At 39.1% G+C, this 288,358-nt stretch overlaps 8 protein-coding genes across 10 annotated transcripts in view; 4 read left to right on the top strand and 4 right to left on the bottom strand.

The window, feature by feature from the left end:
* Window positions 1–36,986: 36,986 nt before the first annotated feature.
* LOC140273676 (homeobox protein Dlx4a-like) lies at window positions 36,987–49,888 on the top strand. The gene is made up of 3 exons (XM_072369317.1): window positions 36,987–37,820; window positions 40,864–41,060; window positions 49,524–49,888. Exons 1-3 carry the CDS (start codon window positions 37,499–37,501, stop codon window positions 49,764–49,766), a joined length of 762 nt encoding a protein of 253 aa, XP_072225418.1. The 5' UTR covers window positions 36,987–37,498; the 3' UTR covers window positions 49,767–49,888.
* Window positions 49,889–69,743: 19,855 nt separating this feature from the next.
* On the bottom strand, window positions 69,744–76,434 carry LOC140273703 (homeobox protein Dlx3b-like). Its single transcript, XM_072369349.1, has 3 exons — window positions 75,827–76,434; window positions 73,786–73,970; window positions 69,744–70,596 (listed from the first exon to the last, which is right to left on the bottom strand). Exons 1-3 carry the CDS (start codon window positions 76,176–76,178, stop codon window positions 70,159–70,161), a joined length of 975 nt encoding a protein of 324 aa, XP_072225450.1. The 5' UTR covers window positions 76,179–76,434; the 3' UTR covers window positions 69,744–70,158.
* Window positions 76,435–78,424: 1,990 nt separating this feature from the next.
* On the bottom strand, window positions 78,425–88,918 carry LOC140273056 (26S proteasome non-ATPase regulatory subunit 11A). The gene is made up of 13 exons (XM_072368581.1): window positions 88,771–88,918; window positions 87,954–88,055; window positions 87,456–87,652; window positions 86,112–86,169; window positions 85,763–85,957; window positions 85,534–85,678; window positions 85,341–85,401; window positions 81,971–82,033; window positions 81,709–81,834; window positions 81,577–81,612; window positions 81,422–81,473; window positions 81,139–81,282; window positions 78,425–79,612 (listed from the first exon to the last, which is right to left on the bottom strand). The coding sequence occupies exons 1-12, from the start codon at window positions 88,859–88,861 to the stop codon at window positions 81,140–81,142; spliced, it is 1,269 nt and encodes a 422-aa protein (XP_072224682.1). The 5' UTR covers window positions 88,862–88,918; the 3' UTR covers window positions 78,425–79,612; window position 81,139.
* Window positions 88,919–89,781: 863 nt separating this feature from the next.
* On the bottom strand, window positions 89,782–92,173 carry rpain (RPA interacting protein). The gene is made up of 7 exons (XM_072368464.1): window positions 91,990–92,173; window positions 91,681–91,872; window positions 91,464–91,536; window positions 91,208–91,319; window positions 90,985–91,048; window positions 90,087–90,233; window positions 89,782–89,917 (listed from the first exon to the last, which is right to left on the bottom strand). The coding sequence occupies exons 1-7, from the start codon at window positions 92,059–92,061 to the stop codon at window positions 89,888–89,890; spliced, it is 690 nt and encodes a 229-aa protein (XP_072224565.1). The 5' UTR covers window positions 92,062–92,173; the 3' UTR covers window positions 89,782–89,887.
* A 4,484-nt stretch (window positions 92,174–96,657) lies between these two features.
* On the top strand, window positions 96,658–102,751 carry LOC140273867 (cyclin-dependent kinase 5 activator 1-like). Its single transcript, XM_072369543.1, has 3 exons — window positions 96,658–97,272; window positions 98,434–99,061; window positions 99,172–102,751. Exons 2-3 carry the CDS (start codon window positions 98,546–98,548, stop codon window positions 99,661–99,663), a joined length of 1,008 nt encoding a protein of 335 aa, XP_072225644.1. The 5' UTR covers window positions 96,658–97,272; window positions 98,434–98,545; the 3' UTR covers window positions 99,664–102,751.
* Window positions 102,752–108,692: 5,941 nt separating this feature from the next.
* Window positions 108,693–154,520, top strand: nsfa (N-ethylmaleimide-sensitive factor a). Of its 3 annotated transcripts, XM_072368262.1 has the most exons (22): window positions 108,696–108,803; window positions 126,198–126,215; window positions 136,900–136,985; window positions 137,860–137,959; window positions 138,039–138,078; window positions 139,124–139,290; window positions 139,399–139,509; window positions 141,544–141,619; window positions 142,025–142,180; window positions 142,721–142,920; window positions 143,004–143,169; window positions 143,702–143,776; window positions 145,122–145,309; window positions 147,773–147,868; window positions 147,969–148,125; window positions 148,258–148,391; window positions 148,553–148,699; window positions 150,755–150,889; window positions 151,187–151,300; window positions 152,378–152,433; window positions 152,709–152,770; window positions 154,096–154,520. In XM_072368262.1, the coding sequence occupies exons 1-21, from the start codon at window positions 108,792–108,794 to the stop codon at window positions 152,737–152,739; spliced, it is 2,265 nt and encodes a 754-aa protein (XP_072224363.1). In that variant the 5' UTR covers window positions 108,696–108,791; the 3' UTR covers window positions 152,740–152,770; window positions 154,096–154,520. The 3 variants fall into 3 exon arrangements, with proteins under 3 accessions (XP_072224365.1, XP_072224363.1, XP_072224364.1); XM_072368264.1 differs by lacking the exon at window positions 126,198–126,215 and having other exon boundaries at window positions 108,693–108,803; XM_072368263.1 differs by lacking the exon at window positions 152,709–152,770 and having other exon boundaries at window positions 108,698–108,803.
* A 4,602-nt stretch (window positions 154,521–159,122) lies between these two features.
* Window positions 159,123–268,175, top strand: LOC140272814 (thyroid hormone receptor alpha). The gene is made up of 10 exons (XM_072368284.1): window positions 159,123–159,421; window positions 193,549–194,703; window positions 227,338–227,551; window positions 249,721–249,782; window positions 252,298–252,419; window positions 254,669–254,816; window positions 256,343–256,548; window positions 257,510–257,656; window positions 258,888–259,146; window positions 262,141–268,175. Exons 3-10 carry the CDS (start codon window positions 227,496–227,498, stop codon window positions 262,389–262,391), a joined length of 1,251 nt encoding a protein of 416 aa, XP_072224385.1. The 5' UTR covers window positions 159,123–159,421; window positions 193,549–194,703; window positions 227,338–227,495; the 3' UTR covers window positions 262,392–268,175.
* A 13,169-nt stretch (window positions 268,176–281,344) lies between these two features.
* Window positions 281,345–288,358, bottom strand: part of LOC140272818 (dual specificity protein phosphatase 3-like) — an 11,718-nt gene continuing 4,704 nt past the window's right edge. Inside the window, exons 2-3 of the mRNA XM_072368290.1 lie at window positions 286,263–286,495; window positions 281,345–283,596 (exon numbers count right to left, since the gene is read on the bottom strand). Of these exons, the coding sequence (XP_072224391.1) occupies window positions 283,388–283,596; window positions 286,263–286,495 (442 nt within the window). The 3' untranslated portion in view covers window positions 281,345–283,387. The remainder of the gene's footprint in view (window positions 283,597–286,262; window positions 286,496–288,358) is intronic.

The following is a 288,358-nucleotide window of genomic DNA, read 5'->3' as shown; positions in this document are numbered from 1 at the left end:
TTGACTTCCTGCCTATGTGTCTACCGAGAGAGCATACTTGTGTTACCTGCTCTTCAGCGCAGTTGTTGCCAAGCCACAAAAACGACACTCCAATCCATTCATGGAGATCTCTGCAGATTTCTACCACACCTCTTTCTCCTCCTGATAAAATCTGAAGAAAGTTGAAGGTTGATCTGCTGTTCACTGAACCTTGATCAGATATGGTCTCCATGGAAAGGTGACTGTCAAGAAGCCATTCTTAAAGAAGGGAGAAAAGGCTGAGGTATGCCAAATGACAGAAGAACTGGACTGAAAATGTGTGGCAGCAGATCTTATGGAAGAATGAATTATCCCCAGAGGCCAGACTTCAACATTACTGAAGCAGTGTGGAATCATCTTGACAGAGAACGGAACAAAAGGCAGTCAACATCCAAAGAAGAGCTTTGGAATGTCCTTCAAGAAGCCTGGAGAACTATTCCTAAAGACTGCTTAAAGAAATGACAGAAAGCTTGTCTAAGATGGTTCAGGCTGTGTTGAAGAATAAAGTTGCTCAGACCAAATATTGACTTTTGAAATTCGTTAGAACTGTGCAAACTCTGCTTTTGGCTTGTTAATACTGTAATTAACTGTAATAACATGCATGTTTTCACAAAATTGCTGCACCTATTTCATGTTGGCTATAGAAATAGAAACAAAGGGTGACTCCAGACATTAGCACAGTACTGAAGAGTGTCCTTAGCCAATATTGGTCTCTTCATCTTGTTTTTGGAAATGAAGGAATGTTTTTTGTATGAGGCCATGCAAGTCTGTTGAATTCAGTTCAATTCAATTCAGTTTTATTTATATAGCGCCAAATTACAACAATTGTCATCTCAAGGCACTAAAATAATATAGTCTAATTCAAACCAACTGGAATTCATTTCATTGTAATCATAATCCAATGAAATCCAATTAATTAATTTCAAAATAATCCAATTAATTTATATAGAGCCAATTAGAAAAAAAATTTCCGAGCTAAGGAAACCAACAGATTGCACCGAGGGGGGGGGGGGGGGGGGGGGGGGGGACACACACACCATAACACCATTCAAAGGATAGCTGTTGGAACAGGGAAATACAAGTTAATAACCACAATAATGTCACATGTACATAATATCATTTGAGAAATTAAATAGGGGAAAAAGAGAACAAAATGAGGAAAGGTGTGACAGATGAGGTCCCCCAGCAGTCTAAGCCTATAGCAGCTTAACTATGGGATCTTTCAGGATTACCTGAGCCATCCCTAACTATAAGCTTTATCAAAAAGGAAAGTTTTAAGCCTAATCTTAAAAGTAGAAAGGGTGTCTGCTTCCCGGACATTTACTGGCAGCTTATTCCACAAGAGAGGGGCCTGATAACTGAAGGCTCTGCCTCCCATTCTACTTTTAGAAACTCTGGGAACAACAAGTAAACCTGCAGTTTGGGAGCGAAGTGCTCTGTTAGGAAAATACCTTACAATGAGATCTTTAAGATATGATGGACCTCGGTGATTAAGAGCTAATATGTGAGGAGAAGAATCTTAAATTATATTCTGAATTTAACAAGGAGCCAATGAAGAGAAACTAAAACTGGAGAAACATGATCTCTCCTGTTAGTTCTCATCAGAACTCTGGCTGCAGCATTTTGGATCAGCTGGAGGCTTTTCAGAGAATATGTGGGACAGCCCAATAATAAAGAATTACAGTAGTCCAGTCTTGAAGTAACAAATGCATGGACTAGTTTCTGTGCATCACCCTGAGACAGGATGTTCCTGATTTTAGCAATATTACGAAGGTGAAAGAAGGCAGTCCTAGAAACCAGTTTTATATATGCGTCAAATGATAAATTCTGGTAAAAAAAATAACCAAGGTTCCTCACTGTAGAACTAGAAGCCAAAGAAATACCATCTAGAGTAACTATATAACTAGACAATTTCTCCCTGAAGCGCTCAGGTCCAAAGAGAACAACTTCAGTTTTGTCAGAATTTAAAAGCAGACCGTTCTGAGTCATCCAGGTCTTTATGTCTTTAAGACATGCTTGTAGTCTGACCAACCTATTGGTTTCATAGATAATTACAGATGAGTATCATCAGCATAACAATGAAAATTTATGCCATGCTGTCTAATAATTTTACCTAATGGAAGCATGTATAAAATAAAAAGAATCGGTCCAAGCACAGGACCCTGAGGAACTCTATGACTCACCCCGATGTGTGAGGTAGATTCTTTATTTACAAGAACAAACTGGAATCTATCTGCTAAATATGACTTAACCCAGCCTAATGCAGTTCCTTTAATCCCAATAACATGTTCAAGTCTCTGTAACAGAATTATGTGATCGATCGTATCAACTTTCACCAGTTCTGTTTCTGTGCTATGATGCACTCTGAATCCTGATTGAAACTCTTTAAACAGATTATTTCTATGTAAATGATCACAAAGTTGAGCTGCAACTATTTTTTCAAGAACTTTAGACAAAAAAGGGAGATTGGATATATGTCAATAATTAGCCAACACTTCTGAATCAAGAGTAGGTTTTTAAGTAAAGGTTTAATTACAGCAACCTTAAAAGGTACATATCCTGTCAACAAAGACAGATTGATCAAATCCAATATGGAAGTGTCAATTAAAGGGAAAACCTCCTTGAACAGTCATGTTGGGATTGGGTCTAAAATGCAAGTTGATGGTTTAGAAGAGACTATTGCTGTTGTTAGCTCAGAGAGATCAACTGGGCAGAAGCCGTCTAAATACAAATCAGGTTTTAAAGATACTTCTAAAGCTGCTCTACTTGATGATACATCAGTGATAATAGTGGGAAGAATTCCATTAATCTTATCTCTGATAGAAACCATTTTATTGATAAAGAATCTCATGAAATCATCGCTGCTGAGAGTTAAAGGAATACATGGCTCAACAGAGCTCTTTGTCAGCCTGGCAACAGTGCTGAAAAGAAACCTGGGATTATTTTGATTCTCTTCTATCAATGATGAATAATAAGCAGTTCTTGCTTGACAAAGGGCTTTCTTATACTATAATATATATAACTATCTTTCCAGACTAATTGAGACTCTTCTAAATTAGAGGAACGCCACTGTCTCTCCAGCTTTCTTGCAGTCTGCTTTAACGCACACAGCTGTGGATTATACCAAGGAGCCAACCTCTTCTGACTGATTACTTTCCTTTTCAGAGGGAAAACATTGTCCAGTGTTGTACGCATTGAAACTATAGTGCTGTCAACAAGAGAGTCAAGTTCTACTGGAGTAAAATTTAGGTAGCCGTCCTCTGTCATATCTGCACATGGCAGTGAAGAAAAGGATGATGAAATAAATCTAGTTATAGCATTCTCTGATAGACACCTTTTATATGTAAAATTCTTCTTACCTGAAGCAACTTCCTGACTACTGATGCAGAAACTACAGCTGTACGTGAGTCATCAACTTAAGTTGTTAGTTGAGAAACAGTTCAGAATCTGTCACTCAAAGTAGACGCAGTGAAACGTCACCTCTGCAGGGCCTTGGCATCCTAATGCTGGGAATGTCAGAAAGTGCCCCGGCGAGGCACTTTTTCTGTTTCTTCTTAAAGAAGAATGTCTGAAAATCTGGCATGGAATTAAATTTTTTCTAATGATTGTTTGGGAAAATATTCTATGACAGTGTTGACTTTATCCCTTAAGTCACATTGTGTGTTTAACAAATAGAACCAAAAAACAAGAACTATTTGACTTCAACAGAAAGTTGAGAGCCAGTAATTAGTGTTGTGTTTAGAATTCACAGATATGGTGTCTGCAACGATGAGCCTTTATCAAAAGAAAGGCTGTTCTAGCATTCCTTGACAGTACTTTATATAAATGAAAATTACTTATACAAAAGCTTTGCTAGTACATTTTCAGGCATGTTTTGACATTTGAAGGTTAACAGACATTTTTCTTGTAAATATGTGCCAGATTTTATTGTTTCCTGAACCATTAATGAAATGCATAAAATCTATCACAGCAAAATAGGAGATTTAAAAAATCCAACTGCAATATGTCTCTCGGGGAAGAAATTAAATTTGGAGCAATATGTGCTGTTTAAATATTTTTCACTGAAAATATACTTTAATATTATGTGAGTTCTGTTCCTTCACCTCACACGAAACATACTGCCTAAACCACAATTGCCTTACTCTGAAACAGGCATGTTTTGAATGGGCACTCTACTAGTTGTAGTTATTGCTCATTTAAGCAAAAGTTTTTTTTGTTTGTTCTTTCTTTGTTTTGTTTTTTAGTTGCAAGAAGCCTTTTAATCTTTATACAAAGAAGAAAAAAGCAGCAAGTACAAGTGCCAGTTCATTGCTGAGTCCTTTTAATGAGCTAAATCTATGAGCCTTTTACACCAGCTAGCATAGTTACAGACTGTCCTCCTCCCTCCTCTTCCTCCTTGTCATTATCAAAAGGCATATCTGAACCACCTGCAACAAAACTCAGACATCTACTTGACTGATCTCACAGACAATCTATAAACTTCTTTTATTACATCTTGGGTCATCATTAAGGGGTCACATCTCTGGCCCAGTTCCCTGCAGCATTCCGACAACCGGATAAAGAAGCCCAAAGTTTGGGGACATAAGTCCGACACTAAATTACACATATCTATGAACACATAGGCAAACAAAGTGTGGAACCTAAAGGAAGCTATGGTGACAAATCATTTCCCCTGTTCAGCAATTACCAGTCATTCACTCTGCACTGAGGCTCATTACATCCGGGTCTGGAATGACATTTGGAAATGGTTGAAGGGAGCCTGTTCAATGCTGCACTTTGTTGTTGTTATTATTGTCTGAGCTGAGAGCAGCCCATTAGCACATACTGTGGTCCTGCCTCTGCCTCTCACCACCTGCTTTTGTTTAAAAAAAAAAGCAGATCATACAGCTGTCCGCTATCAGATGTTTTCTACTAACTGATTGTCTTTCTTCAATGGAAATATTTGTTGTACCTGTGGAGAATTGAACAGCTTTGGGAAATGAACCCTTATATTTCAGTGTCCTTCAAAGCCACTTACAATAAATAACTTTGACAGAACTGTATTAAATAAACACATTTTTCCCAGTGAGTATAATCTATGGATTAAACAATTATGCCCTGACAATTGATCTTTCACTCTTTCCCCAAATGTTTTGGCGTATATCAAAAGGCTCTGCCTTATGAGGCTGTTTTGAAAGACCAACTTATTTTACTTTTTTTTTTCTCATTATGAAGTCCAAATACATTTTTTAAAATCAGCAATTAAAATAGAGCATTAGCTTCCTCCTTTATCCAGTTCAAGACTTGATTTGAATTGAATCCAAATTTAGTATTTAGTATTCAAAGTCCTGCAAAGTTAAATGCTCACAGGATAAAACAATTCTTTAAAAAAAAGGATAAATGGATGATGTTTACATATTACAAAGGACTCAGTTTGTTCTAAATCATATGTAAAAAATAAACTTGTACGTGTCTGATTAAATGTTCCTGCAATAGATAAAAGATAAAATTCCTTCCTATGTTTTAATTTTTATTATATATACATAGAGTTTAAGTGACACTTTTCTGTAAAAAAAAATAAATAAAATAAAAATAAAAGGAAAAAAGCTTTATTTTTTCATTAAAAAAAATGAAAAAGGAACTGGCTTTGGTTCTTGTCTGTTAGTTTATCTGTTTATTTGTGATTTATTTGATAGGGACAATTTACAAAGATAAGCTGAAAGCAACCATAGTGCTTATGACGAATGTTAATTTGCGGCACTTAGAGAATACGTAAAGTAAAATTTAAAACGTGAACCAAATTCAGTTCAAACTAATTCATTAAAATTTAAACACATTAGATTTAAAATTTAAACAGGAGTACAGATTTGTTGCTGAATGAACCAGGATTTAGTGTCTCTTTTGAAACTTATAAAGTTTGTTGTAGATTTCAAATGTTTGGAAAGCAAGTTCCAAAGTTTTTGCTCCTTTCGCGATCAGTGACGTCTGAGCAAAGGATGTTTTATGCTGGGATTTTACAATCCCCAGAGAAAGCTGCTCTGGTAAATCTGCGGTGGCTTTGCAATTCTATTTAAAATCAAGAGAACTGTACAACTACAAATATTTTCAGAGAAAGAATTTTTTTTTACTGCAGATTCAAAGTAACACTGAAAAGTCTGTCTTCATGTAACATTATGCACATTAGGCACGTTTGGACTCAATGACAGCTTTTTTTCCAATCCATATGGGCTTGTCTTTTGTGATACAACACACAACATACCATAACTCCATATCTATCCTGTGTGAGGAGCTAGAGTATATTTCCTACTTGTTTGTCATAATTAGTTAAATATATTATAGACTACAATAAAATTGTGTTACAGAAAATGTTTTTATGGGTTTCAAAAGCAAAACAAATATGGATTAAATGTGTTTAAAGACAAAACAAAATATTCACTTTGGCATCACTCTGTCCTCCTCGCTGATGACAATAATACTATTATAACATTCTGGCGTATAAACTTTGCTGCTGTTAAATGTACAAATAACCCTTAACTGTTTCAGGTGTGAATTTTACTAATATAGCCAAACCATTTGTGGGATGGATACTTGTACTGATGAAACATTTGAGGGGGTCTTCTTTCCTATCAAAGTCAAGCAACTAACTGGGGTCATTAAAAATAAAACAATTATTTACTTTCAAACAGCATCTTTTCAAGTTTTTCTCTCTGTCACTGCAGTGCTCAGATGTTAACAGCCATGCAGACATCCAGCTGTGATATACTGTGGTTCAGACACTCTGGCAGTGGATTCTAATGACTTCCTCTGCAGCTGAATGACTGACTCTGACTGACTCTGTTGGTACTAATAGAATTGGACAGACAATTTCAAGTTAGCTCTATTAAACTGATGAAAACTAAGCCTTAAGATCTAGAAATGAAAGTTCAGAACGGGATATGGAATATTTCTTTGCAAATGTTTTACTTATTGTTGCTCTTGTAGAGGAAGCAAGGCAAACTTTATAGAGTAGATTGAAGTCCAAATATATGGAAACTTAATTTTTTAAAAATCTTATAGTTTGCCTTTTAATATTTAAGTAAAATAATCTTTTAAAACATTTTCATTTCAAAGAAATAGAAAATAAATGTTGCTAGATTTGATTTGTAGCTATCTTCTGAGTTAATTATTATTTTAATGTTTTCCTCCCCCTACATGACTCAGAAACACAAGCTTAGATAACTCAGCATGTCACTGAATAAAATCCAATGTCTCTGGTATAAAACACTGAGTATAAAGGTCTTCAAAGAGATGCTTGTGGACCTTTGGAAGAATCAAACTGCATTTACCTCCATTGTGCCAGAGTGGCAGTAGAATCACACAGATATAAGTGCGGAGAAGTAACCAGCTGTAGAAGTGACAGATAAACTCAGTTTAACCTCAGGAGGGAGGCAGAGGCTTCCAGGTTTCACAGCCTTTTTAATGGAAGGTAAAGTGTCAGAATTTCCCCTTAACTAGTTCCAACACTGTTGAGTACACAGCAACACAAACACACACAGGCTAGCCTTTTTAAAACATCAGAGACGGTGAAAAGCTGAGAAAATAGGTATTTGTGAAGACTACAAGGACAAGAGAGAAACTGGATCAACAAAAACTTGTGCCTGTATATAGAAATTCACATATCTGAAAATGTGTGTGTAAGTTGAAGTGGATTTTATTTGAAATTTTGACATGACAAGGACACGAGCATCACCGCATCGTTGAGCATGTTTGTAATTATTATCATTTTAATTTTGTTCTCTTTTTTTTCTTTCTTGTTTGTCTGTTTGTTTTGTTCGTAAGAATGGAACAAAACCAAATAGGACAGGAACAACAGCCAAACTTCGGAAACAGGAGACAGGATAATAGCTGCACTCTGTTCCAGTGTTATGAACAATCCCCTGCTCCCTGCTTAGGAAATGTTAGCTATGTAAGAAAACTTCTCCTAATAAATTTTCCCCTTTTTGGAACAACACACGACAGCCGGAAGGGCTGTAGCCATTCTACTAGAAACCAAATCACTTGAGATACTTTTCCAGCTGATGTTTATATTTGTTTAAAGTTGCACAGACATGCTAGCCAAACAAATGTTAATTTTGCTTGCTAATATCCTAGCTTTAATGTTAGCAGTACATTTCTTTGTTTTTCTTAAAATAATTTTTGTGGGCTCTAGAAGCCTTTATTTCAAAGTAGCTTGACAGAAAAGGAGTCAGTGCATAAAAAAACTATTTAGATGCTCTCTCTTTTCTTTTACATTTTGTATGGCACTAGAGAGTTTCTCGAGAACTTTTCAACAAAGTTCACAGTTCCCTTAGAATGTACCCTTTGTGCTCTCTACAGTTTGAAACTTACATAACATACTCTGTGCAGTTAACTTCACTGGGAGCTACTTGGCTAATGCAAGTATAAAAGGGTGGAAACCACAAGGAAAGTAAGTAACATAAGACAGGGCTATTTAGCAAAAAGGCAACAGAGGCTGAAAAAAGGGAATGGTTATTTTTCCAGTGAAAGCATAAGCTTAAGTTGCAGATGCAGAACAATAGTCTTAAAGCAGTCAGACACATAAAATGCTTATTCTTTTGTTCAAGTTGTAAAAAGAACAACTGGGCTTGTTATTTTAGTTTTCAGCAGTTAAAAAATTGAAAAAGAGCTGGATTTTGGCTTTAAGAAAAGAGAAGTTGGTTAATCTTAATAGTGAGAAAGAGCCAGCACTTTTGTTTTTAGTCAATACTTTTTAAAGAATAAAGTCTGCACCTATCCAGAGTGTGGATAGTAATATCTGAAACCACAAGCTGTCCTTTCCAGTTTTCAGATGAGTAACTGGGGAGATCGGGCAAATCACACTCAAATGGACAGTACCTCTGTGCTGTTGAGGGAGAATTGCTACAACTGCTTAACTCCACTGAATGGGTGTAGCTTGTTACTGAGAAGTTAAATAATTATGGCAGCCATGGCTATTTTTGGAAATTCGACAACTATAATAATAACAACACTGTAGTGAAGCTGTTAACTACACAGTGAACAGAATGGTTCCTAATGTAGCCTCTAGTATGTAGTAGCAGTACTAAAAGTAAAGCTTAACATGAGGCTGAAATTACTATGTGTGCAGCTACATGAAAATGTAACAGGCTCATATTAGATCAATAAGCAGATGTGCGATTTTATCTCTTACATTTTTATTTTATACAACAAGTTCAGCGCATTCTCTAATCAGGAGCACTTGATCTGGCTCTAGAGAAAATACGGTCAAGACTTAAACAACCCTGTCTACAAACATTCACTGGATGGTTTGTGTGTGTCTGATAAAGTATAAACATGTATTGTTTGTTTGTTTGTCAACTTGACATTTACTGCCTTGAGGCTTTAGTATAACTTACCACAAACCTCCACTGCTTCTGGAGTGATGCCTTGGCAGATGTTGTACATTTTGCAGAACACTATAATCTGATTTGTGCATCTCATGCATTGTATATTGATTTCTTGGTTAACTGATGTAAAACTGTAAAACTGTTTTAACAGAACTGTGGAGAAGAAAAGATTAAAACAGAACTGTTTTAATCTTTTCCTCCTTTTTCTTCTCTTTTTGTCAGGGTGTGGAACCTGTGTCAGACCTGCTATTTGCATGTGCAAATAAGACAGGTGGAACATCTTCACTTCCGTGTGAACTAAAATAAATTGTCTAATTCAGTAATGCAACAAGGTGGTTGCACGAACTTCTTCCAGCAGCACAGGAACATGTATACGTTGTTATCTGGGGTGCTTTACTGATAGTTTCTTTTGTGATTTCAAGAAAGTGGTGGTAAGACTTTCTTTTCCACAAAATTAACTAGGTACTTTTTCAGTATTAAAGCTGATATTATATACAAGTCAAATATTATTTTTGATTAAGCAGTTAAAGCAGTAAATGGGTAGCAAAATGTCACTATCTCGATCCTTGGGGATGGTCACACACATTTGAAAGACCTGTGATTGATTAAAGTTTGCACATTTTTTGCCCAATATTCCCAAACGATTACTGCCATTTTATGAATAAAAAATTTGAGAAACAAGAACTAAGAATGATCTGTAAACAACTTTTTAAAACATGTAATGCCAATATTAGCATAGTCGTTTAATGTTTGCCTCAAAGCGCTGTTGTGCCTAAGTATAGCCGGGCAGATCTGCTGGTGTGACTTAAGAAGATCAAACTTATCGTACTGATATATTAGCAAGAGTTTATAGTATTTAAAAAAAAACACACTCACTCACTCAGTGTGTGCCCCCCCCCCCCCCCCCCCCCCCCCCATTTACACACACACACACACACACAAAGAGAGAGAGAGATCCCTTTGGCTATAAAGTCAGCAGACCAAAACTACACCATAGACTGGAGATCAAATCTCGTTGTGTGTGGGTGTGTGTGTGTGCGTGTGTGTGTGTGCATTTCATCTGGGTGGTCAGCCAATATGTTAATGTCCACAGATGTAAACAACAACTAGTTAATGAGGCACAGTAGTCATGAAGCTGATGTTTATTTGCACAGTGATTCATCAAAACGGAAATGTCAGCTACAGAATCACATATTTTTTTTTGCTTTCTTTGTTTTTGTTTCACTGTATCACATCAAATTCACTAGCTGCCACAGAAACTTGACTTATGTTTTTAAACTTCAAAGTTATGAATATAATAGAATCCTATATGTACCCTTGTATACAACCCATAATGGCAACCTGTAGTATTCTTCCTGTAAAAGTATGGTTCCTACAAGCAGCATGATAAGATTCATATGAGCATTTCCACTCAGAGCAGATGTTATTCTTAAGTGTTTCCTTTAAGAAAGAAGTCACAAAATTGTCTTAAGGAGTCAGGGGAGGGGAATAGATGGTGTAGTAACATGCAGAAGTTTCAATAGCTCATGAGTTCAGGAAACAAGTTCAAGACTAAAATAGACCAACACAACTTTCACTTCTGAGTTACAGTCCAGTCAATAGGCGTGCAATAATATCTGTTGGTTAGGGTAAGAAAAAGATCATCATCAGGGCAAAAATACATTATTTTTATAACATAAGCAATGCCATTTTGCTAATTGCCTTGGTTACATGTAAAAACAGTATGTTGCAAGAAAACCTTGTCATTTCCTGGTTTGATTTAGCCATTAAGTGTGCTTGGTTACGGTTAGAAAACTGTGATGGTTAGGACTAAAATGTAGTCTTTTTACAAGGTGACTGTGACCACCACCTTCGTGCACACCTTGTCTTCATTGCATTCACTACCACTAGAGGTCCCATATTCTACAAACTTAACCATGAACTGTCCCTGCTTGCATGAACAGATGCCCCACACTGACATAATTTGGCGGAGGCGAGTAAGTGACATAATGTATAACAGCTGCCTGGTATATTTCCCAGTCATGCAACTATTGTGGCTGTATGGGTCAAGGGTTTATCAAGGCGAATATGGTGTTACAAGGCCATGTGGCCATTAACCCGAAAAGAAGGGTGTCTATGTATAAATATGATGGGGTAAATATCTAGCGAATATCCTTGAAGCTCTGATTGTTGTAGGCCTGTCTAGGTTGTAGGCCTGTACTCTGACATAGTCTTTCCCAAAGGGAATGGAGAAGTGTGACCGTGTTATGTTAGACCAGCTCTTGTCCCCCATTCTTAAAAAGGTAAACCTCCACCTCAATCTAAAATTTTTAAGGCACTGCCTTACAACAAGGCATTGCTTACAACAATCAGAGCCTCAAGGAACATCGTGTGAACCTCATCCACCCAATATAAAAATGTTGACTCACACACTCGCACATAGTAGCCAGACTGATTTGTAACTGTCAGCCTCCAAAAGTTCAACACTGAATAGCTTGATAAATGATGACAATTAGAGCTTTCTCATTAAAGTTGTTTTTAGTACAGTCCATCCACGTAGGATATTCATCATCTCTGTAGGATTGTGTGCGTGCATGTGCCTGTGTTTGTTTGTGTTTGGGCATGTGTGTTTTGACAGTGTGAAAAAAAGAGGGGAAGAAGAAGAAGGCAAAAAAGATATCTGGAAACAAAAAGAAAGAAACTCTATTGCTTTTGGCTTGATGTCGGTTACTTGTGGAGAAGAGTGGGAGAGAGGAAGTAAAGACTGAGAGAACTGTATAATTTCAACAGATACACGCTTCAGTAGATCTACCAACACACCTACCACATGCGCCTTTTAATGTTGTCTGTTATGGTTGGAGGTTCAGCCAAAGTTTTTGTTTTTAAATATTCTTTTAATTTAGCAATGTTTTATTTATACAGCATCAAATCACAATAAATGTTATCTCAAAACTCTTCAAATATACAGTCCAATTGAAACCAATTATAACCTGATGCATTGTAATATATGCAATATGATAAAGTCTCTGCCAGTTAGAAAGGAAACTTTATGAATTGTGTGTGTTGTGATTATTATCACTACTGATGATGATGAATAAGAATATTGTAATGATGATGATAGTGATTAATTACAACAGTGGTGATTACAGTGAAGATACATGAAACAGAGACCCACAAACACACAAAAAAGATTAATAAAACAGAAATTGAATATACAACAGATACTAACAATTCTCACTCAGGCCACAAGCAGATTGATATTTTGCCAACTTTTGCAATCCCAAATATTGCTGTGTGCAGGCTATGAAGCTGTATATTAAAATCTGTTTTTTTCACATTCTACTAACCACAGGACATGCACACACACTACTCAGATGTGGTCATTTGTTGCTATTGGAGGACATTTACACTGGAAATAATCAAACTATCAATGTAGCAAGTGCAAGGACACTTGTTGGAAAGTACTTAAATTCAAGACTTAATGAACAGAGACACGTTAGAACATTTCACCATAAACTTTATAGACCCCCCACAATAACAAGGAGTTTATTAATCTGCATAACTCCAGTAAGATGGAAGTATAGGCATATGTAGGCATATCTAAGCTGTTCAAAACCCCTTCACATGACTAATTGACATTCAAAACTTACAATAGCATATCTATCCTGAGACTACATTTACCCTATACCCATGATTTAAAACAATGTCACTACCTAGTCCATAATTGTTGGAGTAGACCTTAGGCATTAAAGTACTCTGTGTTAAACTGTTTTCAAGAGGTTCCAGAGACTGTCTCTCTTTGAAAAAGATCAAATTACTTTTGTATTCTGACTAAAGCTGAACTTTTAAAACACAAGTAAACATGTTAGTCTGACTGAAATTGCATTAGATCAAATTTTCCAAAGTCGTACTAACACAAAGATAATGTGGTTAGAAGTGTGAAAGCTCCTGCACGTATATGTTCTGTTTGACCTACATAAGAAAAAGCCAGCAACAACAGAGAAGAAGCACAAACGATAGCACGTACCTTTTTTGTTTAAAGAAAAAGGGAGAAGGACGTGCTAAATGTATAGAGCTGTAAAGCATTAAAGAGTTTAAAGCTGTGTTGTTGAGTTGTTCACCTTTTAAGGGCTCAAGTTAGTTTAAAGGCTAGCTATATTGGTTTGTTGCTAGCATAGTCTTGTCCACTTACAAATCAGATCTTAGTATTTAGGGTACACTGAAAAAAGTGAAACAAAGCTGTTGTTCACAGACAAAGAATTATTAATTAATATTTTAATAGGAGGAGACTTCAATTGTATTTTGAGGCAGAATGTTGATAGTCTTTCAGCAGGAGTAAGCCCCATGTCCAAGAAATCAATAACTGTTCATGCAATGATGGATGAACTAGGCCTGGTGGATGTCTGGCACCACCTACATCCTAGAGAAAAGGACTATACTTTCATGTCACACGTACATGGCAGTCACTCGAGACTAGACATGTTTTTGATATCATAAACAGATATGAATAGAACTAGTGAATGTAACATAGAACCAATAACGATATAAGACCATGCTCCCGTGACTGTAAATATACGGATAGGACCGAATAGATAGTTTAAATACTGGAGACTCAATGTATCATTATCAAACAATGAAGCAATTAAGCAATCTGTGAAAAGTTAATAGAATATTTAAAATCTAATGATAACGACACAGTCTCACTCTCTATTCTCTGGGAGGCAGCTAAAGTGGTGATGAGGGGCAACATAATTGCTATTTCATCAAGATTAAAAAAACAAAGACTAGCTCAGCAGGTTGAATTAGAGAGGGAAATTAAAAAGCTAGAGGCACATTATCAACAATAAAAAACACCAAGTTCTGGTATCATTAAAAGAGAAGAGACAGAAATTGGATGACCTATTGACTTATAAAGCAGAAGGAGCACTGTGATTTATTAACAGGGAATACTACGAATTTGGTAACAGAGCAAGCCACCTATTGGCCTTCCAGCTACGTAAAGCTCAAGCTAACAGAACAGTGCATAAAATAAAATGCTCAAATAATAACCAGATGTTAACCCAACCAAAAGATATCAAGGAGGCATTTGCTACCTATTACCAAAAGCTGTATACAGCTGAGGATCAACCTCATAAAAAAGAAAAGATTGAATCCTTCCTTAATTCAATTAATTTAACCAGATTAACAGGAGAGGAGGCAGATTCAATGACACGTCCAATTACAGTAGAAGGAATTAAGGAAAATATTCTCAGACTTAAAAATAACAAATCTCTAGGGGTCGATGGTTTTCCTGGAGAGAATTATAAAACCCTAATAAATGAGTTAACTCCAGTTTTGTGTAGAGTCTGTAATTACGCTTTAGAAGAAGGACACCCCCCTGGGTCATGGTCAGATGCAGTGATAAGTGTTATTCATAAAGACAGTAAAAACGTTGGAGGAACTGTGGTATGGTCAGCGGCCATACTATGTTCATCCTACCGCTGGATGGATGGTAGGGGACTTAAAGAGTGGATGGGTCTCTATTGAACAGAACTCTATGCCAGGGGTATCGTTGTCTAGTCTTCCAATTCTTGGTCAGCAATCTCAGAAAAAAATTAAAATCAATAATTTATGGATTGTACACACATTGAAGGTCTGGAATTTGGTTAAAAAAGAACTTAAGGGAGCTGTAACCCTGTCACGGGCTACGCCTATAGCAGGGAATATAGAGTTTTTACCATCTGTGTATGATAGGGCTTATAAAAGATTGGCAGAGTCTGGTCTGATAACTACAAATCAACTCCTGGATGGACAGGCATTTAAATCTTTTTCACAACTTAGAGACAAATTTGACTTACCTTCAAGTGATCTATATAGATACTTACAAATCAGACATTATGTTATAAAACATTCAGATTGGGAAAATATATGAAAGGAACCTACAAATATAGAAAGCTATTTCATACTTCTGTTTGAACACCGTTCTTTAACAAAAAAAAACTAATATCCCATATGTATAAAAAATTTATGATGGATATGTCAGACAATACAATACACATAAAGCAACAATGGGAACTGGAGCTGAATACAATAATAGATGATGACTCTTGGGAAAACGTATGTTCCAGATGCCACAAGGGGGTTGGAAGCCAACTATACAAAGAATTTGACTGGAAAGTCAAAATTAGGTTCTTCAGGACACCACTGACAACTTTTATTTCCAAGATCAATCCCAGCAACAAACGTTGGAGGAACTGTGGTATGGTTGGCGGCCATACTCATATATTCTGGGACTGTTCGAAATTGCAAGCATACTGGAAAAATGTCAAAAAAGAACTGAAAAAAGTTTGGCAGTGGACCTTCCTATGGACTCTTTGTTATTTTTATTAGATGTGTTTCCTGATCACCTGTTCACCACAGAACAATGTTATATATTACATATTCTGTTGATGATTGCAAGAAAAATTATTGCTATCAACTGGATGAAGACTGACCAAGAATGATCACAGTGGTTACAGAAAGTAAAACATGTTTTTACGAGAAGGTGAACCCTAGTTACTGACTATCTTGCTTAGGACACTTATACACTTATACTGTATTAATTTATTATTATTGTTATTGCTTTATTTATTTGTAAAAAAAAATTCTAATCTAAAATATCCCCTTCTTTTGGAGTACAGAACCAGATAAGATATGTGCTATACACTCTACAGTGTTATCTGTGTGACAGATGAGACCCATTCTCAAGATGTTTTTTTTCTGTTTGTTTGTATTCCTTTGTGATTTTAATTGCCTGTTAATATGCATTTAAGGCAATAAAGTTAGAAAATTGCTCAATTAAACTAAACGTTCTTATTTATGTTTATGGTTTAATTAATTTTTTTTTACTTTACTATTCTTGTATAGTAAGGATGAAAAGAGAAGCTAGCGGGCAAGCTACTTCAGAGGAACAAATCATTACTTACTTCGTCAGGTCACAGCGCACAGTATACATAGGTTATGTTACACAGGTTACATGGAGTGACACTGCCATCCCTGGCATAATATATATTGCAGAAACACACGTATATATCACAACTGTAATGCAAACTGATAGCGAGGCACCAAACTGATTTTTATTATTATAATCAAAGCATTTTTACTAGACTGAGTAATTTGCACATGCGCATTCTTTAAAAGTTCTGGCACAACCTACTTCCACCTCATTCCTCCATTGCAGAAGATGTGGTGAAAAATATCAGGCCCTATGGCATTGTGGTAAAGTTCAGGCAAGTCATTCCTCTTTTTAAAGATGACTGGGCGTAAATTTTATAAATAAGTAAATAAGTTTGTGTAAGTTTGTGCTTTTGTGGGCAATGAATCGTTCTGCTCGAATTTGCACTGGGGGGAGGGGATTCACCGTTGGCGAGGCCGAGCGGAGGTTTTATGGGTCTGGAGAGGAAGCTGGGACCCAACTTAAGGCACACGGTACATCTGCCGAGGTCACAGTGAATTCTTTGAAAACCAAGTCTCAAAGGCACTCCAACCCAGCAAAGAATGTCAAGAAACCTAGACGAGCTGAGGCAAATCATTTTCTATTTTTGCCAAGTGGTGAGCTTATAGGAAGCCTGGAACAAGAGAGGGTTCTCCTTTTGACTGAACTACAGAAAAAAACAACCATCAAACAAAAAAAGAAAAGATGGCAAAGAAGTTTGTAGACAATAAATAATGCATGAGCAGCTGAGCATTGAAGACATGTTGACAAGATGGACAGCACTTTTTCAGATGGAAGAGGTATGTTTTTAGATGTAAGGCACCTTAGACCTATTTTTGAGAGGAGAGGGACTCAATATATTTATTAATGCCATATATTTATTAATAATTACACATTCATGAAACATGATTTTTGAACCTTCAAAACTTAGGTCTTTACAGAAGAGAATTTATTTAATACACTTTCAAAGTTCTTTCTGCATGCTATCTTTTTGTTTCTCCAGATTAATGCTGAGTTCATGCAAATGACAACAGTTCCCTTGGAGACAAAGTTCTTTGCGCAGTTGGACAAGCACACGTTGAAACTGCTGGAGGTCATCAGGAGCAAGGGAGGACGTGTGAAAGAGCAGACCAAGGCAACTTTGCAGGGTTAAGATGAGGTATCTATGTATGAGGTGGTTCTCAGTGGGATCCATAGTTGAATAGTTGGAGAGTATGTGCTTTTAATGATACATATTCTTCCTCAGACTGTGGACATCACAATGAGAAGAAAGAGCATCTTCAAATCTTTGATGATCTACCTGTGTGAACCTGTTCATCACCTCATTAAAGAATGCCAGGTAAGGGCATTTCTCTCACTAACACAGACAATACCTATATACCAACTTTTGTTTTGAGATGCACTGTATATATATTTCGGGTAATAAACAGTCCTCTATAATATATATAAACAGGCTCATTAAGCGATTATTAACCATTAAAATGCTCTCTGACATGTCTGTCGATGCTCAGACGGAAGTTAGATCTTCACATTTTCTATACAAAGTGCAGACAAACACCAGGCTGAGGAGAGATGAACAGCAGCGCTCCCCCCAAATCGGCTGCAGTCAGCTGGAGAGCACAGTTCCTCAGTTTTTTTTTTCCCTCCCACTGTTGTTACAGGTTGTGGGAGCCAAAGTGTGTTTTATATGCTTCTACGTGCTTTTGTTTGTTTAGGTGTGAAAGTTCATATGAATGTCAATTTCACTGGATAAAAAGTTGACTATAAATAGGCAGAAGGTTATTTAATTCATTTGACTAAGTACATGTTTATTTTAATAGAATTTTGTAACCTTTTGTTAGGAGCCATTTTATGTTACTGTTGCTTTAAGAAAACAGGTCTTTAGCACACAGGCTTTTGGAGGCAGTTGAGGCTTAAAGGGGAACTCATTATTTTTAAACCTAGACCTTATTTCTGGCATGAAATACGTTTATCCACTCACCGAGAACAGTTTGGTGAAAGTCGATGTCCTCAAGATATTCCTCAAGATCCATATAATGGAGTGAACAGGGCATAGATGATGCAGCTTCTAAATAAGGCATTATCTGTCTTTATTTCACCAATACTTTAAGACAAATGAAGGAATGAGCGTGTACTTTTGCAAAATTAGCTTATAGCTTCCATGTTGTTGTCCTCCAGGGAAATAGGTGGGCTCAGGGGGCTTTCTACATAGGCGTCTACTTGGATGACATCATTGACGCGCACTCGTTTACTCCGTGCTCTGAGACGGTCGGCTAACTTCATACAGAGTTTGCATGAGTTAAGTTAACCTAGTTTAAAGCTTCAGCTCCTACACAGGTGAAACAGACATCTGTGTACGTAATCAGTATCAGCCGATCTTCATATTTCCTCTGGCACATCTTGTCCTGTTCAGTCACTTGTATGCAGTTTGTTTACGGCAGCAGCTTTACACTCTTCTTCTTCACTCTTTACAACAGCTTTCTACTTCTTATATGTGGCAATGTGATAGCGTCACTACAGGCCTGGCATGTGTACTACAGCAGAAAGACAGATGTACTGCAGGGCTATTCTACTCGGTCCAAGATGCCCTGTGGTGCTCTCAGCAAAGAAATTCCTGCAAGAGCTCTGCAGACTGAAGATAGGCTGGGATGTCCCAATACCTGATGAGCTAGTTCAGGAGTGGTCTGCCTGGAAGGCTGCATTACAACAGTTAGTGAATGTCAGCATGCCTAGGAGTTTCAAGCCCGCAGGCTTTCGTGAAGCGGTGTTTAATCAACTACATCATTTCGCTGATGCCAGTGAAGAAGGTTATGGGACAGTTAGCTATGTGCTACAGAAGAACAGCAGCAACAAAGCACATTGTGCATTTGTCATCGGGAAAGCTTGAGTGGCGCCACTCAAGACCATGACTATCCCTCACATGGAGCTCACTGCGGCCACTATGGTTGCCCGCATGGACCAGGTGTTGAGATCGGAGCTGCAGCTGCAACTCCAAGAGTCTGTATTCTGGACAGATAGCGCAACTGTACAGAAGTATATCAGAAACAGAACAAGCAGATTTTGCACTTTAGTTGCTAATTGCGTACAGACCATCTTGAAGATCTCTACATCTCATCAGTGGAGGTATGTCAACACCTCACAGAACCCTGTAGATTATGTGTCGAGGGGTCTGAAGGCAAAGAAATTCATCCAGAGCCATACTTGGTTACAGGGGCCAGAATTTATCACCAAGGACACTGAAGATTGGCCCGAGAACCCAGAACACCCTGTAGATCTAACCATGGAGGACCCAGAGGTAAAGAACACCGTGGTCTGTGCTACGGCAGCACAGATCAAGGGGCAGGGATCAAGGGGGTACAGTATTGGAGTTAATGCAGTACTTCTCTTCATGAAGTCGTCTTAAGAAAGCAGTCGCTTGGATGTTAAAGGTTAAAAGCGCTCTGCTGAGTTTCAGTTGAAAGAGGAAGGAGTTTGTAAACTAATAGTGAGGAACCTTAAGGAAGCAGAGCAAGAGATCATCTGCTATTGCCAAGGAAAGACTTTCACCAATGAAATCATGGCACTCCAAAAGGGTAAAAAAGTGAAGAGAAGCAGTAGTCTTTTCAAGTTTAATCCAGTTCTCCAAGAAGCCATTGTCAGAGTAGGCGGAAGACTCAGCAGAGCTGCTATGCCTGAGGAGTCAAAGCAGCCAGCGATTTTGCACTAAGATTTGTACATTGCAATGCTGATCCTCAGAAATATCTATGAGAACCTGGGTCACAGCGGTTGCAATCACGTGCTCTCCAAGCTGTGATTTAAGTATTGGATCCCTGGTGCAAACTCAGCAATAAGGAGAATCTTATCAAAGTGTCACTCTCATGGAGCTACAGGGCAACAAGAGATGGCCAGCTTACCTCGAGACAGAGTCCTGCCAGATGAGCCTCTGTTCACCAACACTGGAGTGGACTACTTCGGCCCGTTTGAGGTAAAATGCGTAAGAAGTTCAGTGAAAAGATAAGGTGTGATTTTTACATGCCTGGCAATCCGTGCAATATACTTGGAGTTAGCATCTTCTCTGGATACAGATTCCTTCATAGCTGTTCTACAGCACTTTACCGCTAGACCGCTAGTGTTTCATAGCTTTGTTATGTTCCTCCATTTTTGGAGAGTTTTTATTTGTAAATTTCATAGTCATCTCTGATTAGTGGAGCTTTTGCGTTTGTTGAAATTACTGTTTCATTGTTCCTCCCCTAGCGGAGCGGTTTGGTTTTGTGTTTTCGTTTTGTGAAAGATCTTGTGCGCCACCGTTAAAGGTACATTTTAGCGTCCTTTGTTTAAATCCTCCTCATTAGGAGAGCGTGAGAGTTTATTTTGTAATCATTCATAGCCCTTTGTTTTCCTCCCAGCGTGGAGAGTTTTTCTGTTTGTTAACTTTCATAGCTGCCCTCATCGTCAGACATATCTACTGAGGGGAGTACTTAGGATTTTCACAGCCTGATCTTTTAACCTGCCCTGCCTTACCTTGCTTTGTTTATTTAATAAACATCTTTGCATCTGAACCGACCCTTCACTTGTGTCCTGTGTCCCGAGGCTGTGACAGAGGCCAGGTGAAGATCCTCCGTTCCGACAACGGAACAAACTTAATTGGAGCAGAACGTGAGCTAAAGAGAGCCATCCAGGAGTGGAATAACTCCAAACTAGAAAACACTCTTCACCAGAATGGCATTCAGTGGATATTCAATCCGCCCACTGGCTCCCACCATGGAGGGGTCTGGGAGAGGATGATCAAATCAGTAAGGAATATCCTCAATGTCACCCTGAGACTACAGAAACTTGCTGAGGAGAGCCTTCATACCCTGTTATGTGAGGCAGAGGCCATCATCAACAGTCGGCCTATAACTAAGGCATCTAGTAACAATCAAGAGGAGCTTACGCCGAATCATCTCTTGCTCCTCAAGACCAAGCCATCTCTTCCCCCAGGCCTTTTTGACAACCAAGATCTCTACTCACAAAGCAGATGGAAACAGATCCAGTACATGTCTTAAGTGCCTTGAGACGACAATTGTTGTAATTTGCCACTATATAAAAAAAACTGAATTGAATTTAATTGAATGGCAGACATATTCTGGAAGCGGTGGACAAGAGAATATCTACCACTGGTTGAAGAGCGTCACAAATGGCCCCACCCATTTTGAAACTTTGCCATAGGAGACATTGTGTTGGTTTTTGAGGAATCTGCACCACGCAACTCCTGGGTACTGGGGAAAGTGATGCAAACAGTCCTTGACAAAGTTTGGATTGATACGTCAGGTCTGCATAAAGACTAAGACCAGCACACTGGATAGGCCCATCACAAAACTTTGTCTTCTCCACAAAGCTAAAAGAGGCAAATCTAACTCCAGCAACAGAAAAAAAGACTTCTTAACTGAGAAAGTCTTTAATTTCGAAAGTGATACGAAAGGAGAGAAAATGGTTCCAAGCAATTGTGAGGTTTTGTGATGCAAAGTATTACTTTTTTGAACACATAGTTTTGAGAAGCAAAACACTTTATTTCAATCAGGGCAGGCTATTAAGAATTAAATAAGACAGTTTGTGAGGCAGATAGACATTTATTGTGTACAAATTAATTTTGGTGCTTAGACCCCAGGGAGTAGATCAACTTAGAAAACAAAGGAAGTGAAGCTTCTTTCTAAGAAAATGTCCCCCAGACACTGATGGTGGTAGGGATGATGCCTCCTGACATGGAAACCTTTGGTTGAAGATGGAGATGATCTATATCTTGATTGAGGGGGTAAAGGGGTGGAGATGGGTCAAGAAAGTTCGAGTGCTGGATTAGGGTCATCACAACATCAAAACATATGACATCTTAAGACTGAAGGAAGAGGGTGAAGGTGGAGAACTTTGATTGGATGTAAGTGGAGCCAGAGGAGTCAGATTTTGTCCTAAATTACCCATTTAATTAATCAAAATATAGTCTATAGACAGTTCCAGCAAATATGATTGAAGAATCTAAATCCACTATTATACACTGGAGATAATTATTCAAACTACTCAACTATTACACTTAAACATGCATTTTTAATATTTCAACTGTCTTGAGTACTTAAATTCATCACCATTCATCTCTTAGCTTACAAGTTATATTTTTCAGCTGTTGCTTCAGCCTTAACAGTATTGCTTCAGCAGTTTCTTCAGTGGCTTCAACAGTGCTGTTCAGCATTGACATGCATTATCTTCAGGAAATGCTCTTTCTAATTGTCCTTATTTGTTGTTTTGTGTGTGTGCAGAATATGCAGGAAAATGAAGCAGCCTTGGCAATCGTCAGTGGAAACGAGGACATTAAAATCATCATTGACGGAATAGAGGTCCTCAGAGAGGTGCCCACAATAGCAACAGCTGTTGCTATGTTCTTCGAGCCCACTTACGCTCTCCACATAAAATATCAGCAGTACATCCTTGAGTTTGTACAAAAAGTCCTGATGGAGCTTGGTGGAAAAAAGGTGTCCTCTAAAATTCAAAGGCTGAGTATCCAGCTTTACAGCAAAGAGTAGGCACAGTTGAGTTCCACTTTCTGGCCTGATTTAATTAGGAAATATACATTTCTACAACAAAGATTTTGTACTCTTTTATCTGGGGTTGTTATTTGAAACTTACACTTAACTGCATTTCTGCTGCAGTATTGTCAAAAGAATCTGTCTAAGTTTTCACAGGCACAAGTGGGCAATGTGCTGAAAACCTAGAGAGCACTGATTTGTTTATTGCAGATTTTTCAGACCAAGAGAGGGTCAGGAGCTACCTCACACGTTTGCAGGTTATGGAACTGGACATTCATACACATCGCTTTTTATTTTTATATTAAGGAATTTTAAGGAATAATTAAGGAATGTGCCCAAATGCTGTTTGTTCTCTTGAAAATGCATGTCTTGATTACCGTTTGTATTTGAGAGAAAAATTACTGTTATGGTTGAGAAGCACTGTTCTTTGTTAATACAATATGGGAAAAAAATGTAGTGATTGAAAAAAACATTTTTTTTACCTGATTGCTGGTTGCTGTTGTATTTGAGAGAAAAAAACCTGTTATCATTGAGAAGGACTGTTCTTAGGACTGTTCTTAAGAAAAATGTAGTGATTGAGAAAATTCAGTTCACCTGAAAATTACATTTCCTGGTTTCTGTTTGTAATACAAAAAATGTTGACTGTTAAGGTGGGTCTATGTTGAAAAAAATATTCATTCAACAATGAATGTGTTAAAAAGGAATGGCTTCTGAGTGTAAATCAAAAGGTATTAAAAAATTTGTTTTTAATTCAGGTCTATAAACATTAGATCATGATGACTTTAAATTTTTATTTGAGACAACTTGAAAAAAATAGTTTCCTCCCATATTCAAAAGTTGTTTTAATTAATTTAAGATATTCAGGTTTAACAATGTAGATTATTTACATTAAGTAATAAAACCAATGTATTTATTCTAATTTAGGAAAATCTGAAATAATTGCTTTGATTCAATCTTCAGAAATGGGTTTACATGAAGTTAAATTTTTCAGGTCAAATCAAATGAATCATTTGTATTATAAAACACTAGAATATTAGGTGTGATCGATTACCTCAATTTTTTTAATTTGAGCCAATATTTAATTTTTTTCAGCGTACAAGGCTAACTGTGGCTTTTTGATGCCATAAACTGTATGATCTTCTCTTCTGCAAAAGACTGAATCTGCTCACTTTGTCAGTTTACACATGCTTTTTCTTCAACAATTTCTTTTCCCAGTCTAAGACTAGTTAAAACTGGTTCATAAATACTCAGGGGTCAACTGGAGGTTATGGGCAAGATCTGAGAGCACAGCTGCTGAAACTGCTATCGCCTGCTCTTTCATCTTATTTCTTCTTTTCCTGTTTTGTGTGGACGGTTAAGTTCATGAACTGGTCAAACAGTCTCAAAATGTGTTTATGTGCAAATAGGACTTTTCATTTTAGTTCTTCAGTAACTGTTATAGACTAAAAGCAGGCTATATTTCTTCAAAGTGGGGTTTGGTTCCACATACTATATCAATTCTAATTAAACTGAGACTCAAAGTGTTTTAATTTTCTACTTGAAATGGATTTTCGACACTGCAAACTGCTCCTACTTTTTTTGGCACCTATACACCAAGAGCTCATCTCTGTGGGGAATCAAATAGCATACTAATTTAACTGGCTATCTAAACAGGTATCAGCTATGCAAAGTAAACCCTGAGTAATAACATCTAATCCCCCAGAGGGACCTCACTTTAAAAGATGGCATTATGATGATGTCTACGGAAGCTGCAGCAAATAGATTTCATGAATGTTTTTTTTCTGTAGTAATTCTGTTAAGTTTAAATGCAACAGTATAGCTTAAATGTTCTTTGTATATTTGTATACTTTAGTATTTGCATTTGCATGATACAAAGTATAGGTAGTGAGGACTGCTTATGAGTTTACAAGCTGTAAAGTGTGTGATGTGTAATTAGGTAAAGTTAAGGACTACAAAGTACCAGAACCTTAACACTGAAACACTCAAGTAAGATACCACAAAATTAAGGAAAATAAATCTATTATAAGCTGTCCTTTCATGACGGTTTCATAAAGCACCGGCTACGGCAAAATTATAGGCCGATGGTTTGGGTTTGGAAAAGATCATGGTTGGATTAATTGTAATTAAAAGTAATGTTGTCAATATATATATTGAACTTGATGAATAAAGTATAAACCTTAACAGATATTCAAAATAAAAAGACTCACCCTGATTTCTTTACTTCTTATGTGAATATAAAAATGTAGTATGGTTCTCAAAGTTAAACACTAAAAAGTATGTAACAAATTGGTCAAACTGTCAAATATTAATTAATCTGAATTCATATTCTTGTTTTAAATTAATATTTGTGTTTTTGGTATTTGCATTATATATAAGGGGCTGCACATGGATGTGGTGGTTAGCATCGTCACCTCACAGCAAGAGGGCTGCTGGTTCAAATCCTGACTGGGTTCTTTCTGTGTAGAATCAGGATTATCTTTATTGGGCCAAGTTTGTGCTCTCAAACAAGGAATTTGACTCCAGCTGCCAAAACAACGTTTAAAATAGTGAATATATACGCAAGGAAAAACATAAATAAGAGAAGAAGATAAAAAATATAAGTAAAAACAAGTTACAGAAAATTACAAACATTTATGATGTTCTTTTAATAGTGCAAATGTGTATTGTTATGGAATTTACATGTTCTACTTGTTGCGTGAGTTCTCTCCGACTTCCTCCCACCAACCAAAAACATGCATGTTAGGTTAATTGGTGACTGTAAATTGACCCTTAGAGTGAGTATGGATGGTTGTTTCTCTTGTTTGTCTCTGTGTGGTCCTATGATGGAATGGCCACCCATCTAGGGTGTACCCTGCGTCTTTCCCAGTGATATATACATAACATAACATGAACATCCATCCATTTTCCATACCTGCAGGGGGGCTGGAGCCTATCCCCGCGGTCATCGGGCAAGAGGTAGGGTACACCCTGGACAGGTCACCAGTCCATCACCACATAGAGACAAACAACCACACATTTTGGTGAATTTTAAAGTCACCAATTGACCATGTTAGGTCAATTGGACAGTGGGAGGAAGCTGGAGTACCCGGAGAGAACCCACGCATACACGGGAAGAACATGCAAACTCCCCACAGAAAGGCCCCAGGCAGGGATTGAAATCTTGCTGTGAGGTGACAGTGCTAACCACCACCATATATATATATATATATATATATGTACATATGTATTTTGACATTGTGTTACCTTATGATAGCATTCTGAGACTGCTGCTCTGCACTAATTTAGCCTTGATCTTATAATTGAAGGGTTATCTGACAAAGTCTCTTTTCTCTGTTACTAACTGATCACAAAAAGGTGTTCCTGCAGTGGGGGGAGAGACTTCCCTCTTTTGGGGCCATAGTAGGTGATGTCTGTCCAAAAACACCTAATGAGCTTTTTTCTTTTCTTTCCTTTTTTTTTTTTTTACAGGCGGGGTCTGAACAGCAGCCATATCTGGTGCCGAAATTGCCAAGTTGGTAACACAATACCCAGTAGATTACAGCCAATGCATCCTGACAAAAAAATTAGGTCAAAGTTATATTCGGAGATGCAACTTCTACTGGGATGTCTGAGAGAGCTTATGCTAATGTTACTGTAACACCTGTTCTTTACCTGCTGCAACCAACCAAAGCGTGTGCTGTGAAAATGATCTATCGGTCACTCGTTCCACCTCTTACTCTGCAGCAAAACACAAAATATAGAGTTCTACCTTTAAACAACTGAACAAAAGGGCTGTGTGCTTTCACAGTACACGTGATTTAAACACAATATGAACCCTCCCAAAACATTTTTTATATGTAAAAGGTAAGCTAAGCACCTTTTACATGCATGTGTCCCTTTAAGAGGATAAATGGTTCATTTTAAGGATGAACTTGGCTGAGTAAGACGTGCATGCAGGATCACAGTGGTGGCTTCTTGAAACTTTGACTCAATCTTAAAACTGTCCTGCAAACATGTAACGTATGCAAAGTACAAACACATAAACCCTTAACAGTTTCTCCATGTCTCTGTCTCACCCTCTTCCCTCCTTTCCTTCAGTGTCTCATGCACATACACACCTAGAGAGACACACGTGGGAGGGTTGACGCCAAGCTGTCTGCAGTGCAATGAGGAGTATTGTTATTAACTGCAGTGTGAATAGAGGCAGGAATACATCCCCTGCTCTCAGGCTGCTGCAAAGCTGCAGGGCTTGCCTTTGTTCTGCACTCCATAAAGGCACGCCATAATTACAGTCTTAGCAGAGAAGGCACACAGGCAGTGTCTACCTCACCCCTTGCCTCACCTCACCTTGAAGGGTAAAAGAGGCGCACACAGTTAAACTGCATTTTCATCTGTGTTCTCTAAACACGTCAACCTGTGTTGTGTGTGACTGCCACCAAGTCAGGTTCCCATGAAGCTGTTGACCGAAAGCTGCTGGTTTGTTCCTGTCTTCATACTAACTTAAATAGCTTATCAGCATAAATTAAAACTGGTTAAATCCAAAACACAGGACAGGTAATATTTGACCCAATATGGACTGGGGGGGGGGGGATGCAAGTTTGAGCTCATTACACTCGTTGTTGCACACCAGCCATAACCCGGTGTCCAGTTCATAGTTCATCCTTTCTAGGACCCGTGTGGCTGTGACTCTCCACAAGCCCCAGCATTTAAAATCCTGTTCTGACCAAGTCATCTGGATATAAAACTCTGGCTGTTATAAAAGTCATCCAGGTCTTTACATCTCATTTCTTAAGCATCCAACACTTTTTTACTGCACTTGTTTTTTACTTTTTCAGAAAAGTTGGGAATTTTTTCTAAAATGGAACAAAATCTTAAAGAATATTATTCCAGTGTATAAAGCGCACGTTATGCTTGTTATATCGCTAATTGAACGAACGATTTGTGGCACCATAACTGATTAAACTGGCACTTGAAACGTGCTGGACTCACTACATTCTAACAGTAAATGATGCTGCTAAGATGCCAAATCAAGTGGTGTTGTTAACAAAGGTTGTACAGGAAGTAAAATATGCGTATGCAAAAGTAATGGTTTTACTTCAAAGCTGTTTTTGATGGTTGTGTAATTTTAAACTGTAATTGTACCTTCTTTGATTTTGATTGGTCGTACAGATGTCAGTAGAGACGGACCTGTTATGACACTCCGCAACTCTACCTGTTTTTCAAACATGGAGCTACCGTGACTTGATTTTGGTGTGCAAGAGTGACAAAGAAGGATAGTTTAATTCAGTATATTTCTTGGTGTTTATGAATTTTGCTCTAAAAAGGACCGAAGGATGCTGTCTTTCTCTGACCTCTCTGCTCTATTTTAGCTTTGGGCTCATTTTCCAAAAGATCTGGACACCATAGCATACATCAAACATTAAACTCAGATCTTAGGAAAATAGTGCTTTTAGAGATAATAATGCATTAACTACAGTGTGTGTATTCATATTAAAAAAGGAACTGGCTGACGTTCCACGGTGTTTTATGACGCTGAGCAGTAGGATATACTGTACTGGAGTTTGGATATCCAGACTTTACTCATTCGCGGGCTGTCTTCTTTTAAAAGCAGTGTTTTTCTGCTTTCATTCTCTTTTACTTTTTTCCTGAAGGTGTAAACTGACCTGCAAGTGTTCATACAAGTTGCCATATAAGCTCCATCACTTGGTGTTGGACAGTAACTCATCTTCCTCACATGACACTAGATGACAAATTGCAACCCTTTGGGCTGGCAAATATGACGAGTCACTTAAACAAAGCTATTAGCCCATATAACCATAGAACCCCAAATCATATACTTTGCTATAAACCCAGAGAGAATGAATCTAAGATATTGCATGTTTTTTCTCTGAACTTTCTCAACAATTTTAGCATTGCAGAACTGAACACATTCCAAAAACAGTTGTTAAAGTAAAGCTCTTACATCCTTCCTTCCATTCCTTCTTGCAACATTTAAAAGATGTTCAGACAGACATTGAGGAAACTGGGAACAGGTCAGGACTGCATGCAGGCCAGTCCAGTGCCTGTACCCTCCTCTTGTCATGGTGTTAGGGTTACCCTGACCCCTAACCCAGTCATGCCTATGTAATGTGTGTAGAATGTGGTTTTGTATTGTCTTGCTGAACAGAGCATCGACGTCCCTGGAGAAGATGTCGTCTTAAAGGCAATATATGTTGCTCTAAAAACTTTTCATAAGAGCACTGATACGACCGCAAACCATCACAGAATATTGTTTTTGTTACTTATTGCTAATAACTGTCCAGATGGTATTTTTCATCTTTGGTCCAAAAAAGGACTGAAAAAGATCTGTTATCCCAAAAAAAGATGTGGAAGAGATTTCTCTGACCACAGTACACTTTTACACTGCGTCATAGTCTGTCCTAGATACCTCAGAGCCCAGAGAACGCAATGCAGCCTCTGGACAAAGTTAACATAAGGTTTATTTACAGTACTGTACATTTTTTGTTGTTGTACATGATTGCTGGTTGCTGTTGTATTTGAGAGAAAAAAATACTGTTATCATTGAGAAGGACTGTTCTTAAGGTAGGACTGTGGTAACACATTTCGCGAAAAATGTAGTGATTGAGAAAATTCAGTTCACCTGAAAATGACATTTCTTGGTTGCTGTTTGTAATACAAAAATTACACATTTGTGAATGTAACTCCATAATGTATTGCATGACAAAAGATTCTCACAGTAATTACCTGCCTGTGTGGTAATGTCATCTATTGATTAATGATGTTTGTTAATGCAGTGCTGTCTGAGGACTCAGATATCAGGGGTTGTCCAGCTTAGGTGTGCTTCTTTACCCTTCACTCGCTGAAATTCTTCCAGACTTTTTGAATCCTTTTGGATATCACGCACTGTGGAGGGTGAAATATGCAAATCCCTTCCAACATTTCTTTGAGGAGTTTTTTTTTTTTACATGTTTTAAAATATTACAATGATTTTCTCATGTATTTGATGACAAACTGGATTCTCTGCCCATCTTTGCTTCTCAAAAAACTCAGCCTTTGTACCAAATCAAACTTTTGTACCTAAATTGTACACCTTCAGGCATTTATTGGAATGTGTTGAAGGGCTCAAATGCAAAAATGGAGGCTTTTGTTTTGTCTGAACTTTTTATTTATTCATATCGATTCATACTTCAAAACATATGATATACAAAGCGTTTCGTCAAAATAAATCATAAACCATTTTTGCATTTTACCTGATAAAATAGATACTGCTCAGTCTTGCAATTGTTAAACTTAAAATAATTTTCAATATGAATATTTTTTTTACACATGCTAACACTGAAAGCAGCTTGGACACCTAAAAGAAAAGCTATCGTTCTTGCAAAATTGAGTTTTAAGAGACAGATTATTTACTCCCACACTGCATGTCTCTTCACCTGCCGGATAAAAAAAGGGTAAATAAAAAATTATACAAAAAGAAAATTTGACGACTTAGCAAGACTGTGCCACTAAATAACAGTATTGACACAGTTAAGGAGGGTGTGCCAGGCACACACAGAGGTGAAGGGAGGGAAGGGAGGAATGTTGGCTGCAGATGAAAGCCGTAGGCTTGGATGTGTAATAATTCTTTACACATCAGCCTGTTGGTATAATAAGCCAGATCCAAGAAGCAGAAGAGGAGAAAAGAGAAAGAAACATGCCAAAACATCTCACAGTCCATCATGTGCGTGTCTGCTCCCATATGTACTATGTCTGCAGTACGTTACAATTGTGGATTTTTTTTAAATTGGCATAATGCAAGCTACAATATCAGAGTTTCACAATATCATTCTGAGAGATGTTCAGAATTGATTCTTGATATTTCTTAAAGAATTTATGAATACTTCAAACAATTGTTCAACTTCATTCTTATGTCAGCCCAGTCTCACAGAAAATAATCGTAAAACAGACAACTTTCTTGTCAATTAACTTGAATTCAATAGGTATTTTCTTCCAACCAGGACAACTGTCAAAATCATCTATTTCAGTAGAATGTCTCGTTAGTGTGTCCAACGCGTTTTGTGTTTCGCAGAGAGGGTGGGACTTGGAAACCAGTTATCCGGGAAAATAATTTTTTTATGAAAACTATGACCTTAACCTATAACCTTAACTATGTGATTTTTAATGACTAATGACCCAAAATCATTACATTAAGATTTGAGATTAATTCAGATTTTGTGACTACATTGCTTACTTACAAAAGAAAAAAAACACAGATGATCATAGCAAACCCATTTAAATCCATCATTATGTATCCATGTAAGATGACTGTGCCATCAGTTCGCTCAGTATTGGATGAAGGAGAAGGCATTTGAATTGATTGGCTGCAGTTAATCAAATAGTGTAATGTATCCCTACCTCATGGCCAGTTATTTGTTCCCATGTGGGTTTGTATCACCACTTTCTTGTGCCCCCGCCTATCAGTCAGTCATACAGAATGTAACGAGGCAAAGTGAGGATGAAAAAAAAAAATAGGATAAAACAACTTCACTTAATATGGTGCCAATAGGTTGAGGAATAAATAAAAGGTGTTTGAGGCTAATTCATCAAAGCGCCTCAGAATGACATGGGTTAGAAAGACAGCAGACATAAGGCAGACAAAAGGCATCAGACAGAGAAGAACAACCCCATGTGAGAATGAGCGTTCCATGCCAAAGATATTAAGGTTAAATGAGATGACTGTGCTTGTGCGCCTTGCTTGGTTTTTGGAGATATAATTCAAGCTAAGGAATTATGAGACATGAAAAAGATGGCTTGTTTTTTGTTTTGAAGTAAGTTTTTAGTCTTAAAAACAGAGGAGTTTCAATCCCAGACCCAAACTTGGAGCTGGTTCCACAGAGGTGGAGCTTGAAAACTAAAGGTCCTGCCTCCCATTTTGGGCTTGGAACAACGAAGAGCTCTTGTGGGTTGTTAGGGAATGAGGACATCTTTACAATAATTCTAGAGGACAAGGTAATACCATCCAAAGTAAGCGTATATTGAAAACTGTGAGCATATGAGGTTTTTTGGTCAAAAAACAATTTCTTCAGTTTTGGCTTAATTCAAAAGTACAGAATTGGAGGTTATCCAATCCTTACAACCTTCAGTAACTTCAGTAATTGATTAATGTCCTGAGCTTTCACTGATATATAGAGCCAGATGTCATCAGCATAGTAGTTGAAATATATGTCTACTTCCTGACAATATAGCCCTAAGGAAACATGTATGGAGAGGACAGATCTCTTGGTCCTGATCCAGATCTCTGTGAAACGCCATAACAAACTCTGGTAAGTGCAGAGGACAGATCATTTACATATACAAACTGAAATCTACCTGTCTAAAGCCGTACCTTTGATCACATTCAGTGCGATTACATGCAGGCAATCGGATCAGATTAATGGCTAAATTACAATAAAATTGAATTATTCAGCTCATGTAACAAGCTTAATCTGACAAGAAATCAAATTGGATTGGCTTACTTGCGATCTAATTAAGACCCCGGGATAACTCGATCCGATTGCCCACTTAACGTGCCTGGAGATGAAAGTGGATAGGATCAAGCGTTCTGCGCATGCTCGAGATTTTTTCCCGCGATCGTCTCCCGGCAGTCGAAGGAGACGATATTACTGTTTTTTGTCGCAGCCGTCAGAAAGACACAAACAACCCGATGGAGAATGCACCGATGTGCATCACGTTTGTGCCATAACCATACTCATCACAAACGTAGAGGGACGTAACTTCATTGTGCTCTTCGTTCGCCATCTTTCTCGAATGCCTTAGTTTTGTTGGTGGTGAAGACGTCAACCGGAAGTGGCTCTATTAGCCATAGTTGAAATGGGTACAGCGCCACTTATCTACTGTGGTATTACATGCTTTGTGCCAGTGATTCGATTCATTCACCGCCATGTAAGAAAGAATAATTACCCTTGCTCAGATAAGGAGCATAACCCAACTATAGCTACAATCGAGTTAATCTCATCATTTAAACCCACTGATTGTCTTTGTATTCAGATTTTTTGTGCACAGATTCAACACAGATGCAAGATCATTGTGTTCTTTATCTTCCCACTGAAACTCTCCATTCAAAAAATATTTAATTACCGCTAACTTAAAGACCTGTAGTACATAGTCGGTTATTAAATATAGATTTATCTGATCAAGTGTTGATCAAGTGTAACATACTTAAACAATCTGGGTGTGATAGAATCCAACAGACATGTTGATGGTTTTGAAGCCCTAATTACTGACATTAATTCTGGCAGATCAATGAGTAACAATGTAAATAAGAGTCAGAATCAGGCTTTTCTAATAATTTTTCACACAATATAATTGTACAAATTGTGCATTGAAAAAGATTTAATCATATCTCTGATAAACACCAACTTTTTAACAAAAGTTAATGAAATCATAGTTACTCAGGGTTGAGAGAATACATGATTCAACAACCGTCTGGCTATTGATTGGCCAGATTACTAATTTGGAACCTAGGGTTATTGCCATTTTTCCTCTATTAGGAAAAATTAGTATGCAGTTTCAGGTCTACGCAAGGCTTTTTTATAAGTTGTAAACCTATCCTTCCAGGCAAAATAACATTCTTTGGATTTAATGGAATGCCATTTCCTCTCCAGTTCACTCACTAATTGTTTTAAGGTATAGAATTGTGCATCTACCAGAGTGAATATCCACTCTGAGTTTAAATTTTCTCCATAAATTAAGTAACAGTATCAAGAGTCAACTGTCGGGAGGCTACTGCTCTGTCAACCAGACTGATCAATTGTGAGGGTGTGAGATTTTGGGAGCAACCCTCAACAGTATTCATCAATAGCGATTGAGAAAATAAAGACAGTAACAGATTCTTAAATCTAATCACAGCACAACTGGACAGGCACCTACGATGAGGGTTTTTTGCACCAGATTAATTACTTGATTATGAATTCAAACTTTATCAAAAATTGATCAGATAATTGACTTTCTATTTCAATTCTGTCTGTTAGGACAGCATTAATGACTGATGATGGTTGGAGAGGATGATCCTGTGGCTGTCCATGTTGTTGGCAGAGATTAGAGGGCCTTAAATTTTTTAAATTTTGGTTTAGCTTTTTTTGTGCAGATAGAAAATGTTTTTCATGAACTGTCAAATAATAGTGTTTTTGTTGTCCTCTATATGGTGGAATAAGTAATATGATTTTATTACATATGTGTAACAGATTTGTGAGATTAAATTTGATTAAATCATCTCTTAAAATCAAAATCACATAGATGCATGATCTGTACGGATGCTATGCCTTGACTTTCATTTACCTGGTAATTTATTAGTTCTACCCAAGGGCACTGGTCAGGTGATTACTTGAAAAGCGCTAAACAGGTGCATTAATTTTGAAAATGTCCTTTAATGGCTCTTTTTGTGGTGTATACTGCACTTGCAAAATGCAGGAACAAATTCATGGAGCAATTTTTGACCCATTCCACCCTGTGTTGCAGTGCCAATTCACTGTTGTGTGTGTAAATTATTGTATATATCTGACACCAAAGAAATTACATCCTGGGTCCTCTTAAAACAGGTTTATGATTTATTACCTGATTTATGAGAAACATTGACCAATTTTACATTTAAGTGTTCAAAATTACGACAATCATTTGATAAAAATAAAAAAACCCTGAAACATGCTAAGGGCAGCGTTAGTGTTTAGAGTGGGTTGTCCAATAACCAGATGATTGGTGGTTCGATTCCCACTCTCACCACTCAAAAAAGATTGGTGAAACTGACAGCTGGAGGGGTGTACCCTCATGCTCCCTGGGCGCTGTGAATGGCTGCCCACCACTTCAGTGTATGTGCATGTACATGTGTGTCAACAAGTGCCAACCTGGATGGGTTAGAAGCAGAGGACAAATTTTGTGTGTACGCATGACAATAAATCTGATCTTAATCTAAATGTGAAGTTTAGTAAAAATAAAAAAAAAGGTTTACATCATTTTTTAATTTCACTGAATACAAATGGGAATCCTTTTTCCTCAACAAATACAAATAAAATACCAGGTGCTTTGCGTATCTTTACTGGCAAATTTAGCATTGCCAGAATGACTGACTCCCCTTGATTTTAAGCGCATAATTTAAAAAATGCAAAAAAATAAATAAATTCAACAAGAAAATAAAAAGGATCTGCATCTGACCTTAGATTGGATGAACAAAATATTTTGATAAATGTTTGAAGTTACTGAACAAAAAGCAACAACTTTCGCAGTGTAATAATACGATTTCAAAATATATTCTGGAAACGTTTATTTGCCCTTTACTGAAGTTTGAGAACAATCAGAGCCTTTGAATCCTTTCCCACAGTATAAAGAGCCTCCACCATGTTTTACTATAGGTAGGATAGATGGTTTGTCTTTTGCTAACATAGCAATGTTTTATTTCCCATAGAGCTCACGTGTTTCAACTGTCTTTTCAAGATTATATCACAGACTGACTCATCTATAAAACTTTTTGCAAACATTATTCTACCATTACAGTGCCTTTCTTTCTAAAGTGGTGTCACCTTTGGCCTTTGCCTAAATGGAGCCATGCTTGACTCAGTATGATACAAGCTGGAATCACCCTTTAAGATTTGGTTGTTGAGATGGGGTAGTTAAGATTCTCCTAATGCAAAGTATCGTGAAAAGGGGATTTCAAAATATCTTTAGCCCTTGGAGTTGTGCATTGATAGCATGTTTGATACTCTTACAGTTCTCTTGTCTAAACTACTGTAAAATATATATATATATCAGCTCAAATTTGTGGTAACAATGAAGATACATTTTATATGTGTATTTTCACCATGAAAAAACCGACTGGTGAATTTGCCTTCATTTTTTAAGATATTCTGAAATCTGTTCCATAGCTTACATTTTTCACCTCTTACAACTAACCAGAAGTAAAAGATGTAGAGCGTCAAGTAGACATCTGACATAAAAACATAATAGTGAAATATCTTAAGTAATTGGACCTTTTTTTTTTTACTGGCTACCAGTATGCCACCAGTTTACCTCACCATGATGGAAGCTTGTGGGCTTTTCAAAATGTGTGATTGCTGTGTACATTATTGTGAGTACATTTAATTAAAACAAAGACATCTGAAAAACGCTGTAAACTCAAAACTCAAACTCAGCTTTATTCACAACACTTTCTCCAGCACAGGTGCAACCCACAATACTCTCTATTAGCATCTGATTTTAGGATTAAAACATACAACATAAAACATACATATCAGGACTGTACATGCACGTAGAGCTTGATACGCAGGTCTTTGTTTGTTTGTTTTTGTCATAAGGTGAATTTGAGAGCAGGCCCACAGTCCGGGATTTCCACCGCAGGACAACAACAGTGTCCGAGCTGTTGCGCTGCCAAAACCACGAGCTTTGAGTTATTTTCTAGAGGAGCAATGTTTGCTGCAGTTGCCCCCCTCAGGAAGGACCACATGTGGTGGGTTCAGCGCGCACGCCTGTGCGAGGGAGTGCTTTCATTACAACTCTAATTTTTACATGACAGTTTTAAGAAAGAATGGATGATCTTACTCCTTTCTTCCTTTCTTTCTTTCTTCCTTTCTTCCTTTCTTTCTACGATAAAACAGAAATTTTCGTTTAAGGATTTTTTTAAATAAAATTCTAAAAAACTCACTTTGGATAATGAGGTCTATGAGAGTTTGTTGGTCTGATCATTACTGCTCTGCTTCTGCCAGGCACTGAGATTTTGATTTGGGGCCAACCTGCCTCTCTAATGTGTTTATCACACAGGACTCCAACATTTTAAGATGAATCAAATATTTACAGCCTTCTTTCCCTCCTTTTACAGTTTTATAAATCTAAGTTTACAAAATATATGCTGTTATGAAATAAGGCACAATTTTGGCATAAATAACCCTTCATCTAGATTTTTTTTATCGTCTCTACTTATAGTTTGGTCATTTTGCCGGTAAATCTCTTTAATAAGACCAATCAAATTGGTAAGAGAGAAGCACCTTTGCTCTGTTAGTTATTTAGTCCGTCACCTCATTCCTCTTCACTGAAAACTTCTCCTGCAGAACCTTAGTCGGTGTCGGTTGCGATTTGCGCGATTCGGTGACGCGTTGCAGCCAATGAGCTGTGTGCAAAGTCTAGGCCGACGCACTGTGCGCTCTGAGGAGGCGGAACACACACATCAGTCCACTCCGCTGCTTGGTGTCTGTTCACAACTCAGGGAGGTAAACGAGCGCTGGTGAAGTTAGACTGACAGAGGACAGAAAATATACCAACGGATATTTCTACCATATTGACATATTTCTCTGTTATGAGTTCTTGTTTTTGTTCACTGCAGGTTATGATTTCGGTGTTTCCCTGACACGACTTTTGTCTCTCTCTGTTGGACTCGATGGTTTTAAGCAGTGAGCATTTCGTTTGTGGACCCTTCAACTGGGATGGAGTGGAGGGCAAACCCACCTGAACCCGCCACTGCAGTCTGCCCACCTTCTCTCTGAGCGGGAACACAGAGCCGTTTGTCTCCTCTCTGAAAGACTGGTGCAGATTTATGGAGAGTGAAACGCTTCTCTGAGAGTCTGCCTACTTTTATACATTGATGCTGGGTTGCCTTATGATGACCCCCGCTTGGAGGTAATAGCCGACCACAGCACTGCCCCTCGCCCCCAGTGATGACTATGAGCTCTATGTCGGACACTTTAGTCCCAACTGATCCGTCCAAATCGGCGTTTTTGGAGTTCGGCGGCCACGGCTACCCCGGACATCAGCAGACTCCCCTGGGCTTATCCCACAACCATTACTCGGTCCACGGCCTGCACGCTGTCGGGCCCTCGCAGCATGACGGGCCCTTCTCGACCGGAGCATCCTACGGTCGCCCGCTGGGTTACCCGTCGTACCACAGTCCGGTGAGCGCGCACCACCACGGGACATACCTGCCCTACCAGCACGGGGGTCACGGCGGCGCGCTTGGTCACACAAGACTGGAGGATTCTGGTAGGTTTATGCACTTGAGTTGGAAATGATGAATTTGAATTTTACCTTTGTTTCTGAATCTAACCTTAACATAATATTACAATTAACTATTTACAATAGGACAACAGCGCATAATTTGCGTTTACGTTTTCATTTGAAATATGTAAAACGATCTGAGGAAATAGAATTAAATACACACGTAGCCTATAAATACTTTTTTGAAATCATAATTTGGTACAGGCCCACCCTTTTGGGATAAACACGGCTTCTCCAGACATATTAATGCTACAAGGGGCATTTAATGCCACAATATACAATTGATGTGATAATAAATAATTGTGAGCGGAAAATAGACCATAAAAAGTCGGTCTGAAAAACATCAAAAGAAGCCAGTTGAATAAATGGATCCACACGCACGTCGGCCGCAGCGTCGTGTTTGGTGCACATTGGGGTTGGACTGGGGGATGAGATTAAGGCCCGCAGACACCTTGGGACTCTTCATCAGAGGCGGGCACCCTGTGGTGTCCCGCTGCGGCCCGCTGACCTGCTCTCCCTGCTAAACCCAAACCCTCCTCCTCATCACCTTTTATCACTCAGCGCAAACAGGCCTGCTGCGTCACCGACGTGAAGATGAGAGATTTTGAGCCTTCTTTAAAAGTAAAACATCTATACAATCCCCACCTGCAAGAGAAATCATTTTACATCATATTCTTATTTGTGAGCAATAGTGATAATTTCTTTCGAGTCCAACCGTTAAAAAAGCACGTATTTTAAAGCTACCAAAAACAGCCAAAAGCAAATGCGATTTTTTTTTCAGGACAATATTTAATTTGTTCAAAGAGCAAAAATCCAGATTACATGGTCAAGTATAAAAATACAAGTTAGCTCATTTAAATGCAAAGATTTGAAGATTTGTTGATTTCCTCAGCGAGGTTATTTTTTATTATAAATGTATAAATATGAATACGGTTATTATTGGTGGATTAGATTTGATTGAACTGGTTTGCATTGAATTAAATTATAATTGGATTGAATTGGACTTGCTTACTTTCTCCTTACAGCATCCTGAGGTGACTTTTGTTGTGAATTGGCGCAGTGGGTATATAAACAAACTCAAATTAAGTGAAATTCATTCATATAAGCTGAAGTGTCTGTCTGTCAAGTTCTATCCACTATATGTAACTATAAATATTAACAATCCCTCTATATTCAAAAATGGATATACATCTTATTGTGCTATTTCACAGACAGGGTTAGGGTCAAAGCCATCCATGCATTAATTTCTCTTTTTTAATCTGTTTCAGAACTTAGTCAGTTACATAAGATAAAAATCAGTCAAGAAATCCAAAGAAACACACACACACATAAATGTATATATTCATATATAGCTCCAGCAACATAGTTAATGTGAGAAAGAAAGTGGGATAAATGATGGCATAGTTTGGTAAATTTACATATATCAGAATTTGATTAAGAATTTTTTATACATTATGTATCATTATGTAAATGACTGAAAATACAAGTGAACTTGCAGTCTAGAAATTTTTCATAAATATGATACTAACGGATACCTCAAATCAGAACTTCCAGCTCTCTTAGTTTGATTTTGCATGACGTGTAAATGCTTCCATAATGTAAGTGTATTGATAGGTAAACAGATAGATTTATGGCCATCACAGACAGTATATTCATAAACATAATTCTAAAGAGTTGGCACAGAAAGTCCTCCACTTTAAAGCAGAATTATTCACATAAATGACTTAATAAAATTACCCCTTGATGTCATAACAACAGCTTTATGGGAATCTGTTTTTTTCCCCCCTTTATTAAATGTTCTGTTTGTAGTCAACTTCACATTTGATCAGACGTTCAGTGTTGTGTGTGGGTTAGTCAGGTCTGTGCAGTGCCAAACACAAGTTCCAGACAAAACAAAGTGTAAAAATCCAGTTGTGTATTTGTCAAATCTTTTCCAAGGACTTCCCCTGTCCTCTGCCCCTTTGCAGGGTCGGTGGGTTTCAGAGTCGGTGCTGCCACTTCAGGTTGCAGGAGTTGCATCTCAGTTACAAAATTTGAGCGTCTTGTGAGGCCTCGGCTTGTCCACAGCTGTTCTCTTCTGCCACTGCAGGCTGTAAGCTCATGTCATAACAAAGATCAGCGTGGGCGAACTTATACAGAGTATAGCTTTCTTGAGAGAGAAAAAAAATAAAAAAGCCATCTCGGCTGAGCTGTGTGTATGACTGAATACCTGTAAACCACACCGATTTTGAAAGGATTAGCTGGATTTATTTTGCACACACTGTTATATACAGACTTCTTTTAAACTAATAAGTATATGTTATAATTTCAATAGCAGCCTGGTCTTAAATCAACATATGTTTTTATACACACAAAACCACAAGGTTAAAAATTGACGACAAATAAGCTGAGTTAACTTTATAAGGTAACAGTTGCTTCTTTGAACCCAGTGTTGATGGCATTTTGGGTTGGATGGAAATATTTTTCTACAAAGGGGCACTCAGTAAAGTCTTTTAAAGGGGGTAAAGACAATTTAAGCAATCTATTTGATTTTTAGCTTGTGAAATTTACTGTACATATTTTTTATATATTACAAATTGAAAATCCTTATTTTTCATATTTCAGTATTAGAAAATTTATCTTACAAGATTATCCTCTTGTTTTGTTAGAATATTATATGGTTATTTTATTATCAGTATCAGTAAAGAGTATGTATATGAATTGTGTTGGAAGTAAACGTCAGATGGTGAAGATACTAAAAGGCTTATACGCAAATAAACAAAAAACGAAAAGTGAAACTTTCACTTTCCTTAAATAAATGTATGGTTTTGTATTTAAATAGAGACTTGGATAGTTGGCAAATTCCAACTTTGCTCCATCAATTTCTTTTTTAAATTGTATCCATACTAAGCCCTATAATCTATTAATGTGTTTTATTTTCTTTATTTTTGTGGCATGAAACCACTCATCAAAAGATTCAGCTCTGTTTGAACACTGAGTCTAGACATTTATTTCAGGAAAATTGTTCTCTCGCTTCTCTTCACTTTAGAGCATGAAAAGCCCACAGCAGTGATAGAGAATGGGGAGGTGAGGCTGAACGGGAAAGGGAAGAAAATAAGGAAGCCTCGAACCATCTACTCCAGTTTGCAGCTCCAGGCACTCAACCAGCGCTTCCAGCAAACGCAGTACCTCGCCCTCCCCGAGAGGGCCGATCTGGCAGCCAAACTGGGCCTCACACAGACCCAGGTACGATAGAAGATAAGTCACATATGGAAAAAGATGCATAATAAATCAAAGTGGGCTATTTGTATTATTACACACTGAGAAAAAAAAAAACACTCTCCCAACAGTAACCCATCTGTAACATAAAATGTTTTGAAGGGAAGCATGGAATAAGAATTAAAATGAATTTCCACATGCATACACAAAAATCTGAAAAATTGAATACATTATATCAAGGTATTAAAAAAATCATGAAAAAATTACTTTTGAAGTTGCTTTCATTGAGATTATGAGCACTATACAACACCTAAACTAAACCTAAAATAAATAAAACTTGATTTAATCCAAATCAATCACACCTCTGATTGTTTTCTTTGTTCAAAGTCAAGACAAATTAAAGGCCCTGTTCATTCAGGCAACTGTCGATTCTTGCTTATGGGTGTCACCACAAGTTATTCCGGGTGTAATTAGAAACTGATACTTGTAGACATAAATCTAAATGTCTTTGGAATATGAGTCACAGATCATGTCTTGAAATCAATGCAAAAGACATGAAGCCGATGATACAAGAGCAAAGTAAATCAAACAGGGTGGCACTGAGTGCATGTTTCGTCTTTAGTTGTGGTTAAAATAGGATTTTCTACTGGTCATTTTTCCTAGTCATTACTTTGATTTGGCTGTTTTCTTTCTCTGCAAAGTGCACACACATGCTGTCACAGACTAACATAGGCTTATTGGTGGCTATTTTGTAATGTGACGTTGGTGAATCATTGGATCGTGTTTTCTCAACCTCCAGACCATCATGTCGTTTTTTTCATGAAGTTGCATTGTAATGTAACTGTAATCCATGTATTTTACATAAGCTATGTCCAGCTAATTGACAATAGTAGTTCAACTCTAATTCGATTGATTGAAGCAGGTACATGTTTGTAGCCAAATTGAAATGGGTGATATTCCACTTACTATTACTAGTACTTATTGTAAATTCAATTTTCCAAGAATGATAGATTTCATTTAATGTATTTCCAATTAGGTACAATTTAACAATTCAAAGGTTGCTTAATCTTATAAACTCAAACTACACAGGCTCACAAGAGGAGGTGATAGCTAGGCTACTGATAATCTAGTTAATCTTTGCCAGTTAGTTTAGTTGGTGCTTTTCTGTCATTTCAGGATTTGGCTACTATTTAGTAATACTGAAAAACAAGCTAAACTTAGTAAAGCTTAGCAAGACACAGGTCAAAACAGCAGATTAAAAGGATATTTCCGTTTTGCCTGCAATAGACAGTGAGCCAAACTAAAATTTACTTAGGAGTAAGCCATGATAGGAACAAATGTTACACCATCTAAAACAACTTAAACCTCAAACATTTCATAGCACTATGAGCTATATTGTGGATTTTCACGTCACATCAGACACGGTTATTTGTGTCATTTATTAAATATACTCGTTGTTGGGCTTTTGGTCCTCTCGAAAACAAATAAAAAGTTAGACATTTTATTCAGAATTAAAAGATATTACATCCAGCGCGATCCTTGCCTAAACAAGATAGCAACATCCAAATGATAAACTCAAAGCTTCAAATTGGTAGTCCACAAATCAGTGGTTGATGTCACAGTCTGTGGATTCAGTTTTAACCAAATACAGGTGCATCTAATAACAAATTCATTTCACTCGCACCAGCAAGAACTGAAATTGTAACCGAAAAAAAAATAACATGCTGGTTTTTGTTACACTTACATATTCCTAATGTGTACAAATGGCTTACTTTGTCTGAATGCACAGCCGCAATTATCTATAATCCTGGCTGTGATCATAGTTGTTGCACTTCATGAAGCAACAGCAGAAAATGAGTGTGCTGGGCATAAAGTAACATTTCAAATCCAAACAAAAAGGGGTTTGTGGCACATGTAAACCTTTACTCTGTGTAAAATTACTGCATATACATTACACCTGTCAGAGAGGTGAAAAATGAACTTTTAAGTTCTGAGCAGGTGCCCTCTCCAAGAACATTATAGTGGACAATATAAATGAATAACTTATTTGAAATATGATGCTTTCATGTGTGTATGTGTACTCTGTATACATGAGTAGCTGATCTCATCAACTGAACGGTCCTAATCCCCCATGAATTAAACACTGCAGCTATGTTTACACTAGGAATAAGAGATAATCTGTTCATTTTTGCCTTTGCTTTTTGTGGCAGTAAAGTGGTTGTAATTGTGGCCTACTGCAGTTCATCCTCATATAAATGCTCACTGAAGAAGCACAATACATGCTTATTCAAGAAGCACAATGTTTTTTAGAGTTACATTGGATCAGAGAAAGTGGGCTTTAACAAACTAGTCTTCACGTGTCTTGGACTTGAGCCACTCTATTTTCAAAAGATACATGATAATTATAGTTTGATTATTGAAGACACAGTTTTATGGTTTTGGGATAAAGACTGAATGTAGTCAGCACCAGTTCTAAATTCCCTATTTCTGAGACATAGCAGAAAGTAACTTTTTATATAAATCACATATAATTATAGTCATTAACAATCCCGTAATGCACGTCATACGTTACAGGTGCCAAGATTACTGTAGAGAGACTTCATGGCAAACATAATGAGATGGGATGATCGTTGATATTTGCCAGCTTTCTCAGTTTAATGCTTTTCTCTTAAGTTTAAAGTTCTAATGTATGATATTTTCAAATTCTTTACAACATCCAACAAGTACTTGCTATGGGAAGGTATAGTGGGGAATTCATGCCCTGATCAGAGTGTAAAGCCTCTCTTTGGCATCTTCTATTTCCTACTATTCTATTTTGAAGCTGCTCACTGCAGCTTTTTAGGGTTGTGTTTAAACCCTTTAATGTCCTTAGTAGATGAGCAGAGTTTGTGAGCTTTTGGATAAAACTAAACTAGCTAGCTAACTGCTTTCTCATCCGCTCTGCATTAGTGTTATGGACAGTTTTGCAAACACGCCTGTTGTAATTTTTTGCCACCACTTGCAAGTTGTCTAGAAAACATGTAGGAATCTGAATGTTGGTTACGCCTACCTATTTTGGCACTGTTGTTGGTCCTTTAGCTTTAGAATAATTAAGATTGTCCTGCGCAGTTATTGTCTGTGCACAGTTCACAGGTGCTTCTTTGTTCTTTATTGTTGTAATAAGCTTCATCCTTTTTGTAATGAAATAGCTTGTGGATCTCTCTTCAGATTCAATCAAATGTATGAACCAGTCAACATTCAACCAACACCTTGCGTCAAGGACAACATCCTATTAGTATTACTCTACAGTTAAGAGAGTGGAATTTATCCTATCACCAAAAACTCAGCAAGAGAGAAATGGTGCTTCTCAAACCTCTGGTATGCCACATCACCAAATCTTAAAATCTTACCAAAAGACTGCTCCGATGTGATGAACAGGATTTTTTTAAGGTGCCTTTGTTCGATGTAAAAGCAACCACCCTACTTTGCTCTTATTGAAGATGTTCCCAAGTAAAGAATGATTGATTGACACAATATGCTTTCAAATTTAGTTTGTTTGCATACACTATATTCGCTGTCACCTTAAAGGACCATGATGTGTTCCATCAAAGACCAGAAAAGTATTAAGTACTAGTCTAAATGGTAATTTGGCTGCCAGCTTACAGCTATCAGCTATCAGACAGTCATGTCAGTGTTTTTGCTGATGTGTGTGTAGGGTGTTTTTGATAGCGTGACCCACTTATCAGAGCTATTTTGTTATGTATTTTCAAAATGAAAGGAAGTAGACTTTCTTAACCAAAGAATTCATATCCTACCATGGGAGCATCCTCGCCTTCCAGATTCACCTGAAGTCACCTTGAGCAAAACTTTTTAGTAGCTGTAAGTGGAGTTTATCAACAATCATTTTTAAGGAATTTAAAAAAAACATAGTATAATTGCTCAATTTCCGCAGTCATCATACAGTTGTTTCCTTTTCTAATGATTCTCTTTGAGGAAAAATTTGCTTTTGTGTCATGTGATGCTGCAATGAGACGTGCAGATTATACATTTAACTGTCAATTAAACATTGACAACAAGTATTAGGAAATGTCCTACACAAAGTTTCAGAAAAGTTTAGGCATTCATTTCATGTTGACTCCAGAGTAATTAGTGTTAGAGTTTGGATTACAGATCACTGTCTCAAATATAGAGAACTGTGGGGAAAAAGTACATTAAATTTGAAATATAAAACAATGTTTCGTATTGTATTTTCAGGCTTGTTTTTTCTCTTCTGGGGGTGACACTGTTGATTTATGGAGACAGAACAGCTTGTAGTGAAGCACACAGTCAGCTGTAATCAGCACAGTCTGCAAATGTGCATACTGTATGTGCTTTATGTATTAGCCTGTGCACATTCCTCGCATACATCTGTGCACACAAACACACACACTTATCCATCCACTCAAACATATGCAGTCCAAATGGACATTTTCATACACATGTAAAGAAACACACACACTTGACGATAGTGATCATGCACCACATCTCCATCCCGCCTTCATGCCATTAGGCTGTCAGCCAACCACTGACCACTTTCCATTGAAATCGCAAATGTTCCCAGACGCAGCTGAGAAATGGCACGTAGCACAGTTCAGATGTTTTTCCTCAAAAATCTCTCCATCTTTGTCCTTTTCTCACACACACACACCCATGCACACACCCCCGCATACACACTGCCTATGGGACTTGCAATTAGATTTTTTTTTTTTTTAAACCAGGATTGAAAAATATGTGGAGAGTTTATTTTAATATTTTAATATTTAATACTAATGTTCAAACACACACACACACTCAGTGGCACCTGGAATGCTTCTTAGCCGCAGTCCTCCCTTAATGTCAGTGTCAATAGCTGTGCTCTCATGGAAGCTGTCAGCTCCATGTTGCTGCTGGAATATGAAACCAATAATTACAGTAGAAATCCTCTTACCGAGGCTGCATTAACTTAACGTGCTGTTGATTGATTCCTGGCCTCATAAACATGTTCCACATGCTCACTTGAGGTTTTTGTCTGTAGTGATATACCAGTGCACGTATTAAGCAAACTGTAAGAATTGAAGTGTATTGGCAGATAATTTCACTTCTGTATCATTTTGATTATTAAAAAGTGTGACAAACAGTACAACTAAAATAAGGACTTTAGGTTTAAGAAATTTTCAATACTGTTAGAACTGCCTATGTTAAATACAGAAATTAAATAATTTGCGGGATAGCGTTTAAAGAGCAATTACAAGTTTATTACTGAATAACAGCACAATGGGCTGTAATTATAATGGTATTCCGCATTTATGGAGTGATAGTTAGATTTTACGTATTTGCCGCTATCCATTGTAACTTCAAACAGGCTGTGATTGACTTCAACAAATATATTTGAAGAATAGAGGTCCAATTAAATTTCAAATTTCACTCTCCGTGACCTCCTTTTTGAGACTCAAAAGCTGGGTGTGAAAGCTGGGAGCTTTTTTGGTTATTGCATAAAGAGATAATTTTTTCCAGATATTCTAAGTCAATTAGATCAGTCTCAAATGAGATTTTTTTAAAAACAGAATTTAATATCTTCCATAAAAGCCCTTCAGCCATCTTCAAAATACTTATAAACTCTCACTATGGAGGAGAAAACAATTTTAGTGCCAAGACTATTTTTTCTCTTTCATCTTTTTCTTTTTCACTGTCTGCCAGAGCATTTTTCTTTTACAGCACAGTTAAAACCTATTTCACACAAAAGTATCCCTGACTGACTGTGTTGTTATTTGTGATTCATTCGTTCCCATTGAGAGGCTGCCCAAGAGGCACATTCATGTAATTTGATGCTCAATTTGCAGACATGCTGGAAACAGTGATGAAAACAGTGATGCTAATTATATCCACAACAGCATGACTGAATCATATCAAATACAAAACAATGAATATTTAAAAATACTCCAACAGTATTGTGTCTCATATCTATACTTGATATCCTTAAGTTCATGCTGCCATATATTTTCATATCAATCATAATACTAATAATAATAAATTATTTGGACTTTAAAATTTCACAAAGCTGAGCATTTGTGTTCTTTAAAGTTGCACATCTGAATGTGTGCATTTGCAAATTTTGCTCTCTAAACCTTTATACGAGGCTGCAGGAATTAAAGTGTTGTACAATACCATATCATACCATTTATATAGGTTCTAGCAGGTAAATTGTCTTTTGATAGCTGCTCCAAAATGTATATGTGAATTTTACAGTCATTTGAAAATACTTGAAGATGTCTTTATTGTATTGTCACATATCACTAGAGTAAGGAGGAAGATATAATTGAGATGTTGCAAAAAACATTTGGTTGTTCATACATTTTGACAAAATTTCATGAACTTTTAATACAACAAAATCTCAAAAACATTTGAGCAATGAGCCAGCAGAGAAAGGTCATTCTTGTGATGTATAACAGATGTTGTAAAATACCATCAATACTCAGCCAGCTTTAAGTGGCAATGTAAAAACTGGTTATACTTTGGTTGTAGTTGTTATTGTACAGAACCATCATCATAAATGGAACGTCACAATCTATGTTTTAGGGACTTAACATGTTCAGCCGAATTGAAGAAAAAGACATATTCGAGTTATTTTTTTTCCATTGACTATCAATTGTTATATATTTTTGTTCTAAATTTGAAAATAAATATTTCTTTTGATGAACAGCAGTCATGTAGTGTGTAGTTAAGTAGGCATTTATTCATAAAAAAAATAAGTCATTATATTGGAATTCATGTAAATCAGTTTTAGACAGCCATTTAAAAAATTTACATCTTGTTACACACTGAAAATCAGTTTCACAAGTCGTGAAATATCCTGATATCAATGTAACAATAAATAATATGGAGTCTTTTTTTCCACTGTATGTTGTCATGTAAGCTGTGTAAAGAAGTTGAGGGCTAGATAGCCTAATCGAGATAACATTCATACAAACTTGCAGACTTTAAACACTGTAAATTATGATGCTTTAGCAAAGTAACAGTAATGCTGTATTAATTGCAGGCTGTGTGTGTGTAAAGTAATGTCATTCCCATACAGCAGACACAGTGAAGCCAAATTCTGAATACTTCTGGCAATTATGTCACATTTACACAGCAGCTGCTATGTGAGCAAGAATTGTATATATGGCTGAGTTTAGGCAGCCACACTCATCCTGAGTCAATACCATCATTTAAGGCCAAATTAATCATAATGAAACTTCAGATTTAGGAAAGACATTCTTTGCTAGGCTGTGATGTTACAACAGGTTTAGTGGCTTCTAATACTGCTGTAGGGTTGTATTGTGGCTTGGCCAACTTTACTTCTATTTGTATAACTTAATTTTAGCTTTTAAAATCATAATATATTACACCCACTGACTTGTTGTGGTTCATTATTGTGTTATTCTGGTGTTCTAATAATTTCTAAGTTAATTCTATTCATATTTCATTATTTTGCACAAAGTTGTTTTGAAGGTTTTTAATGTTTGAAAAATGCTGAATTTATCAAACAGTAGAATAGACAACTGTTCACTTGTTGGAAACATGAGTGGAGCAGCTAAGTCTTATACTAACAGCAAACAGAGGGTTTAAATAGTTGACAGTCAATCTGTCACTTGTGCCTCTCTTAGCTATAAAACACAACCGTTGACGGAAGGTATCATTAATCCTTCACCTATCTACATAGCCTGCTTGATGGTTCTTGATAATGGCGTATTAACATTAGCTAAGCTTTTAATTAGGAGGACTAATAGACTAATATGGCTACATATTCAAGTCTACATATTTGAGGTTTGTCCTAGTTGTTTGGTTGTTGACTCTTGTCAAATATTTCAGTGGTTTGAATTGATATTTTAATCTGCTCCCCTCAAGAATAAGTAGTGTTAGCTCACTTTACTACTAGAGCCTTATGAACCAGTGACACTGTTCAGTGGGACAAACTGAAGAATTGAGAATATTAGCAAACTTGAATCAAAACTTAAGTTAGCTACCTTTACTTGCAATGGGCTAAGAAGAGATAACATTGGCTGCCAGTAGTGCAAAAGACAAAGCAGTACATAGTGTACAGAAAATGGTATTTATGTAAGATTTCTAAAGGATTTTCTAGTTTTGTTCTATTGGTCAGTAGTTTTGAGAAATCTAAGTAATTATTAACCCAACTGGGCTACATGTTGAATTACCTGAATTACCATCAAATTACTTTTATATTAATTCTGATATCGTCTTAATTGTGGGGAAGTTCCTTTATTTTCTTTTTTAAATCATTGGCTTAATTAACAAAAAGTGCAACTTGGAGGATTTTAATGGTTAAGGATAAAATATACATATGAATCAATACAGTGGGTCGACAAAATATCGAGCATACTTCTTCACACTGTATGTTATATTTCGGCAGCTTAGTGGCCTGTGTTTGACATCTGCCCATCCAGTTACTGGGTCCCAAGTTTGGGTATTAACTCCTTCCCTTTCTCCATCTTCCAGGTGAAAATATGGTTCCAAAACAAACGATCCAAATACAAGAAGATCATGAAGAATGGGCCCTGTGGACCTGAGGGAGACCACCTTGCTCCACCACCGCCATCTTCCTCATCTCCATGCTCCCTATGGGACATCAATATGGCTGCCAAAGGTGCACCAGTGCACTCAGGGGGATACATGAACAATTTTGGACACTGGTACCCTGGACATCAGCAGGACTCCATGCCAAGGACTCAGATGATGTGACACACAGGAGGATGCAATACTTCCAGGAAATGTTGTGGATTTATACCAGCAGTGAACAGATATTGCAATACCATACTTTAAAGAGAAAAAAAAAAGAAAGAAACTGTGCCACATTGGCTGAACACTGCAGCCCTGACCACAGCTTACTTACAATTCAAGGAGAACTGTAATTTCAAAATTGTAGCTTTTTATTAGCATTGACCTTAGACTCTTAATTTGTGTAAGGATGAATATTATTTTAGATAAATAATTAAAAATTACAAGACCAAAATTAATTGGTATTTCTGCCTCCAGGGAGTCACATCTATCAAGTCATATTGGATCAAGCTAAAAAAAAAGCTCTAAGCAAATGCCAGCCCTGCATCTCTGATTCTGGACATTTTGGATATTATTTTCTGACTTTTTATTGGTATTACAGTGAGACAAAAAACAAAACAACAAAAAAAAATGTGTTCACTTTCTAATGATTTAATTTTTTTGTATAATATAAATGACCCTACTTGTTTGCTAATGTTAAAGACGTTCAAATGAAAGAACTGAAATAAAGTTCTTCTGGTGCTGACTGCTGTGTCTGTCGTCTGTATAGGATATAAACTTAAAATACCTACAGCACTGCTGTCCTCTAAGGATGGATTTTAAGTCAATTTTACTTTCAAATTCATTACAACAATTAAAAAATTAAAGAATAAAAAAAAAAAAAAAACACTATCACCTGTTCATCACAGCACACTTTATCTGGAAAAAAATATATATTTTTTTTATATTTTATGTGATTTTGTTTATGTCCATCTGTGGACAATATTTCTTTTCTTACTTTTAACAATTATATCCAACTCAAATTTCAGTTAACTAAAACATTTTCCTTTTCAGTTCTTTGTGTATCCCAGTGGCCTGAAGCCATTTTCTTTTAAAGTCGTAAATCAGAAGAAGCAAGTTATGTCTTACGCCCCAATAAACATCTGGAAACGCAAAAACAGTCGTCAAACATTGTCAATGTCAATTTTTTATTTTTTTAAATGACCATGTCAATTATAAGTAATTTAGGACACAGCTTGTTAAATAAAGCTTTGTGTAATTATGTATAATTATCAGTCAGGGGAATATCCTTCTGTCTCAGGTCCTAAAGGAAAAGGCAGGGAAGTAATGGGTTACTTCAAACTAGATTGAGTTCTAATCCTTTTATAGCTAATTGATCTGTTGAAATTAAATCATAGGTTTGCATCAATGTAACTATCATTTTTTGAAAATCATTCGAAATTCTGTTTAAAAAAAAAAAAAAATTCAAATAATTATTACATATTTTCCAATATTGTGTTTGCATTTTAATGGCAAGATGGTTGTACAGGCCACATAAAAATTCTGGCTAAATGAGTCTCAGGTGTGGCTACCATGTAAACAATAATTAAAAAGCCATAACATGCTTTTCTTTGGTGCAATGTGAAGTATTTATGTGATATATATATATATATATATATATAGAGAGAGAGTACTTTATATATATAGAGTACTTTCTTTTCAACAGAAAAGAATTTGGATCGGTTTGCAGTTTTTCAAGGTAACTCACATTCCTCCTTTATTCTCAGTTTGAACTAAACATCTTGAATTTTGAATGTTCTTTCCATCGAACTATCCCAGTTATCATCGGCCCAATGTAGATGGTCTTTTGCACACTTCAGTGTCTTCATCTTGTTTTCAGGGAATAAGAGTTTTCTTTGCTCTACAAACTCTGCAGGCTCTACCTGGAGCCGTCTTCCAACAGTTGATACAGACTTTGCAGTTGCATGTGCGTTATCAAGTTGGCCTGTCAGTTGAGAAACATTTGAGCATCAATCAGAACATAAAAAACAAAAAAAAAAACAAACAAAAAAACCACTTCTCTCCTGTAATGGACATCACTGTGTGCATCCCAATGCAGGACAGGTCAGAGCATGTTCCAGTGAGGTGATCCAAAATGCGGGCATTCTGAGATTATCTCAAAACTTGGTTCTCTTGTTAGTAAAGCTCCGCCTGTCTCTTAATTAATTTGAAAGAAGATTTGAAATGAGATGTGGAAATCATCATTTTGAAATGGTTAGTGATTATCTTAAACATTATCAAAATGGCAGAACATTAGTACAATATTGTCTGTTGACCCCAAACCTTTTTAACCTGTTAAATCAGCTTCTAACTTAAACAAAAATGACTGCAAAAGACACTTGAGAACCAACAATTAAGGTTTCTGTTTTGAAAGATTGAACCTTGCATTGTTTTGCAATGTTAGGAATGACTATTTTAACCTTCCTTTTCATGACTGTATCAAAAAAAAAGAAAAAAAAAAAGCTGTGCTGTAAACTTGGAAATTTTCAGGCATACTTACACTTTTTAACTGGAACAACAGTTTCACTTTCGCAAAAGCAATGAATTTGCATTTGTATTCTTAAATGGCTATCAACTCTATCAGCTGTTAAATTCTGAAGATGATTATCTTTGTACATTCATTATAGTATTAGGCAATACTGCATTACTCTTGAACAATAATAAAAATGCATGCTTACTCCTAAGGCTGTCATTATCATAAGATTAATTTGATAATTAATTGTCAAAGAATTGTGAATTATATTTCAATCGTCTTTTTCTGTTTTGGCAATACTATGTTCTTAGCCTGGCTATAATTTAACAAATGCACATCCTTTAAAGAAGAGTCATATATATATATTTACAATACACTGGACCATATCAGTAAGATATACAAGCTCTTTTTCCCAAAAGGTTGCAAAGCTTTTTTTAAAATGCAACAAAAACTTGAATTTATCATTTGTTAATTTAAACCTTTATTTCACAGAGAGCGGTAGAAAGAAAATGATTTGCAGTGTCTCTCTGCTCAACAGTCTGTCATTGCACTCTTCATGATGCCACACCATTACAAGTCTTGCAGAATGAGGTCTGTTATTGCCCAACTGAACTAACCAAACTGAACTAACCACTGAATTCATGGAGAAAAACATTGATGTGACAATACAAAATACTGTACATGTCTACATCAAAATTGACTTGAGGTCTCAAAGGTCTCAACGATCCAACGGTGTTTTCTGTACCTGGCCTTTATGACAGATTTCCTAAGACTTTTAATCTCTTCACACCATTCTGCAATACAAATGTTGTGATAACAAACTTTGTTGTAGGTGGTCATTGAAATTTTCTTTCTAACTGATTAATGGTTCTCTGACTGAATTTTGTACAAAGTGGAGAGCCATGACCCAATGTGACTTTGAAAGATTAAGTCTTTCATGAATGCTCCTTTCATATCAAATCCACTCACCTTCACCGGTCATGAATTAATCTGCTGATTATAGAATCCTCCAGGACACTGTCACGTCTGTATTCTTTAAACTTCTGTTTTCCTTTGCCTCTCTCCAAACTTTTGAGTATATTTCTAGTATCAAATTTGAAACATAATTTTTAATACAATGGAGCTGGCGAAAACACTGAAAATAATTTATTTTGTTTTTCTGCCAGTTAAAAAGGGGTTTTGACTAATTTAACAAATTACAAATTCTATTTTTTTTTGCATTTTAGAGAACTTTTAAAATTTTGAACAGGGTTTATACATTTTGTGATGACAGACAATAGCTTGAAGCTTTAGTTTTGATGTTCATCAAATTGAGTGTTATATTAGATCTGTGAATTCCTTTTTTTCTTCTTTGTTCTTTTTATTTTGGAGAGAGTCATTGAGTGCATGTGTTTGATATGTATCTGACAAATTTTCAAAGGGGTGAAGGAAGGGGATTTCAACATTCGAAAAGTTATATTAACAGGTTTCATGCTATGCCATTGAGTTTACTAGGTTGAATAGAGAAACAAAATAGGCAAGAAAAGAAAAGGAACTTATAATATCCCAAAACATTTCAGTGGGTTCAAGGTAAACACAAGAAATGGGCCAGACTCAGTGAATAATTCCCTATAATCCCTATATAGACGTGTGAGCAGTACTGACCAACATGTAATTGGGGTCATCAGGTGTGAACCTCATCTCATCTGTGTTTTGTCGAGTTGGGCCCACGAAACCTCCAGGAGGCTAGACAGTGATCACTGGCATCCCAGAGTCACTCCCCTTATGTCAGCCATCACTGTTCCTCACACCACAAGAACCATCTTTTTTTTCCACAACCACAAGCCTCTCACCAACTGCACACCAGTCATAGTGGGGTGGGGATACAAACCATGGTTTGGGTAGGGGGTAGAAATAGAAGAGGTAAAGATAAGAAGGAATGGGATTCAAACACTGGTTCAGGTAGGGGCTAAGGAAAGTAAAGAGGGTGCCAGAGGTGGAGGCAGGAAAAGACACACTAGCAAATTCAGGAGATAAACTCACCTGAACAGTCTTACAATCATTAAAAATGCCTGCAAAAACAAGGCTATACAGACCAACTCACCTAAAATGGCCGCCTGTTTTCAAAAGGCTCATATGGGTCACACCCTCCACTTAAATACATCCTGAATTTCTTCCTTGCTTCTTCCAAGAGTCTGTTTACCCTAGGTGCTCCCCCTGCTGGGCCCCCAGCTACAATTACTTTTTCTGATCCAAATCCACTGACTGGACCTTACTGCCTCATCTGACATTTCCTTCACTATTTTCCTCACACTCTGTCCACTTACATCAGCTCCCTCAAGAATGAGACAACAGACTTTGTAACAAATCCTCTACATTCTACTTCCACTGGACAGATCCTAACTTTCCATCCTCACTGCTCTGCATCTGCCCCCAACTCCACATACCTAAACTTTTTCCTTTCATATGCTTCTGCTACGAATTTCTCCCAAGGAACAGTCAGCTCTCATTCTACTCCGAGACCACAAGACTATATCGTGTCTTAGATTTGTAGAGGCTATTTCCTGGGGAACAACAAGCTTTCCTCCTAAATCTACCTGCATCTCCCAATCACAAGCATCCTCTAAGCTGCCTTGCCTCCTTATTGTCTTAACTTTCTCCCTCTCTTAAACAAACTGAATTGCCACTCTTTTCACCTTAGACCCTCCTAAATTTACCTGCCTTCGTTTATCTTCAATACCTACAGCTAAGCTTCTTAATACTTGGTTATGTCACCATGTATACCGGCCTTGTGACAGGTTAACCTTACAACCTGACAAAATGTGCCTTAGATTTGCAGTACCTGACACTATGTATGTATATGTATGTATGTGTGTGTGTGTTTTGTCGAACCCTTCATGCATTAACCAGAATACTTCAACACTGTGTGTCTGCTAGGAGAGGTGAATACAGCACCACATACTATACTTAGTGAGACCATCACAGACACTAATAAGCTGCAGTGATCCTAGAGATGCTTGGCTACTAGATAAACAACACAAGAAAGTGTGTTGGACGATCCCCTGTAGGGGGTGATTACATCCAACTACTGGCCAAAATCTGTGCATTGTGTGGATTGACAACAAGAGAGCCTATGACTCTGAGACCCTTCATCAAGAATTTAGAGGGACTGTGGAGGACAACCTTAGAAGCCAATGGCACAAGTTAACATGAAGTGCGGTATCTACCAAGGAGATTCTCTGTCCCCTCTGCTGTTCTACATAATCCTGAACCCCCTGCTCCAGATCTGGAGCAGTACACCAGACTAAATTAAATCACTGGGCTTTGCATCAAACCCCGGACATACGCTTGGGGGATGACCACTGACAGCGGGAGAAAGAGCCAGGTGAGGAGGATATCAGCTCCATGGAGCAACAGGTGGTTATCTTCCTCCAGTCTAAAGGTGTCGAGGTTCATACCACGACATTGACTTGCCATCCACTACGCCGACGGAATGACAATGACAAACCAGGCGTAATAATGAGATTTGTTTGCATAAAACACAAAACTGTATTGATCAAACAAGGAAAGAAGCTTAACGGATCAAATGTCTTCATAAATGGACACCTTATAAAACAAAACTATCCTCAAATTTAAGTAAAACTAAATTTGTTATTTGGAAATTGTTACACATGATGAAAACAAGGTTTCAAGAAGCATTTCTATTCTTAGTAAAGCTAAATGCATTCTGGATCATAAATCCCTTCACATTCTCTATTGGTCACTGGTTTCTCTACATATAAATTACTGTGTAGAAGTTTGGGGTAACACATACAGATGTTCACTAGCATCACTATCCATACTGTAAAAGAGGACAATAAGAATTATTTATAGCTGGTTACTTTGACCATACAACTCCATAAGTTTATAACTCCATAATTGTTGACTGATTGTGGAGAAGCGGTAGGACGAAATAAGCTTGAACTTCTTCCTACTTGAGCATGTTATATGTTATGAATATTGTTATATCAATATTGTATTGCTTCAACATGTTCAAATTAATCACATCAAATCAAATCAATACATCAGGAAAATGTCCCCCAGTGACAAACTGCTAAGTGAATATCACAGGGGAGGGGAGGAAGCAGTGGAGAAACCATTATGGCAGGAAAAGCCTTTACCACTGACAAATTGAATAAGTAGCTGATGTCAAGAAGTCCCATCAGTGGCAAGACAAGGTCTGAAAGACAGTACAGAGGCGCTAATCATGGGAGCTCAAGAACAGGCCCTGAAAACAAGAGCAATAGAGGCCGGGGTCTATCACACCACACAGTACCCCAGGTGAAGGCTGTGCATAGAGGCCTGTGAGTCAGTCCAGCACATAGTAGTGAGGTGTAATATGCAGACCGGTACAGCACACATGGAACTCCATTACCAAGTAGCGGGAATAGTGATGGCTAACAAACTGGACATTGTGGTGGTCGACAAACTGCAGAAGAAAGCAGAAGTGATAGATGTAGCAATTCCATGTGACAGCAAAATTAAGAAGAAGGAACACAAGAAACTTGTAAAATACTAAGGGCTGAAGGAAGAAGTTGAATCAATGTTGGAATTGAAGGCAGCAGTGGTACCAGTAGTAATCGGCGCACTCAGGGCCGTTATATATATGCCTTCAGTGTCTAGATCTAGTCATTACCCACACTCACTTTACTCATCAGTTTCCCTCTGTATTTAAGCTCCTAGGTTTTGTTCAGTCTTTGTCAGATCCTTGCCGTTACCATTGTGTCATCGTCCATTTTTTCTTGTTTTGTCGTTGCTCAGATTTAGTTTCTAAATGTTACGGCTTTTTGTTTGTTCTTTAAATGAATACTTGCAATGGCAATGGTCCATTGCCTCCAGACAGCTGCTTTCCACATTTGGGTCCTTCAAACCATTCACTTTGGACATTGTGACAAATATAAAGAGAAATTCAAAGATATTGTGTAACATAATATTGGATTATAGTGTGTCAGAAAGTTTATCAGTGAAGTTGACCCTCATTTCAAACTAAAGCACCAGTGATCAGGACATGACTCAATCTTGACTTAGCTGTTGGGTGACCACAGTCAACAGTCAAAACGCATTTAATAAACACTGACGTACTCTATGGAGTTATTTTTGGATTCAGTAATCCCGCAAAGATTCTTGTCTGTGGACACAAATCAATAGATTCAATTCATGTGACTCATATTTTGCTGTGAGACTGGGATTCCTTTGCATACTGGTTGCCTATTGTTTCACAAACTTGTGTATTTTGAACACTCTGAATTCATCATTAGGCTACCTCGTTTTTCTTCATTTTTTTCCTCAGTACGTTACCCACAGCTTATTTGCCTTCACTAGACTTAACTAGCTGTATGTCAAAACTGCTGGGTAGCACTCTTCCTGGTGAAAAACTGCTTTTAGTCAGCTATGTAACATATTCAAGTACTGCTTAATTCATACTGAAGGATCAAAAATCCCTCTGTATGTCATATTGCTATTGCTAGCTATGGTTCGCCTACCTGATGTTTGTGGGCCACTCTCTGTGTAGCCGAGGGATGAGACTGAAGACGTTCTCTGCGTCTGCTCAGTGCAAGCCGGGGTTATGCAGGGAAGGTCTCAAAAATAAGTGATCCACATTAGCCAGCTGGCATTTTAGCACTGCAAAAACCTCAAGACAAACTAGAATTGTACTTGTATGTGCATTTTTTGGATAATTTCTTCTTTTTAAAAAAGATACCCCCTCAGCTTCTTATCCTGCCTTATGTCCTTCAAAATAGCCATTTCCTTGTATGACTTTTGAACTATCAAATCACATGATGTACACAATGATGTACACAATGACACAATGGCAATATGGCAGCGAGACAGAGTGAAAACAATGGTTATCAACTAAAAAAGCCCCTTAGAATATCTATGCAATTGTTTTGATCTAAAATTTCCTCAAAATATATTGTCACTAAGCTCACCAAAATTAGGCTGTGTTAGTGCTGCCTTTAAGTATTAAATCAGAAGAGAGAAGTCTTTTATATCAAGACATGAAGTTGCTACATTGTCAGAACGAGAACTGGCAGTAAACCATTTAATGCACTGTTGGGCTCACCCTGGAGACTGTTTTCCTCTTCCTCTTTATTCTTTCAGAGACAGTTAACTGCAGTCCTTTCAAAGGGAAACACATTTAGAGGAATATACGCAAAGTCGGAAGCATTAATTGAAAAACTTACTTATGTTATTACTTTAAAAGTGGAAGAAACACAGATCATAAGTTAGATTTTACATATATTACTCCTCTTCTTTTCTTTCCCTCTGAGGATCAAACAGCTCTTACAGGGAAAAACACACATACACACAGGAATTTTCGGAAGGCACCTAACTTTAATCTGTTATTGGGAGCAGCATCCTGTTGCCCGTGGCAGAGTTCACACCATAGAGTTTTATAGAATACTTCAGACACATGATATTGTCCTAATGAACTGGTAGAAGCCTGTCGGGGGCTCATGGCACATGGCAACACAACCATGTCTGCTGAAGAGAGGGCTAAATAGAAAGAGCAGTAAAAGAGAGAGAAAAGGCAAAGGGCCACACTTGAACACTGTAGTTACTTTCAAGGCAGAGGCAATCTTCTAAGTCTTTTAAACTAGTTAAATCATGCCAGCTTTCTGTCTTTACAGGTTACTGTTAAACCTTATATATATATATATCTATATATGAATTTAGCAACAAATAACTGGCTGCTCATGACATGTTACAACAAGGCAACTGAATTTGCTGACTTTGCCTCCCATTGTTTCACCAGCAAACTGCCTGCCAGCTGCTGTCACTCAAACACAGACACCGTAGCACAAGACCATTTGGTGGTTATGCTCAGGTCAAGAAGCAGTTGCCTGCCAATAGAAAGTTTGAACCCCACACTGCCTCCGTTCATTGGGTGTGAAAGTGTGTGATGGAGAAAACAGTTATCTCAGTTTAGTTTGTTCAATTTAACTAAACAGAAATTTAGTTATCAAAAATAATACTTTATCAAAAAAGGACATTCTTTTGCAGGGTAGATAATCATTAACAGTTATTAGTTTTCAGTAATTAAATCAGAAAATCTGTGAAATGTGGAGATTGTGCAACCTGCACAAACAAAATAATTCATGGTGAGGGTAATCACAAAAAACAACCAGCTAACTCTTTCAAATATACAAAGACCTCGGTGCCGTCTACAATATACACAGACTTGCAACAAAGATACTGTGTAACATAAAATTACATGACAAATTATTTGCTGATCTGACTGGCAACTTTTTCTTCTAGATTTCTGCATCTAAATTTTGTAAGTTCATTAAGGTCATTGGTATCTTTTTAAAGATGCATTTTCACAAAATATTTGTGAAAATAGTAGTAAAGTAAAGTACACTTTAAACCTCAAAGGCTTCCTCACTCAAATAATGTGCTCCTAATTTGATTGACACTTGTCTGTAGTATAATAATAGCACATAACATATTAACTTTGCAGTGTTAATAGGAATATAACATCACATTTTGAAAGCATATTAAAGTACTTTAAATGTAACACAAAGATTTTATGCAGCTAAACTCTGTGAGTGAAAGATTTTTCCAAACAGTACTGGCTACAGGGAGCACACTGTTATCTATGCTAGCTACACAAGTTCTATGTCATATAGAAACAAGCAGTCATTTACAATGGATACTTTTTACTGTTTTCTTGAATGTCCTGAAATCATATTAAACATACTGTGCTGTGCAGTGTAATTCTTTCCTGTCTGAACATGTCCTGTCCTCCTTTTTTTGTACCATGACATCATCATTCATCAGTTTTTCACTGCATTAGAGAATTGAATGTGTGGAATTAAAGCATGAGAAAAGTGTGAATTACTTCAGTTTCGTGATCAGTGAGTGAGTTGGCAGCCCTGGTCTAAGTACACAGGTCATCAATCAAGGCCCTCTAATCCAGCCGGGCAGAAACCAAGGTAAATGATAAATGTGTTTCTAATTCACCTATTTACTCACTCATACAACACTTTTTACCCGTCTATCTATCTATCTCTTTTACACAGTGCCTAGCTGTTACAAGGACACTCTTATGGGCAGAGATCTCTGGTGTTGATCTTGGAATCAGTTGAAGCAATTTTCCCAGTTTTAGGGAGTGCTCTGATTACCACAGGCAACACTGATTCCATCTGCAATTTGTCAACTACTACGTCCAATTGACTAGCTGTGCCCAGGTTAATAGTCTAGATCTGGAACCCACAGGATCTTTGCTATGTCATTCTCCACTACCTTTTGAGGAACCTCCCACTTTTATTTTGTACATACTCTGTACAAATGTTCCTGTAAATTATTCCAGCCACTTGGTTATGTTCTTTCTTGGAGGTCATACCAGTCTGCATATTATACTCTGCTACTGTGCGCTGAACTATCTCAGAAGTCTCTTTCCACAGCCTGTATAAAGGGTCCTGTTTGGTATGGTACAACCCGACCTCTATTTGTATTGTGCTCAGCACCTGTTCTTGTGCTGCAGTGGTTAGTGCCTCTATGCTCTTTCAGACCAGCCTTTTCTAGACACTTGATGGGACGTCTTGATATAAACCACTTCTTCAATGTCTGTGTTATCTTCCATCCAGGGACTTTTACTGTCATAATGATTTGTCTTCTTCCTCCTCTCCCTTATCAGGTTCTGTTCCATTCCGATATCTTTAGTGTATATGCTGGTGAAGTGGATTGGTTGGTCCATGGCATGCAGACTACAGGTAGTCAGGTGTGCAAAGGCTTCGTCGGCCCCAGGGCCAAATGGAGTTCCCTACCAGGTTTATAAAAGTGCACCTCATATCCTAATGTTATTGTGGAGGCAATTAAGAATAGTTTGGGTGAAACAGTTTATTCCTAGAGCATGGCGAAGGGCAGGAGGCGTTCTTATTCCAAAGAAGAAAGAGTCCTTGGACCCGAGTCAGTTCCAGATGACCTCTCTCCTAAATGTAGAGGGGAAAATTTTCATTAGTGTAGTTGCACAGAGATTAATTAGTTATTTAGAAAAGAATAGCTTAATGGATACTACTGTGCAAAAGGCAGGAATACCAGGTTTCGCAGGGTGTTCAGAGCCCTCTAGCATGATTTGGACTCAGATTCAGACAGCCAATATTGAGAAAAAAGACTTGCATGTTATATTTCTGGATCTAGCAAATGCATTTGGTTCAGTGCCACAAAGCCTTATTTGGAAAGCGTTTGATTATTTTAGAGTGCCTGTAGTAGTTGTTAACTTAGTAAGAGCATATTTACAGGATATTAGGCTATGTTCACACTGCAGGTATCAATGCACAATTCCAATTTACTGCTCAAATCCAATTTTTTGTTTGGCTGTTCACATTACTTCTTTAAATGTGGCCTGTCAACGGATTGCTGTGTGAACAGCTCACGTTCCTAAAGTGACCCGAATGTGCAGTTGATCATTGATGACATCACAAAGAACAAGATAGGGGATACAAGCAGCTGAAATGTTTCCTTTGGTGGGTGGCTGGGCTCAGCATTAGCAATGGGGTGAGGAGCCAGGCCTTGCAGGAGGGATTATATAGATTATATCCCTGGCCTGGGAACACTTTGGGATCCCCCGGGAGGAGCTGTAGGGCATTGCGGGGGAGAGGCAACCTGAACCTGTTGCCTCTGTGACCCAACTTTGGATAAGCAGATGACAAGGGATGGATGGATGGATGGATGGATGGATGGATGGATGGATGGATGGATGGATGGGTGGATAAACCAGTGTTTAATTCACAATAGAACATGCAAACTACATTAAATTTTTAAAGTGACACATTTCACTATTTCAGGAAAAATATCAGCTCATCTTGAATTTGATGGAAACAACGCATAATATTGGAATGGGGAAAAGAAAAGGCTGGAAAAGTAGGTGGTACTAAAAAGAAACTAACAACTAACCAGATTATTTGGCAGTAGGTGAGTAACATGACTAGTTGTAAAAAGAGCACCTTAGAGAGGCAGAGTGTCATTAGCTAAAACGGGCAGGGGCTCAGCAATCTTCCAAAAACTGCATATACAAATTTTGGGGCCATTTTAGAGTAACACCTCTCAAAAATTATTCCAAAATTGTGGAGACTTGAACATTCCATCATCTACAGTACATAATATCTTCAAAAGATTTTGAGAATCTGGAGACATCTGTGTGCAAGGAATCAGACTGAAAATCAATACAATATGCCTGTCATCTTCAAGTCACGAGGTGGCACTACATGATTCTATTACAGAAATGATTACATGGGTTCTGGAATTCTTCTAGAACAAACATTGGACCAACTTAGATGAAGCTTCCCAATGCATAGATGTAATCGGTCTACAGAACACTATTGGAGTGTGGATAGTTAAAGTTCTTCTGTAAAGTCTGTCCTTAGAATAAGCGTCCATTTTTAGGAGACATATCTGTACAGTAAAAAGTAAAAAAAACATCCTTTTTATATGTCTGGTTATATATATATATATGGTTAGAAATATTTGGTTTGAAAACAGGAAAATTTCATTTTCCATGAAATTATGACCAAAACTGCTCTGTTTCATGAACACTTAAAAAATAAATCAAATGATGAAGTTCATAGGCACCAACAGTCTCTAAGTGGATGCTAAAATCAGTTGAATGCTTAACCTGATACCAAAGATATAGCAAAAAAAAAACACTGCATACTTGATTTGATTGATTTGTTAAGATATTACTTTGTAAAAAGTGATAAATGGAATGAGTTATCAGTCTGCAGGAATTAGACAGGCAACAAAATGCACATCACGAAACGTAATAATCAATTCCACATAAATTACTGTGTAACAACGCTTACATTCATATAATTTATTGGTGGAAAGTGAACAATCCAAAACAAATATGACACCACCATGGCAGTATATATTCCAAGACAACAAAACACTGTCTATTCTCACCTCAGTGCAGTATTTTAAAATATGCACATTGTTTGTGCAATGGTCACCTCCACTTTCTTGTTAATGTGTCTTTAAGACGATGCTGAAAGAGGAACTCCTAAACACACAAAGAAAACATACAATTCCAAACAAATAGGTTTTTCCACTGACATGACATTTGCACAGCAGAATATTATTGGATACTCAAACAGGAAATCAACAGGATTAATAATGATTCACAATCACAAACTATAAAAACTCAGTATTTAAAACTTCGGCGGTTTTCATTTTGAGCCAATCTCACTGAAGAACATTCAAAGAGAACTACTCATAGTTTGTCATGTGTCATAATAGCACAAATGCCCTATAGGTGCGGACCTTACTAATGGACCACATATCAGTCTGGGTGAACAGGTTGAACCTGGAGGCAAGGAAAGTCATGTCAGCTCCCAATATTTCATGACACTCCTAAAAATTTTCCCTCTGCAGCAAAGCTGAAAGAGTTTTTCCCTCAGCTTTGATGAATGGCTCATCACCTTGTCGAGCTGTGTTCAGCCTTCCTGTAGAATCCAGAGACTTTTGCATGATGATTTCTTATTTTCTCCATGTGAAGGAAACCCAAAAGAAAGAAAAACAGTATCACAGCTCAACACTACACGCTATATTTGTCTTTTGTTACATGATTACATGCTGCTGATTGTCTCTGGAAATAGTTATCTGACAGATAGAAACTCACAATATTTTTTTTTTCCTGAGGAGCACTGGTCACAGGTTGGTACAAGTTTGTTTGTTCTCTCTGCCGATCCCCCTGTGCTGTTCGGATGCATTCCTCTTTGACACCTGGAAGCTGAGGGCTCTGCACAGGAAACTAAGAGCATCAACAAACATAGAAGGTGTCTTAAGGGATCTATGGGCCCACACTTGTAGGCTCAGGGGAATGTTACATAATAATGTGGATGTGAATGCGCGTTTTTTTTTTCCTTATTATTTTTTCCTCACTACACGTGTTAATTCAAAAGTCACATATTCAGTGACACTAAATATCAGTTTTGTTGGCTGATTATGTAACTTTTAGATGCTAGGATGAATAGTTTTTAGTGACTTCAAGTCAAGTAAACCTCATGTCATGTTACATATATCTGCTGTGTTATGTAAAAGAGATTTTTAATCTAAATACAATTCTCTGGTCAGCTCATTTATCAATAAAAAGAGCCTGTGTCATCTCAGTGTAGGATGGTTTTTGTGACTGCAAAAGTTCTAAAAATGTTATCATCTAACTAATATAAATGTCCTATTATAATGCTGTAAAGTAATCATAGAGTTTTCCGAACCATTACCTTGCTGATGAGTTTTTGCCATCATATAGAGTGCTACAGTGGAAAAATAAGGGTATTTCTGAAGCACAACACAACTCAACGAATTGTCTCAAAAGCTTTAACCTTTTAAATGCTTTAAGTTTCTTTGCTTTTTTTTCCCATTTCCTCGGCACAGTAATAAGAATGGATGTTTTTTTTCTAGAAAAAAAATGTTGCTGTGTCTTCATGTAAAATATATGAAAGAGTTATGGCATAACATGAAATCATTTTCTGCACTACATACTTGAATTTGGGCTCAGATGGCTCAGGCAGGTTTACTTCCCCAGATTTTTAATGAGATACATTATATTCACAAAAAATACTACCAAAATGTAGAGCAGGACATTTTGACAATGGTATTTTGGCCTAATGATTAAAAAACGTTCCAATTAGTTAGCTGGGCCATCATCAAGACAGTCAGTACATTTACATAAAACTAGATGGAAAAATATTTTGTCTGACCAAAACCAGACTTTTGAAACACATGTAAACATAGCCTGATGAAATCGTACAAAACTGAATTTCCTAAAACTGGAATAACACACCCAGATAATGCAGTTGGGAGTCAAACTGCTTTTTCATGTAAAGGCTCTATTAGACAGACTGATGCTCGGGGCAAAGTTCCTGTCAAGTATACGGAAGAGGAAGAATGAAGTTACTAACAACAAAGAATAACTACAAAGGATGCCATGTAAAGTAAGTACACTAAGTACAGAGTGTATAAATACAGCTGAATTCCCCATAAAGCTGCTGTTGTTCAAGTTTTCTGTTTCTTGTGACAACCCAACTTTATAGTCCATTAGCAATATGTCTGAACTTGCAGTCGCTTTATGTATTTCCAGATTGTTAGTTTGCTCTGATAAAATCCTGATTTTATAAATGCAGCGTCATCTGGCAAAATCTCCATTCGAGCAACTTGAAAACAACATTTACGATCTGATTTCAGCTATACTTGCATGTACGATGATCTGACGAGCAGCAGAATGTCTTGAACTCACAGCCTTGCAGTATCCAACATACTTAGGTCTACGATTCAACTCCCCTCATGCATGCTTTGAGTGGTCAATAAAACAAGAAATGTATGATGCAGTCCATTTACAACATGGCTCAGTTTTTGTTCCTATTGTCTGACTATAGCATCAGGCAAAGTTAACAACCGAATAAAGAATTGCGATTCAATAATAAAAAAAAAATTGCTCAAGCTTCTAAAAATGTGCTTGTCATTGTATTTCTATTTGTCTTTTTTTTTTTTTTTTTTTTGGCTGTAGACCGATGAGAAACTTTTATCCATTTTAATCTTCTGTCTTAATCCCTTTGCTCCAAATCTTTGTGCTATGTTTAGGCTAAGCAATATTTTAATGGTAAAGAAAATGCAGCTGACATATGATTAAAAAAAATGATTGACTCTCTTGCAAAGGTGTATAGGATAGACAATACCATAACTATTTTCCAATTTTATGATGAATTTGAAGCTAATTTTTATCAGTAAATTTTCAATCAGTAAACAGAGAATATCAAAGCAAATAAGCAATGACCATAAGACACTTACAAAGTCTGTTATTGTTTCCTTCTATGAAGTTCTCAGTAGGATGTTAGCAGGACAATATTGACGTCCATAAAAATGTGTTATTTGGTCTTGGTGCAATGGCCTTAATGAGACATTTATCAGGATTTAGGGAGCATCCCTTTTTAATTTCCTGGCTAATGTAATCTTTCTTATACCCATAATATCAGGACTTTTCTATGACTTTCATTTGGCACATATGTTGTGTGTCTTCATACATAAAATCAATCATTCAAACTATGTTTTTTACGTGTAAATACTGACATATTTTAAACATTAGGTAGAAAAAAGATAAAGACACATATGTCTGAATGTCTGCTTGTATATTTCAATTAATGACGTTTGAATATAGTCAGTGGGTTTACATGATGAGATTAACTCGATTGTAGCTATAGTTATTATTAGTATATTATGCTCCTTATCTGAGCAAGGGTAATTATCCTTTGTTATATGGCGGTGAATGAATCGAGTCGCTGGCACAAAGCATGCAATACCGCAGTACGATAGGTGGCGCTGTACCCATTTCAACTATCGCTAATAGAGCCACTTCCGGTTGACGTCTTCACCACCAACAACAGCAAAACTGAGGCATTTGAGAAAGATGGACGAACGAAGAGCAAGATGAAGCTACGTCCCTCTACATTTGTGATGAGCATGGTTATGGCACAAACGCGATGCACAATGGAAAGAAACACACACATCGTGTTGTGTGTTTCTTTCTGACGGTGGCGACAACAACAGTAACATCGTCTCCTTCGACTTCCGGTTGACGATCGCGGGAAAAAATCTTGAGCAAGCGCAAAAAGCTCGATCTGATCCACTGTTGTCTCCAGGCACGTTCAGTGGGCAATTGGATCGAGTTATCCCGGGGTCTTAATTCGATCGTAAGTAACCCGATCTGATTCGATTTCTTGTCAGATTAAGCTGTCTACATGAGCTGAATAACTCAATCTTATTGTAATTTTTCCATTAATCCGATCTGCTGGCCCGCATATAACCGCACTGAATGAGTTCAGTTGAGACAAACATAGTTACATTCAGACCATTATGATTGTCTCACATTTTTGTAATTTAAAGGACGTTCTGAGTGGATTTTTAGCATAGACCTAGCATCAGGGAAGACTTTTTTTTCTTTCTTGTATGCAGGGATGCATCACCTTGTTTTAAAAGCTTGAAGTCTTCTCTTTTTAGTATTTGTTTTTTATTATTTATTTCTTTTTCTTTTTTTACATTTTACACAGTACTTTTATATTATTCTTGTCAGCGAGTCCAGACCATATTCGAAAACAGCTGGTTGCTGTTAACAAGAGGCATTAACAAGAGGCAAAAATTAAATTTTTTGATTGTGAAAACGAGCGAGTTTTACTTCATTAACCTTTTCAAATGTTCAACTTCAAAATGCACATGATAAATGTAAATGGCAACATGTAAAGTGTAGCCTGAAAGTGAGCTACAACTAACTTAGTATCGCAAAGACTCTAAACTGGGATAAAAGTGAGCCTGACAATATATAGAAGTACTACTGTGTTTCAGAAAAGTTGAAAAAGGGCTGTGTGTAATAACTGTATTCCATCAACTTTTGCCATCAACAAATGTGTTTGGGAGCAACAAACACCTTGTTTTTTTGTATGTATTAAACTAGAAAAGTAGGTTAAATGTTGACTGGCTAGCCTTATACATACTAGTAGGCTAATGGTGCAAACTTATCTGACTGATGTGGACGCTTTACACTTCGTACTAGGTTGGGCCAATTAGCTGCCTGATGTAGCTTCATATTTAGTTCACAATTTTACACAAGAAAATATTTCAGACTTACACTGATTACATATCTACATTCTTCTCCTATGAAACACCCTTGTTTTGGCTGTTTGCTAGTCTCATATACATTTCTCCTCCTCTTCGAACTGTATACCACATGAAAGCAGTGCACACCCGTCTCTCCCAGTGTCAGCGGTATGTTATTAGCATCCCCAGACTCCAGAGTGTCTGCTGCACGGTCACCTCCCACAACCTTCTTTACACGCACTCTGCATGTGAGTGTATAATATATAGCTGGGTGCAACCTGTATCTGTCGTGACTCACCCTGACAGACACAGAAGATAAAGCACTGTCAGCACAACACTTCTGAGTGTGTAAATGTTTCATTCACATGTTAATGTTGGTAGAAATTAATACATTAGTAGCTCAGTGAGATACACAAAATACATTTTATTTTTGTTCTTATTTTCAGACAAAAAAAAGCTTCAGTGACACTAAGTGTTGTGGTTCTTCATATCTACGTTTGCCATAAATAAAAGAAAAAAAACCTGAGTAAAACACGTTATTAGAATTTTAGTTTTTTTCAAATATTTTTTAAATATTCTAGCACCAACTTACTAATTTTGCTCACTTTAAGAGCAGCCATGGCCTCATAGAATCAATGAGAAGGAACAAAAGATCCACTCCAGTAATTACACACATGAAGATCGTTTGACAACAAATGTGGAAGACTACAGAGCATGTGAAAACAGTTGAACGTCTTCCGTGATTCTCATAAGGCTTTGATTAATCAGGTTGAAAACCTCTGAGAGCTGTCTTGAAGAGTCGAGGAATGTTGTTTAAAAGATGTGAAGAAAGGCAAGGTCAGGCTCGTCTCATGAAAGACAGTACTAAGGTGCATTGTGGGAGTTGTAGGCTCACGACCTAGCTCATGAGGGGCAAAGACACTAGAATTTTCATCTCTTCTCTGTAAATGGCCTTAATATGAAAAAAAGGAGGAATTAAACAGATCAGAAGATGAGTAAATAAGTCTCTAGAGTTCTGTGTAGATGTTTGACCTATATCTTCCATGTTTCTGCTATTTTTTTCACACATTTCACACACCTGCTGAATTTTCAACCGATGCTCTTAACTGATTTTTTTTTTTTCACAACTTGACAAAATATTATACTTTATATGCCTGCACTGAAAGTAAGTTGTCTAACAACACAAACTGCTTTGCATGTATCATTGAGACATTGAGACCAGTCAAACTGGTGCTAATGCGAACGTCACAGAGATGTTTTACGAGTGCTTGTCATCGCTCTCAGTTGCACGTCTTTGGATCAAGTTTTGTGCAAATAAAAACATTTAAACTGCTCTAAATGTGACGTCGACTATTAATGCAACAACACAGGAAACGGGCAGCTAACTATCTATGCTGTATCTGAACAAAGTGGCTGTATATATCTAGATTCAAAAGCTATGACGGGAATTTTGTTTTTTCATATTTGCAATTAAGAATGGGAATGATGAATAAGGGGATAGCCAAATGCATTCTTTCCACCCTTATTTACTTATGTTATTATCATTTCTGAATAATTTTGAAAATGACTACATATTGTATCATAATTACCACGAAATCTGTTCTTATGAGATAGTACTTTGTAATCACAAATTATGTGGTCTGTGGAAGAGGTTTTTAGAATGCAATGTGCTTCCATACAGCACTGGCATAAATAGCTTCTTCCTCAAATTCCTCTTAATTAAAAGCTTTCACTTACATTGTCCACAATGCAACCTGATAGTATGGCCTCAGTTTCGGGTGTATCATGGCCATTCAACCCTTCAGTAGCAAGACAGAAACAGAGATGATGAGAGTATCAAGAGGATTGATACACCATAAGAATTTGTACAAAAAAGAATCTGCTACTAGCTGTAGCTACTTAGCGTAACACAGTACAAAGACTGGGTATAGGGAGCTAGCATGCATCCATTAAAAAAAAATTATTCCATTGTTATGTCCCAGAGGAAAATGAGTTTGATTTGAGTGAATCTTGACTTTTTTTTTTATAAATTCTAGTAGACTATCAGTAGTTGTTTTAGTCGTAAAGTTAAAAAGTTAAAGAACATTTCCAGACGATTTTGAGGAAAGGACTGAAAAACTGAAAGTTTTTGGCATAAATATGCATATTTTTCAAATAGAAAAAATACACAAAATATTATCTGTAATCAGTCATTTTAAATCAGTCTCAGCACCGAAAAGTGCACTTCAGTCTCCGTAATATTACTTAGATGCCCTGGAGAGAGACTAAGTGAGGAAGTCCCTTGTTGTTAGTCCACAGCCGTATTTATTACAGTCATGACTTGTGTCTGATGGCCACTGTGAGGTGTTTCAGGTAACAGTTAAGCTGACTGAGCACTACCCTCCAAAAAATTTTCAAAATCTTCCCAGTGTTTCAGCACAGGTTCTGATCAAAATGTTGAGAGTCCATCTTCCTGGATCAGTAGACGGCTCCCATACTCTGTGAGGCTGATGGTCCTGTTGGTGGTACGTGGTTCGGCTGACCTGAATGTGGCAAACCTAAATGGGCACCTTGCTGTTGGTACCAGTTCTGGTGTGTCAACTCCTCCATGTAAGTGGATGATGAATCGACTGTGACTGGGGGCTGATACAGGCCTTGTCCCCTGCTGGCAGGTTCCAGCATTGCGTTATTCTTGATGTTGCTGCTGTTTGTGTTGTTGCTGCTGTTGTTGCTGCTGTTGTTGTTGTGGTTGTTACTGTTGCTGTTTTCCCACACAGCTGGGGATGGGGGAGAGTTGCAGGCCATGGAATCGCTGGCATCTGGACTGTGTTCAAGAGGTATTTCCCCGAGTGGAAACTCTCCATTCTTGAAGAGTTTCTTAAACTTGGAGCGACGGTTCTGGAACCAAATTTTTACCTGGAAGGAAGAAAAATATTGAAGAAAATGTAAAAAGAAATAATAATAATCAGAGTTGTCTTAAACTGTATTTTTTTCTCTTTAGCAGCTCAGGTGCAATATATCAAAAACATCACTGACATATTGTAATTGTATGAGAGGAATATTCTGGAAATTTGAGAAATATGCTTCTTTCGCATAGAGTTGGAGTTTAACATTAATACTGCCTTCTTCTTTGGAAGAAAATGATTTAGCCAGCCAGAGATTGGTTAACTTAGGTTAGCATAAAGAAAGCACCTTCGTGGCTCTATCAACTGGTAAAACCACTATGAAGATCAGAATTCACCACTTTTAGCACCCGTTTTGGTCTGTACATTGGTTAGCTAAATGAACTGTACAGCTACAACGAATGTGAGTATTTAAGTAAAAAATCTCTCTCTGGATTTGTTGTTTTGGGCAAACCATTTAAGAAACCACATGGTCTTTTGATTAATTTGTACGTGAACATTTTTTATTCAGCTTGCTTAAAAAGAGCCCTTTAAACATTTTCTCTTATTTTGGCTATTTTTTTTTTTTGGCTTTCTTCTTGTCAACTATGATTCTGTCAAAGAAGGAAGTCGTTCACGATTAGCCAGTGATCATAGTGGAGCACTTAGCCCCTGAGGGGGTCTATTGCACAAAACACCTACATTTTTCATCTTTTGTGAGATACTTAAGAGTGCACAAAATCTCTTATGGGTGTTCTTATTGACAGAAGAGCATTAACGCATTTGATGCTTTTTTAAAGTACTGTCATAAAAAGGAGAAAACCAAATAGGTTGAAGGAGAAAAAGATAGCATTTCTTAAGAAACAAAAATGAAAAAAAATTAATAAAAAAAACGTGTTATAACTGCAACTGAACAGGAACTTAACACGATGTTCAGCTTGACTTGTAGACGTGAAGTCGCTTACCAAGAACTGAGTGGAAAGATCCTGTAGCATGAAGCCATCTGCAATTTTTAACTATAAAGTGTAGAAGACACAGCAACAGGAAGTAGAAAGATGTAACTCAAAATGACTGGACAAATCTTGAATTATCTGCCAATCAAATATTTAATGCAAAATTAGCCTCTATTCTACTACAATCCAAATGCCAAAAAAAGTTGGGATGTTGAGTAAAATGTAAAAAAAAAAACAAAAAAAAAACAATGCAATGATTTCCAAATCTCATAAGCAATATTGTATTTGCAATAAAATGTAGAAAATCAGACAATGTAAATATATCACAAAATATCATTAAATGTGGAACAGGGCAACAAAAGACAAGAAAAGAAAGTAGTAATAAAAGCAGCTAGAGGAACACATTGCAATGAATTAGGTTAACTGGCAACAGAAAATGAGTACCTTAGAGAGGCAGAGTATCTCAGATTGCAAAGGGGTTGAGGTTCGGCAATTTGCAAAAACTGTGTCTACATATTGTGGAGAAATTTCAGTGTAATATTTTTCAATCATTCGTAGTATATAATAGCATCAAAAGATTCTGCCAATATCGAGACATCTCTGTGCGCAAAGGACACAGTCAGTGGGACACCAATGACCTTTAGGCCCTCAGGCACCACTACATTAGAAAAGGCATTATTTTTTAAATCCCTATATGGAAAACGTCAAGAAATCACTCTCTGTAAACACAGTTCACAGCGCAACCAGCAAATACAAGTTAAAGTTCAATCATGCAAAGATGGGCATATGGGAACATGACCAAGAAAGTCCACCATCTTTTGTGCCAGAGCTCATTCAAAATGGACTAAAACAACATGAAAAAACGTTCTTTGGTCAAACTAATCGATATTTAAAATTTTATTTGGAAATTGTTATGCTTCATACTTAAATGAGTGAGGAACTATCCAGCTTGTTATCAGCATTCAGTGCAACGTTCACATCTGGAATGGTGCCATCAATGCGGAAAGATACAGGTTCTAGAGCTTCGAGAGAACATATGCCCCATCCAGATGACATCTTTTTTAGGAAAAGCCTTGCATACATAATCAATCACAATCACAATGTTAAAGCACATCCTGCATCTGTTACAACAGCATGGCTTCGTATGAGAAGAGTGCAGGTGCTGAACTGACCTGCCTGCAGTCCAGACCTTTCACCAACCGTGAAGTATAAGACCAAGAAATGTTGATCTTTTAAAGAAATCTTTGCTGGAGCAAAGGACATGAGGTTGTTCTATGCAACTGATTTTATTTTTTTAAAACCTAGACTTAAAGGAAAATGTTAAATAAAGGTTGTTATTCTTTCTGCGTTTTTTTTTTTGTTGCAACCAACCAATATTTAACATGGGAGTTGGTCTCCACCAAGACAAATCTAAAATAGAGAGATATACATTCACTGGATAAGAAGAGACAGGGATCCAACTTTGCTGTCAGTCATACAGTCAGAGTTGTGTTTTTAGCATGTTCTCCTTCTGACTTAAGTATTGACGTGCAGTCCTAGATGAATGGAACTATAGTTGATTATTTGTTTTCTTAAAGCCTATGAATGTTACTCAAGCATAAAAGTGAGAAATGATTTACAGCAGCCGTGATAAAACAGTGTGGAGCTCATGTTTGGTCTTTATCGCTCCAGCAAAAATGATTCATCAGATAGTAAATCATTAGAGCACAAAGATTATGACAGCAAAAAAACAGACTGACACAAGAGTTAACACTGCCTACATTCACGCTCTATCATTCAGGCTAATTTATCTGCATTCTACTACACCTCATGCTGTTGTAGTCATATTCTTTTTTAAATTTTTTTGCCTAAGATAAAATAATATAATCTACCTTTAGCTTTAATACATTTATTAGTTATTATTTACTGCATTTCTCTCAGCAGTTATCTTACTTACAGACACTTTATCTACAGTTCACACTTCACCTTTTCAGCTCCTACCCTTCAGTCATTTTAAGCGTGTCATTAGTCCTTTCACTTCAGCTCACACTAAAACCACATGCATTGAATAACTACTTCTAACACCCCAACTTCAAATTTAAATTTAGTGTTTACATACAAACTGACAACTCCACTGTCTACAGGACTTGAAACTTGACTTGAACCACCCCCGGATTCAGACCCTGTCAATGCACTGGGAACAGGTTCAAATGTTTTGCCACATTTACATTTTCTGAACAAGTGTTGACCCTCTCTAGTTAAAAGAGAGCAACAGGAGATGGTGGTCTCACCTGCGTCTGTGTGAGGCCCAGCTGTGCAGCCAGCTCAGCCCGTTCTGGCAGAGCCAGGTACTGGGCTGACTGGAATCTCCGCTGCAGAACTGCCAGCTGGTAGCTCGAGTAGATTGTTCGAGGCTTACGCACTTTTTTCGGCTTCCCGTTGACCATCCGCACTTCCAGGTCTAGCTCCTCTTTGACTGTGAAAAAATAGAAAGATCATGCAATGTCCCTGCACAAAATGTATTAGACTTGTGTGTGACGCACACCTTTTTTTCTTTCTTCAAACAGTGACATGGAGGTTTGGGAGGTCTCTACAGAAGCAGATTGTGCAGAGATGTTGTCACACAAAAATAGCCTCGGCTTCTACAACCCCAAAATTTCAAAGAAATTCCGCTAGCGCTCTGAACTTATAATTTGCTCTCAGAGTCTCCCACAGCTGCAGAGGGAGGCAGAGATTTATAGGTGCTTTTCTTGAAGCCCGGAGGCCCGCTTGTGTACATCGCTCCCCAGTTGTGCGACTATTCTTGCATTCAGTGTTGTCTGTGTCTTTGAATATACAACCAATTACTCAAGTGGATTTGATCAATTCTCATCCCCTAAAATGAAAAAAAAAAAAAAGTTGGTAAAACATCTTTTAAACCAACTTAAAAACTGCTGCACACGCTACCGTTTGAACAGTGCTGATTAAAGCTAATCTGAAAACTGGTTTATTTAGTCAGCTTTTGAAAATAAAATAAAAAATTTTATAATAATGCCGAAGAATATTTTTCAGGTATTTTTTTGCCATCTGAATAGGGAGCATGTCAAAACTTGTCAATTGAGACATAGCATTTAAGTGTTTGGCTCACATTTAGATGTATATATGTTGAATGCCATTAATTTAACAAATGTATTTGTTCCGTGAATTTTGAATATATTATATATTGTATAAATAAATAGATAAAGTCTGGTCCATTTAATTGATCATATATTGCCAAAAGTTACTAGTTTGCATTAAATCTTTGTGGGGAAAAAAGAAAAGAACAGCTCACTCAATGGCATCTTCGTTTATTTGTTTGGATATGGTTGCAGGCCTTGCATGATAAGGAACCGACAACGCTGGATGATTCAAAGGCCAAGGCTGGCTGACATGTCGTGACACCTGATGTGTGTGGCTGAGGGCCAAAGTCCCCTAGAGCCATTTCCAGGAGTCAACTCCCAACTGGAATGCCAAAAACAGAGCACCAGTCTGTCAAGTTTCTTTTCTTTTCTGTAGTTTGCATAGACATCTTCCGAGCTTGAGGAAGCATCAGAGGAAAAAAAAAGAAAAGCTTTTTAATGTGTTGTCATGTCTAGTCTGCTCTGCTGTGCCTCCACATGATGGGTGTTGAGTTTAAGTTCCTTTTGTGGCATTTTCGTACATTTAAAGTTTTGTTCCTGTGTTTTCACTCACGTCCTTCAGATCAATGTCTATTTTGTTGTCAAAATATAATCAACACAAGTTAAAAGTTCTGCTTTTACAGCAGAGCCCATTTTCTGTTTTAAGTTTAGGAAAATTCAGAAATCAAATCATGAACCACGTATTAAAGTATTAAGATAGATATTTTTTCACTTTTACAGCAGAGAACATTTAAAACATGTTTTTACTCACTGTCTAACAAAGACAGTTTACCACTTTACTTTTGAGGGAATGAGTGCCCTCCAGTTCTATGTAACTGTGTTTGAAAAGAGTTTTAAAAGAAGATACATTTTTAAATGATGGTATCTTAGAAGTTCAAGATCTCTGAAGATCATTTAAATACTACTAGTAGTATGGATTGTAGCGTGAAAGGAGTGTTGGATGAAAAAAAAAATTGGAGAATGAAAAATAACCTCATATTAAAATATTCATATTGCGTAAAACTCACGCACAGTTATTGGATTATATGGCTGGATATGAGCGTTCCATAAATCAACTTTAGGTGGTTAAACCGGCTTTGGACAAAGACAACAGAAGATATATTTCTTTTAGTCATCACTTAAGTGAATTAGAGTTGACTGAACCAATATCTGGTGGACGTTGGGTTTTACTTACTACCGTCTTGCAGCGTTGACTGAACCTCCCTGCTGAACCCTCCGTGCTCTCTGAATGCTGCAGGGGAGTACGGGTATTCAGCCTTGCCAACAGAGTAGGCAGCACCAGGAGCCACCCCGTTCAGGTTGTAGTGGTGGTACGCGTATGGGTTCATGTGTTGGGTTGAGTACGGCTGCTGCGCCGAGTAAAAGTCCTGCGAGCTGTGGAGCGCGCTCTGGCCGCTGTAGAAGCCCATGTCAGTGGAGGAGGACTCTGGCAGGGTCGGGGAGTCCTTATCAGCCGAGATAGAGCCCCCAGGCATGGGGAGGGACGGCTTCTTCTCCTCGAATGTAGGTGATGGTTGCCTGTTCATTTTCAGACCTCTTTAGTAGTTGCTGCTGTTTGCTCTAACTCGTACTGCCCTCTCACACAGTATGCAGCTAGCGCTTCCAGACTCCCTTGACGAAGCAGCCAGGCTGTCCACCGTGGCGGGCGGCGCCCAACCCAACTAGAGCTCCTAATTACAGGGCGCGCCGAGCTGAGCCAAGCCAGGCAGGACAGAGAGGAGTGGATGTCTCCTTCTCATTGGCTCGCCTGCTCGCTCCCTGCCTCTGCCCTGAAGCCAAGACAGTGCTGACTGTCGCCTGTCTGGCTCCCTGCTTCTCCCCGCAGAAACCTCCACTAAGCCTCCTCTTGGGCTGGAACCAGAGCACATAAACAGTGGGCAAAACTAAGTTAGAAAGTCCTCTTGCAACTACCTTCAAATAAATTAAAGACCCAAAATGTAAAACGTTTTGAAAAGCAGATAAAGGTTTACCAACCAAACCGCCCATGCATAATGATGTTGTGATAAGGAGTGTTTGCGCATTAGCTTTTAGGTGCTGTCTCCTATTCAAATGCAAATGCAAATACGGGACCAGGTGCTGTTGTAGACCAATGTTTGGGGTTATTTACAGTTAATCAAGGCTTTTTAAAAGGGCTTTCCTTATTTACATGTGTCTACGTGGCCCCCCGTGCTTTTCTATATCAGGGGGAAGTCAAACAGCCCAGAGAGGTGTTTATCACATTCCTGGGGGACAATATAGAAACATTGCTAATGGCAGAGTAAACTGAAAAACAGTAATATATGAAACATTATTACAGTTTCTGCACAGAGGTAAAAGAGAGGCTTTTCTTTTTATAAATAACAGAATGTGGCACTTTCCACAGGCCTTTTCCACCAAACGGATACCAGTGTAAGAAACTCTGGGCAGCTCAGTGCCTGAGCCTCACCAGCAGGTGTCACTGCTGAGAGAAGAACGTTTCAGGGAATTTAAAAGCATGAAAAGCAAAACTCGAAAAAGTATGTTGGCATTCACCCGTAATTACAAAATATTGGCTGGCAGATTCAAAGTAAAGCTTACGTAAACTTTCTTTGAGTGAGGTGATTCACAATCTCATCTATATTTAATGATCTACTGAATAAATGGATTACACAAGTCTAAAGTACTTTTAGTTTCTCTCTCTTGACCGTGGTCCAATATTTCTATTGTTCTCCAGACTTTTTGAATGTCATTCAAAGTTTTTCTTTGGACAGTGGCTGCTCTTTTTTTCTTTTTGTTTTTTAAGCCACTTTAACAATGATCTATGAAGTGACCTGTCGTGTGTCTACACGTAACTCGGCAAAAAATCTGTTCCAGACTGTATCTTTGACCACTTTTATCCACATCATTTGTTCCAAGTTCCTTAGTTGCATCATTGAAAAGCACCAAAGAGAACACATTTGACAGACAGAAAATCTCATTTTTGCAGCAACAAGGTGTTTCCCAAAGAGTCATTAGCTGAAAACTTGGCATATCTCAGCATGGTGTGCAGTGTGTCCTTAAAACATTTGAGGAAACTGGACAAGTGAAGGACAAAAGAAGTGTCAACAGCTGAACAGTATCTGAAAACAAATAAGGAAAAAAATCCAGCATAGACCTGACACAGGACCTGAGAGATGCAGCTGACCCATCTACTGTTGGCCCAAGCCTCATCAGAAATGGTCTCCATGGAAGGGTGGCTGTCAAGAAGCCGTTCTTAAGGAAGGGAAATGGGGAGAAAAGGCTGAGCTATGCCAAATGACACAAGAAGTGGACTGAAAATCAGTGGCAACAGGTCTTATGGAGGGATGAATCCTCCCCAGAGCCCGGACCTCAACATTATTGAAGCAGTGTGGGATCATCTGACAGAGATCAGAACAAAAGGCAGCAAACATCCAAAGAAGAGTTTTGGGATGTCCTTCAAGAAGGCTGTAGAACTATTCCTGAATACCTGAATACAATAACTTGTTTAAGAGGGTTAACTTTTAAGCTCACATACTGCAATTCCAACGGCTTGCACCTATTTCCTGTTTTCCGTACAATACATAAGGAAGTGAGGAGAGGCTCAAGACTTTTGCACAGGATCACTGCTCTTATGTATGATTAGTGGCAAGTGAACAGAGGGAAAAATGACACCATAGGCTTGCTGCTGACTTCATAATTAATACCTTGAAATATGAGGCACACAATACAAGCAGTGAGAATGACTGTGGCTTAATGGAAGAAAAAAAAAAAAAACTTGCGCTTTCAGCATTCTTGAAAATAAAAATCACACAACTTTCAGTTTGTTTGTTTTTTTTATTAGCATTTCTCTTCTCTATGTCATATATGGTAAATTGTCCAGTCCTTGCAAAATTAAGTTCCAAGAAATTTACAGCTTGATTTTCTTCAGCAAAACCTGCCCTTTTTTTTTCTTTCCTTTTTTATACACAACCGACTCATATCTCACAACACAGTCTCAAAAGCACTTTGTGTGACCGTCGGAGCTCTCAGTGGCGAAGTTTACTCTGTTCTTACACGTTATAAAAAAAGGGGACAGTGTGAGTAGATCAGGCCTTGGATGAACAGAGGCGCTTGGCAATGTTATATACAAACAGGTAGTGGGAGTGCAGAGGGGGAGGAACTCCCGTGGTCCCAATTGGACAAAAGAGCAGTTCCCTGTATGGTCCACGATCCCAGGATGCCTTGTGAGTGAGTGAGTGACAACAGTCAGGGGGGTGGGGGGTGGGCAAACTCAGGACGTGGGTGTGAGGAGGGATCGTTCTGATGCCCTTTAGTTTCAATTTTTTTTTTCTTTCTTTTTTTTTTGGGTGACCTAGGGTGTATTTCTTTTTACAACTGCAGGAAAAAAAAATGAAAACATTCAGTTTCAGGGCCAGTTGGCAAAGTGAACAGAGCAGGTAGGTAGCAACCAACCAGCCTCCCCCCTGCTCTGACAACAGACTCAACAACATTTTTTTATGATACATGTATGTATAAGTACTGTATATGTATTCTTTATTGTTATATTACAACATTCCCTGATGGCCAGTGCAGAGAGAAACTGGGGGAGAGGGGGAGAAAAAAAAAAAAAGAGGAAAAAGGCATGTCCAATTTTACATACAGTAGAAACCAGAAGGAGGAAGAAAAGAAGGGTGCAGTGCCAGGATTGGTCCACAGGATAGGGGGGGGCACTGTGTGGCTGACAAACCCCAGTCAGAGAAGAAGGAAGAGACAGTGACAGGAAGGAGGGAGGAGAGCAGAGGGCTGATGGAGGAGTGAGAGGAGCAGAGTCCACCCTGTCAGATTCTTGTTCTGTTGGGTCAGCTTCGTTTGAACGGCTGGTTTATTTGCTTGCTGGGTTGTTGAAGTGTTTGTAATCTCCTCATCGTCCTTCCCTCGTCCCTCCCGGATTAAGGTGAGCGATTGACAGAGATCCGACTGGCCCACGTCACTCCGGTCAGGAGGACAGATGGTCCCATTCTCTCTGAGGACAAAAAGGGATTTTACTGAAAGATACAAAGCTTTTGCACAACCATAATCTGGGATTTCTCTGCTCCTGCTGCACAGATCAGCTGAGAGGCCACCAGGAGCAGTTCACAGTGAAATGTTTCCCCAACTCAACGTGAACCAGACACGTTTCCACTGACTGGCCTGAAGTCAATAAGGCTGCGTAGTGTCGTCAGAGGGTAGCGATGTAGGCTAAGGTATTAGCCTTAAGGAGATATTAACCTTAAGGAGGGGAAAAAAACTGCAGTAGACATCCACATGAGGAAAATTCAGATGGCTTATCCACAGGAATGACTAATCTGTGGGAACATCTGAAATATTATCAGGAAAGTGACTTTATTGTCATTTCCATCTTTGCGGGGTAAAAATGGGAAAAAAAAAAACACCTGAAGGAAGGGTGTAAATTTGTTTACGCATTAGAGGAAGCATTTTCCATCTGTTTTACTGTGTTTTAAATGTTCAAAAACACACAAACTCTTTATCTTCTTTCATTTCAGCTCAATAGAAAAAAAAGAAAAACTCCACAAAAGTGTGAATCCAAACTGTCAGGCCCCTTCGTAAGGCCAATTAACATGTCTGACTAACAACAGACACAACGGTGAACTTCTGCAGTCACTTCAGAACTGACTCACAGTGGAGGGACGTTAATGATCGGACACGTTACTAAACAAACACCAAGAATAACCAACGGCAGATCCGAAAAAAAAAAAAAAAACAGTTTCAAAGTGTCTGAGCTGGTTATGCATCAGTATTTTATCCACCGAGGTTACAACTCTTAACTCCAGACGGACTCGCGGAGTTTTGTGTAGTCGTGCGGCAGATTTGCGAGGACATGTGGAGAAGTTTGTCCTTGGGTGAAGTAAAAAAATATGTTTTCTTGAGTTGACAACAGCCATGCTGTTATTATAGTGCAATTAAACCTCAATGAGTCTAGCAATGACTCTCGAGTAATTTAAAAAATATGGAACGGCGATATTTTCATATTTTAGTCTAACACGGAAACATGAAATGTTATGGTGATTAGACATGTGAGAAAACTAGAACTCTGGAAGAATCAATATGTTACACTTCGCTGTCCAATCTAATATGAAAAGTAATTATAAACAGTTACTCTGAATAAAACAGGAGCTCCATAAAAGGAAACGTGACAAATGTCTGACTGACTGAATCCCATCACTTCTACATAAAAGAGCTTCAGGAAGATGTGAATTACGGCAGGTCTGTGGCTCTTGGATTAGTTTCTGTCTTTGCCGATGTAGATATAGAGAACACCATTAGCCGTATCCTCTAAATGTTCTGTTAATCCAATTATCAAAAATTCACTTCCTAATGTGGTCAATATTTGCATAAATTTGGATAGGTTCTTCTGGAAGCGCCACAATAACACCGGATTAACCATCTATTAATAGCTACTTGTTTTGGAGGTCAAAATAAAGTTGTTTTGTAAGAAATGCAGCAAGTGTTTTTCCAAAGTGAAAAAGGAAAAAAGAAAATGGCCGATACCTTATGTGAGCTTCTTTGCTTTGTTGTAAAGCGAGTCGACCACCTTGCTCATGTTCTGAATGGTCTCCAGTGCTGCCTCGTACGTCTTGTCCACCACCGGCTCGTCAAAGACAATCAGCACTCCTTCACCTTGGTCCAAAATACCTGTTGGGCACAAAGGAGGACATCAAGAGGGTGGAAAAACCAATAACAGAGCAATCTGTAAAAAGCTGCTAAAAACACCAACAAACATTAGCATTTAGAGCAAAACATCTGCCTTGTTGTGTAGTGTTTTTAGACATACCGTGAAACTTCTTATCCAGAATCATCTGGGATAATTTCCTCTCCACGTCTCGCTGCAAGACACACATAATCGGACTGAAGCAGGGAAAAACCAAAAGACCTATATAAAACAGGCAAGCAGTGTGCAAACAGAGCGCAGCAGGACTAAAAGCTCACCTTAGGGAGTTTAATGAGGGAGGAGATGTGCGCAATCTGTTCGAGACAACACACACAAGCAGAGTGATAAGCACATCAGTAACTGATACATAAATCTGAACGATTCAATCGAAAATATGTGGAGATGATCACCTGAACCCTGGAGAAAGGCTCGATGACCCTGATGAGGTTCTGCTCCAGCAGGTTGTCATACAGTTTTGTCAGGTGGGTGCTGATGATGGGGTCATCCCTCAACTCAGCTTTGTACTCTGTTAGAGCCTTAAGAGAGTTGAGGAGTGTTAATAATAAATCAGACTAAAAACTAAAATGCCATTAAAGATAGCTTAAAAAAAAAGTATTTAAATGACAGCAGTTTTAAGTTTGTCCACAGTATAAAAAACAAAAAGGAACTAACCTTTTCAAAATCTGCGAGGGACCGATTCTTGCTGGCTTGTGCAACACATTTCAGGGAGTCTGTCTGTCAGGAAAAAGAAAAAGACATTAACGAATGAATGTTTATGAGAGGCTACAGTGAAAGGCTGAACTAAGCAGAAAGCAGACTAATGACCCCGGAAAAGATCTTGTATCGATGATGGAAGAGTCGGACTCATATGGGAACTCAAAGATTCTCAACAGGGTTTTTGTGCACTCTGGTGGCCAATCCAAGTGAGGAAACAACGTCTCATCATCCCAGAAATACCCTTTCACACGTGCCAACATCTCAGACCGTAGAGGGGCACAAAATGAGGATTCTAGAGCAGGTACGAGTCCTGAGCAGACCACACAACCCTTTTCCAATGCTCAATGGTCTAATCTTTTGCCTCCGAGAAAACTGAGGGCCTTTTTTCCCACTAACGCAGCAGATAAAGTTTCATAAGGCTCTGTAGTCATTTAGTTCCAACATGTTGAGTTGTCTTCACATTGTGCACGTGACAGTGATCACAATTATTCAAGATTGAACACATTTCAACCTCAAAGATGATGCCAAGTTTCTGTAGTGCTTTCTGTGCTTCATACAGAGCAATAATTTGACACTTCTGTAACAGTAACATGTTTCCCACAACTATCAATCACAGTACTTTTCCAATAGGGTGGTCGTTGCTTAGTTGAATCAAGGCAACAGTGTATATGATCATAGTGAAATTCCGGCTGCTAAATCAAATTATGCAGTTTTACAGAATAAGTTCAAATTAACCCTGTTAAATTTCAGCTTTTATCTTGCTCAGCATTTCTCCATATTGAAGACTTAAGTAACTTAACTTTGACGGATTTATAACTAAAACTCAGTGAAAAGTGCACTGAGCTGCTACATACAGGATATTGCTCTGAAAAACGTCTTTACAAAGAACAAATGCCTTGAGTCATTCCTAATCTTTAAACAGATTTTTTTTCAAATATGGGTATCCATCTCCATTTATCTACAAAAACCCATTTAAACTTTTCGAAACAAAGGGTGTATATTGTGCATCTGTAACTAATTCAGGTAGAAGAATTTGCTTAAATGGAACTCCAACATGTATGACCTGCAGGCTTGGTAGATTAAAGTTGGACTCAGTTACACAAATAAAACGACAGAATCTCGTGGTCTTTGTTTTTATAGCATTACATAAATATTTGTAGTCCATTATTGTTTATGTCGCACTATCGATAGGTAGTGACATCAGATCAGTCTTTCCCTGCAGGAAACATTTGTATCAGGAAGTGGAGTTTTTTCTCCACTGTTGCCTCTGTGCACGCTCAGGATTACACCAAAACTTCACTGTTGGTGTCCTTAGCTGGGTGACTTTTTGTAACATCATCTCTGTATGAATTGGACCAATTTAGAATTTCTTTTCACTTGGCTTGAATTGGACTGTGTGTCTTTGAAGTGCCTTGAGATAACATTTGTTGTGATGTGGCGCAATACAAATAAAGCTGGAATTAATTAAAGAGCTCCGGTTTCTGCACATTACGGTGGGAAAAGACTGAAGACGTTACTGGAAATATACACGAGCTGACGAAGATGAGAGGTGGGAAGGTGAGAGTGGCTATGGGTCTGTGGTGCAGCAGCAGCCCCTCAACGCTAAAGAAAGAGCGCCACCTTCTGGTATCTGCTGTTCAAAGTGGACATGTTGAAGAGATCCGACCAGGACCGTGACTTTGACTGAGGACCATTTCACTCCGGTTACTCCAACCAGTCAGTGTCACGGCACTGATGAATTCAAGTTCAAACTGTTAATAAGAGAGTTCTCTGAATTTAAACTTTGATTACCCTGGCTCAGGACAGCGTTAAACTCAACAAACAATGAACCACCGCCACAGAGTTCTGTGAAACCCTAACCGCGCGTCAGCGTTTACCAGAGTAGTGGTGTGGCTCTTCTCAGCTAAAACCAAAGCAGTTGGTATAAACGTTGTGGCGTATTAATGAAAGCAGCTGTGTGTGTTTAACTGATTTAACTGTAGAAAGCTCTCATTCCTAAATGGTACACCAAAACCCAGTGGGATGTAACAACAGACGTATAACACAGTGAGATGCAACACCAATTAGATCGCTCTTATCAATGCTAACTGACAAATCGGGAAGATGTGGCAAGTTTTTAGGGAGCCGTCTTTGCTCTGTCCGTCATCTAGGAAAGCTGTGAGGACTTCCTTTACTTCCCACTTTGACTTTTGACTGGAAACGAAGCCCTAAAGCAGCACCATGTGGGGACATCATTACAGAAATAGAATGTATCATTCACATAAAGTAAAGGTAAAGTGAAGTGATTAAACTTAGAAAGTTTGGCAAAGAAATGTTTATGTGTAGAGTAAACACAACATATTAAGGTCCATAAGTCTTTTTGGTCTGGGTGAGAAGAAGATAAATAACTAAGCTTGGATGAATATGATACCTGAAAGGTCAAAGCAGTGCAGGCATAATCTCAAAAGCTGCGGACATTTGCCTTCTCACGCCACCCCTCCAGAGCGTCAACAACATTTCAGGACTGCATTGCATGTGTGAAAACAGCTCGACTCATTCACTAAAAGAATAATGACTTTCACTTGGAGTTTATAAGCTGGACAGGCTTCTGTGGCCAAGCTACAACATCTCTGCTCATCTCAAAAGTAGGGGTGCAACGGATCAAAAAGCTCACGGTTTGGATAATTTCTCGAATCAGAGTCACAGATCAGATCATTTCTCCGATCAGCAAAAAAAAAAAAAGAAAAAAAAAAGAAAAAAAAGAAAGAAACATTGCCTTTTTGTTTATTGACACTTTGAAATTATTAAATAAAAAAAATATAAAATAAACTTAAAGTGCACAAGGCATAATATCTTCTTTTTAACATAATTAATGAAAAACTTAAAGTGCAGCATAAAAAGGCATAGCTTAGATTATGCACAAGGGGCTGCATAAATGCTGCAGTGATATGCGGTTGTTGAGCAGCCTTCGTTTTCACAGTACTTTATGTCGCTTCAAATGTTGCCATGCTTGATGCGTTTCCACTGTCATATGACTTTCTTGTACCACAGTGCCTACACCGTCCCCGTTTTATCCACTAACCTCTTTCCTTCATCATTATATTTGACAGGGAAGCCAAAATACTCCCATACAGAGGATTTAAATGATGCGGGGTGTTCACCATGACCACACTGTGTGTGAACTAAACATGCGCACAACTTTTTTTCCCTTCATAAATCAATCCGCGGATCACGTGTGTGTCTAACTGAAGATATTGATCCGAACAGATCACGAATCAATGATGATCCGTTGCACCACTGCTCAAAAGTTTAAATTAAAGAAACACTTTGGAATGAAGACTGATACCTGTCTGCCAGCGTACCGCAGAGCTAGCTTGCCGCTGATGAGCGCCTGAACATCCTCTGGCCTGAAAAAGAAACAATATGAAGCCTGTAAATAAAGACAGATCCCAACTCTGGGCTCTTGTTAAGTGACACTGATTTAATTTCTAAAACTTTATATGAAAGTTAAAAAGATTAAAAGTCATGCTATTACTTACGCATTGAGCATTATTTTGCAGAGCAGCATGTATTTTAGAGCTGTGATGGCTCGTGGGCTGTCAATAGAGTCGTAGCCCTCAAAGGCCTCATAGAAGTAGGAGTACGCAGTCTTCCAGTCCTTCTCCTCTGCCGCGTGGATGATCCCTGGAAGCCCATCCAAACACACTCACGTGAATATAAACTTCACGTAATTGTATAGATTAACAACTAATTTGTTCTAAATGGTACCTGACTGCATGTCTAAAGCTGCTTGTAGTTTCGGGGGACAGTAGATGGCGTTGGCGGTCGTCCTGGCAGAGGTGAGGGCAGCGCGGGCCTTGGGCAGGTTACTGAGCGCGTGATACGTCTTACTCTCCAGCAGCTGGACCTCCACGAGCAGGGCCTTGTCATCCATCTTCTTTAGCTCCTGCAGCAACTGGGAGCCTGGATTAAGGAGGGAAAGCGTAGTAAGATTCGACACACTGCTCGATGTATGGAAAGGTTTTGCCAAAAACACCTTCCTGACCAGGAAAAGTTTAAAATAAGGAGCTCAAGCTGAAACTCTCCTATCAAAGTTTTAGGGAAAGCCATCACTTACCCAGTTGTAGTGCCTCCTGGTAGCATTTTGTGTCGAAATACAGAGAGATGAGTCGAGCCTGAAGGGAGAGGAGATGTTATATTCACTTGAATTTGTGCAAGATTGAATGTGTTACTTCTTTCTCAATCCTCATGCTTTTGCCTGCTTCACCTGCAGCCTATCATCCTGGGGTAGAAAAGCAGCACTACGAGGCCTGTGGAACACTTTTACTGCCTACTTACACCCAAAGTGTGTAACATTAACATATTTTAAGTGAATGGAGTTGACGAGCATGTCCTTGTGTTTCTACGTCAGTGTGAGAAGCAGCAGAGGGGACACAGCCCACAGCTCCGGAACGAGTGGTTTCTCCGATTGTGGTAAGAAGGCAGTGAAAACAGAGCAATTCGATTTTAATCCCTTGTCACAGCAGTTATGCTGTTAGATACAAAAGAAAACACCCCAAACCACACTGAAATACGCAGCCTGGACAAAATTGGAGTTAACACAGCTGAATTGCACTTCCTTGTTGGCAGGCTGATCTGAAGCAAAGTTCATGGTAACAAAGTTGAGAGCAATAAAATCTTCATCTATGACTCCCCCCCAAAAGGTTATTCTCTAGGGATTAAAAAAAACAAAACAAAAAAAAAAAAAACACTGAAAACCCTGTTAATATGTGCAACACTGACAGGCTGAGTTGTTACAGCTGAGGCACTTCCTGGTTTACCTGTACCCTCTGCACGGCTGTGCCGGCACACCGGTGAGCACCGTCGGGGTGGAAGAAATTAATCCATTTTCAAGCTCCAAAAAAAAAAAAAGAAAAAAAAAAAGCCCTGAGCTATTGATGTTCTGAGTGACGATGATCAAAATTAACTTAAGGACACTGAGCATGTTCTCATTTTTGACTGCAACCCAAATCTACTCAAGATGCACACATTTTGAGCAGTTTTTACCATGCTGACTATTAAAGATTAGCTTAATTTTATTAAAGTGCGTAATGTTTCGGCTCACGTTGGGATTATAAAAAAGTAAAAATATGTGACTAAGTTCTGAAATACAGTCGAGCAGCTCCCCTGAGTATTAACACTGGGTGGGAAACGCTGCAAAAAGCCTGACACCTGCCTGACGACCTCCTTCCTGATCTCGAGGTGGTCTTTCTGTTCAGTTCGTTGGGGATGGCAAATAGCTGAAACAATTAAAAAAAAACTTATCCAGTTTTTTTTTTAGGTCGATACAGTAAAGTTTATGTAGATACAGTACAGTAAAGTACACACTTTACAGTGTGTAGTAGCAAGTTTATCATCAGCACTCAGTGAGCCTAAACTGACCAGCACAGAATACAAGAAGAGAACAAGCACCAAGTCTCACCTCTAGTGCCTGTCTGAGGAAGGTCCTCTTCTCAGCTTTGGCCCATTCAATGCATTCCAAGCAGAGGTCGACCTCCTGACCGGTGGCAGCCTCCATGTCCAGGAACAAGTCCAGCAGGGAGCGGACCAGCCGGGCTGCCTTGGCCTTGGAGATGGAGTTAAGGAAGGGTCGAACATACTTCAGCAAGCCCCCAAGCTCTGAGAAGAAAGTCGGCGGGAAATTAAGTTCAAGGTTGAACCACGCGGGCATTCACAGTTGACTGTATGGATACAAACGTAATTCTTTGCTCTAAAATCAGTGGTGAGAAGAGATTTGAGCCATTCTGAGTTTCTTATTATTTTCAGATTAATATGACTACAATTAAGGTTTTGCAACACTTTGCTTAGTCAGAAATAAAATGACGTGTTTTACTGAAGTTAAACAAGTCGTCGGCTTTACTTCCTTAATATGCCTAAAATCAAACAGTGTATTAAAATACGAACATGACGCTCTGGTTACCTGCAGCTTGTCCCGTCTTCGCCAGCAGCCCACCCAGCTCCAGAATGCTCTGCTCTTTAACACGAACCGCCTCCTCATCGCTGTCCTGGATGTCCCGCTTCACTACAACACACGTCAATGTTACGATGATGTCATCTTAACCGTTTTAACATGGACCCCCAAGACATACAAAGACAAAAAATATTCTGGTGTACAGTCTTGTTTTCGTCTTCTGAGACTAATGTTCAATGAAATTACGTCGCGCTTTGACTGGGGAGGATGGCAGGCAGCCAAGTGGCTAACAAAGCTGCGAAATATCAGAAGAGTCAAACTGGTCAACACAAAGAAATGGCTGCTACACAGCTGCCCTTTAGTAGAGATATTTAAGAATAATTTGCTACATTGCCACAAGCTAAAAGCTATGACAATTGAAGTGATATTGGAGGGCCAACTCTGTTTACAGTAATTTCCTTGTCGGCCTGACATTTGACAAGACGAATAGTAGCAGCTAACAGCATTGGCCACTAGCTAATATTAACTAGCCAGCAGTCACAGAAGTTCCTATTAAATGAATGAAACCAGGCAGCTAATGTTAGCTTATCTGGTAAGCTAGCCGGTATGTTGCTAACCGGCTAGCCCACTGCTGCTGACTCACTGTGCAAGAAGGGAGAAAAGGAAGACGGCCAGCACTGGGCTAGCTAACAGAGTTTAGCTTGGCTGCTAGCTAACAACACTGGCTAACTCATCAGCTTCATGACTGATGGAGAAAAGTGTAGACGTCGTGTCTGAGCGTAAAACGATTATCTTTCCAGAGCTGTGCTGTGTCGACTATATTTACCTATTGAATGTAAGATATCGATAGAGGCATTCCGGTCAGTTCCAAGAAGAGACTGTGCTCTCTGAAACTCAGCCACAGCCGCGGCTGCCATCTTTCCGCTGCCTGCCTCTGCTCTCTCTGCCAGATTGTTTTCCGGGTGGGTCGTTCACATGGTCGGAACGATGCCTCCCCCTACTAGTAGGGTCGAGTAACTACTTTCTTACAAGTTCTACATTAAGTACTAGTGTGCTGCTTGTTGAACACAATTCGGTTGCATTTGTTTGTCGCCGAGGACCACAGCTGATACGAAGTCCCGCTTATCCAATGCACCAGCAGCCTTTGTTAAAGGAACTTTTATCAAAACACATCTCATGGAAATGCTGCAAGGTCACCCGGATACTTCCTAAGATCCTGAGTTCTATGCTATCTTTACTATGTGTATGTATATATATATATATGTTCATTTACAGAAAGTAAAATAGTATCAAATTAAGCCAAATCTAATATCAATATCAATTAGGACCACAGTTCCAACAAAAGACAAACTTGCTTGGACACTCTTGAGAGCTTATTATTTTGGGAAGGATTGCCTTCCTCAATCCCAAAGTAAAGTTGTTCAAGTAAAAAAAAAAAAAAACGGAAAAGTCCACACCAAAGCACATAAGCAAAAACTGCATTGTGCGAGATGTTTTTCAAGAAATTTAATTCAGCCACTTCCCTACTTTCCTTCCCTGCAATACATATTTATGTATTCTGGTTTTGCAAGGGCACTTTTAAGACTTTGATATAGATAGCCTCTGAACCCTACTGTGGCCGTGAGAGCCAGATCTGCATTTCACACTCCATAAACATAACCCTGAAAACCACAGCCTGCTGCAATTTATTTATTTTATGGAAGCACAGCAGCCAAGTTTCATGTGAGTAACTACTTAACAAACAGATTTAATTGTAGCTTTAGTTTGACCATCCACAGATGACACTGGCAAGGGAAGGCCAGCATATGGAGAAGGAGAGGACAGCAGTCGGGCATCAGATACAAAGGGAAAACAGGCTTTATTTCAGAAAACATACACAGAACACAAAAAACTCAAAAGTTTAATTTCACAAGTGAAGTCACAAATGATGACAGTGACGGACTTTACAGGACAACAGACAGGTAGTCGCATTTCTGAAAGCAGAGGAGAGAAAAAAAAAAAAAGTGAAACTCTGCTCTCATTGTTAACAAATGAGTCATTTGCTTTAAGTTACTTCTCTTGGTAATCAACAGAAATGTAAATGGATCTGAACACCCTACACAACAGTGATGCCTGGATGGCTCAACAGCAACTGCTGCATACCTTACAGCTTATCATCAGGTTAGGAGAGCTTTCTCCTTCTGTATTGGGAGCTACGGAGAAAACAGCTTTGTGCAGACAATCCTCCATGTGTTCCGACACTCTGGTCTCCAGAAGATGCTGCAGGACATCTGGAGTGATGTTCCGCTTCTAAAGACAAGACAAAGCCATGATCAAAGACATCAACATCTTCTCTCTTGCTTGATTAACAGGCTTTCAGCAGAGTCACGTGAGCCGTGTGCATCGTTTTCAGGAAAAGATGGCAACTACAATTCCTTCATGAATTGTTCTACACATGTTATGTTATGTTTGTTATGTTTATGTATTTAGCAGACGCTTTTATCCAAAGCGACTTACAAATGAAGATATAACAAGCTATATAAAAAGCTAACAATAAACTACATAGAAGGAACTGTCTAGTCAGTATGTATCCTGGCTTTCTTGTCTGTCAAACTGTATTCTCTCTGGTATTTTTCATAAATGCAACCAAAGAAATGGGAACTTCTCCACTGTCTTTGTGAATTCGTTAGGTGAAATTTTTTTATACTGGAATTATTTATATCTCGGTGTTAAGTGGTTTCTGAAAATTCTAATGACCTACTACGACCGGAGTGAGAATTAGTGAAAAAGGAGCCAACGTCCAGAGGAAAAAAAACTTTAAAAAGACTTTTCAGAAAGCCTGGAGAACCATTGCTCAAGACCACTGTAAAAAAGAAAAAGAAAACAAAGTTTGGCTGCTTGGAAGCAAAAGATAATAAGGGCTGGCTGAACTGTGGCTGAACTGAACAGCTTAAAAGATTAAACTGGGCAAGTTAATAACTAAATTAAAACTAATAATAAAAGAATGAAAGCTTTACTATTAACTCCACACTTTTAAATGAATAAAGCTTAAGAAACAAACCTTAGTGTTGATGTAAAGTCCACAAGGACAGGAGATAAAATAGATGTTGATGCTCAAGTTGTTCCTGCAAGATTGACAAGTATGAGCAGGTTGACTCATTTCTACTTAGGAAACAGAATATCAACACAACAGCTGCCACTAGTTTGAAAACCGAGGCAGTTAATGGGAAATCGTTATCGGTATCGTGTATTTAAGTGGTAGAAGTAGATCATTTTGGACTCACGTGTGACATATGGGGCAAATAATATGCATCTCCTCCAATCCCTCCACAATAGATGATATGTACTGCTGCTCCAACTGCAGGTTCGTCTCATACTCTTCTATTATGGACATTTCTGTGGCACCAAGAAAATCATGCATAGATTTATTGAAGACTTAATTCAACAGGCTTACACAGCTCACATTTTCCATGCCTGCAGACAATACCACTGGTTCATTCATTTAAGTGTGTGGTTCATAAGGATATGGACATGGATTACCTTGGGTCATGAGCTCCTGCTGGATTTCTTCAAGCACTGCCAGCTCATCATACTCCTTCATAACACTGAACATCTGTTTAGAAGGACATGAATCAGATCGAACTGCAAAGTAAAAAACAACTCATCTCCGAGACAGATATGCGCAGGTAATAAATCGAGAAGAATCAAAAGAAAGAAAAGAGCTTGTTTTTGTCAGGAACGTCTGACAGACCCCGACCTCTGCCATGCCCTGCGACCCCCAAAGCGAGGGCAGTCTCTGGTCCTCTGACTGCAGGACTGTCCACTCCTCCTCCATCACCTCCTGGACGATGATGGAGGTCCCGGAGCTGCTACGCTGCTGGCTCTCTCCGGTCTGCCGGTACCTCTCCAGCAGCCTGGATCGGCTGTTTTTCAGTCTGTCTACACAACGCTTTAAAAGACAACAGGGAAAACCCAACAAAATGTAATTAAAGCTCCCAAGAACCACCCGTAGCTTATCAATATGCTAACTAGCTAGCTGTCTGTCGTGTTATGTTTTAGTACTCGCCTTTCGGTAAGTTTCTTTCCATGGCGGAGTGGTTCCCTTATAAAGCGAGCGGTGTCTGTGCAAAGCGTCCATTAAAAGTGTTACTCGTGTTTGTACGTTTACATATATGCAAAAAGTTCAAACACGCCAACTACATATGGGGAAAAGTTCTGAAGGAAAACATTTCACAGGTTTTAACCCCATCGCCCCGGAAGTTGAATAGTTAGGAGCGAAATGCACGATGCGCTATGTAGTTCTTTACCGCCAGAACCGCAAATATTAAAATTAAAACAGATATTTTGATTAAAAATACGCTTTTTACATTTCATTACACAACCTTTATCATTTTACGTTATTATATTATAGAATAGTTGTAAACTATCACCTCAACCCCCCCGCCAAAAAATCCTGCGTATCTGAATTTAGTATTTCCTTAATTTCATTTAAAGTATATTTAATATGCAAACAACAACAATAAGAGACACAAAAAAGGGAGGGGGGAGTGTTTTTCGTTAAAAATTATGACGTGGGAATGAATTGAACTCCAATTGGCTTGAATTGAACTATATTATTTAAGTGCCTTGAGATGACATTTGTTGTAATTTGGCACTGTATAAATAAAATCTGAATTATCCATCAGCCCTGGCTTCAACAGGGAAATCTGGCATGTAGGAGCATAAATAGATGTTTCTGATCGACCCAGTGCAGCTTTACTTTGCCTTGAAACCATGCAAGAGACGAGTTACGCAAGATAGTCAATTTTAAGGTGACAGGTAGCTGGAATGAAACTGGAGCACAAAATGGCTGATAAAGAAGGCCCAACATGTGACACTGCATTACAGGACTTAATAGAGGTCACTTGTCGGAAAGTGCACAATTACACTCCATTGAAATAGAAGCGTGATTTCTAAAAACTCAAGCTTTACCACTGCAGGCACAATACAGGAAGGCCAAAGCCCCCTCATTAGTGGGCTTCTGTAGATGGTGATAAATGGGGGCTGGTTACCCCAGATGAAGGGTTTATTGATTGATTCTAGCAATTTCAGAAAAGAAGGAGGCGAGGAAAATGGGCAAATTTAAAAAGATGTAAAGGGCACTTTAATTGGAATTAGTTTGGACAAAGTATTGGTAGGTACATTAAAGCAGCCATGTTTAGTACTTTGTTGCATATCCCTTACACACAATGACTCCCTGAAGTAACATCAGTAGTTGCTGAGTATATTGTCTGTTGATGCTCTGCCAAGCCTCTATTGCTGCCACCTTCAACTTCTGCTTGTTCTGGGGGGGTTGTCCCTCCAAGTTACTTATTCAGTATATAGAAGGCATCCTCAGCTGGATTTAAATCAGGTGACTGGTTTGGTCATTTAAGAATTTTCCATTTTTTAGCTTTTACAAACTCTGGTGTTGCCGTAGCAATGTGTTTGGGATCATTATCTTGTTGCAGGATAAAGCGCCGTCTAATGAATTTGGAGGCATTTACTGGAACTTGAGCAGATGAGATGGTTCTATACACAATTCATTGTGCAGCTGCCATCAGCAATTGCATCATCAATGACGATGAGTGTGTCAGTATCTGTGGCAGCCATATATGCCCAAGCCATAAACCCACCCAACACCATGTTTAACAGATGAGCTGCTATGTTATAGATCTTAGCAGTTCCTTTTTGTCTCCACACTTTCTTCCTTCCATCACTCTGATACAGGTTCATTTTGGTCTTGTCTGTCAGGATGAGAACACCTTTTTTTTCAGAACGCTGCAGGCTCCATTAAGTACTTTTTGGCAAACTGTAATCTGGCCATCCTGTCTTTATGGCTAACTAGTGGCATATTGAAGTGTAGCCTCTGTATTTCTGCTCATGAAGTTTTCTGTGGACAGTAGCCTCTGAAAAGACAAACCTGCCTCCTGAGGACTGTTTCTGATCTGTTAGACAAACATTAGAGGACTTTTCTTTACCATAGTGAGGATTCTGCTGTCATCAGCACTGGAGGTCTTCCATGGCCTATAAGTTCCTTTGTGATTACAGAGCTCACCAGTGCATCCTTTCTTCCTAAACCTTGAAAGGTTTGACAGATGTCACTAATGATTTTATTCTTGTTTATCAGTCTCATAATAGCTTCCTTGACTTTCATTGGCACAGCTTCTCTCCTCATGTTGAACAATGACAACTACAGACTCCAAATTGTAGAAGCAGGTCTAGGTATCTTATCGCTGCACCAATGAAGCAATGAAATGTAACCATGTAATCACAAACACCTGGGAAGCCAACTGTCCCAAACATTATGAAGCCCAAAATGAGTGGGACTATGTATAAAAGTGTTTCTAAATTTTGTAATTAAAATCTATGAAAATAATCTAAAAGTCTGGAATGTGCACTTTAATCACGTCTGAATAATTTGATTTATAATTTTTCACTTTTGAGCAGAGGTGAAACTCAAAGAAAAATGTGACTTTGTTCCAAACATAATGGAGGGCACTGTATGTATTCTTACATACATTTCAAAATAGGTATCTTGACTTTCCAGTTCAGCTTTGATTAAAGTGCACATTTGCCATGGCATCATTTCTCCAAGCTTATGCAAAGTCTCAACATTTACTTCCATCCATGATTCTATTTTTCACCAAGATCTTGTGTTGATGACAGGGGAGTCAGACTGTAAAGTCTTCTCCAGCACAATCCCAAAGATTCTCAATGGGCTTCAGGTCTGGTGTCTGTGGTGGCCAATCTATGTGTGAAAAGGATGTCTCATGCTCCCTCAACCACCCTTTCACAATCATAGCCCAATCAATCCTGGCATTGTCATGTTGACATATGCAGTACGGACAAAATTCCATTGATATATTATACTGTGAGATGTTGCAGTTGTCTTTACAATAACTTTCATCTGATGACAACACCAGCTGATGTTCTACAACAGCTTGGAATATCTGTGTTGGTCTGCAAGTGGACTCAGAGACAGGGTATGTAATGTCTTGTGAGAAACTGTGTAGCACTGAAAATGTGTCACCACAGAGTAATCAAATAGGAAATAGCGAGACAATGTGAGATGATCACTAAAATCACACTGACAAATCTGTTGTAGCTATGTCAGTATTTCATTGACTTTACTAGCTTTTAGAGTCACCACTGGAGTCAGACATGATGGTTTATTTAAGAAAGACTGTCAGTTGTCACACTAGACAAAATTCACTTAATTTATTCTTCCCTGAGTACTTATGTGTCAACAGTCCACTCAACACTAGTACACATAAAACGTGTGCCAAAGTCAATTGATACAGCTAACTTTGCAATGGATCTTGAGGCAAACATTTTCAAACATCAACCAAAATCAAACTGAAAGGGGATACACATGCACTATGTTTATATTGCTAATCTCTTATTTTGTTAGTTAATTTCTGTCTAAAAAAACACTTCTTAAATAAAGTTTAGTTTCAATACAAATTGAAATGACTCATTTGTCTTTGACTCATTTTAAGACGGCAAGTCAATATGACGCTGAACAGAAGAGATATCTTGTGTTCATTTGTGTTTGTTAATGGGCCCATGTCTATCTGGGAATTCTTGCTATTTTGAAAAGCAGGTTGTAAACCATAGCTTTTGGACTTAAAAGGAATGGTGCACACCTACAAACAAATCATAACTTCAGCTCACCATCTCTTTCTTCCCTCAGTTTTTGTTGCTGACAAGATGGCCTGTTATAGATATTTTGAGATGTCATGTCAGGAAAAGCACAGGTGTTCGAAAGTATTGCTGTATTCCACTAAGGGGGATCCCACAATTGCCCATGTTAGCTGATTATTATGGTTAACTGGGACATTTGAGGGAACTGAGCCATCTTTTAGGTTGTTATTTGTCTATATCAATGTCAATTTTATTCATAAAGCATTTCAAGACCAATAAAAGTGCTGTACCTAAACCACACCTTGAAACTGGGATAAAATTATATTACAAACCTTAGGGCATGACAGTTTGAATAAGATGGTACTCATCAGGCAATGGTGGTTTAATCTAAGCCAGTAAGGTATTTTTCAAAGCAAACACAAGTGTATCAGTGATTGCTATTCGACAGAAGAGGTGCTGATGTTGTGTGAACTGGTTCTTTGTCAGGAGTTGTGAGGACTTCTGCTTTTCCCACTCTGACAAGTCAATGCCTGTTGTGAGAAAGGTCTGAATATTTCCTGTTTAGTGTGACTGGTTTTAGAGGAAGATTATTTATTTTCTCAATTTTTGTATAGCATAAGTAATAGTATCCACATTTTAAAATGTCGTAATTTCTACTCTTGCTGAAATCTGAGGTAAAAGCTTTGGAGTATCCTCAGCATTTTAAAAGAATTTGGGGTAAGCTATGTTAACATGCCATAACGATATGTATCTCCAGGTGTATTTAGCACCCACTGTACTGGTGGAGATCGGCCTGCTCGAGCTGATTCACAAAAATCCACTTCGTTAATCATCAGCAGGCAGCCTCCCACATCGGAGCTGCGGCTCTGACACGGCTGCTTCAGCACCTCGGACAGCGAACCTCGCGATAGGCTGGAAGCCGCGGTCAGCCAATGGCTTCAGCGACGCGGCTGCTACAGGAACCACCGACAGCATAATCGGCAGCAGCATCCCGTCAGCAGCCAATCAGAAGGCGTCGATTCTCCCCCACATCCAACCCGAATAACTGCAGATGCCCGCATCCAAGCAACGGGTCTCTCTCTCTCTCTCTCTGGCAGGTTTGCATAGCTGAGGGAATAAGCGACCATCTATTTTTGGAAACCATAGTGGTCGCTTGTTTCTCTTTCTTTTCTCAGCTTTTGTGTTTATTTAGGTTTTTAGACCAATACCTGTTGTGTTATTTATGTCTGGAGGAGCATTGTCCGCGCTGTGCGCATCGTAGCGGGACATCAACAGCTACGACCGTCTAGATTTTCGCTTCTCAATGGAAGACATTTTTCCACTCGCTCCGAGCGAAGGACTGAAGCATATATTCACATTTATTTTTTATCTGTATTCTCATCGAAGAGTGAAGGACTCTAAATGAAGGTTTGAAAAAGGCAGAAGCCAAATTGGGAGAAAAACCTGTCGCCCTGTGACGCTCTTGGGGGGAGGGGGGGTTACATAGGTTATTATACTGGACTGAACCGTTTTCACACCCTGAGTCCGGACAGCGGACAGCTCGTAGTGACGCTGTGAACACCGAAATCGGACGGCATCTTTATATTTTGAACACCTTTTTTCCAGCAGCAAGGGGGGGTGGGTGGGGGTGGGGGTATCAGGGTGTGATATATGGATTTCACAAGAAGAGTGGATTAACTAGAAGGTAGGAAAACAAGGAGGATTGCTGTATGTGGCAACATAATTCTTGTTGCAACTGGTAATATATGAAACAGCTCAACGTTAAAGACCTGAAGAATGAAGCCAACAAGCTGAAGCATCATCTCTCAGAGCGCCCCTGTAATGTCATGTTGCTCAAAAGCAGTCACACAAATTCACTAAAAACGGGGCATTGTAGTTTTGGATGTTGAGGTCGTGTATGTGTCAAAGCGCAGCTTTTCTGCTGGTGTTTGTGAAGCTGACTTGTGTTGGGAAGGAGGGGGTGGATTCAAGGCTTCCATTTTGGAGTTAAGATGGATGCTTGCGCACATTTCTTTTTCCTGCCTCTATGGTCTTATCTTGGTTCTTATATAACCCTGATGAACACTGGTAGGGCCGTGCAAGAGCCAAGCGAACGAAAATGCCTCCGTTTGCAACATTATGTGGCGGTACCACGTATATACTTTACCTCTGTGATGGAATGCCATCATACTGTTCATAATTGTCAAAGATAACACAGAACAAAATAATTCCACACTTATGGCTTTATATCCCTTCGATAAGTATGTATAAGTAATGCAACAGTTAGATTTTTTTTTCAGAATTCAATTCTGCCCTTCAAAAAAAAATTATACTGACAATTTATGAAGTTTTCAACCAAATTAGAAAAAATTACATACACAGGAACCTCAGTAAAAAAAAAAAGGAAAAAAAAAGGGGGGGGGGGGGGGGGGGGGGATAAGTGTCACGTTGTTATGCCAACATGACAAATGACTCTTCACACCAGACTCAGCTTCTCAAGAAGATAATAAAATGCTCTTAAAAGCTGCTTAGTGGACCTTGGATTATCTTTCTCTTCACTGACACCTTCCAAATACCAGTAAAGACTTAAGTGTGAGGTTAGATTCTAGCCTTTTGAGACAAGAAAACCCCCCCACAACAAATCTTCCATTTATTCCATGAATTGATGCAGTTTTACTTGATAATAACAATGGTAAAAATTCCATCTGCTGAGGAAAACTTTGAAAGTTTTGAAACGAGGCAGTTAGCAGACTATTTAATTCCATGTCATCTTTAGTTAATTAACTTTAATTCTTGTTGCTGATTGGCTAAATGATTCCATGTTACTCATGTAGAATATTAATATTCACTACTTTTCTCTACTCAGGTTCAATTTACTCCAGATTTTGGCCCACTCCGAGCTCCTGGTTTTAACCAGTAAACAAAGAGCTTTACTTTCACAACTTCCTTCTCCAATCTGCTGACCCGCACAAAGCATCATGGGTACCGTACTATCGCTGTCTCCCAGCTACCGCAAGGCTGCACTGTTCGAGGATGGGCCGGCTACTGTGGGCCACTACACAGCCGTTAGAAACAGCAAGAATGCCAAGGATGCAGCGGCAGCAGCAGCCAAGTCCCTCAAACGCCCCTCCATCATAAGTGCTTTGCCATGGAAACGCATAGTAGCGGTATCGGCAAAAAGGAAGGGATCCAAGAAACTACAATCAGAAGGCGGGGATGGTGGCAAGGGGAGCTCACCAGATGGCCATGGAGCCACAACAACCAACTCAGCCTCTAATAGCTTGAAGCTGAAGAAGTCTCAATCCTGTGCAAACCTCTCGTCTTTTTCATCCAGCCAGGACCCCTCAGCTACCACTACCACTACCTCCTCCCATATGCCCATCTCCAAGACCCTGGCAAACGTAGCTACTGTTGTTGCCAAAAAGAATTCCCTTACAGGACCTGGAATCCACCCTCCCACTGCTGTTGGCACCCCAAAACGTGTCATAGTCCAGGTATCCTTTACTATGTCATTCTTGTAATCATGAAATATCATTCCAGGTAAGTTCATCAGATCCTTCACTCACATATCATACTTCTATTTCATCTTCTTTTCTGAACCCAGGCATCCACCAGTGAACTGATGCGTAGCCTGGGTGAATTCCTTTGCCGTCGGTGTTATAGACTGAAGCGTCTGTCTGCCACTGACCCGGTGCTGTGGCTACGCAGCGTGGACCGCTCACTCCTCCTGCAGGGCTGGCAGGATCAGGGCTTCATTACTCCAGCCAATGTGGTCTTCCTCTACATGCTGTGCCGGGATGTGGTCTCGGCTGAGGTGGCCTCGGAGCGTGAGCTGCAGGCCTCACTGCTCACCTGCCTCTACTTGTCCTACTCTTACATGGGTAATGAGATCTCCTATCCACTGAAGCCCTTCCTGGTCGAAGCTGAGAAGGAGGCCTTCTGGGACCGCTGCCTGGAGATCATCAACCGCATGAGTGGCAAGATGCTTCAGATCAACACCGACCCACACTTCTTTACCCAGGTGTTTGCTGACCTGAAGAACGAAAGCAAGAAAGAGGAGGAGAAGACCAAACTCCTCATAGGCCTTGACCGATAAAAGGGAGCTGGGAGGGGGTAAGGAAGGATGGAAGGGTAGAAAGTTAATAGGCTGCAGTCAGGAAGACAAATGTAAAGTGGTGTAGCGCTACCCTGGAGCAGTACTGTTGTCTAGCGTCTCTACTGATTTATGAATAACCAAATTTCCTGTTTGTGGCCCAGAGGGAAGAACATCTGATATTTAAAACAACATTTAAACCATTTTAAGTGGGTAATGAGGCACTTTCAGTAAATTATCTGCCGTGTTATGCCTGGAGGTAACAGTTGGCCTATGGGGCAGTTTTACCGTAACAAAGCAGATAAAAGGTTTACTGCTACCCTCACCATCTGCCACATAAGCTGACATGATTTGCTCTGATAAGAATCTCAAGACTGAAAAGCTACAATGAAACAGCTGAGTTTCATTGTGACATTAACAGGCTGTGAGTTTGAGATATCTATCATGTTAATCTTCTGCCCCAGGCACAGAGACATCTATTGATCTGACCTGTACATTGTTTTAATGAGATAAGGAATAAAACCTGAAATTCTCCACACTAGGCCTGAGACACATATATATATTTACAGTACCAGTCAAAAGTTTGGCTAAACTTACAAATTCATTTGAAATTAATGAGACTGATAATCTACATATACGTGCATTTCCATGTGTTCACTTTACATGTTCTTGCACATGACCACCAACTTTTCAACTCCTCTTTATGTTTTTATTACAGTCCTCCTGCTCAACCTTAGTGGACTCAAATAAAGTTGCTCTATGAGAGCCTCTGTTGAAATGTGCAGAACATTTACTAATTCAATAACATGGATGAGCTGAAGTCACCTTGTCTGCAGTCTTTTCAAACTGTAAAATTCACGCTCCCGTCCAGTTAATTGTACTGTAGTGGATCTATCCATCCACATACTATGTCACCTACTGTACATATGACGCAACATTTTGGTTTGCCCTGTCAAATTCTTGAGGATTTTGAAGATGGGTTATCTATTCTGAAATGTATGTGAAATGTCAGTCCGTCTGGTACGATTAATAATCATTAAGCGAGCCCTCTCTTAAGATGTTTACATTTATGAAAAATGGGAAAATGCAATACTGACGTCTCCAGGGCACGTTTTACATGGGGATGGTTTTTATTTTAATTATCCTGCACTTTTAGCCATACTCCACATTGGTGCTGACCACTGGAGAAAGAAAGAAAGAAAGAAAGAAAGAAAGAAAGAAAGAAAGAAAGAAAGAAAGAAAGAAAGAAAGAAAGAAAGAAAGAAAGAAAGAAAGAAAGAAAGAAAGAAAGAAAGAAAGAAAGACTTACAAATGACCTGTGGTCATGAAAGACATTTTTAAAGACTAGATCATGTGATCTGTCTCAGCCAATCTCTACAAACATCAAAGTCTGATGAAAATGTGATTCTATGGGAGGGCAGGGGCAAATGCTATGTCTAGATGGGACTTCTGAAGCAAAGCTTTGATGTTGCTTTTGCCACTTGGTTTCAGAGACCTCGGCTGCTGTTTGAAGTCTCCACACCCACCTGCACTTCTTCCATTCAGTGCTCTCAACAGCAACCCGGACAAACTAAAACAACATCAAATCTCTCTCTCTCCCAGCCCAGTCTGGTCTGAAACCAGTTCTGTTCGGTCTGGTGCTGTCCAGTCCAGTCCAACTATCCAATATTTAGAACTCTTGGTCAGGTGACCTGATGGCTTATGTATTCACCAAGTTGTTTGACATGCATGTGTGCTTCTATAGGTTTCCTAGCATGCTGCTTTGTGTTGGACTCAGCGCACCCCATGTTACAAAAAAAATAACTGAGTGCTCACCACACTGAACTGCTAAAATTTAGACTGAGTGATGTGACATCAAGGCAACAGTACAAGGAATCTCTAATGAGGGAAAGGGTAGCAAAGACACAGCAGGCTTGCCTGTGAATACATTTATAACGGAAACTGTCAGCATCAGTCCTACGTCCAGATTTTCTCTGTTCTTGGTAACAAGATACTCATGAGCCTAAAATAGCCTACCAAGAATAAATACTCTTCCCAGCTGTAAGCCAGCGATTGGTTATGTTAATAAAAACGCCTGAATTCACAGAGGAGTTCAGTTCAATTTGTGAGGAAATTAGAGGGGTTTGCTCAATCCCTTATTTAGTAAAAAGATAACAGGAATATTACATGTTCCCTCCAGAGAGATCCTTTACTTTTATAATGTCAGATCACAGAGTCTATCCATAGCCCATAAACTGTCTTCATTTCTCAAAAAAGTTTGCCCTCTAAGACAGAGATCCTGTGCCATATCATTTAAAGACTTGTTATTTCATACAAAACAAAACAAGAAAAAGACAAAAAGAATCACAACCCACCACAGAGTCTTTTAATACTGAACAAGAGAGACTATAAAGGCATCATTAATAAGCTATTTCATAGTGATGCTACATTGTATACCAGAGATGTAGAGCAGAAAAGAGGGACTTTCTATGATTAAAACTTTGAAAGATTGTATATGTAATTTTGCCAAATGTATGCCAACATTGGAGTTATCCAAAAATCAAGCATTCAACAATCTCTAGCGACTTTATAATTTTTGAAAAATAATACTTTGCTGGAATCATGATTGTCATAGATTTTAAAAAAGAGGAATGGAATGTTAAAAATGTACAAATTATAGTGAAAGGCTCAAGACTCAAAACTGGGCCTCTTCATTATGCAGGCAACTGTGGTTGCATTGTACCCTGATATGATATCTGACTGGGCTGCAGCAGCTAACACGGTATGAAGAAAAAACATGTAGCCTTGATCCAGAGTCAGACCTAAAACCACAATTATGCATATGAAACAAGCAAACAAGCTTGTCTACATGTCCATCCTCCTTATTGATGGGTTGATGAGACAGTAGCATTTCTCACAGTGGCATTTCTAAGATGACTGTTGCCATACATATATATACACACATTATTTGTTGTACTCCATTATCCAAAATCCAGTAATAGGTTGGTTTACGTAGCTGCAGATTCACAGATAAAGGACAAGACCAAAGGACAAGTCTTTTTCTAGATTTCAACATCACCTAGGTCTAGTATAGGGCTGAAAAATGTTGAACTATTACTATTACTATTACTATTACTATTTTTCTTTCTTTCTTTCTTTCTTTCTTTCTTTCTTTCTTTCTTTCTTTCTTTCTTTCTTTCTTTCTTTCTTTCTTTCTTTCTTTCTTCTTGCTTCTGGATGACTCATTTCAAAAATGTAAAAGGGCTCTTACTATGCATTTCATGGCTAAATAGGTTATATTAGGCTAAAAGACTGAGGCAAAAGTTAAGTCCTTGGCTAAAAGCCAATGTCCTCAGTACCTGGTAAAAATAAACAGTATCATTCTTGCAATGTAACAGTGATAAGTACAAATGTCAATTTGCAGAGATTATTCTTTCTTTTTTAATGTTAAAAGACTAAAGACAGAGGCTTATGTTTTGTGAGGTAATGCTAGCAGGGTTTAATGAAGTGGTAACTTACTAAAAGCGGAAAAGAGCTAATGTTGGCTTAAAATTTTGATAGCTGCTAATTTCAGCAGTAAAACAGTGGAAATACAATAAAGTGAATGTATAAGGCCCTTTTAAGTAAATAATTAGCTGCTTAGTCCGGAGCAAAACTACATGCTAGCACTGATAGTAACATAGTTAGCTGCACAAGCTAATAAGCTACTTTCTTGCTTCTGGGGTTTTTGGAAAGGTATAATTTTTTAAATAACATGGACAGCTCTCAACATGTATCACTGTATCTTCTCTTAACTTTTCTAGCCCTGTCAGCTGTGAAGGGACAATTATCTAAAAGACTTAAAGAGAGGAAACAAGACTTGTCCACTAATTGAACCTTTCCCTCAAGTCGGTGAGGGAAGTATGGGTTGACAATGCCCCCTCCTATTCATGCTCTCATCATGGATCAACTCATTATAATGTGCCATATTTTCTCTTGCAACATGTACAAGACAAAAACCATGTGATGATGTCGGTACAGTTTTTCTTCCTTTTCATTTGTGACTCACATTGTACAAACTAGAACCTTTGTTGAAGAAGATTCAAAGCTACTAGTGTTACTAGAGTGCTGATGCTGCAGTCTGTCATTATGTGGATGTATGAATATGTATGTGAGAAATAAGAATAATTTGATCAACTGTTACAGGTACTTTATATAAAAATCTTTACATGCCTTGTGTTTCTTGTTTGTATTCAGATCAGGGGATATTTAAAAAAGTGTACATGTCATGACCCATTCGTCTGACCTCAGGATGGCAGTAGCAAGTCATTGAAGGAGGTGTTTTGAAATTTTGAAAGGCCTTATCCAGTGGGAAACTCTGTAAAAGGCAATTACTGCTTGTTGGATCTCTTGCACATATGGTAAGTTGTAGTGGTCCTTAAGAGCAAAATCGAGTGGATACAACTGAAGCCTGAGAGATGTAATTTTAATACCAAATGCCTCAAAGAACTGATTACTTTCTTGTAACCGATCAGCCATGACATTATTGCCACTGATGGATGAAGTGAAAAAAAAAATGATGTCATTATATCATAATTATTATGTCATTACAGTCACATGTTGCAATGGGTAGGATACGGTACACAACAAACAAACAGTCTGTCCTTGGAGTTGTATTCGTACAAAATAAAAGGATTAAAGATAAGTCCGTGGTTTTAATGTTACATAATGTTATGGCTTATCTGTGTATATACAAATTATATTTAATTACACATAGTTACTAATTCAAAATGAATGGATCGATTTGTCCAAACCATTGACTGGTACTGTAGGTGTGTTTACTCAATTTCATAGTTTATTTGTGAACACATCTATTACACCAAATCTATCTTTAAACTGAATTGGCCTTACTGAGTTCTACGAAAGGGGGCAGCATCTTATTATTTTATCAGGCAGCAAATCTGCCAAGATAAAAGGGAAGAAGGGACACAAAAAATGGTTCTGGTAGGCTCTAAAAGATAAACAAAGGGAAAGTAAGTAATTAGATAAGACTTTATTTATATAGCACAATTCATACAAGAATTGCAGTTCAAAGAATATACCTCAGCATGTTGAAGCCCAAATATGGTTTAGGACAGTGCTATGGCACCCTTTGAAACACAAATAAAATGATAAAATAAGATAAAAATAAATAAATAGTGCAAAATAAGAACTTGTGCATAAAATAAGTAAAAGTATAAAAAAGATAAAACAAATAAAAAGAAGATAATAAACCTATCTCTCATTTATCTGTGGCACTATCTGAACAGGTAAGATAACATTTATAAAAATGCTTTTGTGAAAAGGTAGGTTTTAAGATGGCTTTTGACAGTGTCTGCTTGCTTCCCTAATATATATATTATAATATATAATATCAATTTTTTTTCCACTGTCTGCATATATATCAATGGTTGATGCCAAAGAAACAATTTTCTTACATATGCAATTTAATCTTGCTTTTTTTCTTGTGAATAGGTGCAATTCATGTATGGGAGTATCCTTCACCAGCCCACTTTGACCATCTATTCTAAACAGCTATATTGATTTAAAAAAACCTTGATTTAGTTAGAGAGGACGAGAATCACTGACAGTGGAACACAAAAGAACAGCACAAATAAAGACAATACACAGAAAACAGACAATGACAGGTGTCAGGTGTTTGTGTAAGGTGTACTGTAGTGCATATAGATGAATGTGTGGAAGTTTGTGTTGTAGTCTGTAACCTCTTTATCCACCAAAAGATAAAGCTTTCCAGCAGTCAGATATAGAGCAGAGATGCTTGATGCTGATGGTTGACCAGTATCAACCACTGACCACAGCCAGTGACAGGCTGGATCACAGCTGGTGCTGGTGTGTTGGACCAGTGCCATGCACCTCTACCAGTGCTCTAGATTGCCCCTCAGTCCCAGCAGGAACTGTGCAGCCCAGCTGGACCCTGCCAGCAATAGAGCCAGGCAGGGCATGCCCCAGGACTCTGGACTTAGTTAGCTCATATAGAGCAATCTTCTCAGAAAATTTCACTGTAGCTTCATCATCTAGTTGTCTTATTTGAAGAATTATTTTGTGGTTTCTGTTAAGATGATTTCGACATCAAAAAGTATACATTGAAGGTCAGAGAGGGGTAGGTCAGTTATTGAGATATTATTGATGTTTTGTCTAGCTGTAATTACAAGATCTAGTTTATTGCCGGTGTGTTGGATCTGTTATGTGCTGAGTTAGATCAAAACTGTCGAGGAGATTTAAAAGCTCAATAGTTCTTGGGTCTGCTTTTTTATTTACATGGTTATTTAGGTTTCCATTTAGAACTACATTATCATATCTAGTGACACATAGAGATAATAGTTAAGAGAATTCTTGTATGAATATTGGCAAGTGCTTGGGTGGCCGATATATAATAACAAGCAGAATTTATTTAGTTTTGAGCTCTATAGCAAGATATTCAATTGATGTAAAGTAATTTAGCTCCATGATCTTAAACAGTTTAGATGAGAAAGTAGCTCCTCCACCTCTTTATGATTTCCTAGAAACTTGGTGGAAGCTGTAATCAGGTGGACACGCTTCTATCAGTGTTGCTGTTGTCGTGTTATCGTTATTGTAGCTAAGTTGTTTTTTTTCACCAGATCGTTAACTAGAGATCTGACATTCAGAAGGACCAGTTTCCTCTATGGGGTATTAACAGATAAAACAGGAGGAGATGCATTTGTAACATAGATTGTTTTCAGACATCTAGGACGAGTTTCAGGTTTACAAACACGCATTTTATCATGCCATTTGCTATTTATGATGATTGGTGTTACGACCCATGGTCTGCTGTTCTAGGTTTTTTGTTTCAGCGGCTGTGTGGTTACCCATCCAGGACTGGTTCATCTCCCTTCATTTCCTATTAATCAGAGACTGTGCAGTTGCCTGTCCAGGATTGGACCATTCCACTTCTGGTCCTCTACAGCTGCACCAATCCTGGAGCCTGCCAAGGACATTTAAACCTGATTGTTAAAGCTTAGCTCTTGCCCACATAAACGTTTCATATTTTGTTACTTGGGATTATGTATTCTAACGTAAATGCCAGGCCACCACGGCTGAGTCATTAATTATCATTAATACAGCAGCTGAACCAAATTATAATAGTTCTTAAAAATGTTGTGTAAATTTAGATGATTATATAAAAACAAAAATTAAACAGATTTACTCTGAAGAAGAGGCAGATGACAGGTACCAGATCAAGTGGAACTCAGCTTCAGGTTGCAGAGAGAGAAACTCAAGAGTGTTTGAATTTGTTGAAGCTATGGAAGATGACTTCTTGTTTGCTTCAAAGAGATTCTGATAATCTGTCAGACACCTCAGGAGGGGAAAGCAGATCTTTGTTAATACTGTTTAAAGCAGGCATGAAATGCTGCTGATCCCAATTGGGGATGTAGTCCAGTAGTGAAAGGAATACTTTGAGTGTCCATTCAAATTGAATGATATTCCCTCAAAAATACATAGAAAAGTCAGGGAGTTAAGGTAGGACTCACCTATTACTGGTTTAGAGTTTGCCGACAAAGTTAAACAGCTCCTTGGTGGCTGGGGCACTGGAGGTGGGTGAGATTTGGGTTCATTAAGGTCCAGGATATTGTCAGGCTGTCTTAGTTGACATGCCTGTGCAACATCATGTGGAAATTGGGGACAGTGCCTGTGGATTGACAGATTGGGTTAATGAATACGTCCCAATTAAAAAGGAATCACTGAAACTTCTCCGGGAAAGCTGATGAAGAGAAGAGGTGAAAGTCAAACTGCAGGAGGAACAAGATGATCATCATCACAAGGGTACACAAGGTTACTAATAAGTATGCAACCAAGATGCTCAGGTCTTCCAGTTCAGTTAGCTTAGGTTGGTATCTTTTCTTTTTGCAGATGATGTGGTTCCACTGGTGTCATTGAGCAGGGCTCTCCATGAGGTAGTAGGGAGGTTTCCAACTAAGTGTGAAAAGTCAGGGAAAAGAAAAGGGTCAGTTGCCCACCCTCTTGCTATGACCTACAGGAAGATGGAGTTACATCATGCAACTTTGCCCACATCCGAAAATGTTATGCTATTTCAGAAACCAAGTCCATTAACCTATAACCATAAGCGTAACCAGCTGAAATAAATGCGGGCAAAGCTGTATTGATGATGATACAACCTACGATCACAGCCAGGCATACTTGCTCTGGTTTGGAAGTGAGCAAGTGAAAGAGTTTAAGTATCTCAACGTAAAGGGGAGCAGAAGATTGACAAGTGGATGAGGGTAGCATCTGCAGTGATGTCAACACTGTAGTTTGTTGTTTGTAGGTGAAGGTGTTGATTATTCAGGATCATGAGCTGTGAGGAGTCATCAAGGTTGCTGGACAGATTTTATTGGATGGATGGATGGATGGATGGATGGATGGATGGATGGATGGATGGATGGATGGATGGATGGATGGATGGATGGATGGATGGATGGATGGATCCATTAAACCAAATGAGCAAGCAGGTTGCATCAGGTAACACTTAGAGGTTAATCATCTGTTTATAAATTTAGCTAATTGATTTCAAGCATTATTTCCATTTTCTAACCTTAATTTTTTCTATTGTTGCTGCTGTCTCGCCATGTATTTTGCATGATGTTCAGGTTACTGCAGGTAATGGTACAGGACTTCATGACCGGTGAATACAGGGTAGCCAGCAGGGCGCTGTCCATGGTGCTGATAGACACCTCAGCTCAGACAGGCCTAAAACAGAATAAATGATGACGCTTTATTGAATTACATTATCACATAGTATATACACATTGAAATTGGAGCAGCCCAGTAAAATAAGTCTGTCGTGTTCGCGTGCGTCTCTTGCATCCATCATAATTTTTCTGTTCCAACGATATCAACAGAATAAGCTGTAAATAAACGGGACATTGCCAACTTCCCTTAGATTGTTACGTTAGTGTTGTAGCAGTGATCCTTGCGTTCGCACAAGAGCTAATGCTGACACCCACCAGGTCTGCACGCTTCCGCTTGAATCAGCCAATCAGAGCGGGGTGCGCTGCAGTTTATAAACTGATCTGCTGTTGAGCCGCTCACCCCACCGTCCCCGCCGTATGAATCATTGAAGCGAGCTGCATCTCTGATCTACAGCAACCGTGAAGATGGCTACCCGGGTAAGAGATCTATGCTTTATTTTATCCCTGTAGGAAGTACATCACCCCTGTGTTTCTTTCTAGCAAAAAAAAAAGCCATAAAACAACAACATGAGCATGGCGCAAAATGTCGGGCGAGTCTAATCTCCCTTTAAACTGTGAGCAGTCTCGGTCCGTTCAGCGCCTGAATGTCATCGTGACTGCTGATCAGGGTGCTTATTTCACATGATGTTATTTCCCAGCCGCCTATACCTTGGCTCGTGTTTTCATGAAAGCATTTTGACCAGGTCTGCATGGGCCAACTCAGCCTGCTAACTGCTGCATTCACTGGTAGTATCGCCTGTAATCCAAGACTCTGCTTGCCCTTGAGACACCGTGACACCCTAACAAGCAGCCTTTGAATAAATTTTCGAGATAACTGGTGTGGGGGTGTTTGTGTGGAAAGCACAGAGTGGCCAGAACACGTAGAAAAGAGCACGGCAGCATGCGTTTGATGATACCACTGAAAAAACACCATGATATGTGTTTCTACTTCAGCCTCCCATCTGCAGTCCTCTGGTGAGCGCTATGTGGAGCGGCACAGCAGCGCAAGGCTGATTGGTGGATTGTGTGCATATTTCACCAGTTTGAGTGGCTTGAGTGTACAGCCTGACCACACACAAGGGAGATGATGTTAGGGAACTGGTGTCAGCTTGTCTCACTGGCCTATCATTTTAATTTCTAGCCGTTTTGTAGCCCAGATTAAGAAAGAGGTGGTTCCATCTAACAATAGAGGCTTCAGTCTGAAAGCCTGACAATAAAATGCAGGGCATTTCTAGAAGCCAGGATTATGTAATTACCCCTAATTCTCCTAGATCACCTCCTTTGTTAAACACAGCTTTACATTCCCGTGACAGAATAAAGAAGAATATTTGTTTTTGTTTGCAGCATCTTAAAAGTGGCAGTCTCTTATTTGAAACTCAAATTGTCAAAAGTGGATTAAGTATATGTTAAAGCAGCAAGATGCATTATGCTGCTGTATGTATGTCCACAATAAATGCACCAAATTCATCAACAGCATCACCTCAATTTTTTATTTAAGTCATCTTAACCTTCCCCAATGTTTACCATGTCAAAAAACAAACTAATGATAAATATCCATTAACTCTCACATGGTCTAACTTTTAGAGGGCTTACAGTACAGTTTAAGGTGGACACATCTGCTATTTCGAAATTAATGGTTTGGTTTATCTGAACTTTTGACTGTTGTAAGTCAAGCCAAAAATTTGGAATGACTCCATTTAATGCCATATACCATCACATATATGAACATGATTGTGTATAAAATGAGCATGTAATGTATGATGTCGTTGCTCATCAAGAAGGGTAAAGAGCTGCAGTGTAGTTGTTGATCAGTTCCAGCTCAGAGATGTCTGATGGCAGACAAAGCAGAAGGGAAGTATAGAACAGATGCACAGGGCTGGCCTTTTATATACATGTGACAGGAGCAGGAGTGTTTGTGGCTTTTGTTTGCTCCTGAGATTAGGGTTAAACGTGATTCCCAATTTAAGTGGCTTTTCAGAATAATACATATATAGTATTTCATAAAAAAGATAAGACATCCTGTTAATCATCCCAGGACCCTTAAGCTTTAGCTTGTGGCCCTGAAGAGATAATGGCCCACAGGTTGGAGAAAAGCAGCCATTTTGTTGTGGGAATAATGCAATGCTGTTTTAAATCCACAGCTGGACATCTTGTGTTACACACGTTCATCATACTTTTTAAATCAATATTATGTCAGACTCTTGACGTCATAATATGGGTTCAGGTAGAATGTACTGGGTATGATGTAGGTTGCTAATAGCTTTAGTATTTTTCATCAAGATTGTCTCATTATCTCCATGTTATACTGAGCGAAAGCATGTGCATTTAAGGGTGTAGCTCTGTGCTGGCAAACATAGTATATTTCAGTCGGAGGCTCTTCTGTGAAGAGTTGGTCACATAGTGAAAGCGAAATATGGAAAACAGGACATGCATAAGCCTTTAGCTTAGTGCTGTTTTCTAAAGAGACGTGTGGTGCTGGCTGATAGAGAAATATTGGCTGCTACATTAGATTTACAGAGGAACTCCCTTCATTATCCATTTTACCAAATACCTCTGTTTAAACCAAACAGAAAATATGTATGATATACGTATAAAGCTGAATGGAACTGATCTGCCTGTACATTTGCTTCCTTTTTTACTGCAGAGCCCAAATGGGCGATGACAGCAGCATTTTGTTTCAGTGCTGGGTCTTAACAATCTGACAGCTGGCTGATTCATGGGATGAGGGTAGAACACAAGATAGCTTGGTCAGTACTGCTTCTAAATGGTCGCACATTTAAATTTAAAAGGTTTTTCACAATAAAGAATTAGCCTGTTAATTTTTTTTAAGAAAATTGTCTTATTGTCTTTCTCATTGATCCAGAAACTTGAGAAACTTAATTGAGATAGTTATATTGGACTATATGACTGAAATGAGACAAAAAAATTATCACAAAGAGACTTAAATCCATAATATAAACACTAAATGACTACAGAGAAAGTGAAAACTCAACAGCAGCCACAACCACCACAAATGGACACAAAATAGAAAAAAAGGAGACAAAATGAAAACCCCAAATACACTCAAAACCTCCATAAAACATTACGGTAAGGTAAGAGAAACTGTTCAAGCTATTCAGTAGGATAATCTAAGACTATCTAAAAAAGGTTGCAGGCCAGTGGGAAAGGCAGTCATTGTCTTTTCATGACCCACAGTTAATGCATTTTGGTCATGGTTGCTAAACCATTCTAGCACAAAACCTTTGCAATTTTCTTGAAAAACTTTGGCAAATTAGGATTTCAAGATTTCATATTTCTTTGTCAAACAACAATGTATGTCCTTAATTTCACACAAGGGGAGGTCAAAACTGAGTTATCATTGTTTCCTACAGGTTGGGTAGCTAATATTAGCTCCATGAGTTGTTTAAATGTTCCTAGCTGACTCGTTTTTACACGTTTTTACGAGTCAGCTATGCAGTTTGTAATTTTTGGCTGAGAGAAATGGTTTCCATTTTCTCTGTCACAAAAATAGTTTCTCATATCTCAAACTGATTTGATAGCTAAGCTAATGCTAGCTGCACCAATGAACTGAAAGTCTCCCGCAGTCAACTGCTGACAATTTGTTATTCTCCCCAGGCATATTTTTAAATGTGGATTATGTAAACGATGTGGTAAATCTGCTCTTGATCCAAGATATCAAACTGAAGGTCTGAAACTAAGCTGAATGACCTCTGTCAAAAAGTTAGCATCTTTACCACTTATGATCCATGTTCTGTGAAAGACACATGAAGAAGACTACATATTTATGCTTTTTCAAACAATATCTCAGAATCTTGCTGCTACAATATACAAGGCTTTTAAGATCAGCCCCCATAGTTCAAACATTTTGCTGTAACATATTCATCCTCCCAAATACATTATACTTGCTTTTGTCCTTCAAAGTAAGGATTTTATGTGTGAAATAGTTGTGAACTAAATTTATATATTCAGAAAGCTTGAATGAAAATTGTGGGACAGGGACAAAAAGCATTTTCCTGTTAATGACTTACTCTGTTCCCCTTCACCACCCTTGTTTATGTGTCATGGATTATTAAGTAGCCTATTTCCAGATTTAATCAAGGTCAGATTAAAATGAGCTCATCTTATGAATGTAAATTTATGTGGATCTAAAAATGTCGAAAAATAGTGAAAAGTAGAAGTAAATCTTGTTTTTCATATTTTCTCGAGCAAGTGTACAGCTTTGTGTGTGTGTGTGTGTTTGTTCATCTTTCTATCTGTCTGTGTGTGTGTGTTCTCCTCCTGGTCATCCAAAATTAGTCAAACGTACCCACTGGCGTGTTGTTTGACTTTCACCACTGCTGTCAAACACACATACGCACTCACGTAGCTTTCAGCCACACTTGGCCAGATACTGTTGCTGGGCACACTGAGGCTTGTCACAGGAAGTCAGGAGAAAGCAAACGGTTACACAAAGAGACACCATCAGGAGGTCAACTTTAGTCTTTTAAAAAAAGAGAATCTCATTTTAGGCATAACCAGGAAATTATGATGATAATACAGTTTTTAATGTATTGAATACGGTGATTAGAGAAGCGACACACAGTAATGTTGAGCTTCTGATTGCCTAAGTCTGTCCTGCATATGTCACAAATAAAATCAAAGCAGATGTTAAGATTGGATATTACCTTTGGAGCCAATAGGGAAAATATCAATACTTATCTGACTGGAAGGTAACATAAAGTAGGATAAGATCTGAACCCCGAGAGACACCACAACTCAGGTGAATCCCTAAAGTTTCAGGTTTTTCAAAGTGATAAAAAAAAAGTACCTTTAGAGAGGTATGAAAGTAATACAATAATCCAACCCATCACTCTAAACAATGTAACTGATGTAAGAGAATGCTGTGATCAACAATTTTAAACATGGTTTATTGAAAATAACTAAATTGTACAATCACCTCTATCTTCCCTCAGCATTAGGTCATCAATGTTAAAGCTTCTCTTTTTGTCACAAACTTTATAGAAATAGAGGCAGTATAGTCAAGATTAGTCATCTGACTAGTAATCAGAATGACAAGTTTTTGATTTTTACAATTTCTTACATAGAGAAAATACTTTATTTTGTCTTTTATGCTAAAGCAGTTAATATGTAATTTTCTTTATCAAAATTTATTTTCCCTTTTCACACTACAACACAAATCCTCTAAATCTCATGCTGCTCTTTAACCCATTAAGATCTGAAGCACCTTCTAGGCGTGCATGTATAGATATGTTGAATCTGATCAGCAGTTAATCGGATCCAGACGTCATATGAACAGGATACTTTATAAAGTAGAAGACGCCTCTAGCTTCCCTGTAGAGATGGAATATTAAAAGAAAAAACTTTAGTGGTTTGCCTGTGAGATGTTGATCTCTGGCTGGGGATCAACTAGTGGGTGAGTGTGGAGAGACGCACTGTATGTACAGCTGTATGCTTGTGAATATACACCTGATCAAATGTTTGCTTTCATCAAAAGTATATAAAAAAGCGGCTATAACTTCATTTCAATGAGTTTATCCACTCCACCCCACAATATAAATGTGATGTTTTTGTGGCCTTTAACAAACTTGTTCAATTAAGTCATCTGGCACGAGCCACTGAAAGGCAGGACATATCTTTGCCTTTGTAGGAAAATAAAAATGGACTTGCAGTACAGTACTGAATTTGATGTACATAATTAAAGAGGATTTAGATGTGGGTATGCTATATTTTGCATAAAAAAATAATGGATATGCTCCATGTAACCAGGTATACCCTGCACCACACAACTAGTAAACTGACCACTAATCCTTAATCATCAGAAGAAAAAAGACACTATACCACTGCAGAAACGGAGGAGGTAGTGCCAAGAGGAGGCACTGGTGGCTGATCTGAGGCTTGATTAGGCTGGCTAGGCCTTTTCCACATTTCAGCACCAAAAATGTTAACAGAGCTGAGTTTAGTAGATGCCTGCAGACCTCAGCAGGAGTCATCGAGACACTTCCAGAGTGAGACAGTTTACACACATGGAACATAATAAAGGGTATGAAAATCACAACACATAGAGAGGATCTGTCAGTATCAAACGGATACCTGTACGTTTCTTTATCACAGACAGATGAGACATCTCACATGGAGTAACAATTTATTTGTCATGGGTAACTTATTTGCTTTCTCGTAGATTCTGTCTGGTGACGGCCAGTCAGGACACTTAATTTTACTTGTATTGCAGTATTTCCACTGCAGAGAGTCAGTTCAAGGTTTAAGGGGAATAAGGGTCGGCGTGTCAGTAAGACATTTGAACTCTGCTTGCGTTGGGGTGGACTTTCAACCTTTGGCCACCTTTTGCCAGCTATGCTGTCTCACCAGCTATCTGATCTCAGTAATAGCCGTGGATTAGAAAGCTTCAAGGTTCCAAAAGTTCCAGAATAAAACTATTGAACACATAATTTCCATAATTCATCGTACTATTTCATTTACGACATAGGACTAAGGTTTGTTGTGGTGTAGGAACATCTTATTGCTTTTATACTTTTAAGGTATTTCTCTTTTCTATGAAATCAACAACCTGCTTGAGCATTTTCAACCCTTCTTCAGTGACACACGGCTTGTTAACACTGTGTCATGTAAAAAGCTTCACCTGCATGAGACTGTACAAATACAGGGGCTGCTATTCCCCATGTTATGAAAATGGAATGATACCTAAGTGAAAATGCAGCCTGTAACATTTAGTTTACAGGGTTTTCCAGTCAGCATTTCAAGCACTAAACTCAATCTAACTCTTGAAAGATGACTGTACTGAAATTCTTTTGATTGCTGCCAGCTTTTCTTCAGTCCCCCAACAGTGAGTAGGAGCGTTCAAGGACCGCCTGACTGATGTATTTGTGTCAAAAAATCAATAACTACAGACGAAGTGCTTTTGGCATTACACTTTGAGAAAGAAAAAGAAGCAGATGCCTTCATATGTGATGGAAAATGCAAGTGGGCTGCAGAAGTCGGCGGCTCGATTAAAATGCGTCTCTTCCTCTCCATGGTCTCATTTTCCACCTTAATGAAGTGAGCAGAATATTTCCCTTGTAATTTCCCTCTAGTTCATCCATCTATTGTTCCGAAGCCATTTCTCAAGAGCCTATTATACTGTCATTTGTTTCTTTGCTCACCTTCTTCTGCTTTAGCACCCACACACAATTTCAGGGGCTCTGTCAGGTTCTACATTTCCCTTTTACTAAATTTGACGTCAAAAAGTTGCACCTTACAATCTGCAAACTCTTTTCCAAAAAGTGGAAGCACAAACGTATCCCTTTTTTCATTAGTAAGTGTCTCATTTTGCAATTTCTTTAACTTTTGCACCTTTTCACTTTCACCATACCTCCAATACGTTCTCATAAATGTATAGGTCACAATCATACTGCACTGAAGAATATAAACACTGTTATCAGTTCTCTAAAATAATGAAAGATTTCTCCTGTTTATCAGACAAATCAAAATACAGTACTAGAAATGTAACTAAACTCCAAATATATTCATCCATCCATTTTCACCTAATCCGAGACGCAGAGTACACCCTGGACAGGCCATTTTGAAAAATGAAAAATAATTTATTATTACATTTTTTTTAATCTAGATTTCATTTAGTATTCCCTTCATGGCTATGGACCATCAATTCAGTCTCACTCCAGAATGTGCATCAGTTATGCTGGTCCACAAACTTTACATACCTCCATTTTCCTTTTTGCAGATTGATGCATACTAACTCTGCATAACATGAAAGACCTCCAGTTCAAACTTTAATATGTCTTTTTGGGGTTGGATGGCACAATAATGAGACCCACCCCTTCAAAGATTAACACATCTATGACATGAGTTGGAGACAAAAAATAGTTTAATTTGGTTAATGACTCAACGGCACTTGACAGAAACAGTTGTGTAACATCCTGCTTGGACAGAAATGATGACCATTTGCTTCAGATTAGAAAAGACCTATGGTTAGGACTAAAAGACAACGTGACTGTAACACTCATGGACGCCATTTTGCCTGCCATCTTGGTTACATGTAAATACAACAAGTTAAAACAAAACTTTGTTTCATCCTGGCGTGGTTTTTCCAACAAAAACAAAATCAAGTGGTTCACGTTAGAAATAAAAAACAAATATTAGTTTAGGTTAGAAAATGATCATGGTTAGGAGTTAAATATATCCTTATATGACTTGGCTTTTACCTGAATGGACTCCATTTTTTTTACAGTTCACATGCAGTTCCTCTCATAACCTCTAGAGGCTATGAGAGTATATGGGCCATTTGGGCTGCAGGAACAAATGCCTCATAGGCTCATAAGGAGGCTGAAGGGGGCTAGAGATAGTGCTAGATTGTCTTGGAAGAGAACCATTTCTCAAAGATTTTCTAGACTGAGCATCAAAATCTGCCATCAGTATTACGGGAATACAAAACAGATGGTTTGGCTTAAACATTCATGAAAAATGAAAATTAATAAAGAAATGGTTACATAAGTAAATGGTTCAATTAAATAAGGTTACAGCTTTGTACCAGCTAAACTAAATGCTGCCATGTACCAAACAGCAGACAAAGGCAAACTTCACCAAATCACAGTTTCTTTTGTGGACATGGAGACAAACATACCTGCTATATGTTTTTTTAATTTGTTTAGCCAAACCAACACTGCTCCTCTTAGAATATGAGAACTCTGTCTGTGAGTGGTCAAATGAGTGGGCTCTGATTAAATTGGGACAAAATCGTTATCAGTCAGAGAAGTGGAACTGTAGAAATTATCACTGTGTTTCTCTGACTTAAAGGCAATTTTTCTTGAAAAAATTTTAAAAAAAGGTAGTCCCTTAAAATGTCAAGTGTATTTGGAAGAAAACATGATGCCACATTAGATTTTCTTTTATGTTGGGAGGAAATAATTATATAAATATTTGGTCAGCTATAAGTATTTTGACATTAAACTTATCCATAAAGGGGAAGATGTCACCAAGTTATTATACCATGTGGTACAGTATCTCCTTGAAGTAATGCAACAGCATAACTCAACTTTTTAATTTGATTGAATCAGTTGATTAACGCAGGACAAGATTCAGATTCATCTCTTCAGAAGAATTCCAATATAACAATATGAACATTTACAGAACAAAATCTATCACCTCAGCATTCATCCCAAACACCTCCTGCTGACACCAGAGCGGTTCAGAAATGTACATTTCATTTTATTCTTTTTCCTGTAACTGATTCATTAATTATATTAATGGATTTAACACTAACTGATCTGCTACATGGGATTTTGTCTATCTGTTATACATGCTTACCTAATGTTTATGTGTATCCTATACTCACGTGTTTGTGATGTCAGCAGCTGTGTGTAGGAGTGCGTGCAGGTCTGTGTGTGAGTTAGAGAGGGTAAGGCTAATCCCTAGCTGTCTCGATGCAGGGCCTTCCACTCTGAGCCCTGAGCTGTAGCTATATTTAGAGAGCTCCACTCTGCTGTGGGGCAGCCAGCACAACAACACACTTTCTTTTCCTCACACACATTAATGCATAGGATCACATTTAGAGCAAACTGGGAAAAAAACACCAAAAAAATTGCATCCTCATCGTGCACACAGGTTGAGCCAACACTGCTAACTGATGCACTGCAGTAACTGCTGGGATAGACAGTGCTATCAGCTCCACCACTGCGCCATCTGTGATTTGTTTTCTATTGTCAGTGAGATGACTTTGTGGTGCTATAAAAAGTGGTTGAGGATTTGTGTCTGATTTTCCACAAAAAACAAAACATGAAGTGGTGAAACCGAGCAAGCCCTTATGTATGAGAACCATTACCCTTTTTGGATTTTTTATTATTTATTTTAAACCATGTGTTTTTTAACACTAGAGTGTGTGTGTGTGTGTGCGTGTGTCATGCCTTTGGGAATGTCAAAGACTTTTGTTTACCTCACTGTCAGTGCACTTGGCATTTTGTTGACTTGCAAGATTTAGGTCAGATCACGCAGCCGCCATCTTTTCATTAGACGACAGAGAGCTGTTAAGGTGCTGAAGGACACCGTCTGATACGTGTCCGCCTCTACTCGACCTGCTGCTTCTCATTTCACATGCAGGCTATGGTTACATGCACAGCAATATTTCTATATTAAGCAGATTAAGCCATTGTTTTTCTTGTTTGTTTTTGAAGAAGACAGTACAGTATGTCAGACTACAGGACTGTGTGTCTGACACTGTGGTCAGCAGCACAGGGGCCCCACAGGGAACTGTTCTCGCCCCTTTTCTGTTCACCCTGTACACCTCTGACTTTCAGTTCCACTCTGAGTGCAGCCACCTGCAGAAGTTTTCGGACAACTCTGCAATTGTTGGCTGTGTCAGTGAGGGAAAGGAGGAGGAGTACAGGGGTGTTGTGGATTCCTTCGTCGGGTGGTGTAAGAGTAACCATCTGCATCTTAATACCACCACGACAAAGGAGCTGGTGGTGGATTTCCTTCCGCAGGAGGAAATCTGCTCCCACATCCATTTCCATCAATGGTGAGACTGTGAAAGTGGTCCAGGATTACAAGTACCTTGGAGTACACCTGGACAACAAACTGAACTGGGCTAAGAACACGGAGGCTGTGTACAAGAAGGGTCAGAGCCGGCTATATTTCCAGAGGAGGCTCCGGTCTTTCAATGTATGTAACATCATGCTGAGGATGTTCTACCAGTTGATGGTAGCCAGTGCCATCTTCTTTGGTTTGGTGTGCTGGGGCAGCAGGCTGAGGGCAGCTGATGCCAACAAGATCAACAAGATCATCAGGAAGGCTGGCTCCGTCCTGGTGGTCCAGCTGGACTCTTTGTTGGTGGTGTCTGAGAGGAGGATGCTGTGTAAATTGCATAGTATCATGGTGCTCTCCACCAGGTGGTAAGCTCCCACAGAAGCATCTTCAGCAACAGATTCATTCCACCCATGTGTAAGACAGAACGCAAGAGGTAGTCCTTTCTGCCTGTGGCCATCAGACTGTTAAATTAATCTACCTCAGGTCGAGAGAGGGTCAGTGGAAACATTGCATCCTGATACCAAATCTCACTTTACCCATTGCCACTTACAATGGATACAAGGACACTTTGTCCAGATCACTTTGTTTGTATATATTTAGACTGCTAATTTACACATTGCACATGTTGTATTCAATTACTTATGTTATTCTATGTTAGATTTATTTTATTTTTATTTTGTTTTATTTAGTACTTTCCCTCTTGTACCATAAATGTTGCACAGCAATTTTCCTTGGGATAAAAAAAGTTTCTTGAATCTTGAATCTTGAACACTGTTTTGTCTGTTTCTGTCATGAGTTTTGGCAAAACTGGCAGGAGGGGAGTTCAGTGCAGTGAGGGAAGGCTTCATAAAAGAGAAGATACACTTCTGGATGAAGGGGAAATTAGAGTTGGTAAATGATCTGTGTTTTGAAGGATATTGATATGATGTAGACTCTTGAGGGGCGCATACATTGTATTTGTGTCGGATGTGTTGGATGTAAAATGGGCATGAGTCATTAATCGACTGGAGCTACAGAGTAATTTCTGTAACATTTAAACATTTATATATTCATTTACATTGAATATATGTAAAAAATCCTACATGTAACTAAAGTAATACCATAAATAGAGTATTATTTTATTTAGATTAGGGTCAATTGCCCAAAAAGTGCTGTGCATGTACTTATACCCACTGACAACTTTGCAAAACTTACTATTAATATTTTACGGTGAGATTGTAATTGGTTAATTATCCAGCTAATTTGCACTGCTTACTTCATAGCAGATTTTCTTTACTATTCCAGTCAGTTTATTCATAGCTCTGTTTCTTTGAAAACTATATTTGATGACAATTTTTAATCAAAATTTTGAATGAACTGTGTCAACGTGTTTCTGAATAACATTGACTCTGTTATAACAAATGAAGGAAGCACCCTTACAGCTCTTAAGAAAATACAAAGTGCCCTGAAACCTGGTTGATTTAATGTCATCTTCGACTGCCAAGAAATCACTTAATATGATTTATTTCAAACGGAAAGGTAGTTGGCTAGCTTAGGGAGCCTATTACTTTAATCATACGCTCAGAGAGAACCGATGACAAATATTGGATATGTCTGTGTTGGCTTCAAGTATCAAGGAGGTTCTAATGTAGCTTTGAATTTGATTTGAGGAATTTTGTTGTCTCTTTTAAAACCTGAATTCCAAAAAGTTGAGACTGTGTAAATGTCAAATGTTGAAAGTGAGACATTTAATTATTTAACAAAAAAATATTAGCGCATCTTGAATTTGATGGCAGCAACCCAATCTCAAAAAAGTTAGGGTGGATCCATATTTACCACTGTGTGGTATCTCCCCCTTCTTTTAACAAAAGTCTGTAAACATCTGAGAACTGCAGGATTCTAGTTGCTCAACATTCTTGGGTCTTCTTTGTTTTTTTTTTCCATCACATGATGCTCCAAATGTTTTCAGTTGGTGAAAGGTCTGGACTCTTCCATTACAAAGCCATGTTCTTGTAGCAAATGCAGTATGAGGCTTTGAATTGTCTTGCTGAAAACAAATATTATTTGTTGAGATAATTTTTTTTGGATGCATATATTTCCACTGATCACTAAGCTTAGTAGGATAACATTGAATGGGGCAACACTAATTGATAACATTTTTGTAAATGACTTGCAAAACTCGGTCAGAAGTGGGCTACTTATTAATGATGTAACTGACCACTTACCAGTTTTTGCAGTGTATGATAATAAAACAAAGGGAAAGGAGGAAGTTCCCATACCATCAGTGATACAGGCCTTTAAACTAAGTGCTGTTAAGAAGCCTGATATTCCCTCTACTCAGTCCAGAGGACTTGGTGTCTATGATTTCCAGCCCATTATGAATAAGCTCTGGCCCAGAGCAGAGTTTTGAATAATGTTCACATTTTGCTTGTTCTTTTCTTGATAGAGCTCGATAGAGCTAGATCTTGCATTTGTGAATGGCATAGAGTGTCTTCACAGACAATGACTTCTGGAGGTAATCCTGAACCCATGCAGTGATTTCCTTGACAGAATCATTGCCGTTTTTAAAGCAGAGCTGCCTGAGGGCCAAAAGATCATGCATATCATGGCCCCCCATTCCAATTTTTATTATACGTGTTTCTTTTTTCTTTTTTTTCCCCCTTGTCCTGTTCAGCATTATGGCAGCAGAATTGTAGTCTGAATACCTTTGATGCCAAACAGATTTGCTTTGCCAAGGGAAGTTTTATAAATGTAAAGCTCCCCTTGATGCCCATTTATTTATTTTTGTTTACAATATATAACATAGCTGAACCGGACCGGGAAAGAAGAAGAGGAAAGAAGAGGAAACAGAACAAAAATAGAAACAAAAACCAGACAACCGGCTGCTACACCTGTAAAAAAACTATTATACGTGTTTCTGCCATCAAATTCACAATGAGCTAATATGTTTCATGAATTTGTGAAATGCCTCAGGTTGAGCATTTGATATGCTCATAATGTTTTTTTATGAATTAAGTATTAGCTTATGAGATTTGTGAATCATTACATTTAGATTTAGTTTATATCCTACGCAACATTCCAACTGTTTTTGAAGTTTGGGTTATAATAGTCAATCCACAGAGCATGAATCTGATTCTCTGAGCTTGTTTTAAACTCTTTCTTTTTCTGGAATAATTGTACAGTCCAGATTAAAAGGGGATAGCAGATGTGATGCTCTGCATTGTCACTATCCTAAACCATTGTATCTGCCGCAGCATTACCAATCAATTACTAGTGCAGACATTTGACTCTGTCCATAGTCTGAGGCACCATAGGATGAAAAATTTAATGGGATGCTATGAATGTAGGAATATTTAGAATCAGAGGGGGGAGATGCAGGGAGGCACAGTTTTGAAATTCTGCCACTCCCTGCTTCTGCAGTTTTACACCCATCATACGAGACAGAGTAAGAAAATGACATAAAGTGGTTGATGTAAATAATATTAATTGAAAACTAAATGGAGGATAAAAGGTGTGCAGAAATTAACATTAAAAAGGTTGTGGTGTGGTGGAAAAGATGATGGGTCACCACAGAATTTGTGCAGGGGATAATAGCATTTGTTGAAATGAACAGAAAGTTATTAGATGAGGACATCCTAGAGAACCCAAACTAATTTCACAGAGAGGTTTTTGCTATTAACAGGAGGTAGAGAGAGCCATAGGGATTTTAGCTGAAAAAGCAGACTGAAAATAAACAGATGACAGAAATGACGTATTGTGAGCGGGGAAATGGGAAAGAAATTACAGGAAAACCTTTTCATGCGTGACACTACTTTCACCTTCTGAACAACGAAGTAGATGAAAAAAGCAACTTCAAAAGAAATAAAAGAAACACTAGAGGGGCGGGGCCTATCCCAGTCATCATTTGGCGAGAGGCAGGGTAGACCCCGGACAGGCTGCCAGTCCATTACAGGGCAGGTCTTATCCAAAAATCTTAAAATGTTAAGCCTCTTCTACACCAGTGTCCTGGGCAACTATTGCTGACCTGGGCAACAGCTCAGGTCAGCAATATTTAGTTGTTACATTCATTGCAGGACAGCAGTGGTGAATTTTATAATTTATGACTAGATCTGATTCCCTTTTATACTTTTGCTTGAATTTATGAAAAAAAAACAGCTCCATAAGATCCAGTGGCCAGTTACACAGAGCACCTTAAGTTAAGACTAATTCTCTTGTAGTTCATGGGATTCCTGAATGTAACGCTCCATTACCCATAAGTCTAGTTGTAAGGTTTTCTTGAAGAATATTTAAAGTTATAAGAAACTTAAATTAAATTAACATTTGCACAAAAGAACCAGCAAAAAATTACTATAAGGCAATGAATATCCCCGGAGGAGAGTGTTATTACCAGAATCATACACTTATTGAGTGATTAACAAATAATTTTTACTTGCATACGATGGGATTTGTCTGACCGTTCTCAGCACTCCAAAGCACTTGGTATATAGCTCAACTGCAAGAGCTTTCCACTCACACTGGGTGAAAATCTGTGTTTCAGGGCTGGTGAAAGCCCCGTTAACATTAGCAAATTAACTGTTCACCACATACAGGTGGACACTTGTCCGGCAGTATCTAGGATTAAAACGCTGCAATCATTGTTACGGTCTTCTGATCTAAAGAGTGTCAACCATTTCTATCACAGTGGTGTTTCACATCTGACAGAAGAGTGAAAAGAATTGGAAGTTTTAAATCCCACATAGAGCAGAACCACCTGCCCGCCTTCATTCAGAGCACAGCTCACTTCAAAATGTGAACTGGGATTTCACCAGCCAACAGCTTTCTTAGCTTGGTCAGAATCAGTTTAATTCCGCGACCAATCCTTAACAGTGCCAACAGTTCTTCTCTTGTGTACACTGCTCTACTGGTAGCAGTGCACATTGTCAAAAAAAATAAATAAACAAAATGGAAATGAAAAGCAGATCACTAAAAATCACTAAAAATGTTTAGATTAAAATGAAAATAACATATAATTATACAAACGACGAACAAAATTCAGAGCTATACAGACTTGCTGCTGATAAGGCGGCGCATAGCAACCGTTAATAAATGCTTTAGAAATTTTTCCTCATCAAAAACACTATTTAGGAGATTCTATGCAATTAAAGCTGCAGATGGTAAGTTGGAGAAGAGAGCAGACTTCGCTTGAAAATTCGCTGCTGCCATGTCAAAGGCCAAAGATACTCAGCTGACGTGACTTGAAGAGGCAAAGTGGCGTGCGTGACATGGATGACGGATGACACTACACATACAAGGATAAACACCAAACCGTGACTGCCTGGTCACTTTATAAAAGTATTTTCTACTGTTTTGTAACTAAATGAAAACCAGTCACATTAGCCTTGGCATCAGAAAAAAGCTAACTTTGCCTAGCCGCTACATCACGGAGCTAATTGTACTCACCGCAGAGGTTTACTGTAACAATTTCCCCCCAAAAAATCAAACCAAATATAAATCAAGCAGGGGTCAAGCAAAAAACGTTGACAACTTGGAATCGGTTTTAAACTCTTTCAGGTCATGTAGCTCCCTCCACCTCTGAAAAGCTACTCCAACAATTACTCTTGTTTTATTTCTGGTTCGGTCAATTTCTTTCTTTTTCGCTTTTTTGTCTTCCCCGGTTATCTTCTTTTTTGTTATCTTAGCCGTATATGCTGTTTTTGGCAGTTCTGACAGTGCGGCAGCATGAGCGCAGGAAGGGCGTGTGTGTGAGGAGTGATTGACAGATGTCACACACTCCATCAGATGCTGCTCTGGCTCTGATTGGTTGTTTTGTCTCTGTTGCGGTAATTTCTTGAAAATCGCAGTAGGGACAGCAGGTGGGACCAATGGAGCTGCTTTTTTTTTAACAGATTACAAGTCTTATATCTTACTGCCTGGGCAAAAGGACAGTTTTAGGAAATATCACAAGAAGTTCCTTTTATTCAAGTTACCAACAGCAACTTTAAGGCAGCTACACACAGCGCGATTTTAGCCATCGAGAGACATCTGATGATCTCGACTATAACTTCCTATTTAATGTGTGATAATGACATCTACTGTTTTGCAGTAGGATACGACTGTAAAGAGCAACTACGTTGCTGGTTTTTAAGGTTTGTGCTCCTTCGTAGGTTTTTTTTTAGATTTGAATTGAACTATGGATTTAGATTACTGGTAATTTATCTTGGAACAGTTGCTGCTTGTTAATCAGATGAATTTGGTCAACATGTGGCTGTCGGTGTTTGTGCTCTCTATGCATGGACCACATTTTGGATGAGATGATACACTTCAAGCCAACATTATCAAGCGTCCACAATACACAAAGCTGATGTGAAATGAAAAATTATTGTTCCATCTTGTTCTGCTACTGCAACAATGCGTTCCTTGAAATGATCCATCTGGTTTTGAAGGAAGAAGCATTCCTCTGCTAGTCAATGGGAGTGTAGAGAATGATCAGAAGCAGCTCAGACCCCTATTGTGGTAAATAAGGCTCTGCTAAGTCATGGTGCAGAATGCATATGAGACAACCAATTTTAAAGTGCCCACTTGTTAAAAAGATTGTCCATTGTTTTCTTCGGCATTATTACACTACCTGTGAAGTCTTGTCTGTTGTTTTGTTTGAGCATGCTTGCTAATGCTAACTGATCCAGCCCTAACAGTCATAGTAGGCACCATAAAAACAGAATTAGCACTGCTGTAAACCACCACCCTGGACATTTAGTTAGGTTTCATTATTAAAACCTTTGAAACATACAGCCCGTGACTGCTTTATTGATATATGGAACTTAATCTAAGGGCATATTCCATCAAACGCTCTCATTCCTTGTATTGTCACCCTTCCCTTCATTCTCATCTTCATTCATCATTCACATATAAGAGAACAAAACCAGCTTATTTTTTCTCTTCTATCCATATCTGTCACCACAAGCTGACACAGTGTCCAATGTGGTGAATAGATGCTGGCTTGTGATTACATTGCATGGTTGGGATGAAACCACCAGACTTGGGGCGTAAATTAGAAATGGAACCTGAGTACATTTGGCAATAACAAATAATAATTCCAAGAATAAATCAAAATGTAGAATTAAGTTAAAGCAAACCCCAACTCTGGCCCGCATGCAGAGACACCCCTGCAGGTGATCTCTTTCAGTGTGTGTGAGTGGATGTATGGCTTGAGTAAATCCACACTTAGATTCACCTGTCTGCAACCATCACAGCCTCACAGCAGCTTGCTGCTTTGAATCCCCTTCCGTCTCAAACACTGTCTTCTGTCCTTCCTCTCTGCTTGCCTACGCTGGTCCTCACAAGGTCGTAATATTTTTCAAGGTATGTATGGCTACATAATCTCAAAGCGAGCTGCCACCCTCTCCGTCAGAAGGGATATATTTGTTATTGCTGCTCAAACTGTCTGTTGCTCTCTGACTGCAGAGATGTGTTGTGTCGTGGATGTGCGTCACTGCAGGCTGGATAGCATCCTAGAATATGTATACAATGCAAAGCCATACAGTGTCTGACAGCATTGCAACCCAGTGACTGAACTGCAATGTCAAGCTGGTGTTACATGCTAACTGAATGGAAACCCGAGCTCATTAGCATCCATTAATCAACCCCCCTTGTTGTACTGCAAGTCCCTAAAGGCCAGAACAAAATGGAAAGGTTCCACTTGGAGCTTGAAGTTTTGATTCAGGTGGCAAATTGTCTGCATTAGAAAAGATTTATCCCAGTTAAGTTGATTGGTATATGATGTTTATTTATAAGATGTCATTGGGGATTTTAAACATGTTAAGGGAATTTGATTAAAGGGGAACTCCGGTATTCTTAAACCTAGACCTTATTTATGGCATGAAATATGTTTATCTACTCACCGAGAACAGTTTGGCGAAAGTCGGCGTATTTCTGAAGGTTTTTAAAAAACTCGCGATCGGCGTATATCCATACGCCGATCGCTATATCCCCTATAGCCGCAAGTAGCCACATAACAGCACCTATGAGCTAACAGAGCTTTAGTACACGTTCGTTCATTCATTCTTCTTAAAGTATTGGTGAAATAAATACAGATAATGCCTTATTTAGGGGCTGCATCGTCCCTACCCCATTAACTCTGTTATGAGGATATAAGCTGATCACGTGTTTTCTAAATAGCTTTCAAAGGACGCCGACTTTCGCCAAACTGTTCTCGGTGAGTATATAAATGTATTTTATGCCAGAAATAAGGTCTAGGTTTAAAAAAACCAGAGTTCTCCTTTAAATCTCATAACAAAAAGTCACAAAGACTCGATTAAGTGATTTGTTTGATTTCTGATTTGTACTGAACACAAAAATAACTCCATAGGGAAATACAGTGTCACCATTTTTCTTGATACAGTCACGAAACAACTGTTCCATCACACACGTCAAGGTCAGAGTGGTTTGTTGAGCCACACTTATGAATATCAATCCAAACAACCAAACTCAAATCCCATCCTGTTCACGGATGTTTTAATAGCTTTCAAATGCAATCAGCTGCCTCCTTGAACTCTCAGTCACTGTTTCTTTGCTCTTTAAAGTAACTGGTTAAGGTTCAGCATTAAAAATTGACATGGTTAAGATTAGGAAATCATCATAACTTGCTTAAAACTACAATTTTACCAATGTATCAAAATATTCTTTACCTGGATACTGAGTCCCAACCCCTCACAAATCACACATAAAATTTGCTCACATGCGCTAGCCTCTGGCTCTTGAGTGCAGTGTGAAAGTGTTTCATCAACATTCAGCCTGTGTCAAATGACAATGTCTTCACCAAAAAATGTTAACAGATGGTAACATTCCATATGGAGGCATTGAAAGTATCAGCGACAAAAAATGCACTAAACTAGCCTGAAGATCTCAGAGTCACGATTATCAGAAAGCAGCTAGCAGAATTATGTCAATTGTAAAAAGATATTTAAAAGTCAAAGTGTGGAGCACAAAAAATAAAATCTAAAATTTAAAATTTTATTTTAATGTTTTTTCCCCTATGATAATTTCACATTTTCTCTTAAAATTTGAGGTGGATCAGATTAGATAAGTTGTAGAGTTTTAGATATATTGTACAAGGTAGTATTGTGATTGGCTGAGATTGTGATTATGTTGAAGTTAGATGAAAAAAGGCAGTGATGCCTTCTTTTGTCTGAAGAAGGTTAAAAGGTTCAAAGTTGATTCATTAGAATTTTTAATAAATCAGTTTTTACTCTTACTTTTCATCTCTTTGTATGTTTCCATGGTTGTAAAATGTTTAGATGGTACTGTTTCCCTGGGCTGTTGCTTTCTGTTGTACAAGGATTCTGCAAAACATATTGACAAGGACTAGTCTTGAACCAACATTCTTTTGTACAAAGGTTCATAGATTAACACCTCGTACTTTCTCCTTTTTCCTCTTTTGATAATTTTTGGCCAGCTTAACACTAACAAAACAAGGACATTGTCAGACCTGAATCCGTTTATTCACTCTCAATTAAAATTTCTGATTTACTTATGTAAAGCCGTGTGATAACTAAGACCTCAAAATACTGCAAAAACCTAAAATGAATCCGCTTGAAAACATACTCAGAGTCAACCTGGCCATTTAACAGGACCACTGTCGTTGTACCAGAATACATGCACAGGAGGGTGAATTGCATTGTGGAGCGTGCATGTCCAACACTGCAACACTGTGGACTGGCTGAAGAGGCATCCAGAAATTCTGCAGCCACTATCTTTCTTAATGGGAGATCATTGTACAAGTTACATTTAACTGAAATTACTGCACAGATGTTGTCTTTAAGTTACTTGAGTTGTTGTTGCAGTTTTAAAATCAGGATTTTATTAGAGCAGAGCAACAGTCTGGAAATGCTTCAGGTGAGCCTGAGCAAACACGTAGTTCTAATTTGCTGATTTTTTCTAATCTAAATTTCTTACACACACAAAAAAAGAGAAATATGCAAATGAGTGTAGCTTTATTTGTAATTCACCTGTATTATTACACACTTAGGCTTAAAGGTTTTTTAAAAAGATCGACATTCAGTGCAGGTGTGGAGGCCCATTTAAGTTTCAAGTCTAGTTTAGTGTATACATACAGTGAGTCAATCCCCGACTACACTATCTGGCTGTGTTAGTCGGATTTTTGAGAAACTTGATTTTTAATTATTTTGGTTGAACTAATACGTCTTGCAATGCCAGCATATAACTAACATGAACTAAACAAAATGTGTTTCCTTAGCCTGATAAATGCAACAACGAAATGTAACAACAAAAAATAAATAAAAAGTAAGTACAAGCTAAATTGATAGTAAAAACAGCATTAAACTTGAATGCATTTCAACATGAGGAAAAGAACACTGATAGGGTTGCAAAGGGGGTAACATATAAGTAACTTAATGGAAATAATCTCATAATTTTTGTTCCACCCTTTAGTCTTTTAGTTTGTACTTTTGTACTGGTAAAAATATCTAAGTACCAGAATCATTACTGCTCCCAATCCAAATGCATTGATTACAGCTTATACACCATATATAAGTGGTATCTTAGGGCACTTTCACACCAGAGCTGTTTGTTCCGCTTTAAAAGGACTAGAATTTGTTTCCTGAAAACGTGGGTCTTGGTTTGCTTGCAAGTTAACCCTGGTCTAGCTTGCTTACAGGGGGAAATGCAAACAGACTATACAGGCAGATAACATGGTGGATAGCTCACTGCCTTGCCTGCTGCTCATACTGAGCAGCTTTTTGTGAAAAAGCAATTAGGTTTGAACACCAAAGTAAAAGCAAAAAACCCAAGAAATTTGGTGTTGCTCCATTGTTTGTTTTTGTTGTAAACAAGCTGACTGAAGGGGATGGATTTCCATTTTTGGTCCTGGCCAGTCGATGAGCTGGGTTTTCTTCTTCCTCATGCTTTTTTCCTTCTTGGTCAGAGCAGCTGTTGTAACTGTGTGACAATGCCCAGGCAGTTTAGTCCGTTTTAAAATGCAGTGTGAAAGTGAACCAAACCAAATGAGGACATAAAATTTTTCAATAGTCCCCCAGACTATCCTGATGTGAAAGGCCTTTATTTAGGTTATGTTGGTTAGTGTATGTACTTGACGAGAAAACATGTAAAGCACCCACATATGGAAGCTCTACAGTACTTCTTGAAACCATTAACATGAACAGAGCAACAACACACTTTGTTCCTTTTTACCCCGTCACAGACTTTTGCTGCTTGTTGATGATACACTCTGTAGACACAGCTGTGAGGAAGTGTGCTCGCTATCTTTAGGTGGTAATGGCTAATTGCTAAGCATGTGGCATCTACAAGATCAATCTGAGTGATTCTGGTAATAAGCAAGACTTTAATGTTCTTCTGTGGAATAATTATCTATATTATACCACTGTATATACAGTATGTGTATATATATATATATATACATAGCAACAGCCTACGCCTCTCCGTTAGGATGACTAGAAAATATTTTTCTGTTTTGACATGTTACTTTTACAGTAAGTAAGGACATGCAGTAAAGGTCAGGCCATTTAGGAATTAAACCAACTTATACGTGCATTTTAACAGTGGAGCAGTGAGTTCACTGTGGACAATGGACTATATTGGACTATATTTCACTTGACACTTTGTGATCAAACCTTAAGTTGTATTGGGAAGCTCCAGAAAAAAGAAGGCTGGACAATATTTCAAAGATTAGATGTACCTGGAAATATACAAAGACATTGCACACAAAACCCAACACATCACAAGGCTTGATTTTCACGACACTGCTTTATCCGTTGTCTTTTGTGACTTATTCTTTCTTTTAACAAGCAATTAAAGACTGGCTCTCAAATACTGTACTTTTTAAACAAACAGAAAAGAATGCCAACTGGTTCATGTCACGCAGGCTTTGGTCTCAAATAAATCATGTTATGAAGTTGATTTATTCTTTTCTAGGCGATGCAGACACTTTCTAGGTTAGCCAAGATGGGATGCAGATGGCATAAAAAATTTGAGAAGCCTGATCTGACTTTGTGTTTCATCACTTTTGCTCATTACTGACTTTATTGCTCATATTGATTTTATGTGCCACTTTGCCTCCCCAGCTGAAACTAATATTTCCCATCTGCCTTACATACAAAATTTTCTTCATTATGTGTCCAGTTTCATTCAGCTCCACGAGTCATTCTTTTTTTATTTGATACATTTAAGCATTCCTTTCAATCAAAGTTGGATTTTCATCACTGGATGACAGCCTTTCTTGTATTCATTATAGAATTAATCATATCTTCAAATTTTCCAAAAACTCTAGCTTACTTAAAATAGAGATTAGACTGGAGACAAAGTGGCACAGTCAGTAAACAAAAGAAGTGATTGCTGCACAAACTTAAGGCTTAATGTTTTCCAGGCAAAATTTGCAATCCTCTCTGAGCTACATCAGAGCCACATCACAAACAGACCCTACCCCACTGTACAACTGGCTGCTAGACTTCCTCACCAACAGACCACAACAGGTGCGTGTTGGGAAAAAAACACCTCAAACTTCATTTCCCTGCGTCCTGAGCCCACTGCTGTGTACCCTAATAACCCAAGACTGTCATGCCTGTTCCAGTACCAACCACATCCTAAAGTATACGGAAGACACGACAGTGGTGTGCCTCATCAGGTATAACAACAAGGATGCGTACAGGGGTGAGGTGAAATGCCTGGTGGAGTAGTACAGCTCCAACAACCTGATCCTCAATGTCAGCAAAACGAAGGAGATGATTGTTGACTTCAGGAGGAACAGACGCCACCACACACTACTCCACATCAACAACTGCACCATGGAGAAAGTCAGCAGCACAAAGTTCCTGGGGGTGCAGATCACAGAGGACCTCACCTGGTCACAGAACACAGCAGCTCTGGCGAAGAAAGGACACCAACGCCTTCACTTCCTGCGTCGGCTGAGAGGAGCACACCTCCCATTCTCACCAAGTTCTACAGAGAAACTATAGAGAGCGTGCTGACCAGCTGCATCTCCATTTGGGCTGCTGGCTGCAAAGTCTCAGACTGGAAGGCTCTTCAGAGAGTGGTGAGAATAGCTGAGAAAATTATTGGGACATCTCTGCCCCCGGTCCAGAACATAGCACAAAAACGCTGTGTGACCAGGGCACTGAGGATATCCACGGCTCCTTCTTGCCCATGTGGACTGTTCAAGCCTGCTGGCCTGAACAGTTGAGAGGTAATCAAGCACACTCTGTCACTTTAAGAAGCTACAAAACCAGTTCTCGACTAATAACTCTGCTTCTGTCTGGAGAGGGCTCAGACAGATAACGAACTATAGATCTACAGCCCCCAATTCCACAAACGACCCACAACTTGCCAACCAGCTGAATGAGTTCTACTGTTGTTTTGAAAGACAATAGAGTAGACCTGTCACCATAACCCATGTCAACCACGACACCTCTCACCAGCCACAGCCCAGGAACTCCACCCACCCCACCTCAGCAGGAGCTTTAGGCTCAACTCCACTCACTGGGACACCTCCTCTTGCTTTAAGAGACATCTTCAACAGCTCACTGGAGATTTGCCACGTGCCAGCCTGCTTCAAGGCCTCCACCATTATCCCCATCCCTAAAAAACCAAGGACCACAGGACTTAACAACTACAGACCTGTCCACCTGATCTCTGTGGACATGAAGTCCTCCGAACGCTTTGTCCTGTCACACCTCAAATTCATCCCAGATCCACTCCTGGACCCCCTGCAGTTCGCCTACAGAGCCAACACATCTGGAGACGACGCCATCAACATGGCCCCCCACTTCATCCTCCGACACCTTGACTCTGCAGGAACCTACGCCAGGATCCTGTTTGTGGACTTATGCTCTAACTTCAACAACATCACCCTGAGTCTTCTTCAGAACAAGCTCTCCCAGCTGAGTGTGCCTGACTCCACCAGCAGGTGGATCACAGACTTCCTGTCTGACAGGAAGCAGTCCATGAAACTGGGGGGAACATCTCTCTGACTTTAAGACCATTAGCACCGGTTCCCCTCAAGGCTGCGTTCTTTCTCCTCTGCTCTTCTCCCTGTACATGAACAGCTGCACCTCCAGTCACCAGTCCGTCAAGCTCCTGAAGTTTTCAGATGACATAACCCTCATCGGACTCATCTCTGGTGGGAACAAGTCCACCTACAGGTGGGAGACTGATCATCTGGAGACCTGGTGCAGGTCGCCCACCAATCGGAAGGTCGGTGGTTCGACTCTGGCTTCCCCAGGATGATGTCGAAGCGTCCTTGGGCAAGACACTGAACCCCATCATTGGGGGTATGAATGTGTGTGAATGCTTAGAAAAAAGCACGTAGTTATGTACAATCTTAAGAATGTGTGTGAGTGGGGTGAATGTGGCATGTAGTTAGACTAGAAAAGCGCTATACAAGTCCATTTACCACTGTCAAGATAGTGGAGTTGTGGATTTTAGGAAGAGCAACCCCACCTGCCCCCATCACCCCATGTGAATCCCCAGTGAACATTGTGGTCCTGGGCTCCATCATCACCTGAAGTGGGTGAATAACAGCTCCCTAATCAAAAAAGCCCAGCAGAGGATGTATTTCAGGCAGTTGAGGAAATTCAACCTGCCAAAGGCGATGATGCACACTGGTACACTTCTACTATGCCATCATCGAGTCCATCCTCACCTCCTCCATCACCATCTGGTGACTGCAGAGTATCATTCCCTCTGCTGAAAAGGTGAGCTCCCAGGTCTCCAGGATTTGTACTCTTCCAGGACCCTGAGGCATGCAGGCAAGATTGCAGCTGACCCATCACACAAACTGTTTGAACCACTCCCCTCTGGCAAGAGGCTGCGGTCTATCAGGAGCAAAACTTAAACAAGAACAGTTTCTTCCCTTCTGCAATTGGTCTCATAAACACAACTAGAAAGCCCCACTGACACTGACCCCCCACCCCCTGTTATGTGTACTATCTCCTCCACAGACTGTCTACACCATCCCTGTACATACTTATTCCATTGTTTCACTTCCACTTTTACTTACTGTACTTATTTATTGTTTTTTTTTTTATTTAACTTTTCAGAAAAAAAGCAACAGCATACCACAACAAATTCCTTGTATGTGTAAACCTACTTGGCAATAAAACTGTTTCTGATTTCTGATTCTGAAGACTGTGTTTTTTGGTAGATTTCAGTACAAATTTGTAGATACTCTGTGGGACATTGTAAGAATGAAACACAAAACAATAATATATCCATTCAGCAAACAATATTATGGTCTAATATTGTTTGCCCCCTAAGTTCAAACATAAGCAGCAAAGAGCCAGTATTTATTAAAAGGGAAAGGCCTCTTTAAAAGTCTTTGTCATTCTGTTTTACTTCTCTGTGGCCAGACTGCAGGGGTACAGGTGATGTGGCACAGTGCCAACACTGCAGTGTTTGTCTCACTGTGCTTTTTCTTCAAATTCCTTCCTACATTTATTCTCTTTCATTTCATCAGTCTGCAAAACACACGGTCAATACATATTTGTACTCTTTGTATAGTGTATAGTCTTTTTCTTTTTTTTAGGAACAACAAAAATGTTTTATCTCTGGTTGAACTGAACATTTAGGTGGCAAGCATTGGCAAAGATTGTTTTGTTGCTCAATGTCCATGTTAATTTAGATCTGGCATTTCACCAATGAAACAATTTGTGTCCACAGCTATATACCAAATGAGCAGGCCTAACACTTCATCTGCTAAAAAGCATTGCATTTAAGTGCTTTTTGGGCAGGGGATAATCCTCATAAATCCTGATCTTGAATTGCTGTGGAGGCTGCGGTTTTGACAGTGTTTGTTTATATGTCAGTTAGTTTTCAATTGCCACATGTACAAATAATACTAAATGCTCGTATAGTACAGCATAGTTAGATGACATATAACAGACTCCTATGACTGCTCCTGGAGTCAGTGGTAATTTCATGTTCACAGCATCAATTAAAGATTATTTCAATGTAGTTTTTTGTAGCATGCAGCCCATCAATATTGGTTTTATTTTAACAGAAAATCTCATGGCAGAGCCACTATTAACTAGCTTTTAAAGCTTTGTTCCAGCTGTTAATATACCTCAACGAACTCAACAGTTCCTCAAAATGGTCATTTTAGGTTTATACATTGGCAACCAGTCACTCTGACAAGCCAAGTTCCAGCTGCTTGTGGTTAGCTCCAGCTTATTCAGCAGGGTCAAGTGACCGTTATTTTCAGCTATCCCTCAGCTACCCTTTAGCTACCCCACAGCTAGCTTCTTCACAAAGCTTGCGCTACCTTCTCATTTAATCATTTCTTTGTGTATAAAAAATGGAGGTACAGCCTCACCTAGCAATAAGTTGGTATCCCTCCAGTGTTTGACGTGAAAGCATTTTTGCCTGTACTTGCCTTACTCAAGCTTTTGGCAGGGCAATGCCGATTCAAAACAGAAATCCCCAGCAATAAAGTTTATGGACACTTTCTTTATAATGTTGTCCCACAAGGATCTGTGCTTGGTCCCCTCCTCTTCTCAATATAAAAATCCTTTTTTTGGATTTAACAATCTACCTCTATGGTATGTCGACAGTACTGACAATCATCCTGCCTCAGCAATATTGAAATAAATGAGAAAACACTACCTTTTCATGGGTCTCAATGAGATCGAAATTCAAGTGGTTGTAGCCAGTCTTTGTTTGCTACAATCTGTAAATGAATGATGACTGATACTGCTGCCACCTCAAAGATTGAGATTTCAGGCACTTGTTTTCACAGACCTCTCCTAGATTGACTATAGTCTGAAATGCACATAATTAACATTCTGGTTTGTACAAAATGTGCACAGATAAATGACAAATAGATTGGTAAACACCAAAGTCTATGGTTTTAGCTCTTAAAAGGAGAGTTTCTTCAGTGTGTGTCAGCAAACCTGTGTTGTCTTATCTTCACAATACAAGTAACTAACACAAACCATATCATTCAGGCCTGTGAGAAATAAGCCAAGAGCAAACCTTGATACAGTGTTACTGGCTCTTCCATATCACCTAATGTAGTTTCCTTGGTTACCACTTCACATGCTCATCTTTAAGCAATGCGTGTTGGAATTTCTCTCTCTGCCTATTCTCCTCTGTTGCTGGCAGGCTTTTTCTGAAAAGGGTTTTCAATCTGTTTAAAGACAAGAACATGTCATGTCTTCACTGACCTGACAATGTCAGTGAATGTGCTGAAATGAGGGGTTCATACTTTTCTCTCAGTGGGACTAATTTCCATTCATACATCTTGGTAACATATAATGGACTTAGCTTAAACAGAAGACACTGAAAGAAAACAGAAATAACATTTTGGCTTAATATAAGCCATATATCATCTCTGCTTTATCACTTTCTTGGTAATGCTAAAAGTTTGCCATTGTTAATGCTTGAGTCACTTTGGGATACAACATGTGATTCACCCATTTCTTTTTATCCTGAGGCATTGCTGAGCGCGTTCTTTGGTTTGTCATAAACTAATTCAGTGTAAATGGAAGGGTATGAACAACGTTACGGCTGATTCTTCACATGACAAAAATGAAACATATTCTGCATCCCTATGTGAACAGTTTCTGCACATACAGTAACATACCATTTCTGTAAGAATAATTTTCACCTCTCTATTCTTAGAGAATCACTGAATTTGCATGATTCATTCTGCTGTTTGATAGATTTTTCTTTCAGTTCTTTACTTTGGTAAAAGTAAAATTAGATAGTGATGTATTTTAAAATGTGAGTTGGAGATTTACTGTGTTAGGATTTTCTAAAATCTAGATCAGTGAATTCCATTTTTTTTTACAAAAACTTAATGTCTTTGGTCAATGTGCAAGTCACAGTTGAGCATTGATTTTTTTTTCCGTCAGATATGATGTTTAACAGGTTCAAAATCCATGTTGGCTGAAAATGCTAACTGAATCATGAAGATTAAAAAAAGAAAAAAAAAAGCTCTGTTGTAATACATCATGTTTTATTTTCAGCATCGTTTAAATGTTGCTCTCCTCCACCCCATCTCCACTGTCTGTGTCTGCAGACCATGCAAGCGGCTCGATGCCCAACAGATGAGCTGTCGCTGACTAATTGTGCCGTTGTGAGCGAGAAGGATCTGCAGTCAGGACAGTGAGTAGTCATTTTCATTGTGTTTGCCAATACAGGCACACAACCAGACATTTCTCCAATCACCTATTCCAGTGTCCATCCATCTTCCAGCCTCCTCATTCAACTTTTGTCCTGAAGCTCACAATTTGGAATCAGATAAAAGGCTTGCTGTGCATGATTATCATTATTTCACATGATGATGACATAACAAAAATTCAAGCTTCTAGAAAATTATTGGAAAAATTACATAGAATTGCAATTTTAAGCCTAAAACATCCTAGAAAATAGTGGGTGTGTAGTGTTGTCCATGATGTTTTTAAGCTTGTGCGACATACCTCTCCCTACAAACAGCTTTAGGGGTTAAATACCATAACTAGTGTTTATTTCTCTCTCAATATACTCTAAAGTAGTCATCAGAGTGTTGGATGAATTTAACGCTGCTGATGGCCAACCTATTGGCCACCAGATATTAACCATTAAGAACTTGTGAGAATTGGTTTGATGAACTCTGCCAGTCAATGCACACTGAGTTCTCTCTAACCACACTGATACTTTGTTGCTTTGTTCTCACTTGATGAGATGAGAGATGAGTGCTTTAAAAATTACTGTGGTGTATTTTATGGAAAAATTTAGGGATGTACTAACAACATTTGTAATTTATAATATAAAAAAGTATCTTAATATCAATGACCCAGGCATTTCATCACCCAACACATTCATAACCCTGGCTTTTTGGAGTCTTTTTTTTAACTTGGATGATTCCTGTAGTTTTTTGGTAGACAAGTCAACACAAGAGCAAAAAAAGAAATATTTGTCAAGCTGTCAAGTTGTCCCCCTCTGAACTTAGAAAATTGCATGGCATGTAATAAACAGTTTGTGTGGCCTATCTTTGCAGGCATGTGACTGTGAAGACCACACCCAACCACAAGTTTGTGTTTACAGTCAAGACCCATCATACTGTAGCACCTGGATCCATTGCCTTCAGCCTGCCGCAGGTACACACACGCACATGCACACACATTTTTAATCAGCTGTTGGCTAGGTGCTCAGGCTTTCCTTTTTTCTCTCTTGTAGAGGAAATGGGCTGGTCTCTCCATTGGCCAGGAAGTGGAAGGTAAAAGCCTTTCTATTTAACTTATAATTACGAGGTTTTATGACATAAACACTGCATATTAGTCACTGTGATTGTCTTTACACAATGCCCGTTAAGTAAGCTCCAAGTTTTTGCCAGGGCACACATGCGGTTTTATGTGATTTGATACTTGAAATTACAAGTAATGCTTCAAACAGAGGGATGTTAGACAAATTAAGAATATAAACTGTTGATTTTTTTTGTTTTTCTAAAACAGTGCTGTCAGTGATCAAACTTATTTCTTAACTATGAGTTTTAAAAAACGTGGCTGTTCTAATAATTTAGGCAATTTATGTCAAATTAGAAGTAATGTCATACATGCTTAGTTTATTGGACCGCATTGCACAAGCAAAATGATAGCAAATGCCATGGTAAAATTGATCAGTTATTACCATAATGTGTTTTTCAAACAGGACGATACCGACACTGTGGAATATGCTCTTAATATTGGCTGAAATATGTCCTGTTAATCCAGTCGATTTGGCCACAAAACAAGGATTCTTTCTGATGACTTGACTCTTCTGCTTTGGCTATGTTCCAATGTTGGCCGAACAACTGCATTGGCTTATATGCAGAATAGAAGCCAATTACCCAACATCTGAACCTCTGTAACGACATCATTGGCTTCAAGGATGGTCACTGTAGAACCGAGCTATTGTCACCATAAACTAGCATAAAGTGATCCACCCATGAGCTGTTTTGTTGTTGGCATCCCTTTGTATTTCAAACAACAATGAAGAAATAGTGTTATCCAGTTCTTGAAAATCTATCCTTTTATTATTATGAAAAAAATTATCAAATTTTTCAAATTGCTTTTATGAAGAATTTTGCTCCTACATTTGCATCATCCATGACTAGCATAATCACATCAATCTGTGCTGATCCAGTCTTAGCTGTTAGATGTTTTATTGTCACTTTTAGTGTTTGCAGTCATGGTATATAGATTTCGTGTTTATTATGAAAATACTGCTCAGGCCTGAATTTCTTTTATTGTGAGAGATAATTGTGGGCATGTCTGTCCTCTCAGTGTCCAACTACAATTTTGACAAGTCCAAGCAGTGCATTGGTGCCATGACAATCGAAATTGATTTCCTGCAAAAGAAGAGCACCGACTCCTCTCCCTATGATTCAGACAAGATGGCTGCCGAGTTCATCCAACTGTTTAACAACCAAGCATTTTCAGTTACCCAGCAGGTGTGTACCTCCCTACCTCAAAGCAAATCTCACACACATACTTAGACACAGAGTACATACACCACTGTGTTTCCTTTTGTCAATCCCTTCATTCTCTCTGTCTTTCAGTTAGTGTTTAGTTTCTGTGACAAGCTGTTTGGCTTGACGGTGAAGGACATCGAGGCCATGGATGCCAGCATCCTTAAAGGAGAACCAGCCACTGGAAAAAAACAGCAAAAGGTATTAGACCACTATGTTGAGACCATACCGAACCAGTGAAGTCAATAAAAATAGTACATTCGGGTCTTGCGTTATATTTTTGGACTTCTCTGTTGATGAGATTGGAAAATGAGAATGTTGTCAGGCTGTTAATGGAAAGCTTTGTGATTCCTTTCAGTTTTGATTGGAGTCAATCTGCAACTCAATTTTGGAACCCATGGGATATAGTTGATTGTTCTGAGCAACAACACTACCCCTCAGTAATTAAACCTTAGAGAGTCAGCTTGAAATTAACTTGCTTTTCAGAATTGGAATGCACCAGATATTATTCCAGTCAAATCATGATAAATTGGAACATAATCTTACAGTGATATTGATGGCCAGATATACAGTGGAGATGTAAGTTAACCACTTAAATAGAGAATGTGAAGGTACACAATGTTGTGTTGCATGCTGGGACAGAAGCACCATCTTGTAAGGATTACTCTCACATTAACTCTGCTGTCTACTGTTGTTGCATGTTTGGTTTTACTTTTGTTTGGCTAAAAATGGTCAAAAGTACAAACAGAAAAGAAAAGACAAAAAAAAGAAGATTACTGAGAAACTAAAATTGAGCTGCTGAATTTTGTAAAAATCACCCCCTTTTTATGACCAGTTCAAATGAATTATAGTGCTTTCAAATACATTCAGCATTGTAATTTAGGTTTTTGAGCCACTGCTTTGATAATAAATGTGTTTTTGAATATTAAAACTCACGTTTTTAGTTTGCAGTGGACAGATATGTTTAGTATTTGGTTGTGAGGCATAGAAGAGGAATGATGAGTGTAAGTATTTTAGAGGCTGATTGTACAGTTTGAGCATAGAAATGCTATCCCGAAGTCGCAATTCAGGGTCTATGCATACTAAAAACACCATCAGAGCAAGCAAGAATACAATAAGGCGCCTGAACAAACTAAGATGTGACATCAATTTCACCCTCTCTAAAACAATATTGCTTTACTTAAAAAACATTTGCTTAATACAAATATTTCTTAACACCATTTTTTAAATTCTCCTTGTATATATATATATATATATATATATTATCTTTTCATTGTAAACAGGGCTTAATAAATTATTGTTTCAAGGCCATACACATTAGCTTCCATAAACACAGAAGCTAGCAAAGGAGATCATGGACCACATAAATGAGGTGACCAAAACAACAAAGATCTTTTTATTATTATTATTATTGTTATCATTATTATTCATTGATTTTTTTGTATTCCCTTACCATACAGCTTATTTCAAGTCCAATAAAAACAAACATAGCATAACATTTCCATTCAATTCAAGAGTCAAGATAGCATAGCAGAATTTGCTAGCTACCTTTTATCCCGAATATTCACACAGATGTCATTTGTGTCTTTCCAGCAGCAACCTTGGGTTATACAATAGTGAAGAAAAAGATAAAGATTTAACCTTTTTTATTCTAAGGGAAATTTATAATAAATAGACACTGACGTGATTTGGTGTTACTGTATGAATTTCAAATACTTGTAGGATTTACTTTAGCTTATCTTAATTTAAAGCTTTTCTCTTTTTCTTTTCTTTTTTCTTTTTACTGTTCAGTGTGTTGTAACAGCATTTTCGTTAATAATCATTTGTGCCTCTGAGCTCATACAATGCATCCTCACTAGGCTCATATCAGGTCACTAAATTTAGCTATTCTACATTAGAGTCATCTCCAAGCTATGTTTCATGACAAAAGATCATTAACTGGACAAGATTAAACACCCCTTTGGAAATTAATTGCAAATTGATGTTAATAATCACAATAGATATAAATATATATACATCCATCCATATTCGATACTTGCTTAATCCAATTCAGGGTTGCAGGATGTAATTCTATCTTTATAAAGAAAAAAGGGTCTTGCATTTTTTTTTATATTTAGTAATTGATTACATAATGCTGTTTTTTATCTAAATATACAAGTTAATTACTAAAGAATGACTGTAACCATTCCACATTTCCAAATGGATTAATAACTCTAACTCTGATTTCTCTGAAAGATTGATATCGGTCTGATGGTGGGCAACAGCCAGGTGATTTTTGAGAAGGCAGAGAGTTCTTCCCTCACACTTGTTGGTGCGTTCTTTCTTTTCATCTACAAGGAGCTGATATTTCTCAAATTTTAGAATAATTGTTCCAAAAGCTGACATATGTGTTTTTTTTCACCCAACATTCTAAAGTCAGGCTGCTGTATAGGAAACATGAAGGAAAATAATGGTCCTGTATCTACTTGTTCCACAAGATGGCAGCACGGACACATCGTCATTAAAGCATAACGTTCCACAAATCATCTATGTAGAGTACATAATGGTATCTGCTAAAGGAAATATTAGCGGAGACTTAACTGAAACAAACTTGGCTTTTACTACACATTAAAAACTTTTATGCAACACCTTTTTCTTTTCTCTCCAACTTTTGCAAAATGTATATATATGCATCAGCAATTTGCTCGCTAATTAACTCCCTTGTGTGTTTTAACAGGTAAAGCAAAGACCAAGGAAGCACGACAGACAATCATCAACCCAGACTGGAACTTTGAGAAGATGGGAATTGGAGGTCTGGACAAGGAATTCTCTGACATTTTCCGCAGAGCCTTTGCTTCCCGAGTTTTCCCTCCTGACATAGTGGAGCAGATGGGTGAGAAACCATTTTTCCACTTTTCACATTTATACCATGCTAGATTGTCAGGTTTTTTTTCAATATTTTTGCTCCTACAGTCTCACTCTCTTACCTTTTGTAACCTTTGGCAGATTAAAAGAAAAGTTTTTCTAATGTAATATCTCAACTAATACAAATGCAAGGCTGGCAGCTTGTGACTTTTTATAGGTTAAAATTGATTGGAAAATCAATTGCTGAGAGTACAACAATGAGGGTAACGATGTTAGCCACTGTTGCATTTTGTTCCCTATTCACCCAGAGAGAGAGAGAGAAAGTCAGATAGCACAATTTAATATCAGTGTTCAAATTTATTTTATCAATCTGGTTTATTCTCCCTCTGGCTTTACGAACATTGAAGCATTTTATGTCATTACAATCTATCATCTTTTATCTTCCCACTGTTTCTTCTTCTGGTTTGTCCCTGTTTTTTCTTCTGATTTCACCTCTTCGTTCCCACTTCTCTTTTTCCTCTTAGTCTATTTCCCTGTAATTTGTCATGCCTCACTCTCTTTGTTCCAGGGTGTAAGCACGTCAAGGGCATCTTGCTGTTTGGACCACCAGGATGCGGTAAAACACTGATGGCCAGGCAGATTGGCAAGATGCTCAACGCCCGTGAGCCCAAGGTAGTCAACGGCCCAGAGATCCTCAACAAGTACGTTGGAGAGTCTGAGGCCAACATCCGCAAACTGTTTGCCGATGCAGAGGAGGAACAGAAGAGGGTGAGATACCACTGATCTTCTTTTCTGCCACATGCATTCAACAAGTTATGAAACACAACTGAAAAAATCATTTTCATTTCCAGCTGGGAGCCAACAGTGGCCTCCATATCATCATCTTTGATGAGCTGGATGCCATCTGCAAGCAGAGAGGCACGGGCGCTAGCAGCACAGGTGTGCACGACACTGTGGTCAACCAGCTTCTGTCCAAGATTGATGGGGTGGAGCAACTCAACAACATCCTGGTCATCGGTAATCTCACCCCATACAGTATATCATCCTTACCCGTTTCGCTGTACCTGTACTGATACAACAAAAACACTGCATAATAAAACTTGGAGTGATGATTCTTTTCAGTATTTAAGAACATTCTGAGCTCTGAGTTGATTAAAATGCTGCTTTGGAGTGCTCCCCACCTCAACCATAACCATATTATTCCATCTCTCTAGTAGATTTTACAATTATTGGACAGGTTAAGATCTGAATGCAACCCATACAACACAATACACTGAATATGTATTTTCCAGTATCGTCGAGTCATCAAACACTGATCAGGTGATGTTGCTCCAGTTTTTTCCAGTCTGTACATTGTAGAAGCTGAAGTACTTCAACACAACCTCATGTTTTGGTGGCCATGCTTGGAAGTGTCCTCCTCAGCTTTCCTTTTTAAACTTATCTTACTAATAATGCCATATGGATGTTTGACAAGTTTAAGGTGTGTCTTCATCTTTGTTTAATATATATCATATTTCATACAGTAAAGAGCACTTTTCTTCTTTCATAGGTATGACCAACAGGCCTGACCTGATAGATGATGCCCTGATGAGGCCTGGCAGGTTTGAGGTGAAGATGGAAATTGGTGAGTGATTCAGAGACTTTTCTTGGTGTTTTAACGTGAGGTGAGAACCAGTCACCCAAATGAAGCACTACCAGCAGAACAGGAAGGAAAATCAAGCTCTTGCAGCATCTGCTGTGTGCTAGTCTATTTGAAATTACAGATGTGTTTTATTCTAACGAGGGACGTAAAGTAACATGTCTTACACTGTTATACAGTAACCTTTCCAAAGTATCTATGTGCTTGAGCGAAGGCACCTTTGTCAAATGGGGAAATGCTTTGACTGAGAGCTGCTGCCGTTTCTAATGCTGCATTCACTGACCACGTCAAATTTCTCAAAACTTTTTTTGAGTCCTTATTTAGCACAGATACTTTCAATGTATTTTTTATTTTCAAAATCATTATTACTTGACTGTTATCTAATTTATTATTAGCTATATACTTAGTTTAGAATTCTAAGTTGAGGTGGACAAGCTGCTCTCTATTCAAGGACAGGAGTTTTGGACCCCTCCGTCCTTCTTGTGTGTCTTGTAACAGGATCGACAATTGCACTTTTTTCAATGTTCTTCTATGAAAAATAATGGAAAATTGTAACAAGGTTTGGCACTTCTCTGAACACAAGGGAACGCATTGTTGTGTGAACACATCGTTGGAGCTATAAATTTTGCAAAATCTTAAAAGCTAGAATAAATGCATGAATAAACCTTCGTGCTTCTGTTTGTTCAGCATTGTTTATTCTAAATGTTTCTTTATTTCTGCCCGTGTCCTGAGCTGTTCCAGTGTGTGAGAACTCACTGTTTCCAGATGTATGAAAGTGATTGTACACGGTACTCACTTATCTCATACTGTGTCCTTACTCAGAGAGGGGGGACCAGCAAATTTATGAATCATTTCCACTGTTAGATTACGCAGAATGAGCACATAAATGCGTTCATGCAGCAAAGCAATTAACTGCTGGAAATAGATTTTTTACGGTTTCTGTAGAGAAATTGTTTGGAACAAAATGTTTTTGTTCAGTATAAGTCAGAACAGCCACAAGATGTTTATTTACAAGACTGTTTTTATGTGTCCATTTGAGGGAATTGAAGTGTATTTTCACTACATAACTGAAACATATTCTAGATTTAAGATGAAATTTGTTTGTCTTCACACAGGATTGTATGATAAAATGACAAGGTGCCCCCATAGATGTAATGACCACAGGGCTTAGTAGCTACTAAGAATGTTCAGGGGGTTTCTTGTTCTTAGGGGGATGTAAACATATTGATGGTATATTCTTGTGGTCTGCTGGTTCAAAAGCATCATCATTGTTGGTATCTCCAAAACCAAATAAACTAACAAAATGTGTGTGCCTGTCTTTCCTCTTCAGGTCTGCCTGATGAGAAGGGCCGTGTCCAGATCCTGAACATCCACACCACCAAGATGCGAAACTTCAACCTGCTGGCTTCAGATGTCGACATCAAAGAACTGGCAGCTGAGACTAAGAACTATAGTGGTGCAGAGCTGGAGGGGCTGGTCAGAGCGGCGCAGTCCACTGCCATGAACCGACACATCAAGGTCACTTGACATTTTCAAATATTACATGTTTCCTTTATATCTGGGTTCAGTTGTGGTGAGGAGCCAACACTCTTTGGACACTAGAAGACATGTATGTTAAATGTCAAACCTACAGTGTGTCCATTTTCATCTTTAGTGATCAACAGGCTGTAAACAAAATGAGCTGAAATAAAAACAGTCAACTGATACTTGCCTAACAGGTCACAGCTGTCTGCTTGTGTAGCCCACAGCAAACTGATACACACACTCATCATACTTTCTTTTCATACCACCCAAAGTATGATGCGGATCAATCTGGTCCCATTCAATAATAGACTGAATTATATTTGCTTTTTGTTTTGTTAGAACTGAAAAATTGTCCTTGACAACAGACTACATACATGTGAAACATGAAACTTTACTTTCTCCCAACCCAGGTGCAGCTTAAGTTTTGATACTTAACAGAGTTCATATGTTTGCCTGCGTTTTGAACTCCAAGCGCCACGTTTCCACATCTCATCGCGGTTGATTTGGTCTCAAACACTTGTAGAGGTGGATAGAGGGTACTAGTCTGCACACCTCCATAAAAAAGATCGCTAATTTGACACTAATTCAGCACAAAGTTTTCCACAGTTCAGTGCACTTTTCTACTTTCAACTTGCACTCAGAGTTTCTTACTTTTGTACTTTGCTCTCGCCATCAAATGGTCATGGTTAGGGGTTAAATGGTTAAGGGTTGAACTATTGTGGTTAGATTTAGAGGACACAGAATACATAATATCGATAACAAAAAATCTTCATAGTTAAACAGCTTTATTATCCGTGGGAATTATTTGCCATCTTACAATGTACAACCACGGAGTGGGACACTTACATTTTGGTGACATAGTAAAACATACTTATTACATGTTTCTGATGAGACTGGGCTGTGAAGAATTATACTATATGGTAAATGGCTTCAATAGCTGCCATGATCACAAAGACTGCGGATCATGTTTTTTACATCTATGATCTGTGCTGACCTATAGAGGAAGAAAGTGGGGACACCATAGAGCAAAGGGCCTGTGCTGGAATTGGTTTGGGGAGTCTGCAGAGTCACTTTAATTCAGTTTTATTTATATTATACGAAATCACAACAGATGTCATCTCAAAGCATTTGAAAGATGCAGTCCAATTCGAGTCAGTTACAGTCCAAGCCAAATCCAATCAATTAAATTCCAAATTAGTCCAATTCATACCCACAGAGCCAATTTAAAGAAAAAATAGCCTAGCTAATGAAACCAAGAGATTGCATCAAAACTATTCTTCGATCCAATCCCCTGTCCGGAGCGTGCAGGAGGCGACTGTGGAAGGACAAAACTCCCTTTTAACAGGAAGAAACGTCCAACAGAACTAGAACCAGGAAGGCCGACCAGCTTTGAGCTTAGAGGACGGGAAAGAGGGGACAACAAACACCATAACAGCAGGCCAGAGACACCTGCTGAGAAAGAGAAACACAAGCTAAACAATAATGTTATTTGTACATTAAGAGTAAAGAGAGCAGGTTGAGGAGAGGTGCATCATGGGAGGTGCTGCAGCAATCTAGGCCTAAAGTATCATAACTATGGGTCATCTGAGTCACCTTACTTTTAGAAACTCTGGGAACCACAAGTAAATCTGCAGTCTGAGAGCGAAGTGCTCTGTTTGGAAAATATGGCACTTTGAGATCTTTAAGATATGATGGTGCTTGGTCATTAAGAGTTTTATAATGAGGAGAAAAATAGAAAAGCAGCTAAAACTGGAGAAATACCCTGATAGTTTATGTTTATGTATTTGATAGTCACAGGGCACCCTTGCATTGTCTTTGAGAGTTGGAATTTGGGACAAAAAAGTAAACTTGAAGACTCCCTCTTGAGCAGAGCCGTAAGATCCAGAGCAGAGCCAGACCCCAATGATGTCTGTGTCATTTTTAAAACTGCGTCATAGACAAAATAAATAGACAGTTGCTAAGCTGTTGAACCTTTGCTTCTTTGCTGGCCTTGTAGCTTTGTAAGTTTTTACAAAGCTACAGTCTAGTTTCTGTGGAAACTGAAGTTAGCTTGTCAGCACATTTGACACGTCTTTTGTTCTCTTGTCCTCCTCTGTAACCTCATTAAGGTTACACTGTTACCATTTACTGTTTACCATCTCCATTTATGCCCACACCAAGGTTCAGATATTTAAATAGAGACGAATAACACAGATTATATTTCATAAACACAATTGAGTTCTATAGTTACTGTCTGAATTTTCCATGAAGCAGCAAAAACCATGAAATCCCAATATTTTAAAACAATTTTCATTTGAGTATTTATAACAATGACCCAATCTTCACAACAGTTAAATTATATCATTTTGATAATAGGAATAAGTGCAGTAAGAACATTTTCTCAGAGCAGATTGATATTCAGAAATTAATAGGAAATTTCACTCCGTTGTTCTAATGTCAAAGTGCATTCTTTGCTAGGCCACATCTACAGTTGAGGTGGACATGGAGAGGGCAGAGAAGCTGCAAGTTACCAGAGCTGACTTCAAGGGATCCCTCAACAATGACATAAAACCAGTGCGTACCATTTTCTGTCAGAAATGATGTATGAAAGTTCTGTTTTATGGAAAAAAGGTAAAACGGGTTCATTAACTTTTCCTTATTGTGTTTATTTCAGGCATTTGGTACAAACCAAGAGGATTATTCCAGCTACATCATGAATGGCATCATCAAATGGGGCGACCCAGTAACCCATGTTCTGGATGATGGCGAGCTGCTTGTACAGCAGACCAAGAACAGTGATCGCACACCGCTTGTGGCAGTGTTACTGGAGGGTAAGACATCAGAAACACCATATTTCCAAGTTCTAGAATACAACTCTACATGATTCCATGATATACCGGACAATAATACAAAAAACAAACGCAAGCTGAAACGTAAATTGTGCCCCAACTCTACACACACAGGTCCACCACACAGTGGGAAGACAGCCTTGGCAGCTAAAATTGCAGAGGACTCTGAGTTCCCCTTCATTAAGATCTGTTCTCCAGACAAGATGATTGGAAACTCCGAGATCTCCAAGTGCCAGGCAATAAAAAAGGCAAGAGCTGCAGCATTTCTGTGCCGTAATACCAGTTATGTCTGTTTCACTGCAACCCCACCTATCCCCCCCGCCCCCCACCCATCCCCTCCATATTCCCTATGTCCTGTGCTCCATCATTAAGGCTTCCTATTTTTCCCTTTTCTCTTCCGCTGTTTCAGGTCTTCGACGATGCTTACAAGTCCCAGCTCAGCTGTGTGGTAGTGGATGACATTGAGCGTCTGCTGGACTATGTCCCCATCGGTCCTCGCTTCTCCAACCTGGTTCTACAGGCGCTGCTGGTGCTGCTCAAGAAACCTCCACCTAAGGTCAGAGTTAATTACAAAACCTGTATACATACATACTGTACATTGACTACTCTCCATTGAGCAGCACAGGCTTGAATTTGTTTGACAACCCACAGGCAGCTGACCAATGGTAACTTTGGGTTGAGGGCAATACAGAATAAATCTGAATGGTCTATAAACAGAAAAGCGTAATAAATGTTTTTTTTTCTCACAAATAAGGAGATAGTTTGTCATCTTAAAGCTATCGCAAGCTTAGAAAGTTTTGTTCCACAGCTAAAAAATCTATGCTTCATTTTTAAAAAACTGCATTGTTCTTCTAATCCAAGAAAGACCCAAGCAGTTTGTCTAAAGAAATTATAGCATGCAGAATTCGTCACCTGTTTATAAATGTTCATTTTCAGTAGTAATGAATTAAGTCAAAGCTAAGTTAAACAGTGAGTAATTGGATCTGGGAAATTATTGAGAGATGGTGCAGCAGATAGTTGGTTCTGGTCATGTAATAAAATTATTCAGTCAGAAAAATGCAAAACTAAACATGATCAACAATGGAATATATTAAAAATTGTAAGATGATATGGGCTCCTACTTCCATCGTCCTTGACTTAATATGTTTAGATCAAACCACCCTAATTTTCAAACCAGGTCTTTATATTAATCTCAACTGGACACCTGTATCTGACACAGTTGTGGTGTTATTGCCTCAACAAAAACCGAAGGCAGAGAGACATTAAATACTGCTAAAAACAACCACATTTGTGTAACTTCCTGCTGCAATAGATGTCTCCTGACTCATAATGTGAAACAATACGAGCCTTGCTTTCATGGCCGGTAATAACACCAGTGTTGTCAATAATTTGAAATGTGTTTTCGTGCAGGGAGTTAGATGATAGCGTCAATTGGGAATTCCAAAGATGGGAATTGATAAGAGTTTTACGGTTCCAATTCCATTTTCGATTCTGCTTGACAATTCGGTTCTTTGTCGATTCCCTTATCGATTCTCATTTGGAAAAAAAGGACAACAAACAGGTCGATTAGCATCAACTTTGTTTAGTTTAGAAGTAACATTACAAACCCAACAACAGTGAGGTATTAAGAGGCCCACAGCCTAGGGCTCCTTGATAGGGTGCCAGGGGTTCCCCAGAAAAAAATTATTTGGTTTGAAATTAAATATAAAATTTGAATAATAATAAAATAAATGTTCTTCTGTAGAAATGAACAAATACAAAAATAAAATTATTCTGTGGCAATTCCACAAGAGAAGGCATTAATTTAACGTTAACTGTTACAAATAGCAGGTGTTACAATGAGGCAAATGGCGCTAACATGATAGATAGTGTTTGTTAGTTAGTTACCTGCAGTATTAGCCGAAAACATGCTTACGTTGCTGCTTCTGCTGGGTTGAGATTCACTAGCGTCAGTCCGGAGCGGATCGAAAACGCGACATTCATTAATAGTTATTGCATGCCGTGTGCACAAATGTTTCTACATGTTGGTAGTATTTCCTCCCTTTGATGAAATATCCACTTTGCAAGTATTGCAAGTTGCCCTGTTGTTGTCTTTTTTAGTGAAGTGTAATCAAACTTTTAAGCGTTTGTACTGCTTGGGCGCCATGTTTACTGTTGACTGCTGGCTGAACTGGACCACGCAACATGCATGGTGATGTCATTCACGCCCACTGGAATCAATAAGGGAATCGTTTGCTATATTGGCAAACGATTCCAAGGAACTGAAACACTGGGAACCAGTTCTCAACAGGAACCTGTTTTCGATTCCCTTCCCTAATCAATATGCACTCTCATGCCTGCACTGTAAGGAAGAAGCTACAGCCAGCAGGTCAATTAGCTTAACGTAGCAGGAAGTAACAGGAAGATCAGCTCTGTCCAAAAGGGAACAAAATCCTTCTACTAGCATTTCTGCTGATAACTTTTTGACACATTATTTCCAGTTGCGGTATTTTTACTAACTCTGACTGTTTTTCGGTTGTTAAAAAAGAATACATAACAAAAACAAAAGGAGATAAATTACAGCTTGATCAAATCAAAACCTACAAAACCAAGTTCTATATCCATCCTGTAGGGCCGGAAGCTGCTCATCATCGGCACAAGCAGCAGGAAGGATGTCCTGCAGGAGATGGAGATGCTGGATGCCTTTAGTACCACCATCCACATCCCAAATATCTCCACTGGGGAACAGCTAGTCGACGCCTTAGAGGTACACACACATAAAATCATAGGTGTTTGATGCACACATTCAAATGCAGAGATGAATGTTCGCAATTTTGAATTGAAACAAGGACACGCAGAAGAGGATGTATATAATCAATCAGTCTATTCTCAAGAGCACACAGTCATGCACATATGCAGCCTAGAGAGATTTATAACCTTGGGAAAAACTTCATTTAAGGTACTGAAGAATTGTTAAGTGTTTTAAGCATTTTTATCAGGCTGTTTTTGCTCCCACTGGAGGCTTTCAAGATAGCACTGAATATTGCCTTTGCTTCTTTTGTAGCTGCTGGGAAGCTTCACAGATAAAGAGCGAGCCAGTATTGCTCAGCAGCTCAAAGGGAAGCGAGTCTGGATCGGCATCAAGAAACTCCTGGTCCTCATCGAGATGTCACTGCAGGTACAGAACATGTCGAAACATTTTCTCAAAGACCACTCATGAGCCATGATGTGTAGAATTAATTTACATTTGATCAACTAACAAAAGCCAGGATAACACCTTTCTTAAACTGCATTTAATCTTTAATGTTCTCCATGTTTAGTGTGACAATATTTTTGCTGTTCTCTGTTTAGCAAATGAAGATATTGCCAGGGCTAGTTTGAGATCAAAATGTGTTGCTACCTCATTCTGGTTAGATTAGTTTAGACCATGTATGTTTCGTCTTCATGCTGAATAAAATGTTGTTTCCCTTCCCAAAAAGTCCAGTTTTCCAAAAACAAGCTGCAAAGTGAATACATTTTCGAACCCAAACTTGCTCTTTTTATGCACAGAACCTGAATTCTAGGTTCAAGGTATTGTTTCTATGCTTAAAGCGTAGAATCAGGTTCTAAAATATTGTCTCAGTTGAATTCTAAAATCATAACCAAATGTTAAAATATCTAATCTTTTTTTATCAGTGTTGTGACTCAATAAACCCACTGCATGTAACTAAAAAAAAAAACAACAACTGCTAACTGTATTTGGAGTTTTGTGATTAATTTACTTTAATAATTTCACCCAAAAAAAATATTTTGCAAGGGATCAGATTTCAGCCCAATAACAGCTTGTCAAATAGTGGTGCATCTTCTTTTTCCATTGTAGTTTGTCCATCTCTTCCCCTCTCCACAACATCTGACCGTTTATGGCCAAACAAAACAAAATCTAACCAAGCAGGGATGGTTGTAAACGGAGAGAGCATGGCTCACCAGTCCTAACATGGAACATAGTGTGGCGTATCTTCACTTTCTCTATCGACACACTGGAAAAATATTTTCAATCTTCTTTTTCACCTTTCAGCCAGGAGGCAAATTAGTATATTTAGATTTTTTATTTAGACATTTTAAGAAGTCGTGAAGCATCTTAAGGATGCAATTTGATTCTGCTGAGATATTGATGATCTGACAACAGGGCCCAAAAGTTTTTCTTTTGTTTACTTTTTGAACAACAATTCAGTGCCTCTCTCTTTTCTTCTGTTGTTCTTTTTTTAACTGTCTGTAGATGGACCCAGATTACAGAGTGACCAAGTTCCTTTCTCTGCTCAGAGACGAGGGAGCGTGAGTACAACAGTGCTATACAAGTCATATTTTCTATCTTTTATTTCTCGTCAATAGCCCCCATCTACTTAAAACCTCCACCTTTCATTGTCATGCTTCTCCCTTTCATGTGTCTGTTTTTGTTTTTAGCTATTTTCATCAACATAATTGACAGACTACACCTAGAACATGACACAATGATAGTTGTTGTCCTAACAGCACAGAACAAGGCTTACAGTAACTGACCTCTTATGAACAATTACTAACCTAAATGGCTTTATTTTTGCAATCACCAGGTTGAATGAAGGCGACCAAATCCGAATTTAAGATGTTGCTGTGTCACACTTGCTGTTTACCGGTAAGGTCAACAACAGAGTGATAAGGCTGGAGCCAGTGGATTATTTAGCTGTTAGCAATTAGCTATTAGATTAGATACATTTTTATTTTCCCCGCTGATGTAGAACTTCAACAGCAGTAGCAGCTTCAGATCACCAGTTTTATTGATTTTACTCACTTTGACAATTACATGAAAACTGCAAATACAAAGAAAGTCATAAGCATGTTAATCGAACATCACTTACACATTAACACATTTTATCTGCAGTTTGCTAACATTAACTTAGGTTGCCTACCAATGTTGCTTGCCTTATACCAGACCAACCCTAAACTATTGGAGATGAAGAGAGAACCAGTGTGTTTTTTATCTAGTTTGATTCCAACCATTAATTTATAAAGAAAAATAATATTCCTCAAAAGGACTTCCTTTAATCTGTCCCTTGTCCTTCCATTTTTACATCCCTATCATTAGCTAAATTGCTACATTATTTTAGTACATCTTTGTTTACTTGGGCTTTAGCTTACAAACCGACTACAACAGGTACTTCCACCTCTCATAATCTTCAGATGTTCTTAATTTATGTAACATGACATTTTTAATGTTATGTTACATAAATGTAAATGTACCTTTGCAATTGTGTCCACCCTCTATCTGTTTTTAACACCATCACCCATTTTTTTTCCCTTTTGATAACTTTTTCTGAGTGATTGTATGTTCTGTTGCCATTTTCTTGATTTTATATTCTGACTATAACTCTCCTGCTCTTTGAACAGCATGTGTTTAGGGTTAGGTTTCAGAAACGGGTTGCACCAACTCATTATGAGTTCAAATTTGGCACTTTTGGCACTTCCCTGGTGGGATTGACAATAGCATTTCTTGATTAGGGTTAGATAACAATTACAACTAGGGTTGAAATGCAGTCTTTTTACATGTTTTTTACTTTTTATGGTAGTTATAGGTTGCATCTGCCTGTGAATGGGCACGTTTTGAGCAGAAGGATAGTCTCAATAATGTAAGAAGAAACGAAGGCACAAAAGTAGAAGCTATTGATTATTGGTGCAGTCCAACCCAGGTTATTCTTGTTGACAATTAATGGTAAATACCTGCATAGGTCTCAGCCCAGTAATCTTGAAAACTTGTTATGGTACATGTCTCACATAGCCTGTTGAATCCTGCTCATTGGTATATGCTCTTTTTAAAACATCAACCAGATTTTTTGGAATTTTATTGCTGAGTCTAGCTCAATAAGTTCCAATGTTTGCCGCAGGGGTGATAATAACGCAACATAACCTGCAGGAAAGTGAAACAAATCTGTCTTTCATTTCCCAACTTCTTTCTTTACCTAGAGGTCGCAGTTTCTATGAGTAAAGCCACCACCAGGAAACAATAAGGAGGAGAAAATGAAGAAAAAGATGAAGAGATCGTCTGTCTGTCTGTTCACCCACCCATCAGTCTATTTATCTATATACAAACCTGGTCCAATATAAGAAGAGATAATTTCTCCTTTATCTCAGCATGTTTCCACAGGCAAAATATCACCTCCTTCCCACTCATTATCACCAGAACTTATTGACATATCACAGCAGACTATTGGAAGTTGTACTGTTAAAAATCTGTTACCTGTAAAGAATCTGCAATAGATGATTGTAAAAAGTGTTGTTTAGTGCATTGTGCGTAAAGATTAAAAAAAAAAGAAGCAACATATGTTTTTAGCTCTTGTTGTATTTGTTGCATATGTCTCGCCCCGGCTGAAGGTAGTTATCGTCGTGCACCTTACAAGCAGTATAAACGGAACAAAAATGTTGAAGCCATTTCAATATTAAGACGTGAATTTACAAGAGGCTTTTAGTGACTATGTAGTGGCTGTAAAAAGAGGCTCCTCCGTGTGTAAATGTAATCCCTTTAAAGATACAGTATGATCATATTCTGTAAATACTATATATAGGCTAAACACAGTATATCATCAGAATAAGAATATTTCATACTTTATCAGTTTGATCTTCCTCCCTGTGGCTGTGCACACTTTACCGGGTTAGTGTCATAGTGAAAGTGAACATTGGATTGTTGGCCTGTCTGTCTGTGTTTCATACAGTACAGTTCTCCAGTACTTTAGTACTTATCTCTTTGGATCTCCGCTGCGACTTTTACTGGCTAGCGTGCATGTGTGGGGAGTCAAATGCTGCATGTTGCTGAGTGTGTGGCTATGTGCAGTTGAGTGAAAGCCTGTGTGTGCGTGTGTGTTTAATTATGTGTATCTGGATCAGATTTAGACACCTGGTGGTCAATTTGTGTGTTTTTTTTTAATACCATGTATTCAGTGCGCAAAAAATACAAAAGTTCTTGTTTTGTTCTGACCATTGACAATGTGTGTATGTGTGTGTAAATATGTGTCAATGTGCAGATGTGTTATTGCAATAAAAAAGCACATATGCACAACAAAATGAAACTGCCATGTGTTGCCTGTCTAGTCTAACTTAACTCCACACAGTTCCACGTGTTCCACGGGTCACAAAAGATTGGTTCGGCACTAAAGTGCGTCAGCCTACCAGGAAAATTTTTACCGAATTACTAATCCAACCCAGAAAATAATTCATAAGGCGTGAAAGTACAGTCTCAGTTTTAATGGAGATTTATATTTGTTCAAATTTGGATACACCCTCTCATGGATAGATTTTCTTCAGTTGGACTATTTTGTACATTGTACAGTACTAAAGACATCCAAATGAAGAAATAACAATTACAGATGGTACCTGCATGTGTGGTTTTCACTGTAAAGAATGGGGGAGGAAGCTCAATGGTGTCGCGGTGCTTTGCTTATGTAAGTGATTTATTAGGAACTTAAGACACGTTTGATTGAGATCTTCTATACAGGATTTTACAGTGACAGGCCATCTGGTTTGTGGTTAGTGGATCATCATTTAATTTTGAACCTGGCAATGACCCAAAACACACCTACAGACTATGTAAAAACGATTTAGAACAAGGAGAGGGCGGAATCAGATGAACTAGCCTTTGCAAGCACCCAACCTGAAAACAGCTGAGAAGGTTTGGGACAATTTGGGCCACAGAGTGAAAAGCAGCCAACAAGAGACAATAAGTCAACACATGGAAATTCCCTCAAAATTGTTCGAAAAGCATTCTAGGTAATAACATCACAAGGCTGGCCGGGAGGATGCCAAAAGACTTGCAAAGCTCCCATCAAAGTAAGTGTACTTTGAAGAATCAGATTATCGAGCAGATTTCATTTTGTTGTTATTTCATAGTTTGTATGTCTTCAGTATTGTTCTATAAAAAATTCCAGGATTTATCCTGTGAAGAAACATAAAGCCTATGCAAAATCTTCAATAGCCTCTGGCAGGATGAATTTAATGCTATAGTGGGACAAAAGCGCTTATGCTGGATGAGATATTCATCCATATAATCATGCTCCGGTCAGATTCCTATTTGCCGCTGGCTTTGAGAGAATTGTCTTCCCTGAGGCTGCACATTATCTTATAAAGACATTTGGTGACGGGTTTAAGCTGCTTATTGTCTACCAACAAACACGCTATCGTCCAAATCACTCGTAAACCTCTCTCACCTGGAATACATTTCCAAACCTTAGAAATATGTAAGTCATAAGCTGTGATAACACTTTGCTTTTTCCTTGCTGAAATGAGAATCAGACTATGTCAGAGAAATGTTGCCTTTGCCACTCTGAACAGTGAGTTGAGCCAAAGGGCCAGGTGGAAATCTGGATTTTGTCTGTAAAAGGTTCTGCAAGGGGAACCTATCTAAAAACTGAGCCATGTATAAACTATACCAAACTGAACAAATCTAGGAGTAATCAACACTATGTAGCCAATTGGTAAATGAAAATAACAGTGCTGGTGATAAAGCTATATGTTCAAGTAAATTATATAATGGAAGAATAAACCTCTTCTGCAGGGTTTAACAATGCCCTCAGGAGCTTGTAGTCATGTCAGGAATATTTGACTTTCTCAGTCTTAAAGTGCCTAAATACTCAGCAGGGTCAAGGTTTTCCTCCAGTCCTCTCACCAGTACGTCACTACTCTGTTCTTCAAGTGGTTTTTCAGAGCTTTAAGGAGTTCCTGGGCTATTCATCAGTCCTTCTTCACAAAGATATCAACCAGAAAGTTGAATAGTCTTGAGCCACTCCTCATTTCTTTATGTTTTGCTTCTTGTGCTTCTTCTTGAGCAATATTTCTCCAGGCTTTTTTGAACTCTTCCTAAATTCTTCTTTTGACATGGATGCCTTTTCACTTATTTGCAGTTCAATTCAGTTCAATTCAATTATATAGTACCAAATCCCAACAAATGTCATCTCAAGGAACTTGAGATGATACAGTCCAATTCAAGCCAATAATTCATTGTAATCATAATCCAATCAAATCCAATTCATTAAATAAAAAATGAGTCCAATTCATACTTACAGAGCCGCTTCAAAAACAATTTCCTTGCAAAGGAAAAACCAAGAGATTGCACCAAAACTTCCCTTCGGTCCAATCTCCTGTCCTGAGCATGCATGAGGTGATTGTGGAAAGGAATGACTCCTTTTAACAGGAAGAACCAGCTGGGGTTCAGTCCTTGTAAACAACAATTTTCAGAAGAATGCTTCTTTTTTGTTTGTTAAGACACTTAACACTGACATATTCATCACTCAAGCATAAATAGGCACCTAACTCAGGGGATGAACCAGTGTTGGGTCAATACATTACAGTCAACTTAGCAAAGAAACCACTTTGCTGTACGCCTGTTGCAAAGACATATCACTTGTTTACATTTCTTTTGTTGCAGCTACAATAAAAAATGTCCAGGATAATACAGTTTAACAGACATGAAATAGTATTTTTGCTCCAACAAAGTGATTCCTGAAGAGCTATTAACTGAAATCTTTGCATATTTGGTGTGTAGATCATCCTTAAAATATCTGAGGAAACTGGATAAGTGGAAGACAAAGAAGTGTCAGTGTCAAACTATCTACATCAGATGAACAGTGTCTGAAAGCAATGTCATTAAGAAACAGAAAAATTTCCAGCAAAAACCTGACACAGGCCCTGAGAGATGCATCTGGATCTTCAGTTGATCCATCTACTGTTGGCCCAAGCCTCATCAGAAATGGTCTCCATGGAAGGGTGGCTGTCAAGAAGCCATTCTTAAGGAAGGGAAACAGGGAGAAAAGGCTGAGGTAGGCCAAATGACACAAGAAATGGACTGAAAATCAGTGGCAACAGGCCTTATGGAGGGATGCATCCTCCCAAGAGCCGGGACTTCAGCATTATTGAAGAAGTGTGGGATCATCTTGACAGAGAACGGAACAAAAGGCAGCCAAAAGAAGAGCTTCTAAGAGGATTCAGGCTGTGTTGAAGAATAAAGGTGCTCAGACAAAATATTGACTTTGGAGTTCATTACAATCTTACAGGCAATGCTTTTGTCTTTTTTAAATACTGTTGCTCTGTTTATGTTTGTACCTTTTAATAAACTGCTGCCAGTATTCACTCATTTTCTGGGAATAAATAAAAGAAATGAAGAGTAGCACAATATTATTACACACTGCAGTATGTAGAAGTTCTGTAAGGCCTACACTTAAGTGATAATCTCACATTTCAACTGTGAACCTTAATACGGTGATGAATAATGAATGTCAGTACTGTCCCACTAGATATCATAAAATGTACCAGAGGTTACAGTGATCTACAGTTTCCACATGTGAACTCAGCCATAAAGCTCCATGTTTGGTTTTCTAGACAGCTTCCCCGCCCATCATGTGTCTGCACTTAAATAATCCACAAATTGTCCACACTGCTCATCTGTGTGGGCCGTAATGTATGCCATATGTAAAACAAGTTTGTTGAGATTTTATTGGGACACAAAAAAGAATGATCAAAAATCCTTTTCTGATTTGCCATCCTATCATGCTTTGAATTCAATTTGACCACAATGTATCTATAATTAAGTCTGCGAAAATAAAGAATGGTAAATATATAAAGCAATCTACGCCAAACACGAATGTCTTGTGCACTATAAAAAGGCAATCCTTTTTCAGATTTGTAATGAGCTATTTACCTTTAATTTCCTTTCTAAAATGCGCTACTTGTGTGATTACAGCCGGGGCAAATGAAAATATTCATATACAGTAGCATCATTTCAATGAGATACAAGTGCGTATATTTATATTTCTTTCCAGAAAACCGCCTCTCTCCACCAATAAAAACTGCACACATTTTAATTCCTTTTAATTCTTCAGTCTATCAGGATTACGAAACACGATGGGGGCAATGCTCGTCTCCCGCCGGTAGAGGGTACTGCCGAGCCTGGTCATAAACCATCCCCTGACCCGCATTCACCCGTACTGTACAGGCATGGGGGAGGACCGAGCACAGCAAACTAGTGAAAGCCGGAGACTTCCCTCTGCAGACCATGACCGTGACTTTGGGAGTCCCAGTCCCGTGCGCTGGACAAAGCTCCCCGTATCCACGCGCATGACAGCGGATTAAAAGAGGAAGCTAACTCCCGGGCAGAGGCGCTGACGCCGACCTTAACGACATCGAAGCTTTTAAATTCTACGCGTTCGCAGGGCTTTTTTTTCTTTCACGTTAACTCTGCTGGTCTTGCCGACGGGCTTAATGTCTGCGGTTCGGGAGGTACTGTCATGCGAGAAGTCGAGTGACGGTGAGTGTGACAATTTAGCGCACTTCTATTGAAATGCAGTGAACGCTGCTTCACTGGGTCGGCGGCACAAGGTGAGCGCTGTCCTCACGTCAACCCGCGCGCTGCGCCGGCCTGCTGACTTGACTCTGCCGTCAGGTTAGTGCAGGCAAGCCCTGCCAGTGCAACGCTGCTCTTTGCCCTTTTTGAAAGTGTCTGTCCTGCCTGACCTGTGTGAATTGGTTGGTGGCTTCAACTTCCTCTGCTGTCTCTAGCCTACACTGCGAAGTCAGAAACTTACAAACCTGCAGTTTGCATTTAAAGGTATCAAGAGGAAAGTTGGAGACGAGGCGCAAGCATGTTCTCAGTGTCGCATGCATGTCGGCTTCCTGATGTGTGATCTTTGCAGGGAGAGCTGGTTTTCTGTTGTCGAGACATGCCGAAGTAGACGTGTGCTAAACTGTTGTTGAAATCCTTCTGGAGACTTGATAGTGTTTCAGAGCAACATGAGATATGAAAATGTGCTCTTTCAAGGTGGGGAGTGGTGTGTGTGTGTGTATCATATCAGGGTTAAAGTTTCAGATGATACCACTAGATAGATATTGGATAAACAGAAGCACTGCCTAATTATTATTAACATTGTTTTAGTGATACAATCAGATTTCTGGTCTGGTCCTGCCAACCGGCCAAGTTTTCATTTACAGTAATAAAAATCATTCACACTTGAAGACCCAGCTAAAGACTTGTTGATGGAGTTTTAAATGATTAACCAATGGACAAAATAAATACAAACTATATACTGCAAGAAGCAAATGCATGAAAGGTTCTGAACCTGACCGTTGCTGTGACCTGATGACTTTATTCATTCTCTGCACATGTAGCACACTGAGAATGCAGAGCACCACTCAGATACTATAACTGGAACAAAAATAAAGAATATCTCCACATTGTTTTTCCTAATTTAATAGAGATGACTGAGTTTGTACTGAGTTCATAATGTTGTCTCGCTGCACGCCTTTCCCCTGATATGGTTGTGGCATTTTTGACAATTTTTGTTCGGAAAGCCAAAAAGGCAAAAAAAAACATGTAGGCAAACACAAAGGTCTTGATTATTTTGCCCTTAAGGAGTCTCCATTGACTCATTACCTTCCTTTGCCCCTTACCCTAACCTAAAATCAAGTGTTGACCCTGAAAAATCCCTTTGTACTGAGTACAGTACACAGTAGTGTGTGGAAAGCAGACAGTACCATTATTTACCTGTGTTGTAGCTGATCAAGAATACACGGTTGTTATGTGATGAGACGCTATTTGACGCCAAACAACTGCCTACCAAAACGTCATCTCACAATTTTTAAGCCTGGATTGGGAGAATGTTTTGGACATGTGGGCAAGTGCATCTACTTTACATGATCAGGGGATTTTGGGCTGAAAAATCCTTGGGAAAACACTTATTTCTGCATTTTTGTGCGGTATGTTAAAGTTAAGCTTTTAGTGCCATCAGAAACCTGTAGAAACCTTTTTTTTTTTTTTTAAACATAGTTTTGCCGCATAGAAAGTTGTGTTTAATTTAAATCTATTGAAAAAGAATCAAGTAAACACATGGTTTGTGACATGGTTTACACTATCATGGGGGGAGGCTAAGACGTAGCCTAACAGTCACTCCACTAATGTCTGTAGCAGCCCAGTTTACATCCTCAAAACAGCACAGCTGAATGTGAAACAGGCAGAGTTTGGGGTCAAAAAAGCCAGGTCTGTATGAAATCACACAAGAAGCACTCTTACTGACATTGCTTACAAAATTTCCCCAAGGAATTAGGTAATAGGTAGCTGCTGGTTTTATTCAATATTGTCAATCTTTTAAAGATATTTTTATGTCTTTATGTGCCCCTCCTTCAGAGGACGTTTGCAACTTAGTATAAAGGCGAGTTTTACTGGCAACCATGCTTGATACATCCTATGAAGACATTAAACAAATAGTTTAGTTTATGCAAATAGTTTAGTACTAGCTGGAAGGATTTATTCATAGAAAATGATTAAAGACTATAGCCCATCTTAAACTAGAGTTAGAGTTCTATATTCACATACAATAATCTCTGCTAGCAGCCAGATGTGACCTCTTTTGGTGTGTGTGTGTGTGTGTCCGCCCCCCCCCCCCCTTCTGCTCTTGGGCCAATGTCCTGGTTTAAGTGAGCAATGGATGGAGGTGGGGCTGTTGGATGGATGGAGAGGAAGGAAGAGACAGGAAAAGTTTCCCCTCACCTCAGCATATGTGTGCATGTATGTACGTGTGGTTGGTGACATACTCAGGGTTGTTTCAGTCCCCATGGTCCCACGGTCTGCTCAGGTCTTACAGATGTAGACAGGCGGAGGGGAGGAGCCTGGAGCGATCTGATGAGTGATCTAATGAGTTTGTTGGCATGATCCCTACGTACTGGGTTTTATCTCCTTTGATCTGCAGATCCCTAAATAGTAGGTCATAAAAGTATGGAAAGCATGCAAAACAATTTTATTGTATAACAATTTTCAGTTTGTGTTTAAGTCAGAAAAACATTAAACTGAAGTAATCTGCAAAGTGACATTTTTCAACTGTCTAATTAAGTAGCTTATATTTGTATGCTGTATTTGTTTTTTTTCAGTTTTTTTAGGAATCGATGCTACAAAGTTGGCAAAATACACCAAATCCAGGAATAGTTGGCTTAATTTTAAAAGGAAAATGTGTGTAGGTCAGAGGTAAAAATTTTCACCCATCCACACAATGGGAAGAAATGTCTGACTAAAGATTTGTTTCAATAAATCATCGTTGTTCTCCAAACTTACATTTCCAGTGAGAAAAATGGAAAGAGCTCAAAAAGTCATTGTAAAAAGGAAATAGAAATACTTTGAGTTTGTCACATCACAGAACATGTGTCACTAAGCTAAACATAATTATTAAAACATTTTCAAGTGTATAAAATTTGGTCTAAAAAATAGTATGAAAATGAACAGGGCTCTCTATTCTGAGATGTCGGGAGTGTGCCCTCTGAGGATGGTGATAGATAGATATTAGACTACTTTAAAAATATCACATTACAGGCAAATAAATTAAAATTTGTCTGACCTAAACCAAAATGCTCAAATGCAAAATTACAAACGGACTCTGCAGCTGTCGCTTTCCAGCTTCGGACTAAGTTACCAACATTGTTTAACTTACATACAAGGCTTCAGGTGATGTAAGATGCTAATAACAGAGGAAGAGACTGAATCTGGTAATGATAAACTGTGACAGTGGTACATTTGTTCCTTGGAATAAATACAAGGCGGGTGTTGGTCCTCAACTCTATCACTATTTTAATTTCAACGGTGAGAACTGAAATGATTGAAAACTTCATGCTCGTGACTTGATTAAAAGAGGTTGCCACTCCATAAGGGATTGTGTCATCAGCATAAAAATGTGCCTTGACTTGATTTATCCCCGGTGCTAGCTTATTGATAAAAACAGAAAATATGATGTGGACTAAATTAGATTCCTGAGGAGCACACGTGGTTACTGTCAGAGAGGCTGATGTGGACTTTTCTACAGTAACACATTGAGTTATTTTGGAATGAACGTTTCTAAATCAATTTAGAGCCAGTTTATGCATAGTATATGTTTGTGTTGTGTATAATTTCAGAATGAGAGGGGGTGTCATTCTTTTGTATATGTTTGTTATTTGCATAGCTATGCTTTGTTTGAGAAGAATAGAACCTGGAAGAGTTGGAATTTGACTTCAGTTGTTAAATAATTGAGCTTATGATGTCACACGTGTGCCATTGAGGTGAAACTGAACATTTAGCCCAATTTGTAATAAATACTGATATATATCTTATATAGCCCTTCAGCGCAGAAATACTGAAATATGAATTATGGTATTGCTCACCACCCAATAAGTATGTGCACATATAGTCTAACAACCATTGTACAAGATGAATCTGATTCTCCGAGCTGGTGTGTAACCCCAACATCTGTGGTGCTGCATTTCAACTTCACTTTTAATTAGATATATCCATTATTTCTTTTAGTTAAGTAAGTTCAGCAAGTTTTGCCATTCAGGGTTGACACATATATTTGATGAAGGCTGAACAGTTGGCTAGTTAGTTGTCAGAGACACAGCTCAATTGGAGTCAGCCAGTCGGATAATAATGGTAGGCCTATTTAGAACTTTACTGTGTTGGGGGCAGGATTGGCTTTTGCTTACTTTAAATATTACACTGCTTCATTATGGAGCTCTGATTTCAGAGCAATGAAAAACTGTTCAACTATATGGCTGCATAATTAGTTCTCAGTCTTGTAATATGCAAAATAAGTAAATACTGTCTCACATTTTTCATGAAAATCTTTGATTTGGTTTTAAACAATAGATCAGCTAGAAAGTCCTTTGCACAAGAAACACGAAATATGCCACGGCCAGGGACTACCATGAAACTGCCTTGCTCTTTATAGGACGTGAACACATAACTGTAACTGTTATGTTATGTTTTTTGTTTGGTTATGTTTGTTTTTTTCCTTTTCATTTCTGATTACAAGGACCTCATTTTGGAAGTGAGAGGTCCACATTAAAAAAAATCCCATTGAAAAGGCCTTTTGTACACATATTTAAGCACAAAAATATATATCAATTTATCAGGCATATAATATGAAATGTTGAATATTGAATTCAACTAGTAAATGTTACATAAATATTACACACTGGAACTTGAAACGCGTATTAAACCATATAAACATCTGGTTTTGTGGTTTAATACATGGCTGAATAAGCCCCTTTTAGGGTCAGTTCATGGATTTAACATTTGGATGTGCGTAAGGTTTGGATGATGTACAGTTTTGTCATTTGCAGCAGTCTGTGAGGTTCCAAGTGAGCCTTCTGCAAACAGAGAGGAGGACCAGTAGGATAAGGTGAATAACACAAATGACTGTTGGAGAAGAGACTGCAGGGAGATGTGCAGGATAAGAGGCAGAAGCTGTGAGGCTCACATTTTGCCAGTTTCCTTTAACCCTATACAACCCCAGTTAAAGAAAAGTTGGGACATTGTGTAAAATGTTAATGAAAACGGAACGCAATCATTCGCAAATCTCAAAAAGATATGTTCTCATCACAGCAGAACAAATTTAAAATGGTGAAAGTGAGACATTTTACTATTTCATGAAAATGATTAGCTCATCTTGAATTTGATGGCAGCAGCGTGTCTCAAAAAAGTTGGGACAGGAGCATCAAAAAGCTGGAAAACTAACTGGGTCTGAAAATAAACAGCTGGAGAAACATGTTGCAACTGACTACGTTGATTGAAAAGAGGACAGTTACATGATTGGGTATTAAAAGAGCACCCGAGAGAGCCAGAGTCTCTCAGTAGTAAAGGTGTTTTTAGCAATCTGCAACATACTATTTCTACAAATCGTGGTGCAACTTCAGAATAATGATCCTCAACGTGGATCATGGCCAACACGACTGTGAATAATTCCATCATCTACAGTATATCATATCATCAAAAGATTCAGAGAATCCAGAGATGCAAGGACACCGCTGAAAATCAGTATTGGATGTCTGTTATCTTTGGGCCTTCTGGCAGCGCTGCATCAAACCAGGCCTAATTCTGTCATGAAAGCCACTGCCTGGGCTCAGAAACACTTCCAGAAATCATTGTCTGTGAGCACAGTTTGCGGTGTCATCTGCAGATGTTGGTTGAAGCTCTGTCATTCAAAAAATAAGTCATATGTACATGCTCAAGAAACGTCGACATCTTCTGTGGGTCAAAGCTCATTTGAAATGGACTGAGGCAAAGTGGAAAAATGTTCTGTTGTCAGGGATAATCTGGTTATATGTGGTCAGGTTAAAAGCCTGGATGCCTGATGGTATGAGGTGCATTAATGCCTATGGAACTGGAAACGAGCACATCTGAAAAGACCGCATCACTGCTGAATAGTTAATACAGGTTTTAGAGCGACATAGGCCCTAATCCTAATGACGTCTTTTTCAGGAAAGGCCTTGCATATTTCAGCAAGATGATAATGCTAAACCTCATACTCCATCTATTACAACAGCATGGCTTCATAGTAGAAAAGTCCAGAAGACCTGCAGTCCAGAACTTTCACCAACTGAAAGCATTTGTAGCATCATGAAGCATAAAAAGAAGACCCAGGACTGTTGAACAGCTAGAATCCTCTATCAGACAAGAATGGGACAACATTCCTCAGTTCCCATGTGTGTCTCTGGACTGATGTTAAAAGACGAGGAAAAGCTTGACGGTGACAAACAAATATTTTTTTATGCTATGGTAAAATGTTTCCTATCAAACATTTTCATTCTGTTTTTTATTCCCATTTTACACGCTGGGTAAAAGTAACTGTGGCCCGTACACGATGGCATACAATGATTAAGACATTATCAAAATGAGGAAGGAAATCTATCTAAATGCAATCTGATCCAGTGAATTATTGCTCGTCGGTTACATGGCAGAGACATCATCACCATCATTAGAGGGAGATAAGATCCGAGAGACTGGTTTACGTCTGAGTTACTCTAGTTCTTCTCCATGTTGATAAAAATCTTTTTAATTTGTTTCTGCTGACAGCTTTATTATTAATATAAGTTCCATCATCCTGAAATCCTGAGTATTATCCACTGCCACCTGGAATCATCTCTTTGATAGGTGAGTCAGTGTAAGTAACAAACTGATGCAACAAGACTATTCAAATAATATTGCTTCAAATATTAGACTGTCGGTGATAAAACAATAGAGTATTCTGTTCCAACCAAATATTAACCCCAGGCTTCTGCTTTTTTTTTTTTTTTTTTTTTTTTTTTTCTACTCACCACTGCTGCTGTCGGGCACTTCAGAGTCGCAGTCCTTTGCTGCCTGACAGATGTTTTTCTGCTGTTGACATCAGGATATAAGCCGAAAACTTGTCGGCTGCTTTGCTTCCATGCCAAACCATCTTATTTTGGTTTAAGTCGGGTGATGTTAGAGGTCAGGTCTCCTGATGCAGGACTCGGTCACCCTGCTTCTCAGTCAGATCAGCCTCACACAGCCTGTTTTGGGTCAAAAACTAGCTTGGCACATCAAAACCGATGACCTCGGCTATTTTTGTGCCCCTTTGAGTAAAGTGAAAATATAAAGTTTTCATTCGTTTAATGAATCTTGTCTCACCTGAATCGCCTAAATGTTCTCTCACTTTGCTAACCAGGTTCTTTGAATTGGATCTAAAGAGTGAGCATGAGACCTGCTGAAAAAACTTGATATTTAGTGGATTTAAACATTTTAAACATGAAACTACTGGTTTCATACTTGCGTCAATAAACGTTCAGTCTGAACTGGTCACACTGAGAGAAAAAGTAAGACCTTTAGATTTTGTGGATGAGCATACTATTGATAATAGTTGACTGATGACACTATAAAAGATTGTAAATCTCTCTAAATGTGCTCCAGCAGTGTTGAACCTCTGTGTATTGGCTCCTCTTTCTTTTCAGTTAAGACAGACACATCTTTATTTAATGCAGATCATATTCAGTTAGTGTCAAACACCAAATTTATTAATCCATCTCCCTCACCTGTCAGGTCAGTGAGGTAAGGACAGATCTCGCTGCATTGGACTAAAGTGATTTACAGATTATCTTGAATCTGGCAAGAAGTGTCCCGAGATTAACTTTTAGATAAATGTCAGTGATCTCATTGAGTTTTAATGTTCTTGGACTTGGGTGGGTAACCTTTTCTCCTCTTTTTGATTTAGTTAAGATAATCAAAGGACCAAACATTGCTAAATGAACTGGAACATGGTCACAGTATATCGTGACTGCTTTGTAAAAAATACGCCTGATTAAAGAGTCGTGTGACAACCTCAGGGTTTTGGTTTTTTGTCACATAGTTATAGTTGGAGGTTAAAACTTGATATTGTTCTCCTTGAATGTAACAATATTATCTGACATATCAAACATGCAACCTTTGAACCAAAACTTGTGACAAAGTATGAAGATGTCTGTTCTTGATTAACTCCATCCCTATATAGGAAAATTGACCTAAAATGCCTGTCCCAAAGTAAAATGAGAACTGTTCTGGAACCGCAAAGTGTCTTCTGGGGCTCATTTACAGGGGTTTGAAAAAAGAGGGAAAAAAATTATTTCTATTTGTCCATCCAACTTTTTTGCAAGCAGATGCCTGTCAAGGACTGTTACACAGTTGCAACCTATTAGAAAACGCAGAGAACCTAGTTTAAATTTGATAACAGCCATAGAAAGTAATGTATGCCTGTGGAACTGCAGACACAATTTGGTCAGCTTTTGACACAACTGCAGAGTCAAAAGCTAACGACTCTGGCTTTATTCTGAAATCACCAAATCAATAAGGTTTACATGCATACTGGACTTGTAAGACAGAATATGTTAAAGATGAGGCACAACCACCATCTGCGTGATGGTGCATCAGTAATTTGCTGTTTCACTGAACATGAAAGCATTGATCAGTAGATTAGTAGGAGGATTTTTATGGCGATTTGCCTCCATTTTTTTTTTGTTGCTTTGCTTGTGGACCAGTACACACTGTGATCACAGTAAGAAAAATATCTGTGCATCAGTCAAAATGCAAGAATGTCAGGGGTTGTTTTGTTTTTATCTAATGAAGTCATGGGCTTACTTGAGGTGGTCTATGGGCTGCCTCTTGGTACTTTGTGAGGTCTGAAATGTACTTGCGTGATTCAAGAGAATGTGAGGTAAGCCAGTCTCACTACATAAGCTGATAGTTGATGCCCCTCAGCGCATCCAATTTGCAAATGTCAAACAAGCTGTCCTATTAAAAAAAGACTCTTCAGCCTTCATACCTTTGATGCCTCCTCTGCAACCCCCTTTGATACACATCTTCATCCCATCTCCTCTTTTGCATGCTATTTCCATTAAAAGGAAATAGATTAAAAGGGGCTGAAGTGTAAACAAGGACAACCAGAACCAAGTGTTTTGCAGTAGATATATATATATATAGATTGAAATACGGGGTCAGTAAACCAGCCAATCCCATGAAATATGTCAGTTTTCTTTTTAGCATTAGCAAACTGTGTTTAAAAAAAGTCAGGATATAGTGAAGAAAAGTACAGAATTGGAACTAAGTTTCATACTCTGCTAAAGTTATGCTGAAGGATGGCTTTGACATTTAGTTTTAACTTGTAGCCCCAGGAAAAAAGGAAGTGCTTAGTTAGAAAACCCTCTGTTAAAGGTACAAAGTCGAAGAGTATCTTCATGGGGCTGAAGGTGGATTGTTCTCTTAAAGACAAGCCTTGATCAGGTATTTACTTCAGCACTAAGCTGTATTGAGGCTGATGTAAAGTTGATGTAAAGAAATACTTTCTTTTCAAAAGAGCGTTGTGGCTTTCATATTTTAGCTTTGCTTTAATTTGTATCAGCCCCTGTAGTAGCAAGGTTTCCTTGATGATGGTGTGTGTAATGTTTAGTGCCACTTAGCATGCTGAACAAAAATGGTGAATGTGGTAAACGGGTGGCAACACCCATTCCGAAATCCCGCCATTCCGACATCCCGCCATTCCGACATCCCACCATTCCGACATACCACCATTCCGACATACCACCATTCCGACATGCAAACGTCCCACCATTCCGACATCCCGCTATTCCGACGTTCAAATGTCCCACCATTCCGACAAGGCTTTCCGTATAAGGAAATGTGTGTTACTCAACAGGTGAGTCCCTTCTTTCTGTTCATGCAATTTATATGTTTAACACATGTTTATAGACAAGCGTTATTAAAAACACAAAGTCTCGGCAACTGGAGGAGGAGAAGCAGTCCGCGGTGGTTTTCAATCACACACTCCAATGCCACTTGTTTCAACTTCCGAAAATTTAATCCAGGAAAAAAAGGCTTACAAACATGGACCAAAACGGCTCCATAACACGCACAAGAATCCAAAAGAAACGAAAGTTAACTAAAAGAAAGCAAATAAACAGCATGGTTTGTGGATGAAAGCTATATGTTCAGCTGTAATGTCATGTAAAAACAATCTCTACATGACATTTACTCCCAGGTGTGACCAGTTAGGTCCTTAAGATATCAACAGGCTGTATAAAGCCTTGCGCAACGGCGGTGTGTTTGTGCCAAATGCGCAAAGCCCATCCGCGCTTCCCAAAATTGGAGCGAGTACTCATAAATCACGTGAATAACATGAATAAACGTTTTTACTGCATTTTGTTGTGTTTTATACGTTCTATGCTGTCATTTCTCTCTTCTCCTATTGGCAAGGCAAGGCAGAGTACTCGCAACTGTGTCCTGTGCAGTAGCCGTGATATCTGTAATTGCAATTATTACTTTTGCATATGATGACAGCGTGCAAAAGACGCATGGGCTCTGTGGAGAGCTCCGCTCCAGCTGGCTGCTGTGACAGCTCACTGACACTGTATTTCTGCTTAATCAGTTTCAGTCTCGCCAGAGTTACATTAATATCTGTATTTTTATATTTGAAATTCAGGGGATTTTGATAATAGATTATTAAAGTTTGTTTGCGAGGCTGTGGCCTCTGCATGTGCAGAGCTTGTGCGGCAAACTTTAGGGCGTATTTGCGCCGGCATATCATTAGTGCAAAATGTTTTGGGTAAAAAATAGGCTATTAAAAGGAACTGTCGGAATGGCGGTATGTTAAAAAAAAAAAAAACATACCGCCATTCCGACCATAGGAGGAAAAAAGTGTCGGAATGGCGGGACGTTTGATAAAAAAATAAGTGTCGCCATTCCGACAATTGGAGACCAATGTCGGAATGGCGAGATGTCGGAATCGCAGCATGTAACCGTGGTAAACCTAGCTACTAAACATTGGCATGTTGACATCGTGACTGTCAGCATCTTAGCAGTTTAGCGCAAAGCGCCGCTAGCTTGAAGCTACAGTTTGCTGCCTTCTGTGTATCCACATTTGTCGTCTACTTCACTAAGCTATATCTGAATTTTCTCTGTAGTAATTGTGAGACTGCTTTAAGGCATTCTCACTATTGTTTTCCTGTTTCCCTTTATTATTATTATTCCGTACGTTTTTTTTGGCATCTTAGCATCTTAGCAGTTTAGCGCAAAGCGCCGCTAGCTTGAAGCTACAGTTTGCTGCCTTCTGTGTATCCACATTTGTCGTCTACTTCACTAAGCTATATCTGAATTTTCTCTGTAGTAATTGTGAGACTGCTTTAAGGCATTCTCACTATTGTTTTCCTGTTTCCCTTTATTATTATTATTCCGTACGTTTTTTTTGGCACTTAACTAGTTCTACAATCTTTCACCGATTTCAACAAATTTGGTATCAAAACGTTCAGCTCCTTCAGGAGATTATTGCTACTAGTTATTTTTTTTATAACATTTATACTTTTTAAACTATTTAACTTTTATTCAAATTTTACCGTCATTCAAATTAATGTAAATTTCTTTCAACTCTTCAAAAACTTCCTCCTCTTTCCAACCTAACTAGTTCAGCATATGTTCAGCTAGAGACACCATTCAAACTTTAAAATGTTCACAAGACATTCAGCTATTATCTTATTATTCAGCTTTTTAAAATATTAAGCCAATTCTGAAATATGACAGTTTAAAAAACATGAACATTTTTTCTCCTTCTTGATTTTTATGAATGAGAAGATTAGAGTGGCAGACTGATCATTTTAACTTTTTCTGATATTCAAACAAATTCCTCTAACTTTCATACTGTTCAACTCAGACAAACAAATTATACCTTAGAATGTAGGTACACTTGTCCTCTTTCAGCTGATGTAACTACTAAAGAGCTCACATTTACAGAATTTCAGCTATGAGCCTTGAAGCGAGATAAACCTTTCAATTTCTCTCACTAACTCCAATGGAAATTTGGTCGAACACCAGAGACAGGTTCAACTGTGTTCAACTCGCTGCCGTTTAAATTTTTGTCACTCCATTGAAATAAAAACTACATTGCCGCGTTCCTCCAAGCCTTCTGCTTCTTACGGTCTTCAAATTATTTTCCTCGCTCTTCCAGTTTTCTCACAGGAGGTCATAGTATCCAAAAAAGCAATTTCTGCAGGTTATACAGGGAGAGAGCTGCAGCTGTTGACAAACATTGCGATCACTGATGACACCACTCTTCCACTCCCTGCTGTATATTACACTGAAGCCATTTTAACTATTACTCACTTGATTTCTGATAAATTTCCACTAGATTCAGCTATTTGAGCATGTTCAACTAATCCATTCAACTTAAAAAGCATTCTCACAGCTGTTTCGCAGGAACAGCTTTTTTTTTCTAGTTATTGGATTAGATTCAAGTTTAAAAGTTACATGTTCTGTCATTACTTTTTACTCCACTACTTATGTCTCCCCTTCTAAACCAAGGTTTGGATTAAACAACATTGGATGCAGTGTTTTATGCTGTGATTTTGCTTCCAAAGGCCTTTCAAGCTGGAGCCTATCCTAGCTGTCTTTGGACAAGGGGCAGGGTCACCAGTCCATCACAGGGTCACATGGAGACAAACAAGACACACAACCATGCTTGCTCACACTCACTCCTACGGACAATTTGGAGTCACCAATTAACCATGCATGTTTTTGGACGGTGGGAGGAAGTCGGAGAACCCGGAGAGAACCCACTTATACACAGGGAGAACATACAAACTCCACACAGAAAGGCCCCAACCGGGATTTGAACCCGGAACACTCTTGCTGTGAGGCAACGGTGCCACCCGCCACACTGCCCGCCAGCTGCTTTTCTGTGTCAATCTCTATTTCACACATTCCTGATTTACTAAGCTTAAAAACTCAAGAAAATTATGCATCTCCTCCATGTGTTTCCACCCTTTTGTAATTATCTTTTATATGACCCACTTGGTACTGTTTTGGGAGAGATTCCAAGTCACACTACAATATCACATGTAGCACAGCTGTGAAACTTGTTAAATGGTCTACACTCAAACTTTAGGGGTGTCACACTCTTGGTGTGAGTGTGAATGTGAATAGTTGCTGTTTCTTTTGTTGCATGTTTAAGATGTACCATGCCTGGGACAGTCTCCAGTCTGCCCTGAACGCAGGTATAGAAAAAAGGTATGAAGTGAAATGTAACCCATAGATATGACCAGTGACGGCAGTGGCACACAATGCCAAGCCACATTTTGATGCTGAGAAACCCACCAAACAAAGCAACACATGTGGCTCTGATAGAAATGATTTACATTCACAAGACACCCATGAGTAGGGCAGCAGATAATGCTGTGGTTGGAGAATATCCGAAGGGTCTGTTGCTTGTGAAACTGACAGAATGGAACCTTTGATATTTTCATCTTAGCAGCTTTGCAGAGCTGCTTCGTATAGGTCATTCATTTCCACTGTTAGTCATTGAGTCAGATTTTCTCTTTCGGATCCCTATAAACACATTGAAATTGTCTGCAAACTGAAAATATGTGCATCTAGTTTTATTTCTCTAGCTTTCCACTATTTCTCTTCAGCTGGCTGTAGCAACCTTCCTGGGAAGTTAACTTCATAATAACCTCAAATATTTACAGTCAGCAGTCAAATATGCACTTTTGCCTAATTCATGCAACATTATTCTGCACGATTTAGAAAAAATATATAAACTGTTTATTGTTTGATGAAAACAACATAATTAAAGCAACATCTCTGTAAACTGAGATGTGAAATCTTCATTGTCACCTTGAGACAGACATTTTCTAAGTGAAAGTCTTGTTTGTAGTTTATGTTCATCGGACTTGGAATAAACTTCTGCACATGACCATGTGAAACATGAAAACACAAGTGAGCTTTTGCTCTTATCTAAGTGCCCATCACAACTGCTGCCAACATCGTTATCGTTGTGTGTCGTCCTCTATATTTCTGTTGAATGTTGAAACTTCAGCTGGCCTCGAGCTGAACCAATCATCTGTTTAGAATCAAAGCACTTTTGGTTCAGGCGCATGGTCGCGTGATGACCCGTTTAAAGGCAATTTCTTTATTTTCTATATTTCAGCCTGAAGAAATGACAGTGGGACTGGAGGTGTTATGCATTAACTCACAATGTTTGCCTGCGTTTCAAGTCGAGTCCTTTGATCGAGGCCCTTGTAGGCTTTTTGATAGTTGTGTCAGCTGTATGAAACCAGTAAATTTACAGGGTTTATTTAGGGCTCGAGAGGGGTTGGGTGATGGTGGTAGAGGTGGAGAGAGCATTTCATTGCCTAATAACCTCTGGTATTTCTGTAGTAAAATATTCAGATGAAATCCTAGCCACTGATCACCTTTATTCTTTTAATTATTTTAGTTAAATAAGAGACTATGCTAACAATTAACAGCCCACTTTTAACCATTTACAAGATAACCATATGTTTCCTTTCCACACACGTGTAACCATCAGAATTGTCCATCATGGCTGAGGGGGTGTGTTTGTTTACAAGCTCCACTGTTCATCATCCTTTTTGCTCTCTCGGTTTCTCTTGCTTGTATCTGGTTAATATGTTCTTGCTGATGATTTTTCTATGCTAATGACACATACCCTTTGTCTCAGCCCATTATGGCACAAAACTGGTTCATCCTTCAAATATACTGCCTTTCAAGTACTAATACACACACAACTGTCTTAAGTAGAGTGAATGTTTTTTAATCTTCATCTCTGGCTGCTGACCACTGATTTTTCTGTCTGATATGACAAGCAGGGCTGGAAGATTTCATCTCTCGTTGCTAAGCAGATAATCAACTCAAAGCGCATTGCAGTTGGTTGCAAATGCATTCTTCAACAGACTTTATCTGTCTGACACTGTAACAAGTTGATAATTGCTATACAAGACATAAAGAAACATGTTCTTATATGTCATTATGGAGCTAGTTAAAGGAGTAGATTAAGAAAGATTAAACATTTGTCCACCTTTTGTATTTAACCTTTTATCATCAAAAAAATACTTGGTCTCCATAGCTTTGGATCTCATGCTTGGTGGAATTAATGGTTGAATCCAGTTATTTTGAAATGCAGACCGTTACTAGTTTGCTAACTCCGGTTTGTAAAAGGTAAGAAAGGAAGACAATAGTATCAAACTCTTCACATGCTGAATATCTCTCTTCGGGCAGCCAGTCGTACTCTAAATAAGCTTGTTAGGAAACCTATGTGCTAAACTTTTCTTTATAAGATCAGAAAAGCATGAAATTCTTAATGAAACACAACATGGTCACATTACATTTTGGCCTTGAGTGATGCCTGAGACATTGCTTGCTAGCTGTTGAAGCCCTGGCTGGAAATGAGGACAACACACTATAAACTGTAGAACAGCGGAGGTGCAAAGTGCCTGTAGACATCCTAAATGGGTCATTGGCCTTTAAAAAGACAAACGCTTCACTCAGTGTAATCTGAAACTAAGCAGGATTTCTTCAGTCAGTGTAGTAAGCAGTTCCCCAGAATGGCTGGAAAGATTTGGATGGATTATTTTTTTTCCCATCAGATATTGAAATACAGATTTTTATATTTATATGTATTATATTTCCTTTTATATTGCATGGTAAGCTCAACTCGATGCAACTCTTCTCTTTTGGCCTTCCATGGTGGAACCTTGGTTGCTGGTACCATTTTTGATACCACCTCGGTTGAGGTTCAAAGTAAGCTAAGCTGATGCTTAGAGATTTCTGTCTACCCACTGATTGGTAAGAGAAAATTACCACTTGGCTGGTGGCCATCTCCCAATTGCCATAGATGGGACAAACTTTACACAAAAAAATTGAGCTAACGCAGAGTTCCCAAGAGCTACAGCTCCCTAACTGTCCACTTGAAGGTGGTTCCAAAGCCAAATCAAACCAAACAGAACTCCATATTACGGTGACATGCCCACCTACAATGCACAGTTATGTACATTTGTCTCTTTGTGAGAACTGTTCATTATGGATAATTTTTACAAAACTTACTTTATATTAATAGAATATTAACTGTCCTCAAGTTTTCAATAATGGAAATATTCTGGCTTTCAGGATTGGATGATATTTTGTTTGTGAATAAAAACATTTAACTGGTACCTTTCAGGATTCCTCCATTTGTATCACATGGTACATTGGATTTAAATTGCAAAGGTCCAAATGCAGCTCCTTTCTGATTCACTTTTATGATTTGAGATGAGTTTTAAAAAAAAAAAAAGAAAAAAAGGAGAGGAAAAGGTTTAGGACCAATATTTTGTGCATAAAGAGCAGCATCCTTTCAGTTAATTTCTGTACAGTTTTGAACAAATACCAGCACAATACCAGAACTTTTTTATTTTAATTCCCTGTGATGGGGAGAAAATGTAAAGGTCAGTGTTTTGTTCAGTTGAAAATATGACTAAAAATTGAACTGCTTAACACTGGTATATTCACTAAGGTCTAATAAACAAAGAAAGTACTGAAAAAGTAAGTAAAGTCAAATTGAGCCATACCTGTCTGTGGAAACACTGCCCAGATACAAGTTAAGGATTCAATTTGCCTCAGTATTAAAGATTCAGACCTATATGGCAGTTCCTCAGTGTCCAAAGGCTGCTTCAAAGGAAGAAAGCAATTTATTTTATCTTTTGTCACTGAATCAGTAACTCAATGGCAGTATTTTAAACTGCTTATATAAAGTTTCCTTGAGGGATCAGTATACAACAGCCAGCAAGTCTTTTGCGGAATTCATTTCTGTATAAGTCTTTGGGCGAAATTCCTGCCAATTGGTCTATATATTTTGAAACTGTGCTGTTGTTAAGTGAACATACACCTCTTATCCACTAAATATGAACTAGAGATAAAATCATTAGATTCAGATGATAAAAAGCATGCATATGGTATGGGATTATTTGACAAGAAGGAAATGGGATGTTTAAGTGCACAAGCTCAATATTCAATTTGCAATAGCAATGCTCTTGTAAGATGAGTCTAATTCAATTCTGGTCACATTCTTAAGCTTCTCATCATAGCAACAACCTAATTGGTTCTCCACATCTATTACTGTGCAGGGTTTTGAATGACAGTACTTGGTCATGAGGAGACCCCTTTTTTTTTGTAGGGGTAAATTACAACCTATTTGGAAATCTTGTCAGTGTAGATTTCATTGTAAGAAAACACCTTTCTACAGCAGAGCAGAACTCAGTGGCCCCCTTTTTAGCAACACATAGCAAAAGACAAGTATATCTGGCTGTGACTTGGAGGGGGATGATCCAACTTTGCCAACATTAAACTCCAATTCAACTACATCCAATTGTACCATTTGGGATTAAAGTCAGGGTGCAGGGATTAATGGGTTCGGCTTCTAAAGTGACATTATAAACAGCTTGGATGTTTTAGTGAGAGGCTACTCTAGAGGAGCATACAACACTTTTGTAAGCAAAAAAAAAACCTGGCAAAACCATTGACCATATATGGAACATGTTTGTTGCCTTCGGTTCTTAGAGGTTAAGCTATTGTATGACAAGGCTTTCACTCATTCCAAAAGTCAAGTTCCGTACTTTTCTGAACCCCTAGTCCGTGGCATCAGCTACAACAGCAGGCAATGGCATTTTTTATGAGGTCAGCAGCTTTTGTTCAAAGTCAATAAAAAATAGTCATTTTTTTACTGTCCTGTGAGGAAGGTTTTGCACCATCCATTTTCATAGCAACATAGCAAACCTAACATTAGCTTATTTTCTGTGGGGTTACCAGGGTATGCCTTAGATCAAAGCACCCCCATGGAATGGTTTGATACATCCATCTGTAGAGTCTATGCTCTAAAGCATTTCCAGACTGTAATTCTTTTATCCAAACAGGTTACTAATCTTAAAGTGTCACCACATTCCAACAGAATTTGAACTTCAAAGAAAATGTGACATAACCCAATACAGAAGTGCCTTAATGTGGAATACCACTGATTGCTGCTAGGTGTTAGCTTTAAAATATCTCTGTATGTTCCCATTAAAGAAATGTCAACTTCCCTCATGAATTACCAGATCGGTACACTAAAATAGAAAGAAAACTCTTACAAAGCCAAAGCAGAAGCTGGTTTCAAAGGAGAGGAGCTGAATTGCTGAAGGCTCTTTCTCTCATTCTGCTTTTTGAAACTCAGGACACTGCTTGTAGACGGTGAAGCATGTGGTGAAAAAGACTTTGCGTTCTGTGCATGCTCGAGATTTTTTTCCCAGAGTCGTGACCTGGAAGTCAAAGGAGGCAATATTACTGTTGTGCATCGCGTTTGTGCCATAACCATGCTCATCACAAACAAAATGTTGAGGGATGTAGCTTCATCTTGCTCTTTGTTTGCCATCTTTCTCGAATGCCTGAGTTTGTTGTTGTTGGTGGTGGTGAAGAGGTCAACCGGAAGAGGCTCTATTACCACTATTTGAAATGGGTACAGTGCCACCTATCATACCGGGGTATGACATGCTTTGTGCCAATGATTCGATTTATTCACCGCCATATATCCTAGGATAATTACCCTTGCTCAAATAAGGAGCATAATCCAACTATAGCTATAATTGAATTAATCTCATCATGTAGACCCACTGTGTTATTGATCATATAATTTATCCATGCACAAAAGCTGTTAAATAAAGAAAATGCCTACTCAAAATTATTTTTCCCCCATCACTTTGGCGCCCCCTCTCGTGCAGCACCCCTATGTGCCGCATATAGTGCGTACCCACTTTTTGCCACTTAACTCTATTGTACTTGGTGAAGCAGAAGTGAAGTACAATGATGTTGTGTTCATTTTTTCATGCTGGTACTGAATGTGATCGTGCCACGCCTCTCCCATTTTCCATTTTGAAACTTCATTCTCTTTATTTCTGCTGTCCTTTCATCATTGTCATTGTTCAGCTCCCCATCCCTGAAACTTCTCCTCCGTCATCATGCCTTCACCTCCTCCTCTTTGGCTCTGTGAGCTGCACGGGGTTTGCTTGTGCCAAGAAGTTGCACACTGAAAAGAGGAGATTACTTATTTTTAAACTGTTCTGGTAGTTTGCAGAGGGTTAAGTGTATGGTTGCTATGCAACAATATACAGGTCATATCCAGCTAATCCATATATATACCATTCACCCCTCCCTCTACTCTTTAATGCTGTTCTATCCAATTATCTTCTCCTTACATCTTCTCCATCTTTCACATTTGTTCTGCTTGATTTGTCACTTAACGCCCTTTCATGGTTATTACTATCTTTTCACACCTGTGCTATAGGATCCAAAAAAAAGGTGCCTACTATACTTTCCAATATGTTTTCCTGTGACTTAAGGGTGGGCCCCGCCTGTTTAAAGGGATTTTTGAGAGCCTTGGTTTTAAGGTTAAGTTTAGAATTAGAGTATGGTTAGGTCTAATTAGGGTTAGGATTAGAGTTGGACGGTTAATCTGTGATGGTTAGGTTTGGAGTATTTACTCAGTGGTCTCCCTCCGCCGCTCGATAGCTGCCGTGGAGTTTGGTGTAGAGACCCGGGGGGTGCACACTTGACTTGTGATCTGGCTGGTCATGACTCAGGAGGCCGTGGGGACACTTCTTATAGTTTGCAATGTGCTGTGTGTTTGCATACGGGTGTGGTGGACACCGGGTCCTTGTATATGTATGTTATGTGCTGCAGGAGAGTGTAAGAGAGATGAGACGAGGGCTGTATAAAGTTCTTAAAATTAATTTTTACTTTTGAAGAGGTGGCATGGGGATGGTGAATTTAGGATTAGCGCTCTGGTCCTGTGACCTTAGGTTTAGGATAGGTGTCAGAGGAAGGTGTATATAAAGAGAAAGTGAGCAGTTTTATTCGGGGTAAGAAATGTTTTTTTGGACAAAATTATTAAGAATCATTTTTAAGGTGGTGATATGGGGGAGGGGGACTTGGAGTTAGAGCTCTGGTCCTGTGACCTTAGGTTTAAGGCAAATGGGATGTGGAAGTATAAAAAGGAGGAAAAGGTGTTTCTGTATGGGATGAAATAATGTGTTCGGAAATTTTTTTATGAGAATTATTCAAAATAATTTTGGTCATTGAGGCTTATCAAATTGTTAAATTAGAGCCTCGTTATCTTAATTAGTTGGGCTGTGTGTCAGTGTAAAGCGCTGTAATAATAATCTTAATAATCTCTAGGGTAATGACTCAGTTGATCTACTAGTGTAAAATGTGATAATTATCTTGTAAAAGTTAATTATCTGAACTAAAATGACCAATTAAAAACTGAACTAAAATGATCCAAGTAATATCTGAGTGTTGTAAAAGTGTTTGAGTCTCATACGTGTTTTTACCTGAAATAAATGGTAGCTAAGTGTTAAAAAAAGTCTACATTCAAGTCTACAGAAAATATACTTAGGGTACAGAGTTGTTATCTTAGGGTAGGTAAGGTAATAAAAATAATCTTGCTAGTATATGTTGCAGTGACCCAGTTGATACACTAGTGTACATAGTAGCAGAGTGATTTTATTACACTTAATTCTTCCACTTCAAACTCATTTTTCCGTCAGTAAATTACATTCAGAATAGCCTTGATTCACATTGCACTGTGGGAGAAAAGGAAGTTGAAGGTGTTCCTGTGGAGTCATCTTGTACCATAAAAATGTAGAACCAAGCAAAAAGTAACATTAAGGACCTTATAAACATGTAAACTGATAGTTCTGTAAGCGATTTAGCCCTCTTGTTAATTTTGTTATTCTATTTTATGGTCTTGTGTTAAGGTTTATTAACTCTGTTAGTTTGGAAGATGTATTTCCACACTATCAGGTAGCAAAGCTTGTTCTTCTTAAACAATTTCAGGACTAATTCCTGGGGAATGTTTTATGCCAATAACTATTAGATAGAATAGTAAATTTATGAGTGTGTATCAGTTAAGAGAATTCTTTCATATGAATGGGTAAACCCATGATCACCTAATCAATTTTTGCCTCTTGAAAACTTACCACAAACAGATGCTACTTTCACGGATACTCATTATGGCTTCACAAGAGGTGTTTTCAGTGAAAACTGTCTGAGCACACGCTTTCCAATTCGCATGTAATTCACCACAAAGCTGAAATGTGTGGCATGCACAGTCCTGCAGTGGGCTGCAGTGATGAGGCATAATGAGAGTTCAACAGTGATGCTAACAGGGTAGAATGGGAGTTTGTGAGAACATTCCAATTGTTGATTTGGTCTCTGTTCCTGCCGGTAACACCAGTTCATTTGTGCGCTGTCCTCATGTGTGTAACCTTGTTTCCTGCTTTGGCCGGCGTGCACACATGAAAGTGTACCCCGTGGTCGTGTAGCCAGTGATGTAGGAGGATATGTGCTGTGCTCTTGTCTCTCTCTCTGTCTGTCTGTCTGAAGACACTTTACCCAGCAAATATTGACTAATGACAACAACTCAGAGTAGCAGCAGAAATGTGCCATTTTAGAGGAAGCAAATGAAAGAGCTGAAATATACTGAAAGATACACATGGTCAGTGATAATTATTTGTTCATAGTGCTAGCGTTCACTTTTATGTGTAAATATTTCCTTTCAAATACATAGATACACACAAGAACATTGTAACTATCCCCCAACTACCCACCCAGTATGAGCACATACTACGCAGTAACAAATGCAATCCAAATTTAGATTCCTGTTGTTTGACAGATTTGATGTCAATGGATGAATTAGATGACAACAGAAACTCTGGAAAAGATTTCACAGTTATGAAAGAAAGAAAGAAATGCAATGATCACCCACCACATTAAACCACATGCCTAATACAAGAACAGCTCTGACACATTGGAGCACTCCTTGAGCGGCACCAGGACGTTGGCAGCAGGGATATTTATTGCTGGAATGTTATTGATGCTGATATCGATACGGTACTGCTCCCTGATGCCAATATTTATTAATATTTGTCAAGGTATGTAAAAAAAATAAAAATCCGACTCAGTCAACAATGAATTGACGTTATAAGCAGAAGCTTTTGGCTGCTTTTTCTGACACTTGTATTTATCATTGTTATGTTAAAACAGAAACACAGTGAGCAGCAACACTGAAGCATACCCCAACATATATTTTAACATTAGATTTAATAGAAACATATTTATTAGACACAACTAGATTTTAATCAAGTTGCTATTAACTGACTGTTTCAGCCTGCATGTACAAACAACCAATGGTGACCTATTTGGGCAGAGAGCAGCCTTGTATAGCTGTAATTCAGTCACAAAGCCACAGACCTGGGATCAGTGGTCCAACATGCAACAACTCGTGATTTAATAACCATGGTGTTACACTATTAAAGTATTAATCAGAATCAGTTATTTGTGGCTCTAACTATGGAGACCAAGTATTTTTATGATAAAAGGTTAAATATAAAAGGTGGACAAATGTTTCATCTTTCTTACTCTACTCCTTTAACTAGCGCCATAATGACGTATAAGAACATGTTTCTTTATGTCTTGTATAGAAATTATCAACTTGTTACAGCGTCAGACAGATAAAGTCTGTTGAAGAATGCATTTGCAACCAACTGCATGCGCTTTGATTTGATTATCTGCTTAGCAACGAGAGATTAAATCTTCCAGCCCAGCTTGTCATATCAGACAGAAAAATCAGTGGTCAGCAGCCAGAGATGAAGATTAAAAAACATTCACTCTACTTAAGACAGTTGTGTGTGTATTAGTACTTGAAAGGCAGTATATTTGTTGAGCTCTAACTCAACATTAAAACTTTGGCAGATTAATTACTTGACTAATTATTAACAATTCTAAAGTAGTAGCTACATGGTCTACCTTACCCCGCCTCCACTGTAGTGAAGGGCTGCGAGTCTTTCAGAAAAAAACTTGGCAACAGCTCCGAGACGGATGGCTCTTTTTTTCCACCATCTGCCAATGAATAAAGAGTTTGACTTCTGCTTCCTCCATTGTAGCAGGTAACTGACTTGTGCAGACTCGTCTCTGGAATTATTTGAGATCATAACTTAAAAATGCTTAAAACACTGCCAACCGTGTCCAGAGTAAATGATTTAAACATCAATTTTTTTATTTTAAAAGATAACAAGCGTTGCTTTTACGTAATGAGGTTGGGATGTTTGCAGGTTAACTTCCAGAGACCTTGTAAATCTCATAAACAAGTGTCTTGTTACATTAATCGAGCACATGCATCGACCTACTATGCATTTCACTGGATTTAGATTCAATTTAGTGCAAATAGCCCACACTTCAGAGTTTGCTCACGAAGAACGCAAAATGTAAGCATTAATGAGATGTAACTGACAGTGACAGCTTTGTCATAATTTGATCATTTCTTCTTGATGATCTGCTGTGCTGTATGACTGTAAGGACGTGAGAAGTTCTCTTTTATTTTTTTCTCTTTTTTAGACTTCACCCGGCACCTCATTTCCCTGAAAATCTGTGTTAAATTAAGCTGGTTCAGAGTCATTTAGCAGGAAATCAGCCTGTAGGAGGAGATAAGGGGGGGGGGACACTGCAGGTGCATCATCTTTTAGTGGCTGTTGAAAAGAAGCCAAATGTTCTCAGTCAGTTTTAATGAGGAGCAAAGAAGGAATGAGTGCAGATGGAAAATGTTGCATTACTCACTCTGCCTTAGTAGGCTACTGTGGATGAGTTCCAATTTAGCATACAAGATATAAAGTCATTTAAAGAATGTAAAGAGACTCCTATGCAGAGCAGGCTCTTTAAGGGTAATTTCCTCATAGCACTAAGTTTATCATTAGTTTATCATTTCAACCAGAATATATCATATAGGTATATATGTCGTCTAGGCTTGTTCGATATACTAGTACTAAATTGGTATCGGGGTACTGAGGCATTTAAAAAGGTACTATACTGCGCATGGATGAATCCGGTACTTCTTTTTTTTTTACGTCACCGTGTGATGTCACCGCATTGTAATTTGAGCCGAGGCAAGCAAGCCAGAGCATATAGACTGGATATGTGTTGCAGAAATCTAGGCAAAAGGGTGTTGGTCCTGCTCCTGTTCCTTTCATGTTTTAAGACATGTGCACAGATGTGATACAGTCAGTGAAAGCTTAATTAATAAACACAAAGTCACGGCATCAGAAGGAGGAGATACCTTGAACGGAAAGACCATGGTGGTTTTCAATCACATACTCTGACTCCAAATGTTGCAACTTTAGATAAATTAATCCAGGAAAAAAAGGCTCACAAACACGAACCTAAACGGCTCCATAATATGCACAAAAATCCAACAGAAATTAAAGTTAAATTTTTTTTTTTTTTAAATCTCTACATGACATTTTGGTCAGCAGCAGAGACATTTACCACTGCTCCACAAAATAACACAAACAGTAAAGCTGGTGACAAAAAGAAAAGAAAGAAGCAAACACATAAGCCGTGACTGTGTGTCTCCTTTGCTTCGAGCCTTTCCAAACTGGCCCAGAGTTACCCACAGTTATCTCTATATTTCGTTTGGACTCGTCACAATTACGTTACAGAGGTCTTGAATGAAAAATCCAACTGTTCAAAATGTAATTACAACTAGCCAGAAAGACGTTGTTGATATCTACAATGTTAATTCTGTATAGTCAAACTTAGCTTTTAAATGTTAAAATGGTTTGTCATGGGAGCAAGCAGGCGATCAAGTGAGCGAGTAGCGTGGAGTAGAGCCCTGCGCTGGACTGTTTTCTCCATCCCCCTCCCGCTGAATTTCTGCCCTTTACCGCCAGCACCCGCAACGTGTGTTACACTCCCGCCCGCTCCCGCAAAACTAACAGAATTTATGCCCTCACAATAATAGAAATACATTAATTTAGTGTCTTCTCCCGTCCCGCAGGAGAAAACACGCCATTTTATAGGCTATTAATAAAGAGATTCATGGACAAATGAGGAACTTGTCCAAATGTCAGACTTGTCTTGCTTTGTCTTTGTGCTGTAAAGACCTTCTTTGAGCTTCCTTTCCACATAATTTATTGACATCCTGTCGATAGGTTACATCCTGATCCCGCAGTGTTGTTATTTTAGCCGCCTGCTCCCGCGATATTTGAGTTGGGTGGGACCCAATCCCAATGCAGCCCTCTAGCGTGGATCAGTAAACAGAGCAGGAGTCTGGCGACAGAGAGAGATAAAGGAGAGAAAGAGAGACAGGAGCAGGGAGAATGGCAGCCGCTTCACCGCCGCAACTCGTAGATAAACCAGGTGTGCAAAGTGCTATATGGAATTACTTCGGCTTTAAAACAAATCAGTACGGCGAAGCCATTAACACCAAAGCACCACTGTGCAAACGGTGTTACAGAACAGGTCTAGCCAAGGGTGGAAACTCAACTTGGCTAAACACTTGAAGAACAAGGACCCAGACCTGGAGTTCAGAGAACAACGGATAATAACTTATATACCCATGGAAAAAAAGCCACATTCAGGGCTAAAAGCAAGCAACGCCAGCCCCCTTCACTCCACAAAAGTAGCTCTGGAAAAAAAATTAAAGCTGCATTGCAATTAGCTACTATTCGAAAAGTCTGTCTTTGGGATATTTTATTTTATTCACTGAGGCATAGTTATAGTTCTAAGATTTTCTATTAAGATAAAGTCAATGACATTTTTGTGTTATCTTTTTATTTGGAAAAGTATCGAAATGCATGTTGGTACAGGTATCGATAGCAAAATGTTGGTATCGTGACAACACTAATGACGTCTCAGTTTGAAATTATACAGCTGCATAGTAGGTATTAGTATGTAAATTAAAAGATGGATTTAAATAAAATAAAAAATCTAATAAATTAACTACATCGGATAAGATTAGGTAAACCTTCAGCCCTACAGTGACTGAGACAACAACACAAATGTCATCAGCAAGGTAATGAAATAAGACTACAGTTCACCAACAGTCATTGATTTTAAATCAGTAACATTGTCTGATAAAATATACTTTAGCATGTAACATGTAAAAGGACCAAATATGTTGGCTCACATGCTTCGATAACTATAGCTGCAGCTTCGTGCATTTGTGTGGTAATTGAAATGCTAAGATGAAGTAATGTGACTAATGTATGTGTTGTGCAATAAGTGTCAGCGCATTGGGAATCCTAAAGTGTGTGAAGTGATGCTTACAAGTCTCTCTGTCTCCAGGGTGTTAGGGCAAAAGGTTTCCCCAGGCAACAGGCACCATTTTTATAGTTCCGGGGGGCCCAAGTGGTAGTTAGTGCGGGGTATTAGGAGAAGGTGTATTTTAATATTGTAATGTACTGGGATTGTGGATGAGTTTGTATTTGTTAATATGGATAAGTGGAAAATAGAAATGTGTGTCAGGGGAATGTGAATGTCAGAACGATAAATGGATTCTTCCTCATTCAATTGGCTAGACAGCATATATAAGGTTCCATTTGGTCGTCATTGGGGTTTTGCCCAATTTTTTTTCTTCAGCGAAGAAGCTTCACAATAAAACTGGAACAACATCAGAATCAGCTTCAATCTATTTGTGAGGCCTCCAAATTACAGCATTGGCCACTTTGGAAACTATGAATGTCAGTATTTGAGAAATTTTAGTACTCATATATCAAGGAGTTCCAATGCTGGCCCAGCCCTGACTAAAAGTAGAATCACCTGTGACTAGCTCTTACTCTGAGATGTTTTTTGTTTTTTTTAACTGTAACTTTAACCAAGCAAAGAGCACAAGACAGCCAGTCAGAGGAGAGGCTGGTCTTTGTGGAACAAATGTAACTCTTCACTTTAAAAGGCAGATGGAGAATGATCAATATGATGAACAGATTAAAGTTGATCGAGAAAGGTTAAGTATGTGGCTTACTAAAGTTTCAAATTTATCTTCGTGCTTTCTATAGATTTACTTAGAAAACTTTAATGTCTCCGAGAGGCAATTTGTTTTACAGTACAATCATTGACATATAATCTATAAACAGACATTGAACCAGACATTTACAGCACTATATGTCTAACACATAAACATACACATAACATACACACATCAGTTAAATATAGTACACTAAAATAGAGCATATTGCCCTTCCCTACCAAGCCTAATGTCATAAATAAATCTACAGCACTATTTATCTAATAACATGTATGTCAAGTACAGTAAGAAGGATATTGCACTTCCCTAGAAGGCCTAAAAAACATAAATAGGTAAGAACTACTGCACAGTGCTACAAATATTTGTCTAAATCAACAGCACTATTTATGCAATACATAACATACGCACATCAGTAATCAAATACAGTAAGAACTATATTGCACTTCCCTAGAAGCCTATGTGTCATAAATAAATAAAACTGCTATGCAGTGCTACTAATATTGTTCTAGTCGTACTTCCCCCCGCATCTTATTTAATTGGGTTATTGCCATTGGAATGAAAGAGTTTTTTGCTCGGTTGGTCCTGACGTTAGGGTATCTGTATCTACGACCAGAAGGGAGTGGCATGAATTCCACTGAAAGTGGATGGGTTGTGTCCATGCAAACCCTGTCTGCCTTCTGTTGTAATCTGGTCAGATATAGTTGGTACATGTTGCTTGCCAATGATTTTGCCAATCCCAATCCCACAGGTTTTAACAATCTTCCCCAATTTGTTCCTATGGGTGATTTTGGAATGCCCATACCAGCATACAATACAGTAGGATAGAATACTCTCAATAAAGGACTTGTAAAACATGGTCAGAATTTTGTTATCAACATTAAAATAATTCAGTTTTCTAAGAAAATACAAGCGCTGTTGGCCCTTTTTAAAAACAGCATCAGGACACTGATCCCATGATAGCTTGTGGTCAATAATAACACCAAGATATTTATACTCCGACACCATCTCTATCTCCTCTCCATTTATCAGAGACGGAGTAGGTGAGAGAGCCTCACGTCTAAAATCAAAGATCAAGTCTTTGGTCTTGGAGGTATTCAGTTGCAACTGGGAGGCTTCACACCACTCAACAAATTCTTGCAGCACTGGACCATGTTCAGTTTCGTCTCGCTCCAATAAGCTGATCACAGCAGTGTCATCTGCAAATTTAATGATATGATGTCCATGGTACCTACTGCGACAACAGTCCGTGTACAGTATGTATAGTAATGGTGACAAGACACTACCCTGTGGTGTCCCAACTGAAGTGAAGCGGACCCCAGATAATGTGTTCCCCACCCTCACTCTTTGTGGCCGCCCAATCAGGAAGTCCAAGATCCAATTAATTAGTGTAGAGTTCAGCTGGAAGTTGTCCCTAAGTCTGTTTGCTAAAATGTGTGGGTGTATTGTATTGAATGCTGATGAAAAGTCTGCAAATAAAACTTGAGCATGTGTTTTGCAACCCTCCAGATGTGTTTACAAATAGTTTAACAGCACTACAATGGCATCATCTGTCCCCCTCCCAAATCTATAGGCAAATTGTCGAGGGTCAAGGGCATGATTACAGGAATTTATGATGTGAGTTTTTATGATCTGCTCTTTTATTGGTCCTGACTGAGATTTAAGAATTAAAAAAGCAGCTCTGTGGGCCTGAAATTGTAGAAAGTTCTGAAAATCCAGACACCTCAAATATGAAATGAAGAGAAATGAATTCCCCTCTACTTTGCATACACTGTATGATACATTATTCTGCCATGTCACACATGCTCTAACAAGCATATGATCCTAATTTTACATCCCAGCTACTTATCTTGTTAGCATTTTTGGAGCGCATGTGTATCTTGTCAGTAAATGTTAAAATGTTTCTGAAGGGTGCTGAGCAGTGTAACACTTCAACACACACATGATTGAATTTCTACAGTGGGATGGGTGATGTCTATTTTCTAGGTTCCAAATCTTCCCACATCCAAAATCACTCAGGAATCACCATAGGCAGTAGGTCGATGGGCATTTCTACTGACAGTAGATGAGTCTGTGTGCTCGGACACAGTACACATAAGTGTGATGGTCTGTTGACTAACTTCCCCTTACAAAGGTCAGATTGGCAGGTGTATAGAATGTGCAACACTGTTGGATTTTAAAAAGTTTTTGCATATTGGCAACAACATCATTTTTGTCTATCTGATTGATGTTGAAGAATGTGACTGCAGTTACTGTATAGTTGTGTCATTGTTAAAAGAAACGAAAAACAGAAACTCTTTGTATTAGTTGATATTGTTTTTTTTTTTGTCCATCACCACAAAAACGATACTCCATTTTAAGGATAACCTTTCAGTCACATGCTGTTCTCCTTGGTAATTACGTAAATGAATGTGGAAAAAAAAAGGTGTAAAGGTTTTACCTTTAACCCATTGTTTCTCAAGAAAATAACTTAGGACTTAAATTTAGTCGAAAACTTTCTTTGGCTATATTATTAATTAAGTTGAATTTTAGGAAGACGCTTTGTTGGTTTTACAGTTTTTCAGTACTTTAGCATTTAATGTTGACTAGGGCTGCAACAAACGATTATTTTAATAGTCGACTAATCACCGATAATTTTTTCCGATTAGTCGACTAATCAGATCATACGTATAATGAATGTAAAACATACAGCTTATCGCACCAGGATGCAGCTGCTCTTATATAACCATCATTATCTTTCAGCTTGGAGTGTTTAAGGTATATGCCAACTAAAAAAAAGACAATTAATATCATAGTTCATTAACCCTTTGATGAAATATGCAGCTTGTTGCAACAAACAATTATTTAACTCTGTAGCAAACACACAAAAATTAATACTTGGGTTTTTGGGTCTTTTTAGGTTTTCTTTCCTTCATTTGTCTCTGGCATCAAACATAGCTACATTTAAATCAAATGAGGTAGGCACCTAAAACTAAGGAATTATTCACAAAAAGTTTTGGTCTCACTGACTCAAATATAACACCAACATGTTCCATATGGACTCAGTCAGGACATTTGCTTGCTGAGGTGTGCCTGTAGCTAGCTTTGTAACAAAGCCGTCTATTGAAAATGAGCGTACTTTTTTATCACTGAAACGTAACATTAGCATTTCTATTGAAACACATCACTGTTATAACGTTACAGAAAACACATGGAATATGTGTGCTAAGGCTAATTAATCAAATCGTCATCGCTAATGTTAACGTTTACAGCTATCAATATGAGTAAGTAGCAAGTTAACTGTCTGTTTACGCTAATTTTATCAGCTAACTTGCCAGTTAGCTTACCAAGATGACAGTCCCTCTTCACAATCAGCCACAACAACATGCTTCCTTTTCAGGTGCTCGTGCATCGTCGTTGTGCTGCTGTGGAAGGCAAATTCTGCCTTACAAATATTGCATTGCACACATTTGTCTTTAGTTTTCTTAAAATGCTCCCACACTTTTGAGCTCTGTTACCGGGTAGCCATGATACCAGAGCCCGTCTGGTTTAACTTCCTGTGACATTACGGCTGACCCCCGGTTACCATAGCACTACTGCGCATGTATGGCAAGGACAGAAAGGCAGACGTAGCAGTGGAAATTGTTTTGAGCAGTTTTGAGAGAAAAACAAAGTTTGAAAAAGTCTACATAATCGTGACTAGTCGACTAATCGTGGCAGCCCTAATGTTGACGCCAAATGCAACAAAAGATTGCCTTGGCCACTTTCTTTTCACTTTCCAGTGTGATTCAGGCATCACATTAAACTAAAGAACTATCAGTGTCTTTTTACTCTTAGTCACTTATTGCTAGCAGCTAGCATTTATTAGCTCGGAGTAGCATGGATTGCAGTTTAAAAAGCAGAAACATCAGTCTAAGTGGCTATTCAGAAGTGTAACCAAGGCAAGAAGTGAGTCCAGATAAGTGTTTAACAACAACTCACAAAGAAAAAGCTAATAATTGTTTTTGAATTATGATCAAACTAAAAATTAGGATTTTTTTTCTAAAATATTTTAAGTATCGGAGGTGGTAAATATTTCAGAATAAATTACAAAAATCTATCTAGAATGGATAGATGTATACCGTACAGCTGATACCATTCTGTAAACCTGTGTAAGCTGTCTTGTCCATGAAGGACAGACTAACAGTGTAGCAGCAATCAAAAATCACAAAATTAAAGGCTGAATTTTATGCGACTATGAACAAAAGCAAGCACATCCGTTGGGCAACACTGGCATTCTACAGAGGAGAAAACGGTGACACATAAAACAAGTGCACACCTGAAAGCAGTGTGATATTTATGAGAGTTGAGTTGTTTTCCATGGTAAACATGTGCCCCTCTGTGTCACTGTTCTGAGCAGCTGTCAGCTCAGCTTCTTCTTCAGAATTCCTCCCTGATTCTCCAAACTGAGAACTGTCTGTGGCTGATAAGACACTGGTTGCTCAAAAGTGCTTGACACTACTAAACACACACAAAAAAGAAAATGAATAAAGAAAAGAAAATATGGTCAGCTGTCCTGCCTAACCTGCTCTCTAAAGATTGTCAAGAGCTTCAGCCATTGTTGTGTTTATGGATTCAGTCATCAATTATCTGTCTGTCAGCATTAAGGCTGGAATCGTAAACTGAATAAGAGAAGCATTATAGCACTAGTTTTTTTCTCCTATTTGGCCAAGGGCTGATTGGAAACTACGGGACTCACTACCCCATCTTAATTAGTTTATCTTAAACTGGTACTGCACAAATATACAGGTCAGTGCTAGCTGAACATCTTTGGTGTGATGTTATAGTTAATTTGTTCTCACATTCTGTTGATAGATTTAGTTGATTATTACAGTTAAATGGTTAATGGACTGTACTTGTATAGTGCTTTTCACTCACACAGTCATATAGCATGTCTTAGTCTTCGTCTATACATTCACACACACAAATAAATCAATGGATGCATCAATATGCAACGTGGAGTTCAGTGTCTTTGCCATGGACGCTTCGACAAGGACGCTTCAACAAGTGACCCAAGGAGTCGAACCACCGATCTTCCGATTGGTGGGCGACTGCTCTTCCTCCTACAGCTGCCCCTACAGTTACACAGTGCACCTATAAATATGTCCTAATGCTATCTAATTTCTCCTCCCTACCTCTTGTGCTTGGGTTCAGTATGAGCAAGAATGGTGTTCAACAAAATATGCTGGGCTGTGGATACATATGATAATTGATGCATATGAAATAAGAGATGGAGAGAAGAGGACGGAATTTGAAGAGCAATTTAAATCTTTGTCCTCTGTCCAAACTTGTTAGTTTGTGACCAGTGGTCTCTATTTTTTCCTGCTTTCACAGTCAATCTGGCAGGCAGCCATCAGCTCTTTTCACTTTCTAACACTTGTACGGCATTTCTGGTTAGTTTCTATTGCGGCCAACACTGTATATCTGTCACTGTGGCTGGTGGGGGATGGAACTCATCCTTCTGCCTGCTTTCAGGGTGATGCATATTGTATGAAACGACTCTACCCTCATTCCTGCTTCTCTCTCTTTTGGCTTGCCATCATAAGATTAATCTCAGTGTTTCGGTCATTTGGCGTTTCCTGCTGCTGATTAAATACATCCCTATTGAGGTCTCACTTGTTTTCCTTGGATGGTCTTATGTGTTTTGAAGACAATTACTGTAATGAGGTGTAATTTTAATCAGCACACTGGTCTAGCACCAATTTAGTTGAAAGATGAACCTGTTCCTGGTAAGCAGGTGAGCACAATGTTAGAATGATTTTATTAAGTCTAAGAATGTATATGTCTGCTCTTTAAGCTCTTAGTGCTTCAACAAGTGGCTCTAACAGCATCCTTGGGGCTCAGCCTTCATTTATCTATAATGCTCTTAAAATTGGAGGACAAAGCCCAACTATAATGATTGTTGTGGACATGAGGGGTGAGGGGGTTTATGCAGGGAACAAACGTTATATTAAAGCGTCATAAAGAGCTGTGAGTTTGACAAGGACAAGGAGTCTAGAAGCAGCTTGCACAGATGGAGGAACATTACCAGGGATAGTGAGTTTGTGTTTGTGTGTGTATGCACTTCTACGTGAGTGTACGCATTGTGCGCATTCAAATAGATTTTCCCTACAGTAGCAGCTTTGCATAGTGAACAAGTTCTGTAGCTTTTGTTGCAGAATGAACCCTCCACATTTGTTTGTCACTGGGTCCGTCTCCACCACAGAGCAGCTCTAACATACACCGATCAGATATGATGTTATGATCATTTTACTACATGTAATTACAATATTACACTGATTTTCATTGCAATTATTTTGCTGTTAATGTCTCTTACAGCAAGAGGTTCCAGGTGCGAATCCCGGCTCTTTCTGTGTTGAGTTTGCATGTTCCCATGTATGTGTAGGTTCTCTCCGGGTACTCCGGCTTCCTCCCACCATCCAAAAACATGCATGTCAGTTTAAATTGGTGACTCTAAATTGTCCCTAAGAGTGATTGTGTGTCTCATTTGTCCCTGTGTGGTCCTGGGACCTGTCCAGGGTGTACCCTGCCCGATGACAGCTGGGATAGGCTCCATGCCCTTAATTGGATTAAGCGGGTATAGAAAATGGATGGATTGATGTCTCTGAATGAATGCTTTCAACCTCATGTTGTAAGTCTAGTTCCCTCATAAATAGCTGAGAGGAATGGCAAGTGATAGCAAATAAATCGATACATGAATCATAAATTGATCTATTAAAGCTCTGAACATTTGAATTTGGGATACAATCAGGTCAAAATGTATAAAAATGTAAATCAAACCCATTTGATGTATGTTTGAACAGTTTAATTGGATAAAACTGTCAGCAGTTATAAGTATAGGATGGGAAAAATCCTCACAAAAACAATTGTATCAAGCAAATCACACTTTTTATGCTCCAAGGCAACAGTCAGCCCTTGTATTTCTGTTTGGTCTTGTCAGACAGACATGTTGACCATGGATTCACAAAACTGAAGATGAATTGATAATCACTATGTAAGACATACCAGCTCTGTATGACGTTACTCACAAACACTGCTTTTTCTTAATCATCTACAGTATGTCATCTTCCACTCTCCCTCATTGTACTACGCCCTCCTCTGTGACGCCAATTATGTCTTCTTACACAGGCATAGATTCTACATCCTGACCGGCAGCTGGATGTCATCTTTTCAGTTTGCTCAAGACCTGTTTTGTTTGTTCAGAAAATGAAGATGTGAAGAGACCCAGCGGATGGGGTTTTCTTTTCTTGTGAAATGTGATTCAATGGACATTTTGGAAGCTGATGCTGATGCTAATTATTTATGTTAGCACTGATAAAGGCTTTCAGGTTGCTTGGATGTTTCCCTGAAGCAACCAAACTGAACACCATCCGATAGCCGTCTGTGAATAGAGATTTTGCCCATGAATATCAGAAACAAGTATCTATGTCCATCAGCCTAAGCTGTGGTTATTCTAATGTTTGTTTTTTTTTTGTATGTGTCTCTTCCTCTACAGGCGGACACCCTGACAGAACAGACCTGTTAGTGAAAAGACAGATCTAAGAAGCGACTCTATTTCCGATGAAACCTGGCAAATTACCAGCATTATTTTTACGAAAAACATAAAACAGAAGAACGCACTCAAGTTTACCTCTCCATCTTACTCTGACCTGGTCAGAGAAGTCCCGTCTGCTTTCTACCTCCCAGAAGAACAGAAAAAGAAGTACCAGCAGTTCATCATCTGTTAGAAATTCCTTTTTTTGTCACTACATGCAACCTGTCTCCACTTTACCTCAGGGACTCCTCTACCAAAACAGCTAACCCAGAGGTACGGACTAATATAGGGCAAGAACACACCTGTGACCTGTAGTTCTTGTTACCGTGGCAACCTGTATTACCTTTCAGGCTCTCTTCACTAATAACCAGCATTGACTTTAGACCTCAAACCATCTGTCAGCTCTAACCTGCTTAGTTAACTGAACTGATCCACATTAGCCCGGACCAGAGGCTAGTGTTTTTGCTGGAAGGTGACTGTAGCCACACCCCTCTGCACAGTGTACCTGGCAGGCAACTATATACCTCAGTTATCACAGCTTCTAGAGAAACACTTTAAGCAACAGCATTCATCCTGGTGCTTTAATCTGCCCGGCAGGTAACGAATGCTTACTTCCCTGGTGCTACAACCTACCCAGTAGACAACTTATGCCAGCTTCTATCATTTGCCTCAGGGGCAACAGTATAGCAACAGTAGCCAGGGAGGCCTCCGGAGAAGCAAAGTGACTCAGGAGTACCGCCTGGCTGGAAGCTTCACATCATTTGCAAATCATGCACAAACCAAATAATTGTAAGCAGTAGCACAAGACAGCAGTTATCCACGGAGCTTTGAGAGATCACATCAGATGTTACCCCTTTTTGTGTCGACTTTACTCATCACCACCTGAAGCCTCCGTGTAACTAAGGCTATCCAAGGAGCGGGAGAAAGTCTTGATAGCCTCATAATTTGTTCTTGCTCTGCTGTCAAGACACAAAGAACAAATACCTTCTTACAGATATAATGGTGGGCATTATACACCCTAGGATCTAAAGAGAATAAAGTCGGAGAAGATTCGGATTGTGTGACAGAGAAGAATAAAGGGGGAGCATAAAACAGCAGAAAAAGAATAATGCAGTGGTGAGTTTCCTTTTCTTGTGTTTATCCATCTATCCATCACTTATATCTTCTCACTAAGACGCTCTACAGACTTGTGTGAACATTCCACAATTCAAGTGTTGCTCATATGGTCCAATCCCTTGACTTTTTATCTTATTATTTGAATAATAGAGGAATGGTTTTAGTTTGTGTATTTTATCATTTAATTCCTGCGCATCACTGTCTGACATTTAAATGACATTTCCGCTGTATTACATGATGCAGTGTTGAGACAGACTAGAGATTAAGATGGAGGGAAAGATAGTGTCTGTGTAGAAAATGTCATTAACTGAAACTGAACTCTTCTGCAACAGCACGCTGCACTTCTTGGGAAAATGTTTGAAAATAGCTCGACTCACAGAAACTGTTAGAAGAAGCAGGTCATAGTAAATGTGAAAATATCAGTCAATATTTCAGCCTCTCATCATGCAGTTGTTACAAGAATGGGCTTTGACATATGGCTCCACAGCGCATGGGGAGATGGTTTCGGTGCCTTTAACTCCCCTATAAAACCTGAAACTGAAGCAGACACGGACGATGACAATACTTAATACTTAAATACTGATGTGTTTAGACCAGTTAGATCAGATTTATGAAAGACTGAAACTGTTAAAACTCCAAGTAAATAGAAAACTATATAGAAGGCTCAATGAATAAAAGAAGATGCCAGCAAATGCTATGACAAACAACAGAAAATGTTCTGTTATTATTGCTGCTCTAGTTTTCTTTTGTTTTTATTGAACTTTTTATTGAATTAATTTGATTAAAATTTGTTTTAGTGTTTGTTTTCAGGGCTGCACGGTGGTGTGGTGATTAGCACCATCGCCTCGCAGCAAGAGGGTTCCCGGCTGGGACCTTTCTGTGTAGAGTTTGCATGTTCTCCCCATGTATGCGCGGGTTCTCTCCAGGTACTCTGGCTTCCTCCCACCGTCCAAAAACATGCATGTCAGGTTAATTGGTGACTCTGAAATTGTCCTTTGGAGTGAGTGTGAGCGTGTGTGTGGTTATTTGTCTCTGTGTGGCCCTGTGATGGACTGGCCACCTGTCCAGGGTCTATCCCGCCCAATGACTGCTGGGATAGATAGTGGTATACATGGATATAATATCGGACCTGTAATTTAATTTTGAACAAAGAGTTTGGGGGGAAGTTCTGGCCTCACCTCAGGAACCCTCACCCTCAGTCAGTCAGGGGCAGTCACTCACGCAGCGCTCTTCTTCGTTGAAAGTCTCCTCACATCTTCACGCCTGAGTCTTTTCCCCACCCTCTGCTTTGTGTTACCATGGCAACACAGACCCTTCCCCCTTACCACCTGTGGCTGATTTGCAGTGATGTATTGAAGGCAGAGTTGGCGTCAGCCAGTCAGACCAAGAGCTTGAACATGAGCCGAGCACTTGTGTGTCCGTGTGAAATTTTTTTGGTCTGTTTTGGAGGGGCTCACAAGCTCAGATACTGCAGGGAAGTGTGTGCGTGTGTGTGTGTGAGAGAGAGGTCATAAGTACAGTATATTTAAGTGGCACGTTGATCTACTGCTGCATTAAAGGACACATGGGGCCAACAAAAGGCAGGATGAGATGACATTATCTCGTTGTGTGTCTGCGAGTGTGATTGTGTTTGTATGATATGAAATTGGATCATTGAATGAGTCATCTGTGACTCTCTGAGACTATTGCAGCAGTTACGCTGTGTGTGAAAAAGTGTGTGTGTAGATGTGTAACATAAAGCTAACTGTGGTTTATATGAGCAGAGGCACTGATATCTTCATCTCAGCATGCATTCAAAAACGGGTGGTCAGAAGATGTATGTGTACATGCAGGCATTCAGTCTGCCTGTCTGAAGCTAATATAACAGTAGAAGAAGAAGCCCTTTATTTCTTTGACAAAATTCTATTCATTAAAAAATAAGATGGCTGCACATTGAGCCCCGGGATCAATATTTGTGTCTGCAGCAGTCTGAGCAGCGCATATTTCTCCTGTAATTTTAGCAGCAAAAGTCTTGAGGGAAGAGTGCTGCCTGTAGATATAAGTGGCTTGTTCAAAGTTATCAAAAACATGACTGCTCCTTTAATTTGAATCTACACAGATGAAAACATAGTTATGAATACTGTATTGCATTTCTGTCAGTAGTTCTCTACGGAATCCTTTATAGTGGAGCCAGCTGAAATCCCCGTATGTATCATTTATAAGTCTGTGGATCAAACAAACAAGATACGCTGCACTCATCATGAAGCTTTAGATACAGTAGCGGTTGATTTATTTTTTTATTTTTGATGTCATTTTGTAGAGAGCCAGGTAGGCTGCTCCCACTTTCTCTTTGTTAAAATACGGTACTTTCCTCTTGACGTTCTGACAAATCTTAGGGGTGTGGAGATGCATTCATTTGAATTATAACCTGCTTTTTAAACGTTGAAGAAACCATTTGATTTATATGCTTCTTGGATCCTTTGAAATTTCTAACATGGTTTTGTATCCACATACTGTAAGTTTCTGAACCCCAGCAGCTTTTCACAATTTGTTTTGGATTAAGAGTGTATGGGTGGCATGTGGCTGCCTTCAGTTCCCCTTGGGAAAAGGAAAACTTTTTTTTTTTTTTTCAAAATCTTTCAACATTTTAGAAACACGTCGTCATTGTAGACTCTCCTCAGTCAACTACTTGTACGGGCAAAAAATGGGAACCAGGAAAATGTTACCTGGACACTGAATGTTGCTGGTGAGTCTCGTCTTACTAAGGAGGTCCAAGCTTTTTGACAGCACTGTCGTCAACACCAGTCCTTTCTCTCTCATCTGCGCCAAAAAGACATCGGTATAAACCCACAATTATTACACTTTGATCATTCACACATGCTCAACAGAGGACACTCAGCCCTGCATCACTGTATGCTTACACACATCAAGCAGGCGTTGAGGAATCAGCTGAGTGACGACAGCAACATTGGTTAGAGTGGTGCCTTTGGCAATGACAGCTTGCCCATACACACATATCCCATTTCACCTCAGTTCGGACTCGGAAGCATACAGTCACAGACAGCCTCTCATGCCACCTCTGCACTTTAGCACACGACACTGACAAGCGACCGGGTTTTTTTATGTTTTTTTTTTGTTGTTGTGCATTGCTACTTGTGAAGAACAAGCAAAAAACAAGTTGTCTGATGAAACAAGGCTTGTAATGCATCATAAAATCTAAAATTCTGTGTCTGAAAAAACTGAATAAGCAAATGAAAATAAATTAATCTAATTTAATTGTTCACAAGGTAGGGCTGAGCGACATGGCAAAATCCCGATATGGCGTTTATAAATGTAAGTATCAGCTCAATGTAAATGTAATATCAGCTCACATTTTCACGCTCTCTACGTAGTTGCTGAGATGTTAGCAGTTCTAGTGATTGGACAAATAAGTTGTGTTTCCCATTTTGGCATTCACCAACCAATGACACTATTTTAGAACATCTGTTCTGTGTCATTTTTACTGAATCCAAACCCCTTCAATATCATGGATGTAGTGGACCCTACATCAGATCAGTCTCTGTCTCACCCATGCTTTTGTGGCTCTTTTTGGCTACACTTGTTCTCTCCTATGTTTCTGCACCTTTAGTCCACTGGTAGGTCATTTTATATTTTTTTTTGGCCTTTTGGGTTTTCTGGTGGTTAGCAACTAGCATAGAGGCCCATTACCACTGACAAGTAGACTGGAGTGTTTATACGTCCGTTTCTCAATACCAAGTACACCAAGTACGTACTTGTGTACTTACTAATATGGACTTGTCGGAAGTACGGACTTCTGAGGACGGAAGAACGCCAGTACGCTCATTGTGCATTTGGAACGGAAGCGTAGTTGATTGCGTCAAAGACTTTGACGTTGCCGCCAAAAATAAAAAAACATAAATGATTGTTTTTGATTTTTCTGTTCATTGTAGCCACTCTGTGTGATTTCTACAGCAAAGAAAAATCAAAACATTTCTAGAAAAGACTGAAAATGGCTGTGCTTGTAGCTGCTGTGGGAATGCTTTATTTTATAGCTGAAGAGGAGGTGGTGAGGCTGAGGAGGGAGATATGGGAGCGACGATAGCCAGGATGCCGAGGAGGAGCAGGAGGCTAATGGCCTGTCAACTTTGGTACGTTTTTTTTACCCCCAACGTCTCATTTTTCGGTAGGATTTTTTTTTTTTTTTAGCACTCCCTTGTAGAGGGCTGCATTGGGATCTCAAATCTCGCGGGAGCGGACGGCTAAAAAAAACCCACTGCAGGATCGGGATTTAGCCTAGCGACAGGATGCCAATCAATAAATAATGTGGAAAGGAAGCTCAAAGAAGGTCTTTACAGCACAAAGACAAAGCAAGGCAAGTCTGACATTTGGAGAAGTTTCTCAATTGTCCATGAATCTCTTTATTAATAGCCTATAAAATTACTTGTGTTCTCCTGCGCGACGGGAGAAGACACAAAATCAGTGCATTTCTTTTATTGTGAGCATCCCTGACAAAACGAGCATGGCATCCCCTTTGCAACAGGTCAGCTGGCTAAAAAAAAAAAAAGAAAAGTAGGTGGGGAAGGGGGGTATTTATTGAAATATGCACAGTTTCAATTAGTATAAACATATCTTAATATGATACATTTTATTGTACACAAACGTGACTTTAATAAACTCAAGAATGTATTAAAGCTGGTATAACCCAGAGATTCTAGTAATTTCTGAGAAATATGAATGCAACATAATACACATCTGGGTTCAGGTCAAATTACGTTTATAATGTGGAAAAGAAATGCAATATAGAGACAAAGCAAAGTATGAAAATGACGTAAATGGCAAAAACATATTGGAAAGAGACAGGACCCTGCATGTTACACTAAACAATTATTTGTCCTGGTTTTATTGAGGCAATAATTCCCAACCGCTAAAGAGAACAAGAAAGACACCGGTGAGGATGCATTGTCTGATTTCTCTGCTCTGTCTGCAGGATTCTGTTACGGTGTGTCCACAGGTAACAAAAATACCAGCACCCCAAGGGAGATGCACCGTTTTAATTGGCTGATTGTTATTTTATGTTGTTGAATCAATGGATTAAAAATGTTTTTTTTGTGTGTTTTTTTTCCATTTTACCTTTAATTGAACATTGAGCTCGAAAAGACATTGAGTTTAAATAAATTCAGCGTTTTCTATACCAGGCCACAGGGCTTAAGTGCCCTCTAAAAAAATCCCAGATCAACCTCTTACATCGAAATTCAACAGCAAAATGGATTACAGTGCATCCCCCTTCCATCAGATTATTGTCACAAAACCTTTTGCTCTATTTTGATAATCGCAGATTATGGAAGAGAAAATTGATGTACCAGGTAATAGAAACAGGGGAATGCAGCAAGATGCCTTTCAGTTTCTGTCAACAAATTTAGGCCCAGTGAAATCACTTAAAAAATTTTTTTTTTTCAGAAATAAAAGCATCTCCACCTTATTGTCAGATACACTATATTGGCAAAAGTATTCATTCACCCACCCAAATAATTAAATTCAGGAGTTCTTATCACTTCCATGGCCACAGATGTATAAATGTAAGCACCTAGGCATGCAAACTGCTTCTACAAACATTTGTGAAAAAATGGGTCGCTCTGACGAGCTCAATGAATTCCAGCGTGGTTCCGTGATAGGATGCCACCTGTGCAACAAGTCGAGTCGTGAACTTTCCTCGCTACTAAATATTCCACAGTCAACTGTCAGTGGTATTATAACAAAGTGGAAGCGATCGGGAACGACAGCCACGAAGTGGTAGGCCACACTAAATGACAGAGCGGGGTTAGCGGATGCTGAGGTGCATAGTGCGCAGAGGTCAGCAACTTTCTGCAGAGTCTATTGCTTCAGACCTCCAAACTTCATGTGGCATTCAGATCAGCTCAAGAACATTGCGTAGAGAGCTTCATGGAATGGGTTTCCATGGCCGAGCAGCTGCATCCAAGCCATACATCACCAAGTGCAATGCAAAGCGTCGGATGCATTTTATCAGCATACCAAGAGATTTTGGACAATTTCATGCTCCCAACTTTGTGGAAACAGTTTCGGGGTGGCCTCTTCCTGTTCCGACACGACTGCGCACCAGAGCACAAAGCAAGGTCCATAAAGACATGGATGAGCCAGTTTGGTGTGGAAGAACTTGACCGGCCTGCACAGAGTCCTGACCTCAACCAATAGAACACCTCTGGGATGAATTAGAGCGGAGACTGCGATCCAGGCTTTCTGTCCAACGTCAGTGTCTGACATCACAAGAGTACTTCTGGAAGAATGGTCAAAAATTCCCATAAACACACTCCTAAACCTTGTGGAAAGCTTGCCCTAAAGAATTAAAGCTGTTATAACTGCAAAAGGTGGGCCGACGTCATTAAAACCTTATGGATTAAGAATGGGATGTCATTTAAGTTCATATGCGTGTAAAGACAGATGAGCAAATACTTTTGACAACATAGTGTATGTGTTTGTTTTTGCATTTACTTCTTTTACAGACAAAGTAGACATTTATTCTTTTAGGAATATCAGATTGAATCAGAATTTTGAGTCTCCTCTACGAGCAAACCAATGACATGTTTGCTTAAAAGAGTCTGTAGTTCTGTTCCTATGCGCACGGAGCATTCAATGAGGAGTGATATGTGCGTGAATTCATGTGTGTTCATTTTCCATCATGAAACTTTCGAAAGGTCACAAAATCTGTTACCCTCAGTCATTCTTTCAGCTCTTTTGTCCAAAGGAAGACCACACTGCGCCCTGTTTGTTTATTCTAATAATTTTGTCTCTTAATATCCTCCTTCCATCTTCCCTGTGGAGATCCTCCTGTTTCTGTCCAGCTATTTCTGGCTGAATCTTCCGCCTGATGACTCCTGCAGTGCCGTGCATCCATCTTCTCATCTTGTGTCAACCTGCTGCTCTCAATCAAAGCAGCAAAGAGGCACGTCAAGACTTGCATGTGTCGGTAATGACATGCACAGAGGAATTCACAGTTTTAGCATTCATGAGCTGAAAGAAAAGCGACTGGCAGGATTAGCTGCAGTGTTATTGTTCTACTAGTGATATCAGTGTAATGACGCCTCGCTGCTAATCTTTTCACCTGCTGTCGTTCATAGTCCACTCACTCTTCATCTAGAAAAAACTAATGAATTCACAAAGGGGAATTCTTATTTACCCTTTACAAGCCCTGATTGAATAATGATGATAATCTTGAACCCTGTTATTGCCATCCCTCATATCTTTATGTTTTGCTACCAAGAAGCCAGATTTTTTTCTAACCTTTAAATGGTTCTTGAGCAAAAGTTCTTCAGGCTTTCAAGTTTTTTGTTTTTTTTTGCGGGGGGGGCGTTCTTTGGACATTGGCTGCTTTTTCACTCATCTTCAGTCCAGTGCTTGTACTTGATTTTTTTTCAAAGTGATGCGTTGATCTAAAAGCAAATAACTCAAGGGATGAACCAGTGTTGTCTACATATAACTGACAATCAAGGAAAGAACCAATTTTAGATTGTATCTGCAGGTGCTGTTACTGCCAGCCAGTTTCAAAGACACTTTTGTTGCCATTTCTTTAGTTGCATCTACAAAAACATGCCAATGAAAACAATTTCACAGACACAAGACATTGATTTGCACCAAAAAGATGATTCCCAAAGAGCTATTGGCTGAAAACTTATCTCAGCATGATGTGCAGTGTGGTCTTAAAAAGTTTGACGAAACTGGACAAGTGGAGGACAAAAGAAGTGGCAGGCCGAAAAAACGGCAGATATACAATACCTAAGTGATGTCTTCAAGAAATATGAAAAAATCCAGCAAAGACCTGACACAGGACCTGAGAGATGCATCTGGACCTTCAGTTGATCCATCTACTGTTGGCCCAAGCCTCATCAGAAATGGTCTCCATGGAAGGGTGGCTGTCAAGAATCCATTCTTAAGGAAGGGAAACAGGGAGAAAAGGCTGAAGTATGCCAACTGACTCAAGAAGTGGACTGAAAATCAGTGGGTCTTATGGAGGGATGAATCTTTCCCAGTGGCTGCTTACATATGCTTACACATAACACAACTGTGAAATTAAGCTTAAGTATCAAAGGATAAAATATATTTTTGTCTGGTACATATCCAGATTTAGTACTCCTCCAGGCCAGTGGCATTGAGAAGTTGATCGAGTACTTGTAGAGGTCTTGATATTGTGTGTCTGGAACACTGTCATTTCGAGTAGCTCCAGTTCTAATTTACAGGTCTGTCTAACGTTTTATCCCTACACAAACATGTATACATTATGTGTAGTATACGTTTAGGCATGGATACACATTAAGGTATAATAGAATATAATTATTGTTGACAGTATTGTAGGCCTAACTTATGCCTTTAAATGTAAACACAGACTGTTTCCATTGCAGCTTCACTTAAATGTACAATGTGAGTTTTTTTTTTTTATTGTGACATGAACAAACATACAGCAGTCAATCGGCTTTACACACTAATTTAAAGAGCATGACGTAGTTTAACACTACCTTACTGTCTGATTTAGTTTTCGCTCAGTGTCAGCCTGTATGTAAACCTGGTTTATAGTAGGGCTCTGAATCTTTGCTTTCTCAACAATAGGTTCACCTATTAACGATTCAAAGCATTTAAAGATGCACCTGGATTTCCTTTTATAAAGATTCAGAAGGGTGGACTCATTTTATATGAAATATATAAAATATATATCTTTATTAACACTAGATATGTTATTTGTGCTGCAACAATATAATTTTACTCTGGGATTACTAAAGTGTCAGGTCCCAGTTTCTTAGATTATATTACTATTTCACCTCTCATCTCTGCATCATTAACCCTGATTAACAGCCGGCATTAACCCTGCACAGAGACCTGTAGTACTTAATAACCGTGGGAACACATCTTTACAAAATGAGAGAGCATCCAGAAAATAGACTGGTAGCTCAGACCACACACCAAACTAATAATAAAAAAAAGGCTTTAGTTTTATTCTCATTTACTTCCATTTCCCTCATCTCTATTTGGACCATTGACAGATAGTAGGCTTTTTCTTTTAAGCACAATCTCATTCCGAGTCATGCTCCGAACTGGTGCTCTAACGCCCATCATAATTCCTCCATCACAAATCTGCTTCTTAAACTCTGGACTCCACTGTTGCAACATTCCTCTGTATTTGTTTAAGTTTTTAGTGGTTACCAGTGGGAACTGATGCTTTTATGTCCAGTATTATATGTTTTGTTTATATATATATATATACAGTATATTATGGCATGCCGTTCAGGAAATTAATCTTTGAATTTATAGAATGAAACTTTGAATATATTGAATGAAACTTCAAATATTTTCAATGAAACTCGAATATATGGAATGAAACTTGACTGACGTCAGACTTAACGGAAGTGCCTGCGGCCATCTTGTCTAAGGTGTGGATACTGTGGCGAAAAGCGAATGAATCAGTCCGCTCGGAATCTCGTAGGAGGAATATTAAATAATGAAGACCTCATTAATACACTGGCGAATGCATTTACGGGCCAAAATCCTCCCGATAACCCTGCCTAATATCGTTCTTCTGACGAAGAAGTTTGCTTTTTAATCGTGGCAGACCTACTACAACAGGCCAGGCAGCTGTTTATCAGACCAACCTCAGCATGCCTTCAACCTCTAAGGAGTGCCTCAAAACAGCCCCTGTGTGCAATCTCCACCCGAAAAAAAAACAAGAAAGGGCCCAAGACACAAGATATAGGAATAGCTAGGTTTTATTTATTTAAAACTAGATGAGGGCTCTTATAGTGCATATAAATAAATAGATCATATTCTATATCTCAGTTACACGGTGGTGTGGTTGGCACCATCTCCTCACTGCAAGAGGGTTCCAATGAAACTCCGGGCTGGTTCTTTCTGTGTGGAGTTTGTATGTTCTCCTTGTGTATGCGTGGGTTCTCTCCGGGTACTCTGACTTACTCCCACCGTCCAAAAACATGCATGTTAGATTAATTGGTGTCTCTAAAAATTGTCCTTGGGAGTGAGTGTGAGCATGTGCGTGGTTGTTTGTCTCGTTTGTCTCTGTGTGGTCCTGAGATGGACTGGCGACCTGTCCATTGTTTACCTACCGGTCCACATGAACTTTAAAAATGGCGGTGTAGGAAGAAAGACCAGACAAATCAACTGCCGGAAATTACGTTCTGAGCAGACCAATCGGAGCCCTTGCTGTCTGTGTCAACACCACGCGTAGTTAGGATTTTTGGAGGTTACTAGGCTACAGCCTAGTTTATGCTACTGCATCACGTCGACGGCGTAGGACATGATGCCATCATTGAGCATTCGAAGTTCTGCGTCGAGGGAACGCATTGCTCTGCAATTCACCATGCCGGTAGGGGGGGTGTGGCTGTGTGTTTGTGTGGTTTCAGGGATTATAGCTGAATCTTTGTTTTTTCTCCCAGTCACAGTTAACAACAATAAACAATGGCAACCGAGGTGGATCAGCTGTATTTGTAGTTGGAGCTCATCAATATTGAAGAACAAATACTTATATTGCAAATGTTGAAGCGCAGTCGACAGAGAAGACGTTTGCGGAGGTGGTCTGTACAACCGGTCGAGGCTAGGAACGAGTGAATTTACAACACCCACTGAGGGAGCTGGAGGAACAAATTCACTTTAGATACTATGGAATGTCAACTGCCAATTTGACGAGCTTCTTCACCTTATACAGGCATTAAGACTGGAAAAAGCAACTGCCAGAAATTAAGTTCTGAGCGGACCAATCACAGCCCTTATGGTCCGCGTCAACTCGACGCATAGTTCGGGATTTTTTGGAGGTGATGCAGAAGCATAAACTAGACTTAAGTAGGTTTAGAAAATGGATGGATGGATATTATATATCTCACTGCAGCTATAATGAGCCCTGGTAACAGGGCATCTTCTCCATTTAAAAAACAACTATTAATTAAACAAAGATTAATAACTAAAAAACTTGTTATAACAAAGGGGTTAAGTAGCCAAACATGTTAAATTAGATGTTTCACTTACCACTGAGCTGTCGTTATTGGAAGCCATGTTGAACTGACTGAAATTCACATGCATACGTAGCAATTTGAAAAAAAAAAAAAAAAAAACTTACATTACGAAGTTGTGTGTATGTGTGAGCGTGTGGTTGCAAGATACAAATACATTTGTGAATCTTTGTAAATTTGTAAATCGTCCTGCGCATTTGTCAATCGTCCTGCGCATTTATAAATCGTCCTGCGCATTTGTGAATCGTCCTGGGCATTTGTAAATCGTCCTGAGCATTTGTAAATCGTCCTGCGCATTTATAAATCGTCCTGCGCATTTGTCAATCGTCCTGCGCATTTGTAAATCGTCCGGCGCATTTGTGAATCGTCCTCAGCATTTGTAAATCGTCCTCAGCATTTGTTAACCTTGTCCTGCGCATTTGTCAATCGTCCTGAGCATTTGTAAATCGTCCTGAGCATTTGTAAATCATCCTGCGTATTTGTAAATCGTCCTGAGCATTTATAAATCCTCCTGAGCATTTGCAAATCGTTCTGAGCATTTGTAAATCGTCCTGTGCCTTTGTAAATCGTCTTGAGCATTTGTAAATCGTCCTGTGCATTGTAAATCGTCCTGAGCATTTGTAAATCGTTCTGAGCATTTGTAAATCAACCTGAGCATTTGTAAATCGTCCTGAGCATTTATAAATCCTCCTGAGCATTTCTAAATCGTCCTGAGCATTTGTAAATCGTCCTGAGCATTTGTAAATCGTCCTGCGCATTTGTCAATCGTCCTGCGCATTTATAAATCGTCCTGCGCATTTGTCAATCGTCCTGCGCATTTGTAAATCGTCCGGCGCATTTGTGAATCGTCCTCAGCATTTGTAAATCGTCCTCAGCATTTGTTAACCTTGTCCTGCGCATTTGTCAATCGTCCTGAGCATTTGTAAATCGTCCTGAGCATTTGTAAATCATCCTGCGTATTTGTAAATCGTCCTGAGCATTTATAAATCCTCCTGAGCATTTGCAAATCGTTCTGAGCATTTGTAAATCGTCCTGTGCCTTTGTAAATCGTCTTGAGCATTTGTAAATCGTCCTGTGCATTGTAAATCGTCCTGAGCATTTGTAAATCGTTCTGAGCATTTGTAAATCAACCTGAGCATTTGTAAATCGTCCTGAGCATTTATAAATCCTCCTGAGCATTTCTAAATCGTCCTGAGCATTTCTAAATCGTCCTGAGCATTTGTAAATCGTCCTGAGCATTTGTAAATCAACCTGAGCATTTGTAAATCCTCCTGAGCATTTGTAAATCGTCCTGAGCATTTGTAAGTCGTCCCCAGATTTTTTAATTCGTCCTGAGCATTTATAAATCCTCCTGAGTATTTGTAAATCGTCCTGAGCATTTTTAAATCCTCCTGAGCATTTGTAAATCGTCCTGCGCATTTGTAAATCGTCCTCAGCATTTGTAAATCGTCCTGAGCATTTGTAAATCGTCCTGAGACTTTATAAATCTTCCTGCGCATTTGTAAATCGTCCTGAGCATTTGTAAATCGTCCTGCGCATTTGTAAATCGTCCTGAGCATTTGTAAGTCGTCCCCAGATTTTTTAATTCGTCCTGAGCATTTATAAATCGTCCTGAGCATTTGTAAATCGTCCTGAGCATTTTTAAATCCTCCTGAGCATTTGTAAATCGTCCTGCGCATTTGTAAATCGTCCTCAGCATTTGTAAATCGTCCTGAGCATTTGTAAATCGTCTTGAGACTTTATAAATCTTCCTGCGCATTTGTAAATCGTCCTGAGCATTTGTAAATCGTCCTGCGCATTTGTAAGTCATCCTGCGCATTTATAAATCGTCCTGTGCATTTGTAAATCGTCCTGCGCATTTGTAAATCGTCCTGTGCATTTATAAATCCTCCTGAGCATTTGTAAATCCTCCTGAGCATTTTTAAATCCTCCTGAGCATTTGTAAATCGTCCTGCGCATTAGTAAATCGTCCTGAGCATTTGTAAATCGTCCTGAGACTTTATAAATCTTCCTGCGCATTTGTAAATCGTCCTGAGCATTTGTAAATCGTCCTGCGTATTTGTAAATCGTCCTGAGCATTTGTAAATCGTCCTGAGCATTTATAAATCCTCCTGAGAATTTGTAAATCGTCCTGTGCATTTGTAAGTAATCCTGTGCATTTATAAATCGTCCTGAGCATTTGTTAACCTTGTCCTGTGCATTTGTAAATCGTGCTGCGCATTTGTAAATCATCCTGTGCATTTGTTAGCCTTGTCCTCCGCATTTGTAAATCGTCCTGTGCATTTGTAAATCGTCCTGCGCATTTGTGAATCGTCCTGAGCATTTGTGAATCGTCCTGTGCATTTGTAAATCGTCCTGCGCATTTGTTAACCTTGTCCTGTGCATTTGTAAATCGTGCTGCGCATTTGTAAATCATCCTGTGCATTTGTTAGCCTTGTCCTGCGCATTTGTAAATCGTCCTGTGCATTTGTTAGCCTTGTCCTGCGCATTTGTAAATCGTCCTGCGCATTTGTGAATCGTCCTGAGCATTTGTGAATCGTGCTGTGCATTTGTGAATCGTCCTGTGCATTTGTAAATCGTCCTGCACATTTGTTAACCTTGTCCTGAGCATTTGTGAATCGTCCTGTGCATTTGTAAATCGTCCTGCGCATTTGTGAATCGTGCTGAGCATTTGTAAATCGTCCTGTGCATTTGTTAACCTTGTCCTGAGCATTTGTGAATCGTGCTGAGCATTTGTAAATCGTCCTGCGCATTTGAAAATCGTCCTGTGCATTTGTGAATCGTCCTGTGCATTTGTGAATCGTCCTGTGCATTTGTTAACCTTGTCCTGAGCATTTGTGAATCGTCCTGAGCATTTGTGAATCGTCCTGTGCATTTGTGAATCGTCCTGCGCATTTGTGAATCGTCCTGTGCATTTGTGAATCGTCCTGCGCATTTGTGAATCGTCCTGAGCATTTGTTAACCTTGTCCTGCGCATTTGTTAACCTTGTCCTGCGCATTTGTTAACCTTGTCCTGCGCATTTGTTAACCTTGTCCTGAGCATTTGTGAATCGTCCTGCGCATTTGTGAATCGTCCTGTGCATTTGTGAATCGTCCTGTGCATTTGTTAACCTTGTCCTGAGCATTTGTGAATCGTGCTGAGCATTTGTAAATCGTCCTGCGCATTTGTAAATCGTCCTGTGCATTTGTGAATCGTCCTGTGCATTTGTGAATCGTCCTGTGCATTTGTTAACCTTGTCCTGAGCATTTGTGAATCGTCCTGAGCATTTGTGAATCGTCCTGTGCATTTGTGAATCGTCCTGCGCATTTGTGAATCGTCCTGTGCATTTGTGAATCGTCCTGCGCATTTGTGAATCGTCCTGAGCATTTGTTAACCTTGTCCTGCGCATTTGTTAACCTTGTCCTGCGCATTTGTTAACCTTGTCCTGCGCATTTGTTAACCTTGTCCTGAGCATTTGTGAATCGTCCTGCGCATTTGTGAATCGTCCTGTGCATTTGTGAATCGTCCTGTGCATTTGTGAATCGTCCTGTGCATTTGTAAATCGTCCTGTGCATTTGTGAATCGTCCTGTGCATTTGTTAACCTTGTCCTGAGCATTTGTGAATCGTCCTGCGCATTTGTGAATCGTCCTGTGAATTTGTGAATCTTCCTGTGCATTTGTGAATCGTCTTGTGCATTTGTGAATCGTCCTGTGCATTTGTGAATCGTCCTGTGCATTTGTGAATCGTCCTGCGCATTTGTAAATCGTCCTGTGCATTTGTAAATCGTCCTTTGCATTTGTGAATCGTCCTGTGCATTTGTGAATCGTCCTGCGCATTTGTTAACCTTGTCCTGCGCATTTGTAAATCGTCCTGCGCATTTGTAAATCGTCCTGCGCATTTGTGAATCGTCCTGAGCATTTGTGAATCTTCCTGCGCATTTGTGAATCGTCCTGTGCATTTGTAAATCGTCCTGTGCATTTGTTAACCTTGTCCGGTGCATTTGTGAATTGTCCTGCGCATTTGTTAACCTTGTCCTGTGCATTTGTAAATCGTCCTGTGCATTTGTAAATCATCCTGAGCATTTTTGAATCGTCCTGTGCATTTGTGAATCGTCCTGTGCATTTGTAAATCGTCCACTGCATTTGTAAATCGTCCTGCGCATTTGTTAACCTTGTCCTGAGCATTTGTGAATCGTCCTGTGAATTTGTTAATCGTCCTGTGCATTTGTTAACCTTGTCCTGCGCATTTGTTAACCTTGTCCTGTGCATTTGTAAATCGTCCGGCGCATTTGTCAATCGTCCTCAGCATTTGTAAATCGTCCTGCGCATTTGTTAACCTTGTCCTGAGCATTTGTAAATCATCCTGAGCATTTGTAAATCGTCCTGAGCATTGTAAATCGTCCTGAGCATTTGGAAATCGTCCTGTACATTGTAAATCGTCCTGAGCATTTGTAAATCGTCCTGTGCCTTTGTAAATCGTCCTGAGCATTTGTAAATCGTCCTGAGCATTTGTAAATCCTCCTGAGCATTTGTAAATCGTCCTGAGCATTTCTAAATCCTCCTGAGCATTTCTAAATCGTCCTGAGCATTTCTAAATCCTCCTGAGCATTTGTAAATCGTCCTGAGCATTTGTAAATCGTCCTGAGACTTTATAAATCTTCCTGCACATTTGTAAATCGTCCTCTGCATTTGTTAATCATCCTGTGCATTTGTTAACCTTGTCCTGAGCATTTGTGAATCGTTCTGTGCATATGTTAACCTTGTCCTGTGCATTTGTTAACCTTGTCCTGAGCATTTGTAAATCGTCCTGTGCATCTGTTAACCTTGTCCTGTGCATTTATAAATCGTCCTGTGCATTTGTGATAATTGAGACTGATTTAGCTCCATAGAATATTGTTGTAAAAAAGAATCTTAATATGTCAACAGGAACAACAGTGAGAGAGTATCTCAGAAACTCCATGACTGTAAACACACTTCTTCACTTCTTTATTTCCATAGAGATTTGATTGGTCAGAGGGTGGTGCTTTTACATGGTTTGGTCTCTTATCTTGAGCATCTGCAGCATAAGTTGCCCTGGTGATGCACCTGATTAGAAGTGAATCAGCTTGACGATACTGAAAATCCAGAGCTGAACCTTAACACGAAGAAAATTACCTCCCAATATGTAAACCTTCTTCAGCAAATGCTACTAATGCCATAATCCTGTGTTATTAAGCTTTATTAATCAATTAGTGTTTATTTATATGGCGCTTTTCATACAAAGTAGTTATAGCACAAAGTTCTATCCATTAACAAGAAAATAGTAAAAATAAATAAGAGCCACACCCACCAAATACCCACCCAAATTCTCAACCCAGAAACACACATATCACACTCACACAAACGTGGCTGGTATTCACCATTGTGTGCATGAAAAATGTAAATAAAATATAGTTATGTATTAAAATGGATAAGGTTCAACTAAAAGTCTTCCAACTAAAAAGGAAAGTCTTAAGTTTGCTCTTGTAAGGATCAACATTCCCAGCAGTCCTCAGGTCCTCAGGAAGCCTGTTCCAGAAACGAGGACTGTAATACCTAAAAGTTTTAGTCCTCACTTTGGGAATAAATAAAAGACCAGCCTCTGAGGAGCTGAGAGCCCCAGGACGTTCATGAATTAAAAGCAAATCCGATAGATATTTTGGACTAAGACCGTTAAGAGCTTTAAAAAACCAATAGAATTATCTTAAAATCAATCTGGAAGCACACAGGAAGCCAGTGCTGATATGTTAAAACTGGGGTAATATGGGCTGTCCTGCTCTTCATCAGCAGGCGCAGCTGAATTATGTAACAGCTGTAGTGGAGAGATGTTCTTTTTGAGAAGACCAGAAAGAAGAGTTACAGTAATCGATTCTGCACGTGATGAATCAGTGTCCCTGCTTTGGCTTGAGAGAGGAACGGTCTCACTCTGTCAATATTCCTCAGATGAAAGAACCTCATCCTTGTTCTATTTCTAGTGTGGGATGTAAAATTTAAATGTGGATAAAAAATAATTCTTAGGTTCTTTACCTCGTCCGATCGGTTAATGGAAAGCGGTTCCAGTTTTTAGTACAGTTCCTCTCTGTGTGTCTCCGGACCGATAACCAGTAATTCTGCTTTTGTCCTGGTTTAGAAGAGATTTTAGTATCTCGTAAGGTCTTTGCAAAAAGAACATCTGTTTTCTTAGTGGTATTTTGGTCGCTTTGCGCTTATTCACAGAAAATGAGCACATAATGCAGATCAACATCCATGATTATGGCTGTTTCTTACCTAGTAAAAGGTCAGTAGTGATAACCCCCTGTGGTTAAGCTTCTCTGTTAAACCCCAGCACTGTGTGAGCTTGGAGCTTTGCAGTCACCCTCCATAATGAAAGTTGGTGGGGAGAGATGGTTGTTATTTTTTCCAACACTGTCAGTCTCCATATCTACTCTTAGCTTTTTTGAGCAATGAAGCCTTTGATGTGGTGCTTCAGTCAATGCTGTCGGAGACATTTGCGTGATTTATTCACACAACATTTTTTCTGCTCAGATACATTCTGATATGCTTTTATTATCTGCATGTCGGCTCAGTTGTGCATAAAACAGTGTTTGTTTATGTGTTTATGTTTGCACTACCAACATATACATGCCTCTAATATTTTTAGTCACATTCCTGATTTTCATTGTAGCTGTAGATAGTTAAAACCACATAATTTAGGCACCTTGTCGTGATTGGAGTTTGGTCTAGTTTTCTATTTAATAATTTGAGTGCCCAATCTAATCCCTGTTGGGAGGCATGTTGAAATAGTTTAATATAGCACGTAGTACACTATATAGGAGGAACGGGCGTTCACTTCTTGATGTAGCTGTCACTTGAAATTGCTACATCTAGCATTCCTGCTTTCTTCTGTAGTTTGCCATCGCCTGCTTGTCAACCTGGATCTGGAAGTCTCTCAGGATCCACGTGGTGCTCAGTCTGGGTGGGTCCCATCCATTAGCATCTGGTTGATTTGTGCTGCTAGATGTTCATCGAGTGCAGTTAGTGTCTTTAGCCAGTTGTTTGTATTATATCAAGACCTCGTGCTGTCCAGCTCTTCTCCTTTGACTCCTAGACTCTTGGATGCCTGTCACCATTATGGTCCCTGGTTCATGTTCAGGGCAATTGCTGTGGTCAGCTCTCAGACCCTCTAGCCATGGAACATTGGTGTTATGTGATTATTCTCTCTTATATGCTCTTCCAGTATTGTTTAGTCCTGGATGACTCTATTGTCATGTTATTATCCTGTCACTGACCATATACTTTGGATGGTTAGGTGGATAACATCCCATATATTCTTTTAGCTTCATCTTCTCTAGTGTATCTTCTCAGAGGTGTATCCAGTGTTGTGAAATGTTTGGCAGCCTCTAGTGCCTCAAGTATGGTGAGTTTGTTGTATTTCTTAGGGATTTCCCTCTTCATTGTACCTTTCTGAAGCTAACCTCCCTCCGTGTTGCCTTGATCTTGGCCTCCAACCTTTATCTCAATGTCTCACACACAATCGCTGCAGCTGTGGTGGTGTAAATCAGCTTATTGTTCTACTTTGTGACTAAGCCTTGGCAAAAGGTCACGCAGGCTTCAAGTATCAAAGATCATCCATGATCCTCCATCCCAGGTCAGCTGCGCTCGTGTTAAGTTTATGAAGGCTTTCTAATGGGGCTTAGTACCCATTCACGGATGCTGAGAATGATGATGTATCCCCCCTACCCATCTTCCAGGGATAAATCCCTTCTCACTGTGATTGCTGGAATGGTAGCATTCCAACAATGGGAGATTCTCCACTCTGTTCCATGAATGTCTCGTTCCGGTAGCCCTCTTGCCATCAGTATGTCCTGGTCCCCCAACACCTAATGTAATCTTTTTAATCCGGGCAACGTCTAATTTTTTTAATTCTATGTCTCTTGCTCATATTAGTATCAAGGTTCTCGAGGTTCGATTCCTTTACCAACAATAAACTTTGGTAGAAGGCACGCTTTACTGTTTTCTTCTTCCATTGTTTGGTATACAAGTCTGTAGCTTTAAACTTTCATTATATCATTTATGTGTTACTGTTAAGTGTCTACTGAAACCTTCCACTCTTTTCTCAATCTTAAAAAAAAAACAGCCCAATCAACTGACAAACATTCAAACTGCCTAATGAAGTCTGTTCTTGTCAACTGATATTTCAGCTGGGTAGAAATGAGAAGCTGCTAGGATTTCACATACAGTTGAACAAAATACAGTGGAGCAATTAGTTGTTGCAATAGTCCCTGAACCAGCCCTGCTTTTGTTTTGTTGGGTCAACAGGCTGGGTGTCGGATTATGATTATTCCTACGTGTTAGCAGCATCAGGGTCAATTATGTAGCTGTAGCTGGGCCTCAGCTCCTGCTGAATGAATAACATCAACAGTAGACAGAGAGATGAGGGGGAGTGCCGTCATTCTAACACATCCACGTAAACGGAGAGGAGAGGCGAAAGGAAGGTCAGCCATGGCAGACTTACATTCTTGGCAGTCCTCACAGTGGCTGATCATTAGAGAGGGAGAGAACACGGAGGATCGGGGAGATGGAAACAAAGAGGGAGAGGTGGAGGATGAGAGGCTGCAGGGATGTGGAGAGTGCTGGAGAGCTTTGATTGCTGAAGGTCAGTGTTGAATTTTAAGTTGCTTATGTGCATGTGTGAGCTTATTTGTGTCATAAAGAACGAATTGTTGAAAGTGTCAATTTCACAACTACCGAGAACAAAGTTTGGATTTTTATGAGCGATTCACGTTTGTTGTGCTTTATGCAAACATGTCAGTGTTTGCTCCAGCCAGCCTTCTTGTTTAAGTTACAGGGCAGCCTCGTACTTTGCTCTAACACTGTTCACTGCAGCAGGGAAAGGCAGGAACTTTTCCTGTGGATTAGACCCTCAAACCTAATATTTTTAATTTTCACACTTTTTTTGTCTTTTAATAAACTCTCAGCCTTTTAGGCTGCAACTGTTATCTGAAAGTGCTATCTATATCTATATATATATATATATATAAAGTTTTTGAAAGTGCTATATATATATATATATATATATATATATATAGCACTTTCAAAAACTTCATATATATATATAGACATATATCTATATCTATATATATCTATATATATATGAAGTTTTATGCTCATCGGTCCAAATTCTCATAAGACACATGAAAAAAGTAATATCCTCACATTTGTAGTTTCCATAGTCATCTCCCTTGCAGTTAGTTTAATTCAGCTAATTTAGCTATTTGCTTACTGACTCAACAGCATACTTCTGGTCATACAGTCTTTTTTTTCTGAGTGGATAGTTTGGTTTGTTAAGAGTTGTTCGGAAGCCACTTATGAAAGTTGCAGGACTTTGTCTTTTTTGGAAATTCCTGTCCATTGTAGCCGTTTTTCAGTTGTGACCAGACATCGGTTTCTTCCAAAAGCTGCCGAATCATGGACTCGTCTGACCACAGAACATCGGCTCTCTGTCACTTTGTCCATCAGAGATGAGCTCGTCTCTAGAGAACTTGGATATATGGTTCCCTCCTTGTTTAACACAGTTCCAGATCAGATTGGAAATGCTTTTCCAAGGTACTCCTGAGTCCTTGACTTTACTGATAATGGCTACGGTCTCTCCTGAAGTGCAAAGTCACATATATCCAACAGTTGTTTCCATCCTTGACCTGCACACATTGAGATTACCATTAGCTCACTGCTGTTTAAAGTTATTATTATGTTACAAAGAATTTTTACAATGTTAAAGTTAAGAAGTGAAACACACTCCTTGAAGTCAGTGAACAGGTGTGAGTGCCTAAGTCTTCTTCTACACAAAATGCTCCAACACTGTTAGCATTCTTTCTTTTAGTGGTCGGCGTATCACTGTGGATCTGTTTCTATACCGACAGATGCCACTCCACATGTTGCTGTTATTCCTAAGATATCAAGTTAAATCAGCACTATGTCAGCACCCACACAGAGTGTTACAAATGCAACTTTTCTTCTATGAAATCTCAATGATAAAGCTTCAGGATAGCTAAAATTGGCAGAGAATCTATTCATACAAAGAAAGACATGCTATAGTAATGATAAGACAGCAGTTGTGGGGCATGTCATAACCATAATTCATGGAATCTGAAAGAAACACATTGGAATGCAATTGTATTGCTAACATTTGTTCACTCATTAACTGCGACCCTCTCAAGTGTTTTAAAGCGCCTGTGTGGACAGTCACAGATGGAGCAGAGAAGTGTCAAATCGAGAGAAAGAAGATGACGTTTTAATGTTGTTTTAGTGATACGAGATAAGAAGCAAGTCAAAAATGCACAATGAAGTGAACACACTGCTGCAAACCAGAGGGATAGACATAAATGCTAAGTCATTAGTGCATACATGGTCGTAAACAGGCAAACTCCCACAGTCACATAAAAAAACAGAGAAGACAGAGAAACGCACACAAAAGCAGGCACCCACACATCCGCACTCTCTCATCAGTGCGTAATTACAGCAGCAGGCAGAGAAATGGCGGCCATACATAGTCAATGAGAGCGGGGAAAACAATGAACAGACAGCAGATGATGGCTGTAAATAAAAGACTGAAAGTGGAGCGAGGGAGGAGCGGAGGAGGACACGGCGCTGGTGGCGCTTGCAGAACAAGGAGTGGAAATATTCAGGACAGAGAAGAAACAAGGGAAAAGTTCAAGGATGGGGAGGCTGACGTGGGAACGCTTTCACTTGGAATAGAGCATCTCCTTTTTGTGTCAGATAGAAATATGGATAAGGAAATTTACACCTCAACTCTTTCAATGCATGCGCAGAGCAGTTTGGCAGACAAAAGAACTTTTTAATAAAAACTAAATGTCGAAGCGACTGTGATCATTTCATCAGGTGAAGAAGGAGGAGAAGAAAAGGTCGACCGTCGGAATAATTCCTAGATGACCTTCAAAGGCTCAACTGTCATCTTCCCTATCTGAGCTGTCTGGCTTTCAGCTCAATGTTCTTATTGCTTTGTAATTTTTAGAATATGTGAAAACTTGATACACATGCTTTGCAGGAGCTTGAATGTCGATTGAGAATAAACTGTCTTGTCCCATTATGAGCTCACATTTATCTGACCCAGACTGATTAGGACAAGTGAGGTCATCTAATGGAACTTTATAATGAAAGCAAACATGTTCAGTTCATGTAAAATTACATGCAATCCTGTTCCAGTCCAATTCATTCAGCATAATTGTATTTGTACAATACCAATACTAAAAGAAACGGATCACATTCAATCTTTACTTTGAAAAACAAAAAACACCAGAGCAGGTCTAATGGAGAATATCAGAGAAAAGAAAAGAAAAAAGTCAGAGTTAAGGACACAGTAATAGTATAAGGTCTTGTAAAAAAGTCGTAAGCAGTATTCACAAGGTTTAGTTATTAGGATGTAATAAAACATCATCTAGTTCTTTTACCAAGCTTTATAAGATATGTTAACATAACCACAGATTAGCAGCAACACATGACATATTATGATGTGTCATTGATTATTAATTGCTTGATTTATTGATCATCAGTTAGTAAGCCCATTTCTGTAAAAGCGGAGGTTTTACAAGTTCATTGCTCTGGAGCATTCAGTTGTATGTTAACATGATGCCAAGCAGGAAATATGAGCAATGATCTCAGTGAAGCAATTGTTGCTGCTCAATAATTTAGGTAGGGTTATAAGGCTATTTCCAAACTATGAAGATTATTCACAAGTGGAAAATATTCAAATATTCAAACTGTCGATCTTGGACGTCCCAGCAAGTTCACCCCAAGGTCAGACCCAAGAGCTATATCTCAGACTCTACAGGACTCAGTTACCATGTTAAATGTTAAAGTTCATGACAATACATTTAGAAAGAGACTGAGCAAGTATGGCTTGTTAGGAAGGGTTGCAGGAGAAAGCCTCTTCTCTCTAAAAAGGACATGACAGCACAGCTTAGGTTTGTAAAGCTGCATCTGAACAAAGCACAAGACTTCTGGAACAATTTCTTCTGGACAAACAAGCCCAACGTGGAGATGTTTGGTCATAATGCACAGCAGCACGTTTGGAGGAAACCAAACACAGCATATCAGCACAAACACCTCATACCAACTGTCAAGCACGGTGGTGGAGGGCTGATGATCTGGGCTTGTTCTGCAGCCACAGGACCTGGGCACCTTGCAGTCATTGAGTCCACCGTGAACTCCTCTGGATACCAAAGTATTCTAGAGTCAAATGTGAGGCCATCTGTCTGACAGCTAAAGCTTGGCTGTAACTGGGTCATCAACAGGTCAATGATCCCAAACACAGCAGCAAATCTATTACAGAATGTATGAAAAAGAAAAGAATCGAGCTGTTGAAATGATCCAGTCAAAGTCCAGACTTCAACCTGACAGCAATGCTGTGATGGGACCTTAAGAGAGCTGTTCCTTAAACCAGTGCTGCAAACCTCAGTGAACTGAAGAAGTTGTAAAGAACAGTGTCCTTAGATGCAATGTTTTTACATTATGGCATAGTTTTTTTGTTTGTTGTTTTTTTTTTTAGATAATTACAGTTTAATGTGTCATGTCGTTGTTTTCTTAGCTTATATGTACTTTATCTTAACACCTGGTGAAAACCAGATGGTCTTCCATACTTCCATTATAAGTTTGTTTTTCACACAACTGTATAAATACATGAGATGTAAAGAGAGCAGAGCAAAGAGAGGTGTTCAGTACATTATGGTAGCCTAGACTGATAACTCTAACTCTCAAGGTGCCTTTGGGCCATCATTTCAAGGAGCTTCCTGATGGAAATCAGGAGTGGGGAGCACCCCAGAGGACAGCATACCTTCAAGTGCTTCAAGACTGACGTTAAGAACCATTGGTTATATGACATAGGCAACAAGTTTAAGGAGACAACAAACAGAGCCCTATGCACCAGGATTATCTGCAGCTCCTGTCCTGCAACACAGAACAGGAGGAATATCTCATCCAATAATTAGTATAACTATGAAAAAGTTAGAGACTTAGACAACTTATTTAGAGAAATATCAAAGCATCAACATGGTGGATTAGCATTTCATAGCTTTCAAATGTTGTACCCCACTGAGTCAGGTGATTAAACAAAAAATTCCTTTTTCACCACTAACATATCCAAGTTTTTTTCCCTGTGTTATATTTTACACATTTAGGTGGACATGGCACCACATCTTTGACAGGGATTGACTTTTGCACCATCATTTCTTGTTAGGATAGATAACAGTAACTCGGGTGACCCCTTAACCTTTCACCTAGGTCCACCATAAATTCAATATACCTATTTAGCATGAATAATTTGGGAATTTCCCCACTGTGGGACTAATAAAGGACTATCTTATCCATCTTAATAATTTTAGTATTGTCATCATTAGCATGCGAGCACTCAAAGTAGCAAGTAGAACGTAAATTGTTGGCTCCAGGCCAGATTAATGACCCATGTGAGAGAATTTCTAGAATTTCTCCACCAACACTGATTAGCTCATTTACTCTGAATCATCTTATCCCAGAATATCCTAATCTTTTTACCCCGGTTTGGCATTCTAAGAATTTACTTCAGCCCGGCTTGATGAGGCTTTAGCTACTGATATCTTGCTGCAGCTGATGCAGATCTGCACATTATCCTTAGCTAAGCTACACATAGGCTAATATAGACTGTACATGACACTCACAACTGCTGTCACATCATAGATCATTTCAGAACTGTAACACATCAAATTGCAGCTGTTCTAAGGTTCTAACCAGTTGCAGTATCTGGAGTTCATCTTCCTTAAGGAATGGCAGCTGTCAGAACAAACTTTAGTTCTGTGGCGTAACTGGAGGTGTGCCTTTCAGTACATAAGAAGCAAGTATTTTGTTTTGGATAAAAGACAATGTTTCCAATTGTTTTTTTTTAGCCATGAAAAGGCAAGTTATTTAAGATAAGTCGGTGATCAGTTTCACTATTGACACTAACTTTAAAACTCATTTGTTAGATTTTCTAGAGCTTCAGAGTACATTTGATTAATAAATTTAAATGAATAAATGTAGACAATCTGAAATAAACCTTGGTGACAAAGTAGCTTTTGTGCTGCATGTGCTCGGCCTTTTTGAGAGCATATATAGTAAATGAGTGATGAATTTGGAGGAGGTTAAAGGGAGAGAGGCTTTAAAAGAGAGAGAGAAGGTGCTTTAGGGGTACGGAGGGAAACTCATCTTTGATCACGCTGCACTGCTCTCTCTAATCAGCTTGGATTTCAGCCAAAGCCGGCCTAGTCAGTGAAAGAGTTGAGGTGTGTTTGAATTAAGCTGCTCGCGCAGCTGAAAGGTGATTTTTTTGAGTTAGTGTACATGTATACCTGTCAGGTAAAGAGTGGAACTGAGATCTGTGCATGTGATTTTGATGGTTTAAAATAACATCTGAATCAAATGGATTCAGATTAGCTCAAAGGTCTACAGTAAAACAACATGGACATTAGGGAGCGCTTGTATATTTCCTTGGAATTTCTAAAATATTTAGGAACTTATATTATGCATAAGGTTTAAAGGTTCCTTCAGGTAGCAAAAAACACCTACATATAATTTCTTGTTTGTCTTGGTTTGTCTCAGAATAGTTTAATTTGTCTTTGTGTTCTTAAACAGACTTTGTGTATTCGATTATTTGTGTATTCTTAGATATTTTATTCCATGTTTATTTCCAAAGTTTAATGAGATCAATTTTATATTTATTTAGAATTTTTCTATGATTTTGTCCTTTTTTTTAAACTTACCTAATGAGCTTATTTGGATTCTAAAATCCTGCTCGTATCTAGATAAAAGTGCAACTACAGACTATTTGGGCTGTTACAAGTTAGAAATGGCAGAAAGGCAGAAACTATGTGGGATCTTTCACACTCTTGTGCCATCTACTGTTACATGTTGAGAAGTGGAACTCGGCTTTCTTTACTTTCTGTAGGTTCAGAACAGGAAAGCATGGAAAGTTTATTAATTGTGACCAAAATTAAACTAGTAAATACTGTGACAAAGTGCCAAAAAAAGTCTAAAAACACTGAAATAAACTACCGGTGTATTCATTTTTTAATTCCAGCTTCTTTAACATGCCCACTTTTGCTTTTTAAGATTAATTAATATACAAGTACATGATAGACTAACTGATTAATGTAGTTTCTATGAAAATCAAAGAAGTGAAAAAAATGATTGACTTTCCTTATACCCAGAGTTACTTAAAGAAAAATTAAAAACCCAAAATATCACCAGATAACAGTAAATTCACTGAGTGGAAAACAGTAACATTTGTGCTATTTTTCTTATGATATATTTGGACTGATTGCATTAATCACATAAAGCAAGAATACACACTTCCTGCTTTCAGCTTATCTATTACGAAGATTTCAAGTTAATGTCTTTACGTAACTTCTGCTTAAAATGGTAGGCATTTTCCTAATCCTGCACTTTTTATGAGATCACATAGGGTTGTGGGAAGTTTTGTTGGTTCAAATTATTACAAATTATATCAGATGGCAGTTACAGTTTCTAGTCCTTTGATACTAACTCCTATTGTTAGTTTTGTTCATTGAATTTCTGGGATTTGGACTGTTGGTTATACAGAATGTGACTTTGAAGGTTAGACAATATTTTTGTATTCATAGTACAAGTTTATAAAATGATTGAGGAAAGGGATCAAATGATGTACAGGTAATTATAAAAATGATTCCAAATGGATTCAGGTTAATCAGTTAATAATGTACAAATAAGAGAATTGTCCTCAACTTGTTTATTCTATTAAGCAAAAGAACAATTAAATGATGATTTGTCTTCATGAGTTTTTTTTTTCAGCACCAAGTCACAGTACAAGTCTCCTCCTGGTAATTAACAGTGAAGTTACAAATCTGTTCTCTTTGAGCGAGCACTTCCTGATTGTACCTAAATACTCACGTAAGTTTAAGTTTTAGAATAACGTATTTAGTTAGTTTCAGCTGCGTTGAAAATCAGCCACGATTCATAAGTGTTTCTTTCTCTGTGGTCGAGCTACATGCGTTGAGAACAGCCTCTGAAGGCTGATCCCTGTAGCGACCGGGTCAGCTCAGGACACTCTTGCATCCAGGCTAATAGTATTGTGGTAGTGCTGTTGCCCTCGTCTGGCCCTGTGTGCTACCATGTGTAAGGTAATGCAGTGGAACTGTGCCAAACTTGTGACTGGTGCGGTTTTTGGATCTAGCCAGATATACAGGGTCACACAAGTCTTGAAAATTAGTGGTATTACAGTTTGTGAGAATTTTTACAGTGAAATGAAACAGCGTTATTGAGTTGACTAATTTCAAATGTACTGTTCCTCACCAAAAGGATTAAGAGTGTTGCCCAAAACTATGAATAGACAGTAATATTTTAATCTCTGGCAGAGGTCCATGGTGTTAGCAGGATAATCCGCTCTGAACACTGCTGGCACTGAAAAATGACACAATTAGCAGTGATGATTAACTAAGGGTACATTATTATTCTCAAATGCTGGAAAAACATCATCAGTGCAGGGCTCCAGACTAACTTATAGCACCAGTGCTCTTAACTTAAAACTTTGGAAGCACCAGCACAAAATGTAAGTACCACTTAAATTAACTTTATTGTAAAAATTTTATATTTTTTCCATTTTAACTGCATTTCTGCAGACATCAAAATAATAAACTATTTAAAGAAAGACCAAACTGCCCTAATGCATACATTTTAAAATCGCACACAGTCAAGAAGAACTTTCTTAACGTTAGAGAACAGAGCTTTAAAAATCACAAATCCCTTCACTGTGCAGAATATTGTTTCCTGGCTCAAACTGTGAGATCAGGTTCTAAAATAAAATCTCATTCCATTTCCAAACAGTCATTAACAAATGTGAAACATAGCTGTCTTTCAATATCAGAACAAATTTTTATTTTCAATAAAAGTATTTTCATACAGTAAACACATCGATGAATGTATTTGGTAGTATTTGTTTCGGTGACTTTAATATATTGACTAAAAAGCAGAGTCGGATTTTGTGAGGGATCAGATTTCAGGAACCATACCAGCTTTTTAATTAGCAATTCAGACATTTTTGGTAACGTCCATCCCCTTCTAGTTTTTTTTTCTTTTTCCATCTCTTCTCGTCTACTCTAGATTTCACAGTTTTTAACCAAATTAAACTAAATCTATCCAGGCAACAATGGTCTTAAAATTAGATAATGGGAGAGCAATTAAATTAAACACAGTGTGATGTACATTTTTTTCTCGACAATATTGAACCTCGCAGAGAACAGTACATTCCTTCATATTCTTTTCAATATAATTACCCTATCAGCACTATGAACAGTGTTGGAACACAATGTACATCATTTTCACGTCTTGTTCTCATCAAAAATGTTTTGCCGTGTCATACAAGGGTCTTGGGGAGAATAGCAGGAGGACTGGGTACAAGTAACAGCTCAAACCACTCCATAGACAGGAATCTCTAGATAGGGCTCTTATACACCAAACCATCGTGAAGAACCAACAGTGACAAGAAGCCCCCTACTGTGTCTCCTTTCGTGGCCAGCGTCCAGGCAAATAAAGTCACACATGAATGCACAGCAAAGACAACCTTCATCTGCCAGCCAGGACGTACTATCTGCAGCTGAGCACACCAGTGCAGAAGGGGGACATAGTGCATGCATCCTTCCATCCATCCATCCATCAAGGTCGGACGGGGGTCTGGAGCCTAACCAGGAACCTACACTACTACCACTACACTATCATGCAGCAATAAGGGGATCAAGAAGACCATATAGATTTAAAATAAAAGTAAAGATGAGAGTGTACTTTTTCAGAGGTGATTTCTATATGTTGGTTTTCGGTTTGTTCACTCTTCACTCTCATAAGCAGTCATATGACTAAACAGCTGGTGGTATTTTATTGTATCTCGTCATTTCGAATGGTCACACCTCTGGGTCCTTTTCACTGATTTCTAGCAGCAAACGAACATTCTTAGGTATGAATAAACATACCTAAGAATGAAAAACTTTCAATATTCCTGGCAGCCACAGCGCCCTCCCACCTCCTCACTCTGACCTGTTGGGCCAGGTTTCCCTGCATCTCCAACCAACTTACTGCCTTATTATGCTGTTTTTGTCCAAATGATTTTTGTCTTAGTTACTTTAAGCACTAGATCTTCAGGTTTGTTTGGCGATTTTGTGTTATATGACGACGAGTCTTTTGATCTTGAATGTTTCACCCAGGTAGTAGCAAATCCGCATATAAGGCAATAGATGAGCTAGCAAAAGATGAAAATAGATGAACTGTCTGTCTTCTTCAACAGTCTTTCAGGCCCGTGGTAAATACAATTACAACAACTTTTTAGTAACACATTAAGAGGAGCTGTCGATCAGAGGAGCTTTGATTTACCTTTATTTCTTTACATATGATTGAAATGTAGCTGTGAACTTTAGAGCACAGAAAGTCAGAAAAACACCCCTGAAAACAGACGAAAACAATTTTGAAAAAATTCCTGTAAGAGTAGTTCTAAGTAGCTTATAGTAAATTAGATTTGGTTCCTCTAATAGATGCAGGATTGAAGCAGGGAACAGAGAACACAGAGGGTGTATTGTAAAAGCAGAAATGCTGCTCCGAAGTCTGTGTCAGGGCGCTTCCACGTGAGAGTTCGATGAATCTGTCCAGACATTCATTCAAGAGTAGATGTTTCTCAAACTTCATCCAGAAATATTGTTGAGACATTTGCATCCTTTTCATCTCTTAACTTAATCTACAAACAGGATAAAATGAACTAAAACATCTAACATGCTGGACTTTCTTTTCTTTTACAAATTCTCTGTTAAGCCTGTTGTGTTACTATTGTTGTTCCCATTGGGTTGGCCAGTCTCATATGTACGGAGGATAAAAAACAAATGATTTTTTGTCCATGCGTATGTACAGTACCCTCCGGATCCGCCAGAGAGATGACAACTCTTGTGGTTTTAATTGGCCACAGGGCTGTTGATCAGTACTAATTTCCTGATCAGGACATTTCAGAACAATGTGAACTTGATGAAAGAGAAACGTGCAGCTCTGTCTGCTTAGGACTCTACATCTGCGTGTGTGTGAAGGTTGTGTTCTGTGAAACGGTGAGCGCAGTCATCCTCTCTGTTTCAGTGTAGATGGTTGACGTCTGTTGCAGTAAGTGTATTATGTCACCCGTAGACTGCACTCAGGCATTAACACTCTGCTGTGGTTAACTGAATTACCTTGACTGGTCTAACGACACTATCCCTGCACAGAGACTTCTACCTCCATCAAGGAGGTTTTGTGGTTGGTTCAGCTACTGTTTTTTTCAGGAGGATTACTCACTTTCATGAAGTTTTTACCAGAAGTGGGACGAGGCCCATCATAGATGTGATTAACTTTTGATATGGATCTGGATCCAGGAATTTTTTATGCAGCGTTGGTAGATGTATGCAGTCTGGGACTTTCTGCTTATTATACCAGAGGTGGAGTGTGGCCATTATCTTCAACTGCCATCTTTGCTGCCTCCTTCACCTTGGATTAGTTTGGCTAAAAAGTCTGTGAAAATGGTCAAATTCAGTGTCGAAGGACAGAGACTGAGACGTGAACAGAGAGAAAATGGATTTAATCTTGAGTAATGGAAAAAGATGAGCAACATAGATCTGTACGTTGGAGCAGATTATTGATTCGATGTCCCACATCTTCTCAGATTCCTCCACACTGAAAACTTAACTTTTGGATGGAACTTGGGTGAACTTTGCGTGAGTTGTGTGCACGTGACTGTGTGTAAGTTCTGTAAATTAATTTTGAATCCAAAAAGCCCTCACCGCTTTTTTGGGGGGGTCTAATTTAATAAAGTAGACCAAACATGTCGCTCTCACATACGTTGGTTCACTGTTAAATACTGAATACAACTATCATGAATTAACCCAAATTACATTATATTGAATTGGACTGATTAGGTTAGGATAACATTTAATCAAACTGTTTGTTAGAGTTGTATTAGACTGTTATCCTGTAAAGTGTCCTGAGTTGTCTTGTGTTGGGGACTGTTGTGTGAATAAACTGAATTGAAATTGGGTTCAGTTGTGTGTTCATTAAATAGAGTCATAGTAAGAAATGTTTATCATTCAGTAGAAAGAAGGACAATGTAAAGTGTGTGCATCAAAAGAAAACCCTGAACTGCTCAGGGCCCCTGCATACAAAGAACAGCCTCAGGGCTTTATGCTTTCAGCATTAATGTATAAACAATCTCAAATTTATTGCAGCACGAAGTCATCTTCACATTCTCTATGGTGCCATTTCCTCTTGCTGAGCAGTTTAATGTGGCCTTTTTCCTTCTGCTCATCTACTCTCCATCCCCCTTCTGTCATCTTTAGTTATTCTTCTACTTCCCTAAGTGATTACACTCAGTGATTCATTTAGCAGATGCTTTTATCTAAAGTGAGGTACAGTGAAGGGACATATTTGGGGGCAATATTGGTTCAGTATGTTGCCTAAGGACACTTCGAGTCAGTTTTCTTCTGATTAAAGGACAAACACTCTACCCCCTGAGCTACAGCCATCCCTGATTATTTTACCTGTAACAGATGTTGTCTTTTTGCTACAATGATGTCCAGGCCAAGGAATTGAAGGAATCAGTCAATAACCAGATGACAAAATAGTTTGTTCCCACTTGATCCTTATTTAATTTCCCAATTTGCACAAACTCAATTCCTCCACTCGACTCCTCTATTTGCACCTCAGTTCCTCCCACCAGGGAGGTGAGGTGACAGGCGTTTAACTTAATGACACATATTTGCTGCAGAGCATCATTTTAAACTGACGTCAAGAAGACGTGACATGTGACACATTGTTTTGTTGCAGCACACAGCCAGATAAGCACACGTCAGATGAGAATTATATCTGTCAGTATAAATATTCTCTTTCAATTCAATTTACGGTGCAGGAAATATGTGCTACACCCATTCAGAAGTCACAGGCCCCGACAAAACTACCGTAAAAGATACACTGGCATGTCCTCACTTATGGCTTCTCTGTTAAGCCTCCTCTCTCCTCCAGGTGTATTTTAGAAACTGAAAGTTCTTTACAAAATATTTGGATGTAAAAAATTTAGCAAGGAGGCTGAAATTAGACAAATAAGCTTTTACTGACACATGCTAAAACAAGCACTGCTGTAGAGGTTTAATTTTCCACTTCAAATTTTTCCAGAGCACTCTATTTTTAGCCAAAACCATTAAGTCATTTAGAAGAAGTTTTATCTAAAGCAATAAGCAATTAAAGCAATAAGTGAGGAACGACATTTAGACTGCAATGCAGTTATTTAATTTATCTAAATAACAAGTACAAGCAGAGCAGATGCTGAGCTGGAATTAATTGTTTAAATAATGTATTTAAAATCAATCTGATATCTGATGGAATAGAGCTGCAGTGTTTTGGCAACATACGCATTAGCTTTAAATGCACAACAAACCCATATAGCCTACATTTCCTATAGAAATATGCTATAAATAAGATGTGTTTTTGATGGAATAGAAGTTTTAGAAAGTGCTGAATGTCAAAAAGAAAGAAAGAAAATCCTAAATGAATATTTCTTTTTTTTAGATGGTGTTGTGATGTGTATCTTTTCTCTGCCCCTTACAGCTTCCTGTCCCACCCACCATGCTCCTCTCAGCCAGTTCACGCACACTGCCACCGATGGTTGACTGCTGAACGGGCTGCCAGCGAATGCTGAGCAGGCTGACAGCTTTGGTTTACGCCTCCTTGTCCTGTGATTGGCCACTGGATGGGACTGAGGCAAAATGGAGCCAATGTTCAACAAGCAGGACAGCAACTCATCAGAGGGAGATGAGAAAGGGTGAGACAGATGGAATGTGATGGACTGCAAATCTGTTGGTGGTTCTTTGTGTCGATCTTTGATGTGAATAGACAGAAGAAATTGATAGTGTGACTGGAATGATGGATAGATGGATGGATTCACAAACGAAAGATGGACAAGCGCAACAACAACCTTAGTAATGATAGTAACGAAATGAAGACAATAAATTTAAACCCTCAGTCATGCTGCTATATGCACTTACTCACTACACTTCACTGGCACATACAGACGCACTCATTCTGCCCTCACTGCTTCATTAAATGCATTCACAGAGGCCCAAGTCAGAGCTGAAGAAGCAAATACAGCCACATAGCAAATTAAATCCACACAGAATGTAAAAGGGTAGGAATCCTTAGCATAAATAGAAATGTTTACAAAAATGAGTAAATAAATTATAAAAAAAGGCCTCCTTTAAGCTGGATGGGTTCAGCTGTTGTTAAGTCAGACCACATATACTTCTATCCTCAAGTAGGTTATTCCATCCATACATTTTATATACCTGCTAAAGCCTGGAACCTATTGCGGTTGTCATTGGGCGACAGGCGGGGACAGGTCACAAGTCCATGACAGACAAGACCATTCCAAAACATTTAAAAGTCTCCCCTTAAAACCTTTAGTGTTGCTTTAGCAGAATGCTTATGGTCATTGTCATGAAGCTCCATCCCAGTCTCAAATTTCATGAAGACTGGAAGAGATTTTTGTCACGGGTTGTATTTAATACCATCATTCATTCAGTTCTGCTCAATTTTCCAGTCCCTGCTGATGACAAGCATCCCACATCATGATGCTTCCACCACCATGCCTCACTGAGTTTGTGCGGCGTGGCATTTTTATCGTGATTGCCAAAAAGTTCAGCTTTAATCCCATATAACCAGAGTGCCTTACTGATTAACTCCAGACATGTTTTTGTTTTGTTTTTAATTTGAAACTCTTTGAAACATTTTTTTTTAGATAACCATTTTGTTGAGTTAACAACTAAAACTGGTCTTACATGCTATGAATCTTTGAAGCTCTTTCAGTGTAATCTTTGGCATCTTTGAACTCTTTTTGACAAAAGAGCTTCCAGTGCTAGTATAGAGCCAGTTCTAAGTTGGTTCTAGTTTAGTTTTCTATAATCGGAGAGCCGACGCAGAGCCCAATCATTACTACACTAAATGTCTTTTCAAAACAAGCTTAACCCTCCCAACTCTGTATTCTGAATTTCTGTAGACAACCTCAGTGGATAATTTATCTTCTCAAATCAGCAGATCAGTGTTTTTTACATTTTCCCAGCAAATGGATATCTTAGTATCAACAGTCTAGTTTCTAAATGGTGTTTTAAACAACAGTTGGTGTAAGTGAACACTCTGCAATGCCAAACACTGATTCCAAATAATGAAAAGCAATATAAACACAACATAAGTGGCATCTGTACACAGCAGCTGGTTTTATTAAAACACCTGACAGTATTCTTATAGACATATCTGTTTTTAGGGTTAATGTGAATGTCGCTCTATGTGATGCATTGGGTAGCGTTCATAGTTCATAGCAAAATATAAAACATTGAACAGCATGACAAGAACACTGAGTTCATGTTCTTCCTCTACTGCTTTGACGTTTCATCCATGTTGCAGTTCAGTTTTATTATCTTTTGAATTAAACAGACAACACTGGTTCCTGATTTTCAAACATGGTGGTTGCAACATTTCACTTGTTCTGGTTGGTTTCCAAGACACAGCTTTGCTTTGGCACAGCAAAGAGTTAGTGCCAGAGTACTAAATAATTAAATAAACAGTAAATTTTTTAGTCAGAGCTTTAGTGGTCAAAACAGAAAGAACTGGTTCTGAATTAGCACGGGAAAACCCGTGCAATCTTTCTTTTACCTCTTCTGTTTTGGTGTCTACACACTCTTGGCTATGTTGTGCCTTTCCATCACATGCAATCCCAAAACATTACAAGTGGAATTACAGGTTGTAAGGCAACAAAATAGAACAACCCTCAAGCGGGTGAATGCTTTCACAAGGCACTGTCCAAGGTTGAATATATAAACTCACACAATTTCTTACATTAGTAGCATTAGTAAATTATGAAGACTGAATATAAAAGATGGAAGGTTACCCCTGGGTTCAAATAATTGAACTAATGCACAAGTTCCTTCAAGTTGCAGTATTTCCAATGGTCAATAGAGAGTGAACCAGGGTATGGTTATATAGTATTGTGGCGTCGTCAGACTCCTCTTCGCAGCCTCTTAGGGGAATTTTATCAATGTATTTAGCAGATATACATGTCACCAGAGCAACACACGGGGATTTCATTAGACAAAAGATTATTGGACTAATTTTATGTATAACATTTTTGCATACATACATGGACACAAACAAATTGTAATCCCCAGGTTTACATCTTGTACGCACATCTTTAGAAATTTACTTTACAGAGAACACCCCGGGCTCAGTGGCTCATGCCACAGAGATATATTATATGACGAGTTAAGATATAGTAATCGCTCCTCCAGTGGGAATCTGTAAAACTGTAAAACAGTAGTCCACTAACTAACATGTCATGTCACGTGGGGTGGATCCATCTAGACTGCATTATGCAGACAACTGTCAGTTGTGTAAACTGCAGAAAAGATACTTTTTAAAAAATTTGATTTGACACGTCACTTTCGTTTGTTTTTACGTAAGCAACGGCAACGATGTCAATCTTTTGCTCGACACGTCAACAAGCTTGAAGCTGCTTAAATAAACAAAAAAAAATTTTTAAAAACCATTTCATTTTGTTTATTCAGCTTTACAAACCACTTGCAGCTGGCTTTATGCGCTATATGTGTGTGGGCTTTCATGCACGGGTTGTAGATGTGTGCGTGGATTAGTGCAGCGCGGAGAGCTGGATTAGAAATATGGAGGGCAAATGAAGCCTCAGAACGCAGACGAAACCTCAGGATGCCCCAAAATGTGAACATCGACAGGGGATTTTAGCCGTTTGTTTGTGCGCATGTGCGTTTCTCACATAGTGTCAGTGAGCATGCACGTGTTCTGATGAGAGCTGCCTCATGCCTCAACTCCTCCCCTCTGTGATTTGTGACTCACACAGCTTTCTTGATACAACTGAGCATACGCACACATGCCTGAACACACACACTTAGCTTTACAGAGCTACTAGAGTAGGGGTCTGAAATAGAATTTGTTGTGTGTGTGTGTGTGTGTGTGTGTGTGTGTGTGCGTGTTTATGCACCCGCTTGTGTCAGAATCAACTACAATGTGAAGCCTCTGAATATTTCAGGAGACAGTTGGCGCAATTCAATTAACATCTAAATAGAAGCATTGCAACCGTTTGTATGTGCTGGAGAGCTTTTAGAGATTTTATTTCATATTACAAATGAGAGGATTGTATTTTTTTGTGCTTAGATTATCCTTGTGTATTTGTCAAGTGGAATACTAATAAGATCCATGTCAGCTGGTTTTAAAGGCGCTAAAGTGTGAAAGCGTGTCATGAATCCTGCATCCAGAAGCAAAACCAAAATCTCAGCGAGCCTGCTTTGGTTTAGCTTTTAGCTTTTTTAGGAAAAACATAAAGATGAGACACATAGTTGAAGTGATGCAGTTCTGATTGAAAGTGTAGTTTTAATCATTTGCTGCATTACTGATGCTGTATGATGTAGCAGATGAAAATATAATGTGAGGGTTTTGACAGCGGGTGCTAACCCTGTGAACATGCCCTTCAGTAATGTGCTTACTGGCAGGGAATCAGCATTTTTATGCACATTGCTCGAATATGTCTGCAAATGGAAAACCTGAAAGCCAGAGTCATGTGTTCCACAATGGATTCTACCTACTGTCAGCAGCATCTGTTTGCTTCGTTTCCACTATCTCTGCTCTCATTTACTGTATTTAAATACAAGTGAATTCCTTATACAGCTGGTCATATTTCCATTTTTGTAAGTTAGAAATAGAGTTAGAGTAGTTGTAGAGTAGAGAAATAGCTACTAAGAGACATGTTGAGACTACATGTTAATTCACAGGCTATAGTTTTACATATGCAGCATCATTTGATAAAAATCACCTTTCAACTAAGTCTTTGTTGTGTGGTTGTCCTGTAAAATAACTCGGGGTATGTTAGTTCGTATGCAGATGAAAGACAGCTGCTTGTCTGCAGGGCAGAACGAGGTAAAGGAGGAAATCGAGAACATGTTTTTTGTGGCAGGATTCTGTCATAACGAATGTGTGACGTGGTGGTGAAGGAGGACCCGGATGCAGATAGTCCAAAAAAAAACCAACTTGATTTATTTAAATAGTCCAAACCAAAAGCACAGCTGAGCCGGAATTCCAAAAGACCTAACGATGAAAAAAACTGAAGCTGTTGGTAGGGCAAGAGTGACAATCATGGCAAAAAGACTCGACAGAAACCTAAAACTCTTTAACACACTTTAGTCACTTTTTTTCATATATGCAGTTCTACTTGTTTACAGTTCATCTGTATATTCAAAAAAGCTAGGCGTAGGATAAGTACGTTGGGACATCAGGTTTCTCTCTTACAGTTTGGTAACTGTATTTCTCATCAGCTTTAGAGTTAGGAAGTCAGCTAAATGGAACAATGGAACATGTCGGCTGTAACTTTGCTGCTGAAGGCTCTAAAGTTCCATTAACTTTTTCTAAAGGGAGTGTCAGGAAATTCTGAATGTTCTTGCATGGCCTGAAACTTCTTTCCAGCTGAGCATTTTCAGTTGAAAAGAAAGAAAAACTTTTCTTCATTAGAGCCATGACTCTTAGCTGGCTACAAAATTTGATTTGATTAAGATTCAGGAATCATCGGCTCAATGCATCTCAGTGTCTCAGATCCTCATATTAGTACAGTGTTTTTCAACTCCGGTCCTCTGGACCCACTGCCTGCAAGTTTTTGACATTTCTCTCCTCCACCACACCTGATTGAAATGATCAGCTCGTCATCAAGCTCTGCATTGGCCTGATAAAGAGCCATTCATTTGAATCAGGTGTGTTGGAGGAGGGGAACATCAAAAACATGCAGGGCAGTGGGTCCCGAGGACCGGAGTTGAAAAACACTGTATTAGTATATAAACACATATACCTACATTTGCATTACTACATGCAACCATCTGAATTCATATTTTATTTAGTGCTCTCTAAGACCAGAATGCTGTCTTTGATATCAATATCTGCATCTTTTCAGAGACCAACCTCTGTGCCGTATATTTTCTGTTTCATTTGAGTCAGTTGCCAAAGAAGTTCACAAAACACATGTGATGGCTACTCACACTGTCAGAGAATCCTCCACTTGGGTTTTCATTTCAATGTAGAGTGTAGGTAAAAGATTTCTGTACTGTAATGTTTATAATTGCAGCTTATACTGCAGCACCAAGGTCTTCAAAAGCTGGTTAAATCTGGGCTTCTTTGCGATTAAAAGAGGTCATAGATCCTTTACTATGAAAGACGCAACAGATTTGGTGATTCTCTTCTCTACCTCAGAGTTGGAGAGTAAAGGTGACAGCATCTCATTTAAATAGTAGCTGGTTAGTCGAATTGGCGGTGTTCCCTAGGGCGGCCGACGTTATGTTTTGGTGAAAATGGCTAAAAGATCTTATCAGAAGTTTTATGTAAGTATTTCTTTTAGATTTTTTCGATGGAATGTCCAATCGGAAGGTTGGTGGTTCAACTTCCGGCTTCCCCGGGCATGTTATTGTGTCCTTGGGCAAGAAACTGAACCACGTTGCCTACCGATGCATCTGTGAATTAAAGCACTTTGAGTGGTCAACTAGACTAGAAAAGTGCTATACAAGTACAGTCCATTTACCATTTAATTCTGCATGCATTTAATCTAGCTAGTGCTTTCCAATAAGTTCATAAAACCCAACGTGTGTACAGATGGCTGCTTTCATTTCAAAACTCTCTATCAGGTCACAGTAATGTTGGTGGGATGCTGCGTAATCCAACATTTCTTCACATCCTGCCTCGAAAACAAAGTTCTTTACTAAGTTGTCTGTTATGTGTAGACACAACATTGGTTCATCCCTTGAGTTAGATGCCTTTTTCATGCTTGAATGATCAGTGTTAATTGGCTTAACAAACTAAAAACATGTTCTTTTGAAAATGATCAGGTACAAACTGGACTGAAAAAATGTGAAAAAGCATCCAGTGTCCAAAGAAAAACTTTGAATGACCTTCAGAAAGCCTGGAGAACTATTGCTTAAGACTTCTTTAAATTATCTGACTCTTCAGAAGCAAAATATAAAGAAATGAGGGCTGAATCAAGACTTCTGCACAGTCTGTAGTTTTCCAGTTCCATCCGTTGTTTATACCCGCTTAATCTGTCGGTCGGGTCATCTGGACCCTATCCCAACAGTCATCAGGCAAGAGGCAGGGTACACCCTGGACAGGTTGCCAGTCCATCACAGGGCCACACAGAGTCAAATGCAACAAACAACCACACACATGCTCATATTCACTCCTAAGGACAATTTTAGAGACACCAGTTAACCTAACATGCATGTTTTTGGATGGTGGGAGGAAGCCAGAGAGAATACATGGGGAGAACATGCAAACTCCACACAGAAAAGCCCCAGCTGGGAGTTGAACCTGGAACCTTCTTGCCGTGTGGCGATGGTGCTAACCACCACACCACCGTGCAGCCCTATTTTTCCAGTTTTTAGTTAGAAATCAAAGTTTGTATCATTATTGCAGAAAAAAAAAAGAAAGAAAGAAAAAAAAAAAGAATTAGAAAATATTCAATATCTTAATTAAAACTTTTTTTTTTTTCTTCCAAGAGAGCATCCAGTCACACAGGTGACATAGCTATGACATTCAAAAACTAGATATTTGGGTGTTTAGATACTCGACAGTTTGTATTATAAATTAACGCAGTTTAAGATTTAGTGGCAGTGACTGTGATGCAGTTACAACATTTATTATACATTCATGATTACAACTGCTGTAATGAAGTGTCCCCACTGCTTTCTTCTCTATAACCAGGCTGCCTATGTTGAAGTTCTGTTTGTTTTCCGTTCTGTTTTAAATCCTGCCCCAGAAAAACTGGGAATACAAAGTGAGAAACAACGCAACAGTCTGGTTTCTGGTTTAGAGAATCTGGATATTTAATGGGAAGGAAATTTGAGCAGGCCTGCAACACAAGCCTGCCCATCAGCCTCGGAGTTGTTATACGGAGAAGTTAAGTGTTAAAGTGTTGATTATCGATTTGTATGCTGGCACAGCCCCAAACTGTGCCAAACTATTTTGTTTTGGACAGCTATGTTGTTTATGAAGCAGAGATCATGTCTGTTCGATCACACATTTCTGTTTAAGAGCTAAAACACTAATGATGGTGGTCTGTGCTAAAGAAAAAACTGCACTTGATGTTTCTTTTTAAGCCTCTACACACATTCAACTACGGTATAATGCAATCTGTCATTAAATATCATTATGTGTACTGTTAGCTCTGGTTATTATGTTTGAGAATGCTCACTACCTGTTTTCCCACAGATAAGTATCTTATCTTGTATCTAGTCTCAAATAGTGATGAATAGAGTAGTATCAGAAACAGCACGACTCAGCATGTTAAATTGGCTTCATCTCTCTTCCACTTCTTTACAAAAAGCCATCTGTCCTCTTGTAGTAATGGGTTGTCTTCTCTGTAGCTGTGCTTATCACCCACAGCAGCACAAACCTTTTAGCAGTTTGGCCTGCCAAGCCACCTGTGAAGGTTGCTGCATCATGAGCAGAAAGTTTGTTTGTTTTTTTTTCACAAATTTGTGAATAATTCAGGAAAGAATATTTTTGTTTCAGTGTTTGGTTTCAAGAAGAGTTGCTGTTTCAACACGACGTAATGTTGAAGATTGTACAGTTCGTCTCCAAGGCTGTGTTTTTTACAAACCCCACTCCAAAACGTTTGGTAGACTGTAAAATTTAAATAAAACACAATGCAATGATTTGTAAGGATCTCACAAACCAATATTTTATCCACAATGTAACGTAGGACACAAGTTCAAGTCTCCAGTTCCAAAGGCATTAATGTACCCTACACTGATGTCTTTCCTCCTTGGCATTGTGTCAACACACACCTGAAAGCTTCAAACCAGAAAACTGCCAAAACGTCTGCTTTTATAGAGGTGTTCACACTTGCAGATAATTAGTTAATTAAGTGCATTTGATGCGCAGCACCAAGCTGTCATTTCCCACCCACATATCTGTGGAAGCAGCAAGGGTAGACTTAGCTTTTCAAACACTGCTACTCAATTTTATTATAACTTTTGTTCAGTATATGACAGCACAGTGTCATGAGTTGTTCTAGGTTGTATTTACTTAATTTTAAGACTTGGTACAGACCAGATCATTCCAGCTCTCTGCGCTGCACTAAGATGTTGTGTCCTGATGCATAAAACCTTCAAACTGAAAGACACTGTCCTTTATTTATCACATGACTGTTTACACACACACACACACAAACACACACACACATTCGCACATTAACATATTAAGCCATTGGCCTTGTGACAGCAGTATGAGATAATAGCTACAGGCAGGGATTTTTCTCAGAGAAATTTATTCTATTTATATCATTGATTTAAGCGTGACAATTATCCATCACATGAGATCCTGTGCACAATTTCGACCAAATCAACTATAATCAGCAGCTTTGTATTGTAAATCAGTTCTAATGTTCTCTTTTAAATGGCTTGTTTTCCCACTAAGCAGTTGACTGCAGGACCATACCTGCCTGCAGCTCACAGCAGTTGTTGTCAGGGCCTGTAGAGCTAAAGTATAGAGATATGTTGTAGCCGGGCCAGCCAGATAACCTCACCTCTAACGTCAGTAAGACCAAGCAGCTGGTGGCCGATTACAGTAAAGCCTTTCTCTATGGTTGGAGGAAGAATAAAAAAAGTTAGTGCGTTTAGATCCCTGCAATGTGATCTACCTCAAAAAGTGTGGTTGTTAAGAAGGCCCAGCTGTGAATGTGTTATCTAAGGCAGCTCAGGACATTTGACTCAGGACAAGCAAATTGCAGGATGCTTGACAGCTCAGCCATGGAGATGATTCTGGGCAGCTGCATCACTATCCTCCAGGGTATCGTCATCGTTCGAAACCTCAACTCTGGTACTTTGTGATGAGGGCTTAATGTTCAGTGCAAGTTTCTCCAGGGACATCGAAGACAGCATGTAAAAACTAAAAGTGACATGTTAAGTGAACTTCAAGTGCAAAAATGGATGGAGTACCCCATTAGGAACGCTCATCATAGTAATAAACTGTTATTCTCTCTAAAGTTCTCTTACAATGTTCATCATTCTTTGTCATCCCGCCCATATTAACCCTCTGTTCCGCATGCTTACTCACCACCTTATTGGGTTTGATGAGTTGGAAGGGCATGGAAAGCATTAATGTCATCAGTTCTTCCTCTTTTGATCTTAAGTGGATTCCCTGTGAAGGGAGCAGGCTTGCCAGTTTCAGACTTATCAGATGAGGGCAGCATGCCAGTCTGAATAAAAAAAATCAGATACGTCCTTAAATCAAATAAAATTTAGGGACCTTAAATCCCAGCTACAATGCCACTGCTGTTGTTTTCTGCCCTGATCATAACATCAACCAAATACTAAGCTTCTTTAATCATGTTAAAATGCAAATTTCAATTACATCTTGCAAATCTGAAAGTTATCTGATTCTATAAGTTATCTGATATGCCCTCGTCTGGAATACTCCGGTAAGAGTCATAGCTAATCAGCAGGTAAGTTATTATTGGGTCCTAAAACACTCTTGGCCTTAAACTCATAGTCTACATTTTATGCTCACTCCTAGTATGTTGGAGGATGTAAGCAGATCAAAAAGTGCACTGCTGTCCAACTGGCTAACTCACATTTTAATCTAAAGTCACCCTCTTTTCCTAATGCATGACCAATAGTGGGAAATTATAACTACATAACCATTTAAACAACAAGATGAAAACCAAATGGGTTAAGCAACTAAACGTCACAGAAAAGCACAGTTTACATGAACAGTTTGATGCGTATCTTAATTTTCACACACATGTTGAGAAAAAAACAAAGCTCTCAAGCCCAGCGCAGTCATCACAGTGTAGAACTTGAAACAAACAGCCATGTCCCTTTCAAAGTGCTTAATCCCCCTGAATACAAAGAACAAATTGTCTTGACAAACCAGAAATCAAAGTGGGGAATCCCAACTGATTTGATGTGGTGTGTATAAGTATAGATCCTTATCAGTATACTCAAACCAAAGGCCAGTAATAGATGGATGAGCTTCCACTTTGTCATCACCTAGCTCAGAATGTAGAGACATGGGAGTGGGAAGCAGGTTAAAGACTAACTAGGTCCTTCATCCAGAAAGATTCCTACTGTACCAAACAGCTCTATGTCTAAGCAGAGAACATTACTCCAGAGGGTCTGGTCTTTAACTATATGTGTTATTGGGAAACATGCTTTGTGCTAATGTTGGTTTTGGACAAAAGGCTAAATTTATATAATCTTTCACTTCAACTAGTGCAAGGCTTAACTGCAATTAATCCTTGGAAAATTTTTGGAAGTTCATAAAGACTTCCTTGGCTGGATAAATTATTCCATCATCTGCCGCTTATCCGGGGGTCGGGTCGCGGGGGCAGCAGCTTGAGCAGAGAAACCCAGACGTCTCTGTCCCCGGCCACTTCTTCCAGCTCTTCCGGGGGGACCCCGAGGCGTTCCCAGGCCAGCCGAGAGACATAGTCTCTCCAGCGTGTCCTGGGTCTTCCCCGGGGTCTCCTCCCAGTGGGACGTGCCCGGAACACCTCCCCAGGGAGGCGCCCAGGGGGCATCCTAACCAGATGCCCGAGCCACCTCATCTGACTCCTCTCAATGCGGAGGAGCAGCGGTTCTACTCCGAGCCCCTCCCGGATGACTGAGCTTCTCACCCTATCTCTAAGGGAGAGCCCAGACACCCTGCGGAGGAAACCCATTTCGGCCGCTTGTATTCGCGATCTTGTTCTTTCGGTCACTACCCACAACTCGTGACCATAGGTGAGGATGGGAACGTAGATTGACCAGTAAGTAGAGAGCTTCGCCTTCTGGCTCAGCTCCCTCTTCACAACGACGGGTCGGTGCAGAGCCCGCAACACTGCAGACGCCGCACCGATCCGCCCGTCAATCTCCCGCTCCATTCGTCCCTCACTCGTGAACAAGACCCCGAGATACTTGAACTCCTCCACTTGGGGAAGGATCTCATTCCCGACCCGGAGAGATCATTCCACCCTTTTCCGGCTGAGAACCATAGTCTCGGATTTGGAGGTGCTGATTCTCATCCCAGCCGCTTCACACTCGGCTGCGAATCGCTCCAGTGAGAGTTGAAGGTCACGGCCTGACGACGCTAACAGAACCACATCATCTGCAAGAAGCAGAGACCCGATTCTGAGGTCGCCAAATCGGACACCCTCAACACCCTGGCTGCGCCTAGAAATTCTGTCCATAAAAGTTAGGAACAGAATCGGTGACAAAGGGCAGCCCTGACGGAGTCCAACTCTCACCGGAAACGTATCCGACTTACTGCCGGCAATGCGGACCAAACTCTGGCACCGGTCATACAGAGACCGAACGGCCCCTATCAAGGGGTCCGGCACTCCATATTCCCGGAGCACCCCCCACAGGACTCCACGAGGGACACGGTCGAACGCTTTCTCCAAGTCCACAAAACACATGTAGACTGGTTGGGCGAACTCCCATGCACCCTCCAGGATCCTGCCGAGGGTATAGAGCTGGTCCACTGTTCCACGGCCAGGACGAAAGCCACACTGCATCTCCTGAATCCGAGGCTCGATTATCCGACGGATCCTCCTCTCCAATACCCCCGAATAGACCTTACCAGGGAGGCTGAGGAGTGTGATACCCCTATAGTTGGAACACACCCTCCGGTCCCCCTTTTTAAAGAGGGGGACCACCACCCCAATCTGCCAGTCCAGAGGCACTGTCCCCGATGTCCACGCGATGCTGCAGAGGCGTGTCAGCCAAGACAGCCCTACAACATCCAGAGCCTTGAGAAACTCAGGACGGACCTCATCCACCCCCGGGGCCTTGCCACCGAGGAGCTTTTTGACCACCTCGGCAACCTCAGCCCCAGAAATGGGAGGCCCCGTCTCCGAGCTCTCCGACTCTGCCTCTTCCGAGCACGTGTTGGTAGGATTGAGGAGTTCCTCGAAGTACTCCCCCCACCGACTCACAACATCCCTAGTTGAGGTCAGCAAAGCCCCGTCCCCACTGTAAACAGTGTTGACTGTGAGCCGCTTCCCCCCCCTGAGACGCCGGATGGTGGACCAGAATCTCTTCGAGGCCGTCCGGAAATCGTTCTCCATGGTCTCACCGAACTCCTCCCAGGCCCGAGTTTTTGCCTCAGCAACCGCCGAAGCCGCAGCCCGTCTGGCCTGTCGGTACCTATCAGCTGCTTCCAGGGTCCCACTGGCCAAAAAGGCCCGATAGGACTCCTTCTTCAGCTTGACGGCTTCCCTCACCACTGGTGTCCACCAGCAGGTTCGAGGGTTGCCGCCACGACAGGCACCGACCACCTTACACACAACTCCGATCAGCTGCCTCGGCAATGGAGTCACGGAACATGGCCCATTCGGACTCAATGTCCCCCACCTCCCCCGGGATATGGTTGAAGCTCTGCCGGAGGTGGGAGTTAAAGCTCCTTCTGACGGGGGATTCTGACAAACGCTCCCAGCAGACCCTCACAATACGTTTGGGCCTGCCAGGTCTGATCTGCATCCTCCCCCACCAGCGGAGCCAACTCACCACCAGGTGGTGATCAGTTGACAGCTCCGCCCCTCTCTTCACCCGAGTGTCCAGGACATACGGCCGCAAGTCCGATGATACAACCACAAAGTCGATCATCGAACTGCGGCCAAGGGTGTCCTGGTGCCAAGTGCACATATGGACACCCTTATGTCTGAACATGGTGTTCGTTATGGACAGTCCATGACCAGCACAGAAGTCCAACAACATAACACCACTCTGGTTCAGATCGGGGGGGCCGTTCCTCCCAATCACACCCCTCCAGGTCTCACTGTCATTGCCCACGTGAGCATTGAAGTCCCCCAGCAGAACGAGGGAGTCTCCGGTAGGAGCATTCTCCAGTGCCTCCCCCAGAGACTCCAAAAAGGGTGGGTACTCTGAACTGCTGTTTGGCGCATAGGCACAAACAACAGTCAGGACTCGTCCCCCCACCCGAAGGCGGAGGGAGGCTACCCTCTCGTTCACTGGGGTAAACCCCAATGTACTGGCACACAGCCGGGGGGCAATAAGTATGCCCACACCTGCTCTGCGCCTCTCACCACGGGCAACTCCAGAGTGGAAGAGAGTCCAACCCCTCTCAAGAGGACTGGTTCCAGAGCCCAAGCCGTGTGTCGAGGTGAGTCCGACTATATCTAGCCGGAACCGCTCAGCCTCGCGCACCAGCTCCGGCTCCTTCCCCAACAGAGAGGTGACATTCCACGTCCCAAGAGCTAGCTTCAGTAGCCGAGGATCAGACCGCCAAGGCCCCTGCCTTCGGCTGCTACCCAGCTCACATCGCACCCGACCCCCTTGGCCCCTCCCACGGGTGGTGAGCCCGTCGGAAGGGGGACCCACGTCATCATTTCGGGCTATGCCCGACCGAGCCCCATGGGCACAGACCCGGCCACCAGGCGCCCGCTGCCGGGCCCCACCCCCGGGCCTGGCTCCGAGGGGAGGCCCCGGTGTCCCATATCCGGGCAAGGGATCACGAGGTCCAAATTTTTTGTTCATCATAAGGAGTCTTTTGAGCTGTTCTTTGTCTGGTCCCTCATCTAGGATCTGTTTGCCTTGGGTGACCCTACCAGGGGCTTAAAGCCCCGGGCAACATAGCTCCCAGACTCATTGGGGCACGCAAACTCCCCCACCACGATAAGGTGACAGCTCAGGGGGAAGCTGGATAAATTAGTTGTTTGGAAATACCTTGCCTCCCTGAAGGCCTTAAATAGCTTATAGTCCTGATCATGAAACTCAACTACCAGACAACAACCTGCCTCTATACAACATGGAAACTCTTGTTAGGCATCATAACAGGTAAGATGAGTAGGAATATGGCTCAAAACAAAAGTGTATCCCAGAAAAGAATTGAGCATAACTATAGAGGATCTCAACACCAGCTGCTGATTGAAAGAACTGTCACTCAAGACTATAAGATCAGACATACAAATATATGTGGCACCTGGATTGACTGCAAGAAAGCCTTCAACTCAATGCTTCACACATGGACTCAACAGGGCTCTAAGAGCCTTCATGATGAAGTCAAATGAACTGTCATGGACAACACCAGAGGCCAGTTTAGTTACCATAGAATGTCGCATCAACCAAGGCTGTCCCAACTGCTGTTCTGCATAGGCCTGTACCTCCTCAGCCAGATCTTCAAAAAGAATCGCTATGAATACCAGTGCTGAAGTAGAGCAATTATCAGCCACCTCCTTGACATGGACAACATCAGTCTGTATGCCAGGACATAGGGAGACATCAACTCAATGATCCACCTAACAAGGATATACAGCAACGATATCGGAATGTCATTCAGAATAGATAATGGTGGCCAAGTGATCAAAGATGGAAAGGGTTGAACTACCAGAAAGCAACATAGGCCATGTTCAGGACAGCTGCAAATAGCTTGGGGTCCCACAAGTAAATGGTAACCATGAAGAGGCCACAAGGAAGTCAGCCACATCCAAGTACCTACTAAGAGTAAGGCAGGTCCTGAAGAGTCAGCTGGGAATGGGAAGATCAAAGTCTGAGCTATCAACATGTTTGTCAGTTATCCCCGCCGGTATAATAACCTGGCCGAAGGAAGAGAGAGAAGCCACTGATATTAAAGCAAGGAAGCTCCTCCCAATGCATGAAGGGTTTAATTCCAAGTCCAGCAATGTGAGACTTACACTAAGGAGTGGGAGGGAGTCCGGCAGCCAGTGAGCATCAGAGCTGCGATGTAGGATGAGACACAGGTTGCCCCAGTGCTGAACTGCTAATTTCTTGTCTCAGGCAGCTGACACACAATGACAGGGAGGAGGATGAGGGAGAAAAAGGAAGAACCATCATGGAAGGATAAACCTCTGCATAATGTGTACCACCCACAGATTGAGGGGCCTGATATCAAGTAGTACAATCAGTGGCTAGAAATGGCTGGTCTTGGAAATACTGATTGTGGCAGCTCAAGGACAGGCCCTGAGCACAAGAGTAATAGAGGGTGGTCTCTACCACACCAGACAAGAGCCCAGGAGCTGGCTGTGCAAAGACACTTCCGATAATAGTGTACAAGGACATCTGTGCAAAGTATGGGTTGTAGGTCCTGAAGTCAGGGTGGAAGATGCCTCCAAAGATGGTGGAGAATGACAGAGCTAAGATCCTGTGGGACTTTATAATACACATTGAGATTTCAACTGGATGTGTATTGTGTATGTCCTTCTGAATTCTAATTCAGGCTCTCCTTCTGCTGCCAATGCTTCGTGTAACGTGAATGGTTTTGTGGCTGCCTCTTGGCACCTCATTAGGATGTTGCTGTCAAGCATGGCTACAGTTCTGTTATAACCTACTGAAAACCAGAGAACAAGCCAAGATGTCAGTCTCTAATTAAGAATAGCTTTCAAATATACTGAGTTACAAAAGAATTGGGCAGATCATAGTGAAGACAAATGATTTTACTGATTGATCCCATTCACTGAATGAGGAGATGGCGTAGAATCATATTCAAGTGATTCCACGGCCAAGACAGGGCTTTTGTGGCCAAAATTTAGGGATTAGCATTTTTTTTAAAACTCTTGATCTTTTTTTTTTTTGTAATAACTTCTACAATGAGACTTTAATTTGTTTCTATTCTTATTGTTTGATGACACATTTAATTTTGGAGTCTAACCTAAAAACTAATGAATGTCTGTTAAGGTCTTATAACAATACAGGTCTTATAAGAAATACAGGTGCTAATGAGGCAAGTGGGACAAAAAGACCCAAAACTGCCCAAAACCTCGTACAAAGTTTGACTACAAATGCTTTAGGAAATATCACCAGTGCTGTGGAACATGAGTGTGACAGCACTGATAATGACTTAACTCTGCATAAGTGTGTGCATGTGCGTTTGCTTTCATAGAGAAGAAAGCAACTCGCCCTTTTCTAGTCCCTAAGGTCAGTTGCCCACACAGTTAGCCCTCCTCCCAAATCAAATTAATTCATGGAGCTGAGACAATGACATTGGGGGGCTTGTCACAGCCATGGAGGCTTTTCAACTTTTACGCATGGCCACACACAACAGGATGGATTAGTGTATGACATCTCTCTTTTGAAATACCTACTGTGTCTAAGAGCAGCCATGTGATTTAGACGTAACACTGAACAATTACTAGTCAACAATAAGTAACATGTAAAAGCTTAGCCTTGGTTTTCTTTTAAAAAAGAATAAAATTGCTGTTCCCTTTTCTTTAGTCAGCAAGGCATCTGATGCATAACGGCTGCTGTGGAATTTACCTGGAGGTGTTGCTAAAACAGTTAGTGCTTGGCTGGAGCCCGACTAAAGGCTAACATCGTTGATTAAATGAAAGACGAATAAGGCGGTAAAGGACTGCATTGACAGATCACAGTGGAAACAAGATTGATAGAAATTTAATTGATATCGTCAAACAGCTAAGTAAATAAGTACATTTACATCATATTTGATGATACTTTAATCTCATTCTGAAAAAAAGATGGTACTATTGCTTTTTGTTTTAGCACTTCTTCATCAAGGATTTTGTGTGCTGCAGTGTGGTAATCTTTGTACTGACCCTGCCCACACTGATGTCCCTGTATCCCCTCAGTTGCTGTATGAATATTTTATAAAATAGTATTTAGCCATCACATATATCAATTTGTTTATGCAATGTCATTTAAATTTTATGGACTTCATAGTTAATGAAAGAAAGCATACATTGTTGTACATGTAATTGTTCTGCCTTGTCATTGTTGAAATCTGGCCTTTGCTCAGTTTGAAAAATGCTTGCAACAGAGTGTTAACATACTGGCATTTACATAGAAAACTGCTGAACGGGTTGCGCTTCTTTGAAGATAAGAATCATGAAGCAGCCAAGCAGAAGTAATAACAGAGTGTCCAACTTTTATTTTAAAGATGCATCAAAATGGGTCCTCAGTATTTATCTGTGCTGTATCTTGTGCTGCTCTTATGCCTCAGATGATGACCTATCAGCTGCAAAAATTTTCCATCCAGCTGTATTTGTGGTCTTTAAAATAACTTTTACACTCAGAGCAAAAGGAGATTACAGAGCAGTCTAATTAATTTAATGGGGTATCTTGCATCTCTGTGTCCTCATAAGCCTCCACTCAGCTGCACTGGAGAGACTGCATCATTCAGCTGTTATGCAATCAGGCTAACATTAAAGCTTAACTGAGTTTGGAAGGAGAGGGACACATTTTTTTTCACTGGGGAAAGATGAAAAGCGACCTAAATTTAAGAAGGGAAGAATTGCAGAGAACATACAAGGGAAACAGACAACAATGAAATGTACAAAAATCCCCAGGAATGACGGAGAAAGAGTTTAACTACTTGGACTAAAAAAAAGAAAAGACAAAACAAGAGTGATGCAAGGGCAGGAAGTGAAAGTGAGCAAGAGGGAATGTATGATGTGGATGGGAGCACGACGGCAGTGTGTTGTGATGACAAGAGAGCATGCCATCGGGTGAGGGACTGCACATGCATGCAGACAGGGTGGGGAGGAGGGAGACGGAGAGGAAGGCTGGAGCCCAGGAGCTGAAAGGGAGGGAGAGAAGAGAGGGGCGGGAAATAAACAGAGTTGCCGTCCCCTCTCAGCAGCCAGTCTGAGGCACTGAAGCTACTGTCGCTACAGATGTTCCAGCTGACAGTACCAACTACAGTTCGACTTTACTGTACTTTGCAGGCATCCATTTGGGACGTTGGCTGTCAGGAATTTAAGATCTGCAGCTGCAGTCTGTTCGTGTGAACAAAGCTGGATGGGACACGTGCACTAAATCCAGTGAGGCTGGAACAGCAGAGAAAGCTGCTGATTTACATTCTCTTCTTCTAATATTCCTGCAAAGGGAGCAACATGCATATCTTACAGCCATATTGCATCAACAGGTTGGTGTTTTTGAGGGAATATAATATTCTAGCTTTGAGTTGATGATATTATTCGATAAATTAAATTTTCAAATGATGATCACGTTAAATGACTTTGATCCAATTAAATGTTTGGCATTTTGAACTGAAACCTCTAATCTGCTAAGGATTCACATGATTCTTGATGTACTTTTGGTAAACTAATTTGTTGCGTCATTCCCGTTGCTTGAGACAGGAAAACAACATGGTGCCGATATGATAGAAGGATTTGTAGCCAAACAAATGTTTCTTCAGTTTTTTTTGTTTTATTCATTTAATTTTGGGGGAGGGGACTTGCATGTGATACTATAAACCATCCCAGCTCAACAATCAATCTGTTGTCAAAGCTCTCATCCCACAACATGACTTTCAGGCAGTGATATTTTAGCTGATGCCCCCAGGTTGAGCTCCAGACTGGCTCCTTTCTGTCCTTTCTGTTTTTTTATAACTACAGTGTTTGTTGTTAACAATACATACATTTACGAAGTGGGTTGTTTAAAGCTATGATTTTTCATCTATTGATGACACCATTCAAAACAGAGAGGTTTAACAGCATTAGACTGACAACTGTGCTTTTGACAATATCAATTAAATTTATAATTCAACATTTATCAAAAGGGATGGGCAATGATTTTCAAATTGTTATTAAAATATTAGATATTGAATAATACATTTGGCTATCATCTAAGTGTGGGACTTATACTAGGTCTTATTTCAACCTACAACAGGAAGTAATGATTTATTACGGCCAGAAGGTGGCAGTAATGTACTAAGCTGTTTGTCAGCCTCCATTAAACAACAACAGAAGAAGACTTCACTATTGCCAGGCATCGTTAAAATGTTTGTAGGGCTGTCTACATTGATGCTGGTATACAGAGAGGAGAAACATCTCTATCAAACAACATTGACCACCTTACGCTGATATACTTACATGACTTCATGGTCTTATCTTTGTTCGTTACTGCATCCATCTACACATCCTATGGTCTGAAGCACTGACAGGGAGCTTTTTTTTAAAATTACAAATGGGTTACTGACGTTCAAGGTTTCCCCATGTTCTAACAGATGCTCTAAATGAATAGCATAATGTAAACATAGCTCGCTACCTATGGTAGTAATATAGAATTACAACCAGGTTTGATTCCAACCTCAAGCTAGTTTTTGCTCTCCCTCCTTTCTCTTTCCCCACCTCTACACTTCATATATTGAAGGAAAGACAAAAAGTTGGAAAACCATGAAAAAAAATTGTAACATTACAAAACATTCAATTGTTTTTTTTATTTTTTTCTGTCTGATAATCAATAATTGGAAATTTTTTGAATTTCCCCCACTGGGGATAAAGTATTTTCTATAAAAGAATGTGAAATTTAATTGTACAGAACATCCTTTTTACAGTTTTGATGCCTATTAATTTTTTATGTGTTGTCTGTCTGCTTTAAGTCATGGCTCACACACAAACCGTTGAATAAGGAGTGTCTAGACAGCAGTCTTCCTGGGAAAACTATTCAGTTGTCTTCTACTATCATTGCAGTTTGAAGTAACATAATCGGAACCATACAGTGGACAAAGACCTGTCAACACTGACACAAAGCTCATAATTGATTGAATTGGGAGACATCTTGAAAATAATAATTTTCTGTTTGTGTAATTCAACTCACTTTGATAAGAAACCAGAGAACACATTTCTTACTGACCACGTGCACTCCAATAAAAGATAATATGTTTGCTCAACTGTGAAGAACAGCAAGCACCAAGATAGAGGCGTTTTTTGGGGGGTGTTTTTTTTGCTATTGGTTGGAAGAGGAAAGTGGATTTGACAGGAGAGCAGTGGTGTTACGTAATACTGCTGATGGATGAGAGGAGAGGAGAGATGGGATGAAAAGAAGGGAGAAAACCAAAAATTCACAGGGAGGAAAAAATATCATTTACGGGAGTACAGCTTTGCCTATAGGAGCGTAAGCAAAATAGGAGGCACAGAGGGAGATTTTATGGAGGAGAGGAAAAATGGCAACAGCAGGGCTGTGAAGCAAACAGACATGTAGATAGACAGAAAGCATGAGAGCATAAGAAAAACAAAGTACAGAGAATCATAGAAACAGAAAGGAGGGGTGAACAGATGTGGAAAGGAATTATCTCTGTCCTGGAAATCTGCATGTGTTGAATATGTGTGTGCATGTGTTTGTCTATTGATATGATTTACTACTGAGTAATCCCTAAAACCATTGAAAGCCCAATGTGTGCAAGCCTTAAATTATTTGTGTTTCTTCTGAAATTACATTTGAGACCATTTCTTATCGACAGATAAATAGATATATTGATGGATAGATGTATTTTGGCAAAGTGACAGATTAAACATCCCCTTTTACCACAGAGTCCAACAACAGTATTTTTAGAATATAATTCTTGTTTTTCTTTTGAGCATACAAAAATAAATGCTCATTTTAGCATGCTAACAATGCTCACAGTGATAATATTAGCTTGTCGTTGTTTTGCAAGGTTATTGTCTACAATGCATGTTAGCATGCTTGTTAGTGCAAAAAACCCCACTTAACTATCGACATTGCCTGAAGAGCATAAATATTTAAACAAGGGGCACATTAAAAGTTACAATAGAAGCTTGGTTAGAGAATCTAAAAGGGACATTTGTTTGTTTTTCTTCTTTATAGTGGTAGTGTGAAGTACTTGTGAATAGTTAGGGTCTTATCTGCAGTAAATTGTGGTTAGTTAACTCTCAGTCTGGAGAACCAGGGGCGTATTCTGACCGCTGAGCCAAGCTAATCACTACTCAGACCAACACGTTGACTGTGTTCGTATTGTTCACTCACTCCATCACCCTCTATATAAAGAACTCACAATGGACACAATGGGGCAGCCAGCTGCTGATGCATTTGTCTTGTCATTCATGGTTGAAGTGTCTGAGAAGTACAATTGTTCTCAACGGATGAGAAAATCATGATAAAGAGCTGAATATTAGCTTTAATATGCTCTATGGTCTATTTTAACTAAAGTACTGTACTTTACAGCTTCTGAAGAGTACTTTTAGTGGATACATCATAAGTTTTTACTGTACTTTATAATAAATTTTAAGAATGTAGTTGTACAATACATTGTAACAAAATGGCTAATTCACTACATAGTAGACTTTATATTAGATTTTTCAAGTTCTAATTGTTTTAGACCTGAAAATCTCACTGCTCCTGTCAGGAATTCTTCTCCAAACTGAGAGCAAACAAACTTCTGTTTACTCTATTTAAGACACTAACTACTCGCAAGTAAGTCACACGAGCTCATATGAAAATGGTATATATCTTCTAAAAGTCAGTAAGATATACCATTCAAATTTCATGGCAGTGCATCCATTATACCGGTTGTGATTGATACCTGTATTTTATGTAGTGCAATACAATGATACCTAATACCTGCAACAATATGTCATTAAAGTGGTGAACCAGCTGATCATCAGACAAATTATATATCTCCTCAGACAAATTCCATTGGAATGACTAAAAATTTATATATCATGGGAAATAATATTTGCAGCTTGCTTGAGTTTGTGCTACTGAACTTAACATATGAAAGTCTGTCAATGCCAGTAAATACCATAAACACATTTTTTTTTAAGAAAACACATCAAATGTTGAAACTGAGACATTTTACTGTTTCATGGAAAATATCAGCTTACTTTGAATTTTTGGCAATAATGTGTCTAAAAAAAATGTGACAGGGCCATGTTTACCGCTGTGTAGCATCCCCTTATCTTTTAACAGTCCGATGAGCTGTATGAGGTTTATCATTTTTTCTCTGTCATGCAGCTAAAGGCATGAATTTGAACATAAAGATGATTTTATTACAGCAGAGCTGATATGATTCTTTCTAGATTGTTTTAAATGTAAGAACATGAATTAAGAATCAATCCACACTGAAAATCAATCAAATCAATCCAAATAAAATATGTAAATATGTAAAAAGATAAAAATATATGTCTGTTATCTGCTTCACTCTTCCTTCTCATCCTTTCTTCCCTCGCAGGTGGCTAGATGTGCCAAAGAGAAAGAGGAAGAACAGTCAGTGTTCAGTGAAGAGCATGTCTGGTAAGTATTCATTGACTCTGACCTCACCTTGCTGTTTTTTGGGGGGGATTTGTTCAGTGAGCAGGGTGGTCCGCCACTCCACTGCTGGTTGCCCTGAGCTTTGAGTGGTCTCCTCTTTGTCACTAACATGATTACCTTCTTATCATCATTTTACATTTTACAGGCTTAGTTGAACACAGTGTTGCTCACCTAGACTAGGTTTGTATTAGAGAGCTGTTAACAGAACTATCAAAGTTCATGGCTTAAGTACACAACTACGAGATTCAGAGTCAATTACAACAGCAAACATCAGTTGGAGTTTGTTTTTAACCATCCTTCATAACCAAATGTAATTTCCCCTACTTGACCCACATAAGACATATTCTACTGATGCTCCCACACATTACTGCTGACATTTGCATTTTAAAAAAGCGTTCACTGTTAGCTCCTGTGGGGTCGACCGATATTCAGCATATTTCTTCGGGCAGTAAAGGTACCGTGTACATATTATCATGAACTACACGTTGTTTTTTGCAGCAATGCAGCCACAGACAAGCATGTTTTTTCATTGTGAGTAAAGAAGACCGAAATCTATCATTATGTAATACCTTTGAGAAAACAGTGTGTCTTACTTAGGTGAAAATGTGATAAACAACAAAAATATATCTGGCAACAAGGCAGAGATGTTGTTTGGTTGAAGAAAAACTTGCCATCAATATTTAACTCAGTTTACTGGACCTACATCTGTTGAAAACTGAGTTACCCGGTACATTGGTTTTCAATTCCAAAAGTACAAATACGGCCCTTCTCTGATGCACTTTTATATTTTGAGATGAGTAAAAAAGAGAAAAACGATTTGGACTAATAATCTGATGCCTAAAGGGGATATAGTGTAATTCCTTTTCTATTGGATTTTGAACAAATATCTCTGTCCAGGGACTAGGAGCATTTGAGCTTTTTATGGATTTCCGCAGCCAAGTGTAGTTCTGAAGAAAATCTAAAAGTTAAAGTTTAAGTAAAACAACAATTCCAAAAATTACGCCCGTTGATTATAAATCTTAAATCAACAAATTCAACTGCCATCGATGCATCCTTAGTCCTGTCTAACTAAACTGTGATTTGTGAGAATTCCTTTTGTTTTTATCTAAATCATTTATATAAAAAAAAGCTTCTTTCGGTTAAATGTAATGAAATTAAATTAAATAGGCCTCATTATAGAAGGTGGCAGTGTGTTTTGAACCATCTTCGTATCGTATGCAGCCAAGTTTTATCTCAAGCTAAAGCCTTGGTAATCATCTTAAGACCATAGAATAAATATTTGACATCATTAAGCAAAGGTACAACATTTACAAAGAACTATCAGAGTATCTTATAATCCCGTGAAAATCCAATTCTGAGTAAAAACACTCCATTGATATAAATGAAGAATGGTGAATTAATCGAACAATAAATTGCATTTCCTCTGTGAGAATCTGCCTCTTATTTCATTAGTCGACTTATAATCATAGCTCTTTAACAGAGTCATCCTTTATTTTTTTTTGGAATCATGAATATTTCCAGAAGCGTTTACCTCATAAAATCAGTTATATGGATCAAATAAAACAACAAAATTATTGATAAAGTTGAACCAGTATGTAAATCGCAGAAATTAGGTCGATAAAGAACATTTTGTTACGACTCTAAATGAAAGCTTTTGAACAAAGATTACAAATTTAATAAAGAAAAAAATGTGATAAGGAATAGAATACTAAATAAAGTGGAAATATTTTTCCAAAGCATGTCTGTGATTCGGTTATTAGCTTTAACGATTATCTCGAGTGTAAGCTGCCATTTTCCAGTTATAAGGAATGTAGCTTTTCTCTTGGTATGTTTTCATAAGAAGATCAACTGAATAAATCCTCCCTCTGTGGAGTGCTCCTAGCCCTTCTGCTTCACCGAAGTCTCTGCATGTGTGTGTGTGCTGACTTGGATTGTTTGACTTTTGTGTGTATAAAGATTTGCATAGAGGTAGCAGTGTGGGGGTTGGGTATTTATGTCAGTGGCTTAAAATATTCAAATGCATATTTGTGTCCTCCTGCAACGACGTGACAGCTTAGAGGTTGGAGATCTAAAGAAGCAGATTACATGCGCCTGTATAAGTGCGAGTTCAAAGGATCAAAGGACTGAGAGAAACCTTTCAAGAGTGATAAATAAGCAAATGAAAGCTTGAGATGAAAAGATGAATCCTGGTAGTGTGAACCTCATAAGCTGTCATGACGTGAGGCCTGTGTGCAGAAACGACTGTGTTCCATCCTGTATCCCAGTCTCCTGGGGCCCTGTGTGCAGGTGCCTTGTTGAGGCTCCTGTGATAACGCTCAGACCCCTCCTTCCCTTCCCTCCTCATCACCATCTTCCCTCTTTCTCTCCCCCTCTCTGGCCCCTGTCATGTCAAACTCCCTCAAACACCCTCCCCGCCTGCCATCATCTACACTCCTTATTCACCCCCTTTTTCACCCCATCTTAACCTCCTCTTCAACCTGCTCCTCTTCTCCAATAGCTCTTAGCGTCTCTGTTCCAGGGTACATCCCCAGCTATCTTGAGAAGGACGAGCCGTGCGTGGTGTGCGGGGATAAGGCCACCGGATACCATTACCGCTGCATCACCTGCGAGGGTTGCAAGGTACAGTCTGTCACTTCCTAAAAGGATGACACAAAAGGGCGAGGTTTATAGGAGGAGAATCAAATGTTCACTAAAACCTTTACCTGAACTGAGGTGATAGCCATGACAGTTTCCTAAACTAAAACACATCACAGACACACAAGTCAGAAAATCTGTGATCAGTGAGATGAAACTTGAATGCACATATGATCTCTAATCAGCCCAGCGACATGGAGATGCTTATAAAATGATGAACTTTCTGCACCGTGGCTTCATATCAAACAGAACCACCAGGGAACCTTTCCAACTTTGAAGTGTGTGAGACTTCAAAGATAGAAAAGATATAGAAGCTAAAAGAGAAAAAAGAAAGACACAGTTGCAGCAGTAATCAGGAGATGTAGAACTCAACAGCGGAGCTGCAGTCACAGACTGCAGGTGCTTCAAGTGCTACAGGTGCTACAGGTGCTTCAGACTTGTTACAGCAGTTATTAGTGAAAATCAGAGTTTGTGTAACATCCCTCCTGGACTAAGCCAATAATTGGCCGTCTGGAACATCAGTGAACTTCTTTCTCTCCAGTTTCTTTGGTATTTAATGTATTGTCAGCACTCCCGGACTCTACTGACTGTTTTTTTCTATTTAGCCGAATCAGCATGTTGAATCGATACTGGGTCCGCCTCTTCCTATAGAAGGAGTACACTGCTGTCACTGTTCCATTCAGACAACACAGACACAAAGACACAGCTTTGTCTAAGTGGTTTAATGCAAGCGGACTTCCGGTTTACCTTGCTGAATAGTGTAATTGACTGGCCCCTTCTGTGTTGGAGATTGTTGTCTCCTGGTGCAGGTGTAGATGGTACGCCTTACCTTGCAGTTGAGCGTGACGTGGGAAGACCCTGCGTCTCGATATCGCTTAAGAGTAAAAGAGGTCCAATAAGTTTGACACTAGAAAAAAAAAGAGCACAACATAAACTTATGTTGAAGGGAAAAAACGTGTTTGCTAAAGACTTGCAAAAGATCATGAACAATGACATGGATTAATAATGAGAACACAGATGGTCAGATGATAAGAAGTTAAGTGTTTCTAGGTTATTTGGGGCCCTGTACGGTTGTTGAGACGCTGGCCAAAACTACACAAGTGAATAAATAGTCCTACCAGTGAAGCACAGAGGCGGGAGTATGATGATACAGGGCTTCGTGAATATTAGCTGCCGACTTCCCTTATCATGCTGAAATATCGTGTCTGAGCAATATTTCAGCATGATATTTCAGCTTCTCAACTTAACTCAACTTTATTTATTTAGTCGGTTTCAAACACAATTGTAACCCAAAGTGCTTTACAGAGCAAAAGCCAAATTTAGACAAAAAAGCCTAATCCTAATATCCTAAGCAAGAATATGAGAATAAAGAAATTTAAGACAACTCGTGAAAGCAAATTAAAATGGTAAGTAAAAATAAAAAAAAGCAAGAAGAAGAAAAAATGGTGAGCAGTTCACAGAAAACACACAAGAAAGATATTAAAACAAATAGATCACAGGTATATCAGTGATTAAGAATAGGCTCTTTGAAAGATGTTAACTTTAGACTACACTTTGATGTTCTAGCACCCAAGCAGGCTGTTGCTTCCTCAGGAAGGAAGACTGAAAACTAAAGGCACAGAGATCCTGCAACAGACACTGCAGACAGATGAATGAACTTGATTTACCCCCTCAAGGCCTTTTCAAAAATACATGTTTTACTGTTCTGATATATTTTACCACCAGTGGAGTGGCTTTAAAGTTTTTATGGGCTTTTTTAGCAACAGTTTAAGGGGAGTGCTACTCCTGTATTGTGTTTTATACTTGGGGATTTTACAAGGTAGCATAGTAAATTTAGTTACTTTCCTCACTTTAGTTCTTTTTCTGCTTAAAATCTGGCTTCTCTAACTCATGTCCGCAATGGGACTCCATTCTCAGCTGTCTAGCATAAAAGCAGTTTGGAAGAGATGTTCAGCCGGGTCATCACTTAGTTATTTAACTGTTCTTGGCATGCAGACACACAGTCACCATGTGATGCCACCCATCTGTTTATTTAATCCTAATCAGAATCCTAAGCACAAGAACACTTCATTAATTGATTTGATTTAGTGGTTATGAAGTCATGCATTCCCACAGAATCGGTTTTGAATTCTCTGCATCTTATTTGTTCATTTTTTTTTTTATTTGTGTGACTCTTGATTTGTTCCTCTTCACTGTATCTTCTCCAATCTTTCTCCATTTTCATCTCTCTTCAGGGTTTTTTCCGCAGGACCATCCAGAAAAATCTTCATCCAGCTTACTCGTGTAAATATGAAGGCTGTTGCATCATCGACAAGATCACCCGCAATCAGTGCCAGCTGTGCAGATTTAAGAAGTGCATCGCTGTGGGCATGGCCATGGACCGTGAGTCATCTCAGCTTGTGACTTTGTAGTAGTAAACTAACTGTAGTAAACACTCTTTCAACTCCATGAGTTTATGTTCAAGGGCAGAATGATAAATCATCTATTTAACAGATATTTAACATGTCTTAAAATTAGGTAAATACAACCTCAGATGCGGGACTATCTATGACTTATGTTATTATATATTTAACAAAAACTAAACTAAATCCAGAAGCAGTGTGTGAAAAACACCCGATGACTCTGTTGTTGTAGAACCACCTTCAGCAGCAATAACTTGTCATTGTTTTCTGTATGATTTTATCATACTCGCACATCATTGTTGAGGAATTTTAGCCCACTCTTTTTTACAACGTTGCTTCAGTTCTTTGACCTTTGCAGCATTGATTTATGCACAGCTCTCTTAAGTTCCATCACAGCATTTCAGCCAGGCTGAGGTCTGGACTTTGACTGGACCATTGCAACACCTTGATTCTTTTCTTTTTCACACATTCTGCAGTAGATCTGCTGCTGTATTTGGGATCATTGTCCTGTTGATGACCCAGTTACAGCCAAGCTTTAGCTGTGAGACAGATGGTCTCAAATTGGACTCTAGAATACTTTGGTATCCAGAGGAGTTCATAGTGGACTCAATGACTGTAAGGTGCCCAGGTCCTGTGGCTGCAGAACAAGCCCAAATCATCAGCCCTCCACCACCGTGCTTGACAGTTGGTATGAGGTGTTTGTGCTGATATTCTGTGTTTGGTTTCCTCCAAACGTGCTGCTGTGCATTATGACCAAACATCTCCACTTCTGGTGGTCTGGTCTGTCCAAAGGACATTGTTCCAGAAGTCTTGTGGTTTGTTCAGATGTAACTTTACAAACCTAAGCTGTGCTGCCATGTTCTCTTTAGAGAGAAGAGGCTTTCTCCTCCAACCCTTCCAAACAAGCCATACTTGTTCAGTCTCTTTCTAACTGTACTGTCATGAACTTTAACATTTAACATGCTATCTGAGGCCTTTAGTATCTGAGATGATGCTCTTGAGGTTTTTGTACAGTTTGACCTTGGCGTGAACTTGCTGGGACGTCTACTCCTGAGAAGATCGACAGTCGTCGAATGTTTTCCACTTATGAATTATCTTTTTCTCTGTAGAATGATGGACTCCAAATAGTTTAGAAATAGTCTTATAACCCTTCCTAGATTGATGGGCAGCAACAACTGCTTCTATAAGATCACTGCTGATGTCTTTCCTCCTTGGCATTATGTTAACACACACCTGAATGCTGCAGAGCAGCAAACCGCCAAAACTCAAGCTGACACTTGACGCTCACACTTAAATGCGCATCAAGTGCATTTAACTAGCTGGACCTAAATGCTACTTACCTTCCACTTACTTATTTTCTTTTTCACATTACTGTATATTACAGATGTTTTTATCATTCACAGCAGCACTAGTGGTCTCCCGGTGCCAGACATTTAGCGTTGTGCCAGCACTGGTCAGGCTGCACCAGCTCACCCAAACATTCTCTCCACCCACCTTTCTTTTCAGTGGTGTTGGACGAGACCAAGCGTGTGGCCAAGCGGCGCCTGATTGAGGAGAACCGAGAGCGACGGAGGAGAGAAGAGATGGTGCGGACGCTGCAGGTGAGGCCGGAGCCGGACACCACGGAGTGGGAGCTGATCAGGATGGTGACCGAGGCCCACCGGCACACCAACGCCCAAGGCTCCAGCTGGAAACAGAAGCGCAAGTTCTTAGTAAGCTATTATCTGTGGACAAACAGAGCCTTATGTAGTAAATACTGATCACAGTAGTAGTTGCTTTGATTTATTTGGAACAAATTACATCCCTTTAAACAAATTAAGCTTTTTTCATTCCCATCATGACTTGATTTAGGCCTATTTTTAAAAGTTGGTCACTGTAACCAGAAATGAAATGGCATCTTGGCCGAGCTGCTGTTTAATATCCATGTAGAGCAGCATTTCTTCTTTTGTGAAGATTGTTATTCCAGAAAGTTTTCCCATAGCGTGTCATAAGGATTCTTCGCTTCAAAAAGATCAAATAACAACATGACAGAAAAACAGATGCTTTGATAGCTCTCTGCTTCACCTGAGTACCATGTGATCAGCGCAGCATGCAAGGCTGCTGCTCACATCTCAACCTTCAATGGAAACCTTGACACCAAGGTCACGTCACAGTTACCAGGCAACTGTTTTTTAAAAAGCGAGAATGGTTTTACAGTTAAATACCGTTTTTTGAAGATTCGCTGTGATCAGAAAAAGTGAAGGACATCCAGGAGCTTAGAGTGCATTCTGTCATTGGGAACGAGTGGCAGAGCCAATCAGAGCACAGTGACTTTGCTACTGCATAGCAACTTCACAGCTTTTTACAATTTGATTTGGTTATGATTTGCTGAGACCCAGCTTTGGAAACTTTCTAGAAAAATGACTTAATGATTCTGCTCCCAATAAAAAAGAGCACCTGTTTAAATACATTTAGCAAAAAATACAATACTAAGAGGGGATTTGTGGCAAAATACAGACTCGTTGATACAGTGCACACTTCTTTAGACAGTGTAATTATTTTATACAAAGACACTTTTTTGATCAAAAATGCGTTCCCTGCCTGCATTTATATCGATATATAGAGAGTATATCCATCTCACTGCACCCATTGCTATGATTGGATTCATTACATTTGTTATGTCCTGTTTCCTAGCCTGATGATATAGGTCAGGGTCCACAGGTGCTCACCTCAGACGGAGATAAGGTCGACTTGGAGGTCTTCAGCGAGTTCACCAAGATCATGACGCCGGCTATTACTCGTGTTGTTGACTTTGCCAAGAAATTGCCCCTCTTTTCAGAGGTAAGAGGCACGTGTACAGCTTTTAAATGGAAGAAGAGAAGAGAACATTTTATCTGTCATTTATTTACCATATTCATTTTGCTGCTTTCTCTTGAAAACCTCAAGTAGCTTGTGGAAAGACACTATCAAACTGATGGTGAGATCAAAGTTGGAGAGACATCAAAATGGTCCCCAACGCCCCAGTTGAAGGGCTAAATGACAATGGCTGATCCCCAAAGTAAAAGGAAACTTTTGTCCATGCCAAAACTGAGGGAGGGGGTAAAAAAATTCTTAAAAAACTACCACACGTTGCAGTTGGACATTTTTTAATCCATGTGGCTTTCAAAGGCTCTTAAGCCAAAACTGTGAGTTAATGACACCAAATCTGAAGCGATTTAATATGGAGTCATCGTGAAAACAGATCAGTGGGGCTTTACATCTGTTTTTCAGGATTTTCAGGCCACGTGGGGGCAGTGGAAACCAGCTGTAAACAAACTCTTGACATATCATCTTTATCAACACACCTTGAAGTTGATGCAGCAACCGCTTGCACTTAATTCATTTTCAGCAACACACTGGTACAGCTGTATGAGTCTGTCTGCCGCCTCGCTGGGAAGATCTTTTAAAACCATGGCCTACAGACAGTCTGATTCGTGGGCAGACTGCTCATGGCTTTTTCCACTATGGTATGGATTTATCATTTAAACAACAGTGGCACAGATAGAAAACACATTCGGTCTGGGTATACTCATGGTGTCACTTAGATAAATGCCAGGTATGAATGTTATAAATGATTTAGTGGAAAACCGGGTCGATTTTTTTTTTGGTTCAAACTCTAGAGAGGGAGGGAGAGGGATTGCTGCCTGTACATCACTGCGCCAGTCAGCCGGAGCAGGAAGCTGCTGCAGGGAACCTCTTCTGGCATATGTATGCCCTGATGTATTGTGAGAAAACCCGTGAAAAGAAAATGACTTACCAAACATGACTGCTTGTACTTACAGTGGCTCTCAGTTAAATGGTTGGAACATTGTCACACTTTATGATTAGTCATAGTCTTCATAATGTCTTGTAACACAAAAAAAAATACCATGTGAGTATGTTAACAAAGTAAAAAAGTAGATTTTTAGGAATCGGGGACTTTATTGCTTCTGTGCAGCTTTAGTAGCTGAAGTTATTTTTACCAAATAGAGTAATAGCAGAGAACGACTTTTACGGTCTTCACATGTTCTTATCATCCCCTCTTTGGTTTCAGCTGCCTTGTGAAGACCAGATCATCCTGCTTAAAGGCTGCTGCATGGAGATAATGTCCCTGCGCGCCGCCGTACGCTACGACCCCGAAAGTGAGACGCTGACATTAAACGGAGAGATGGCTGTGAAGCGTGAGCAGCTGAAAAACGGTGGGTTGGGGGTGGTGTCGGATGCCATCTTTGATCTGGGGAGGAGTCTGGCGCAGTTCAACTTGGATGACACTGAGGTGGCGCTGATGCAGGCCGTGCTGCTCATGAGCTCAGGTGAGGGGACAAAACGAATGTTAGTCTGTTGAACATTTTACTTTTGGGGACTACTGGAATACGTTTTATTCATTGAAAAAACTTGTTTTTTCACACTGTATATTGCTGAATTATCTCTTATCTTCTTCTATCTGTCTGAAGCTTTTATCTCTTTAAGTACCTTATCAAACCCACTATACTATACTGTACTGACTGGTTAGCTGATAGTAAAAGATAAAAGCTGCTGCTCATTCTTTAGGTGCCTGTCTGGGGCTGACTTTATGTGCCAATGAGAACTGCTGACATGATATCTAACGCAAGTATTTCACAACAGCAGTTGACCTTGTAGAAGTGCCAACTTCACCTTAATGAGAGCAGTAGCAGTAGCCTAAACGGAGGTTAAATGTAAATTTAAAAAAAGCTTAGCCTGGTTTAGTACTTATCTATGACTTATTTATTTCACTGCTTTCTCAAAACTGCCTACCTCATTCTGGAAGAGTGTTTTTGTTTGTGCACTTCACATTGACTGCAGCAAGAAATTTGCATACTGAAGAAAGTTGCTCCAACTGTTCATCAAATGTACAATATAGCTAACACATCCCAGTTACAAAGACAGATTTCCTTTTAGACTAAATAAATATGCCACTCCAGGTTGGAGAGTTTTGTGGAGTGAAATTGTGTTTATCAGTCAGTGTTCAGCACAGGAGAACTTTTGATGAAATGTTGACAATTCAATGGAAGTTGGTGACACAGAAGTCATAGAGAAGTATCGAATCTACTTTGGCTATATCATTTTTATAACTTTTGTAATTACTTCATTTTTATAATTTAATTTCAAAGTCGAGATAACCACAGAAGAAAACTGACCTGAGCAACCAAGAATAAGGACGTTTCAGATGTCGTGATGTCAGTGAAGTATTCTGCATATCCAGGCAGAGTTGTTTGGTTAGAGAGGTGAGCCAGTGCAGAGCAGCTGAAGTATCTTATGTGTGTCACATGCAGCCACCTCAGTCCTGCGATGCTTTAGTATCATCTGAGAAGGCTGACAGCAAAAGTTGGACCACATTTCTAACCAGCATTGCTTCAGTACCATCAAGCATCGTGTCAAAAAGATGCAGAAAGCTGAAAGCACCTTTTGTTTGAGGTTTGCTGAACTAGCATCAAGGCAGGAAGATGTTGAAGGGTGAAAGCTTCTGTCCATATAGCCGAGATATGGATAAGTGATAGCTCTCACAGTTGGATGTTGCCAGTGAGCTGCAGGGGTTTGTCTTCAAGCCAGTGTAGGTGTTATTGCTCAGTTTATGTGGGTATCCTGTGTGTCTGTATGCAAACATGTACGTAGAAGGGGCTTTCAAATGTAATGTGAGTGTAATGGAGTGTCTTGGTCTGACCAGACTGTGGGACAGAGGACTGAAAAACCTCAGAAATGGTACCACAGTAGTGGCAGCCAGTTGCATTAGCTCTGGCTATATTGTTTTTCTTTGCATTTTGTTGAGACTTTCTGTTAAAAGATGAATCTTTGAAATACTTCCCAACTGTGTTTTCAATGCTGTGCAGCTACTATTTCTGGAACTTTTTAACATATGATGCATAACCCTGCAAATGGGAGAGATGTTTACATAAAGGACCAGATTGAGGTTTTGAAAGCCTGAGCAATGCCTGTGATAAGAGAAGAGACGTCTAGGATGTAGGGCTGGAGCCAAATTTAAAGGCAAGGAGGAGGAAGTTTAAAACATTTCTTCCATCCATCATCATAAGGAATGCAGGATCCCAGGCTGCTAAACTGGACGAACTTCAAGCATTGATGAGGACACAGTGGGAATATAAGGGATCTACTGTGTTTCACTGAGATAAAGCTGCAGTAGGATATATCGGACACCAATGCCTCTCTTCACACTTTCAGACTAAATGTGAACACAAGGACAGCAGACAGATGGGCAAGAAAAAATGAGGATAAGCAGTGCTTGTTGACAACAGATGGTGTAATTATAGGCATTGGGAATATAGACAAGATGCATCTCTTGGACATTGTGAGTTTCCATTTATATTGTGTAGCAAGTAAGGTGACCTGTGATATTTTGGTAGCTGTATGTGTGCCGCCCTGCACAGCTGCTGACATGTCTTCTGCATCATCAATTCATACGACAACACTATAATGTTCCCTTTAGGGAATAATAAAGCATCATTCTATTTTAGCTTAATGTAATGCAAATAGGTTACATGATGGTGTCATTCTTCATGTTTCGTGTAATTTCTCACACATTTGTTCAATTAAAAATATAAGATTGTAGTATTGTCATTATTGGACAATGAATTATAAGAAGATTCCACCCACAACTTAAGAATGGAAATTGGATTGGAAAATTACGACTTTGTGATAGAAAAGAGAGAAACAAATCTTATCCAGACATATTTTTTGGGGGTATTTACAGTACAGTACATGCTACAAGGTCTAACCCAATACCAGCCTCTTTATTTGCTAGCTTTTAATGCAGAGAGTCAATTTATACATGCTATAGACTGTTTGGGCACTTCACTTATGCTTATAGAAAATATATAATTCATATAGAATAGATAGATAGATAGATAGATAGATAGATAGATAGATAGATAGATAGATAGATAGATAGATAGATAGATAGATAGATAGATAGATAGATAGATAGATAGATAGATAGAGAGAGAGAGAGAGAGAGAGAGAGATAGATAGATAGATAGATAGATAGATAGATAGATAGATAGATAGATAGATAGATAGATAGATAGATAGATAGATAGATAGATAGATAGATAGATAGATAGATAGATAGATAGATAGATAGATAGATAGATAGATAGATAGATAGATAGATAGATAGATAGATAGATAGATAGATAGATAGATAGATAGAGAGGCAGACAGACAGACAGACTGACTGACTGACTGACAGATGCACAAATTCAAAAATGCATGGAACACATTAGGCTGAAAAATCTGTTTATTAGTGTGCATAACATTTTTTTTTCTTGCTCCAGATCGTTCAGGGCTGACCAGCATGGAGAAGATTGAGCAGTGCCAAGAGGCCTACCTGCTGGCATTCGAGCACTACATCAACTACCGTAAGCACAACATTCCCCACTTCTGGCCCAAGCTCCTGATGAAGGTGACAGATCTGCGCATGATCGGGGCCTGCCACGCCAGCCGCTTCCTCCACATGAAGGTCGAGTGTCCCAATGAACTGTTTCCCCCACTCTTCTTGGAGGTCTTTGAGGACCAGGAAGTGTGACTTTGTTCTCTCTCATAAAAGTACACTATTGGGGCCGTTTTGGTGAAAGAAGAAATGTGAGTGAAGGACGAGAGATGACGAATAACTGGATTTTGTTTTTGATCAGTGAGAACGTGCCCTATAGACTGTTTGGTTTTTTTTGTTGTCAGACACTCACAAGACCCATCGTCTGCCACCAGCAAAGACACATCAGCATCATTAAACAGAAACACACAGGGAATTTGGCTATGCTTTTGCTGTCTGAGAGGTGCACGCACACACACATATACATGTGTTTTACATAGTTGGAACACACTGCCATTAAGGTACAGTATATCTATATGCAACCACAAATTGCATCTGCATGGAAAGCTGTACTGTTCCACGTCTAAATGCAAACCGAGGGGCTTGTTTTTGTCTCTACCAGCTGCATCTTTTTGCTCTCTCTATCTTTATGTCTGCGACCTGACCGTTAGCAACTCAGACAATCCCTGCCCCACTCTTTTCAGTCAAGTCTGTCCTGTCTGCGCTTGCAGCCGTCCCCTCAAACCGCTGAGGCCCTGTGAGCATTTGTCAACCTACCTCCCGCACACATGTCTGCACAGAGACACACACAAAATGGACATGCACAAAACACATACCTCATACCCTGTAAGATGTCTTTTCTTGGTTAGTTTTCGGGTGGCTTTTGTCTAAATAGAAAACATGGAGCCATGCAGGCCTCAGCACCTCTGTTTCATATATGCGTGTCTTATGAAGTAAGAGTCATTACGAATATTATCATGCATGAAAGTAGCAAAATGTCATGAGCATCACAGTGAATTCTGTAATCACTAAATATGTAGTGTTGCTGCAGCAGGACTCATCTGTTAAAAAAAAAGTATTATTTTTGTAAAAAGAAATGGGACAGTTGTTTGCCTAAAAGCACAGATAAGTAATGTTTGATATAGGATCAAGCTAACCAGCGGATAGTTAGCTTAGCCTTTTGCAGAGACCAGAAATAGGGGTTAAAAGTTATTCTGGTTCCGTCCAAAGAATAGAATTAACTGATTATTTTAGTTTTTTTGAAAGTTGGATGACTGACTGGCATAGAGGATAGAGCCCAATTTCTGCTTTCCCATTTCCAGTTTTGCTCTCACTATTACGTCTTGTAGCCATTTCCTCTCTTTAAAGACGATGAGTTGAAAATATTCTCACGAAACTTGCAGCAAAAAGCAATAATTCTCAAAACATTTAAAAGGGGTCCAGTGTCAAACACTTCATGTTTTAAGCTTGATTTTCACGAAATGTTCCCAGAAGAAGAGCTTAAATTGACTGATTAGTACTCGGAATTCATTATAGTCTTTCAGGTCTTTGCTATAACCTTTACCTGACATCAGCATTAATAGCAGAAGTAATCTTTTGAGGGAAACACACTCTAAAACAAAATGTATAACAACACTGAAAGCCAGAGAAACCAACAGGTGCTCTTTCACCAAAAATATTATGTTTAAAGGCTTTTTTATGCTGTTAAATCCTTTCCTGCTGCCAGTAAAATGCTTACCAGTAGTGTGCTGAGGGGTACGCCATACACAGAACTGGATTTATGTCAAGTAACTTTCTCCCAGGGGACAAAATTGTTACTTAGAAAAAGTGAGGTGTTTGCTACGCTCTCAAGTTCAGTTAGTATTGTGTCACAGTTTTTTTCTGCTGGTCCTAGGTTTCCAGAAAAAAAATCATTCATTTCATATATCTGCTGTGACTTAACTGAAAGTATTAGCATCGCCTACTATGCTGCGAATGTGAAGAAAGAGAGACATAGTGATCTGATTTAATATGTTTACAGAAAGTACTTTTTTTGTTCATAACACTAACAAAAAAAGTTGTCTTATATCATTTATAGCCTACACAGGATGTCTGCTTATTTGTATAAATAGATAGAATACCTCTCCAACACATACCTCCTGTTTCATTACCTCGCACACTTGGACACGACACACACCCATTCAGTTGTTTTTACCTCCCATTACACCCATTACCTGAATTTACTGTACCTCACTGGTTTTGTTACTCATCTCCATCACCCTGTAAAACAGGGAGCTGCAAACACTACCTGTCTCAGTGTATCAGTGTGTGTTATCGTTAGAGCCCCTGTCCTGTTAATTGCTCTGCAGTTTCCTCCCCTCAGCCCTGCACTGTCTTCTGATAGGTTCAGCACTAAGCACATAGTGGTGGTCGGGAAGGGATTGCGTCACTTACCTCTGCAGGCCTTCCCTTTTTGCCTGTACCTCCCTTAAAACCAACAGATTCTACCTCACCTCCTCATCTCAGTGCAGCTGCCCCTCTGTCTGCAACTCAAACACACATGCTCAGTTAGATATATATGTAAATATATACATATATGTACACACAGTGCACAAAGAAATTGGCTGCATGGACCCTTTGAGTGTGCTGCTCCTTCAACAGCACCAAATGGGTCTTTTAACCAGACCATGGATCAAACCTGACAGCTGTCATGGCAGACTTTGTAATTTCTCCTCTTGTTCATTTTTATCACCACACGTGGGACCAAGAGTCACTTCGAATTCTGATTTTATTTTGGAACCTGAACTGACAGCAAGCGTGGGGTGACAAGTAAAAGAAAACTGTCAGGGGACAATGACAGCTGGAAGCTGCGACTGCAGTTGAAGCCATTTTGGCCTTATCCGGCCACTTGTGGGAGGTGAATAAACAGCAAGTGAGTCAGCAGTGTTCGCCTGTGGATATGGTTTTAACAAGTGGATGTACGAGGAAAGGGCAAGACTTTGGCGATGGGACTCAGGAAATTTCACCAGCAATCGCCACGCAAAACGGACCCTTTCGGATTCTTCCTTCATCTTTGCATCAGAACTGGACAAGCCAATGAAAAGACTTTCTGTGCTACCATCTTTTCCCAGAAACTTTAAGTATGAGATACTCACTGCTGAAAAGATCTCCACCAACCATCTCTCCAATTGCCATTCACTACAATCAATTACCAGGTTTTTTCTTTGCACTAAAACCCTAATGTTTGTATCCCCTAACAGCCCCGTCCTCTTTCCTCCAACATCTCTCGTGTTCCTGTTTGTCTGTAGCAGTCGTATAATATTCCTATATAAAAACAGTGTCATCTCATCTCATAATTACCTATTAAAAGCAACAGGGACTCAAACATGGCCTTTCGGCGCCACTACTCTCAGTGTTACTAATTGTAGGGTATGTAAATGACACGTGCTGACTATACAGGAATACACACACACACACACACCAATAGGATGATGAAGCTGTGCTAGTTTACACTCACCATCTGCACTCTGCTCAATATCACTGTGAATGCCCTGATGAACCGGATCATGCCTCAGACAGGCAACTGCTGGCTTATTGATTCCTATATGTTAATGTGCCTCACAGAGGTTCATAACACAAATATGTACAATACATTATTTAGATATTTCAATATTTTTAGATATAACTGTCTTTATAAATGTTACACTTCTTGTACAGTTGTGAAAGAAAAAGTACAACTTCTTTCAATTCTAAGCTTTTACCCATCAGGAAATTATATAAATCCCCTGGTTTTTAACCAGGTTAAATTTAGGTAAATGCAAGGAACAGCTACACTTGGCATATTACTATGTGTCATTATTTATTTAACGAAAACTAAGCCAAAATGGGCCCTGCGATGGAGTGGCGTCCTGTCCAGGGTGTACCCTGCCTCTCACCCAATGGCAGCTGGGATTGGCTCCAGCACCTCTGAAAATCTGACTTGGATAAATCGGGAATGGAACCCATTTTCAGAACTAGTGTGTGAAGAATTAATAAGAAATTATTTATGAATTACAAGGCTAAGTAGCAGTTAGGTGCTGCTAAGCCAGTATACTTGAATAATGATTATCAGCAGGTGTGAGCACCTGTATAAAAGTTTTGTCAGTTTGCTGGTCTCGAGCATTCAGGTGTATGTTGTAATGCCAAGGAGGTAAGACATCAGCAATGATCTGAGTGAAGCAATTGTTGTATCAATCTGGGAGTCCATCGTTCTACAGAGAGAAACATTTTTGACAAGTAAAAAACATTCAAGATACGAATGTTCCCAGGGGTGGATGTCCCAGCGAGTTCACCTTACACACAGCTTATGCATTTGGTCCTAATCTTTGTTCAATAAAGAATGAAACCATGTAATATGTCATGTGTTGTTCATCTGACAATGTGTTGAGCTCATTTTAGAACCTGGTAAGAACCCATTTGTTTTTTTCAAGTCATGAGTTTATCAAATTTTAAACTTTCATGTATGTACTTTCTTTCTCACACGGCTGTGTGTGGTGTTGGAGCCACCAGTGGCCAAATTTGTGTTCCCAACCTCAGTCAGATTATGAATCCGTCTGGTAACAAAAAGGTGTCATTTCACTAACTTGTATTTTTATCTGTGATATTTATGAATGGTTTTCAGCTGTCATGGTACATTACAATGTTGTTTTTTTTACCTTCTGATTACCAACTAAACTTCCCAGCTCACCAATCTGCTTGCATACCTCTAGATCGAGTCTCATCTCCCTTTTTTTATTTTTACCCCCGTTTTGCGAAAACTGAGATCAGCTTTACGCTTTTTGATTTAGATTTGAGATGGCATCACAGCATCTCTGTCTCTCTTTCTCAGCCAAATTATCACTAAACAACTCCTCTCCCTGTTATCTTAAAGAAACCCCACCAGCACATTAGAGCACACTGCCTTCAGCCATGATCGACTGCACCAGCATAGCAGAGAGACAGCAGCCATCCTCCTCACCAAAAAGCCACATTAACCTAGACATTAATGCCATATTAAAGCTATGTTCGGGCAGCAGGCAGTTCCACCTAATGGTGACATCTTTTTTTATTGACTGCATTCATTTGCTGTCTTTATGACCTTGGCTGCCATCGTGAAAGGGCAACCAGACTTACAAAAGCACGTTTTCCGCATGACAGCTCAATGTGCTTTGACAAAATAATGACGTGGAGTGCTTATTTTTACTAAAACAGCTAATAACTATTAATAATTTGCATTAATGAGTGAGTCCAGTAACAAATCCTTAAACACAAAAGTCATGTTTGAACATAGCCTGGGTGGTGCCACAAGGGGCAGCAAAGGAAGTGGCTCCAGCTACGAAAGCTACATGGATTAAAAACACTTTTTATTGTGGCAGTAAAATGTCTGGCAGAAGGTGGATTCTTTTGAGTTACCTTAAAAGGGAACTCCGTTTTTTTTTTTAAACCTAGACCTTTCGCCAAACTGTTCTCGGTGAGTAGATAAACGTATTTCATGCCAGAAATAAGGTTTAGGTTTAAAAATACCGGAGTTCCCCTTTAAAACTTGGATTCATATCCACGTAATTTACCGTCTTTCTAACCAAGCAACAAAATAAACCTGACAGTCTTCATCTTTCCCGCTCTTCTTCTCTCAGATTTAAGGTTCTTTTCATGAAAAAAAAATTGATACTGAACTGGTTACACAAAACAGTAACAACCAACCAGGTCATCTTTATTACTTACCCAGGAAAAACATCTGGAAAACAACATCTGTTGACAACACGCCTGTCCTGCAGTGTCCATCCATCCACCCCGTCTTCCAGATTCCCATTTCCATCCTCATCTCAGTCCCCTTTCTCCATGTCCATCATTGTATGTGCCCCCCCCCCCTTCCACAGAAACCCAACCCCGCTCATATTTGCAGTCTTCGGTGGAGAAAGACGACAATCCCTTCAGGAGTATGTCCATATGTGGAATGTAAAATACTGAAATTGTGCGATTAAAGACACAGCGTGAAGTCCCACACTCATGTTTTTAATGTCGTTGATGATGTTGCTTTCATTGTGCACCAAGTGTTTGTCATTCTGCTCATTGGAGGTTGGATGTGTTCAACGTGGGATTAAAACCCAGACTTTTAGAGTTAATTTTGAAAAGAAAAAATATAGCAAACTGTCAGGACTGACAACGTGAAATGATGAACGTAAGGGATTCTGTCTTGGGTCGTCAAAAAAAGAGAAGTTGTCTTATATGTTACAAATTTGCAACAGATTCTCTTAGTAAGTGAATGCTGTTTGGGTTTTTTTTGTGGGTTTGGGTTTACTCTAAGGATGTATATTGCAGCAGATGCACTTGTAGACCATTTTAGGTGCAGTGGTTGTTTGTGAATCTGGGGTTAAATTCAGCTTATAAAGTACAGCTCATTGAAAAATAAAATGATATGGGTCATATTGATTTTTTTATGCCCATGAGCTACATGATTCACCTGACTTAACCATAAATTGAAACATCTACTTTTCAGTTGTTGTTTTTTTATCCAGTTAGTGTCCTTCTCTCTTTAAAAGAGCTTCAAACCTAATTCCGAAACAGTTAGGCGCTGTGTGAAATGTAAATAAAAACCGAATGCATTCATTTGCAAATCTCATGAACCAATATTTTATTTGCAGTTGAACATAGAAAACATATTAAATGTTGAAGGAGAGACATTTTATTATTTGATGTTTCATGAAAATATTAGCTTATCTTGAATTTGATGACAGTAACATGTCTTAAAAAAGCTGTGTAGCATCCCCTCGTCTTATAACAGCAGTCTGTAAACATCTTGGAACTGAGGAGACCAGCTGCTGGAGCTTTAAGAGAGAAGTTTTCCCATTTTTCTCTGATGCAGGACTTCTTTGTTGTACTTTGAGTTTCATGATGCACCAAATGTTTTCGGTAGATTAATGCAGGCAGGTCAGTTCAGCACCCGGACTCTTCAACTAAAAAGCCATGCTGTTTTAATAGATACAGTATGTGGTTTATGGTGAAATGTGCAAGGGCTTCCCTGAAAAAGATACTTATCTGAATGGGAGTATATGTTGCTCCACTCTTGGTCTTTATATACTTTTCAGCATTGATAGTGCCTATCCAGATGTGCAAGTTGCCAGTTTCATAGATCTGCATTTGCAGATGGCACAGTGAACTGTGTTCACAGACAGTAATATCTTAAACTGTTCCTGAGCCTGTGCAGTGATTTCCATGACAGAATTATGTCTGTTTTTAATGCAGTGCTGCCTGAGGGCCTGCAGGTCATAGGTATGCAATATATATTTTTTGTTGTGTCCCTTGTGCACAGAAATGTCTCCAGATTTCTGAATCTTTTGATGAGCCAAGCCCCAAGCCTCCCCGGCCTATTTGAACATTACCCACAATCTCTGTATGTCTAAGAGTTGCTTCTGCCTACTGAGCTGCCATTTTTGGATTCCATGTCCTCCTCTTGGTTGGGTTTGGAACCACCTTACTAACTACCACATCTGTACTCCCAGCTAACAGGAGCTCTGTCCTAACTTTAATGTATTTAAACTCCTCTACTAGACTAGATACTGGGAGCTGGAGTATGCCTTTCCCATACTGTGCCACAATTCTTAAGCATCTAGGAACACCTAGCCACTTCCTAATGTAAAAGCTAACTAATCTTTCCATTTTTTCAGCAACAGATAATGGAATCTCATACACAGACAGTTGCCACATCAACCAAAGAAACTATCCAAATTGCAGACACGACAGCTTCAACTTTCCTGGAAGCTCTGATTTATCTATTCTATCCAGTCCCTCAGAAACATCTTTCTGAAACTGCCCTGCCTGCTCTCCATCATTCATGTCGGCCTGGTACCACCTGCCTAATCTCTTTACTGCCTTTTCCGTAGTTATTGGAATTTTTTCTTCATCTATTACAAACTTTCTATCACTTAATTTCCCTCTGTTTATTGAGATACTTCTAGACTTACTAGATTTGATTTTTATACCAGCCCACTTTAGATTATTATTAAGTCTCTCAAGTATTCTCTTCATACGTGGCACTGTTGTAGTCACCAATGTCATATCATCCATGTAGGCCCTAATTGGTGTAAGGCGCATGCCATCCTGACGTCTCTCTCCACCAACAACCCACTTGGAACCCACTTTTCTACCTGCCGCTGGACTTCATTCCGACTAATAATCCAACCAACCTAATTAGTTGCAACGTGTTCCTCCAGCTGAATCTTTTTAGTACCAAATACTTCCCAGCCTTTCATTGCTCTGTGTCACTGCCATCAGAGTCTAGATTAGCTTATTTTTCTTTGTTTTTCATGAACTAGTAAAATGTTTCACTTTAACCATTTGAGATTTTTTTCCATGTTCTACTGCGAATTAGACATTCAGCAAAATTATAATTACGGCCAACCTGTGACATTTTCTGCAAACCTAGCCCGACCTGCTGAAAATCCCCATGAATGTGACAGTTGGTGACTGTTTTGCAAGCCTTTAATATGTCATTGACTAACCAATTTCTCTCCTAAATTGTGAATTGGAGCCTCATGTTTTGTCACGTGTTCTCTACTTCTACTTCTAAGATTCACACTGATGGGGGTGTTTTAGGTTCTTGAGAATTATTATTTCTTTCCTCAAAATGAACAACCAGTCATAAAGCTTTTTCAATTTTCTTTTTTCAAGTCCCAAACACTTCTGACTCCATTCAGACATCCACTTTCATTTTGCAACAGGTGTGATTTTTTATTTTCTATTTCTTTTTTTAATTTACAAAAATTTCTATAAATTTTTTTTTAATTTAATCTTGTCCTTTCAGATAGACTTAGAAGAATTGTTTTCCCCACCAAAACAGAACCCTGGTCTCCGGCTGGTTTTTATCATCCATGTAGTTGAAATAGAATCAACCCTGCACCTCATAATGTCGTGGGCTCTATCGCACGCTATAAGCTGTGGATTTTGCTTTTCGTCCTTGTCTGGGTCAGTAAAAGAAAAATTAATGTATATGAGAAAAAAGATAAAACACCACTGTTCTAAATGCAATATGGCCCCATCTTGCAACGCCGTATGTGAATTTAAATGCTGTGAGAAGATAACTTCTTTGGATGGAGAAACCCCACAAAAAGGGATTCATGTAACTACTTGTCCCTAATCATGCAGTTTTGCACGCTCAGAAAATTTAGAACAGGAGCTAAACTGTCAAAATGCTGACAACAATGAGATTTCTTCACGTTACATCATTGTGTCATAGTGGCAGTGTTGTGGCTAAAATGAAATGTTTCAGAATTACTGTTGTGCTTTTTGCATAATGATGAACCAAGATAGCACCGAAGCTTCATCAAGATGAGTGTAATATGCAGTTACTACACGCATTTGCACTATTTTTGAACAGGCCAGTAAAATGTGGCTTGACCAAGGAAGATTTGCTGAAAATATAAATGATTTGATGAAAATGCTCTCTATTGTTTTTGTTTGGTCCAGCTTGCATCCCCCTCCCCTCTCACTTATATTTATGTAGTAACATTATTATTATTTAGGCAGATCACAATGACTGTAAAGCTAAGTGAGAGGTGGGCTGAAGCAGTTCATAAGAGAGTTTCAGTTTTTAACGGATACGGTTGCTTTTTTTCTTGTTTTCAGTGACAATTCATTCACGGCACAAGCAGAGAACAGCATCTCAGTGGCTCAAAGCTGTTTGTGTCTGTGGAATACTTTCAACAAATTCTTTGATATTAGTTTGCTTACTTTGTTTCTGTCTGATTTAAAGGACTCATCCTGGTTTCTTCAACTAAACTTGAACACAAGCTAGAAAGCAAATTAGTATTTTAAAGGGTTCCATTGCTTTCCTTTCTCAGATCGCTCAGTCAATATTCACTACACCAACTTTTCAACAATTTCATGACCAATTCACCCTCTGTCAACAAAGTGATGGGGTTCCCCTAGCTGCCAGATTCAACCACCAAACAAAAAGTATAAAGACGGAAACTTTGCATTCATATGTGGAAAGTGAAGTGAAAAGTGTCTTTACACATTCTCTTGAATGGACAGCAGAGGGCAAAACCTCTGGTTGCAGTCTGTAGTTCATGAGAAAATTATTTTACATTGTGTTTTTTTCACCTGCTTTCTGAGAGAATCTATGGTCGTAATTTCTAGTTTTAAGTTTTATTCAATATATCATGATGTTCGCGTTCTAAAACTAGGCTTCTATTTAGAGTAAACTAGATTAAGCAGGTTTGGCTTTGATATTGTGACTGGTAAAGGGTAACATATGGTAAATGCTCTGAGCTTATGTAGCACTTTCCAAGCTTAGCTACATTCACATAACATTTCAGTGGATTTCTAATTCACCCATTGATAATGCATTGATACAAGACTGCAGAGGAACCCTGAATTAAACTACCTAAAAGCAGACATTTATTTAAAAAAATGAACACTGTGAACAGAATAAAATGCGTGTGTATGGTATGAATTGTTCAACTTTTTTTGTTGTATTGAGGGAAGCTCAACATTCAGTAATACATCTTGAATTAAAAAAAAAACATGTTTCGGAAGTTTTTTGCACAGTCATTAATATCAAGGCCCAAAATTACCCATTTATACAGAGTCAATTCAGGAGCATCCAGATTTCTTCAATAATCCCTCAGGTGTGCCTGAGTCACCTTGTGGCAAATTGATTGGCCAGTAGGCATTCATCCATGAAAGTAAAACCCCACAGTTCATATTCCAAGTGCTAAGAGGTTAAGGGGCCACAATGATCAAACAAATCTGTCGACTGCTGTGAAGGAAAATTTTGCAAAAAAATATTGAGGCATAGGTATGAAATTGCATCTAATACTTTGAGTAATCCTGAGAGCATATTGGCCTCAACACTTGAGTACACTTTGTCAGGCCAAGTTGAGTATCCACACAAGTAAATCCCAGGATGCAATGGTTACTTTGATTTCTATAGGAGACAACCATCACAGTAGCACCTCAGTCAGGCCTGTAGAACAGTTAAGGGAGAGAAACCGTGTGTTGGATTCATGACATCAATTTTGAGTTTGACAACTAAAGTTATAAGGACAATATGAGGAAAATTATTTAATTCAAAGATTAATTTCTGGGCTGTTAAACTGTGAAAAACTAGGGTTTGGATGAACTTTGTACTGATTCATATATTACAAAGTAAATTACTGTAAAACATGAACTTAAGATGTATTTACAATGTTTGAACTTAAGTGCATAGCACAAAACACTATATCATGATATATAAATGTCATATACGCACCTTTAAAGTAAAAATGGATTAGATGAAACCTTTATAATACTTGAAGAATTTGAAAGTTTCAGCAGGTATTAAACAAAGAGTGTGATACACCATATCAGTTGCATATATTCTGATAACATTTATTCTTGTGTTTTACACAAGAATGTGAAATGTTTTGACATAGCACAAGACAAGTTTTACTCATCGGATTTTGCTTAACTTATCTTCTAGAATCTACTACAACCTATTGAAAGCATTTCTGACAAAGTTTTACAAGACTGTTGCACTTTTCCCATCCACCGCAGACCTCCCAGGACATGTAGCACTCTTCACTGGACAAACGCCTCAATGACCAAAGCTGAAACAAGCACTGCTACCCCTGAAACTGCTGCTGAATTTCTACAGAACCAGCACTGAGAGCATCCTCACAAGCTGCTTCACGGTGTGCTACAAAAGCTGCGCAGCTGCCAAGCAGAAAGACCTATACCACGGGTTGAAGACTGCACTGTGGTAGGGCTGACACCAACCGTCTGAGGAAGAAGGCCAGCAGCATCGTTTCACCCTGATCACCTCCTCCTTGAACTTCTCCCATCAGGCAAATACTACAAAATAATAAAATTCCACACAAGAAGACTGAGGACCAGCCCCTGCCCCCCATTTACTCACCCACTACAATAACTTGTACTGACAATAACTCCCAGAACAATCATTGCACCTTATGTAATTGCTAAAGGCTGAATGTTCTGTGCAGTTCACTTCACACAGAACAACAGGGCCATCAGTACATACCTAAGTGTCCATGAGCAGCCCAGGCTGTATAGCTGAAGCTGTACCTGAAGGTAATAGCTCAGTCTGTGTTTGCTTAGTCTGGCAGTCTTCAATAGGGCTTTCACAGCAGAACATTTTGAGTATAACAGATTCAGACAGTTGACTGAACAAATCACAGTGATCTTAAGTTAAGAATACAAGAGCAATCCGAATACAGGTGTGCTGATTGGTTATGAGGAGCAGGTGGTGAGTGTTTGTCACAGACAATCATATGTATTTAATCTAAATAGGGTGCCCTCCCTAATGTTTGGGACTAAGTCACAATTTCCTTTGAGTTTCATTTCAAAAGTGATCAAAGTGCACATTCCAGACTTTGATTTAAAGTAAATTTCTTACTTTTCAGTTCCACCTTGTAGAAATTACAACACATTGTATAAACAGTTCCCCTCATTTCAGGGCAGCATAATATTTGGGACACAGTAATGGTACATACATTAAAGCATGACGTCAATGATTGACGACGTCAGCAGGTGCTGAGCAGTGTTGGTAGTAACGGCGTTAGAGTATAACAGCGTTACTAACGGAATTATTTTTTTCAATAACGAGTAATCTAACTAATTACTTTTCTCATCGTTGCAACACCGTTGCCGTTACTGAGAATGTGAAGTGGCGCGTTACTACTGGTTGAATGAAGCGCAAGGTGTCAGGTTTTGGCCACACATCAGCTGCCAGGAGAGAGCAGGGGCGGGGATGATGACGGCGTTGCAAATGCGATGATGATTGGCTGGGTGGGCAGATCGTGCCCTGCTCACGCTGTCTCGCTGCACGCTCTGACTGCCAAACACAACAAGACAGAGATAATGGTGACGAGCTAGGGAAATTCGAAGGTAGCATTCTCAAGCTGGAAGTACTACTTCTTGTTCATTGAAATTAAAGGCAAGAATGTTTATGTAACATGCACGCTATGCCCAGGAAAAATACGTTCTACACGTCTGCCTCACGCAACTCTTATGAAGCACCTCACACATGACACTTGTTCAACCCCAAGCCCAAATGCTGCCAGCGAGGGAGATGGAGCCATTGTTAAAATAAGCGACGCTCGGGTCAGCAACAGGTAAATAGCGTATGGAACATGAAAAATGTCACAGTTACTTTTCTGAGTAACTAATTACTCTTACAATGAGGTAACTGAGTTACTAACTCAATTACTTTTTGGGAGAAGTAACTTGTAACTGTAAGTAATTACTTTTTTGAAGTAAGATGACCAACACTGGTGCTGAGTATCTTCAGAAGAATTTTTAAAAGAATTTAGAATGTCTTTATTGTCATTGTACAAGTACAATGAAATTTTACAAAAGCACAATCCCTTTAAAGTACATTGTTAATAAATAACAAAAAATAAATGAAAAATAATGCATAAAAAAACACGAGACAACAAACAATCAACATAAAAGAAAAACATTTTGCAATATTGCACGACTCATTAATAGTGGTTGGTAAGAGAGAGATAAGAAACTCATATGTGAAGCTGTCCCTTCAAGTTACTTATTCAGTATATAGAAGGCATGCTAAGCTGGATTCAAATCAAATCAGGTGACTGGTTTGTAAATTCAAGAATTTTGGGATCATTATTATGTTGCAGGATGAAATGCCGTCAAATGAATTTGGAGGCATTTACTTGTGCAGCTGCCATCAGCAGTTCCATCAGCAATGAAAATAAGTGTTCCAGTAACTGTGGCAGCCATAAATGCCCAAGCCATAACACCCCCACCACCATGTTTAACAGATGAGCTGCTATGCTTTGTTCCTTTTTGTCTCCACACTTTCTTCCTTCCATCACTCTGATACAGGTTCATTTTGGTCTTGTCTGTCAGGATGAGAACAGCTTTTTTTTCAGAACTCTGCAGGCTCCTTTTTTTACTTTTTGGCAAACTGCAATCTGGCCATTCTGTTTTTATGGTTAACTAATGGCATCTTGCAGTGTAGCCTCTGTATTTCAGTATTTTGAACTCTTCTGTGGATAGTAGTCTCTAACAAAGACCCACCTGCCTCCTGAGAACTGATTCTGATCTGTTGGACAGACATTTGAACTATTTTTCTTTATCATAGTGAGGATTCTGCTGTCATCGGCAGTGGAGGTCCTCCTTGGCCTACCAGTTCATTTGTTCCTTAGGACATTCTTTCCTCTTAATGATATTCCAGTCAGTTGATTTTGGTAATCCTAAGGTTTGACAGATGTCACTAATGGTTTTATTCTTGTTTTTCAACCTCATAATGGCTTTCTTGACATCCATTGGCACAGCTTCACTCCTCATGTTGACCAATGACAACAGACTACAAATTGTAAAAGCAGGTCTAGGTATCTTATCCATGCATCAATGAAGCAATGAAACACACCAATCACAAACACCTGGAAGGCCAATTGTGTCAAATATTATGGTGCCCTGAAATGAGCGGGACTATGTATAAAAAGTGTTGTAATTTCTACATGATGGAACTGAAATGTATGAAAATGATCGGGCCTGTACTTTACAAATGGCAGGAGAAATAGAGCAACCTATAAATATGTGTTAATTCTGCAACAGAGTGACCAGTTTCCTTTTACCTTCATCAACACAGCATGCTTCTGAGCTGACCTTTAAAGTGTAGCTCACTGTGTGAGTTCTTAACACAGTGCTTGTGTTACATTTTGCCGAAGTGTCTCTAAAAAGCAACTCATGAACTCAATATGTTTTATAAGGTACTTTTCTACCCTACTGTATGTGTAACAAAACCCACAGTTTTATGCGGCGCTTATCTGACATAAGAGGATAATGTGCCTGAATACTTTACAGAGTTCCAAATGGGATGTAGACGCCTAAACTACATGCAATTTAAAGTGTGAGTGGTTCACTGTGTGCAGCCATTTTAATATGAATATTGGAAGTAGCCTGCCATGAAATCAGTGTATGAGACCATGGGATTGATGATGACAAAACATTTGGACATCTTGCTCCAAATAGGCCTGACTCACAGAGAAAATTCATCCAAAAGTAGAGTGCACCTTAACGATCTCATTTGCCTAGACCTATCCCAAAGCCTGAAAGATGGACTAGTATTATATACAGCTCTTCAGCCATGCTGAACTTTGAGGTGGGGATAGTGAAGTTTATCGTACTTTTCAAATCCAAATACTATGGCGGTCCTTCCTGTTGATCGTTCCTACTGGAAACCTGGAAATGACGATTTCTTAGATCAAATGGAATACACCATTGAAATGGCACAAAGACAAAGAATAATGTGGTATCACGCAACCAGTAATTAGCGTGGACAAATAGGCTACATGGAGAGGCTGCGCAGCCTGTCTTTGGTTGAGCTCCAAGTCTTCTGTGTAATGCCATTTGTCAAGTAATTGTAAGTTGGTTAAAGACCATCACCACTTTGGTTGCTAATGTCAATGGCAGATTCCTTTTCTGTGATTTATCACCTCACTCTTCAACAAAGGGTGGATGTACAATTTTACATGTGATCTGAGGGCTGTGTGCTAACAATGTAATGCTAATAAAATTTCTACCCCTTTAACTAACCATGTTAATTAGCAGACAACACAGCCAGTTTGTAGGTCACACACCAAAGTTCAAAATGTTTTTTGGTCTAATCACAGCATTAGATAGCATGCTAATCAAGATATAAACATTTATTCAGAGCTTGAACAAGTATTCCACATTTATTGGTACAAAAAGAAGAGTATCCAGTCAATTAGCTTGTCAAAAACAACTGGATAACTTTTTGGACTGAACATAGTTTAGACATTTCAGTGCATTTCAGCTACATTCTGGCAGCTCACAGAGGATTTTGGCATCTGGCAGAGTTCAGCTATCAGCTCACTGCCATCACACAATCAATATATGATCAATACGGGCCATTTTCACTTGAACAATATTTGTGTTGACATGGTGTGTTTTGATTTTCACATCAGTGTGACTGTTCAGTAACACATCAGATGAACCTGTGAAAATTAGGCTAAAATGCTGGACTAGATTCTAAGAACTTATGTTATTGCTGACACTTTTTGAAAGTTTGTCCTGAGCCCTTACAAAGTAGTGCAGCCAGGCAGACGTCCAAATTGAAAAAAGACAAGTAAGTGAATAGATAAACTTTATAGAAACATTTGAATGTTAGATATGTAATCATACAGCATTATTTGTACAAATATTTGCCCATCATTTCTTCAACTTCTTGTGCATTATCAGATTATATCAAAATACATACTATCACAACTGTAACTGCTAAGTATAGCACATCATGCTTAATCAAGCTCATCATGATGCCATCAAATAGTTTTGGTCAGGTGTGGAAGTGTAGGCCGAAAATATAAATAACCTGACTTTTCTTTCCTTTCAGATACAATTCTTGTCACATATCAGACAAAGAATAACATGTAATAACCTACAATATTATATCAGAGTCGCTGAAGTAATTAATTTTGCCCTCACTTGTTAGTATAACTTTGATTTATGTCAACATTTCGCATTACTGTCTGCTGACACAAGTAGTCGTACTGGCAGCAGTAACAAAGTGAAAACAGCATATAAACTGTAAATGCAGGTAATCAGGGCTGTACTATATGTATCCAGTTTTAATGGGCTATCTGTGAGCACTTAATACTATATTTGGAAACAGATCTCTAAATTATTTCTGACTCTGTGTCTCATGAAACCCAGTCGATGTCAAATTTGTTTTAGGGTTGTTGTGGAGGAGATGATGTAACAAGAGCAGCTTTGCTCTCCACCAATCCAAAATCCCTCTGAGCCCAGACTGGCATAGATAGTGTGTGTACGTGTGTATATGTTTGTGCATTTGTGTGTAGGGCAAGAGAGCAGGACGAATACCCTTGTGCACAGACACAGACTGACAGATCAGGACATCCATTACAGATTTTTCCCTTCAACTAAAGGAAAAGTGCTCCCAGCGATCCCCTAAAAATAGATGACTGTAGTTTGATGATGCTGACATTCACTTTTATTGCTTGTAAGTGTTGTAACTTTGTATCATTAGGATAAGATATCAGCTGTTTGAGGTAATTTACTTGAGCTCTGTCCACCCACTTCAGAACTTCAGTTTCTGAAACAGTCACGAGTAGAATTTCAATTTCATTTAATTGTTTACCTACACGTTCAATTCCTGACCAACTAGCGGTGTCAGATAGGTTTAAGAGGAAAAGTGATTCTATCAGTTTTAAAAAATCTTCAGAATAGTGCAGATTCTCACACATAACTGAAAAACACATTGTTGCCCCACCCCCATGGATTCATTCATGCAGACTGGTGTTATGTAAGAGAGTTACCCGCCTCTCCTGACAGACGCGTCCTTGCGTCAACTCAGAAGAAATTATAGCACCAGGGAGGGAGGCAGTCTGCATCTTGGAGCTGAAAAAAACACTGTAAAACCTGTGGAATGCACTTTCTAACACATTTAATCAAAGATGCCATTCCATTGCAATAGCTCAGAAAAAAAAATCCTCTCCATATTTGATCCCTACCTTAAATCCCTATTCTTTATATGATATGGATATGATAAAAATTATGGAAATTATGTTGAAATATCAAATCATTTTTATTCCGAGATAAATCAATGTTGGGTAAGATTGTTGTGACTGAGACCTTGATTTGATTTATGGGGTAGATTGGTCTATAGTCCAAATATGCCATCTAGGGGCAATTATGTGAACCAACAGATTATTTCTGTTTGATTAAACTTAATCCAGCTCTAATAAATAATAAATAATGTGATTTCTCCAAAATGATGCAGCTTGCACTGTAAGAAGCAGCTCCAGGGGAAAAAAAGTGGATATCTCAACAGCCAGCTGGGTTACTGAGTACCTGACAGACCCCGTTTTATATGACTGAGGGGTTGCGTCTCTGAGAGGGTGGTCAGCAACAAAGGAATATCACAGGGCACCTCAGACTTCCAGTAAAACTAAATCCTACGATCTGCAGAGTATCATTTTCACGTTTTGTTTTGTCTTGTTTCCAGGTTTCTTGGTTAATTTCTGGTCATGTTTTTTCCCATCACTTAGTTTCACTCAAGTCACCTGTTTTTGTTCACAGCTGCTCCCCATTACTAATCACCTCCCCACAGTATTTCGTTTCTAGGTCTCTCTCAGTCATGGCAGAATCCTCACCTCACTTTCCATGATTGAAGTCACATTGGGTCACAGTCTTGTCAGGTCAGGTTTTTGCCTCAAAGCCACAGTCTAGTCTTGTCTTTGTTTCATAGACTCCACTTCTAAAAGACACTTAGGTCCTTCAGTATTTGCTACGAGCTGCTTCTACAAGAGAGGAGAGAGCTATTTATTTTGCAGGAATCTGTTTGGACAGTAACATCAGAGCCAGTAACTCAAAGGAACAGAACTGATGGATATAGAAGGCTGGCTCTGTGCTAGGGACTGCTCTGGAGCTCCTGGAGATGATGTTGGAAAAAAAAATTGCACAAGCTGCTTATCATAATGGAGAACTTTGCACAGGATAGTGATTCAACAAGAGAGTGTATTCAGTCAGAGGTTTCCTCAGCTCAGCCGCACTAATCACTGGTGCAGAAGGTCATTCCGGCACCACAATGACGTCATTAAGGTGATCAGACGTTTCAGGTTTCAGACGTTCAAAAATTTCAGTAACTGGCCTGTAAACTGAATATCAGTCCCTCAGGGAACTTTGCTGATATGTTTGTTTTTAAACTAAATAACATACTGTCATCGTGTTTTGTTGTAAGCATAGATGTATCTTCTTACTCTTTGTGCTCATGTGCAAGCAAGTCCTGCACTTTGAGATGACTCTGCTGTCCTTGGCCCAAAAACTGCAGCAGTCCTACAGTCCCCTCTACAGGACAAAGTGATTATTAACCAGCAACTGTCTGCTTCTCCAGGAGTAGATGTAGATCATTGATTTAAATCTGGTGTGTTGAAGCAGGAGAACATCTAAAACCTGCAGGACAGCGGCCCCAGAGGGCCAGATGTGGACATCCCTGGTATAGATCTTCAAAATGTCTAGATTTAACTAATGTTTGGTTAATGTTATTAGATAATTAAATGCCAACTGTAGTCCACAATTTGAGAACATTTGCATTTGCTGTATGTCATCTCAACAATAAAAAGAAAAAGGAAAAAAGAAAGAAGAAATCACAGAAAGACATCAATGTCTTTTCTTAGTTATTTATTACTGAATGTATGAAAGAGCAACCACAATCACGAGTGTCATTAGATAAAGTGCAATTTATCACAGCAGTGTCATAATTTGTAAGACTCAATGAAAGCCTACTGACATGACCAGTCAGGTCACATCATATCCTAATAAATAATGCACATCGTGACTCACAAGTACTCACTGGAACAATAATGCATTGTGACAAATAATGCTCTATATATAGACAGATCAGCTGTGTCTACTAAGGGCAATAAGCAACACTTCGGGCCGCACACATATTACAAAGCATGCTGATATTAAATATAAAAGTGTGTTGTAACTGATAAAGAATATACATACATGTAAACATTCTATTGTGCAAAAGGTGTCAACTAAGATGTTACCAACTCACATTTAAAGTCACTGACATAGTGGCAGTGTTAAACTTACATTCAGTGTACAAATGTAGCGTTGAAAAAGAACATCTCCCTAAGTAGTCTGTAATAATTAAAATCATCATTTTACTGATAAAATCCAAACAGTTAGCTTAGCATAAAGACTGGAAATTAGGTTGAGCTTAGAACTAAGCTAACATAACTGCCTATCTCGTTTTCAGCATAAAACTTCAACCATTTTAGACTATTTTTTGCTTGTTAAATAACATCAAATAATCTTAATTTTATACAAAAAAATAAAAATAAAAAAATCAACCAGGTTGATCTCAGAGCTAAGCTAAAATAAACTAACAACTAATCTAATTCTTAGCATAACGCTCCAAATTTTAAACTGTTCTTTGTCTGTTTTTCTTGTCAAAAATAATATACTAGATTTATTAATAAAAATACAACTATCTTGCAGTTCCTTCATAAATTTTAACAACTGCATGACAAAGTTTTCGATTAAAAAATATTTCTGAGGCAGATTTCTTGATGCGAGTGCAATACAGGCCAAAGACTGTGTAGTCATTTTACATATAGAAGATATAATAAACAAAAATGTTTTAATAACATCTTCTAGTGGGCCAAAAACTAGTTCGATTCAGTATTTTTTTTAAATCCCAGTTTCCAGGTGAATTTCCTTGTGAAAAAAGCAGGAATGAGACATTTGGCAGTGTTTGCAGGACAGAGGGTAAGATAAAAGGCCAAATGCCAGAAAGAGGGGAGAGAAATGAGACTGGCTTTTAAAAGATGTTGACAGTCTCAGTAACCTAATCTATTCTCTCCACCACTCCCCACGATTCAGTGTGTTTAAATACATTTCCTTTATATTTGGATACTGTTTGCTGATGAAGAGATTATCAAAATACACCAAATAGGACATGACAAATATGATCTTAACCATAAAAATAGAATATTCAGAATATGTTGGTGTATTTAAACACGTGTAGTGAATGTAGCGTACCAGAATTTTACACATATTGTATATTTAGCACATGTTATCACTGGTTACTGTTTAAAGAAGAATCATTTCACACCAACTCACTTTAACGTCTATCAGTTCAAGGTACTTAGTACAGTTCTAAATCCATACATCGTGCATTTCTTTAGTTATCCCACTAAAGTTCACTGAGCTGTATTTTGTCTGTTTTGACATTCTTGACACTGCAATGTTTTCAGCAAAGCCTATTTAGTTGTAAATCCTCATTAGGATTTTCTGGGAATTCAGTACAAATTTTAACTTAAATAATTCATACTAAAAACACATTTGTCACATAGCTTGATCATTTTTGCAAAGTACAAGAAAGTCAACAGTTTCACATTAATTTCTCAGAGAAAATCCTGGGAAATCCTGGTAAAATCCTGGTAAAGGAATGACCCAGAGGTATATTAATTTGAGCACAATGAAAATACTATATGTGTCAATCATTTGTGCGAAAAATATACTTATTTGTAATGAAGGTGATCCAGAATTGTCAACCTTAGTCATGTTTCAATTTCAACCTAATTCCTGAAAAATGTCTTTACAGACCTGTGACTTGTTCAAGGTGTAGCTCAGTTTAAAGTAGGCCCAGTGCAACTGAGCATACTTTTCTGTTACAGTCTATTTGCTTCTTGTGTCGCTCATTTGTTCCACAACTTCCCCTCAGCTGCCAAGCTCTGGTTTAGCCAACAGAGCTGCCGAAGAAAGCCATCGTTGGGTCCAATCTCTCTTTTCTGTCGCACCATGGCCAGAGCGGTGTGGACGTCCATTTTTTGGTGAAGCATCAGGTACGCAATGACTAATGTAGGTGAGCGGCTGTAACCTTCCCTGCAATGAACATACACTTTGCCTGCAGAGGAGAACACATACAAATGTTAAATTGGATCAGAAGCCCAACAGTTTTATCTGAACCTACCTCTGGGTCGGCAGAAAAAGTTATACAAGTAACAAAAAATTGAGTTTCTAAAATTTGTGCATAGGGAAAATTGATGAAAATTAGACAAATACTGACTTGAAATATCACACTTAAGTTTTTATGCTTAAGAGAGGAAAATGAGACAAAGTGCAATGGACACTAGATCAGCAAATAAATTCTAATACATAGAAATACCATGACTTAGCACTGTATACAGGGTTGCTACCAGAACTCTTCCAAGAGTACATGGTTGCAGTATAGTTGTTCAAGTCTCAATTTCCTTTGGCCATTGCGCACAATGTCATGAATTTTGCCATTATGTTAATTTATTTTTATGACTGTCACACTTTTAATTGCATCATCTTGTTGTGGTTGTGTCCTCCTCGTCTAGCATTCTGTATGGAGAATTAGTGCCATTTAATTTTCTTATACAAATCTGAACAACTAGCAGTGGATGGAAACACAGATAAATGTGCTTTCCTTGGGCCAATTTTTCTGAAAATACTATTGGAAATCACGTGGATTAAAAACTGTCATATTTGTACCTAATATAACTGTTAGCAAATATGCTGCCAGATAAGTGCCTTTATATGTCAACAGAAATAGAGGAACATTGTTTTTTGTCACATTTTAGGTTTTGATTCACATCTTGTCTCGTCATTTCCTGTTTTATTTTGAAATACTAACTGCCCCTCTCGTTTCCTCCTGTGTCAAGTGTCTGATGGTCTTCCCTGATTCCCAAAGTGTTTCCACCTGTTCCCCATGGTTCCTAATGTGCTCAAATAGTCTGTGTCTCCCTTGTCTTGTGCCAGTGTGTTGTAACCTGTCTCGTTCCTCACTCAAGTGTCCTTGTCCCACAGTAAACCACAGCCTTGAACCCACGAGCCTGTAGTTAAGCGATCCTCCTACAGCGCTATCTTTTGTTGTAAGTTTTTCCATAGCCTTAGTTTAGCCTTGGAAAGTTTTCATAGTCTGTTTTGTTCCTCCCTTTTGGAGGAGTGTTGCGTCGGTTAATGATTATAGTTTCATAGTTCCTCCTCTAGTGGAGGGATTTTGAGTTTTAGTATATCCTGTTTGCTTCCCTTCGTGGAGAGTTTTTTTTTTTTGTTGTTCTGTAGCGTTTGTGCCCTGTCTATCAGGTGAGCGTCTTTTGTTTAAGTCCGCCTCATTAGGAGAGCGTGAAAGTTTATTTTGTAATCATTCATACTCTGTTCTGTTTTCCTCTTGGTGTGGAGAGAGTTTTTGTTTTGATCACTTTCATAGCTGCACCCTCCTCTAATATAGTTATTGAGGAGAGAGCCTCAGGAGTTCTATAGCACTTTGGTTTGCTCTGACTGGAGATCCTCGACCTGTTTATTGTTAATAAACACTCTTGCCCTGAAATCGACCCTGCATCTGTGTTCTGTGGTCCGTGACATTTTTCAAAAAAATGTAAGCGTGAAGTTTCGCCACTAAATACTAAAACGGATGGCGCTGCACTCTTTAAGTCTTGTTTTCTAAATTATTTGTTCTCTTTTATGACTCTCCTAATGTATCCTCCCTCTCATGTTTCAATATCCCTAGCAGGCACCGTAAAATGTGTCTTTGCTTTGATATAAAGAGTGGGATATGTCTAGTGGCCTTCCAGTCTGTAGGTTTTGTTTTTGATCCTGTTAAATACTGCCAATAAGTCCAACTCTAGTTTTGTTATATGTAAGGGTTGTGAACCTGTTACTAACTGTTAGCTGATGTCGGTAATTCTCTAGCTGTCCTGGTCATTCTGACATCTATCTGCTTCATTAATAGAATGCTGTGGTCTGTCACATATTCATGCAAATCAGCATCAAAACACGTGTGGATTCATATTATTATTGTTAAATTCCTTCTTGTTTTGCTGCTCCCATTTATTTTACATCGCTGCTGAGCTAAGTATTTCAAGGTGTACAAAACACACAACTCTAAATTACACTGTAGTGGCTAGTTAAATGGAATGAGAACAGCAGAGCAAAAGCGTAGTCATGTTTGGATCTTTTCTACATCCGAAAATAAAAATGATGCTACATGCAGCATAGGGTTAGGCTGCATCTGGACTTGCTTGTTCTAAAGGTCAGTTGCCATAATTTAACATTGATAAGCAGGTTTTCATTTCTCCTATCATCATTTCTCATCTTTATTGCAACTGAAAATGCTCAATAAATAAAGAAGAAGAAATATCATCTGAGTTTTGATGTCATTGGGTGGCTATTAATTTGAAACACTAGATTTTTAAAATTCCCTTCTTTCAGCACATTAGGCTTATGTATAAAGTGTTGGTATCAGCATCTACAAAATCACCTTTGGTTTTACTTGGGATCAGATCGGAATGAAATTAGTGGTATCTCCCATCGCTAACATGCACCTACACGTCAAGTCACTGTGGTTGCTAAGCTACAAGTTGCACGAAGAGCACGGTTGAAGTAATTGCCTTCTTTATTTGACTTGGTTTGAACTGTTTAACCTTCTTCTTCTGGTTTTGCTTTGCAGTAATCCTCTGAGGTTTTCAAAGCGAAAGGCATTCAAGTATGGAAAGGTTTCCTCCAAATACAATTGATGAGGATATTTTTTCTCTCTCGTCTTCTAACCTTTTCCTTTCTTGTATGCCAGAGCCTTCTCAATAAAGTCTGCCGCCTCCTCAAAGTAGATGCTGATGTCGAAGTGGTCGGTGTCACTGGCTGGTACCCCGTGGTAGGTGATGCCTGTGTCGGCGTAGAACTCAGCGTTGGTGTTCACGTGCATGAAGGAGTTTCCCTCTGCTGCATTCAGGACGTGCGTGATGCCCAAGCGCTTGAGGCGCATCACGTTCGTCGCTACAAATCTGCATCAGGTTTGGAAAAGGAGATATTTGTGAAATCTTTGATTTTGTGCAGCATCGACTTGTTCAGCAAAGATCACATGCCCAAAAACTAAAAAGGGAAACTTATGCAACTAGCTCTTTGCTTCCAGCTTGTGTTTCCTTATCCGCTGCCAGTCTGTGACCTGTTCCCTGCAGCATTTCTCTGCCTGCCAAAATCTCCATCTTTTTGCTTAACTAAAAGCAAAGCAAAGCACCTTAAACTCCTCTGCTTAATAGTATCTCTGTTTGAGTCTTCTTCTGCTGTTCTAACCTTACACCGAGACAGTACATTTTGTTCTGAAGAATAAATTAATCTTGATGCACTCCTAAATTATGAACTATTCATGAATACAAACAAATGTATCCAGTCATATGGCTAGCCTGCCTTTGGAGAGGGAATTTGAATCATTGGAGCAGAGCCAAAATGTCAGGAAAGCTGTGACTGATTCCATTTGTTCTACTGTAAAGTACAAACTGCATGACCAAGGTTTGGCTTGTATGACTACAGCTTAAGACAAGAGATTCATAGCTTGTCCAAACTGTACCACTGTAGCTGAGGTCAAGAGAAACATTCTTCACACAATTTTCCGATGTTGGGTTTAATATCAGTTCCTGCAGTAGTGGTTAATCTTAAATTAAGATCAGAGAGTGTCATCTCTTGACAGAGCAGTTGACAGTGTAATGGCACATGTTCAACAGGTGCCACAAATGTAGAGACTGAAAGGCATTGCTGCAGCTGGCTTCAACAACTAAATCATTGGAAGATTCAGTATGTATTTTCATAACATCATAGTTTCATTCCATAGAATCAGTCTTTATTTTCTATTTCTATTTTATAATGTCTTTACTTCTTCTTCTGGTCCAGCTCCAGTCCCCTGGGAGAATGCCATTGATGGCATTTGAAAGGAATAAGCTGCAGTACACTGGTCTGGCAGCAGAGGTGGTGAGAGTGTGTTGCAGGGGCTTTGTGGCCCTCTCCACCACAAGACTGCTGAAGGAGTTGGGCATCAGGGGGATAGTTATTTGATTAATTTCCACTGTGGCTGAAAAGAAAAGATGCAGTTCGGGCTGCCAATGACCACCTTAGTCACCAGGCGACACACGTCCAAGCCTGATCAGCCTGTGGTAGGCCTTCCCCAGCTGAGGGTGACTTGTGATAAATGGCTGAAACACGCAATGAGGCAAGGGTACACAATGTGTCACAGGGGAGCCAAGTGGTCACCATCTAAGCACCCTAACTCCAAGGGAGGTATTCCATCAATGGAAAAATGGTAGAACCCTCTTATTCTTATTCTATTTTTCTCCCCTCTGTTCCCACCTAAAGGGGAAAGCAGGGGGAGATAGAGTGTACAGCCTGGTCCGGCGGGGGAGTCAGTAGCCCGATCCGGCCCCTCTCCCTGACTGCTTTCCTCACCCTCTCTCTCCTCTCTACCACTATTGCTCTCTTGTCTCCTACCCTCTGTTCCCATTTAAACACCCTACAACACTCAAATACATCTGCATACAAGCAAGTGCTGTGCAGAATTATTAGGGATTGAAACACCTAGTCCTGTTAATAAAAAGAAGAATCTCCAAGAGACATTGTAGGATTATTTTTTCCCGATGACACATCCTGATGTTATTACTGCCTTTATCTCAAAAGATGTGGCAATTATCTAAGTAACTTCCATTTTAATGCCAGGAGGCAGGTTTTCCCAGCAGATCAATGCAGTATAAAAAGAAAAGCAGTATTACACACTTTATCTTTAAGCCTTTTTAATCTTGTAGGGGACTGGTGTATATTGACCTCTACTGCAGCAGTCAGTGTGTTCACCTTAAAGGCTTTTTGTTAAGTTGAGTTGTGTT

This window comes from Leuresthes tenuis, unplaced genomic scaffold (genome assembly GCF_036924035.1).
Source record: "Leuresthes tenuis unplaced genomic scaffold, fLeuTen1.0.hap1 SCAF_17, whole genome shotgun sequence".
In the NCBI taxonomy this organism is placed as follows: domain Eukaryota; kingdom Metazoa; phylum Chordata; class Actinopteri; order Atheriniformes; family Atherinopsidae; genus Leuresthes; species Leuresthes tenuis.
The sequence above is the reverse complement of the archived record's forward strand: the minus strand, read 5'-3'. Positions and strand labels throughout refer to the sequence as shown.

What these genes read in the sequence shown, in the direction of transcription:
- rpain (XM_072368464.1), bottom strand. Translation starts at nt 92,061, where the DNA reads ATGGACGCTTTGCACAGACACCGCTCGCTTTATAAGGGAACCACTCCG. An exon ending in GGTCGCAGGGCATGGCAGAG is followed by an intron (nt 91,537 to 91,680) that starts GTCGGGGTCTGT and finishes CCTTCTAAACAG; the next exon opens with ATGTTCAGTGTTATGAAGGA. An exon ending in GCAGGAGCTCATGACCCAAG is followed by an intron (nt 91,320 to 91,463) that starts GTAATCCATGTC and finishes TTGGTGCCACAG; the next exon opens with AAATGTCCATAATAGAAGAG.
- LOC140273703 (XM_072369349.1), bottom strand. Translation starts at nt 76,178, where the DNA reads ATGAACAGGCAACCATCACCTACATTCGAGGAGAAGAAGCCGTCCCTC. An exon ending in GTCAACGCTGCAAGACGGTA is followed by an intron (nt 73,971 to 75,826) that starts GTAAGTAAAACC and finishes ATTTTTTCACAG; the next exon opens with TCAAAGAGGAGCTAGACCTG. An exon ending in TGGGCCTCACACAGACGCAG is followed by an intron (nt 70,597 to 73,785) that starts GTGAGACCACCA and finishes TCTTCCTTCCAG; the next exon opens with GTAAAAATTTGGTTCCAGAA.
- LOC140273056 (XM_072368581.1), bottom strand. Translation starts at nt 88,861, where the DNA reads ATGGCAGCCGCGGCTGTGGCTGAGTTTCAGAGAGCACAGTCTCTTCTT. An exon ending in CCAGGAGGCACTACAACTGG is followed by an intron (nt 85,958 to 86,111) that starts GTAAGTGATGGC and finishes TCCTTAATCCAG; the next exon opens with GCTCCCAGTTGCTGCAGGAG. An exon ending in CCCTCATTAAACTCCCTAAG is followed by an intron (nt 81,474 to 81,576) that starts GTGAGCTTTTAG and finishes TGTGTCTTGCAG; the next exon opens with CGAGACGTGGAGAGGAAATT.
- nsfa (XM_072368262.1), top strand. An exon ending in TCAACAATGACATAAAACCA is followed by an intron (nt 147,869 to 147,968) that starts GTGCGTACCATT and finishes TGTTTATTTCAG; the next exon opens with GCATTTGGTACAAACCAAGA. An exon ending in AGCTAGTCGACGCCTTAGAG is followed by an intron (nt 150,890 to 151,186) that starts GTACACACACAT and finishes CTTCTTTTGTAG; the next exon opens with CTGCTGGGAAGCTTCACAGA.
- LOC140273867 (XM_072369543.1), top strand. Translation starts at nt 98,546, where the DNA reads ATGGGTACCGTACTATCGCTGTCTCCCAGCTACCGCAAGGCTGCACTG. An exon ending in CAAAACGTGTCATAGTCCAG is followed by an intron (nt 99,062 to 99,171) that starts GTATCCTTTACT and finishes TTCTGAACCCAG; the next exon opens with GCATCCACCAGTGAACTGAT.
- LOC140272814 (XM_072368284.1), top strand. Translation starts at nt 227,496, where the DNA reads ATGGAGCCAATGTTCAACAAGCAGGACAGCAACTCATCAGAGGGAGAT. An exon ending in TTCAGTGAAGAGCATGTCTG is followed by an intron (nt 249,783 to 252,297) that starts GTAAGTATTCAT and finishes CTTCTCCAATAG; the next exon opens with CTCTTAGCGTCTCTGTTCCA. An exon ending in AACAGAAGCGCAAGTTCTTA is followed by an intron (nt 256,549 to 257,509) that starts GTAAGCTATTAT and finishes CCTGTTTCCTAG; the next exon opens with CCTGATGATATAGGTCAGGG.
- LOC140273676 (XM_072369317.1), top strand. Translation starts at nt 37,499, where the DNA reads ATGACTATGAGCTCTATGTCGGACACTTTAGTCCCAACTGATCCGTCC. An exon ending in CACAAGACTGGAGGATTCTG is followed by an intron (nt 37,821 to 40,863) that starts GTAGGTTTATGC and finishes TCTTCACTTTAG; the next exon opens with AGCATGAAAAGCCCACAGCA. An exon ending in TGGGCCTCACACAGACCCAG is followed by an intron (nt 41,061 to 49,523) that starts GTACGATAGAAG and finishes TCCATCTTCCAG; the next exon opens with GTGAAAATATGGTTCCAAAA.